Source organism: Nipponia nippon, unplaced genomic scaffold, assembly GCF_047370975.1.
Source record: "Nipponia nippon isolate SJK-2023a ecotype South Korea unplaced genomic scaffold, ASM4737097v1 scaffold_4, whole genome shotgun sequence".
Classification (NCBI taxonomy): Eukaryota; Metazoa; Chordata; class Aves; order Pelecaniformes; family Threskiornithidae; genus Nipponia; species Nipponia nippon.
The window spans coordinates 75,653,794-75,905,728 of NW_028262358.1; the positions used below are offsets into that span (position 1 = coordinate 75,653,794).

The 251,935-nt window shown below is 40.0% G+C and overlaps 6 protein-coding genes and 1 long non-coding RNA gene across 16 annotated transcripts; 4 read left to right on the plus strand and 3 right to left on the minus strand.

The window, feature by feature from the left end:
• Positions 1-22,527: 22,527 nt before the first annotated feature.
• FIG4 (FIG4 phosphoinositide 5-phosphatase) lies at positions 22,528-96,744 on the minus strand. Of its 4 annotated transcripts, XM_087777038.1 has the most exons (25): positions 96,318-96,742; positions 95,832-96,066; positions 85,147-85,245; positions 83,970-84,093; positions 80,743-80,899; positions 79,366-79,416; positions 77,198-77,346; positions 72,909-73,037; positions 71,247-71,347; positions 70,585-70,747; positions 69,769-69,866; positions 67,540-67,673; positions 65,441-65,557; positions 63,875-63,920; positions 62,161-62,309; positions 57,958-58,124; positions 53,395-53,533; positions 50,675-50,733; positions 49,934-50,081; positions 48,931-49,014; positions 46,885-47,080; positions 43,166-43,248; positions 38,400-38,489; positions 24,259-24,432; positions 22,528-23,482 (listed from the first exon to the last, which is right to left on the minus strand). In XM_087777038.1, exons 5-25 carry the CDS (start codon positions 80,841-80,843, stop codon positions 23,386-23,388), a joined length of 2,475 nt encoding a protein of 824 aa, XP_087633164.1. In that variant the 5' UTR covers positions 80,844-80,899; positions 83,970-84,093; positions 85,147-85,245; positions 95,832-96,066; positions 96,318-96,742; the 3' UTR covers positions 22,528-23,385. The 4 variants fall into 4 exon arrangements, with proteins under 4 accessions (XP_087633164.1, XP_087633162.1, XP_087633163.1 ...); XM_087777036.1 differs by lacking the exon at positions 95,832-96,066 and having other exon boundaries at positions 96,318-96,744; XM_087777037.1 differs by lacking the exon at positions 95,832-96,066 and having other exon boundaries at positions 22,528-24,432; positions 96,318-96,743.
• A 141-nt stretch (positions 96,745-96,885) lies between these two features.
• On the plus strand, positions 96,886-168,561 carry AK9 (adenylate kinase 9). Of its 3 annotated transcripts, none has more exons than XM_087777078.1 (35): positions 96,886-96,990; positions 98,102-98,232; positions 100,440-100,503; positions 103,756-103,808; positions 103,893-103,989; positions 105,639-105,751; positions 108,962-109,135; positions 109,833-109,958; positions 112,243-112,317; positions 113,777-113,875; positions 115,804-115,943; positions 116,026-116,206; positions 116,649-116,793; positions 120,695-120,828; positions 121,653-121,809; positions 125,830-125,965; positions 126,400-126,470; positions 132,765-132,866; positions 141,440-141,646; positions 142,612-142,733; positions 143,723-143,935; positions 144,528-144,794; positions 148,964-149,082; positions 150,765-150,984; positions 153,203-153,265; positions 154,051-154,257; positions 156,342-156,560; positions 159,342-159,555; positions 160,500-160,701; positions 161,859-162,005; positions 163,614-163,834; positions 165,025-165,221; positions 165,749-165,918; positions 166,647-166,745; positions 166,826-168,561. In XM_087777078.1, exons 2-35 carry the CDS (start codon positions 98,116-98,118, stop codon positions 167,013-167,015), a joined length of 5,061 nt encoding a protein of 1,686 aa, XP_087633204.1. In that variant the 5' UTR covers positions 96,886-96,990; positions 98,102-98,115; the 3' UTR covers positions 167,016-168,561. The 3 variants fall into 3 exon arrangements, with proteins under 3 accessions (XP_087633204.1, XP_087633205.1, XP_087633206.1); XM_087777079.1 differs by having other exon boundaries at positions 126,400-126,464; XM_087777080.1 differs by lacking the exons at positions 159,342-159,555; positions 160,500-160,701; positions 161,859-162,005; ... (3 more) ...; positions 166,647-166,745; positions 166,826-168,561 and having other exon boundaries at positions 156,342-156,581.
• On the minus strand, positions 150,596-170,817 carry LOC148053381 (uncharacterized). Of its 3 annotated transcripts, none has more exons than XR_015708878.1 (7): positions 170,694-170,760; positions 168,555-169,705; positions 165,602-165,639; positions 163,702-163,815; positions 160,603-160,767; positions 151,976-152,062; positions 150,596-150,906 (listed from the first exon to the last, which is right to left on the minus strand). It is a non-coding gene; the product is annotated as an uncharacterized LOC148053381 (long non-coding RNA). The 3 variants fall into 3 exon arrangements; XR_015708880.1 differs by having other exon boundaries at positions 170,408-170,717; XR_015708879.1 differs by lacking the exon at positions 168,555-169,705 and having other exon boundaries at positions 170,694-170,817.
• A 248-nt stretch (positions 170,818-171,065) lies between these two features.
• ZBTB24 (zinc finger and BTB domain containing 24) lies at positions 171,066-180,179 on the plus strand. Of its 2 annotated transcripts, none has more exons than XM_087774648.1 (7): positions 171,066-171,167; positions 173,066-174,065; positions 174,922-175,089; positions 175,252-175,335; positions 176,039-176,122; positions 178,376-178,457; positions 179,369-180,179. In XM_087774648.1, exons 2-7 carry the CDS (start codon positions 173,093-173,095, stop codon positions 180,177-180,179), a joined length of 2,202 nt encoding a protein of 733 aa, XP_087630774.1. In that variant the 5' UTR covers positions 171,066-171,167; positions 173,066-173,092. The 2 variants fall into 2 exon arrangements, with proteins under 2 accessions (XP_087630774.1, XP_087630775.1); XM_087774649.1 differs by lacking the exon at positions 171,066-171,167 and adding an exon at positions 171,191-171,398.
• A 9,052-nt stretch (positions 180,180-189,231) lies between these two features.
• Positions 189,232-199,155, plus strand: PPIL6 (peptidylprolyl isomerase like 6). 2 transcript variants are annotated; one of them, XM_087774650.1, is made up of 9 exons: positions 189,232-189,338; positions 190,656-190,751; positions 191,199-191,387; positions 192,287-192,352; positions 192,522-192,669; positions 193,645-193,812; positions 193,980-194,036; positions 197,218-197,353; positions 198,835-199,155. In XM_087774650.1, exons 1-9 carry the CDS (start codon positions 189,252-189,254, stop codon positions 198,944-198,946), a joined length of 1,059 nt encoding a protein of 352 aa, XP_087630776.1. In that variant the 5' UTR covers positions 189,232-189,251; the 3' UTR covers positions 198,947-199,155. The 2 variants fall into 2 exon arrangements, with proteins under 2 accessions (XP_087630776.1, XP_009461641.1); XM_009463366.2 differs by lacking the exon at positions 193,645-193,812 and having other exon boundaries at positions 192,290-192,352; positions 198,835-199,152.
• Positions 199,156-207,018: 7,863 nt separating this feature from the next.
• CD164 (CD164 molecule) lies at positions 207,019-218,788 on the plus strand. The gene is made up of 6 exons (XM_087776161.1): positions 207,019-207,248; positions 209,940-210,020; positions 211,496-211,567; positions 213,593-213,769; positions 214,618-214,698; positions 215,669-218,788. Exons 1-6 carry the CDS (start codon positions 207,128-207,130, stop codon positions 215,827-215,829), a joined length of 693 nt encoding a protein of 230 aa, XP_087632287.1. The 5' UTR covers positions 207,019-207,127; the 3' UTR covers positions 215,830-218,788.
• A 2,231-nt stretch (positions 218,789-221,019) lies between these two features.
• Positions 221,020-243,479, minus strand: LOC104011151 (coiled-coil domain-containing protein 162-like). Its single transcript, XM_087776480.1, has 12 exons — positions 243,344-243,479; positions 242,527-242,758; positions 240,656-240,795; positions 240,112-240,232; positions 238,903-239,012; positions 237,962-238,111; positions 237,738-237,791; positions 235,019-235,186; positions 233,987-234,139; positions 231,600-231,734; positions 221,535-221,665; positions 221,020-221,198 (listed from the first exon to the last, which is right to left on the minus strand). The coding sequence occupies exons 1-11, from the start codon at positions 243,437-243,439 to the stop codon at positions 221,591-221,593; spliced, it is 1,434 nt and encodes a 477-aa protein (XP_087632606.1). The 5' UTR covers positions 243,440-243,479; the 3' UTR covers positions 221,020-221,198; positions 221,535-221,590.
• Positions 243,480-251,935: the final 8,456 nt, after the last annotated feature.

The following is a 251,935-nucleotide window of genomic DNA, read 5'->3' on the forward strand; positions in this document are numbered from 1 at the left end:
CGGCAAGTGCAGGGCCAGGGCCCAGTGGTGGAATATCCAGAGGTCTGGAACCCCCCAGACAAATGCTCATACTGATGTAGATCACAAATTAGAGTTTTCCAGGCAGAAGGATGATTGCTTCATCTCTGTATCCCCGCAGAAGGGCCTGTTTCCTGAGGTGACCGCTGGAATGACCTTTTAATATCAGGCATCAGTTTTCACTATTCTTTCCCAAAAGCCCTATGCGATAGCAGAATGGCTTTGAAACACAGTGCTAGAATATAGAAAGCTTTAAACCAAAAATTATGGTTTGAGTCACTAGCTAGAAATTCATGATAAAATGAGTGAATTTGCACCAGGGGAAGTTTAGGTTGGATATTAGGAAAAACTTCTTCACTGAAAGGGTGGTCAGGCATTGGAACAGGCTGCCCAGGGAAGTGGTTGAGTCTCCATCCTTGGAGGTATTTAAAAGAAAGGTAGACGTGGTGCTCAAGGACACCCTCGAGTGGTGGACTTGGCAGTGATAGGTCAACGGTTGGACTCGATGATCTTAAGGGTCTTTTCCAACCTTAACGATTCTATGATTCTGTGAAGAGTTGAGAGTAGCAAAGTGCTCTGGGGAAGGAGGGAGGGAAGGAGCAAAACGCAAGTCGAGCGTCGATACTTTACTAAGCTGTTGATATATGTGCTAATTGGTAGCATCCACTTTTTATCTAATCAAGGAGGTGCGTATATGTGCCATAAAAAATAAAAATTGATTGCTCCCTGCTGTGGCCACAAACACAGTGGCACGGTGTGCCGTGACTGAGCTGAGCCTTCAGTTTCTGTTCTTGGGAATCCTGGAGTAGGGGGGCAGCTTCCCTGAGAGACTGCTCCCCTCATGAACATCAGTATTTCAACCAGGAGAAAATGCAGCAAACATCACTTGCCACCAATAATAATGGCTTTCAGTGTCTAAAAATAGCAAGAAGGCCTTTTTTAATCCAGAAAGTACTATATTCAGCTAGAGCTAATTTGATGGTAAATTACATTCTGACAAAGAAGAGTTAATCACTGACCTCAAAATTAGCTGTTGCCTAGGTACCCCTGGTCAGGCTCTGTTGACATTTAAGTTGTGCAAACAGAATGCAATGCCAGCCGCTCAGATGTATATTTAGGACTTTAAAATGGCCCATTTTCCAAAGTGTAGTGCAATGGCTGGGAACATGAGTGTAATGGTGGAAATGTTGATGCCACCTGGACATCATACCAATCATTCTGTGGGTGGTCTTGCAGATACAGTTCCAGAAATGCTGTAAAAAGCTCACACACACACACAGACACACACACACACACACCCCAATATGTTTTCTTGGGGACAAGCCATCCTGCTTAAAAGAAGATGCATAGGTAGCTCTATCGGCTAAGTATTATATGCTACAAACCTAACTAATGTGGTTAGCACGGCTTCTCAGAAGGCAGCTGACATTACACAACCTTTTCTTTCCCTCTGTGATGGGATTAGACCTCCCTTTGATGCGATAAACACCTCTATGCAGAAAAATACACTTGGATTTCTCCGAAGTGTTTGACTTGGTACTGCGTGACATTGTGGTGTTAAATATTTACATGATGTGGTATTAACAAGGCATACAGCAGCACAGGGGTTAAAACCCGATTTGCTGTCAGATCGTAGCAAGTAGTGCAAAGTGGGGGGAGGAAGGAATCAAAGGCTGTTGCCTTCACGGACGTCTCCTAGTACTTGTTATTTTTTCCTAAATCATCCAGTATCAACAAACCAGAAAATGATAAAAAAAACCAAACAAACACCACTGGTGAAGTTCAGAGACATCACAAAGATTAGCAGTGGTGTAAGGAGCCAGAAGACAAGCTACTGCTCTGGGAAGAGCAGGATCCTCTGGTTGAAGGATTGCAACCTGAGCAGATGCACTTCAGTTGCAATTAAAGGCCAGGTGAGCCTTTTGGGAACAACTCCCAGAAAGTCTCCCTGGAGAGCGGAGCCCTGTCTACAAAAGCTGTGACTCAAAGGAAGAGCTGGCAGTTGACGTGGATAACCACTCTTGTGTCCAAGTTTTGGATCAGAAATTGCTTTGTTAAAATGGAAATTAGTAGTAATTATAAAGGTACGTGATAAGCCAGGCTCTGGGGAGTGTGGAGGGATGGGTAGGATTAAACTGGAAGAGTGTGGGTGTCTTCATTGGGGTGGAGGGTCCTTCCAGCTCTTGAGTTGCTTCACACCTCTCCTGCGGGGCTCTACGTTTCTGCATGAGCGCAATGCTCTTCAGACCTCATGCTTCCAGGCTTCAGCTGCCTGCGTGTGAAGGATACAGCAGGTTTTTTTCCTGCAAAACAGCGTCTTAAGGAATTGTTTTCCCTACTGCGAGGCTGACAATTTTTTTTATTATAACCATTATCAAGGTGCTTTTTCACCTTCCTCTCAAGTATCTAAGATATTGGTCAGCTGTGTCCTCTGAGGTGACCTCAAAGGTTTTCCTTTTCTTCCTTTTCACGCCTGACCAGCAGCTCTGGGCTGGCACAGCCTCATATCTGCTTGTAAGGAGGGATATGGTTCACACACTGGGTTCATCTTCCTTCGTCAATCCCCTGCTGCTACAAGGGACTGAGGGGTGTGTGGAGGTCGTGGAGGCCACCACCACTTAACTCTGCTGAGGACTGGGCTCCTCAGGCTGACCACAGGGTGCAGCACACAGGGGAGCTCAGACTGCTGGTCCCTCCTCATCCAAAGTGCTATGGAAATGAGAAAAAGCAAAGCAAAATGAAGCAAGACGGGAGTTAGAGCCGAAACGTGTCACACCTTGTTGGCTTGAGACTGACCCAGGGGTTAAGTACATTTTGTGAGGTTTATGAACAGGTAACTGGTTGTTTGCCGATTATCTGATTGTCTGGAACTAATAAGATGCCCCAAATCCTCCATCTCCATCTCCTGCATGCCCTCATCATTTTGAACGCTATGATATAGTCTGGGCCAGCTCACACCCTGCCTGCAACTCCACCGCAGCATAAGCCAAACAGAAACAGGGCAGAGCTGCTCTTCTGTCCATGCTGTTGTTTCATTCACGTTACTTCTGCATTAAAGCTGTTGGTTACCCCTTGACGCATGCTCCTGGGGGGCTTGCAAGGCAAGGCTCTGTGCCAGTACAGTTGATAAGGTTGTAGAGAGTGGCAAACCCAATGTGATGAAACACGATTTTGAAAAGCAAGTGATAAAGAATGTTTTGCAATGGGTCCACTAAGTTAATTACACTTTTCTTTTTTAGCTGTTGACTTGATTTGATGCCATGAATACATGTTTATTAATAACGAATTGTTCAAACGCAGCTTGCACTTCTAAAGGGACGCTTGACCCTTTCAACATTTTTTATTTGCTTCCCTAAAACCCCTGAGCTGCTTCTGAGCACACTGGCTAGCACCTTCTCAATGTGCTGCAGTGGGGACAGATGGAACATGGAAAACCCTTCAAAACAAAGCTGTCCCCGCCAATACCCCACAGCAGGCGGAGTGGCGGTCGGTGTCCCCGGTTCCAGCTCAAGCTGCCTGTCTGGGGCAGAGGGCTGCTTGCTGGACATGAGCTGCTCCATCCTCAGATTTGGACTAGAAATCAAAAGAAAGGAAAAAAGTCCTTCCCATCAGAGGACTCGTAGTCCTGCTGTGACCATGGAAAGGAAGAAAATGTCCCCGAGGTGACCTGACCTTCTTAGCAAGAGGGCTGTAACCTGTGCGTCACAGGGAGACAGCTGTATGGCCCTGCCGGTGAAGTTATGGGTAAATACCGCTCTCCGTGCCACAAAGGGGGCAGGGGGAAGCTGAGGTTGCTGCTATGAGACCTCCCAGCCCCTCAGCACGGAGGGGAGTGGTGGTGGTCAGGGCAGAGCGTTCCTCACCACCAGACCTTTTGGACCATGATGCCTCCAAAACGGTGCCCATCGGCGGGGGATGGTTGTGTGCACATTTGCCGTCCAGCGCGAGGACACCGATTTGAGAGCACCGATAGTCCAGGAGCAAACCCCGGCTGGCATGGAGGAGCGTGCCTTTGGGATCCTTAGCTGATCTGCAAGCCTCTGCTCCTTGGGTGAGTTTTGGGGATGGGGTTTTTTCTACTCCACCCTGATGAATCACCGAGAGGTGTTGAAGGGGCAGATGCTTTGTGCTGCCTCCTCCTGCCGCCCTGCCAGCCCGCCACTCATCTCCTTAGAAACCAGCCCCAGGTGCAGGCTGGCATGCCAGGTGGGGCTTGCTAATATTAGGTGTGAAGACTGGTTCATTTGCAAGTTGGAAAAAGATTGCCAGTTCCTGATTTACATCTCCGTTCTTCAGGCAGTCCGGTCCGATTTTGCCCCAGTCTCCTTTGAAAAAGGAAACGTGTTAGAAGATAAGCCCAAAGATCTGCTCCAATGTCAGCCTTGTCACCTACCTCTGCTGCACAGGCCTGATGCAATAGTAAGTGTGTGTTCCCATAGCAACAAGAGGAATTAATTTAATGATATTATTAGGCTCTATTTATATGCATGCACACATACTCGCACATCTGCGCACTGTGTGCACACACACACCCAGAGGAAAATGAGCAAGTCCTGATCTTCAAGAAGATCCCTATGAGAAGTCAGTCCCATATATAAGGTTCACAATGACCACAAGATCCTGATTTTCACTATGCAGGCGCAAACCCAAAAGCTGACTGACCAGCCAAACCAAATTCAGCAGCACAGCCCTACGGCAACGGGGTCCAACCCTGCAGCAGCGCTGTAGCTGGGAGTGGGAACCCCAACAGCCGGAGCCCGGAGGACCCCCCTCTCATCCCCCACCCCGTGGTGCCACCTCTCGCTGCGCAGGTGGTGCCAGGCAGGAGGCAAAGCCCCACTCTGCACGTGCTGCCGGCAGAGGAGTGGATTAGCAGTGGCATTTCGGTCCTGTCCAAGTTTCCTTTGCTCTGTGGGAGGATGCTGAGCGCTCAGCTTCATAGTGTTTTGTCTACTTCATCCCAGTGCCAGTGGCTTTTGGACAACCTTTGTATCATCAAACATGAGTCAGAGATTTCCATAAGCCCGGAAGCACTTCTTGTTTATTGCCTTTCTGCTATTCACAGTCTGTGTTACATGTCAGCCGAATAAAAAACCAGCTACTTTACAATAGCTTTCCAATAATGATGCTTACCTCTCTTTTTGACATTTAAAATGCTAACATGGCTTTGCTTGTGTTTATTATCTAAGGGCATACAAATGCTTATTTTAAAATGCCCAAAAGGTCAGAGTTCATCTCTAGTTAAAGACATTTTGCCTAGATCATCAAGATCAGACAACTTTCTAAATTAGTTTGCACTCTCAAGGTGAAAAAAATAATCTTTGTTAATTTATCTGAAAGTATCCCAGTACAATTTTAGAGATGAGCCACTCCTGCATTCCCACACATCATAGAATCATAGAATCGTTTAGGCTGGAAAAGACCTTTAAGATCATTAAGTCCAACCGTCCATCCCCACGCCGTGCCGAGCTGCTGCCCCGCTACGGCAGCGGGGAAGATTTCAGGTCTGGCTTGAAAAAGGTGTGAAGTTCATTTTCAGGAGAGCATCCTTTAGTGCGTTTGTAATGTCCTCCTTGTTACTGCTTTTGAGTTCATGTGCAGTGCCAAAGTGAAGGACAAGCATTTTTTTTTTGGTGTGGCACTGATAGACTTCTAACAGTGTTTTCTTTATTGGTTATCTCACAGTTCTCTCCAACAACACTCAGAGTTAAAACACAATTTTTTTAACTCTACCCAATAAGTGATCTAATTGATCTAATCTCTAGTAGTTGAGATATCCACCTCTATTACGTATCTGAACATTATCAGAGTTGCTGGTCCAGCGATGCTCTCATGGGTTGCATTAGGGCGCACGCCCTTTGCAAGCCTCTGGCCCAGTGGCTGAGATCTGGCACAAATAGATTTGGGATTTTATTTGCAGGATGCAGTCTCATGGACAGAAGGGAACACGGGTTTTTCCCATGTGGAAGTTGATTTGACATTGAAATATGTCTAGGTAGGGCCTTTCTCTGGAGAGCAGCCCCATATCAGTGCACTAGCAACAGAGCTGGCATGCCTGTGGCTTGCAGGGAGCCTCAGTGCCCAGCGACAGCAATGACTGATACCAAGAGAGATCTTAAATAAACGGCATTTAACTGAGGGACCGGGCATTTCAGTGGACAAGACGTGGCCTGGGAGGCTATAGACCCTGGCAAATGGCACTAACAAGCCAAAAATCCCTCAGCGCTGGGCTGAGCAGAGACAGACAGGGCTGGGCACCGTGCCGGCCGCTGCGGGCCTCCCGCCTGTGGAGCAAGCAGGCTGCATCTCTCGTGGCTGCGAGATGAATTATAACAACATGGAACAGCTCGCTCCTGCCCACGGAAAGTAAAAGGATGAGAAGAAAATGTGTGAAAGCGACCTCTCTGCACTTACTTCATGGGGAGGATTGTAAAGGAGGGCTCTATGGATCTCGGGTGCCCTACGTTCTCTTTAAAACCACACTTGCCTGCAGCAATGAGCTGCCCCCAGGCTCCTGTGGCACCAGAGGAACCAGGTGGCAAAGGCAGCCCTCCTGCTGCCTGCACCCGGACCTCGCGCTGCTCCCGAGTGTCACCAAGCTCCCCCGGATCACACCTCGGCTGTTTGTGAAGCTCTGAAGAAAAGCAAGCTTTGAAAGCTTTGCAGCTCAAGAAATCCAGATTATTTCTGATCATTTGGGGATTGTGGGGAAGGAAGGAGAGATGTGGGATGAATTTGAACACCCGAGGGACTTCATAGAATAACTCTCTGCCCTACCGAGCGGACGCCACACAGGTACCATTGCCTTAAGGACTGCAGACCAAGAAGCATTAATAAACCATTTGTCCCAGGCGAGTGGAAATAATGACCATATATTTTTAAACATAGAAGCAGATATGGGATCATCAGTCTTGCAGGTCTGCACCATGGATGCCAGCTATCCAAGCAACTACACAAAGGCACAGGGACCAGGGATTTGGGGATGTAGCTATCCCAGTGCAGCTTTTCAGTGGGCTTTAGTCTTGCTGCATGACATGGTCGCTGAGTAGGGTAGTAGAAGCTGCGCTGGGAGGAGAGAGCTGCAAATCCTCACTCAACGGCACTTGAGAAAAATCAGCCTGTCCCAGCTGTGGCTGCTACACCCTTGTCTCGTGAGAGCAAGGGATCGAGATGCTGAGACAGAAAAGAAGGAACCGTCTTCATCAAAGCAGCTTATGTAAATTTGCCTTTATTTTGGTCGGTTTCCCAACCTGCTGTTATCCCTTTTGTCCTGTCTAAACTGACATTTCATACTTAGAATTCATCCATGCTCCAAAAATATCCAGATACAGAGAGAAAGGCACTGGATGAGTCACCAAAAATCCAAGCTGAAGAATTCAAGAATGCATTTTAATTATGTTTAGCATTAATTCAGTGTTACCTACAATGCCTTTCATTACACAGTCATTTATTTTTAGCACCAAAATGCAACAAAATATACTTTCCATTATTTTGGAGTACTTGACTGTTAGCATATGCAAGATTCAAAAGGGAGACCCAACTGTAACCATCATGATATAGTTTATGATATTATCATTTCCCAAATTCAGTTGGGTCTTGCAAGGTCACAGGTGGGACACCTGAAAATTCCAAACAATTAATTTGATGAACGTCAAGAATTGAGGACATCAGTGCCCAGAAATGAACTCGATTCCTGATGAATATGAGGCAGCGTACAGTAAAAAGGCAAAGCTGCTCCGTTTTAAAAAGCTGTTTGCAGGCCACCTTTAAAAAACAGCTCTGGTCATGCCTATTTCCAAAAATCTACTTTTGAACCTGATGGCTTAGCAAATAATCGTCTCGTATCAAATATCCCTCTCAAAGCCTTAATGCGGAAAATGCAGTGCTGATATGGCTGAATATAAGCACTTAAATAAAGGTTATTATTTCCAGGTCTGTGAAAAAAAATGCAGCAATAGGGCAGCTGTGTTCAAAAGATGCTGAATAAACTTATTAAATGCTGATTCTGGTTATCTGTTCCCCTCTATTACATTGCCAAAAGCCCATGAATCACTCCTTGCTCCTACAGTGCTGACAGCACCTTCCTCAATGGCCCTACAGGGGCAACCATGCCATGTTTCCAGGGATGCCCGTGCACCCTTCTCTGCTTACAGTACGGGTACAGCGCTTTAAGTGCCCGGTTTCAAAACCCATTCACATAGTCAGCTCGGAGAAATCAGACTTTTGTGGTCTAGTCCCTCATTTTAATGCAGGTGAAATTTTGATCTGCTGCTTGATCCCCTGTTAGGAAATTAAAAAAAGGAAGAAGTCCTGATATTGTCCTTTTGTGTGTTCACTGCAGCCAAAAGCAGCTGCAGAGGGTTTTTGACGTTCCTGTCATCTCAAGCTATTGCTGTACACTGTACATTCCATTAAGTGCCTTTGAGGCCTGCACATGGTAGCTCTCTTGTCTCTTGATCTGGGCAATCACCTCCAGAAATATGTGCATGGTGTGCAAGGAATCCAACCTGTGCCAAATGCAGCTGCTGTGTGGCCTGGTCATGTCTTCTGATGCCCAAATAGTCAAATTCCCTTCTTCCATCTAAACAAGATTCAAGACAGGGTATGAAGAAAAAGGTATGCCCGCTGGCCTGGTCATCAGGCCTGTAGTCTGGATCTTCAGGGTTCAGGTGGATTTTGGACTTCTGTGTAGTCATCTTCAAGTTACTTTCAGTCAGTTTGTACCATAGCTCTTTACCTACCTTATGAATAATCTATGAGTGTATACACTGCTTTTAGTCATGGCCACAGTTTGCTAAATATATGCCACAGAGCAGCCTGCTCCATTGAAATCAATATAATTGCTAGGACGTAAAGATGATTGGAGGAGGATAAAGGTGATAGAAGTCACCCTTCAAGGTGTTCCCATTGCCTGTCAGTTGATTTGGTTTCATTCTCTCCCCTCCTTTGCATTTTTTTAGATAGCTATGACTGAAGGACATAGCTGAACTCCTTCCCTCCCAGTGCTATGCCTGGCAGAGAGGAGAGGGAGAGGGCTTAGCCTAGCAAGCTGCCACGTGCTCTGGCCCTCCATCAGCAGAGCACTTAAGCACACGCTTGTTTGTAAGAATTTAAGCAGTGCCATTGACAGAAAGCCCATAGTACAGAGCCTCCAGGATCCTCATCAAGGCTAAACGACACGTGTGAGATCTGAAAATGCAAATTTTTCTTCCCAGCAATGATGCAAGAATTGCCCAAATGAACAAACAAAACTGTCCTGTTGAAAGGCTGACCATCTGGCTCCTCTCCTAGGTGTGCTAGGGCAAACAATAGGGCTTATCTAGTCTGGGTTGTAATTATATAAATATATAATATATATTATATTACATTACGTTATGTTATGTTATGTTATGTTACGTTATGTTATATTTTTTATATATCTATATCTATCTATCTATCTATCTATCTATCTATCTATCTATCTATCTATCTAAAGGGTGGCCCGTGTCTTCTTTATAGCAGACAGCAACATACATTGAAGGGAGGGCATGAGAACAACAGCAGCTCTAAGTTTCTGGCTGCCCTGCCATGAAAAATTTCAGCTGGAACAGTGAAGTTCAGCAAAAGTGTAGCAACCAACACCAAGGTTCTGGAAATGGTCAGGGAAGTGTAGTGGATGTCACCGCCACCTATGCTGCTGCCGAGATGCAAAGCTGGAAACACAACCACAATCTGAGATGCACGTGCCTCTATGTGTCTTCTAAATGTGCACGATTCCTGGGATACATTTCGGAGGAAAACGCATAGGGGCTGCGATGGGTTGCATACTGTGGTAATTATTATGCCTGTGTGCGCCATGTGTGATGGCTAATATGTCACAGATCCTGCAGGATAAACACTCTAAATTAGGCACATTTTCAGCTCAAAATAAGTGAAAGGTAAGCCAAACCACTCAAAATTCAAACCAAATGCAAGCCAGTGCTTTCCTGTTGAGTAATCTTAAAAATAAACGTCATTTCTGTCATTAACTCTTGATGATTCATCCTTAACCTGCACTATTTCATCTTGGGTTTTACTGACATTTTCCACAATGGCCTTTGTCTGGTTGTGGCTAGGTCAACAATGCCTGTATTCCTTGAAACTATTTGTTAAACTATTGACCAGACCCTATCTTCTCTGTGATTTTTAAGTCACTAGAAGTCAATTTATCTAAGTAGACAGGCCTTCAGTGGTAATGGAACTAACTCCAGTTCAGAAAAATATATCCCCTCTTTTCCTGAAGTTAATAGTTTTCTTCTCAGATCGGTGTATGATTTATTGAACTCTCTGCTTTGAGAGCAAGTTATGTTCCTTATTGCTTAAGCAGAAAGTTATTTATTTCATGCCTGGTAAGACTAAGCCTTGACTCATTTGACTCAAAAAATAGTGTTCCTGTAGTGTTATAGTTAATGGTTGGGTGGGAAGAAATCAGAGTTTTCTCTTGCAAATCCATCTTGGAGTCTCCATCCATCTAAATACACAAGCCATTGGCAATGGCCACCTAAACCTAAACCTAAACCTAAACCTAAACCTAAACCTAAACCTAAACCTAAACCTAAACCTAAACCTAAACCTAAAACTAAACCTAAACCTAAACCTAAACCTAAACCTAAACCTAAACCACCTAACTATGAGCCAGAGATCATGCTACTGGTCTCCTCCTTTCCCTGTGCCCTCTTACAGCCCAGATACATCAGTGTGCCCCAACGTCTGCCTACCCTGCCAGCACACCCCGGGTGGGGGACACGAGGGGCTGGCATTACTTGACAGAGGTGTAGAGACCAGCAGGGAGATGTTAGGGCAAAAGAGTGTAAATATGTGAGTGAAAGCGCGTGGGTTATTAACACCAGGCAGATGAGAGGAAGCCATGGCGAATAGAGGATGGGGAGAACGATTGCACCACATTCCCACCAGAACCTGAAATAAATGCAGGATTCCCCAGACTTGGTGCCCCTGTGCCAGAGGATATCAAGGAAACATCTATTTCACACTCTTCTCGTGGTTAGTTGGTGCAGAAGATCACAACTTGCAGCGCTGTTGGTTGCTGCATGGTCTGAAGTGGCAAAGGCCAGGGCCATGGATCCACTGACTCAATGCTGGCCATGGATCTGAACAGCATGTCAAAATTGCACTGTTTGAGTGTCAACAAAATTGTTGATTGAGGAAGAATGTGAGCAAAAGCACAGAACAAGAGCTGAAGTGTTTGCAGGAGAAGCAGAAGGTGGGACTTTGGCCCATGTATAACTCCATGTACACCACATACCTCCTGGCACTTGCAGGTCCCTAAGCAGTAACCCAAGGCATGCAGAAGACATCAGCCTCCTTATACATACATGAATTAGTCCCCTACCACACACAGAGTCTTTCATACAGTGAGCAGTGAGCTGGGGTTTCCGGATGGCCAGGAGCACTGTAAAATGCTGTTTATTTCACAGTAAAATGTTGCTTATCTCCACCAGCATTGCTGCAGGTTTGATGCTCTGCTACATCCCAGCCATCAACATGAAAGGCAGCTTCCAGAGAGCTGCTTTGTGTGTGTCCACAGAGCAGGATCTATGTTTGATACCAGGAGACATTCCTTATTTATTTTTCTAGATCACTTGCAGCCTCGTTTCAGTTTGTGCCTGTTGCCCCTTATCCTGTTGCTGGGCACCACTGAAAAGAGTCTGGCCCCATCCTCCTGACGCTCACCCTTAAGATATTTGTGAGTGTTCATAAGAGCCCCTCGCAGTTTCCTCCTCTCCAGGCTAAACACACCCAGCTCTCTCAGCTTTTCCTCATAAGAGGGAAGATCCTGTCCCCTAATCATCTTTGTAGCCCTCCGCTGGACTCTCTCCAATAGTTTCTTCTCTTTCTTGAACTGGGGAGCCCAGAACTGGACACAGTACTCCAGATGTGGCTTCACCAGTGCAGAGGAGAGGGGAAGGATAACCTTCCTCGACCTGCTGGCCACACTCTTCCTAATGCACCCCAGGATACCATTGGCCTTCTTGGCCACAAGGGCACGTTGCTGCATCATGGTTAACTTGCTGTCCACCCAGACTCCAAGGTCCTTCTCCGCAGAGCTGCTTTCCAGCAGGTCAACCCCTAACCTGTACTGGTGCATGGGGTTATTCCTCTCTAGGTGCAGGACCCTACACTTGCCTTTGTTGAACTTCATTAGGTTCCTCTCTGCCCAGCTCTCTAGCCTGTCCAGGTCTCGCTCAACGGCAGCACAGCCTTCTGGTGTATCAGCCACTCCTCACAGTTTTGTATCATCAGCAAACTTGCTGAGGGTACACTCTGTCCCTTCATCCAGGACACTGATGAACAAGTTGAACAAGACTGGACCCAGTACTGACCTCTGGGGAACACTGCTAGCTACAGGCCTCCAGCTAGACTCTGACCATCTCATGGTCACTGTAGCCAAGACTGTCCCCAACATTCACATCTCCAACCACTCCTTCTTTGTGTGTTAGTAAGAGGTCCAGCAGCCCACCTCTCCTCCTTGGCTCCTCCATCACCTGTGTCAAAAGGTTATCATCAGTAATCTGCAGGAACCTCCTGGACTGCGTGTGCCTAGCTGCGTTGTCTTTCCAGCAGATAGCAGTGTGGTTGAAGTCCCGCATGAGAACCAGGGCCTCTGATCATGAGGACACTTTCAGCAGCCTTTAAAAGGTCTCATCGACTTCCTCGTCCTGATCAGGTGGCCTGCAGTAAACACCCACAACAGCGTCACCCATATTAGCCTGCCCCTTAATTCTTACACATAAGCTCTCAACTCATTCTTCATCCACCACTAGGCAGAGCTCGACACATTCCAGTTGTTCTCTCACATAAAGAGCAACTCCACCACCTCGCCTTGCCGGCCTGTTTCCTAAAAAGTACGTAGCCATCCATGACAGCATTCCAGTCATGCGAGCCACCCCACCATGTCGCCGTAATTGCAATGAGATCATGGTCCTGCAACCGCACACAGATCTCTAATTCTTCCTGTTTATTCCCCATGCTGCGTGCGTTGGTGTACAGGCATTTCAGAGAGGTAATCGAGCATGCCTGTTTCCCAGGAGGTGTGCAAGAGGATCCACCATAGCCATACACACCCTTGAGGTGGCTGGCCTTCTGGTTCTCGTCTTGGGAGGCAGCTAAGGAACATTTGTTCTAAACGGTTCCTTTGAGAAAATTCATACAGTACCAAACACTTTGTAGTACTGATGGTGTTTTAATGATATTTTTATTTTATACTGGAAAACTTATCCTCTAACAAAACCCAAAACCGTTCAGCATCAGGAGATTCTGTGGAAAAAGCAAGGCTCTTTCAAAATGCCTCCCTCGAAACACAAGCCAGCCCAAGCTGGCCCATCTCTGTTGCCCATGCCCGCGCATTGACGTACACCCATGCGGAGACCCAGCGATGCTCAGTCTGAAACACATTCATGCAGATGAGAAGATGGGTGGGATCTGGGAACGTTTTCCATCTTCTGCAGGAGCAGACCAGCGGGCCCACCTGCGTGTGCAGGGGGGGTGAAGAGCTGTCGGAGATTTCAGGTGGCAGTAGGAGAGAGCCGAGGCGATTGCGAGAGACGAGCCTTTGATGAAGTTCGAGTGGGAAAAGAGACGTTTTGCGTTTATGGCTCTTCAGGTTTTTTCTGAATAGCCTTTTCTCTTACGAGAATGAGATGAAGGATGTGATGAATACCCTAGAAGGGTATTTCGGGACCGCACCCTCAGCACTCAGACCACGCTGCAGTTTGAGTCAGTGACAACCTCTTGAGAGCACAGAAAGGGTGCTAACTGCCTTTATGAACTGCAGCCTCTATTTCTACAGGCACAACTAATGGCCAAATCACTGAGCCTTTGCTGAGGAAAAGAAAAAATTAAACAGAAGGAAAATATTAGGGGATAAAAACAGAGACATCTAGTTGCAAGTCAGCCCAAATCTGCAGTCCAGAAACAGCAATGAGAAGCAAACTAATGCCTAGAGGAAGAATTAGCAAGAAACATATCCTTGACTAAACTTCCCAGCTTCACATCTGCAACTACATAGCTGAAAAGGCAAAGGGCAGTTTTGTGATTGCTCAGAGCAGGAATCATGGCCCTGTACTCAGACCCATGATACTCGAGATGTGCAGAAGGATTTATAAAATCAGCAGTGGCAAAGATATGTAGAACGAAAGCAGGCAAAAAAGATGTCTGTAAGTTAGGAGTTGTAAGAAAAAAAATGTACGGGGCCCATCTGGGAAAGAACTAAACCAATGCAGTATTTGTGCTACCACAGCACGCTCTGCAGCCAACATTTAATAAATGGGAGCATGGAGGAGATGCGTGGTGATGATTAAAACAGACCAGCAGATTCAGTGATCCGTTGGACACATATAGTATCGAACATCCGAAAGCAGGATACGTTAGGTAGGTGCGGTGTCAGGTAGCATTTATATGGCACATAAGTGAAGATTCCCAATTATGACCAGTTCTGACCAAAAAAGCACGTAGCCTCGTCTTCGGACTGTGGACCCTTCCCTATGCTTAGGGCAGAGTGATGCTGCCCCAGGTGACCCTGTGGCTTTTGCTCAGCAGGCTGCAGTGCAAACTAACTCTGTCTAAACTCAGCCTTTGAAGGAAAAGCATTTAATGAGTGGGAAGTGGATGGGTCTGTGGACTCTCTAATGGTATAAATGTTACTGGAAAAGCTATTCCATAACATAACGTTCATCAGAGATCCAAGCCAAGGCAGCAGATGGAGAATATGCTGGCAGCAGGCAGAGGAGAAGCAGAGCTAAGCCTTGCGAGTCTCAGGGGAGTCAGGGAGAGCTGGTCCCTGGATGAGGCTCCTGATGTGGGCAGAGAACTGGCCACAACCCGTCAGTGATGGAGACACCGATGTTTTGGTCAAAGCCACTGATGACTGAGAAGCTCTGCTGACCCCGAGCAGCCCGTTCTCTGCACTGGCTGGTGATAGATCAGAAGTCCCACGGACTTCTGGCAATGCAGGGTAGCCCTGAAGTGGCATATGCCCTTATTTTAGAGAAGGATCTTACCAGAGGTGTACCTACCTGTGTCTGGAGTGGTTGAGACAGCGGTTAAAGCCATAAAATCGTTTTGTAAGGGACCCATTGTTGACTATAATGTTATAGCTCTGGTCACTTATCTCGCAGCTCTGCCAGGTTTTATAAAGGCTACCAAGGGACTCATCTAATTTTAGATTTTTAAATGCAGGTGTCTTGGCTAAGCCAGTTGTGTGGCTTCCTCCGAGGTGGCACAATGGGGAGCAATAAGCACCCGCAGAGGGGTAACTCATCCTACTGGGAGACAGGTGAGCTGACTTGCCTCTGGAAGCTCTCCTCTCTGTTTACAGCCTACCTGGCTTTGATGCCACTGCCATCAGGTAAGATGGACTTCAATCAGGTGGTCCTATAGACCAACCTACACCTCCAGAGAGCTGCTCTATGGGTTTCATGCAACACCCAGCAAGACATGCCTGCTAGGTCAAAATCTGATCACCTGCGTAGTGTGTCTGGTACGCAGCCCCCTCTCCTACGACACCCCTTAAGCGGAGAGCACAGCAGACGAGCCCAGGGCCTCGGTGGTAGCCCTGTGCTGCACTGCTTGGTTACAACAGCATGTCCTGAGGCCATTGCACAGGACCAGCTGGAGACGCTTGTTAATGAGAACGCCGGTACACCAAGAATGACAAATGTGACCTTTGGAAATTCAAATTAGGCTTGTCACATGTATCTTCCAAATGACTGCTGTGACTCCCATCAGAGTTCATGTGGCTATGGTGTATGTCTCAACTGCAGGCTTGCTGCTTGTCTTACACGTGCTGTGACCCAGCCTCCTCCCCGCCACGGCAGCGCAAGCCCTTCGCTCCACGTGTCTCCGTGCGTGTTGGACCCATGCTCACACGCTCAGCTGGGGCTCTGCGACACGGTGTGCTCCGGCTTTGTAATGTCAATCTACCTGCTTGCCTGACAACGTGAAAGCAAACGATGCGCGTGTGCCCAGGCTCATGCACAGCTCTTGCTGCAGTTCCTAGCAACTTAATTATGGGCTCCCCACCAATCGACTCTTCCCTGTACATCAGCGTGGTTGTTCAAATACACCCCACTGAGGTCCAACCTTCTATTTTCACCCAGGCAACTTTACCTTTTCCCTTATTTGCCTTTTTCCTTTTCCCCTTGCCTCACTGAGATGCGTGCTAGCTCTTACTCACCCTTGGTGTTAAGTCCGCTGTAAGGGGAGAGCAAAAGGAAAAATACCTAAAAAGCTCACTTAGGCCATGCTGTGGAAAGGTTATGAAAGTTTTGGGGAAAAAAGATTCTCTACCAGATGACAGGTCTAACTCCTCCTTAAAATTCTGCCTCTGTTAGGAGAGGTTTCACCGAATTGTCCCTGTCTTGCTGAGCAGGGAGCTCCTGATTCTACAAAATGCCATTGTAAGCTGGGGGGGAGGAAAACAAAAATTCTCAAGATATTGTACAGAGCCTTAAGCCCAGCATCAAGCTTCATACCCAGGACTGGTGAGCATCTGAGTCTGTTATCCAATAGTTTGATCAGGGAAAAACCTGGGAAGAGAGTGGCACAGAACATTTATCGTTATTATGGGAAAAGTTATTACAGGATTTCTGGGCTGTGGAGAATGTTTGCCTGCAATGAGATGGGTTTAAGTTTGATTGAGAATCAAAATCTTACCATTTCCCCTAGTTTCCTTTCCTTTCCTCCTTACGTGATCCACAATGTATTTCCAGGGAGGTGTGGAAAATTAAACAAATGACAAAAAATTAAACAACTGACCTATTGATGGCAACTCTGAATACATCAGTAATAAAACAAGCAAGACAAACTATTAGAAATACAGACGAGACAAAAAATGTGCACATACTGCTCTCTTAGCACCTTTGTCATACTGTTAGAGTAACGCTGAGTTGGGTTTTTACCACAGTTGAATTATGGTGTCGGGCTACTTGAATCAGAAATCCCAGGAGAAGTGGAAAGGGCCTTTGTGGAACTTCAGATAGCCTCTGTTCGCAGGCTGGTGACAAAAAGAAGCAGGTCTGCTGTTAGAAACCTGCACCTCTATGTCCAGTGTCCTCACAGTGCCCATCTAAGCTTTCCCACATTCTGGGCTGTTGATGCTTGAGTTTTTCGGTTGTTGTTGTTGTTTTTTTAATCATGCAGAGAAAAATGCGAGATGGGCAAATCTTCACTAGACGCTTCAACAACTGCTCAGTCAGTAAACGATAACTTGCCAGGATAGCTGGGATTCAACAATATTAGGCGATGATCAAAATATCTGCCAGGGTGGGCTGGCGTTCTATACACGTAGTCCAACCAACCACTGTATACTTGCCAATGGGACAGTAGCCTTCAAACTCTGTATAGTCACCCTGCTTTCCCTAGGCACCATCGAGGGTTTCAACGCAGTTTAGGAACTCCGTTCTCTCAGAGTTAACTATTATTGAGGTAGAAAATCCCCAAATTAAATATGCAACTAGTGATTCATATAATCTAATTTTGAATGTATTAGTAACAGGCAAACAAAACCCCCAAAGGGAAATCAGGATTGCAGCTTCAGCAAAAAGCAGAATTTTACCTTCATATTGGCAGTTTCCATTAATCATAGAAAAGCTACATTCTTACCCACCCCACAAGTCTCCACTGCTAGCGGAGTAACACCACTTGCGTGTGCCAGTGTGGTTGGTCACAGGCCTGCAGAGTCCCAGTTAGGCGGTTTGCAGACAGTAGCTACAGCCACGGGCTGGACTCGGTTTGGCCTCCGTGCTTTGCACATTTGGGGAGAGGATGATGCTTAGGGCAGGCGTCTCAGAGTTTCACGAAAGGCTGTTTGCTCCTGCAGAAGGTGCAGAGGCGCTGCCGGCGGTCCCTTGCCAAGTGCAACAAGCAGCATGAAACAAGGATGGCAAACATGGCCATGGACACACAGGGGCCAGGACACAGGCACCCAATGCAGCACAACCCTGCACGTCAGGTGCACATAATAATTTAGGAATGCTGCTTTGACCAGTAGTTTACAGTAAATATTTGCTAGGCTACCTGCCTCATAGGTTTGTCAGCAATATTAAGAAACAGGATAAATACCACACAAGCCTGCAGTAATGGCTCTTCCCATGGCTTGTGGTAAGTTCAGGTTTTCACTTAGGGAGTACAGTAATGCTTACACAACAAAAATGACAACAGAAAGGTGAAGGACAAGGTAAATGTAGCATTCACGAGAGTGGCAAAATTCAGAGATGTCTTTCTGTATTTTTTTAATTTATTTTATATTTTTATTTCCCTTCCCAAGTCTAAAGGATCTTCCAGCAAGAGCCCAGGTCTGAATTATTTAGGATTTGGGGTATAAAGTGGTTGTATGTTTGGAGAAGATTTGAACTTCAGTGGGATTTTGAGCACCAGCACTTCTGCAAAACCAGGTCAACACACGATGTTGATAACTACATCTGGATGCCTGAATTTTGAAGGAAACATTTGCAGTAGACGTAAGACAGTGCCAGCTCTGTGAACCTGCCGCAGCATGCACTCGTAACCGTGTCACCTGTCACCTTACTGGCGTGTGTTAGTGCTGGGGGGTGATGACTGAATTCCACTTTGCACAGGAAGGTCCGTGTCACAGGAAAAACGGCTCCTGATGCAGTGATAAAGTAATGTGTTGCCTGTCTTAAGAAGAATAAGTACCACAGCCTGTAAGCTGCTTTTTCTTATATCTTAGAGACGTACAAAAGCTCACATTTTAACACTGTTCAGTCAAGCTATCTGGCATGTGGTAACACACGCTTTAAGGACCAGATGCAGATAACATATTTTCTGAAAGCACTGAGATGAGAGCCATCAGAGGCTGATTTTAAACATGTGAAGCAGCTGCTTTTCAACCTGAGCTTTCACTCACACAAGTCAACCTGTACCACCCGTCCTCCCAAAGCCAACAAAACGCATTCTGAGTTCATTCCAGGATTAAGAGTATAGTTAGTCAAGAACATAATTGGCATTCGTTATTTTCCTTCTTTGAGAAACCATGGAACCCACCCCATGTGAGCGGCACAGCCAGCGGGGCCCCCGTGTTCTGCGTGGGGGCGGGGTGCCCCCGTGTCCCCCGTGGGCCCGGCCCGGGCGGGAGCTGTCCTTGGTACCGGGGAAGGCACGGCCCTGCGGGAGCAGAGCCTGCACTCGAGCTTAACCCCGCAGCACGGTTAATGCCGGTTTTAGCACAGGTAAAACGCCTCCATAGGAGGCGACGATGCGAGTCCCAGCCCTCTGCGTGTCTGAGCCCACTGTTAACGTCGACGAAGAGGCACTGGGAAGGAACAGAGGCATCAGAACTGAAAGGATAAAACCCCCTAAGGGATCTGAGCCAGGCTTATCGCTGCAACATCTCTCACTGGACACGCCAGTGAACTTTGACACGTGCCAACACTAGCTTATTCAAAGGGGCTGGATCCACTTTCTTGGGAGTATGAGCAAAAAAATGCCCTCCCTCCCCCCTTGGACAACTCCACGCAGTAGGATGCAGCATGCTGCTATAACAGGACTAGAGGCAATCAGAGGGGACCACTTCAAATGCTCTCGTACTTTCTTCATCAGAGCAGTGCTTGACTTTCTCTACCGGAAAAGACTTTAAGTGATGTCTACAATTTGCTCAAGCACTAACATCCTGTACCCAAGCAAAGCACTTCTCAAGAACACGTTACCAAGACACAGAGAACCCCAGAGAGACAATACACGCGTCTGTCGCCACCACAGGAGGTCGGAAATCAGGCAGGGCAGATGATGGCACTGCCTGCATTTTAAAAGGAGGGATACGGGTTACTGAAGAAAGCATTAAGGTTTTTCAGTAAAAGGATAAAATTTACAGAGTTTTCCTTCAAGAAGTGAAAGCTCCGAAAGAATACGGATATAGTGGGCAAACCGCAACTTGTGGCACAGTGCTGGTAAGAGAAAGGATTCTGAACCACAGGTGGTGAAGAAGAAAGGGGAAGGGAAATCAAGCAAACTACCAAAAAATCAGAAGAAAAAGAAAGGAAATAGGATAACAAAAGATAATCCTAAAAAAAAAAAAAAAAAAAAAAAAAAAAAAAAAGTACCTGAGCTGTCAGGGAATACAAAATAACAGTGCTCTCTCAAGGCCTAGGGTTGTCGTGAGGATTTGGAGGTTGCAGCGTGCACGCTGTCTTGTACGTGCTGCGTGCTGAAAATGGGAAGATGACCACAAATGCACACTCTGCAGCTACTGTAATGCCTAAAAACCACACCGGGCTTTAGTGCCAGCAGCACAGGTACACCTAGAACAGGAAAATGCAAATAGGCCATTAAAGACGGTTCATTACATGCTGCTTGCCTGTCCTACCTTTATTACATTATCTCTTTATTCTTCACAGACGAATGTATTCAAAAGAATGGAATTTAAATATTACATTCAAACTTTGGGTCAGATATGGCAAAAAGCACGTATTGCTCCTCTAGAAATATATAATAATGTTAAACATTGCTTTTCATGCCTTTTCTCAGCACTCTTTTACTTAATTCTAGTAGACAGATCAGCAGCTCTAACAGTTTTCTTTGTAGCACATAGATTTAAGAACTCCAGTAGGGAACTGCTGATTATCAATATTTGCAAGGGCTGCAATTTCAATGTATGATTTTTTTTCTCATTAATATTTTGTAACGTATTGCACTAGTTCCATATTACTTTTAAATCACCACCAGAAGTGACAACTTTAATTAGATTTCCTAGATATACAGGAGACAGAGGGAGGCATTTGGGAGCCACACACGTAGTATCTTTTCCGTATCAGGCTCCAGGTGACCAATCTGATTCAATTTATGCCAGCAAAATGGAACAATACTTATGTATACATAACACTCATGCAACTATTGAAGTATGGCACATGCACCGTTTTATCCTCAGTGAACTGTACTTGCATGTGTAGTTATTCAGGGAGTACTGATAGGGTGAAACTCCTATGGAGGATGAAATGATCTCTGCAGTGAAGCTCATATTTCTTCTCACTGTAAAACATGACTATCTGACAGGTCACATACTTTGAAGTTTATACATGCAAGGGCTGTCCTGAGTCTGTGAGAGCCAGCAGAACCTTCCTGAGATCCTGTGCAAAAATCTCAAAAACTCAACACCAAAACAAAGAGCTACCCCAAATGTCATCCCAGAACTACACACGGCTCTTTCACTTTCTCCCCTCTGGTAGCTGTAGCTGTGTGCACATTAAAAGGATCCTATTTCAGGGTCACATCTGAGTCTCTCTGGAAAGGAATGAGAGTGAGAGAACAAAAAGTCAGTGGGCTTTGCAAGCAGAAGCAAAACTCACAAGGAGGGGAAACTACCAATGACAGCGTTGGGGAATAACTGCTCCTAAGGGCACAAATATCTGTCTGAAGATGGTCACAGAACAGAGCTTAAGCTGTTGGACTGGCATCAAAGAACCACTGGCTCAGAAATGACAGAGTCCTAATCCCATGTCTGTGCCTCCTGAATGTTAAAAATTGTCATTAGCACTTAAGAGTCAAAAAGAGCACCATGTTAGTTTTCAGAGCCAACCCAGCCCATTCTTTTTGTGTTTATACTTATTTTACACACTTTTTCCTCAGCTTCTGAAAGGGAAGTATATGCATCTATTCAGAACTTCTCACACGGTTGAGAACTGAACCTTATTATCACAAGAACAGAATAAAGTAGGTAGATGCAGAGGCAGCATCTCTGGAGTCCTTCATACAACTGAACTTGTTATATGGGTGATGAGTGTATTTTCTTTTTAAATTAACCCTTTACATACATTAGGCAGCAAATCTATTCACACTGTTGAAAGTTTATCATTCAGGCAATGTCAAGCTGGGAGTCTTGGTTTCTGCATTGTTTCATTTTTTTTTTTTTTTAAACAAACCTAGTGAACAGTTGACTTTAGCACCCTGAAGTATTCTCAGCAGCTGCTACGAGTACATTGATGGTAGACCATACAAGCTATCACCTGAATATTAATACCCAAGCATATGAAGTAATACACATGGGCTTAAACCCCTAGAAGCAGCTAGGAGAAAGAAGCAGCAGTTATACATACTAAAAGATTCAAGGGGATGCCACGACAGGACTGTCATGGCACACATCTACAGAGACACTGAAAAGCCTGGCATTATATTACAGAGAATGGACTGAGATGTCATGCATCTCCCAAAACCTCATAAAAACAAAGCCCTTTAATCCTCTTTTCCTGAGGAGTGTTTGAATTGCTGAAGCGTGAACATATTTTCTCTTAGAGCTGTAACACTATTACAGTTCCTGTATTTTGCAACAACATTAGATATTGAAAAAGAAAGCATCATCTTTTGCCTTATCTATGGTTAAGTGGGAAACTTTCGAGAGCAACTTTTATGAACTACCAGTATCTCTGAACAACAAAAGTATAAGGATTGTGATAGTCTAGAAAACATTCTTTGAAATAGTTCAAGTGCAGCAAGAAAAGCATGCATTTGCCTCATTAGGATAAGGACTCCAGTTCTACATTTTTCCAAAGCAAGCATTTATTCCTTCAAATTATTTTTCATATTGGACAAAAGAATTCAGTACAGTTTTTTTTCCAGAGGAAAAAAAAAAAAATCATTGACAGTTGCAATGAAGTATTATCTAAAGTGACATTTGATTCTCACATCTCCTAAAATACATTCATTTCTCTCAAAACAGTATTAATCAATTAACAAAAGAGAATGGACACCAGAATTTTTCGGTAGCTTGAGGTACCATGTTCTCTCACTGACTGCATACAAGTCACTCCCTGAAACACACAGACTTAAATCACAAGAAACTTCTGTCTTTTCCCTTTATCCACTGCATCTTTTCTTTCATTGAATTACTGACAAAAGTGCAACTTACTGCATAAAACATGCCAACATATTCGGAATATGTTTGCAGCATGCAGCGAAGAATCTGGGGTAGCTGCCTGCAAGCAATTTACTATGAAGACGAACATGTTCTCTACATCTAGTACATGCAGTTGGCTGACATTCCTAAAACAGTTGTGCAGTTATTCCAGAAAATCCTGAAATATGGTCTATACAAGCTTGCGGAACAACATGATTTGTCAAGGGTGCTGCTGACACTATCAGTATTCTTCCAGGCAAAGGGCTAGAAAGCAGTGTTGGGAATTTTGCCTTGTAGTTGCAAATAATAGGGTTCCCCCCTCCTTTTTTTTTAATTTGAGAAATGTTTTAATCACAAGCCCAAATTAAACAACCTATTTCAGAGACCTGCTGCCTCTCCACTTCTTACCTAGCACTGGGCATGATGTTCAGTCTTGCCTAACCCAACTACTGCTTCCTCTTGCATGATCACCCCAGCTGATCCAGTCTCTACACCTCACTTACCGATACAGATTTCTTGGGAGGCTGTAGGCTTGAACTTGAAAGCATCTTGCAGGAGCACAAATACAGGGATGGAAAGAGTATGCTGCAAAAAGGATAACACCTGTCATGCAGAAAAACAACAGGATGGTTTGGCACCCTTTAAGAGTCTAAACCTAGTAAAGTGGAGAGCATTCCTTCATTTGCAGATGCAGTCACTAAGTGGTTCACCTCAGATTCCTACTAGAAGCCCATGATAATTAGTCGCAAGCCATTTTCACCCTGCCTGTGGCACAGATTCTGTAGCTGCTAGCACCAGTGAGATTAGTTTTGACACAAATTAGGGTTACAAAGTTTGTTAGTCCAGATGCAAATTTTGATTTTGAAATCAGCCACACATTTTTCCCTTCTGCGTACGAAAGCAGTAAATTACAAGCAGTCATTTTAGCACTCAGTTTGCTAAAAATCTCAAGAAATATCAGAAAACATTCTGTTGTAAAAAAAGATTGTTTGCTATCATGGAACAAAGAGGAAGAAAAGTATTATTTTCTGATTCTTCTGTACAAATCACTTCAACTTTGCTAGCAAACGTAACAATGTAAGAAATTAATATAAAACCTAAAGATGCACTATTTCTTTGCCATAAATTGCTACATACTCTTCAGTGACTGTAGGCGCTCTGATTATACACTTAGTCTCTTAACATACACTTGTTTCCTGTAAAGCACAGTAGTGTAAATGTATAATAGTAAAGCATAATAAATAGAAATGTTACATAATACATTTCTTACTGCAAAATACCAAACTAGGTTTCCTTTCTAAAATTATTTTTATGACCTATCAGTACAGTAGACTTGGCAGGAGAATCCAGCTTGTATTTACAGGTATCTGTTTCGAATGTACTCTCTGTACATGAGGAAGTCATCTTTTCCCAGTGGCTGCATATTTCCTCTTCCAGCCTGAATGTGGGCATGAAAAATCTCTATTGATTTCCTATCAGCTCTCGGAGGCTGGACTTCGTAAATATTGTCTTGAGAAAAGGAGGAGATGGGTATTCTGGAAAAAAACAAACACACAGAACATTTGGAACTTTAGGTAAAAATTTTCCACAGAGAGAGAAGAGTATTTCTTTTCCTTGAAATACATATATGAAAGTCAATGAAAGGGCAACTTCCCACTAGATAATTAATTTACCTAGATTTTTATCACTACTGCAGACCTGATAAGACCCAGCTTTCTAAGTAGGCTAATTAGGTAAGTTGTCACTAATCACATTACAGAATGCTTTCTCAGTTCCCTCCACTCTGTCCTCATTTCTTCATCCTTCCTCAGATCTGTTACGGTCAGTAAGTACCCAAGCTGAAACAGATCTGTGCCATGCCTTATAGCAGATAACAGGAAAACTTTATTGAGCTATACATTTAGTAGCAATTATAACAAGCAAGTAATTATACTCTGAACCAACATATAGAAAGAATTTATCAGATAAGAATTTTCCACCTAATTATCCGGAAACAGACAACTGATTACCAGCAACAGCACTCTGTACACTGGAACAGCTAATATTTTATGAAAACATTTTTTGAATAGCTTTGTACCATAAATGCTATCTTTGAATCCTAATACTTAAACCTACTCATCTTATGAGAAAAACATGTAGTTTGAAAGTTTACAAGAACCTGAGTATGCCAGACCTTTTCTAAGCACTGCTGTAAATCAGGCTCACTCATAAGGTAGAAGCTGGTCTTTTAACTCCAACTCTTGAAAACTGCATAGCCAACAGGTCAAGTAAAGTGATTGTTTCCCTCTATTCAGGGCTTGAGCTACCGCATTTGGAGAACCGTGCCCACTCTTGGGCTCTCCAGCACAAGACAGACAATGAAATACTTGGATGAAGGTCACCAAGATGATCAGAGAGCTGTAGCACATGGCATACGAAGAGAGGCTGCAAGCGCTGGGTTTGTCCAGCCCAGAGAAGAGAAGCTAAGGGGGACCTTATTGCTGTCAGCAGCTGCCTAATAGGAGGGGTATAGGTAGTGTAAAGCCAGACTCTTCTTGGAGTGCACGATTAAAAGACGCATTTCAAAAAAGGAATACAGACTGCAACATGGGACATTCTGATTAGACACAAGTGAACTTTTTTCCACGGTGAGGGTGGTTGAACATTGGAATGGGTTGCTCAGAGAGGCTGTGGAACCTCCCTCCTTAAGGGCAGTCAAAATGCAAAGGCACATGGCCCTGAGCAACCTCATCTCATTTGGTCCTCCTCTGAGCAGGGGACTGGATCAAATGACTTCCAGGGTCCTTTCCAATTTATAATATTCTATGGTTCTAAGCCAAACACTTCAGTAGTAATGTGTTCTCCACAATCAACTGCAAGGTAGCAACAATACCATTTATACTCAATTCATAATAAATTAATAAACACTAAAAGTATTGTGTAGTAAATCACTTTCATTTTAAAGCACTGTAGCTACTGTGAAAGCTGTGTTCATAAATATACTATGCACATTTCCCAGCAATATTTTAGCAATTTATTTATCAAATACTCCCAGAGTTGAACAGTATAGAGGTTTAACCTGTGTGATAGCAGATCAGTTTGGATTCCACAAGAGAACATTCTGTGACTAACACATTGCTATCTGAAGGTAACGTATGCATCAGCTTCTCCTTCTGTCAATACTGTTTGAGCTTTAGAGGAAATCAAAGCTTGAAATGAACTCCAAGGAAAAATGATCTGACAGAACAATGATTATCTAGAACAGTGGATGCAATGCACTTATAAATGCTGAACGGGAGAAATAAATTATTTCTCAGTTATGAAAAAAATGACATACATGTTTTAAAGAATTCTCTAAATTATCAGTTTCATACATTTTTAGCTCCTATTTCAGCTGGAAAAGCTAATTTACTTTCTAGCTAGCTACTAAAGTACGGCTACTTTATAAATACTCTCTATAAACAAAGCTGCTCAGTTATTCCATACAACACAAATATTTCAATTCTAGAGACTCACTTTCCTACCACCATATACATTGAACGCTTCTCTAAATCATATTTTTTGTACTAGGTTGAACCAAAATTTCATGGGAGTAGCTAGCAGCAATTTTTGAGGACAGATCATTAAAACAGAACAGGTACTTAACAATGCCTTCTCCAGTTTATCCTCCTGTATTTGAGCAATCAGGATTTAGGACCTACCTCAGGCAAAATTTGAAACCAGACTACTGTTCCATGAAAAGTAATTTCCATAGGTTTTCACTGTTTTTTCTAGTATCTGACACTTACAGAATCCTGTGGGAATAAGTTCCATTACTTGTGTCTGACATCACATTTCTTTCATTTGTTATCATGGGCCTTGGTTGCTTGTAATTCTTACACTGGGAGAAGTGCTGAACAGTTGTTCTCTGTTTGCCTCCTCCACATCACTATCATACGAGCAAGTGCATTTCACCTCTCCTCATACACTAGTTATTTTCCAATTAGCCTTGTCACCTTGCCATTTCTGCAGAGTTCCAAGGTCTTCGCCATCCTCTTTGATAATGCAGTGAGGACCAAAACGATGTTTAATACCCGAGATTTTTTTTAACTAGCTTTTAATTTGTCATCTACTATTTTAGCTACTGAAGATAAATTTTCTAAATACTTTACATAATAGCATATTGGAATAGTAGCCAGTGCCAGCAGCTGAAAAACAGTCAGAATACTATTGTTAAATATTGTATGAGCATATGCACATATATTTGGGCTCAAAACATATCAGGTAAGACATTACAGCAGGAACTTACTGTCAAAGCTCGCTATTTCCAAAAGCAAACATCGACCAGCCCAAATGCAATAAAGATCCATAGATCTTAGCATCGTTGCCATATTCCACAGAAGCCACAGTCATGACTCACTATCTGGGTGCTCTTCAAGAGACAAGAAGTTATTTTTCTGGGTATAATCTCCTCTTTTAAAGGGAAAAAACAAGGAATGATGCCTTTGAAGAACTGGAACAGTCAAATGATGGCAGAGCCCTTCTATAAATGAAATGCAGTAATAATCGTCTAGTTGCATTATGAGCACAAACTAACGTTTGACACTGTTTCTAAACTAGGTTCTCTATTAAAACTGTCAAAAGACTTGCTCCCTTATTTTGTAGCCTTTTATTTTGTTAAAATATGTCAGATTTTGGATGTTTCATCATGTGATGGCCTGTTAGTCATATAAAATGACTACAATGTGTTATGTAATATAGTAGGCCCAAACATAGAATCATAGAATGTCCTCAGTTGGAAGGGACCCACAAGGATCATCGAGTCCAACTCCTGTCCCTGCACAGAACAACCCCCAAAATCACACCATATGTCTGAGGGCGTTGTCCAAATGCTCCTTGAATATTGTCAGGCTTGGCACTGTGACTGCCTCTCGGGGGAGCCTGTTCCAGTGCTCCGCCACCATCTGGGTGAAGAACCTTTTCCTAATGTCCAGCCTAAACGTCCCCTGGCATATCTTCCAGCTGTTCCCTCAGGTTCTATCATTGGTCGCCAGTGAGAAGAGATCAGCGCCTGCCCCTCCTCTTCCCCTTGTGAGGAAGCTGTAGACCGTGATGAAGTCTCCCCTCAGTCTCTTCTTCTCCAGGCTGAACAGACCAAGTGACTTCAGCCACTCCTCATACAGCTTCCCCTCTAAATCCTTCGCCATCTTCGTGGCTCTCCTCTGGACACTCTCTAGTAGCTTCGTGTCCTTCTTATACTGTAGTGCCCAAAACTGCACACAGTACTCAAGATGAGGCCACACCAGTGCAGAGTAGAGCAGGACAATCACCTCCCTCGACTGGCTAGCAATGCAGTGCTTGATGCACCCCAGGACACGGTTGACCTTCCTGGCTGCCAGGGCACACTGTTGGCTCATGTTCAACTTGCCATCGACCAGAACTCTCAGATCCCTCTCCACGGGGCTGCTCTCCAGCCTCTCGTTCCCCAGTCCGTATGTACATCCAGGGTTGCCCTGTCCCAGGTGCAAAATCCGGCACTTGCCCTTGTTAAACTTCATACAGTTGGTGATTGCCCAGCTCTTGAATTTGTCTAGATCTCTCTGCCGGGCCTCTCTGCCCTCGAGACGTCAACAGCTCCTTCCAATTTCATGTCATCGGCAAACTTAGATAGTACACTGGCCCTAAGATGGATCCCTGCGGAACCCCGCCAGTGACTGGTTGCCAGCCCGATGTAACCCCATTTACTATAACCCTTTGAGCCCAACCCATCAGCTAGTTGCTCACCCATTGCATTATGTGTTTATCCAGCTGTATGCTGGACATTTTGTCCAAGAGGATACTGTGAGAGAGAGTAGCGAAAGCTTTACTGAAATCCAAAAAGATTACTGGCTTTCCTTGGTCAACTAGGTGGGTAACTTTGTCATAGAACGAAATTAAGTTTGTTAAGCAGGACTTTCCCCTCGTGAACCCATGCTGGTTGAGACCAATGACTGTGTTGTCTTTCAGGTGTTTTTCAATAATTCCCAGAATAATCTTCTCCAGAATTTTGCCAGGCACAGAGGTAAGACTGACAGGCCTGTAGTTACTGGGGTCATCCCTGTTGCCCTTCTTGAAGATTGGGACAACTTTTGCCAGCTTCCAGTCAACTGGGACCTCTCCAGATTCCCAAGAGCATTGAAAAATTGTTGAGAGAGGTCTTGCTATGACATCAGCGAACTCTTTAAGTACCCTCAGATGAATCCCATCGGGCCCCATTGACTTATAGGGATCCAGCTGGAGCAGCAAATCCTGCAGAAGTTTGGAGCTGGTTGGGAGTTTATCATTCTCACAGTCATGGTTCTCTAGGCCAGGGCTCTGGGAAGAGTGTTGAAGACCGAGGCGAAGAAAACATTAAATGTCTGGTTTTCCACTACAGCTGGAATATGGTATGTAAAATAAAAATACTTCTATATTAAAGACATATTCTTTAATTTCATATTTAAATTTGTATTTTTCCATTTTACATAGTAATAAATTCAGTTGATAATACTTTGACTGCAGTGACAGAATTACTTACACAGGTATACTATTGAATTTGAGACAATAAAATCACTGCTCACCCACAGAGTTTGGTTGCATACTTAAAACCAAGTTACATTTTACCAGGATGTAGACAGAGTTTACTAGGTTATGTCATAGAAACATTTGGCCATTCTAGAATTAGAGAAAAAAGTAAAGCTAAAGAGTTTGCAAAAAGTGAAGCTTTATAGCAGAGAATATATTTTTAATTTTCCTTATTTTAGGTTGTTTTACGATTCCTGTTTAGGCTTCTTAGTCTTAGAATTCTGTGGCACTACAGTGGAATGTAAGCAAATACTACAAATGTAAGCAACTTACCTGCCTGTATGATTAAGGTAAAGTTTCCAAAATGCTTACCATTTTTACACTTATCTTAAACAACATGAAACTCCTATTTCAAAAAGAGTTGAAACTCTTCTGAAGAGTCCAACTTCTGCTGTTATGCTCTGACCAAATCAGTGTTTTATTTTAGTTTTTGTTGGTACACTGTATGAAGAATACTATGGAAATTCTATCATACTTAACCTTTTCCCAGAGTGATAGTTTCTTCTCATTGTCACTATCATATTCTTCTGGTTGATTATAAAACGTTAAGGTGGGTGTTTTCAGAACTGGTACCAAACATTAGTCTATCTAAGTTTATATCTAGATGCTTTAAAAGTAGATTGCTTTTCAAAGCACCCACAGCTTCTGCAGATACTTATTTATCTAGTTTAAAGCATTCGAGCTGAGACTCTAGCAATAGTATTTGACACTAGCACACTGTACTAACTTACTAATATCACTATCTAACACTAAAAGATGTCACTTACTCAAATATAGCTGGCCTATCTAGTCCACTAGCAAGTGGACAATTAAGTAAAAAAACCCCCAAAAACCAAAACAAAGCCACAACACTAATTTGATGCCTTCTCTATTTATTGATTTGTTTCTAAAGACATGACATTTCTGAAGCACTAATGAGTCAGAAGTGACTTCCTTAGGCACAATGGAAACGGGACAGCAAAGTGTATTTCATATTGACTATTTAGTAACTAAATCTTAATTTTCCACCTACTTGCTTCAACACGATAAAAATATATTGAAAGAACCGCATGTTCATGCATGCAAATTTTGGTTAATAACCCTGTATTAAGCTGTAACTATTTGCAGAGTGCTTGTATTATCCAGTCATTTAATTAAAGTCATTTCTTTAACACTATTCATGTAAAAATCTGATCTACTTAGTAAGTTTAATATCTTACAATAAAGTCATGAAGGAGAGCACATTATTTATGACTTCGCTATCAGATCTCCCTAGAGATCTGTAGCTCTATGGCCTCCCAATGAAAATTACATAGATAGGAACGTAAACACCATGTCATGAAGGACAGCACCCTTGACATGCAAAGTACAGTTATTTTCATCCCACTTGTGAACAGGCTTCATGGTGTTGTGGATTCACCAAAAGTCGCAACCTCTATACAGTAACAAAAGATACAGCTAAAATCTTCCGTTACAACAAAGATCTTCCATACTTCAAAGGAAAAGCGCATGGTGATGTGCTTAGCTCTCAGAAATATGGCAGTCACCAGAAAGCCACCACATTTGTTTCAACATTGATTAGTTCCCCTCAAGTCTCTAAAGTATATCTAAAGAAGGAGACAAAATGTACTCTGTTGCCTTGTTTGAATCCTAAGCAAATATTATCTGACCTATCTCTGGCAAATGCAGAGTTTTTGTTTGTTCCCCCCACTGGTATTCCTTTAAATTGCTTGCTGTGCTCTTGAAAGAGCCTTCAACAGACTTTTCCTTCCTTGGACACCAACGCCTCCATACAACAAAGTTTCAGTCACATTCTTTGTGAGTGGGAAGGACTGAAAATCAGGAAACCTTCTCTGTCCAATAATACTGCAACTTGTACCTTACAGAACTGACCAGCAGCAAAACCGGGACAGCATCCAGGTCCCACAACAATCACCTGAAACTCCAACAGCATGTACAGTTTCAAAGCTTAGAGAAAGAAGAGACTTGCTGTACCCAAGTATACCTCTAAATGAGCACTTTGCAATTCAAATTAGAAGTAGCTTCTCTACAGTGCAGACAAGGAATATGAGAGAAGGTCAGAACATCTGATATAGAAAGGTGATCTCTGAGGAAAGATAAATCTTTTAGGTACAGATGATCTACACTGACCACAAACTAATTCAAAATTTAAAGATTGAACACACAAAGGAACCTAGGGGTAGTACAGGACAAAACAAAACAAGTATCAAAAGAACTCACAAAAAAAAAAGAAAGAAAAAAGAAATAGGAATATTGTGTTTCTTTTTGGAAAGGAAAAGCTTAAACTTACTTTTTCAAATAGGATTACTTGAGGAAGGTAGTGCTCTTAAGTTGATGAACAGAAATTTATCACTTCACAGAGAAGACAGAGGGACAGGTTGAAGAAGGGTCCTGAGAATTTTCATTAAAAAGTCTAAAAGTAGATGAGCTAAGGTGGCATATAGTTTAGTACTTTCTGGTTTTTCTAGCAACTGTTAATACTACAAAATCCCAAATCCATAATATACCATGTAGAAATAACTAGATTTACTGTCATATTTCACAGGTATTTGTTATGGTCATATTTTTAGAGGATATGATTTTAGAGGATATGATAATGCTGCTGACATTAGGATCAAAATGAAACTTCATAGGCAAAAGTGAGAAACACCAGCCCACTAACCTCAAAATGAAACTAAAAAAACCAAGCTTTAAGCCACAGAACTTCTGAAGCATTTTAACAGTGATCACTGTAGTAAAAGATACAATAGTTCTTTAAAATTTGGAAAAAGGCAAATTTAGTAACAGAACAGAACGTATTTTGACACATTAAAAAAATACTCTAAGACCACTTATAAAACTCAAAATGTTTTTTTCTAGTCTTGTGAGGCTACTGCATTATCCTTTTAATATATGACATACAGAAATGCTAAACCAGGTGGACTGGAAATACAGATAAAGTAAATTTTTTTGTGTATTGCAAGTGACAACAAGGTCCCTGTCAAGTCAGAATTGTACTGAACTACTGTTTCATAGCTCCAAGTATTTTTTCAGGTTGAAAAAAAGCCCTTGGGTTTTGAAAAACGATGGCTAAATTTCATCACAATTCATGTATTGTTCTGAAGGTGCATGCCACTGTTGCGGGCTTTTTTTTACATTAGTGGATTCAACATGTAGATTTTTATCCAGGATTCAGTGTAGATAGGGAGGAAAGATGGAGGACCCAGAGATCAAGTGTGAACATTCAAGTATTAAAAATGTATTTATTTTTTTAAATTTGAAACTGACATTAATAAATGAAAATTATGATCTAAATCAGTATGAGGCAAATAAATGCTAACAGTTTTATTGTTAAAATAACACTGAGTACCTCAGGTGACAACTCTACCAAAAATGCTAGGCACATGAGCTTTTTCATCTGAAAAGCTCAGAGCTCAATATTGACAAAAGAGATGAACGGCAAAAAGATAATTCTTCCTACATCCATGGGGATCTGAATCACAAGGAGTTCAAACCATTTTCCCCAAGATCCCTGGAAAAAGCTCATGCTCTGCTCCCTAGTCTGTCAAAAGGGTGCTATGCAAGATGACTGAGCCGATCTAACAAATTGCCACCAGCCACGTAAGAAAGTTCTGCTGCATTTGACCCTGTGGCTCTGTCTCTTCTGTGCTGGCCGTCATGATAACTAGGACCTTCACTGGTCTAAATAATCTCATTAATCTACCAGGAAATGATTTGCTTTTTTTGCTGAATTAGTTTGCTGCAGACTGATGAGCTGAAGTGATTTATGGAGCACTGTAACAAGTAGCAAAGCTTGCACAAGTAACTGAAAAAGTATGTGATAAGGAAGGAGGGAAAGAGCAGGACCTCCCCCTTTTGGTGGCAATGAGCTGTTAGAATTGGCTCAGCTATTTTGTTAACTTCTCCCATCAAAATCAGTCATGCCGTGACTTAAACCATAGTATCAAACCACTTCACCTGTCAAACTTCAGTAGAACATTTTATAAACCATCAGAACATGGACCTACATATTTCCTTCAGTCCCCAGCCAGCTCTTACCTGGAGACTCCTACAACTCTGACCATACTATTGCTTTTCCCCAGACCCTTCCCAGTAGTATTCTTTTTGAGATGTCTGACTAAAAGTGAACAGAGTATTCAAGCCCAAAATTATTTGTTTTATGTGGTGTTGATTCCCGATACTCTTTTGTCTTTTCCAGCCAACATGAAGTATCAAGTACTTTCAGGGAAAGTGCCCACAATGACTTTAAAACCACTTCCCCAGAATATAAAATGAAAATACTCTCAGTAGCAGTCAGCTTAGTCAAGCCATTTTGCAAGGGACAAGCAAAGGGGAGACTAAGGATAAAAAAAAACTTTGCTGAAGACTAGATGTTGCTCTGACAAAGGGTTGTCTAGCAAGAAGGTGCTCTACCAAAGTGCAGATTTTTTATTTTTTTTTTAAAAAGGAAACCTTGACTGCCACCGTCTCAGGAGAAAACAGCAACTAAATAAGAGACCTTCGTGATTTAAGCTTAGTGTAAATAGATGACAGAATATAAACAATTTCTTCACCTATATTTTCCATGAATATTCACAACAATTCCCTATTTTGTGAATAAACGCTTTCATTGAAGTTTATCTAACTTTCTGATGTGAAGCAACATATTGGGGTGCACACTTGAAGTAGAGAGCATGCAAAAAAGAACTGTACTGTGAAACTATCAACACGCTTGAGAATCCAAGAAGTGTAGAACACTTCATTGAAATTAGAAAATGTACTACTCTGTTTTTACTTTTATATTTTAAAGTGGTATTATAGATTAAAAATACTCCAGTAGAGCATTTAATGAGCAAAAATGGAAAATAGTGTTCCATTGTTCACTGAAATTTGCTTCATTATTTTCTCACCAAGATAAAAGTAATGTATATCGTGCATATACACAGAAACAAACAGTAAAAAAGCGCATATACTACTTGTACATAGCTAGCTGCTAACTTGTAGATAGTTGCTACTCAATTTGAGTCATGTTTGATCAATACTTGGATGACAAGCAGAATCTAAGTAATCTTGATTTAAAAAAAGATTACACATTTAACATCAAGGTATGTCAAGGAAACTTTTGAAAACATGGACTATACGATATATCTCTAAAGACAGGGTATGTTTTTCAGTTATTTAAGGAGAACATAACCCTGGACCATGCTGCAGATACCATTCATTGAAGTGTTCTTCTGCTTGAGCATCATCAGCGCCCCACAAAACCGAACCGGAGAGTAGATACCTATGGATGAATTAAAGTTGGTGCACAGGCATTGTTGCTGTATTGCATAGGCCACAGTGGGCACAGGCACAGCACTCTTCTCCAGAAGTGCTGCAATGAGTCGAAACACTCAATTCCCTGTTCGGGAGGGAATCAAAATTTCTCCTACTCCTAGACGTAAGAAGTACATTTGAAAAGTGACTGAGAGTATATTTTCCAACAATATTATTTATACCACACTGCAATGAGTACTAGGGAACTAGGAACAGGTGCACTGTGTCAGCCAACAGTAATTATACTACAGTACTCAAAGTCCCTCTTCACATACACGATAATAGATTGTGCTAAAGTAGTCCAGCTCTGTTTAGCTCTAATTAAAATTCTACCCTTTTCCTTTTTTCCTTCATGGAATTTCTATGAACAAAAAGAGGAACTTCAATTTCCTTCCACATTCTCTGCTCCTCTTCAGTATTATTTCTCTGCATCCCTGTTCAAGTATCCATTTTTTGCTTCTAATCTATACTTACGGTTTTTAAATTTAAGCCAGAAGCTTCTCTTCAGCATTTCTACGATGCATATTCAAGTTCATAAATATCACTGAATTGACATTGTAAAAATAAGAAATATTTCTTTTTGTATTGGCTTTATGTATTTGATAAAAATGGCCACAAGGTTTAAGGTTTGGAGGAGGCGGGGCGGGCAGTTTGAGATCGAAAAAGGATATAAAAAAAGATTTTCTTGAGAAGTGCGGAAATGACAGCAACTCACCTAAGCCTAAATTATGTCTCACTGTTGATGAGAAACCGAAGTTTTAGATTGAGTACTTCATTTTACTATGAAAAGGACTGGGGTTTAATTGCATTTGTATCTAGAAGGAACTACTGGAGAATCAAACCTGCCAGATTTTTTTCAAGTTAAAATGCACCTAAATGCACATCAAATTAATACAAGTTACTATAATTTTTCAATTTCTTCAAGTGCTCCTTGAGAAACAAGGAAATATACAGTCCAACAAGTGCAAGATGTGCCTCAGCTGCTATTGCTGAAAACCCTCTCTCTCGACCTAATCTTGAGTACAGTATGTTCATGCTGTTTTATCTCTAAAAAGTTAGTAGTCTCCAAGGAAATTCTTGATTCAGAGCAGCAATTCAAACTCAGTGAGAGAAAGCTTCCTTGTTTCAGAATTGAACAACATGCCTTTAACGAATGGCTATGACTTTTCTTGACAGAACAATCTGTCACCATCCAAACAGTATTTAAAAGTTGCAGAACAAAAGCTGAAGAAAATTTTTAAGCTGTATAAACATATACTTTCAGGGAAAAAAAATTACCAGCTATAAGATACCATTTCCTCTCAGATCTGCACAGAAGAGCATGTTTGGTAGAACTGACAGAGAAAGATGATCTATGTGACTTCAAGAGGAGGAGTGACAGGAGGCACAGATTTGTGTGCTCTATGACTTTTACACTTCCGCTATTCAGAAACACACGGAAATTACACTTGGGAAAGGAGAAAAACGAACATCTGACTACCCAAACCCCACCAGAATTACGTGTATAGACTCTCTTTAATGTGTTCATTTTACAGTAGCATAGCACAGGGAATAATTTACTCTACTTCAAGGGGGCAAGAAAGGAATGATTATCTCCTACACTGTCAAACATGCTGGGAGATTTTGCAATACACAAAAGGAATCGCCTTCATTCATAGCAAAAATATTCCTATTATTATAAAAGAATTTCTTAATAACCATTTCCCTTCAAAACATTCAGGGTTGTTCCTTCATTTTTAAAAACAGTTTTACAGTTTGCCGACCTAACTTACTATTTTAATACCCATTAGATATATTTTATTATAAAACAACTATAAACTATAAAACTATAGGCACATTCACCTACAAAGTGTAAGCTTATTAATGATGAATCATGCACCATGGCGTCATCACTTTAAATGTATATGATACCAAATGACTAAGCACTGATATTAGGCAGCATTGTCTCATACACAATATTAAATCTGTTTCATGTTATCCTGCTCCCTTAGCCCCACCGCGACACCCCCAGACACTGTCCCTGCTTCGGTAAGTGTTACGTTCAAGGTTCCCTCACTTTATCAGCATAGAGGGAATGGACTAGACCCAGTGCAGGAAACAAAGCTGAGTGAGGCTTCTGTAAATCACTGGATTCCAGTGAAGGTCTGCAGTTCTATGGAGTGGCTGTGCTGTTGGGTAAGGGATCACGTACCCCAAAGACAAATGTAAATAAAAACCTGCCTTGGTGAAACTTCAAGCTGCCTACAGTACAGGAAGATGTCAACTGGGAAGTTAGGAGTTGACCATCTAAATTCCAAGACTTGCTTCAATAATAGTATATTTGGATAATATCATGACTCTTCTTTATACTAGTACTAAGAAAAGATTCAAATGGTCTGGCCTATAACTAGAGGCTATTCTTGTACAGCAATAATCAATCCATAATCACAAACAGTTAAATTCCTTATTTCAGTATAAATTAAACGTGGGCACCTATTGTAATTTTAATGTTATTTTTCATAATAATGGAAAGTTAGTCTATTCCCAACAGAATACATAGAAGTTATTCCACATGGCAAATATCCCTGGAGAGCAATCCTCTTACCATCCCACCACAATTGGCTTTGTTGAATATGGCTCACATACTAATCTTTTGGGATTAAAAGCGTTCAAGTGTTTCATTGACAAAAGGCACTCGGAGCTTGATCTTCCCTTACAACCTACCATCAACTACTTACCTGTTTGGAACAAGATGCCAAATGTATCTATTGTAACAAATGAACTGTTTAAAAAAATTGCCTCGTCAGCTCAAAGTATCACTGACAAATGCATAGAACCAGTATGTAACAAAGAACACAACCAAAAAAACCCAAGGAGATACTTCTGAGGAAAATGTAGCAGACAAATTGTTAAAATTACATCTATGCAAGATTCAAGATGCTCTTTTCTTTAGTTAAAACAATCTGCATACTGATTAAAGCCAGTATCGATTCTCTGACTTCAGCGACACAGATGGGCATTGAGTGCACAAAACAAAGCAGGAATCAATTCCCACTTTACCCTACTCTTTCCAGCACCTGGCCACTCACCAGAAAAATAAAAATATAAAAATATCCCATTTGACCTCTCAAGACTCTTCAAATGTCCACTAAAACAAGTACAGAGCACTCCTAGTGTTCTTAGAACAAATAAATTCAGATAACTGCACACTAAAGACTGAGTTGCAACTTGGAATGTTTTTTTAATGATGAATACGCAGGTCAACCAATCCCTTTTAAACTCTCTCTTTCAAAAGCAATCACAGCAAGAACAAATTGCCTTTTAAACTCAGTAGCTTCAGCACTTTGTGTTGTGATAACTCATGACTGCTAAGGATTTTGAATACAAAAATCTTGGCACTACAAAAACTAAAAAACAGCAACAAACAACAACAACAACAAAAAACCCAACCAAAAAACAACCCACAAAATGCAATGCACTTTTTAAGTTACAAGGGAGAAGTAGGAACTTAATTCTTCATGCTATGCATTGAATCCCCTTATGCAGTAAAAGCAACAGAAGTAAGACTCTCAAACAATTTGACATCAAATTTAACTGATGATTTTTCAGGTCTAATGACAAAAGTAAAAAGAAATAGGCTGAAGGGAAAAAGAAAAAGAGTACTTACAAATTTATAACCCTATCCAAGTGGTGTTTTGAGCAAAATTGCTGGCTGCTCTTGTCTTGTTTATGCTGACTCTGTCCCAGCTGAACAAACCTGGGAAAAGCAGTAGATAGGAGAATAAATCAAAGTAAAAGCACTATTCCCCAAAATTCAGCAAATGAAAGAAAATGACACCAAAAAATGAGTCTTTAAGTCATGTTGTACAAGTAACTGATCACGAACTACCTCTCTGGTAAACAAGAGATTTTTAAAACTTTGCAGGGGTGCCTGTGAGAACTCAGCAGTTACTTTTAGCTTGAAAAAGATTTGCCTATTAATTGGTGTCACCTAGTATGTCATGGGATAGAAACGAGTCTCTGCTTCTATGAAATAGGCAGCCCACTACAGTCAATTTCCTACGTCTTTTTCAAAGCAATCAGTCAGATGAATAGCCTATGGGAAAAGTCAACAGAAGAGACAGATAGTCTCTCAAGTTTCAGGTTTAAGTCAGTCCTCAGCCAAATTCAATCTAGTTTATTCAGCTGAAACGCTGGCAGTCCAGCTCACTTATTTCCAAGCACAACCTTTTGGAAGAATTACCCACCTCCCAGTGTTTGCTGGAAGACACTGAAGATGCAAAATACTGTTATGGGTTTTTTTCTTGGCAATGAATTGGAGCAAAATTTTAAAAAAATAGTTAATCACTAATCTCATTCGCTCAGTCTAAGAGGAAAAGTCAGAGGGTTTCAAGTACATGTATACGTAGCTATCTCACACTTGAACTCAGTTTGTTCATTCTAACACATCTGTGCTACTGAAAACAGAAGTAAATGTTACTTGTGATGTTAACACTTTAATTTTCTGACGTGGTGGGTTTTTTTAATAGTTAGCTTCCACTTAGCTTAACAATAGTCTTACTGGTCTGTTTCAGAAATATTTACTACATTTTAACAGGGGACCATTAACTGTGCAAAAGCAATTCCACGGAAGAGTGTACAGAACACAAAGGAACAATACATTCCTAAACAATTTATTGTGACTGTTCTTTCTGCTCCATTCAGGTTCTATACTGTAGAAACAAAAACCTCAGAAACATGCGACACCATTTTGGATGTTGAAGGAACAAATACTTACATTTCTAAATAAAAGAATTATAAGTGGAAATAAAGATAGTTAAGATCTTCTAGTGCAGGAGCTTGCTATTGAAACAAGCTTAAAAAACAAATAAAAGCAAATTAAAGATGTAAGTATTTTTAATCATTGCTTCAAATTATCCAATATTCTGAAACAAACAAGGCCTAAATAAACACAAGCAAGTTACCAGACATCAATAAGACACCATGCACAACTGACCTGCAGTATACATCCTCAAATTATTTGAGGGACCTCCTGTCCCTTCCAACCTCAACCAATCTTTGGTTCTGTGATTTCTATTTTGATGAGAATTAACACAAATGATCTCAGCCATCAGTGAAAATGGGCTGAACAAATTCAAATTACTTTTCATTTCCATATATACTTAATAAAGATCAGCTGACAAACTAACTTAACCTGAAGTACTTTAAATCTGCAAGTCCCTGATGCTAATAAAGAAAAAAATACGTAACATGTCCAACGATGTCAAGTAGAGTCAGCATCTTATATCTCCATTTCCCTTATTACAATAATAGAAAAAGACTTGAGGTGAGAACTATAATCATACTGTGAAATAAATTGCTGCTATTCTCAAATGATGTACATTGTAACAAAGGATGTCAGTAAAATCTATACTTTCCAAGCAAATCAGCACATCAGACCATAAATAGCACTATGTCTTGTTAGCTAAAAGAGGTAAAGAATTTGTAATTGTTATATTTTTAAAACCTGCATTGCTTGAGGGAAATGAAATAAATGCAAGCTTTTTTTTTGTCTTGAAAAGGATATGAATAGGGAGCTTCAAAGCCGCCATGGAGTTTACAGTACTACCATAACAATAGACTGAATGTTAGTCCAGCCTGAAAAATGATAAAATGGGAAGTAGCTGCAATTCTGGATGTTATCACAGAGCCGTTCATCCACAAAAAGTGACCTGTAGTAGACGCCAGCTCACACTGGGCCATTTGCAGAACAACAATAACTATCCAGTATACTAAAAGGTAACTGTCAAATTGGCATCCATTTTCTAGTGGTTAAAATAAAGAACCAAACTCAGAGGTATAGGTGAATTTAAAAATTTCAGAGATAATGAGAAACATCCTCCTCAACCCTACTCAAGTGCACTATCTTCAAATTACTCAGCACTGTAGGAAATAGGTAGAAATGGGAATTTCAAAGAACTACGGAGTGCAAGAGAAGTAGCTACCCCTAAAGAAAAGTTAACAGAAAAAGACTTTTATCCTAGAATCATAGAATCGTTAAGGTTGGAAAGGACCTCTGAGATCATCGAGTCCAACCTGTTAGCCTAACTGCCTGGTCCACCTCTAAACCATGTCCCTAAGCACCACATCCACACGTTCTTTGAATACTTCCAGGGACTGTGATTGCACCACTTCCCTGGGCAGTCTGTTCCAATGCCTAACCACTCTCTCCATGAAGAAATTTTTCCTAATATCTGATCTAAATCTCCCCTGGCACAACTTGAGCCCATTTCCTCTTGTCCTTTTAAATAAAAAGAAAAAAAAATGCTTTGAGAGGATTAATGAACTAAGTCAGGATTAATCATCACATATCACCATAGGAGAAGAAATAGTGAATTAAAACTTCCCTCACAGATTGAAAAGGTTTCAAATGTAACAAGGTAATCACTGCTATTACACATTAGAAAATAAAAACAAATGCACACAAGCCCATTTCAATGCATGCGTCAAGTATTCAGTATACACACAGTGTTCTTCTGAGATATGTAGTTCTCTTACACCCCTTTTCTCAGACTCCATTGATTCTACATTCTAAGCAGGTGTTTGAAACACTGGTTTATTAAGCAAATGTAATTGATTTGCACTCCTGGTGTCTTGCATAAGCAATCACTCTCTTGGCAACAGCATTATAAGCCTTTAGGAACTAAGGGGCTCTTCAATTTGGATCTAAATTTCTCCAACTGATCTCCAGTACTGAATGCCCATTATTCTGACGAGTTTTCAGAGAAAAAAGATTGAAGTTCAGGAAAGAATCTCCTCCACCAGGGAACTGAATAACTAACTTTTTGTTTCAGTTCTAGTTCATTGATAACTGAAATTATTCTAGTTCAGTTTTGGTTTGAGTTAAAAAAATTTTTTAAAGGTTCAAATTTCCGATTTAAGAAGAAGGTTTGAACCACTTTCTTTTTGGCTTCAGTGTTATTTTGTGATATTGAGGAGAAAATTTGAGAACAATAGCCTAAGTCCATATTTTTTAACAATGGTAACACATAGCTAGCGCTCTATATGGGATTATGGCAATTCAGAAACAACATTCCTGATACAATGGGAGTCACTGCCTTTTGCTGGAGAAGCATACCATTAATTTGCTGATTGCTCTTGGGGAGCTGACAGTGCTTGGCTCCTGCAGGAGCGGTGACAACTGTCTCGTAGAGGAAAAAACTCCATGCTACCCTTGAATAAAAGCAGGAGTTTTTGTGTAGTTGGAGCTGGGAGGTGATACCTTGATGCTTGTCCACCAACTCTTACTTCCAACTGCTCACAGCAAGCCAGCAGCTCCCAGCTCCTGAGGAGAGCCTGCAGGTGCTGTGCAGCATGCTGCCTCACATTGTAGCAGTTTACCTCAAAGTGCAGGAACTGAGCGGGAACTTGCTGGACCCCCTAAGGAGCTGTATTTTGTCTTGCACTATGCTGTATCTTACTCATTTCCTGTACGTTTGCTTTGCATTCGCAAAACCATTTATTAAGAACATGTGGCAGTATGATGTTGTTCAAAATGCAGTGTGTAAGAGCACATTATTACGCGCGCTATGCTTAGTGCTGTGCATATATAAACACACGCACATTAACCTACACCCCACATATATTTGCATGTTGTTATTACATGAAACTCCAATAATGGCAAGAGCCAAACTGACTTCTCCCTCTCCTGAAACTTACAGTACAAATATCTGTCACTTAGATATCCATGCTTCTACAGTGGGAGTTATTCTGACTGCTTTTCTCAACTTTTCTTCTCATAGTCTATACCAGATTTAGTAATGGTCAAGGTCTTGCTATAAAATCCAGAATTTTTTATTTCAAGCTCAAAAGGCCAGGATGTTTCAAGAAAAAAGCTGAATATTATTCAGAAAAGTAATTTTCCTTGAACATCAAAAAGCACACAACTATTTAAATTTTAATAAAAGGTAACAGTTAATACATATCTCTACAAATAAGACATTATGTTAAAAAAAAGACTTAACTTCTGTTGTTTTGCATGCATTTTTACAGAAGAGGCTATTTCACTTATACCTGATTTGAATTAGTGTAATTCAACATTTGAAAAATACAAAAATGACACACTACATAGCTTAGAACCATGGAACCACTCCTAATATGGAATTTGCTTATTAATTTCTAGGACTATTATTAAGTGACAGGTATATCTATTGAAGAATTTTTCATTCAAGTTCCAAATTTTGCATTCAGAGACATCTGCATAACTTCCACTGAAATCAGACATCTGAAAACAGTTTGATTTTAAAAACAGAATAGTATATATATATATATATATATACAAATATCTCTAAAATTTATAATTTAAATAAGTTTAATCAAAGGCAGCACTTTGACAAGCTGTATTTAACTAGCTCCAATTATCTTTTACTGATTACCACTGGAAATTTATCTCACCTAGTGTATATTGTGAGATCATCTTCTGAAGGAACATCTGAAAGATTGACTCCATACACATCTTTTGTTGATTGCACTACATTCTGAAACATAAGAAGAAAGATTCAGACTGAGGATACTGGAACAACATCCAAAGAGAAGTTTGCTTTCAAGCAAGGAATTCTTTCTAAACCTGAAAATAATTTCAAAAGTGCAGGCAAAACCAAACAAGTTTCTCATAAACATAGTAATCTTAGCTTGTGCATTTTTTAAAAATAAAAATAATTCATTAAAAATATTATTCAAGACATTTGTTCAACAAGTAAAGGAAAGGATTCTTGAAAGATAACATCAGATAAAACAACATATTAGGAGAATAAATTATATTTATAGGACATATAATGATGTAGGTATTAAATTCTGTTCTGTGTTGAAACTGAATATAGAATAAATCACATTTGTTCAGAACATGCTCCCACATTTGCTTTCACATTTTCTGCTGTCAATTCTGAAATAATTACAAACTACAGGTTGAACAATACTATTTTTATTTTATACATTACACAATCACGTCAGACAACTATAACAAGGATCCAATGCACATGCAATACTTCACTATGTCTAATGATTCAGTGTTAAATGTAGGTGATTTACTGACAAGACACGTGTGACTGCAAGTAAGTCAAATATAAAAATAGTTTTCTTTTAGTCCAAAAAGATCCAAAGTCAAAGAACTTCAGAAAGATATGTCCTGACCAGAAGTATAAAAGCATTTTATTATTAACTTCTGTGAGATGTGAATAGAAAGGAACTAGCTGTTTAGTCCTGTGTGTCCCCCCCAGCCCCACCCCATAACAATACAATTTTTCTCTACAGTTGCTGATGTAAAAAATACCAAAATTCAAATCCCTGACCAAACATCCAATCATTCTGGAATAACCATATTTACTCAAGAATGCACCTAAAAATATAAGCTTACAAATATCAACTCTTTTACACACAAAAATACCCACACTACTGTTTTTCACTCAAACTTCTAGTATTTTTGAACAATACTATATACAATCCATTTTCAGAATTGAGAAAACAGTAAAGTGCAGACTGACACTGGTTAGAGTGCTAGTAAGTTGTCAGTTTAGCTAACAGAGACATAAAATGGAATATTTGTAAGCTCAGGCTTTTAAGTGCATTCTTCATTAAAGTTTCTTTCCTAAGTTAAGCTTAACTTGAGAAATAAAAATGTATCTCAAACATTTCTATGGTTTACCAGTTCTAGAAAATAGATGCTCATTAAATCAATGAGACAGATTGCCAGCTGTTCCAGTCATAGTTGTTTTGTTTCTTGTCCCATTACTCAGTTGAGCCATCAAGTTTTGAAACCCTCCGTGACAGGTCTTTTTAAAATTTTTAACTACATGTGTAGACACAACAAATAATTGCCATTGCCAGAAAAATAATTCCAAAACATTTCTTGAAAAGTCTATATTTGATGCTCTGCTTAGCCTGGTAATGGATAAACCACACTTCACAAGCTAAATGAAGATCAGCTGGTGAACATCTCAAAATCTAATGTCTAACACTGTCTTTAAGATTACTAATTTTTATGTTTGGTTTCTGAACAGAATTATTTCCATAAACATCGTGCCCTCAAAAATAATTTATCTAAGAGAAGCTTTGTACTTTTGAAGAGAATAAACAAATTTACAATGGCAGGCAGACATTAATGATAATCCAAGTTAATTACTAACATAGCAATTCAGCATAACTGAATAGGTAATCGTTTTCAGCACTGCAACTTGAATAAGCAATAACACAAATTAACAACACAAATTATGACTAAAATTTAATTCATGAAAAGGTGCTAATAAAATGGAAAATATTTCTTCATGTGCATTACTGAAAGAATCAGAATAGCTCACCCAATTGTAAGCCATTAAAATTCAATACTATCTTAAATCATATTTTGTGTTCACATGCATCTTTCATTTAAGCATCTTAAAAAAGATATCTTAGGTCTGAATGTTGAAGTGTGTTCAATACACGGATGGAAAAACTGACATGAGGTAACTTGTGCAATGGTACGAATCAAGAATAAAATTTCAGGTTGGATTTCTGTTGTTAAAAAAATCTAGAAATGATCCAACTTGCTGGAAAACAGGTGTTCTATTATTCAGAGATAATGGAAAATTTTCAGATAAAGTATCTTGCATAAACAGAAATAAATGCACTTGTATTGGCATAACAGTTAATCCAAATTGCCCAAAATTAATACCACATGAATTCATAGTTATTTTATTGCAAATGCCTCATTAAGGTTAAGAAAAAGACAATGTTGTATGGAAGGCTGGAAATCCACTATCTGAGAACACGCAACCCTAGGCAAAAGACTGAATGGAATGAAAATGTGAATTGTAGCAGAAAAAAAAAAAAGGCTGTTTTATTCTCTGTTGCCTATCAGGCACTACTGACTCATTTTATACTAAGGTCATAAATACTGAAGTTTCTTCAAAAGTGATAATGTGTACAAGCACAACACTACAAAAATTTAAATTAGCTGTGATTTAAAAAAGAAAACCAAAACAAACAAAAAAACCCACCAAAAAACCACCCCCTCCAAAACAAGACAAGTATTTTCCAAATTTGTATAGTCTCCATTAGCATATCCTTTTGCTAAGAAATTATCAGTGGTACCCAAAATGGATATCTACAAGAAAGAATTTGAACAAACGTTACATGACTTAATAAAATAGATATTTCCATAATACTTCATACAAATTAATATTTTCATTAAATTAGCACTTGAGGGATCCCAACAGAATTGGAGTTATGCTAGCAAAAAAAGATTAATAGCCCACAACTGAGAATACACATTCTTTTCATATGACTGTGCATACACAATTTCACTATTATCCTGCCATTATCTTCAACCCTAGTAGTAGTAATAGCATAGGACCAATGTGACAACATTATCATGCACATTTTTGGAGTTAGTTTAATTTTTCTTTCTTTTTTTTTTTTTTTTTTAAATGTCAGACCATACAATTATGAAACAGCAATTTAAAAATCTTCACATAAATCAGGCTGAAATTTAGATAGATTGAACATTAATTTACACTTATATCCACCTGAGCAAGTGGCATCGTTCAAAAGGAATAGATTTGTAACTGAAAGAGGTGGTGCTCAGGACCTCAGATCCATACTACATGTCTTTCAGGGTGTTTGCTCCAGATTAGCTCCCATGGACTAACTAGTGATTAGGCAGGTAGATCAGGTACATTCCTGGAGAAGCATCTCCCAGTTTAGTTTCATCCAAAAAGGAATCCCATCTGCATGCTCCAAGACCACCTTGTGATGTGAGCCAGAACATGGTAAGGGACAATGATCAGAAGTGCACTACTGCTATGAATTAACACATGAACACAGATATATTTTATGCTTTATGTAATGGACTACACCTGACCTGAGTACCTTTCAAATGCCATAGGTTTCTAACAATAATTTTCATTTTTTGAAAAATGTCATTTTCCACTGTGTTTCACTATTACACAACAAGAATAACAGCAGTTTTATAAGCAGTTGTGCTAATATCTACACAAAGAAATTACACTGGAGACCTTTTTCACTTAGTTTCTCAGTGCTTTGCTTCTGACTGTTCTATAACATTTACCTTTTTTTTTTTTGAGGAAACGTGAATTTTAAGTCCATGATTAACCTTCTTGCCTGCCACAGTAATTTCTTACCTCTGTGATTTTTGTATTATCTCCTGTATCAGTCACCTTTACTGGAGTTGAACGTTGAGAAACAGCACCTTCATCTTCTTTGTCTGTCCCAGAATCATCTTCAGAACTACTTGACACTGCTTCCTCACTTGGGGGTGGAGGAGCACTAGCAGCTGTTTTGCGCTGCAACACGGTTTCTTCTCTATTACTTTTGTTCCTATTATGAAAGGCCGTGTGTATTTATGAAACCAGTGAGATATTAACAAGTATTTAAAATTCCTAATTTTGCTTACAATCTTACTGGGGGAAATTAGTTCTATCCTCTGGAGCACCTTGTTGCTCATCTTTTGAATCCCCCAATCAATTTACTTTTCTTCAATCTCTTCTTATTCCAGAGCATTTAAAGAGAGCTCAAAGGATTATGTCAGCTTTTCTCCACCAATTCTCTGATTCTTTATTTAAATCCCTCCCCCAGACTGAATGAACAAAAAGGAATAAAAATTAATTGGGACATAACATCTTTGGTTTTGATCTGGGAAAAAGTTTCATTCTCTGATTAACAATATTATACACTCCACTAGCTTTCTTAATCTTGGGCCCAAAAATCTTAATCATAATATCACTTTTTCCCTTCCTTTTCCATATCTCTCCCCTCAATTTAGTTCTTTAATCAGCAACATTTCTTTATGCGGCATGTATTTCTCACTCTAGAAATTCTAATCAATATAAAGTGGTGCCTTATTTGTAAGAATTCTTCAAGATACAGCATCTATGTTTTAGTAGGCTAACACTGGGTTTAACTGTACATCCTCTGAAAGGTATACAGTACTTTACACATCAGAAATTGTACCACCTTTACATCCTCTACATCCTTTCCTACTGGCCATAGAAGGGTATGTGGTTGCACTTTCCACTCAGACACTGTCACAATCTTTCAGGGACTCTGGAGAAAGAGGGACTGGAAGACAGGTAATGAATATGTTTATAGACAAATCAGTTCTGGAAACAGGGAAGCAACATCTCCTCCTTGCTGAGGTGACTGTCCATATATACACTGACATTGTGCATCAAGGCCCTTAAAGGCAGACAGCTGCATGCTAAGAAGCTTTCACAACAGCACACAGTTTGGTGCAAATGCTATTTTGAGTTGCAGCTCTGGTGTTCTCATCAGCAAAGGCATGGAGGTCACCAGTACCTATCTGAAATCTAGTTCTACTAGTGATAAGCATAGTCTCCTCTCCACATTTACTGACAGTGAGTCCCTTAGAGTGAAGGCACAATTGATGTTATTTATGAGACAGTCAAATTTTGTAGCTTTTAATAGAATGGCAAGTTTTCAGAAGAACTTACAATGTTGTGACAGCACAGGTTTAGTCATTACTGACAAAAGGTTTCCTTAATATGAGGTATCAAAGAGAGAATGAATTGGTTCAGAAATAGTCCCCATAGCCCTTGAGTGATACAGCAGATCAAACACAACAATGGAATAAATAAAGTAACAAAGGAAGTCCAGGATGCAAAAGCAGCTAAATGCAACATTCATTTGTCCCAATAACTGTTGCTGAATCGTTTTATATAATTTTATCTATAAGTATTTTAATAGCATTTTTAATCAAAAATTATGCTGAAATTGGCATTTATTGCTATTTCAGGATATGTTCTATTTAGTTAAAATTTATTAATTTTTTTTAAAAGATAACAATAGTATATGCTTTCCTGTCATCTCCAATAGACAATACAGCTGACACTAGTATGAAGAGATGATCAAATTTTAACAACTTCTGTATCTTTATTCTAGATAAAATTTTTTCATGGGTTTCACTTAGAGGAGTACAAGAAAACAGCAAATATTAAACAAGTCTGAATAAAGAATTCTCAGTGTCAAATAAAAATCTCAAATTAGATATGATTTTCAAAGTGTACAATTCTACAGTATAACACCAATGATTTTTTATATTTCCCATGTAATAGAGAATACGCTACACAGACACACACATAGAGTTTATATACTTGCATTACAATTTCACTACTATTAAACCAGAACAAAATTTAATATTTCAGACTTACCCCAACACTGATTTTCCAGTTTCATCAGGTTTACGAACAGTAAATGGGCTTGGATCAATCCCCACATTCTTAGGCATAAAATCTCTGGCAAAAGAGAAAGGAGAAACTCTTCATGAGCGAAGTTCAACACATAAAATTTTTACATTTTCTGGAAGAACCACCTCTAACATCTATCTTTGAATTAAAAATCATTATAAAAAGAAATATCAAGTTCTAACTTCATCATTACAAGTTAAAGTCATGTAAATATAACCCCCCTAGGTATTTAAAAAGCGTTCAATTGCATTATTTAGCCCCATAAAACAGATGCAAACATTGCTCTAGCCTCCTTGGCAAGTGGTAATGTACTCCATTCCTGTGCTGAAGAAGCCCTGTAACTCTGCTACATTGTTTTCAAAATGCTGCCAACACTCAAATTGGGTCAAAAAACTACATGAAACATAATCTGCCTGGAAGTCTTTAGCTAAAGTGTGATTAAGATTATGCTTAGAAGATCCAGCTGATCGCTGCCAACAACAACAACAACAAAAAAAAAAACCACACAAAAAACCACAAAAAAAACCAAAAACAAAACAAAAAACAAACCCAAAAACTATCTGGCCAGCTGTGAGAACCTGACGAACTGAAGAAAACAATTGTAAAATGAGAGCAGAACAATTAGAAAACAATTGCTTTGAAGGTAGCCTCTGTGATCTCACTCCATGGAGAAAAAGCTCATTTCTCAGCCTTTAAGTGCCCAAACATTTGGCACCCCATAATGGAAAATAATGGAAAATTTAAGTGCTATCTTAACAGAATTATTTTAGCATAGCATTTCCATTTCAGTATTGTGATTTAGTTTCTAGACGTTTGCTAAATTTGAAGCTTAAGGAAAAAAAAAAACAAACAACCTGGAAATCCTATCATGTTACACAGATTTAACCAAATAAATCAAATCTACATTTAATTCACACCAAATCAACTTCCAGTTAAGGATTTATAGTCACAAAACATCCCAATATACCGTATAGAATTGGTCATTGCCAAGCAGAAGGTCTCATCAAAACTGCTCAACTCATATGGCCGAAAAAACTCATTGTGGATATCAATTTCCTCTTCATACTTGTGGAATTTCTTCACTGTCAACTTGCGTCTGTTTTCAGCACATGTCACTGGGATAAAGAAAAAAATAATCTTCTTACTAACACTTACTGACTCTGCAAAAAATCAAAACAAACAGTAGCCTGCTTACCTAGCCACCCTACCAGGCATTTTTCTACAGCCATATCCCCTCTAAGACAAGAAAATATGATATGAAGAAGATGCACAGCACATCTTTAATAAATATGCATTATCAACCACCATAATTTGATTTCCCTTCATGACGACAATTCTTAATAAAACATGCTCCACGGTATCCCAGAGAAGTAAGACACACTAGCTACACCCTGTCATCTGCCACAGGAATGTAACCACCAGCACAGACTATAAATATATGTTAATAAGCAAGGGGAAAAAAAAAAAAATAATGAAGCATGCCCTGGCACATAAACATATGAAGGTCAAGTTTTAGCCAATTAGACACCTCTTGCATCCTGCAGTTGAAAAATCATAGCTCATTGTAACCAAAAAGTATTTAGCAATCATTATGGAAACTTTTTTTTTTTTTTTTGAGATTTGGGATCTCAAACAGTTAAAAAGCATTTGTGACTAAAACGTCTTTTTCAAGATACTCTGTAAGGCAAGGAGCAAATATAGTTCCTACCTTCATCGAAAGGAAGAGGTAAATGCTTCAGCACACCTGTGGTCCACCAGTAAGTATAGCTGTGCAGGAAAAACAGAAACACAATTGATACAGAAGATTTGATCTCGTACCCAGTCTAAATGTTTGCACATAAGTTACCCAACCATACGGTGTCACTTTAGTAAACATTTCTTTATAATTCAAGTGTGGAAGAAAGTAAAGAATTATCCTTGGATAGAGGATTTCAACAGGCCCCTATCCTACTCCTTTGCTCTCAGGCCATGAAATTCAAACACCTGAAGCTCAATACAGGTATGGAGGGAGCAGTGGTTTTGCTCCATTAAACAAAATACATTTCAGGTGCCTACCTCCATGGTACTGAAAAATTAAGGTCTTAGTACATATAGAAGGTATTTATGTATTTCTGCCAAAGCAGTTGACTTCTACACATAGAAATACATTTTGATGTGACAGCTGTCTTAAGTCTGAAAACTGTATGTTGGCATAGCTAACAGCAAAATCCAGGCCCTGCTGGAAGCTTGGTCAGGATTTCTGAAAAACAACAAACAAAGTCATGCAACATTAATAAAATAAAGCATGTTTTATCTTTCATTCATGTTTACGTATTTTTATTTGCTCTTCCCAAATATACTTTAATTTCTTCTCTGAACTATTCTGATAGTTTCTTCTATTTCATTACTTGGGTTGAAAAGATATTTATCTTCATTGATTTTTACTTCAAATGTGTGTGTATTCACAATACCGTAAGGGCTGTAATCAGAGTATTAATGCAGTTATTTCCTACTCATGTCAATGTAGCCATCTGGAGCAGAAACAATGGGTGTATTCCCATGCCCAGAGACAGACTTGCTAGTGGGGCGTAGCAAATGGTGCAGAACAGGCAGGGCAACACAGTTCAATTCCAAGAACTGTGTATGTCCTAGACAGAAAGGAACGAGTTATGCCTGACGGTCCGGTCTCTTCTTGAAGTACTGTATCAGGCCATGCTAGCAAGCCATTTTCTCCAGTGCATTCAGAAACTACGCAGACATACCCAGTTTTGCTGCTTGCATAAATGATAAGTACCATGGCAACAGAAAGTCTCCTTCTCCATATTTGCTATCCTTTCACATGAATCAAATTATATAAAAATAATATATGAAACTCATTATGAAATGTCTTCTTTCTAATGGAGAGGCAAATACAATATGGGAAAAGCACAGATAGTCAAAAGAAGTTTCAATGACAGGAAACATCATCTTCCTTTTCTTCCTATGTCCTTGATTCATTATGAGTTTTCATTATTTCCTTTGCTGCTGTGCCCAAGGAATCCAAAAGAGGCACTGCACAGAGAGGCAGGAAGAAGTTATACGAAGAACTTGTCCAATAGTTTCGTAGAAACAAAAAATCATTTGGAAGAGCTTTTTCCACCTAACTACTTATTACATGGAAATGTCATTTTGTTCACATGAGAAAACATCTTGGTTGTATATTATAAGTACTCAGAAGAAATTCTGGCCAGAATGAAAGGTAAAATTAATTAACAAGTAATTGAAGAATACCAACAATTTTTTTTTTAACTGTTCCACCTCATTTGAGAACAGTATCTGTGACAAATGAGAGACAGCTGTTTAACAGAGTAACAGATGAAAGAGAGACTAGGACATTTGTATATTTGTGATATATCAGCTGAATTCATTTTTGACATACAACAATTTTTGGAACCAGTAGGCAATAAAATTAATGTTGCATGTTTCATGTGTGCCTGAAATAGCACTTGGTTGTATGGCTGACATGAGCTAGCATCAAGAGAAGCTTCAGGAGACAATACAAAACGATTGAAATTTAGAAACAGTCGTATCACATGCCGGCTGTCATGAGGGGTTAACGGAATAAGCAGCCGACAGGGATTGAATGCACTGTTTAAACACTTGCAATTTTCCCCAGACAAAAATCTAAATGCAGATATTTGGATCTACCATTTGTGATACAGAGCTTTAAGACTCACAGGACAAACAAAGATACAAAGAGCTAAATTCCTAAAAGAGATGATTTAGTTAACAGGTCTATTACTGTCCTTATTATTAAAATACTTTTTTTTTTTTTTTTGCACACACTGTTTAAAACCCCTAACAAAATCATTCCACATTGTGAAGCACTCTAAAATTACTTTAACATTTTTATGTTTTAACTCTATTACTTCTGTGTATTACTGTGCAACTACAATGGAATGCAAATGAAGAAAAAGTCTTCAAAACAGGCTAGACATGGCTGAAAAGAAGGCAGAAAATCATGGGCTTCTTGGTATGCACAGCTGCAGACTAAGTGCATTACAGAAAAAAAAACCAAAAAACAAAAAACACAACCAAATGTTATCCGCATCACCTAATCTCAAATGCAAGAATGACTTAATAAATCTGACCATCAAAAATACACCTGTATATTGCTTAATGAGACAGTGGCAACTGTACTTCAGTAAAATGGTAAAGCATTTCACACTGCAGGACAGAATTTCATATGAAATGAAACTTCTTTTTTCAGTACAACAGGAAAATAACATACTAAAGCAAATCCTTCAAAACACCAACATCCAACATTTTTGGTAATCTCTTGAAGGTTATCTCTTGAAGGTTATTGACAAGCAAGTTTTTGACAGGCTGACCAAATTATTTCATTAACAACATGTACTTTTTAAAATTTATTAGAGCAATACCAAACAAAAAAGCAAAACAGCAAAATACCTTCGCCTGGTCTGTGATAGACTGAGGGTGTTCTTGTGATGCAAATAAAAATCAGTGGGAAGTTCCCAGAGATGAGGTTTTCCTTCTGTAGGCTTGAATACTCCCAGAAAGAGATTGATAGAATCTTGCCTGTCTGCATCTGTTAGACAAGAGGTACACTTAACGCCAGGCACATTGTAAAGCTCAAGCCCATCCAGACATTTGCTTGTTTGTTATGTTTGCTCCTCACAGACAGAGTGTGTATGTCCTATGACTTCTACAGGGACCTCTGGGCTTCAACCACCGTAATGAAACTTCATTTAGACCTGACCTGCCACACTGCAGTGCACGCGGGGCTGGTACCAGCACTATCTCTTTCCTTGGTTTCTCTCACAGGAGCGAAGGCAGAAGCTCTGCTTAGAGGCTTTGCAGAAGTAAGACCTCACACTGCAGCTGTCTCCCACCTCTGCATATATGTGTATGCATGAAGCATGTGCATGTATTTGTGCACATTTCAGGGAATCTGAACTGCAGTCTAAGTAACAGAAGAATGATTTAATGAAACTAAATAGTATCCATTCAATACACAAGTTTCCCACATAACACACACATGAATTCTTTGGGTTTTTCTAACCAAAACATAGTCAGTAAAATGATTAAACTTCACAAACACCTTTTAATAATTTGGACTTTTTTTCCTGTTGGTTTAAATCATCAATTTCTCTTGCCATATTCTAAGCTTCACCAAACTAAATGAGGCAAGTGCTAAAATCCAGTAGTTACATACCACTACAGATGAACCACGACAAGAAACATTGCTGTTTGCTTACATCTTTAAAATCTCTCTTGCTACCTAGCTGCAGATAGAATGAGTTACAACAGATATGAAGAAAAGCTGGAGTCAGAGGAGGGCTTGGGGATGGTGAATTGTGATAAAGACAGCTTTGTGAGCAGAGTTGTAGGGGCGGAGTAAGGCTTATGTGCAAAGCATCTTCAATTACAGAGGAATATGTGGAGAATTGAGCTCTATTTGTACCCTGAGCAATTAGCATGTGGAAAGCTCTCATCTCCACTCTTGTTTGCACTTCAGCAATCATCAGACAAGGAATAGTGCAGACTAGTTCAACAGACAGCGTTACTCCTTCAGTTGTCTCCACATTTCAAAAAGAGTATTACGAGAGTTGAGTGTCCCTTTAGCAACACACTGCCTCAAAAAGACAAACTGAAGTCTCAGTATACCAGAAAGCAGGTAAAAAAATAGGCAGAATCCACAAAGCGGTGGTGTGACAGCAAAGAAAGTTGGTACCTGGCCACCACCAAAGTTTCAGTCAATATCTCCTTCTCCCCAGAATTCGAACGTCTCTTCCCTCTGTGCTACATATAATATTTTTTTAATAGGGAATTAAGACACACAAGCAGCTAACAAATGAAGTGCTATGTAGAAATTTGGTGACAACAGGATTATAGAAATCTAGGGTACTTTACAGAAATGTGCGCATGTAGAGGTCAATATTTGGAAGTGGGATCTTCTGTATTAAACATCACATGGTGTAACAGGGCAAGGCACCAGGAAAAGGGAAAACCTGTTGATGTTGCTTGGCTCCCCTTCCCTACTTAGAGGGCCTTTCATCTGGAATCCAGCTTTTTTCTTCCTTTTCTATGTACTCATACTACCTCCAGATACTTTTACTGTCCCTTCAGAGCACTCTTCCAAAAAGATACTCATTTTACCTTCTTTCTTGCTTCTCAACTTCCTAATTTTCTTAAGAGGATCAACTTATAAACATCAACTCTTCTACACAGTAATACTCAAAGCATATGTAGGTCCTTATAGTTTGCAGGCCATATTGTTTGGCAAAATAGTGTCACAGTTTAACCAAGACATAAGAAGAGAATGAGGAAGGCCAGGAACAGTGCAAGAAAGCTAAGAAAGGAAAAGTCACAAGCAATAACATGTATTCTTTCTTCCGGATAAGTTATTTAGTTAGTGGTTTAAAAGGGTTTTTTTACTAGCACATTTTTAAGACTATTTGAATTAGCCTAAAATAATCTACTGCTGTCAGTCCGAATTTGCAACTGCACGACATGACAAATTACTAAATCATGAGAGATTCCACGCAATGGGGACTATAATGTCCCATGACTAAAAGATTATAGTAATTAAGTTTACTTTCATGCAACAGTAAAAGGTAGTTTACTGTATTCAGTCCTGTTGGTGGATAAATAGATTATTCCAGATTCCAGAAGTTTATTATGCATGTTGCAATTCTAGCACTGAAGTCTCCAACATCACGTTACTTTCTAAAAGGCATAAAAGTCAGAAGAATATTATTTGGAATACTATTTCCTAATTTCTCTGACAATCACAAATGAAAGAAAAATGTTAGAATTTGACTAATCAGAATGCCTGCCAGAGAGGGTGTTGAAGGAACACCTAATTCTTAGCTGGATGATGTTCTTTTTTCTGGTACAACTTATTTTCTTATAACCAGGGTACTTCAAACAGTTGACTTCCCAAACTACACTGCACCCTCTACTTTTTTCAAATGCTAGAATTAAAAACATACATGAAAAAAAGTCAGAATTTTTGCCTAAACATGTAAGATTTTTCCAAGTTACTGTGAAATTAATTGTCCCATATTTTTAGGAGGAACCCTTAGTTTTCTTCTAAGCTTCAGTCACTAACTTCATCCTGAGAACATTTTAATTCTTCACTCTTCTGTTACATAGGTATCATATTACAAATTTATAGGTACAGAAAATCTATAGAAAAGCTAAGCCACATATCATGAACTAGGGTGAAGCCGTGTTCAAAGTTATCTTTCTTACAAGTCCAAGTCTTATCTACCGGATCAGTATCTCCAGGCACATCACTTAACCGATACATGTCTGTCTTTTTCTCCTCTGTACAACTTAATTAGTAGTGATTATCCTAAGAGCTTTGAGGTCAACAGATGAAACCATTTTCTTAAAAGTGTAAATTGTTTTAGAATCATGTATTTATTATGATAGACAAACAGAACAAGTGTAGCTAAGTGATTTATTTAGGAGGCAGTAAAGACTAACATCTGTTTGAGTACTCAGCTACAAGTTTGCCCAGGTGACAAGATGGACTTTTTTCATTCTGTATTCTTTCTTCTTTTTCCAACATCTTTTTCAGAACAAATTCCTTTATTACTAAAACACATGCATATCTTGACTATCCTTGCAAGCAGACCACAACCCCAAATGTGGATCTAGAACTTTGCTCAAGCTTCCACCCAGCCATTTAAGTGGCTGGCATAAAAGTGAACAGCTTCAGAGATTTGTTCCATCTTGTACTTATCAATACAGGTGATACTGCAAGTGTGCTTCCTTTTGCTCATAAGAATTGATGAAGCCATACCTTATTGCCACTGCAAACAATAAGAGACCATATCACTGAAATAAACAAGCTCTCATTTCTCATTTAATCTGGGCAAATATGATACACAAATTACATGAATTACATTCAGAAACAGTACTTTAAATGCTGTGCTCTCACATTTTACTACATACACAGAATTGTCACTAACAAAAGCGGTAACTTCAGCCAAAGAAACCAGAGATTGCTGAAGTATTTCTAGCCAGTGTCCAACTCACTGTTTTAAAGTTCACATAGTTTCTAAATAGTTGCAGTCTACTAGGAAAAAAAAAAAAAATCCAACTTCCTTCCCTGGCTATGCAGCTTTTGTGAAAAAGAGTAATAGAGTAATAAAAAAAGAGTAATAGACTGACACAATATTTAGAACACAGCAGCACTCAATGTTTGTTGTCCTGACATGTCTTAGACTGTCCTTGGATCATTCTTTTAGCTCTTTCTCACGACTTCTAAAAACACTAAGCATTTTTTTCAGTTATTTTGCATAAGGTACAGCTCAGCATTTTTCAAAGAGGTTTTCTCTTAGCAAGGTTGTCCAGAATAAAGTAGAACAGTATCAGTGACTGATATGAGCTAGTAAAGGAGTAAGTTAGTATTTTACAACTTATTTAACTCAAAAAATAGCTTATTTACTTGGTGGACCTTGCTTTTTTAATTTAATTTTGTCTTTTCTACCACAGATTCAACAGTTAGTAGCTGCTACTTATACCAAAAAATTACATCCATCAGAGCTTGCTTTTTGTTTGAAGTCCCCAAAACATCACAAGAAATACTCTACTTGAAGCCTTCTACTTGTGTTTAGATTTAGATTTACCAGTTTCCTTATATTTGTTGAAGCCATTCTGTCCATCATTTTAACAGTTCTGTAATGGCTACCTGCTTCTCTATGGATCTACAAATGTCACTGGCAGTTGCAGTGCTATGTGTGTACATTTTCTAAATACTTCTCACATCAGTTCGCTAACTTTTATTAAATAAGGCTGCATGCTACAACATGCATTTGCATAGGATATACATAGTTCATCAAATCAGAATACCCATTTGATATCCATCAGATTTTACTGAATTATTTGAAAATTACAGTATAGAGGATCTCTGTCATAAGATCATAGTATGGATTACTGAAACATCACAAGTAAGATGCTTTTTAAATAATGGCTTAAAAGAAAGCACTTTTAATTTACCTGAGAAAGCGTTACTATAATATCTTGAGAGTGTTTGCATAATATCTTTGGAATGCTGAGTCCATGGAGCTATCTTTCTATAGGTTTTTACTCTGTGGACAAGCTGAGAACCTCCGTATTGCAGAGAAAGCGTGTCTCCATGATCTTCGTATAATTCTTCAAATAATCTGAAGGAAAAGCAAAATGTGTCATCTATCAAACTGCTGAAAAGAGTTTTTTAAGAGAGAAAAATAATGAAGTATTGTAATAGTAAAGTCTTTCTGCTTAACAAGCAATACATTTTCTTCTCCTAAGTACTTCTGCCAGTTTAAAAAAACAAGTATTACATTAAAACATGCTATTAACTTACAAACACTGAAATTTAAAGCTATGTCTCTATTCTTTATTAAGATAAATATGTGGAAATTTTATTCAGATATAATAATTACTAAGAAGGATTAGACTAAGATTTTCACTAATTTATAATATATAAGAATGCATTCACACTACAGAATATGCACTTCTGTAGATTCAGGAAGAAGATTAACATGTCCTACCAGTCCATGGGGAGAACACAAACCGTATACCTTCACAAACTAAGGTACTTTAAATACACTAAATGGGACAGAACACGTCAGTATCTCAAGGCTATGTTTTCTGTCAAGTTCACTGGGAGTAAAGTTAGCATAACTTTCCAAAAATCTCCCTAGTTACAATAATGATGGCTCAAAGGTACAAACCGAATAAACATGACATGTAAGAAACATGAATGGCAGTCAGATACCATTTGCTGGAGCTGGAAAAACATGATGTAAGAAGGTAGAAAGAGTTGTCTGCTAAGATGAACAAGGAGAGCTGGCTAAAAGCGACACAGTCCTCTAGCATCAAGAAGTTGACAGTAGACTCCAAACTGAGAGCAGTCCAAATAGCAAAAATTATCAAGAAGCTCCCCATCAATGACAAAAACAAGACAACAGTCTCAGAAAACAAGGCTATCCCTAAGGGGATGACACCCAGTCTAAAAGATACCAGATTGAAAAGTGCTTCTCAGAAATGGAGACTATGGCCTTGCTTAAGCAACACAATGACAAGGATGACATCTTGCTAAAAGAGGCTGGAAGTTCAGTTAAGAGGCAAAAAACCAAAACAGAACAAAACAAAACAAACAAAAAAAACCCCAACCACCAAACCTGTGGCAACGTATTTCACGTCAGTATAGCAAGACACAGTAACTCAGGCATCTGCATGTGATACACTGTAATACCTGAGAAGAAAGAAGTCCTTAAGAAGTAGAAAGGAGGGTATAAACAAACAAAACAAAACAACAACAAAATTAAAAACAAAACAAAAGCATTCCCTCAAAAAAGTTTCCAATAAAGGGACAGTACTGCATAAGTAACCCAGCAACCATCTGACTGAAGTCCTCCTCAAAAGGTTCCGGATGAAGCACATTTATCTGAGCAGCAAATCAATTTCTGTAAAAACAAAATAACCGTCCAGCAAATCTTCTGCTCAAGGTCAAGTACAAAAAGATCAATTAGGAACAAACATCTGCTTATTAACTAAAAAAAAAAAAGACGAAACAAACCAAAAAACCAAAAACCAACCAAACAACAAAAGAAAAACCCAAACCCCACTTGCCTCCACACAATTTTTTCAGTGCTCTTGATACCATGTATGAGAATCTCCTGTCTGTTTCTTTGGGTTTGGTGGGTTAGTTTGTTTGGTTTGGTTTTTTTTTTTTTTTTTTATACAAGGGCAAAGACAGCAATGCTGGTCAACTAAAAGCTAAAAAAGCTGGTTGAAGGCAAAAACTGGCAGACAAAAGGATGATACCTCTCAAAAATTTGCCAGTCAGCCATGGGGGATTGATGAACAGAGTTCCAATGACCTCGCAGTAAAGGTTCACAGAAAGCGGACAACTTTAAATTCATTAAGGATGTTGATCCACTTGATTTGGAAAGGACTTGTAGAATTACATTACCCTTCCACAGCCTCAAAATATTAAGCCTGCAGTCAAACAAAGACTAGTCTTCTATACAGATAAAAGTTAACTACATATGATAAAATAAGCTGCTAAGGTACACTTTGTCTAGGAAACTTCCTAGATAGGACAACAATTACACTGAAGGAATCATTAAGAAATATAACTGGCAAAAATGGCCCTGTGCAACAAGTCATTAAGAAGATTAATCTTGCTAGACATAAGATCAGACTGTTCAAGACACGTGGTTTCTTTATCCTTCAGGATGGCCAACTGAAATAAAATGCTGACTTCAGAAATCTAGTTCAACAGAAATTCTGGATTGTAGCCAGCCAGTGAGACCATATGAGAAAAATCAGAATTATAAGAAGGACGGTCAAAGAATGTGATGAAAAAAGTTAGTTTTTCAGACACACTAGCTAAATTAAGGAAGACAGACTGCTACAGATTACCCTCTTTGGCCAGTTAGAAGAGTGTAAATGAAGAGGCAGAGTACGCAGGAAGCAGATACTCGATGTGAGACAATGCTGGGAAGACTGAACGATGGAGAGACAGTATAGCACATGCCTGTCTTCAGAATTTATTGCGTTATGGAGCAGGATGTTTTAATTATTCTGAATACAGTAATTCAGAAATAAGTCTTAACAGATGACAACATCTGTTTCAGAGAGGCATACATCTACTGCAATGGAGAATTAAAAAATAAGTCAAATGTGGCCAGATAAAAGTAACCTTTTGTACCAGGCTAATAGCTACATTTCAGAGAGATAATGAGAAATAAGGTATCAGGAAAATCAGAGACAGAGCAACTACTACAATCTTAAGAGATGATGGTAAGAGATGGAAATTGGGGTGGTTGGGGCAGAGAGAGGAAACAGGAGGGAGAGAAGACAGACAGAAGACAGGGGACTATTGCAGCAGGAAGCAGCAGAGGAAATTTGGGCTCCTGAAACAGAGGTGGGAAGGGGCAGGTAATAAAGCCTAAGGAAAGATAGTAAAATGCAGCCTGAGGTGCTGAAGTAAGTGGTAGCTGTAGAGGATACCACAGACAGTGGATATACCTGTCCACCTCCTGATCCCCTCTAGTTAGAACCCAAGAGTCCCAATTGCTGAGTCCCCAGGAGGCCACACAGCAACTGGTACTTGCAGCAGCAGTTGTTTGTGCCCAGAGTTAAACATGAGGCACCCAGAAGCCGGGACGTGGTGGATGAGAGGCACGGCTAGCACACCGAGGAAGCCAGCCAGCGGGTGCTCTCCCTGGCCATCAGGCAGAGGCCCGGAGCCACTGCTTGCACAGTGAGCCAACATGCTGCAAGTGAGGTTGTTTCTGTGGCACATACCAGCTCCTGGCACCAGGCAAGTGCTGGAAGCTAATGAGAGAAAGAAGAGCTGAAGGTATGTCTCGAGTAAAGGGGAGGGGAGACCGAGTACTTTGTCTTTTCCAAAATACAAGTTACATCTCCACATTCTAAAACTATCAAACCGCTAGTCAAAACCAGCAATGAAGCCACAAGTGTCACAGTCGCAACAGCAGCTTTAAGGAATAAAACCACATCACCTCAAGGACTCTTACATTAATTTCTGAAGCATATTCACAAGTTAAGTAGCTTAGTTCCCCCAACCCCCAGAGCATTTCAATTAAAATGTTGGGTTTTCTTAAATGGTTTGAGGATGCTTGAGTAAATATCATTGATACTTGATCTGAGAGAACAACTTTGCTGAAAACTTTTCGTCAATAAAATAAAAAGCACAAAATCTTTCCAAAGGAAAAGTAGGAAACAGCAAGGTAAGATGTACTTCTATACAAATATCAGTTCGGCATTCTCCATAAAAGCATGTACTTATTTTGGTTTTCATTTTTTGTCAGCATTTTGCCTCAAGCAAGGGAAGTAAGTGTAAGAGACTGGAGCGGGTTTTTTGTTATCTTTATTTAAAAGGAAAACTCTTAGCTTTAAGTTTAGGCATGTAAAGAGAATGAAGTCGAGCAGCTATCTTGTAAGAAGCCTGATTAACATACTTTTCCAGAAGAACAAATTTTCAGCGTGACTGGGTTTGCATGCCTGGATTTTCTCAAGAAGATTTCAAGTATGGAAGATTTTTTAAACTTGGATGAATAAACATTATTAAATCATTCCAACAGAAAGAATTGCACTTTTCTTCTACATAGACATAATCTTCCTAAATCTCTTGACACAAAATTAAAAAATAAAACCATGACACACTTTATTAATATATCTTACCTAACAGCATCCGTATCAAATTGTAAATTTGGTTTATCAATCAATCCCAATGAATAGAGTTGGTATGCCAAAGCACATTTTCCCACCATAAATTGGGCTGTGTTAGTACGATCTAAGCAGTCCACACAATTGGTTCGGAGAACTCCAGTCTGGTAAAGCAATCCAAACAAGATTTTTCTTAATTAACAAATTACTACATTCAGGATTATTACTTTTTTCCTACTATCCAAGACTTATCAAATCTCAAATTATGTCAGTTCACAAAAATTTGAGGAAAGACATTTCTAAAAAATGTTAAAAAGCAATTCATCTCTAGCAAGCTACATCAGACTGCTGTAATGCCTACTTTCAAAATATTCTTTCTTCTATCATCACACAAACTGCACCTCTCCTTCAACTCACAAACAGCCCTAAAGATTTACCTTAAAAAGAAAAGCTATGTTATTTCGGTGAAGAAGGTCTTCTTTTCAAGTGTGCTGTAATTACCACAAAAAATAAAGCACGCTTCTAACTTGCTGTGGTTCTACTGGCACGGTGTTTATATTTTAAACTTTCTGTATCTGGAGCAACACACATGAACATGTTGTTGAAGGTCACAGTCATGCACATATTCTTTTATGCTACTTGCACGACCATTCTTCAACACCATAATGCACACAAAGTTATTTTATAATATGACCAGCTGCAAGAAACATATTTTAATATAACAGGATGGGTGATTCTTCTGCTCAGATATCTATGGCTACATCCAAGCTAGTGAACCAAACTTTTATTGCCTTCGGTGTGACTCACAAGATGTCCATTCTGAGATGAATCGTAATCCAAATGCTTATGTGTATGCCAATGGTGACCACCTCAAATAATTTAAGTTGAAAGATAGATAAAATAATCATTCTCCTAATATAGGCAAACCTATAAGACTAACATTAAAAAAATCTAACTAGTGTTGATATTTTAAAACAGATCAAATTCTATCTACTCTGCTGTTTATCTGTCCTCAACAAACATATATCAGTCATCAGCTAGTAAAGGAATGGTCACATGCTTTCTAACTTACATGAACTACACAATTATGAATGGCAAGTCAAAAGAACTAATGCTTCTTAAGAATATGCCCTGTGTTCAGAGTCTATAATCATAACATTCAGGTATAAATCTGGTACTCTATAGTTTACAGTTTAGTCAGCACTTTTCTCACCTTAAAGAAAGCAGTGTTTCTAGTTTGATTTTCTTTTAGTGACAGAAATTGTAACAATGTACAGAATATTCAGCACTAGTGAAAATGCTTTTAATAACCCATTTTCATGTGTATGAATGTCACCAGGCTTAAGTATGCTTATTCCTCACCTCTTCTGTATAACATTATATTATGGAGTTTGCTAAAATGCTGCTATTTTAACTTTCACTGCACTGGTAAAACTACAGACTAAATAGTAATGGAAACTAGTTTAAAATACAAGCATTTCTCAGGCTACCTCCAGCAAAAATACAATTTCAACAGCATAAGGTTTTCTGGTACCACGCAAGAACTTTAAGCCCTCTCTCCCAGTTGGATTTCTGGGATGGACAGCAATAATGCTGTTTACTACAAATAGTAACTTAAGAGCACTCTGTGAATCACCAATCAGGTATTTAAGTGAAATGGTTCACTGATGCTTTGGGAGTGCTGATCTACATCACTATAACTATGAATTAATAAAGTATATTTTAGTACCTGCAAGCGACCAGTGGAAACAACATAACCTCCCAGTTCATTCCACCTGAAAGAGACACAAAACAGAATGACTTACAAATCATTTAACAAAATAACAGATCATACCATGTATTGATCTGCTCAGTGAAAAAGGGTGACAATTACAAACGTGACACAAAGCAGAACTGATATCCCTGAATAGCAGAAAGCAGTGAAAGGTCTATGAAGCAGTAAGATGTTGTATTTAAACCACATTGCAGCAAAAAAAAAAAAAAAAAATCTAGCCTTAAAGTAGAAATATTCCAAAGCCATATAAAATATTTCCTTTCCTCCCCATAAAACAGTACGAGCAACACAAGTATTGCTAGATCAGGTCTTGGGTGCGCAAAAATTGAAAGTAGGTACAATGCCAGTGACTGGAAGGCAGAGGCATAACACACACTGTAGCATAAGCTGGTTGATTTTAATCTCCCCCTCATACTGATTCTAGGCATACATGCTAGATACATACATACGCACATATTGTCTAGGTCTTGCAATTCTGTATAGGCCTTAACTGTACCCCCAAACCAGAGAACATGAATCAGAAATTAATGACATTCTGAGGTAGAGGAGCAGTTATACTCGGTGCAAGTAACCCCTGAACTACTGAATATTTTCAAGTTTGTAGGGTTACCTATAGCCTGACCAGAGCACTGCTATGGCAAGCCTATATACTACAGCTGAGACTCACCAGACTATCTCTACAGAACACAGGATTACATGGATGTATTGATCTTGTTCCTGCTAGTTTACAGTTGACATGTTTGCTGCACTGCAGGGCAGAGAAAAGCTCCAAGAGAGCCTGTGAGATTTTTAGCTCAGACTGTCTCAAAATGAAGATAGGCTAAAAAGGCAAGGATGCTCTTCATGTCAAATATGAATGCCCATTTGGGTAGTGATGAATTAGATCCCTAACATGAAAACTTGAATCAAAAATTTATTAAATTTCTAATGTGGAAGTTATTTTACTTCTGGATTTTCAGGTACTTGAGAGAATTCAGCTGATTAAATCACTGTAATTCTGCAGCGGTTTAAGCAAATACAGTTTCTATTTTAAAAAAAGTTTTAAATTTTGTATGTATGAATACCATAAAATTCATTGGAAAACACCAGACTCAGTAACATTTAGATGATAGTCATCTTATTAGTATGCCTCAAAAGAAGCCACTTATTAAATTCCAAATGTTGTTTGCTTTGTTAAATTTACCCCCAAATTTAGGATTCCTTTGGTTAAGGTGGAAAAAAAAAACAAAAAACCTTTATATAAACACACATGGAACAGATTACAAGTTACAAATAATGGTTTGAAATAAGAATTCTTTATAAGTAGAACAGCAGCAGCATAATTGTACTCTTTCAGTATATTAGTATTTCTTAACATGTGCCTCTGACTGCAATCTTTTTAGCTATAACTTAATAACAAACTGTATTTTTTCATATTAATTTAAGCCTTAAAATAAGAAATAATGTAACAGACATAGAAATTCCAGACAAGTCTCCAAGGAATAGACGTTATTCATTATGCATCAATTAAATTATACGTACTTTTCATCTGGCCGCAAGATACTGCAGTAGGAATCAGGTCGATTTACAAAAAATCCAGTCTTTTTTACTACACTTTCTGCAATCACATTCAATCTATCAAGGACATTGCAAAGTTTGCTGAGGAAAAAAAAAAAAAACAACCAGAGTCAAGATACATTAATACTAAAAAAATTTTCACTGCTTGGGAAGTCTTTTAATAACAAAAATGATTTAAAGGAAGACTCACATTACTGCTTATTTACCCAATAGTAATTATGTCTATAGTTTTCTTAGATTTTACAGACTTAGGAAACAGACACTGACTGTATCTGAGCAATTTTGTTTACTTTTTAATAAAACATATTACATAAACTAGAAGTGGAAGACTTCAAAAATCTAAAACTCCTTGACTTTTATATCGCACTAATTTTCCTCTACCAAACTTTCTGTGATTCACAAAATAACAATGAGGCAGAAAAGGATATATAATTATGCCAAATCATATTCCCTCATTTTGTTTGCAAGGTGCTGTTTTGTTCAGTAACATTTGCCTCTGTGTGTGGCCTTCATGACGTCCTGCACCTCCTGCTCAGATCAGGTCATCCATCCATTCATTGCTGGAAATTTCAACTTCTGTTTATTCATAATTTTATTTTCAAAGTTTTTATTACAGTGTTTACATTTCAAGTAACAAAACCAATTATTTATTTTTTAAAGATTGCTTATACTGAGGTGGAAGCAATATTTTGGAACATTTCCACCAGTACTCCTTTCCAAAAAACTTACTTCAAAAATACATGTTAAAGCAAACACGTTCTCAGTATTCCTGAAACTGTCAATTCTTTAGGCAGACATATACATTATCCTCCATTCTTAAATATCTCTTGCTTACATAAATAATCAATCTTGTCAAAGCCCCCAGGCATTTTTTATATCTGTACTAGGGTGGATACATATATAAATATACCTGAAGCTTAAAGCTAGAAGGGGAATCCTTTGATCACCTAGGATCACTTCCCATAGCGGACAGACCACTAAGCTTCATCAGCATCCCTCCATATGAAACCCAAGAACTTGCATCTAGCATAGGAAATCTAGCCTCGTTTTGAGATTTGCTATTTAATCATTAACAATTGCATATACACCTAACTGTACACAATGCCGTTTTAGAATAAAAAAGTAGTGTGAAACCACGTCAGACTTTAAAGTAACAGTTTCACATCTACGTGGCCAACCTTATCAACCAACTTGTAATCTCAAATAGCAAATAAGGATTGTTTTCCAAAGCTTTTTTCATAAAGTTTTAATTGACAAACATTAATTATATTCCTGCCCTTTGAACCATACCAGTTTTTCCATTGTTTTGCTCAGACTGATATAGTAACAGATACCTGAAAGTTGATCCAACAATTCTTTATCATTCTTCTAGAATTTCTGGCATTACAAGATACAGGAGACATATACAGATCAGAAAACTTCACAACTGAGTTGTGTGTTACTTAAGGATAGCACGCTATACCTGTAGATTTAAAATGTTTGTGCCTTGTAAATATTTCTACATTTAGGAAAACAGTCATCCTTTTCACATGATCCTTGTACAGCATTCTATTGTCCAAAATTAAAGAATAAAATGTTACAGAATATATTTGCCTTCCTAAGATACATGCTTCTAACAATCTAAATGTTTGATAACATTGAAATTAATGCCTTCGTTTCCTTTTGGAAAAGGAAATGGACAAGACTGATTGATATGAAACCCCTCGTTTTCCAAAATTTTGTGACTTAATAAATTCAATGACTGAAATGGAACACCTGACAAAATGCAGTGTTTTGACTAATTCAAAATAAAAAGTGAATGTTGATGGCTTTTTTGTGGCTTTTCTCTAAAATTTTCCTTTGCAGAGAATTTCAAAGTTTTCAGGCCTTGCTCCACTTTGGTAAGAAACCATAGAAAACATTAAAAAAACTTCAAAAAGCTGAGGTTTTATTCTGTCCACAGATCTGAATAAAATTCTCCCATCATTCCTAAGCTGCATTCAACTGAAAAGCAACACACTCAGTAGCATACAGTTATTTGTATTGTGGCTAAGAGCACTAGTATAAAGAAGGATCTTTTCTACCTTTTTGTGTATTTGGCCATATCCCAGGGTATATATATAATTGCATGCTCTGGGGGTAAAAACTGGTTGAGATATGTCACAGCAGCAACAAGTTCTTCACTAAGAATCCTTTCGTGCTTTCTTTTTTCACGTTCCTTTAGCAAAAAAAAAAAAAAAGGAAGTTAACATTACCGTTTTCATTAACAAATGTATGTGACCTGTATACATACATAGATATGTGTGTGTGTGTGTGTGTATATATATATATATATATAACAGAAATTAAAAATGGAAGCTGTAACAACAGTGGGCAGTTCTTCATAACTAGTACAATTAAATTAAGAACAGAAGAGACAGAAAAATCTAAACATTCTGTGTTTTTAACAATTGATCTGTATTAGTAGTAAAAGTCACCTGTTTCAACTGTGCGTAATCATTGGCTGAAAAATGGAACCCTAAAAGAGCAAAGAAGCGCACACGGAAACAAAAGTGGTAATACAGAGGAAATGGACAAAGAAAAGAAAGAAGGAAAAAGGCAGAAAGGAAAGCATCCCATTCAATTCTGGGGTACAAGAGGACCCAGGCAAATTCTTCTCCATTACTGACAGAAGATGGGGAACAACAGCTCCCAGCTTTACAATAATTCTAAAAAACTAGAATTATGTTGCCATTCTCTGAATATACCACATGTTTTGGCACTCTATATACTAGTATGGCTTTCCTCTCAACTTCATCCAAACTTAGACCTATACTAAGCCCATATAGAAACTGCTTTAAATATATAATAGCAGTCATAAATAAACAAACCCAGAAGAAGCCTAATACATTCATTACTAGTTAACAAGTTTCTAGGATAGACAGATATAGGAGGACATCAATTTATATTTCATCGACATTTAAGAAATCAAATAATAAAAGTATTGGAGATGGAACTGCTTAGTATTTGTATAAAAGCAACAGCAACATCCGAAAAAAGGTGTTTGGATTTGGGGGCTCCCCCTCCTTGCTTTTTTTTTTTTTTTAAGCACTACACAAAGTAATAAAGGAACATGAATTTTAGCATCTTAATATTGAGCGTCTACAGAGACAGAAAGAAAGAAATGCATTTTCAGCCACTGTATCAAAAGCCCTCTGAATAAAAGCATATAATGATTCATACGTCGAGGTCATATGAACCTAGACTCACACTATAACAATGGCTTTTGAAAGCTATGGCTGCAAGAGATAAAGATTTTCTTGTCTACAAATGCTATCCTAAGTTGATTCCACAGACTCTTGGACAGTCTTAAAAGCACTCCTACACAGGAAAGCTTCTAGAAATAGAAAATAGGTTATTTAGTTGCCATTTATTAGTACTTAAGAGTTTTAAAAGCCTTCCTTTTGTATTTCTCCTATTTTTTTTATAATAGGAACGGATCCTACATGCACATAAAAGATCCTTTTTTCTACTGAATACAGTTCTACAACATGATAAATTAAATGTTTTTTTTTAAAGACTAAAAAGAAAGAAGATATGATTCAAGCAAAACAAATCAATATATTCAACTCAAATGTGGAAACAGACACCACCACAGAAAATGACTGGATCACAACAGGAAAAAAAAGAAAACAAAAAAAAAACCCCAAGTACAAGATGTAATAACCAAAATTACAGTGCCACCCAGGCTTTGTAACACAGCCTCTCACACAGCATTTAACTGAATTACTGCAGCAATCATGAAGCTTCCCCCATTAGTCCAGCCCTGCTGCCACTGGCACTGCCCATTAGCTAGCATCAGATGCTTCAGTTTTCTCTCCTGCTCATACTTCCATAACTCTACCAGACAGAGCAAACAACAAAAGATAAGTATCATAATATTTCAAATAACTCAGGCATCGGTGTCAAGAAGCCTACAAACCTCACTTTGCATGGTACCATACTATTTTAGCATTTTTTAGTGCTAAATTAAATTTAGTGGTAAATTTATTTGGACTTACTCACATCTAAGGGGTAATAGCAAAAACCTGAAAACAACAGTGAAAGGTTACTAGAAGTCTATAAACATGGGCAACTTCTTTTTTTGAAGGATTGTACTGGAAGCAGTTAGAGAGTTATGTATTATCCTGTGTAGGATGAGATTTATGAAGAAAACACGCCATTTATAAGCTAGTATTAGTTTAGAGCACAACCAAAGTTACACAGAGACTCTACAGAAATAAGCATCATATTAAAAATTAGAAAACACATAGAACGTATTCAAAATATCGTACCTTCACAAGATTCAAAATAATAATGGGAGAGCCAAATCTCTGAAGCATTTGGTCAAAGTGAAGAGCAGCAACATGTGCAAAAGGATCTGCTTGGTCCACTGCAACAAATACATACATTCAGGATGATATTAAGCAAGCTGTAGAGTCACTTATATAATTTTCCCTTAAAAGTACTCTTCACAAAATACATACTAATTTTCTGATAGTAACGATACAATTACATACTTTGTCCTCTTTTCATGCAAAAGCTGTTAAAAAAAACCCTTCCCTTTTCCAAATTGGAAGTGACTTCTTAACCAAAACTTTCATGAGATGCTTATAAAGAGCAATTATTCTGGCCCCATTAAACTTAGCCCAGACTTTTTCTACCATTTTCAACAGGTTCATAGAATAGAAAGCAGCTCAAAGAATCATTTAGGTTGGAAAAGACCTTTAAGATCATCAAGTCCAACCAGTTCAAAATTTTATCCACAATACTAAGACAAATGTAGCTAACATTGTATACAAAATAAGCACAAAGAAATGGGACATCTTCAAACAGAAGTTTTTCCTATTCCATTTCTGAATGAGAAGTCTAAGATGGAGACTTTTTTCTATTCAATTTCATCAAATGCAGCTTTTTATATGGTTGAATGTTTGTATGCCATTATATTTATTATAAAGAACATTGATTTACCTTAAATTATGGCTTCCCAAAGAACAAATGCATAGACAATTCGTTCATTTTTGCAAATTTAGTTTTCACTTACTCTCTCAGGTGTTCCTTTAGGACACAGCGCTAACCATAAACTATCACAAAGAATAATTTCTACGTACATGTTATGGGTGGCTTAGGCATCATAGTTGAAATATCTTGAGACCAGTACAGAGGGACAGATCCTCGAACCTGAACGTAGGAAGAATAACTCCCCGCAGAAAATGACATAACTGAAGCATCATAAAGTATTTGTTCAGTTTCCACTTCATTAGCAACATCTCCCTAACAAAGAGACATACACATATGATGTAGACGTGACACTTCAGAGCTGCATGCATTATAAAGAACTGATCATTACAAACAGAGTACAATTAAACTGTAAGACACCAAATCATAGTCATGAGAACACCACTGAAGGTTAAATTCCCATTTCTCCCTATATGTATATTATCAGATTTTAATTTTTTTCCTCTATTTGGGAAATAATATTATCTCCAAGTGTAAAAAAACAAACAAACACCGCCCCCCCAAACCCAAACAAACAAACAAAAAAAAAAAAAACCCAAAAAACAAACCGCTGGTTAAGATTTATTTTTTTAAGAACAGCTTTATTATCTCAATTAAAAATGTAATGATAGCTGTGATAACATTACCTAATAGCATAATTTACAGCCAAAACCCTAACAACCCTCTAAAATATTTCAGTTCTCCAGTCAATCAAGCTCAAGCTTTCATATTGTTGGAGGGCAGGAGGAAACCCCTAAAATCACATTTAATTTACCTCACAGTTTGCTCCTCGTTTCAGAAAACGTGTTCCAGCAAATTTGCTTGATCTTCTGGCTATCAGAGTGACATATATAGGGCGACCGTATATTAACAGTTCTTGAAAAAGATGTTAAGGTTTACATGTCACATGCAATTTTTCGTTCACTTACTTCATGCAAGCAAAAATAAATTCTAAAAAAAAAGGTGTATGAAACATCTGATTTACTAAAATCTCTTTAACAGAGATGAGTACCACTTCCAAATTTCTTTTGCAGCTGTGAGAGCATTGCCCTTTTCAATGGTCATTTTGAAGAACTTTGAAAAGGGAATCTACGTTACAATGTATCAACCACATCACAACATACAGAAGTATTTCTATTTTATGAAGTGACAATGGAAGTGAAGTAGGTGCAAGATTCACCCTGGGCTGCAAATACTGCTTTTGTGAATACTGGGATTAAAGCCTGGGAGCTTCTATTTTCAGATCAGGCATATTAGTCATCCTCTAATTATTTGTCTGGAAAAGTAGATAAATCTGCAACTACTTAAGTAACAACAACTGAAAGCCATAGGCAAACCACTATGGATGCAGTGGTGGCTTTCTTTTAGGCTTTTTATTTTTTATTAAAAACAAAAAAGATAGAATCAGATGTCTAGCATGACTATCACTGCTTCCTTAGCAGAAGGGAGGCACAAGAAAGAGGGAAGACAACATTTGCTTGTCAAATACCTAGAGCAAAGACTATTGTCACTCACAAAACAGCTGCAGGCATAATGCTGGTGGTCAGATCCACAGCTACCACTTTGATTACGTAAGACCACAAATGAAATAGTGGCATATAAAAACAGATCTAGCTTTCTGTCTGCAGACCAAGCCAATGACCAGAAGCCTTACAATGATGAAAAAACAAAATCAAATTTTGCAAAGACACCGCTAATCCTAACTTCATAATTGTATTTGCTTCCCCAGATATTTTGTTGACAGGCTTTTGAACTAACATGATACTGTTGATGATTAAAATATAGTATCTCTGTAATATACTAAATTCTTACCAACTAAGATGTTGAGATGGCATTTCTTTGGAGTGTGATATGCATTTGGGCTTTTCTCCTCCTACTACAATGTACATAGACCCATTTACCCATTTTAAATAATATATAGTCAGGAAAAAAGATTTTCAGATGTTCTAGTGTTTACTTAACTCTCTTCACACAGCAGACATGAAGTTCTATCATCAACAGAAACAGAGCAAATACAAGAATTTCTGCAAATCTCAGTTACTAAAAAAATGTTTTAAAAGGAGATTAGTAAGAGAACATTTCTATGTCAGCAATTCAGTTCTGTTTAGCTTTTCTCCCCTTCCTCAAATATCAGTGAAAAATACAGCTGAGTCTTAAAATCCTCTCAAGTCCTTTAATACTAAACCCCATGCTTACAAACAGTGCCTAACTGAGAATGCAGTCTACCTGTGTCAGGCCCTGTTATAAGAACATAACCGTATTTCCTGTTCAGCCATAAAACCTAGAAAAGTAATGAAAACAAAAGCTAATTCTAAACTTGAAAAGTATTTACATTACAAAGAAATAATTCAATGTATTTCACACGTTCAAACTTAAAAAAAAAAAAAAAAAAAAAAAAAAAGATAAACCAGCATTCATTACAATACTAAAAGGATACTTGATTGCCCACAGAATCCATGAATAATATACAGCAGCCAGTCACGATGAACAGTATTTTTTACTGCCTCCAGAAGCTTGCCATTCCACACATACTTTTCATAAGGCTTACTGCAAATCCCAAATACACCTAGAAGTCGTTACAATGAAAATGCATTAGCAATTAAAAAAAAAAAAGCTTACCTGCATTGGACTGTTTTAAAATCCAGGTCATTGGATCTTTACTTTGATTTTCCCTTGACTGCAACTCAGTATATAATTTACTTGCATCCTTGAAATTTGCCAAACACAGACAACTTCAGGCACATGCTAAAGTTCAGCATTTATGAAGACTTCCAATTTTTCTATGGTTGCCAGTCACTGTAGTATTTGAGTGCCGTCATGCAGAAGTTTCTGATACTCCCAGTACTGAAAAGAGATCTCTGCGTGGTAACAATGGAGGATTTGATAATAAGGGAAATAAATCAAATTGTGAATTCCAGTTAAGGCAAAAATACTCTCACAGGAGGACGTTATAAGCTTTTCAATTCTGGGTCACCTCTGGAGTTACCTGTTAGGCTCTGGAAGATCATGCATAGCCCTGGCCCCCTCTACAAAAGCACGTCAATCCCCTTCTCAGATAAGTTAGCTTGGTTTTCCTAATTTGCACTGACACCAAGAAATGCAGCTATTGTAGACCTGCAAATTAGAATTGAATTCTGATATATCTGGAACCTGAGTCTTCTTCTGTTTCAAAAATCAGGACCAAGATGACAGCTGGCACTAAAAGGTGGCGAAGGGAACTGAATGAGTCTGAATCTTAAAGAGAAGGAACAGGACAAGAACTCTATTAGGTACATTTTTTGTGTAGGTTTTTCAAATGAAGTTTCTAGCAGGATGAGTTATGTCGTAGCAGTATGTATGTCAATTATAGCAGCCAAATGTTCTGCTGGGGGAAAAAGATGAGTCCTAACAGACTGAAGGTGAAAATACAGCTGTTGAACAAACTGTTGTTACCTAGTCACCCAACTTACCGTAAGCCCAGGGAAAACTGATGTAACCATTTTGGTGAAGGAGTGTATACATTCAGCAGAACCTGGCCACAAGCGTTTGGTCAGCAATTTGCCCTCTTTCTCATTTCTAACAGCATTACTTTGGTGAGAATTTGTTCTTGAACGACAGGCGGCTATTTCTTACACATTCTATCATATGAACAGATATGTTACTGATATCTACTGGAAATGGATTTGTGTGCGCTATCAGCATGCTGCTGATGGGGTCAAGGCTATGGCATCTGTATCTCCCAATGTTTTCACAAAGACATAGAAGATATGATGCCATTGTATGGATTCTTGAGGGATCTCGCAGATAAGAGCCTTTGCAGAGGAGGAATTATTGCTCCCTCCACTCTTTACGGTCATTTCTGCCATTGTAGTATTTGACAACCAATTCCTGATATCCTGATACATATGACCATGTTACAAATATCTTTTTTTTTTTTTAGGGAATGCTTTTCTTTAAAAGGAAATACGTTATTTGATTTTCTTTCAATTTTTTTCCATCAGATTTAAGACCTACTGTACACAGCATTACTTTTAGGCTCTTAAATGACAGTATGAGAGATGTTTACAACTATTTAACGGAGTAAGTTCCAGTATCAAAGATGATTAGTTACTTACCTAACATTCATTATTATTGGAGTTGTGGTCAGCGTAGGTCTATTCTAGGTGTTGTGATGAAAGGGTGTCAAGAACAAAAGGGTGGACAAACAGTGTCCAAGTTTATCTTGCATAAATTTGGGGCAGGGCTTGTTTTAAGCATTTCTGTATGTTAATGTGCTTGCCAGACTTTTAGAGTCCCCTTTGGAGGCACAGAAAGCAGGACCAATAAATTCCTTCTTCAGTGCCTTAGAAGATTCATATTGGGTTAGAAGAGATGGAAGACAAGTCATGCAATTCATGCTGTCTCAGAGAAAGTTACTTTAGGATAAATGGGATTTTTGTATCATATTTCTCTGTGTATTATATTTTCTGTGCAACAGAGGTTATACAGTGGGTGACTACAAATAAGGGTGGTAATGCAGAGGGGCTGTTGAGCCTCTTTATAATCAATACAAGTACAGATCCAGATTCTATGTTTCCTCTAAGCTGGCTTCCATATCAAGTTCATAGTGCTAAGCAAAATGGTAGCAGACTTTCTCTATCCTATTTTTTTGCTTATCAGCAATGTATTTAAAAGGCATGGTGTTCTATTACTACCTAAGAAGGTTAGTTGTATCTCCACAGCTGTTTCGGACCACTTTTACAGCAATGTATGCATTATGAATCAAAGGTAGCGCTGTTATTTCTGATATTTCATGATAAACAAGGAGAAAAGTGGTGTCACATACACAATACCAAAAAGTAAAAAAACCCTAAAATGCAATGTTTTGACAAGCATTTCGATAATTAGTACAAATCACAGGTCAACAAAACATGAAAAGCATCAACTTCAACAGAATGAAATCCAACATTAAGAATTTCAGCGGAAAAAAGCAAAAGCGAGAGAAAATAGTTTTCCTGTCTGGCTGGTCATCTTTACACTCTTATGAATATCACAGAATCATAGAATCGTTAAGGTTGGAAAAGACCCTTAAGATCATCGAGTCCAACCGTTAACCTAGCACTGCCAACTCCACCACTAAACCATGTCCTCGAGCACCACACATACCCATCTTTTAAATACCTCCAAGGATGGGGACTCAAACACTCCCCTGGGCAGCCTGTTCCAGGGCCTGACTACCCTTTCGGTGAAGAAGTTTTTCCTAATATCCAACCTAAACTTCCCCTGGCGCAGCTTGAGGCCGTTTCACCTCGAACTGTTGCTTGTTACTTGGGAGAAGAGACAGACCCCCACCTGGCTACAACCTCCTTTCAGGTAGTTGTAGAGAGCAATAACATCTCCCCTCAGCCTTCTCTTTTCTCCAGGCTAAACAACCCCAGTTCCCTCAGCCGCTCCTCATAAGACTTGTGCTCTAGGCCCTTCACCAGCTTTGTTGCCCTTCTCTGGACACGCTCCAGCACCTCGATGTCCTTCTTGGAGTGAGGGGCCCAAAACTGAACACAGTACTCGAGGTGTGGCCTCACCAGTGTCGAATACAGGGGCACTATCACCTCCCTGGTCCTGCTGGCCACACTTTTCCTGATACAAGCCAGGATGCCATTGGCCTTGTTGGCCACCTGGGCACACTGCTGGCTCATGTTCAGCTGGCTGTCAACCAACACCCTGAGGTCCTTTTCCGCCAGGCAGCTCTCCAGCCACTCCTCCCCCAGCCTGTAGCGTTGCATGGGGTTGTTGTGACCCAAGTGCAGGACCCGGCACTGAGCCTTGTTGAATCTCATACAGTTGGCCCCGGCCCAACGATCCAGCCTGTCCAGATCCCTCTGCAGGGCCTTCCTACTATTCAGCAGATCAACACTTCCACCCAACTTGGTGTCATCTGCAAACTTACTGAGGGTGCACTCCATCCCCTCATCCAGATCATCAATGAAGATATTGAACAGGACCGGCCCCAACACTGAGCCCTGGGGAACACCACTCGTGACCGGCCACCAACTGGATTTGACTCCATTCACCACCACTCTCTGGGCTTGGCCGTCCAGCCAGTTTTTAACCCAGCGCAGAGTGCACTTATCCAAGCTGTGAGCAGCCAGCTTCTCCAGGAGAATGCTGTGGGAGACAGTGTCAAAGGCCTTACTGAAGTCCAAGTAGACAACATCCACAGCCTTCCCGTCATCCACTAAGCGGGTCACCTTGTCATACAAGGAGATATGTTAGATCCAAAGTGAAGGCTGTAGTTTTCAACTGAAATCAATAATTTTTCTTAGACTTCCTGATAGTGCTTACTACATCAAGTTGATACTAACTTCATACAATTCCACTGTTGTCAATGTTTTCCAACATGAAACAAATGAGATTTATTAGTACTTAAATCAGTTATAGCTTCCCACTCTCTTTGTAATTCATTCCTATTGGGAGTCTTACAAGTCAGTAGAATAACCAATTGGTGAAAAATGTCAGCATGCTCAATTATCTCCCTGAGTTACAATGTAAATTAAGAAAACAACAATTAATCACCTCTAGAAATTGCATTGTTCAAATTCAGATGTCTGTAATTGGCACTTTATGTAAGCTTTTATTAATCCGCAACTGTTGTAAGACTACTGATCAATACAGAAGACCCGAATATTTCTCAAAAGCAAACTTAAGTGAAACGTATTCTAAATGTACTCATGACCAACAACATTAGTTTAATTAGACATATTTTCTTACCACTTCCACCTTGTGTTGAAAGTCCTTCATCTTCAAATATATCAAAACTCTCTTGTCGGGTCTGAGTTGTTTCAGTTTTTAATGTCTCAAGTGGCATTCTCAGGACAGTAAGATTATACTGAAGGGAGTGAGACAGATCATAGCTGTAACTGATAGACAGTTAATATTTATTAATAATTGTAGATAAACAGGTCTTTTCTGAAAGCCCTTACGCTCCATCTCTACTTACATTTAACACTGTACTATTTTATCCATTATAAAAAAAAAAAAAAAAAGACCTTGAAACAAGATACACAGATTCCGATTCCGTAATGGCAAATGATACAAATTATTTCCAAAAGAAGCTTTACAAACATAGAAACTGTTTACAGTACAATAGCTGAAATTGTATTTATATTCTTATTATAACTGAAAACTGAACATGCCTTTTGAACAAAGCATATCAACAAACTTAATTCACTATGTCCCAAGAAGCAGTCCTGAAGATCAAAAATAGCTATTCTGCCAGAAATATCCATATACATAGACAACCTATTTTTGCTGAGATTTAAGTCTTACTCTCTAACTACTACTTGAACTCAAAACAGCCAAAAATTTGGTCCAGAAAAACTGTATCTGTCCTCAAATTTGTGATTGCAGCACAGATGCATCCTAAGACAGTGGCTGCTGAATAAGCAGAAGGGTTTTTTAATTAGTTCCATAAAAATAACAAATTCTGCATCTCATGTCTTTTATACTGACGACACTCTACACTAATTGCTAAATTTTATAAGCCACTAGGATTCATTTCCCCAAGGAGAAACCAAATTTACACAAGACTCGAATCAGAAATACAAACAGATTTCCATTTGAGCCTAAGACAGCGTTAGTGATTACTGGCCCTCCAGTAAGTTCTAGCTATTCATTAATGATCTAAAAAAATTTATTTAAACATTGGACATGTAGATTTATTGCTGATGATAACAAAGTCTAACCCATGTATTCACTACATTTCCATAATAATGACCTCACATGCTTATCTGTCAGGGAAAAAAAAACCAAAGTCTGTACATGCTCAGTTTGCCTACAACAGAACCAGTAAAAGATTTGTTCAGGCCATTCTTCCATTTTCCTCTTAGACCAAATGTTTTCTTATACCCAACTTCTAATTCCGTTCAGGATTTATACGAAAATCATGCAGAAAAATATGGTATGATTTCAACCAAGAACAATTTCAATTAAGCTGATAAATGTGTCTATCAGAGTCTTTAAGAACCTTCTCCTTTTCCCTCTACACACAACCACAGAAACAGCATACATTCATCATCTCCAAGCAGAAAAAAAAAAAAAAGAAGGTCGGAAAAGCAATTTTTATACTGTGAAAAAGCCTTCCCATGCAAAACCACGAAATAGACATGAAACTTTGGTAGGTTTCGTCTTCACAAATACACCTGTGACAAAAAGCCTTTATTTTCCAAGAGGGATTATGTTCTAGACTGTTAGATACACCTTTTGGTACTTGTAAGAGGGTTTTTTGTTTTGTTTTTCTAAGTCTTAAAGTCTTCTAACTATTACTGTCAGGTTTATCACCCCATTTCCCCTATTCTTCTGCTGTCCCAAAAATCTCATGTGTAATAGTAGCTGGAACTAAGACACAGAAACTTGTCTCAGGTACAGCACTTATGAAACAATAAGCAAGAGAATTAGTAATACCTAGAAAGCCCTATGAAAGATGTCCCCTATGCAAGGTATATCTTAGATGAGGACCTATTTCTGTATCTTTGTATCTTAATCAAGGCACAGCTTTATTTCTGGAAAATGAGATCAAGAAAGAAAAACTGACAGGACAAGCAAACCCCCTGAAATATACTCCTTTTCCAAAGAGAGAAATTCTGCATAATCTGGCAAGGGTGAACACTCAGTGGAAACAGTAATTTCAGTATCTACCTTCTATTATGTCACTAATATTTCTATAGTTTTTCAACTTCATGGAGGCTACACTCCTAAACAATTTGTTGAAGTAGAAAGCAGGTTCAAAAGACACAGATGAAAATGGGCAAGCAGTGTGATCATGTCTTTTTTCCCCAGAATACCAACCTAAAGATCTTGGGTATCAAAATTCAAAAGCAGAATCTTATAGCAAATGTAAGTATACAATTTTTTTAAAGGAATTAGTAACTAATACTTACCTAAAATAGAAATTGCTAGAGAGGTCCACATTTTGAAAGATTCTCAGATACCTAGCAAAATAATTCAAGTTAAAGGGAAAGTTATTACTTTAACCAAACAGACCCCAAGAAGTCATTCAGAGGATCTCAGAAATTAAACTACATATAAATATTGACTCTTGCCATAAATTCTCTAGCTATCTTACTGTAATTGTTTTGTCAGGTAATTCCACTAGAATGTCAGCATCTGGATTAAATAAATCAAATAGCCTTTTTTTAGTCCAGTGTCTACTTGCGTACGTACTCTGCTTCTTTATGCAGTTGTAGATACAGTTGTAGTTCTATTTTCCACATATATGGGTCAAATTCTCTAGGACTTACACAAGCAAACTCCCAACAGTACTATACAAGAATTAAAAATTTTCAGTGTTATTCTCAAATAAATGAACAAGAAAAGAAATATCTACTTCAACCTGTCATATACTTGCAAATTCTCCCAAGAAACCGTAATGCTGTCTATGAAAGATAAAATGGCTAGCACCATAAATATACAGGTTAGATAATATGGTCTGCTGCATTCTAAGAGGGGAGACTGAGGTTTACTACCAGTCATACCTTAAAGTGGAAACTTTTTTAATAGTTACCATTAGCTTGATTTATTACCTGACATGAGTTTATCATAATCCATCACTTCTTGACTATACACACTTGGTACAGACTGAAAAGCAGTTTATTCATATAATTTGTCTGGTACTTCATAGAAGTAAAGTTACCACACCCTGATAAAAACCCCACCAGTATGTACTTGTACATTTCATACAAGGTTCCTTGCTCATCAAAGGCTCAAATTTCTTTCTTCAGAAAGAAGTCACAGAAAAGAAAAAAGCAGCTAAACTTACCAATTGGTCAGTTTATCACCCTTTACAACACCGACATTCACAAGATTCTGACAGCACAGAAACATTAAATTAAATAATCTACTCAGCACTTCCTGAAGGGCACAAAAGATCTCTTCAGGTGAGATTAACATGATGTTAGAGCTACTAACAAAAGAACAGTACCACGAACAACATAAACCAGTATTAGCATTACTTTGCCCTTGCAAGAACATTTATATTGGATGCTTCCTGGTGCACATTTGTAGCTTTGACATGTAGGTGACGTGGAGATGTGGATAAAAAGCCCTAAAAGACTGTAACAGTTGTATTTACCCTCCAGGTTAGATGCCACAGAACTTGTGGCCCATTCTCCATTCTTCCACACTAATTTATCAGCTAAGATAAAATGGCTTGAATGACATACTAACAGAAGGAAATCCATGACCGAAATTTCTAGCTGCAGTTCACCATTGCTTAGAAAATATTCAAAAAGTACGCACTGTGTACGACCATTATTTACCTGGCTTCATCAGGATGAGTGACTCTTACAGAGTCATTTGGAATGTAGATCATATTTGTATCTTCTATTTTATATATTGCATGACCTCCAATATCTGCCATTTTTCTTCTTTTTGTTATTAACACAATGTAGTAGCCTTCTAAAAACCTGACAAAACCTGTTAAAATAGTATTAAAATGCTGTTAGTTGTATGTTTGCGCTGATTTGATCAAACATATTTAGAAAAACAATATCAGACTTTTCAAGACTTCATAGAATTTTATTTTGTTCTTAACGTTATATGTATAATGTGCATATATATACACATATACAAAAATATACATATGCATAGACACAGTCTTACAATTCACCCCCAGTAAGAGTTAATTAATGAAGTCCATAGTTTTTACTTTTTTCCCCCCTCCACTGTGCATATTTTTAATATTAGGTAGCAGAGTCAAGATGTTGAAAATTCAGAATAAGTTGCTGTCTACGTAAGACACTTATATTTGCTTTTTATAGGACTCTCATTGTTCAGAGTGAGGCATATCCTAATTACTTCAGACACCAAAAGGCTAATTTTCCAGGGCAATGAGTACTCCCAATCTCCAATTTTCTTTTTGGATTTATGTATTCTCTACTGGGGAGGTGCACAGAACAGCAAAAGGAGTTGAGGGTACTACAACACCTTTGGACTCTCTCTCCTTAAGAGCAGGGAATGAAATTCCCTGTCTACAGCAGCATGTCACCCAAATTAGCCATTCAGAGCATCAAGGGTAATCCTTTCTTTCAATGTCCTCTCTCAGATACCAACACTTGACCCAGCTGAAGTCCAGAGGGATAAGGAGGTAGAACAGGCAGTGTCTGGCTTTATTGCCTATCAATTGGACTCGATGATCTTAAGAGTCTTTTCCAACCTTAATGATTCTATGAAAAGAAGGCTTCTGAAGCCTCCACCCTCATTCCCTAATGCTACAGTGCATAGCCATGCTTCTTCACTGAGTTGTTTCTTTGGATGTCTCTATTACGTATCATTAGGACAAAGCATAACAAACCTTTAAATACAATACTAATGTATAAATTCAAATTAAAAATAAAAATATGTAACCACCCCTGAACCCAAATTTGTTTCTAATACAGTATAGGCAGTGATACAGCAGTACTAGGTTTTAATAACTAATAAACTACATTAATTAGCTCTGGAGGCAGCTGCTTTGATGGCTCACTACTAGTAAAGAGCCTAAAACTCAGTCACTGCTGCACTGTCAACAAATATATTAATTGTGGGGGAAAAAAAACCCTCACAATTCACTTTTTAACTTGTATTTATATTCAGTTCTTTCAGCTTTGCATTATAAATTAAGAAGGACGAGCAAAGCACACATTTTCCTCCCTGTCACTGCTGGAGGCTGCAATGTGATTGAATGAACTGCAGTTCTTTTCTTCTGCATTATTAGCCCCCCTTGGAAAAATGCTCTCACCTGCACAAGGACAGGAGACCCTGCTGACAATAAGAAATGAAGTCTTCCATTTGAAACAGCTAGACTATTGAATTTCAGTTGTTAAATTGCAGTCAAAGTTCTTCCTGTATCCTCCAGGTACTGAAATCATTTAAGTGAACAGTCTCTATTCTTTGAATTTCACTAAATGTTATACCATTGCCTGATGAGGAACCCAGCTCTTCCCCCTTGGCCTGGTTCTCCCCATTTAAAACTGATTTCTACTTTTAAACAGTATACAGTGAATCAGAATTTAGCCTATCAGCACCCCCATTCTGAGTACACTGAATGGGCTGTCTCTGGTTAACGAGATAACCAGCGAACAAAGCAAAGCTATCCTTTCCAATTCTACAAAAAATAGCCCTTCCCTCCTGACCTGAGCAAGGAGGCAGAAATAAATGACCAGCTGCATCCCCTCAAATTAGGTGTTTATACATACAGATATGATTAGATAGGATCAAGATGGAAGATGTCTAAAGCATATACTTTAAAAGTGCAAGATAACCTGAAGACTCCTAAGAGAGCATGTTACTTCTAAAAAAAAAAATGATCTAGAAATAGTACACCATATCTCATAAAAAATACATTTGTCCAGCTACAGAATATAAACTCTCCTGTTATGGGGAGTACACAGAAACAAACATACAACTGAGATGCCAAATTTTAATTTAACACAACCATTTTCCAAGCAAAAATATTATCACATATTTAGATAGTGAGCATTGATGGCTTGTGCAAAAAAACCCCAATACTGCAAGACTGTTAGAAGCTTCTTTAGGTTTAGCCATATTATGAATATTCTTAAATTAATAAGGAATGTAAACCTCATCTGAGGAATGTCTGTAAAGCAGATCCATTGGTAAGTTCCAAAATGCTTCATGGGCCAGAGGAATATAGAAGAAAGTTTTCTTAATCTGCCACTTTAGAATACTAATAATATTTTCTTATGTTTTGGTTGTTATGCAAAATTCAGGAGCATTTTTTAAAGTAACTGCAGTCTCCACCTTCTCTGCAGCTTTAGATTTAGATGCTCAGGTGTATATTGATGCAAAAAAGTATTCTTGGGGGCTGTCAGAGCACACATTAACATTTACTTTGGAGATATCACCCATCAATATATTGACATCAGTATCTGACAACAGGGAGGAGAGTAGTGACTTTCGGATGAAGTTAGAAGCTAGTAAATCCTTGAAGCAATTCTCTAGGATTATGGAAAGCTGATCAGCATTTAAAAACTCAGTTGACATACTAGTCAGTTACACTTGTTCAAACATGAAAAAGAAATACTGAAATATGTCACTGCAAAAAGTTAACCAAAAAGAAAATTAAGTCCTCTTTCTGAATAGTGTGTGATGATGAAATACAACCTAATAAAGGATGTCAACTTTTGTTTTCTTTTAAAAAAAAGCACTCTGTGAGCTCTGGAATTCAGGAGGCCATGTTCCATGATTCGTATCCTGCAATCAGTTGAGTTTGGTGAGATCTTCAACCAAGCTTCTAGAGTTTGGCCATTTCCTAGCTCTCTCCCTTAGTGACGAAGAGACTAGTTACAGCACAACTCTCATCTCCATATGGCCATCTGTTTTCACAAAATACATAGAAACTTATTTATCTTCAAGAATGAAATTTCTCAATCCTCTTCAGCTTAAAAAAATAAAATCAAGGGAAGACAGAAAGATAAAGTGTGACACAGTAAGCTTCATCTCCTTAAGAAATAAAAGATTTTATAAAACCAAACAGAACACTTACCCACTACACCAAAAGCAGAGACAGCTCGAGATAATCCAGAAGAGCCCTTCTGCCCAATCTTTGTTCTGTTTCCCAGGTCTAGACGGCCAAGAAGTTCTCTCACCTCTTGTTGTGTATACACATGCTTTAAAATAAAAAGTCACTTAAGTTACTCCTTTGGTAGTTAAATGTTATTTCATGTCAGAGAATAGAAGAATTTACTTAATATACAATAAACCAAACATCTGCACTGCATCCTCCGTCTTCTCTTTCAGTCCTACCAACAAGTATGACAAGGTTTTTTACGCACAAAACTCACCGTTCACTGGAATAGAAATATTCATGGTCACATGTAAATTCAAACATTTCTAAGTCTTAAGATTTTAAACCATAAACTTCTTGGAAAGGAATCAAGTCTTATTCTGTTGTGTACATTAAGACTCTTGCTGCTGCTGTTTATTTTGCTTCAGATACAATATATCAGAAACACTAAAAATTTGGCTAGATAGTAATTAAATATATTTTGCACTTAGAACAGTATAGCTGAACATAAGAAAACCACTGGGATCATATTAATAAACTGAAAAACTTTGGGAAACATCATTAAAGTGAATGTGCTGTTAGGCAATCATCTTGTGGCCACTCCCATACTCTAACTAGTCATTATGACAGTAATACTGTATACATCTGACATATGAGGAGAGGCTGAGAGCTGGGAATGACCAGTCTGCAGAAGAGAAAGCTCAGAGGGGATCTTATCAATGTGTATAAATACCTGGTAGAAGGCAGTAAAGAAGTCTGAGGCAGACTCTTCTCAGTGGTATCCAGTCAAAGGACAAGAGGCAATGGGCACAAATTAAAATACAGGAAATGCCATTTGGACATAAGAAAAGGCTTTTTTACTGTGAGGATGGTTGAACATTGAAACAGGTTACCCAGAGACATTGTGGAGTCTCCAGCCATATGCAAAACATGACTGGGCATGGCCCTGAGCAACCTGATCTAGTTGACATTGCTCTGAGCACAAGGGTAGGACTAGACAGTCTCCGGAGATCCCCTCCAACCTCAACTGCTATATGACTCTCTGATTCTGTAACATACCTTTATTGAAACAGATTAAATGTATAATATTTAAATTCAGCTCAATATAGACAGTATTATTTGGAATAACTGAACAAAAAAATAGAGAGGCACTCACCTTATCATCAATTATAACCAAATCCTTTGGTTCAGTGCGATCTATTTTCAAAACACGGTATTTGGTTTCTGCAGGATTACTTCCAACGAGAAAATACCGCTACATTAAAAAAAAAGTCAGAATATTATACAAAATAAAGCAACCAAAGCCCATTGTAACATAAGACATAAACAATGCCATTTATATAGTTTCTAGACTAGATCCATTTCAACTAACGTTAAATACATAACTTTCCATAGGGACTGTGTATAAACTGTTTTAGACATCAGTACCTTAGGTAGGTACCTTTGCATAGAGTCAACATTTACAACTTAAAAGACCTCATTCTCTCCACTGTACAAGGAGGAAAAAATTTAAAAATTGAAGAAAGGTGAAAACCTGTTTAGAGAGGAAAAAAAAAAGTAACTTGCACCAGGCACTGCCCAACTACGCTTTGCCCCAGCCATTACTGTCTTCCCATTTGCTTTGTAAAATTTAGCAGAAGCTTATACACACGTTTGTAACTTTTCATGATCTAAAACTCCTGTTACCATATTGTAGTCCACTGCTATTTCTGCCAACTAGTCTTTCCTAGTCCGTACTAAACAGAGAAAAATTGTAAGTACTTCAGTACTGCAAGTTTTCTTCATTTTTTATTTATATTTGCTATGATAGACTTCTCACTGATGTTCTTCCACAACACTCAAGTTTAATTTGACCAGCCATGCTGGTTAAAAATACTACTTTAAAAAACAAACAAACAAACAAACAACAAAAAAAACCAACTAGCTTTATTTCTCATTTAAAATATGAAAGAAAGACCACAGATAAACATATAATGTGTCCATTTCTCATTTTAGGGAATCAAACTATAATGAAATCTTGCATTTAGAGCAATTAACAGTAAGCACAGGTTGCAGGACTTACTTGCTATAAGCAGGTCTCATTTTACTAATTCATTTAATCAATGTGGTGCTACCACACAGCAAGGTGTAACTCATTAATAATGCTCAGCCTAGTAGGAAAGCATGGCAAATTCATGTGGATCTATGCAGCCAGCTCTTAACTTTAAAAGTCACATGGATTTAAGATGTGGGAGAGGAAATCAATAACAACATCCATACAAACCTCAGAATTCAATTATCTATACCAATTAGATGTTAAGAAATATCTTTACTGTCAAAATATTTAAAGCAAAAGAAGAATTTAAAGCCCTCTTCAGCTTCCTTGAAATCACAAAAGCATCTATACAGTCAATAAGCTCCAAAAAAGAAAATAAAGTACTTTAAGAGCTACAAAAGGAAACACCACCAATTCCTAGCTCCACCTTGTATGCTGACATTACAGTGCTTACTGAGTGGCAAATTTTACTGTTTACTCCTAAATGACAGTAAAGAAGGCCCTTCAAAGTCATATGCCATCGCAGCACTCTTTCCCTGAAGCCTTGAGGCAGCACTTCAGCACAAGAAACTGTTCCCTACTGGTTTTTTAGCAGCAATGTACTGCTATGCACAGCCCAGGTTCCCCAGCCTGCCCCCCTCAGAGCACCCTCCGCAGGAGATCCCATAGTGCCAAGATCTGTGCTTCCCAGGAGGGAAATCATAACAACAGGGAGCGGGTTGGAGCCCCCACTGCATGGCACTGAATGGCAGAAAGGTGGAGGATGGAGCTCTTCTGCTGGTATCACCCACCAGCAAGAAACACCAAACTACCAAGACAGACGCTTGCTTAGACCATGCCATCATACCGCCTTTTTCTTCATGCGGTAGAAAGTGAATGGGCAGAGGGAAACATCACGTTAATTTGTAATACACAGATGACAAGTTAGGTGGCATCTTAAGAGCGCTGCTTCTCTATTTGTAGAAAATCATTAATTAATTAAAGCTAAACAATTTTAAGTAGTCCATAATACTGCAATACAGCTCAGCTATCTCCCCCCATGTCCAGCTCATTAAATGAGCATTGATTTCTTCCCAAAGTGACACTTATGGTTATGGAGAAGTCATCCTGAATAAAACCAGAACAGTACAACTTTAAGATGCTTGTTCAAACAACAGTTTGGTCCAAAGACCATACTTAAAATTGGACCATGGCACATGACACGGTGGGGGGGATATAGAGTTGCAAATGCTATTACTAAGGAAGTTCAGATGGATACTTCTCCACTTCCATTTTAATAGACTGATAAAACATAAGGAAGCGCTATAAGGAATGCATCACTCACATCAGCTTGGCAGCTGCTATAGCGAGCTATGCACAGCTACAGTGCCAGCTTTCAGTGCTGCTGCTTAGAACAGCAGCAGAGTTAGACTAGATGAGAAGTAACTGTATCTGCAGACCATGGCAGCAACCACCATAACGAGTGGTGCTTAACAAGCTCTCTTTGAAGTCCTTTAAGGGGTGATTGAGGGGTTTTGTTTTAAGTTAGAAAGCTAGGCTGTGTAATGCATTAAGGAAGGTCAGCTGAGAACAGTCTCAATGGACTTAAAGAAGCCACCTTCTTAGAAGGTCAGGCAACGGGAAATCTCGATTTAGCAAATGGGAATCTTACCCACTGCATGTTAGAGGATATTCTTGTGGAAGTAGTAAAGAAGGAAACATCTAAAAAAACTTTTGAATTTGGACTAGTCCTCAAAACCAGGAACCCAAAATTAGACTTCTACTTCGGAAGTTTTCAGACTGGCTAACAATCAACAACCCTGGAATTACTTGAAAAACGGCACGACATGCCAGCTTATATTCAACCTTCAAGATCTGAAATGAAAACAAAGACGATATGAAAACTAACAATGCAAAAATTAAACAAAAAAAAAGACATTTCAGCATTAGCTGCCTCTGCTACCTAATTTATGCATCTAATGAATAAATAAATCTCTTTTACTGGATGATATGGAGCACAAATAAAACCATATCACTGACATGTACTGCAATTAAATTTGTCATCACACAAATACTGGGAAAGAATAAAGAAAAATACCAAATCAACACAACACTGAGCATGTAACATCAAATAAATTAATTTCTGATGTTGTAATAGAATTGGAAAATTAATCAAAGCTAAAATGTGCTGTACTGTTTACAACTATTTTGATTAGCAAAATCATTACAGTAAAAGAAATGAGAATCCACAGGTAAGCTACAGAAACCTTTCTGGGAGTTTATATCCTTATTCGGTTTATTACTAAGTTGAACTGAATAAATTGAAGCATCTTCCAAATGTCTCAAACAATTCCACTCCACAGCAAAGCCAATGCATTTAGATAAATGGAAACCTTGACCAACAAAGTACTTTCTCAATGGAACAGTACACAAGGAGAAACTGTGCAGACTTCTTCATACTACTCTGCCCAAGTTCTTTAACCATCACCTGAGATGAAACATGCTGTTTCCAGGTTTAGTCTGCCCTTGGCCTCGCTGAAACTTGTTAACAAGTGCGCTTCATCAACCATGACAGTGCAGCATGCAGGTACTTGCCTATGAGATCAGGAATGAAGCTTAATTTATTGCACAATTATCACTAAGCAACAACAAGATAGGAATGATCATTAGTCATTTCCACCTGGGACTGAGTTTTAACCAAAGCAATCTAATTGAAAGGCTTTACACCTTCTTTTGTCAATCTTTTGATTCAGCCAAACCAATAAAAATAGCTTCTTCTAAAAGGAGTGTAAACAAATTAAAAATCTTCTTACTTCAAATTGTTGTTTATAATGGCAGGATAATAGTTCTGAAATCAAACGTTCTGCCCACAATTTTTTTTTATTTTTTTTTTTTAAGAAGATTACTTCTTAGAACTCCTGGTCTAAACCTATGATTTGCTTCTTTGTATAGACTAATTATCATTAAGAAATGTTAGCACTCCTCTACCTTCCCCCTGCCTTGAGCAGCGCAGGGGGGTGGGAAATGGGGGGGGGTTGCCGTCAGTTCATAACAGTTCTCTGCTGCTCCTTCCACCTCACACGTTTCCCTGCTCCACCACGGATCCTCTCCACAAGCTGCAGCTCCTTCAGGAAATATCCCCCTGCTCCGGTACGGTCCTCCCCAGGGGCTGCAGGGGGTCTCTGCTCTGGCGCCTGCAGCACCTCCTTCTTCACGGACCTTGGTGTCTGCAGAGCCTTTTCTCTCACAATTTTCCTCATTCCTTTCTCTCACAGCTGCCGCATAGCATTTTTTACTCTCTCTCAAATATGTTATCACAGAGGCTCCAATATCTTGGCCACGGGGCCCAGCTGTGCCCCGCGGTGGGTGGGTTGGAGCTGGCTGGAACAGGCCATGTCTGGCACTGGGCAGCCGCGGCCTCTCCTCACAGAGGCCGCCCTGCAGCCCCCAGCACACGGATACCTGCACCCAATACAGGACGGTATTTATGTGCTAGTCACGCTTTCTGTCGGACTAAAGAAACACGCTGGGTTGCCAGATGAGAAACCTTCACGCGAATGCTGACTTTGGATCAGCACACTATTATCTCTCTACTTGAATTTATGCTTAACTGGGCAGTGCGACAGCAACTGTCACCTGCCATCAGACCTCCATCCTCCTTCACAGCGGGCATAAAGTTATGCAAGAAAAAGCCTTTTCCTCATATTTTTGTGGTAGTTTTAATATGTATTGAACTTGATTATAGATCAGAAATCTTCAAGGCATAAACAAGATATTAAATAGGGTTAAAAAATGTATAGGTTCAGCCTTTTTTCTCTACTACACGAAAGAAGGGGAGAAAAACAGTTACACCTAGATGTAAAGTACAGCAAAAACTCTACTATGTTCTTTCTTTCTATAGATCCTACAGCAATTCAGGGAGTGTTTATCTTTCACCTCTCATAGAAAATGGCAGAATGACATGAAGAAAGGAAGAGATGATAAGGGGTGAAAAGAGGTACCTGAAAATAGCAAAAATTCTGTTGGCATGCTGTCTGCTTCCTGTAATCTGTTGAAAATCTTCAAAAGAAGCTCTTTCAAGTTGAGAAATTTTAAGAACGCACCCTGCCAAGCACCACTCTCAGGGCACATAGGAATGGCTACCCACTTTGCATCCTACGACCACAGCATTCAGTAATTCCCTTTTGTCCCAGGGCAACCAAAGCTTTTTTGTCCCAAACAGGACTTTGCTCTTGCTGCTCCACTGAGGGGTTCCTCAAGATTCTCCCTTCTAATTTTCAGCTAAATCTATTAATCATCAGTCCATACATTTTCCTTTAGCCAAATACTTCTCCCCTCTTTAGTATCTATTCTGCTGGAACACTTTAAGAAACATAAGTAACCAGATCCCTTTTCAGCACTCATTTCAACAGACTAAAGAAATCTTGCTGTCCCTTTGCTCCGCCCAAGACATCTCTAGCATCTATGTTACACCACTGGACCCTCACTGGACCTGTTCCTGGTTGAATTCTTATTTCTTAAATGAATATGGACAGAAAGTGTACACCATATATCATACAAGGTCTCATTATAGAGATACATTAGCATTTCTCATTAATGACCATACCACAAAAGACCACACCTGCCTTTTTCAGAGTTGTACTTCATCACCGGCTCAACCTCCCACCCCTTCTTCAGATAAAACACCCCGATCTCCTCCTCCTCCACTGCTTCTAAATTGATAAACTCTCAACAAACTTTTATTGGTGTGTAATCTATCCCAAGGTGCATGAAGTTTTATAGTATACCATTCTATTTCAAAGTATTACTTTTATCTACTCCTGACGGTCGTCATCATTTCTTGCTATCTTGCACTCTGATTATCATAATTATTTGCAATATTTCAAAACTCTAATCAGAGCTGACCCACATTTCAGGCTAATAACATTACTGAAAATGCTGAAGTATATCAGCCTTAAACCCATTACTTGAAAAAAATCAACCCTATGAGACGATTCCTTATTCACTTCACACTAACTTCTCTACTAACCTCCCTTCTTCCATTAGCGAAGGCAAAGATTTAAATACATAAGGCTACCTGATTTTTAGACAACGATGTGCAAAGCCAGCTTAATCTGATAGCATCTTTGTAAGTCTAGACTGCATTTTATGTCATTTACCTCAATTTTCAATTACTTTTCTACAGAAAATTATGTACAGAACTTCAGAATGTATTAAATATTCCATTTGTCATGTTCCAGTCACAGTACCACCCTTGACTTGAACAACTTGAAAATATTTAGAGTCATTCTGCTGTTTAGTACGCCTACATCTTCAAATTTCCAGGATGGAGTTAATATTACCCTTCAGCTACAGCATGGTGAATATATTGAAATAGAAACATAGGAATGTAAAAATTTTATTTCTACCCCAAGACTGATTGTTCCCTTTTTCATAACCTCAGTCTTGTTACTCATTTTATCTTCACCACTGGTTCAGTACATTCATACTCAAAGCACATTCACACTTTAAACAAGGAAAAATACTCATTTAGTTTTAGGGCCATAACAAACGTCATTTTGAAAAACAGTGATAGAAAATACCTATTTTTCTTCATCCTTCCATTACATTTAAGTACATCAGTTTGTGATCATTTATCCACAAACTCCTCATCACCATTCCATCCAGAAAAGTGGATTCACAACAAAACAAAATCTCTAAGAGCATCTCTCTCCTATTGATCTAATGGCTACGTGATGACACCCAGGACAGAAGAAATAAAACATATGTTGCCAAAACAACTTAGGCAGACGTTTGAAGGCACATCTTTCACATGCAGTGTGGTGCTACCACTTTTGAACTTTATTTTCGTTCTGCTTGAATAGCACATATGCGTCAAAACTTGTGATGTTCTCATCACCGCTATTCCACCAAGTATCTGCTGTACTTGTAAGTTGTCTCAGATCCCACATACACCAATTGATTAAGTTCCTCTATTTGATTGGCCATTCATCTGGCACGATATCAAGACATTTAAGATAGAAACAGTGCTTTCCTGAGTTTCACAAAACACCTTCTCTTGTCTCAACTCCATCACGTCGTTGCCATTCCTTGAACACCATTACAGAGGGAATAGGACAGTCAGCCGAGAGGGGCTGTCTTCTGCTAATGAAACCATTCCAGAGAGACCAAATTTCATAGCCACTTCTAGCTAGAAAATTATGATAGCTAATGGTTGCCCAGTAGATTGTTCACTACTTTCAACATTTTTTAAATGTGTCAGATAACCATCTGTATAAATCAATGCACTTCATAATTCAGTAAAAATTCTGTAGCTTTTTCTGTGAAATCATCTTCTGCATTAAAGTGTCTCCAATTTGACCACAGACTAACTTCAGCAGTAAATAAGCAAACCTTGTTTTTGTTAATATAAAAGCGTTCAAATTATTTTTAGAAGAAATTAAATTAAAAAAAAAAACAAACCAAAACCAACAAACACATAGTTCTCCCTGGGGAAAAGGGCAGAAAAATCTACAGGTAATTACGCTAGTCACATTGCTTAATAAGCTTGTGCAAGTCATTTGGATATTGTGGAGATGGAGAGTGTAGAAGAACCTGATTAGAATAAAACAATACTAATTAAGCCTCATAATATCCTCAAAGATAGGCAAGCGATATGCCGTTATAGAGATGGCACAAATTGACTTCAACATCACACCGCCTCAGGGGAATGATAATTTCCAATGAACTAACCTACAGCTTTCAGGTGGGCTTCATTTGGGGGATACACAAAAGTTGCATCTTCTCCTGAAGAAGAGAGGAAAACATCTTTTGTTTCTTGTTAGCCATATTGCTGAAATATCTTTACTGCCCTCTGATGTGCATTTCAGCAGTAGATATATGCATAAAAAGAAAGATAATTGGCATTGATCTGAATACAACTGTTTCAGTTCATTTTTCTGACTACTTCTAAACAAGCCTTCAACTTCCCAGAACAAACAGGAAACACAATTCACATCTCTGTCGTACTTATTGACCCAAAGCATCAGTTTAAAAGGTAGGTCTCAGCAACTACCCTAAATAAAAATGTTAATAGAAAATATAGAATTTTACTCCCTGTTGCTTCAATTGACACTGTGAATTCGGTTCTCCTCACCTCTAGGAGTCTTTCTTGGTTGACTCCAATAACGCTACCAGAGCCTTTCCTGTTTGACTTAAATAATGCTACTGTATTCTGAACTCCAAAAAAATTAACCAAAAAAACCTGCATAACCATTTCCACTTTCTCATCCATTTCATCTCTTCCTCCTTTAACACAGAGGGGTTCTACAGGAATAAGCAGTATGATCACTAGAAACTCCACTGTTTCCCCCACTGCTGACAACTTAAGTCATCCCTTCCTTGCCCACTCAAGGTCTCCACAAGGAATCTTTGGACATAGTTTCACGTTACCCTATATCTGGTATAACTCCTGGTCCCACATGCTTACATTGTACCTAGCTAGCATATGGCCTTAGGGAAATCCTGAGCCAGGAGAAAGCTACTCAATTTTTATCTCTGGGTGATGCTTCCGTCATATCAGTGACTAACTGTCACAGCTGGCGACTGCATGATTGTGAGATTTTATGCAAAGGAGGCTGCCTGAGCGGTACCTTGGGGAGAAGAAGTGGGAACTTCTGTCAGCAGCCCAACGTGACACTGAATCAGCTGGAACAGCAAGTTTCCCTCTAAAACTCCCTGTGACCTGATCAAGCCTGAAGTCCAGTTCTGGGCTCCCCAGTACAAGACAGACATCGAGCTACCCAGATGATCAGGAGGACAGAGCGCATGACGCACTGGGAGAGACTGAGAGAACTGGGTTTGTTCGGCCTTCAGGAAGCTTTGGCAGGACCCTACTGTTGTCTAAAACTATCTAATGAGAAGGCGTAGATAAGACAGAGCCAAACTCTTCCGAGGGCTGAACAGTGGATGGACAAGACGCAACAAGTTGAAACACGCAAAAATCCAACCTAATATAAGGAATTTCTCCCCCCCCCCCTTTTTTTTTTTTAAAACTTAAGGGTGGTCAAGCACTAGAACATGTTGTCTGCAGAGGCTGTAGAATCTCCATACTTGGAGATATTCAAAACTCAGCTGGACACAGCCCTGACATCATGGTCTCATTGAAGCTGCTTTGAGCAGGGGGCTGGACTAGATGAACTCCAGAAGTCCCTTCCAACCTACACGAATCTGTGATTTTATTAAAGTGCATCAACCCTTTTCAAATAATTACTCCAAAATGATTCCTGTAGCATTTTTCCTTTGGAAAAAAAGGACTAGAATTGGAATTTCAAAACTCAAAGGACTGCAACTCACAGTAGTATAGCATACTTTTAAATTTTTTTAGTAAGAATATATAACCATATTCAGGGAAAATATTCCATTTACATCCCCCACAAGAAGCGACTGAATAAACAGCTTTGAGACACCATTACTCAGCTGAGACATTTCAAGTGACGTGAGGTGGTCCACAAACCACTGCCTCTCATGGCTGAGCAAAACCATCTTGCCTCCTTGAGCGATCAGGACTGCTGGATCTGCCCCTTACTGAATTCTGAACACAGCAAAGCACGGGCAAACCCGCCCACTCGGGCAGATAGTGCCAGCTACACTAGCCAGATGTGAAAGACTGTGGTCCCTGAACTCACAGGATCAACTTGAGAGGCCTAGAGAATTGTAGCCTGCTGACAGAACCCTAAAGCTTCATATCGTCTCTGTAAATAGCAGATAGTCTCTGAGCAACTGAGCCTTAAAGCTCAGAGAAAATTAAGCCAGATATCCATGCATACCAGTCACAGAAAGCCAAATCTCAGCTATCTGAAAAGTAGCACGAGTTGTGAGCCAAGAACAACTACATTCAGGAATTCAGGACTTGATTCAGGAATCATACTTCCCCATTGCCCTTCTCCCCTGTAGCAATAATTTAGCTGAAAATAAAACAACAGTGTTTTCCAGCAATGCTGAGAAAGATGCCATTAAGGCAGCCATCAAAAATCCTTTAGTCATAGGTGAAGACAAGTGACATTCTGGAAAGCAAGAATACTGGTACCGGTAATTCTGCATGCTTTAATCTGCCATTTTGGTACATTTTCAAGAGGCTACACTGACTTCAGTGTAAAAACTATCTTTCTGTTATCACTACAGGTAACATCTGAACTTAGAAATAGAGCTAACGGTTGCACTTAAAGCCACAGTACCTAACTCTATCCAAAACTACCTCAAGTGAAAAAACAACGTACTATGAAACAAGAGAAGCTACACAAAGATATCTGATTGGGAGCTAAAGGATGATAAATGAACACAGGGGTAGTATCTCAGGTTATTTACACCAAGAAGCGGATCCTGACTCACACGTGGTGCTCATCACATGGCTAAAGAAGCAACTACCACTCAAAACTCCCATCCACTTCGCCCGGGGCAAAAAGCACTGTGAACAGCACGTCCCTCCGGTTTCTGCAACAGAACACTCAGGAATGCTAAAAAATCTTGAAGAGCTTACTTCCAGAGGTCAGACTGAACACCCTGGAAGCTGCCCCGCAAGCCATTCAGCCGATGAGAACTCAAACCTCTCAGAAGCAGCGAACAGCCAGGCGCGGGCGGTAACCGCTTCGGCCATCCTGGTTCAGTTCTTAATTCAAACCTTAATTCTTTAACTCCGGACAACTTCAGCTGCCCGGTTTTAATTCCCCATGGCAGGAGGCAGCACCGCCGGCCTGGCTGAGCGACACCCGCCGCACGACGGCGCAGGCGGGTACCTGTGCAAACGGCGGTACCTGTGCAAACGGCGGTACCTGTGCAAACGGCGGTACCTGTGCAAACGCCAACAGCGGCGGCGGCGGCGGCAGCGTGGGGCCGAAGCCCCCCGGCCCCGCCGCCTGCAGCACCCACGCTGCCGGGGCTTCCGCTGCGGGCTCCGCCTCGCGCGGACTGCGGGCTTGTGCGTGCGAACAGCACTGACGTCAGGAACCGGCTCTCCGTTTACGTCACGAGGCAGAGACACGGTGAAGACGGGAATTCTAAAAACTCTTTTTTTTTTAGTTATTCCTATGTTTTGGATGCGTGGCCAAAAAAAAACACCAAACCAACAAAAGAAAAGGAACAGTTTTTTGACAAGCTGCAGGCCAGCGAAGGCAGCAGCCGCGGGCAGGGCCGAGCCCGCACGGCGGGGAGCGGGGCCGCCCGGCTCCAGGCGCGGCGCGGCAGCCCCAGCCCCCGGCCGCAGCGCGGGGGCCGGCAGGCGGGCCCCCCCCCCCCCGGCCCCGGGGAGCGGCGGCGGGGCGGCGGACGCTACTTACAGCCCTGGTCTCGTACAGCACCAGCTTCTGCACTGAGCTGATCATGGGGGCGGCGGCCGCCGGCGGCATGGCGGCCGCGCAGGGCTCGGGCCTTGCCCGGCCCCAGGGTACGGCGGGGGCAGGGGGGCTGCCGGGCTCCTGCCGGAGCGGGGGGACGCGACGGGACCGGGAACCGGGGACCAGCCCCGACTGCCCGCTGCCGGGACGGGTGGAAGCCGGAAGCGGCGGCGCGCCACCGCGCAGGCGCGCCCACAGGCCGAGGAGAGAGAGCGCCTGCGCCGCCGCCGGAGGGGGCGGTGGAGCCGCGTCGCGCCTGGCCCCTCAGCGGCGCGGCTCCCGGCGCGGCGGGGGCGGGTGGCCGGGACAGGCCGGGGCAGGCCGGGCGGCGGCGGCGGAGCCGTCAGCCGCTGCTCCCGCCGGGCCGCGCCCGCGGCGGGTCCGCCTGCAGGGTCAGCACCAGGAACAGCTCCGAAGTCCCCGCCCGCCGCGGGGGGGGGGGGGGGCGGGGGGGCGTGTCACCGCCTGCGCCCGCCCTCCGAGGGGGCGGGGCGAAGGGAAGGAGCGGGGCTCCTCGGTTGCCCGGGTTACGGAGGTACACGAGCCGGTGGCGGCGGGGTGCGCGCGGCGGCCGTTGGGCCCTCGCTTTGCCCGCTCCCGCCGACCCTCGCTCAACGTAAGTGCCCCGTCCTCTCCAGCCCCGTCTCCTCAGGGGAGTGCTGGCGGGGCGGGAACAGCGGGGGTGGGGGGGGGGGGTCGGGGGTCGGGTCTGGCTTCTTTCTCTGGTTTGGTTGGGGTGGTTATTGTAATTAGGAAATCGCCCCGTAATTGGAAAGGTTTGGGACGGAGTGGAACAGCTGGAAACGCCAGGTGAAGTGCAGCCAGCGACTTTCCGTGAGAGAAATGGAGGGTTGGTTTGTGTGTAGTGGTTTTTTTTAGTATTAAAACACTGTCCCTATCGTTCAAAAGGTCTTATTCTGTAAGTGTCAGAAGGTTTCAGTTTGATGTCTCAAAACAAACTTTTTCAGATTTTCATCCTGAAGTAGATTTTTTTTAATTTAAAAATGACTGGTGGGAGCAGGGGTAAAGAAAGCAAGGTTTTGTTTTGCCTTCTTCAAACCATGCTTCATCAAGCTCCTCACGTTTTTGGACGCCATTTGTTTGAAAGGCCCACCCAAATTTTGCTCCAGCTGACTTTAATTAGGAAATTATTTCTGTTTCACTTTGTTGCGTAGCGTTGGATGTGCCATCTCTTGCAGTCCTGGAAGAGCTGAGATTTTATGAGAGGATTACAGAACAGATCATGAACCATGATTTAATTCTGACAAGCCTTATTCGTGTACCTTGCTGTGGACACAGCGAGTGTTCCGTTGACCACGATGGGGCTCTTCTGTGTCTGAAGCTCACAAGCAAAGGTCTTACCAGGGCCATGGCCCATTTCAGGGACGAGAGAGAAGTTACAACTGTGTGGTAATCGGAACAGGAAGGAAAAGGCAATGCAACATCTACGTGCTGTTTAAAAAAGAACTACAGGCAGTTTGAGAGTCAGGAAGAAGTCATTATCAACATCTATGTAGTTGCAGCTGGGAATTTTTTTTTTATTATTTTTCAGAAGCGACTCTTCTCTTAGTAATAGGTGCATTGTGTATGTTCTCTAAATACTTTTTCTTCTTATAACAGCTTTTGTTACAAAGCAATTTGCCTTAAAAGTTCCACTTTTAAGTATGTGTCATTTTACACATATGTAAGCTACTGTATTTTATAACAAGCTTTTGTTTTTCTCCCAGTCTTAGATAATTTTATGGCTTCACAAGAGGAAAATCAAGCTCAGCCCTTTGCAGACATCTTTGATGAAGATGAAGCTGAAAAATCCTTTCTGTTGTCCAAGCCCACTTGCTTAATTATCCTTGGAAAGCCAGTAAGATGTCTGATAGAAGTTTTTTCTTCAGATATTCTGCTAACAATTTTACTTTTCCTTTCAAAACATTATTTTATTGATGCTGCCAAAAAGATCAAAGACCTACTTTTTTATCTTTTCCACTTTGCAAATCCTGGAGAGTGTGGTAAAGATTCTGATCTCATTTAATGAGGCCAATTTTTGGCCTGAGTGAGCAGTCAATTACAATTAGAAGTGTTATTACTGTAATTAAAAGTCACATGTTGCTCAAAAAGTTTCTTCTCTTTTCACATTGGCAACTGGATTGTTTCTATGTTATTTCAGTATTCTCACTTTTAAAACTTTAGTGCCTCAGTTTGCTGAAGGAGGTTCTTTTTTGGTGGAAGTTTGCCTTATGTCTATACTGAATCTGGTATGTGCTTAAACACACCACTGGAAACTCCAGTGGAAGCTCTGCTTCACACTCCAGGAAACAGCACTGGTGCCCTGAAAGCCGCTTTCCTCTTGGACATTGCAGTTGCCCATGAAAGGTGCCTTCAGAGCACCCCACTTCCAGTGTGAACACAAGGTCCTCTAGCAGCTTGCCCTCTGCATTTGTGTGTGATTCCGCTAGGTACCACAACAGAGTCTGAACTGACTGTATGGAAATCTGCTTTGCGCTGCCTAGCAGGTAGAGAGATAAATGGTGTGCACCTAGAACTGGCAACCAACCCAAAATTCAATGCCAGTTGACCCACCAAATCAAGCCCCAAATCAGTGCTATAGTGCTAAGATACGGCTACATTTCCTTTCTTCAAAGACTTTCACCAGGCTGGAAAGCTCCCAGTCCCCAGTGTTTGCACAGGTCTGCATCCTTTCTTACTCCTTGGCTCCAGTTGCTGGGTAATGCTTGGCTGCAAATCTTTACACCTGACCAAACTGCAAAAGGAGGCAGGGGGCTGGTCTGCAAGTGGATGAGATGCGAACATCACAGTGAGACTATATAAGGTGATAGCCAGCAAGTGTGCCTTATGGTCACCATGAGACCCAAAAGAGTGCATGTAGAAAACTAAAAGGGTGCATGTAGAAAAGTACAGTGGATTGGCTCGCCTGGTTTTAAACAAACGTCAAATTTCTAACCTTACATGAAAAAGGTAACTTTACATTTGTATAGACCAAACCAGCATAAAATACTGATTGAAAGACAATACAAAAACCATACAAGAGATACTTATTCTCATCTGAAATCAGTGCCTTCAGTAAACGCTTGACATTAATACAAATTTTAACAAAGGGTTGAAATTGCACGGGCCTGGCCAAGAGGGCGGGGAATTAAATGTTCTAGTTTCATGATAATATCTTTTATTTATATGGCTGATGTGTAGAGCGTCTATCTTATTTCAGATATTTCTTTTAAGTTAAAAACATAGTGCCATTAAAGCAAAACCAAATACATATATTCTCATCACACCTGTAAGATGTAAGGTATGCGTAGGCTGGAGTGTTTGCTGATACACTGTTAACTGTGAATATGATTTATTTGTGGTTTTTTACTATTTTTTAATGGCAAAATTTACCGAGGGCAAACAACTGTCAAAAAAGGTCTTCTTGTATGCCCTTGAAAAAAGAGAATAACCCTAAGGGTGGAAGATGGTGTGTTCTACAAAATCCCATCCAGGTAGCTGTACTCTTGGAGGCCTCGTTACTCTCGATTATGTCGGTTCCTCAGAATTAATGTAGGTGATAAGATAAACATTTTGTCAGTATCTAAACCAGATTTGTGGACTAACAAGGGCAGTTTTTACATATTCATTGGTTTAGTCAAAGGATATTATCCCTATGTATCTTACTCAGAAACAGCTGAACTGGTTTGCATCATAATTTGCTTTGAGACTGAAGATAATAAATTTCAGTCCTAAAGAGTTTCTTATAGGAATTTATGGGCAAATCATAGCTGAGTTTTAGATGGAGTTACTCAGAAACAAAGTCAGTATAATTACTTTGGAAATAATTAACTGCAAAGGATAGTAACAGTGTATTAGCAATGCTAGGCAATATAAACTAGAGGATGGTATTAAAAAGAGTGTTTGTGTTTGCCCAGCGCATAACTTGGAGGCCCTAATCCTAATGGTAGCTTTTAACTGTTTTTATCGTATGAAAATATATTCTTTATTGTGTAATATGTTTGGTGGTTTGTTTTTTTTTCCTTCTGCCTGTTTTTCTTTTAAATGTGTATTTTTCATTTTAAGGGTTCTGGAAAGAAAACATTAGCTAGAAAACTAGCCCAAATATGGAAATGCGTTTTCATAGAAGGTAAACATACGCTATATTTGGAACATTGCGTTGGCTTCATAATATCTTTTGGTTTAGAATATCCTTGCTGTTCCCTGTAATTCAAAATGACGTGTTTCCGATTGCAGTAAAGACTACTGATAAGAACCACGTAACCATTTTGCCAGAAATGCAATTGCTGAAAAATGGCCTTTTAGTTATACAGAGGCTTAGAAAATAACTTTTTTTTTTTTTTGGCAGAAGGGGATATACGTAACACATAATAATCAAATTATATTCCCAATCCTGTAAGGTGATTCATGTGACCCTTCTTGTTCAGATGGAGGCAACTCATACAACTCTAGAGAGCACAGAGATTTTCCAATACAGACCATGAAAAAATAGGAGGAGCTTTCCTTTCTGTTTGTGCAGTGCCTAATACAAGGGGGGGATGTGCTCTAGGAAACAGAAGCGTCAATTTTGTAACAGTATAATAATGGAAGGAATGGGAGCTGGCACTTTCAAATTTCTAAAACAAAAATATCTGATGGCTTATTTCGGAAGATGTAGTTAATTTCTCCCATCATGCACTTACCGGAATACAAGATACCATTTCATTTTCTAAGCTATCCAGCTTCATTTCTGACAGTCCCTCTCATTGAAGATTTTTGAAGATCTGTAGACTAAAACCTGTTACCTACAACATTATCTTATTCCTTATCAACACATCGCTAGAGAATTTTTTTTCATTTCGAGGCATCTCAGCAAGAAAGTAGGTTACTACAAAAAATAATTAAGCCTCTGACAGTTTTCTTTTGTGCTAATTTTGTCGGCAGTAACTACAAAAAATCTAAAAACCTGTAATTTTTTTAAAGCCCTGGTAATATTTTTGTATCCATGACATTATAATTCACAAATCTTGATTCATTCACTTAAGTTTTATGAAAAAAGAAAACTTTTCAACCAGGTTTGTCCTACCAGTTTGAAGGGTAATATAATCTTTTTAAGTAGAAGAAAAGAAAGCACAAAATAACCTTAACTATGAAGCAATTTCTTGAGTGCCTCTTTGGGGACACCAAATTATAAATCTGATTTTATGGCATATATGTGTACCGTTGTTCTGATTATGAGCTAACTCTTTATATATCGATTTTCATTACATTTTTTCTTCTAAATGTGCCCCCTAGTATTTTTTATTGTTCTAATAAAAGCCCTCTAGTGGACAGTGTAACACTTCCTATTCCTGTGAGTACACAGGCGTATTTATCAAATGAAGTATCTTATGTTGAAGATTTGGAATTATAATATGGTAAAGATCAGTTTTAGTAAAGTGCTTTTTTGATTTATGTAAATATAGAATTTTTAATTCATAGGATTGTTTAACAAAAAATTAATACCTGGTCCCAAACATAGATCAGACCAAAATCGGAAGGAACCTTAGGAACATACTTAAGCCAATCCACACTGTTTGAATGTATTTAAACCATTACTGACAAATGTCTTATCAAATTTGTTTTTAAAAATCTCTAGGTAGTCTATCTCTGTAACAGAGGCTTTGCCATTAGAAAGTTTTTTCTTAATGACTGATGTAAATCTCACTTATTGCATTTTTATGCCTTATTTCTAGTAGATTCAGAGAGCTATTCTTTTCTTTTAATCTTCTTCTGGTTTACCCACATATGTGTACACACACACATTCCTTCAACTTTTGCTAATAGTTTTTTTTCATTTTGCACATCAAAAAAGAAAGAAACAAAGAAATTCAACTTACAGAAACATGAATAAGCTCAGAAAGGACCTCCAGACGTCATTGAGTCCAACATTCCACTCAAAGCAGGGTCAACTAGAGAAGGTTGGTCAGGGCTGTGTCCAGTTGAGTCTGGAGTATCTCCAAGGATGGAGACTCCACCACATCTCTAGGCAACACTTTCCAATGTTTGACCACCTTCATGATGAAAAATTGCTTCCTAATTACTCCATTGGAATTTCTCATGTTCCTACTTGTGTCTGTTGCTTCCTGTCTGATCTGCACTTCTGTGAAGACAGTGGTTCTGTCTTTGTGCCTTCCGATTAAGTAGTTTTAGACAGCAATAAGAGCTGTCCTGTTTCCTCCAGGCTGAACAAGGCCGGTTCTTTTGGCTTCTCCTAGTACGTTCAAGACTTTTAATCATTTTGGTGCCCTCCACTGGACTTGCTCCAATGTATCAATATCTGTCCTGCCCTGTATTATTTATTGAAAAAATAATCAAAGTTAGAGAATGATTAAATAGGAAAGGTGTTCACAGTCTTTTTAATTTGACAAAATACTTTCTATCCATTTATCCAATGAATGGGTCAATACTCATAAATAAAACAGGGCCAGGGTACACGTGCAGCGCTGATTTTCAGTTGTCTGTCTTGTTTGTTAATACATTCCCTCTATCAGTTTGGACCCATGGCAAATAATGCTCTCCCAAACACCCAGTCATAGTATGAAGGATAGTATGCATGACAGTCATCATTACTAGTAGCAGCAGTTTGAAAACAGCCACCATGTTCTGGGGAGAAAGATTTTAGCTCTATAGGCGTGAGCTTCAGGACCTATCCCTGGCCTGGTTTATTAATAATATAGATGTAGCCTTAAGGGTCATTCTTGAAAACTTTCGTGAGTGTCTGCTTATTTCAATGGTATAGAAGTGTGAAAGACTTCCAGGATCATTCTGATATGATGTGACTGTCCACAGAGACAGAGGGCAGGCCTTTGAATTTGATGGCTGTCAAATTTAGTATTTATTTAATTTTAGATAATTAGACTATATAAGGAGTAGGTTTTTAAGGGGTTTTTTAAAGGGCCCTTAAAGCCCTTTTTTAAAAGCCCTTTAGACACACAATTGTTTTTGTGTGTCTAAACAGTTATTTTTCTAAAACTTGCTTTTAAAATTTGGGAAGTATTTGAGCTCAAATACTCATCTCTGGATTACACAGTAGTAATGCTAATTTGATATAAATCAGTAGTTAAAACAATCCTGCAAGGCTGCTGTTGTGCATTTGTCTGTAGTATATATAGGGCTAAATTGTAGGGAAAAACATCTACCCAGACATTGCTAGAAGGCACCAAGTTCTGGATGGACAAAATATAATAATGGCCCTAAATATAATGGCTGTTCATTCAAAAATAGTCTGGTTGCTTGGAGCACACAAACATACTCGTACGTGTGTGTGTGTGAATGTATGTATCTCTGCATGTACGTGTCCGTATATAAAATATTTTTTATTAATTTTTGAAATTTTATTCTGTCTGATGTGCTTTCTCAGCTTTGGAAGTAATTCAAACAAATATTCATGAAGAAACAGAATATGGGCTTAAGGTAAAGGTCTAATCTTCTAGTAAGTTTTGTCACATTCTTGATAAATACATATTATATGAGACCATGTTTTGCATTTTACCTTAGTGTCAAGAATTGCTTTTTAAAGGTCAAAGTATTTCTGAAGAACTGGTTACAGAAATGATTCTGAAAAAGATTGAGTCACCAGAAGTTGCTCATTTTGGTAAGTATATTTACAGCCTAAACTTCTTAGAATGAGCTAGCTGTAATTTTGACACACTTTGCATCCATTACTGCTCAAATATAATTTTTGTATTGGATGGAAGCATCTTTTCATGTGCTCCTCAGGTTGTGGAATATCCATAAACTGAGAGTGTATTTTAGGGATTAATTTACCAATATGGGAGATCAGAAAGTGTCATGCCAATCCTATGTTGTGTTAATTTTGAGAAAATGAATTTTCCCCAAATTTTAAATGTTGCTATGACTGTCTTTTGACAATATTATCTGGTTAGAAAAGTTTTAGGATTTAAAATATAGATTTTTTTTTCTTGAATACTTCTGTAACGATAACAATAAAAAAACCCACCAGCAAAAATATTGTAAACATTTAAAATAATTAAAAAGAAGGAAAGTAGATTATTTAAAATGCAAAGTATTACAGTCTTTTTTTTTTTTTTTCTTACAACATTGTTTATTCCCTTTGCATTTTGTCACTGAGAGTAAGTTAGATGAGAATAGTATTGGTAGTGGTAATAATTCTTCTTTTTGAGGAAAGATTATGTTAATTGAGGCTGTTAAGACTAGTGCTGCAGATCTTGCTAGAGTCTGAACCTGCTTTCCTGAAGAGAAAACAAATATACTCTTCTATAAATTTTGCATCTATGGATAGTAGCTCCCCAAAGAAGGAGTCTTCAGTCCTAATACCTCTTGCAAAGACTGCTGCTATGTTTTTGTGCTGCATAGACTTGCATTTAAATGTTATCACATAAAATTCTAAGCATTTGGAGCATGCACCGTTTCTCCAAGGGATTCTTGTTTGATTCTTGTTTGATTCTTGTTTAGTCTCTCATTCTGGCCTCGTGAATATTGAGTTCCTTGCTCTACAGTAGTTCTTACTGCACTGCATGAAGCCATTGGTAGTTACAATTCTTTCCTAGGAACTTGAAGCCACGAGTTCATCTGTGGGGCTGAGCACTGTAATACTAGGAAAAAGGTATTATTACCACCACGCTCATCATATATAGTCGGTGTCTGTTTCCCAAATAGGACTCAGCATTGGGAATACTGAGTGAATGGATGCTTACCAAGTTAGGTGCCTCAGTATGCGTACTGTGTGCATAGTGCCTCCTTTTGAGAGGATTTAACATCCAGGAGCACATGTATCCCAGAGAGTTGTTGAGGCTCACTTTATTGTCCATAGAAGCAAAGACCTTTAAAGGTTGTATAAAAAGCCTAGATTCCTAGTTTAAATGCTTTGTGTCACAGAGTGGCTACTTTTTGCAGTGCCTTTTACAAAGTCTTTTAGTGGCAAAAAAGGTCACTAAAAGCTTGTTACTTTTTAGGCAGTACAGTGTCTGAGCTAGGCACATGAAGAAGGTGGTCTGAGTATGACCTTTAATGTCTACATATTTCTTATATTTCTTAACTGAGTTACCAGACTTTGAGAGTTCTATGGCAAGTTGAACACAACATGCTTTTTTGTCTGTATTTCATCTGCAGTAGACATGGGTGCACATTTTTTTTAAGTGTTACGTCATGTACATGGTTTAAAATTGTACCACTAAATAGATGTATTGTTTAAAGGAGATAACTAGTCCTATATTTGACATAACCTTCTAAAAGATATCTTTTATAAAATGTATTCGGCAGGTTATGTTCTCAGTGGATTTCCTTCTCTCTCAGAGGAATACCTGACTGTTTCGCAGCAAATAGAGAAAATAAAGACTCTAAAATTAAAACCAGATTTCCTGATTAACATTAAGGTAATGTAATCTTCAGTAACTTGCTAGTCATTTTCCTAATTATTAGTAGACTCATATGCTGCATAAGTCAAAAGATAATATTTTCCCCTGTGCAGTTGAGTATAGTATTTATTGAGGAATAATAAATTGTTCTCTTTTATGTTGGAATGGAATTACACTAGTTTGTTCCATTATAAGCATTGCTTATGTAAAATAATGAACATTTCCTAAAACTTCAGTAGCAGTTACAGTCGTTGCACCTCTACCGATTAGAAGATACAGGTTTTCAAGACGAGAAAACTTTGAATAACACGATTACTATGGGATTTTGTATACACGTACATCTGCCATTAATGCATTTCAGGAAGAAACTTTTCACATATGAAAGTTAGAAAGCAAATTGTTTTATTTTTTACTCACTAATTGTGAAACTGCTTCTTAGTCATTATTAATCCATCTCGTTTATGACTCTCCATCTCTTCATGAGTAGTAATGTGACATACCAGATACTTTACAAAAGTGACTCTGATATAACCAGGGAAACATAAATTATTGTTAGTGTAGGATTAAGAGGACTTTCTCAATGTAACTTAAAAGAGTGGACTTGCTGGCTACGTCCATAGCAGTAAATAAAACAAGGCAAGAGCGACTCTTCAGACATCAGACCAACTGGTTTGGCAGAATACAGCTAAACTGTCTTGTTAGTCAGAATGGGGTGGCCGTGTCCAAACTGCCCGCTGGGAAAGGCCCTAGGCCTGTGCTGCTCTCCAGATTGCGCCCAGCTGTTCACCAGGGAGAATACTAGCTGGCCCACACCAAACTTTGCCAGACTCCATGCAGACTAAGTAACGGTACGTATAATCATGGACAAGGGTTCAGGCCCTTTCTCTTGCAATATTTTATTTATTATCAACTAGATTATCTCCGTCTTTTACTCTGAATGTGCAGAATGAGCTGCCAAGGCAACTCTGAATAATCAGCCAAACAATCTGGTGCTGTGCTCCATTCTCATTGGGATTTTGATTCTAGTTGTCATATCTATGTGGTTTGTCAGATGCTAAGCTTCAGTGCATGGACCTAGTCTATCACTTTGCCAGCTTTAAATCCATGTTTGTTTTAATGACAAGGTTCTTTACATTCCATACTTTTGAGACTTAATTTGTTTGACTACGCATAACGAAAATTTGTGAATGCTTACTTCAAACCTTTTTTTCTATGCTCATGGAAAGATCTTAAAACATCAGAGAAACATATTTTCCTGCTGCTTTTCTGGCAGTTTTGATTTCTTTTCCATTACAGAAAGTCAGGCTTTGTTTTAATACCAGATAGTGAGAAATCCCAGTTCTTGAGAATATATGTTGTACAGTTTCATGTGCAACAGTACAAATAGAAGAGTGATACTAACTATACTAGAAAGAAAACAGAATTCTTGACTTCATGTAGTTACATTATCTTCTCCTCTGGGAAGAAGACTGAGACCGAATGCTTATTAAAAATCCTTGCTCCAAAGCCAAATTAATAATTTTGCCTTTGATTTCAGTGGGTTCAAGCTGTTTTCACAGATATGTCAGAACTGTAACCATTTTCATTATATCAAAAAGAAAGGAAGAAGGGAGATTCTAGATAACTCTGGGAATAATAAAATACTGTTATTAGCAGACCAATTTAGAGAAATTTTGTTTCTCCAAGAAACAGGACAGAAGATGCATCTTTGAAAAAAGAACCATATCTGATCAAATTTCTCCTTCCCTATTTCAAAATGTGCTACATCATATAGCAGTCATGTCAGCTGTATGACTCACTGTAGAAATATAGAAATATCCTGAGGTACTGTAATACTTCAAGGGATACCTCAGGAGATGAGTGTAGTGTGCCTGTGGCTAGCAATGTGATCTCAAAAGCTCTGTATTTTCTGTAGAAATCAATTCTCTGTTTCTGTTACAATTTGACCTAAACAACTACAATATTTTCTTGTTATCTCAGATTTTTCATACGTGTTTGAAGGGTAGGTGTTAGTGATTTAGAAAGGAAGAATGATTATTTATTATTCGTTGTGCCCCACCCCCAATTCCATAGTAGAATTTTAAGATAGCCATCTTAAGACCTGTTGGAGATCTGGGGACTGCAAGTGCGTATTAATGCAAGTGCAATTTAGGACAGATCAGATAGAAGCTTTATATTAACTATGATTGTGGTGAGCAAACATTCAGACAGCATCTCCCCCTCTGCTCCCCTGTTCTCTGCTAAGTGATTGCAGAGACCCAACCAGCTTTTTGTTTCAGAAAAAAAAAAAAAAAAGAAAAAGGTGAGGAAAAACAATCCTTTAAATCTTAACAAAGTCAGGTATTCATCCCTGGAATGGATGGACTCCTTAAGCAGCTTGCTAACAGCCACAGTTCTAAGGAGTCAAACAGTACATCATGTGACAATGTAGAAAGAAGGCTCTGGGTGGAGCCTATAGGAGTGGCACACCCAGTATTACCTTAGCTCAGAAGTGGGGAGGTGGAAACAGTCACAGACTGTTAGCTTTTAGTTTAAAGAAATGTTTTTGTTAGTGTTAAAGTTCTGGGTAGGATGTTTAGTTAGGAACGTTTTAGTTAGGATAAACTTCTTAGGCAGACCACTCAATTCTTAAATATTAATAGTTTTACCACCACGACCACATCCAGATTTATCTGTGTTTAATGTTAAACTAAATTTGTGTCTGCAGGACTTTTTATGGAAAGACCATTGCTTACTCTTCCAGAGCTCCAAACTGCTGAACTTCTTTAGCCTCTGACACAATGGCACTATGCTTTTGGGTCACAGTAGAGCTCTGAGAGGTCAGAGGCACCTAGTAAAATTGACTTAATCTTGCTCAAGTCCAAACCACTTAATTGCAAGAGCAATAACAAGCCTGTCTGCAAAATACTTTTATCCATAAACTACACCTACACTTGTTATACTACAAGGTATAACTTTCATGGTGAAATGAGCTCAAGTAGTGGCTACAGTCCTGATATGGAACATAAAATGCCGATGGGGAAAATCTATGCAGGTGTTTAAGTCTTTCTTTAATATTTGCTGCTTTCAAAAACTCTGTGTTTACTCAGAACATTATTGGAGAAGTAGTTTATGAATCCAAATATTTGCCAAACAGGCTCCTACCCCCCATTCTGCAGTTTCAGGGAAAATACTATTATTATAGCAGAACAGTAAACACATTATTTCCTTTTAATTATTCCTTGCTAGTGTTCAGATTATGACTTATGCCAAAGAATATCAGGACAAAGGCAACACCCTGATTCAGGGCAGGTGTATCAGAGGAACCAGTGGGATCCTAACATTATTGAAAAGCATAAGAAAGAGAAAGATCAGTATGAAGAAGAGGATGAAGAAGATGATGAAGAGCAGGAAGAAGAAGAGGTAAATATTGCTAATTTCTAAACAATGCAAAGTATTACTATGTACTCTAGACTAAGCAGAACAAATTCTGATATTCTAAAATATCACCATACTACATTATGAATTAATTTTGCTCAACTTTAATCTTAATTCAGTTTCTGTTCTGCTTTAAGAGATGTGGGATAATACTTAAATGGTAGGTTTAAATGACAGCAAATGGTGATTATTGTATAGCTTAACCTGGATTCAGTTTCTAACTCAGAAGTCACTGAACCGTTTCTTGCCATAAGTTAAAAGGGTGTATCAGGAGAATGGTGACTCTATATTGTCTGTTTCTTGGTCTAAGCAAATAAAAGCGTTCTTAATTTCTGTTTATTGTAGCAAGTTTTACTAGTATTTGCAGGATACTATCTTGTTTTCTGGTTTCAGTGTTAGACTACTACAAATGGATTTTCTTTTTTTTCCATGAAGGTGTTAATTTTGAATTCATTTTGAATTTTTCTGGTTTATAATGCTGGCCAGAGATTTATCAATGCAAATTCTAGGCACATGCCTCTCAACTTGCAGAAACTACACTTCATCAGGACAGGATCATGGTCAGCAATCACTGGACTAATACTCATTGCAATACTCTGGAAAACTACCTTTTGAGTAAAGACAAAAATAAGTTTAGTACATTATTTCTGTATCTTGAAATATTTAACTTTTCATTCTGCAGACTGCAGAAGATCCACTTATGATGTCAGAATTTTTGCATCAATTAGTGCAGAGGCCTGAAGATATTCTTGAAAATGCAGAAGAAAGAGTTGGAATGTATAAGGATATAATGCTTCACCCTTTAGAAGTAAGAAAAAGCAAAATAATATGATAATGCATAACAAAAGATTTTTTTAAAATTTCTTGCACTGTTTTCATTTTTTTTTTAGTTTGAGATTTATTGTATGGAGGTGGGCACAAAGCATGCTACAACATATCCCCAAGTTCTGAAATTCATGCTGAAATCAGTGATACAAAGTTGTCATCTGTAGGTGTTGTTTCTACTCTGGAGTCAAGATCAAGTAATCCACTTTGAGTTTTAAAAGTGAAACCATACCTGCCAACACAGGTGCTTCCTAAATCTAGGAAGTGAAGTATTTGAAGAGCCCAGTGTATCATCACCATTACCAGAGTCCATTCTAGCATGCAATCCTGTAAGAAATCTGCTGTTTGCATCCATTGCCTTCCACTCCAATAGATTCCCTTCCTCACCTGCTTAATTGCCTGCAGATTTATATACACAACAATTAGTCCATCAGTTTGCTTTATCACCTATTTCATTTCTGCTGCTGTGACATTGTTTTTTTCTTTCCTTGTTGTGTTCAGGAAAGTTGGATTTACTATGTATCTTTTTTTTTCCCCCAAAAAAAACCAGAACGGGTCCAAAGCAATAATTAATTCTTTTCTTTTTTCTTTTTCTTTTTTCTTTTTCTTTTTTCTTTTTTCTTTTTTCTTTTTTCTTTTTCTTTTTTCTTTTTCTTTTTTCTTTTTCTTTTTTCTTTTTTCTTTTTCTTTTTTCTTTTTTCTTTTTTCTTTTTTCTTTTTTCTTTTTTCTCTCCTGATACAAGCAACTGCAAAAGCCTCATGTTTGCTGCACACTTGACAATTGCTGTTTATTTATGCCATTCAATTTCCCTATGGATTAGATAAACCTATAGATCAAATTGTGTAAAACTGGTATAATGTTCTTTCCTAGAGTAAGAAACTTGTTACTGCTGTGAAGGGGAAAACAAAAAGTGATATCTTTAATCATTATACAATCTCATGTGGATTTCTTGTAAGCAAATTAATGGAAAGTTGTTTAGATTAAATCACTTTAGGATGTACACCAAATTTCAACACTTTCAACACATGCACTAGTTGGTAGGTCTTACTTAGGCTTCACTAATGATGAATGTATTAGTGAACATACTCAGTGGTCCACTAATACATTAAAAGAGCATAGAAGTCTATCATGGGCCCAGGTAGAGGTTGAGATGATGAAATTGAAAAAAAAAAACGTATAAGATGTGCAGTTTGCACTGAACTGGGATAGGCAGAAAGAACTTTGGAGAACAGACTTTGATTTCTTGATAAGTTGTTAGGATGAAATTGAGTAGAAATACGTGTGAAATACTACAGTTAGGGAGGAAACCTAATGAACAGCTACAACGTGAAATAACTGGCTAGACCTCAGCACTACAGACAATCTGCAATCTGTGGGGTTTTAGTTAGTCATAAACTGAGTCAATAAATGTGTTGCTATTGCACAAAAGCAAATATTATGGATGTACTAATAAGACCATTGTATATAAGAGAAACACAGACTATTATCTTCTCTGTAGAAGAGTATTAGAAAGAAGTAATTAGTTATTATCTATTTCTACCAAAGATAGGACAAATAATTTATAGTATAGAAGAATTAGACTAGATGCAAGGAAAGGAACTGTGACCATAAGTGTAGTGAAGAACTGGAATAGATTACCTGCAAAGTTGTAAAGTCACCTTCACTAGGCTTTTTCAGGGCTGGGATTAGACCAACATCTGTCAGGAATGGAGTGAGTGTTCTCAGTCCTCAGACAGAGACATTAACAACGGATGTGGGATGTCTATTTTAGCCTAATATCTTATTTTCTAATGGGAAAATTGAAAATAAGAAAGATCAAATATATTGTTCAAATTTTACAGAAATTGAGACAGGACCAAAATGAAAACATTGGTTTCATGGCTGGTATTTCCAAGAAATCTGTTAATTGATATTGTCACCATTTTGCAACAGAGAATTAAGGTAGATAGACAATTAGAAGCTGAGTTCATATGCAAAACATTACTGTATCTTGGTTCTTTGTAGCTCTCTTGCATTTGAGCTAGGATATCTGATCTGCTTTCTGAACCCATTGTAACTCCAATTTTGGAATTCTCTCTGTATTTATCCATCACCAAATAAAAATTTCTCTCCAGAAGATTTTATAAGTCATCAGTAAAATGAATCTTGGTTTTGCTGAAGTCCACAAGGAGTCCAGCCTTGGATATGTATAGGAACAGAATGAGTTTCAATGTCATTATGCGGTTAACTATACTCAATTGATGAGTATGTCTTTGTTCTTAAACAGGACTTGATGGCTGAACAGGATTGTCAATATCTTATTGAACTGGATGGAAATCAGCAACCAGATGATCTCTTTGTAGTAAGTAAGCTATGCACCAACTTAGTTAACCTCCACTAGAAAATAATTTCTCAATTCTGTGGATTGTTTTCTGTATTAAGGTGTTGGCAAAATTTTAAGTTGTGTTTAAAACTCAGTTAATTACCATTAGAAAACATGACCTTTGAAATGCTTGCTTTTGTTGCTCTATTAAAACAATTATAAGATTCACTGCACCACCCCCAGGCTTACATATATATGACATGAGAATATTTTCAGGGAGGCTATGAACTCCTTTGCATTGTATCCATCTGTTTTTAGCGCCTTATTTTGTGTATTAGTGTAAAATATCATTATTAACATGGAGAAATTAAAACATTTTTAGTATGATGTATTTACAGAATTGGCTTATTTTGTGCTGGTGTCTAACATAATGACAGAATTTTTATGAACTTTGATGTTGTTTTACAGTATAATAGAAGACACTTCATTCTTTTAACAATTCTGCTGAGTGCTTGTGTCTAGATTGTTAGCTCATAACGTAGCAACTCATTCTCCCTGTTAAAAAACTACAGTGATAAAATTTGAAAATGAATAATCTTATCCTCTGGCTCAGAAACAGGAGTTGCTTCAAATCAGAACCTAAAGTATGGGGTTGAAAATTACGTGAGAGAGTGTCTTTGACAATGTAGGAAGTGAGCTGCTCCTGCAGTTTTCCCTCTGTTGTTTGAAACAAATTGAATCAATTATAATTCTGTAAGTATTATTTCAATTTATGCGTAACTTTACTACCAAGAGTAGTCCTGTGGGAAAAAAAAACACTAATTTTGCAGAGTTGGAACATAAAATTTCCTCATTTATGATCTGTTTGTGAACATTACAACAGAAAATTTATAGTAAAGGCAATTGAGTTGTGTAGTGATTCCAACAATTTTAGCTATAAGTAAGGCAAAGACCTATTATGAAACTAGTCCAAACATGATAGAATTTGCTTTTTAATTCCAAGAACACTTGCATTCAAGCAAGATTATGTTCAGGAAATACTTCAATTAAATTTAATATCATCTGATTCTCATTGGCAGACATCTGGTTTAAGTATCTTTTTAAATAAATTTCCCAAAGTTGTATTACTTCCAAGTGTGCATAAGCTGATCTCCTAAAGAGACTTTCCTCCTTTTCAGATTGGAGCTCATCTGAATACTTCCACTGCTTTGTGGGAAAGAATCCTTCACAGCCTATTCCTTTAGAAGGCTTGGGATTCACAGCATAATGAGGAAATACAAAGGCTGTGATTCAGCATTTTGCACTGCCTGTATCTACCAAGTAGCTTGTTAAAACTCAGCTCAATAACTAGCATGACTCCATGCTAGAAACTGGGCCTTAATGTATATGTAGCCATTATATAAACAATAAGTTACAATTTTAAAAATACTTTGGGGGTCCTTTCAGATGACAAAAGCAGTTTTGATTGGTACTAAGTCAAGAGTTATTTTCTCTTCAGTCAGTGGTAGTTCGACTTCAATCTCTGGGTGTTCGAAATGGAGCTCCTATAACTAGACTTCAAAGTCAGCAAGAAGAAATGCTGGAGGGACTGGGAAATGTAAGTGTGCTTCTCTAAAATGTGATTGACTGTTATAATTGTAAGAATATTTTTAATTTTCTTCTGTAAGCTTATATTATAACATCTTTGTTTCACAGCAACCAGTTTGTTTTACCGTGCAATAAGGGCATTTTTTGAGCCTTGATTTTTCAGAAATGTGAATTTAAGATAATTCTGTGACGGAAATCCACTTAAAAGAGGATGAAAAGAAAGATGTCTGCCATTAAAAAAAAAAAAAGTTTGATTATTATAATAAATTTTGAACAAAATGTTTGGTTTAGCTATAGAGGAAGAATGAATTCCTTCCAAGAAAAGAAAGAAACTTTAGCCAAAGAATAACAATCTCAGCAGCTCTTAGCTCAGTCTTTCCTCTTTTCCCGAATGAGAAACATCATGCTAATACAAATTCAGCAACATCCTGCACACCTGAAATGACATACGTTGTATTTCATGTAATTAATTAGAAACATGACAATTTAGTGCTGCATTTTGCTGAATCATGAAAATTATAATTTGTGTCCCTTCCAAATAAAACTCAAAAACAGAAGTCTGCATAAATGTCTTCACCTATATTCACTTGCAGTCACCTTTCCTATTTCTTTGCATATATGAATGGTACTGTAACTGGGAGACCCCACTATACATTTTCAGAGAAACACCACCCTCTTGACTTTTCTGTTTTCTCAGTCCCTGACAAATTCACAAGTGAAGCACTTTCTGTGTCAGAGGTCATCTGTATTGATTATTTAGTTAGTCTGTGTGTTTGTGTTAGTCTGTGTGTAAGCTTTTAGCATCCACAGACAGTATCTGGGGCAAGGAGTTCTGCAGCTTAACTGGACATTATATACAGAATTGGTTCCCTTTGTGTTGAACCTGCCACCTTTTAGCTCAGTATCCTCTAGCTGTTGATATGCAAAAGTCAGGAAATAGTTTTGTTCTCTCTATCTGCCCTCTAATAACTCATGATTTCAGACTTCTGTCCTGTTCTTATGTAGCTGTCTTGTTCCTGGCCTGAAGAGTTCCAGTGTACTTAATCTTATTCTTTCTTACATGAAAATCTTTTTGTGTGATTGATCAGTCATATTACATTTTTCTGAAACTTTTCCAATTCTGCTGCAAAATTTTTGAGATTAGGGTAGCAGAATGCACATAGCAGTAAAGATGAAGGCAGGATTTATACAATAAAAAAAAAAAAAACCTTTATCTTCTATTCACTCTTTGCTAAACATCCCTAACGTTCAGGTTGGGTTTCTGACTGCTCCTGGGCATTGACCAGATGTTTTCATGGAAGTATGTATTATGACTCCAAGATATATTCCCAAGTAGCGAGAGTCAATGACAACTCATAATTTTCTGTGTAAAACTGCTATTTTAATGCCCAGCTTCCTAGATGCTGAAGGTCCTGCTGCAGTTCTTCACAGCCAGCACTTGTCTGTACTATTCTGAATAATTTAGAGTCACCATAAACTTTAGGATTCACTCACTACCTACCTTCTGTAAAAGGTCTATTAAACTTCTATCACATGACATTTCTGCATGCCTAAAAGAGATATTTTGGCCTTGCTATTCCCCCACACGGATTGTGGCCCTTTCTTCATCCCCTTTAGAAGTAGTCTTGGCCATTTTCTGTTGTCTTCAATAAATGGCTGATTTGTACCTTTTTATTTTTTAAACTTCTGAAAATAATAAATGAAGCCTACAAGAATTATTTTTATTAAATAACATTGAAAAACTAAATAGATTCTCCTTAAAAGTGTCCTACACTTCTGAAATATGTGGGTTTTTTTAAAGATTCTAAAAAGCATAATGTGGTTTTATTTTTAGGTTTGCTTATTTTCCAACAAAATATTTCAAAAAAGGCTAAGAACAAGGCATATGTAGCTTCAGACAAAAATTACATATGCTGTTATTGCTGTTTTAATAAACAGGATGAACTTTTCCGGGTTCTGTCATCTTACAAACTAATAGCACACAGATATCGATGGCGTAGAAGCAGGTGGGGACAAGCATGTCCTGTGGCTCTAAAGGAAGGTGATCTTGTAATGGGAAACCCAGACTTGGCTGTCAGGTTAGCAGAATTTGACACTGAATTTTTATTTCTATTTTATAAGATAACTGACTATATCTGTTAGCTTCTCTTCTGTTTTAAGTTTTCTAGGTAAAATGTACGTACTGTCATCCCCAGAGGCACTGAAAACATTTATGTTGAATCCACGGCCATACCTGTTACCACCAATGCCACTTCCTCCTTGTAAAGTACTAGTATTTGGTCCTCCATTCTCTGGAAGAACAACTATTTGTAACCTTATTGCACACAAATATAAAGGAAAGGTAGGTTTATAAAAGTCTTATGTAACAAGGGTATCAGCTGAGGCTTAGGAATCAGTTAAGCACATTCTTATTCCTCTTGTTACTAACATACACGTTGCAAACATATGGATTACAGAGGAATCATAGTAATTTAGTGAAATTCATTTACATAAAAGTATCTGAATTTCAAAAATATTTTTATTTACCCTCTATGGAAGACAAAAATTTGTGTCAGTTATCTGTCTTAGCATATGAACATTATGAATAACTTCTGTATCTAAGTTAATGAAATGTAAATGCAAATTAGAAATTATTTTTCTACAAAAAAACCTGCACTTGAATTATATGCAAATTTTTCTGAAATTTGCAGAGCTTTTCCAAATTAATTTCATTGTATAGAAGTTGAATCAGATGCTATATTTCTCTTTTGTGATATTTTTATTTTTTCAAATCATTTCACTAGGTTCTTGATATGGCCAAACTCATTCAACCCCATGTGGAAGAATCAAGAAAAGAAAACATTGAGCAAGTGCAAAGGGATACAGTAGAAAAGGCTATAACAGCAGTGAAAAATAGGTTGGAATTAGAAAAACAGTCAACAGAACCAGGTGAATAAGGTGCTCCATGGTCTTTGAAGCTATCTTATTTGCTTTAGGTTATTTAACTGAAGAAATTGCTGTCAGTTCAACTTATAAAATATTACAGAAGTTGTTATTGTTGTTGTGCATTAAATATGAACTAAAAGAACATGCAGTGAAGGGCATAGCTGAGTAGAATTCAGTATTTTTGATCTTATATATAAATCCTCTGAAGTTGAGGGCCACAAATATATAAGGAAGAGTTTTCTGAGCTCTTTTTGAAAGAAGAAATTGGTTCTGACTGATACTGGTTGGAAACTTCCCATTTGAATGACTTTCTGACAAGTTAGATCTCTGCAAAATTGAAATTTTTTTCACAAAAGCAGATTGTCAGCTAGGCTGATGTGAACTCACAATCTACAGATTTTCCGCTTTGGAGCAGCCTTCCAAGTATACTGTTTCAGATGGCACATTCACAAGACTCTCCAGCTCTGGTCACGTTTAGACTTCTTCAGCTGCCCAGATTTTTGCAGCTTGATGAATTCAGAAAATATTTTGAAAAGGTGAAAATGACATGTTCTTTTAATATCTTTTAAACAAAATTTGGATTTTCTTTTTGCAGGAAATTTTTGGGGGGGGGGTCAAAATTATTTCTTTTGAAATGAAAATTTTTCATTGAATTGGTACTGCATTTTCCAGTTAGCTCTAGTTATGGTTCAAATGGACAATCAGGCCATTTTGCCTTATTCAACTAAGCAAGGAATCACTGTATTTGACTTACTCATGGATAGATACATATCTAACAAGAAGTCAGTATACTCACCTGGTGCTGCAAAACGTAGAGGCTGACAGTGATACAAAAACCATTGGCGTTGCAGTAAGAATAATGGTGAACTATGACACCAAACTTAAAACCATTAAACAGTGTTATGTTCCAGATTCCTGGCTATGTAAATACTTTTGAGGACAGGTATGTGAAATCATATTAGGATTAATAAGAACTTAATCCTAATTAATAACCTTACAGAGCTCAAGCAATTTTATTGCAAAACAGAACTACAAACAGATGAAGGATGTAAATTGTCATAGAAAGTAAGAAAGCTTCAGAAAGGGAAATTAAATATTTTTGGAAGCTTGAATCTAGATCTAGAGGTAACTATCCCAGAAAGTATTTCCTGTTCCTAACAAAATTAGTTAATTACCTCATAAATTCTGCCTTTTGAGAGAATTACAGAGAATTGCTAAAAATTATGCAAAAGATATATATATATATATATATAAGTTTAATTAGGTAAATGGCCCCCTGACTGTCCTGAGTGCTCCCAAGTCCAGTTCAGGGATAGACAAAGGCTGTGAAAATCCACTGAAGGCCACAGAGTTTCTGTCTACTGTCAGAGTAGGTCAGGAGACTGAAGCAGTTGGTGCTAAAGACTCAATATCCATGTCATGCACAGAGGACTTTCAGACTAGCTGTATTGTGATCTCATGGGCTGAACACTTAATGGTTTTCAGCATAGTGCGTCTGGAAGGAATCAATTAGTTTGCTTGTTCCAAGACTGCTTTGCCATGTGTACCAAAGCATGGGGAGGATCAGGAGATTCACTTTAAACATGCTCTTCTGATTCAAACGAAAAAGGTAACATATACGTGCTCAGAGTGTCCCAGTCTGTTAATGTGCTCAGATGACATCCAGCTCAAACAGAACCACATTGTTCTGTTTGGAGGGAAAGCAGGGGAGGGTATTAAATCTGTTGAACTGAAGAAGTGTTCAGGACTTGTGTATTTTTTAACTCTTTTCTGGCTTTTGTCATATTTCTGATCTCTTTTAAGGGGAGAAACAGGCATATAAAACCTGGTACTTCTAGAGAGCCATGTGTCTCACAGGCTGATGGGTCCTAGTCTGGCCTTCACGAGGGCTGTAGAAGTGCTTGTGATTCCTAGGAGGCGTGTTGGGGGATTCCACAGATTGGGAGGCTGCAGATAAAAAGAACGCTGACATGTAGCTGGTTTAGTCAGATGGATTTTGTGGTGAAGTATTTGTATAAAAGGGTTTTCTACTGATCTAGTTTTCTGTGAATTTAATACGATTTCATAACTATAGGAGACTTGCAAGAACATAGTAGTGTCAAAGAAGCAGATAATTCTGAAGAAATCACTAAAACCAGAGAGGGAATAAACTTGGAAGAGGGGACTGCTATAAAATCTGCCATCATCCAAAAAAGCAAGAAGTAAATCTTAGCTATTTTAAGCATGTCGTTCCATGCCTTCAATGTGTCTTGCAAATTAAAAAGTGAAAGATAATATTTTTTTTCCTCATTTACAGTTGTAGGACTATTTTATATTTTTTCCTTACTGCTGATACTGTTGTTTTGAGAAACCTAAAATGAGACATTAATTTTGTCATTGAAAGATATTAACCCATTAATACCACATTAGTGTACAGGGGGAAAAGACTCCCACTGACCTTTGTAGGAGCTAAGCATGTATTTTGATGAAAAGTTTGGTATTTTCACTTACATATCTTTTTATAGCATAAGACTGTTTCAGAAATTTTTAATAGATAAGGAGAATAGGTGTTAATTCACACACACAAAAAAAAAGGGAAGAGAGGATCTGAATTCAGGAGTGGGAGTTTTTGCCACTTGAATATGAGAAACTTAAAAGTATGCTAAATTTTAATTAACCTGTTGAAATATACTTAAACAAATGAAATATGTTTGTAAGCCTGACCTGGTTTACAAATAGTAGTATTTTTTTCATACAGAACAGACTGTCATTTCGTCTCAACCAAGAAAGATAGATTATTAGGTAGATCCAATTAATGGACATTAATGAAATATATTTATAAGGATCTAAAATGGAAATGAAATAAATGTGGATTGTGTGGTAGTTTTTACAAATTTCTTTGTCTTTTTAAAGAAAAACATTTGTTCCTTCAATTATATTCTTCCTTTAATTTATGACATTCTATACCAGCAAAAGATATTGAAGAGAGCAATAAAGAAAGATCTATTTCTTGGACTGAAGAAGTAGAATATAATATCTTTAGCTGTGATAACTATAAAGTCTGTTTGGTTTTGGTTTTGGGTTGGGTTGAATTTTTTTGCAGAATGGAAGCACTTAGGAAGATATTGTCCCTTTCCCAGGGAGCTTGTAACTTGGCAAAAATAACCTGATAATGTGTAAATTTGTGTGTGTAAAAAGTATCAATGCAATCAGTGAAAAATCTTGGCATAATTACAGAAAGTAAATATGGCATTTTTTCCAAGTTATACTCTTCACATAGTAGATATTGAGGTTTCTTAAAACAGTTCTTCACCAAGTTTTATCAAATTAGTATCTAAACTGTGAACTAACTCTGAGTGATCCTTAAAAAATTTTAAACAATTACAGTCCGTTGTGTCAGCAATTAATAACAAAATATGGATCCAATATGAATGTTTTGTGCATCTTAGGGAATGCAGCCTTCTTGATTGTTGACAATATACTATCTTGATCTATGATTTGTATTGATTTTTAAATTAATCTGGTCAACCTTTTGATTTAGGAATCAAAGAGAAATCAAATCAAAGGAAATTCTCAGGTGCTGCAGGTGCATGATTGTTCTAGTACACAAATGTCATTCCATTCATATTGAAACAATATTTCACTTAGTCGTAGAAAAAACTGTACAGTTAAAAAGGTTTTTTTTTTGTAATGAGAGAACAAACCAAGATCTTAAAACTTAGCTTTTTGAAATAGTCTCTAGAACTGCATTCAGAAGAACTGTTATTTTATTCTTTCTCAGTATGATTGTGTAATATTGCTTAAAATGGCTGCTGCACTGTAATTATGAAGTGGCTGTATTTAATTGCCTAGCAGTTATTCCTGACCAGAGGAAATCAGTATTTCAGAATTTTTGTGAAGTGCTTTAAAAAATCTATATTCTTAGGAACGGCAGAGGTAACTGCTGACCACCCAGAAGTTCAAGCGATGGTAGAAGAAGCCATAAAAAGTGCATCAGTCTCTGAAGTTACACTGTCACCTGAAATATATGCTGAAGTACTGGAGAGAGCTATTGCAGAGGTAAAACTACAAGTACTGTATAGCAAAGCACTTTTTTTCTAAGAGCAACCTGTAACAGTTTATACATTATCGATATATGTTCTTAATTTTTCCACTTGAAAGATCAGTTTAGTTTATATCACATAGCCTGAAAGCTTACATAGGATTGAGGAGAGACTGAGCAAGATCATGAAAGACAAATCTATTGAGGACTACTGTATATATATATACATACACATATATATATACACATCTATATATGTATATATATATAATATATGTGTATATATGTGCACATATATGTGTATATATGTGTATATATATACAAAAATTATTTCTGTCTTGCAAAGTACATATATATATATATGTGTAGATATATACACAAATTATTTCTGTCTTGCAAAGTACCTGGGCTTTATTAAAGGCTGGCAAAATCGTTTGAGGGAAGTATCACCGTATGCTTGCCCTATTTTTATACTCTTAGTCACTATTAAAGAGCTCAACACCAGATACAAGTGTTTGAAAAGAATTGTATGTGAAGGTTTATCCAAGAATCTTGAATTGTTTTAGATTTGTTCACCGGTTTGTAACTACTGAAACTGGAATCTAAATTCTTTACAGGCAACCTTAAAAAAATCACTGGCACATGAATCTCTGTTTGTTTAAAATGTTTTTATTTCTTTCAGACATATAAAGTTATAAATGCCTTACTTTTTATTGAAATGAAATGCCAATAGGGAAAAATCATAACATTCAGAAAATCATTTTGTATTGTGCAGTCTTTCTGAACAGCTCACAGACTACCTTAGTCTTTTCATGTTACTGAACCTGCCATTTTATAACAGCTTATGAAGAAGAACAAAGACAGGTTTCCTGGTGCTCCAGAAAAAGGAGGATGGGTAGTGGATAACTACCCTCTATCAGTAGATCATTGGTCAGCGTTATCAGAAAAAGGACTTTTACCTGACACTGTTGTGTGTCTGAAGGATACAGAAAAAGATGGTTAGTAAATGCACACTAATGAAACTTAATCTTTTCTTTTTTTGTGTTGATATCTGTATACATATATATGCACACTTACAAGAAAAACTAGTAGTTGTGTTCCATTTATAAAGTTTCAGGGGTCTAGAGAAGGAAGAATCCAGTGAATCAACAACAGTACCCCAAATTTCTTACAATTTGGATTAAGGGAATTAGACAGAATTGAAAATAGGAATGCTTTACAAAAGCAGTAAAGAAAATTCCTCCTATTTATAATCCTATTTACAATTTCCTCCTGTTTACAATCAGCAGTAAATACCACTGGACTCTTGCAGTTTCAGACTTTTGTATTCTGTGTCTGGCTGGTGACCAGCTTGTGATGTGGCTCTTAGTCAAATTTCCCTGCCTGTGCATTGGTTTCCCCACTTGCAAAATCAGGTTATAGTTATGAACTTTCTCTGTTGGGGCGGGGGGGGGGGGGGGGGGGGGGGGGAGAAATACCTGTATGCAGGTGTATCCTGTTCCCCATCCTGGGGTCAAAAAAAGTTGAGCAGCTTCTTATCCAGATTGATACAATAGCTTAGTACCCATGAATTCAGAGGAAGGGATTTTTACTTTATTATTTCAAGCAGGAAGGAAGGTTGGTACCAGGCATGAGAAACTGAACAGATTCATACATCGTTAAAAGTTTTGCCTGCCAAATCGTGTCTTAACGGATTATGCCTGCTTGATTCATACCACACCACAAGTTTCATTGCCCTGTGGTAATGTTTGACCATTACCTGTTCAACCCAGTCTATTATCAAAAGGTCTTTCAATAGTAGAAACTTCCCTTCAAGAAAGGAATGAAAGGTCTATTCATACTTAGTTCAAGAAAGCTCAGTAACTGCCCAACATTAGAATCAGTCCAGAGAGCTTTTCAAACCCTTGTCCCTGAATACAAAAATCAACCTGAGCAAATCAAGATTACACTGTTTACTTAGAACAGATTTCATATTTAAAAAAAGAAAAAAAGCTTTTCAGAAGCATGTCATCTGATCAGCTCATCATCCTCACAACTCAACTATAGCACCTGAACTGCTTGGTCACATAGCTTTGTGAAATTTTTTAACACTTTAAACATCTTAACTAGAAGTCTTCCAGTGTGGCTGGAGCTTGTATACAGACTAAATACAGACTGAACATTTCTATGAGAAAGTTCTAGATCCAGTGTTTGTCACAAAATCATATTTGCTGTTCCTATCATTCAAGACCTCATCTCAGATACTTCCAGAAAGAACTTAAGGACACATTGCATTTCCACGCCTCATCTTTGCTTCTGAGACATTTCAAGTATATTGAAATGTTCATGAACCTAGTTCCTGGGACACAGTGCATTGTCCTTTCTTACAACCACAAAAAGCACCTTATTCATGTAGCTGGCATGCAGTAATGTAATGTTAATACAGTGTACTAAATAACAAACAGCAGGAGTCAAGCTCTAGCCTTTTCTGCAGGGAGAGGGCTGAGGTAGGAGAGATGCTTTCAGAATTATGTTAACTTTCTCTTCACTTTTCAGAATTTAACAAATTAGTGAACTAATTGGGTAAAAGAAAAGGTTGTCTCAACATCCCTGAAAGGCTTTATTCTAGATCAGACACTTTGGGAATAGATAGTTCTTCATGGGAACCATGTTGAAAACTGGTCAACAGGAACTGCCCCATTTTTTTCTTTCAGGAAAGGAAGAACTTGGGAGTGCATAGCAGAGGTTTTCAAATGAAGACCTCTCTAGGGCTTTCAAATTATGTGCTTCCTTCCTGCAATGTACACCTTTCTGCCATTCCCACTAGTTCTCAAAACCTGGCTCTCAACTACTTGTTCTAATCTGAACGATCTATTTTATACTCTTGGTAGCCGTCTCTTCTATGCAATCATCTTCTGTTTCTCTAGACTGACAGATGGCAGATTCTTTAAAACATAAGCATAAGCCTTTCCTAGAAGTCAGAGAGGTCCTTCATGAAACTTAAATTTTGTGATCACAACCGTGATGGTACCTCTGTTAGATCTAACATGGTTATAGTCTTTATATCACATATAAAAAAGACAGGTTTCTTAATTACAACCCATTTGGCCCTATTTATAAGTAGATTTCAGGCTTGGAAGGAAATCCACCATTCCCATTTTTAATGTATTTGGGATGATAATGAGTCTATACCTTCATTTTATCCCTGGAGCTGTATCGGGCTTTCATATGAATCAATGACAATTTATTTTTCTTCAAAGTTTCATTCACTGGTGGGAGGAAATGAATTAACATACTTTAAATGATAAAGCATATATTTTTACTGTCTCAGTTTGAAACAAGTCATGTGCAAATTGAATACAAGTCATACTGTTTGTAGCCTATCATAACAAATCGAAGTGAAATATAATACTGGTATAGAGATTTTCTTAACAGACTTCCAGTTGCATTAAAACAGGACATAGCAAGAACATTGTTCTTTCAACCAGAATCAGCTGAGCTACCTACAAACCTGCTCCATTAGCAAACTAGCTTATTACTGGTTAATACCAGTAGCAGATATTCTCAGGTCAGCCACGTAGGACTTTGCTAATTTATTATCCATTATTCTAAAGGCTTATAGGTCACTTGCTCAATTTGACCAAGTAATACTAAAATGCTTCATCAGAAGAAACAATATTGAATCCTTTGAGTGAGAAACACATGTGCTGGTACCCAAGGAAGAAAGAATGGTTAGTTATACTATAGTAATTGTGATTCTTCTGGATGTTCTGCATATGATATTCTGTAATTAAAGCTGCTTCACTTTAGTTCAATGTCATTTGGACTCTGAATAATGAAGTAAATTAATGCTCTTTGGCACTGCTGCTTTTCATAATACTGTGACAAAACACAAAGATGGGAAAGTGCATGCCTGGGCCACCAGGCAAAGCCACTGAAAACTCTCACAACTTTTTTGCAGAAGAATACCAAGACGGAACTATCTAAAGATGAGTTTACAAACTACACTTTAAAAAAATTCCCTTCACTCACCCTCCCTTTTTCACAAATACATTTAATTGAAAGTATTGGTTTAAAATATAAACTGTTCACACAAAATTATCATCTGTTTCAAATCAACACCAATGTTCCTAACAGTTAAGTAACATGTTTCTCACAGTTCAAATTTAGATAAAAATACATTTTATGTTAGTTGATGATAGTGATCAGGTGAGATACGGGAGGAACAAGTATGATTAAAGTGAGGTGAAAGAGACAAGATCATAATGTCTGCTATAGGCTTTGGCTAAAAGTGTAGCTTTTTGCTTATGGGTATGTTTCCTTGAATTTAGCTATTTTGTTTAATTTTGTTCTTTTTTTTTTTTCCGTTTGGGCAATTGTGTTAACTCTTTATTTGATTCCCACTAATTTCTGTTGCTTAAATAATAATGTAGTAGTGGAGGTTACATTTTCATAGCATTTTGAGTCGTTACTTTGTGAGCTATTCCCTGAACTAGTCTAAACTGGCATAACTCCACTGATGGAAATGGATTTCAGCCACACAGCCATCTATCATAAATCTATTTGCCAAAGTAAATAAGTCAGTAGAGTTCCTAGTAGGAACAGCATATTCTTCATTTCTGTCAACCAGCTGTAGTACTATAGGTATGTACATTCTTCATATTTTTATTTGAATGTTCTTCATTTGTTTCTTCATAGTTTTCTTCACACACATACAAACAAAATAAATGCCAGAGTAATGCGTGATATACGGAAATGTAAGATAAATCCTTTCAGTGCTGTCTCCCCTTATAGCCTTCATCATAACCTTCCCATATCCCAGACTCAGTTTATTAGGTGCTTGAAACTGAAAACAGAGCTCTAAAACCTTAGAAAGCACAGTATAACAACATTTCAGTGGTATACAAAAGGTATAGCCTTTTCTTGGCTATAAAAAAAAGTAGGAAAGGTGTCTATAATTTATTAAATAATTTTCCTAACTCAACTTTAGTTTTATACAGATGCATAGAACTCATTACTGTTGTGTAATTGTACTGCAGGAGTCTGTATACTACGCAGAACATACTTAGCGAATAGAGATGAAATTAATTCTAAGATTTTGAAAAGACTAACAGATGAAGCATTACAAAAGAAAGAAGAAGAAGCATTACAAAAGAAAGAAGAAGAAGAAGTAAGGTAAAATATTCCAGCTATCTGAATGTATAAAATGAGCGCAAGAAAATTGTAACCTTACTTTGTGTTAAAGGTATCAGTGCATTTATCAACGCAAATGTACTAAAACAGTACACTAAGACTAGTTGTGATGTACAGGAAATAATCAAATATTTGTTATCTTTGAGGAATATCTCATTTAGATCAGTAAATATGGTGGCAGAAGATTCTCTTGCTAAATGCATTTTCATTAGCCTTTCATTAGTCCAGCCGTTTGATACAATGAGACGATAACATTTTAGATGATAAAATATATTTGATTTTTATTTTGTAGAACCCAAATTATATTTCAGTTCCCAACAGTATATTTCCACAACTTTACTTTACATTTAATATATCTGCAGCTTGCCTCAGTAGTATTTATATAAGTCTTAAGATGAATAATCTTTTACTTACAGAAGAGAAATGCAAGAAATACTGACATCAGAGGAAGATCAATCTCTAGAGGCTGCTGAGGAGAAAGGTGAAAGTGTGTATCATTTGACTTCTATTTTATCTAATTATGTGTTTCAAATAATTTAGTAATTTGTTTTTTATGCAGATTTTACATTTTTTATTTCCTTTTTACATTCAGCATCTAGAAAAATAACTTTATATTACTACCTTTGCTTCCTTTACTGATTCATGCACTCATTTCTATGTGTCATTCTCAATGGATGTTAGAGAATAGAGATGTGTATTAAATCAGCCAGCACAGTTACGGTTTTCAATAAATCCAAAGGACAGGACTCTCTATCTCCTCTAGTAACTTTTCTAAGGGGTTATTAACTGTACTGAAACTTCCTACTCATCACAAAATCCGTATCCCCTCACAAGTTAGAAAACATTGCTAGAACTTAGCCAATAGCTAATAAGAAAATCGCAAATAAGAAAATCGCAAAACTGTCTGATTTTCTGTTCTTCCTCCAAGAAGCTCAGCCTGAAGCAATTAAAGAGGAATGGAAATTATTTCAGGAGTGGCTCTCTTAACCTGCATTAAGAATTGCTGAATCCGGTAGCAACATACCTTATGAATTGTTGAATCCAGTAGCCCAGTAGAGGTGAGGCTGCTGCAGCTTCATGTCCCCGGGACCATGCAGTAATGAGTCTGAGCATGTATTCCCATTTCCCCTTTCATCCGCTTCTTACTCTATTATCCATGCTTGTTCCTCCCCAATCCACTTTGGTCCTTCCTTCTCCTTGCCTTTGGTCCTTCTCAGAAATGCCTCATAATATTATAAGTCTCTCACAATCCCAAACTGCTTTTCCTGGCATCCCCTAATGAACCTCATACCCTGTAGGCAGTAATTCCCCTCAGCCAGGGAAAGCCTCTCTGCTTGACTCATCTCAATAGATCTCACAGCCAGAAAATGCCTTCATCATCCTCTTTTAATGATCCTGAGGGGAACCAAGTCAAGGTTATGTTTGTTCTGATTAGGTTATTGGGGTTCCCTCACCTGTCATTGTTCCTCCCCTCCTTTGTGCTTATGGAGATTAGCCTTTAATAACATAACAACATAAAAAATAATGGAATTATGTGTATCACATGAGGTTTCCCCTCTACTAACAATATTAATAAAACATTTTGGGTAAAGACTTTCTTACTTTGCTTCTTTCTGTATTGACAGAATCACATATTATTTTTGTTTAGCCACTCTTTATTTCCTGTAAAGATTCTGCTTTTGTACCAGACTTGTGCTATACTTTGCTTCCAGCAATGAAAATAGAATTGTCCTGGGCAGCAGTGAATAATCTAAGAGGAGTGGTATTTTGGGGGCAGGCCAACTGTCACAAATAGGCTGGATTTTTGCATCTCAGACAATTCTGTCAGCTGGGTCAAAGTTTAGAAATAATTCCAGTTAGTTTCAACGTTTCTGAACCTCAGCAGTCAAAAAAGCGGCAGGGTTGTACTTTCCCTTTTGCCTTCTTTAATCGCTGCCTACTTTCTTAGAAGAATGTTGCTGTCTGATTTGGATCTGCTGTCAAGATGAAGTACCATGCATGAGTATCTGTCTCTACATTAAGAACTAGGTTGGGGACTTTAGAGTATTTTCTTCCTCTGCTATGGGATCTTAAGGTTTCTCCATCATAGCCTAAATTATAACCTAAGGCCTGGAGCTGAAATTAAAAATTGAAGTGCATGAAATCCCCCTCTTTTTTTTTTCTCCGAGCAGTGAGGGCCTAGACTGCCATCACTGTCTTCCCTTCAAACATAACATACTGGTTTCTCTAGAAAAATATTATGGCCAAGCTTAAGTTCTGTATTGTCAATATGCCTCAGGTACACTTTCTTTCATTATCCAGACTGGCATTTATTTTACCTATATATAACAAGGCCCAAGTTGTAAAGGTAGTATAAAATAGACTGATATGATAACATGCTTTTAATTTTTAATTAGGTAACATTTCACCTACTCACTGAAAAAAATACTTCAGCTTTGTAGGGTTCTTTAAATCACATACAAACTTAAAAATTCTACATTATAACTTTTTATAGTTTCTAATAAAACACATAGCTCTTCTCCAAAGTGAATGAGTTCTAAAGTATTAAATATAAAGGGTTCTACACAGATACTCTATTAAGTTCATCTTAGTTTTGAATATCTAACGCATTTTGACCTGAGTACATCAAAACAATAATTATTAATGATAGAAGTAATAATGTCATATACACACTTGTGCTCTTAACACGTGTTAAGTCCTTGTTCAGAGAAAATCATGTTTTCCTACGCCTACATTTATTTCAGTAATCAAATACTGACTCACCAAAACACTTCAGTCATGCTGCTCTTAGCCTGACATCTGCCATCAGCACATTGACTGCAGCTTTTCTCCCATGTGATATGTCTTTACAAAAATATAAATGAATGATATGTTCACAGTTTGGGGTTTTTTTATATAGCAGTTGTGGTATAAAAATGAAAACTCAGAAGAATACTCCAGGACCCCAGTCATGCTCTTTTGATGTCTCATATATCAGATCATATGGGAATGGTTCAAAGCTGCACCAGGGGAGGTTTAAACTGGACGTTAGGAAGCATTTCTTTATCGAGAGGGTGGTCAGACACTGGAACAGGCTTCCTAGAGAGGTGGTCGATGCCCCAAGCCTGTCAGTGTTTAAGAGGCATTTGGACAATGCCCTTAACAACATGCTTTAACTTTTGGTCACTCTTGAATTGGTCAGGCAGTTGGACTAGATGATCATTGTAGGTCCCTTCCAACTGAAATAGTCTGGTCTGTTCTGTTCTGTTCTGTTCTACTCTATATAAATAAATGTGCATTTCAATAAGTGCAATTTTTGTAGCCTCAGCGGGACATTGAAGTAATTGGGATTGCTTCAGGACTGAACATATTAAAATTTATAATATTGTTTGTGTTTAAAAGGAAAAAAATGGTTCCAGTAATGAGCAAGGTACTTACACGTGTCTTAATGAGAGTGGAAATAAATGGAGAAGGAGACTTTGGGTAAATTTAACAAATGTATTTAAGTGAGTTAGGAAGCTAAGTTCAATGCTGAAAATGTCTGTTGGAGGTACACATAACAATTTATGTGATAACTCTTGCTTGTAGTGTGTAGCTGAAAATTATAGCCCCGCATCTTTTTTCACGTCCCTTGACACAATTATTCTAAGCTTAAATTATTTTCAGGAATTTCTTACTGTATTTAAGCATTTTTGCAGCAGCTTTGCATGACTATGGATTTATGTATACTAGGACACAGCTACATGACTTCATGAGAATATATTTCAGGTGTTGTAGAAGAGTTATACAGCTTCAGGTAGATCTGTGGGTTCATTCCAATCTTCCTGAAGTAAAACTTGGCATATTTCTTTACTGCCACGTTTCAACAATAAAATAACCCATACAATTGATCTTATCCACCGAAGCAAACAGTTGTCATGGTTTAAGACTTTATTTTCTGCACTTGTCGTGGTTTAACCCCAGCCAGCAACTAAGCACCACACAGCCTCTCGCTCACTTCCCCCTCCCCGGTGGGATGGGGGAGAGAATTGGAAGAGTAAAAGTGAGAAAACTTGTGGGTTGAGATAAGAACAGTTTAATAACGGAAATAAAATAAAGTAAAATAGTAGTAGTAGCAGTAATAATAACAATAACAATAATAATAATAATAATATATAAAGCAAGTGATGCACAATGCAATTGCTCACCACCCACGAAACAACGCCCAGCCTGTCCCTGAGTAGCAGTCCCCCCCCTCCCAGCCAGCTCCCCCCAGGTTATATACTGGACATGACGTCATACGTACGGCATAGTCCCTTGGCCAGTCTGGGTCAGCTGTCCTGGCTGTGCTCCCTCCCAGCTTCTTGTGCACCTGGCAGAGCCTGGGAAGCTGAAAAGTCCTTGACTAGTGTAAGCAGTGCTCAGCAACAACTAAAACATCAGCGTGTTATCAACATTATTCTCATCCTAAAGCCAAAACACAGCACTATCCCAGCTACTAGGAAGAAAATTAACCCTATCCCAGCCGAAACTAGGACGGCACTTTATTTGTCAGCCCTGCTTTTCTGCCAGAGATTATACCCTTCCTATAGCAAACTCAACGGGAGCACACGTATGCCTATGCCTCAGTCACTGTTGCTCAGGGTGGTGTGTTAGTGCAACCCCATCTTCCCTGATGTCTCTTCTGCTGCTCTTCTTGGGCAGAATCTCTTGCAAGAAATAAATGGGTAGCTGGAGCTGATAATTCCAGCCGTCGCCTTCCATGCTTGTCCTTCACAGCTGTTAATATTTGTTATAAACTCTTTAATATTGATTCCAACCCCCCCCCTTTCTCAAATTACAGATAGTGGAGGGTGTAATCAATACCCATCTCTAGCTTTTATTTTATGTTCTTGCTTTTTATTTTTATCATCATGTTAAATTCAGCAGGATATTTTAAACAACAACAAAGAATAAATATAGTAATAATTAAACCTGTACATGTTTGCACATTTCCTCCTTAGTCTTTGAAGAGAAATGCATTTTGGAATCAACTGTAATTATAGCATTTACCAGGCAGTTGATGTGTGCTCAGTCCTACAGCCTCTAAATATATTTCCTTTGTTTTTCTTGGCTGGCTTGCATCCTGATTTGTTTTTTTTTTCTACCTCTAACTGGAGGCTTTTCAGTGAGAGAGTTTGAACAAGGACAGTTTATTAATCTGCAGACAAGGGATAGCAAATTACTTGTACCACAGACTTTAAAACAAGCTGTAGTGATATTAACTGCACAGTTTGTTCAGTCTTTGAGCAAAGTTGCATGATCTTCAAAGCCACTTTCTGCCCTCCTTCATAAGCCAGATATGATAATTACATTCTAATACCTGTAATCACAGCATTTTAGGTGAGAAATTTCAAAATTTGAAACAGAAAGGTTATGAAAAATTTTCTCAATTAGATCCGAAATACTTTCAGTTCTTAAATTCTTTTAGTCTCTCATTCAGAGAAATAAAGGCTAAGGGATACTGGTTTAGTACAGCTCTGCATTTCTTTGCAAAAAAAAAGAACAAAAGCCTATGATTAGAGCTATCAGCCTCTCTGAAAGCTCTTGTCACTTTCTGAACATCTGTAAGAAAAAGGACATCTTCTTAGTTTTCTTTGTTTAATATCTGTCTGTCTGTCTTCCTTGACCCTATCCAGCACCAGTCTTGTAAATGAAATCTCTTAAGTGTTTAGACACACTGTAAAAATTTAGACATGCTTAGCTCCTGTGCCATAGCTATTTCCATTGAAGTCTCTAGGACTGTCTGTGATTAAGTTATGTATGCATGTGAGAATTTGCATGTTGACAGCCTTAACAAAGTGTCTTCCATTTTGCACATATTTTTCTGCATGTCGTTTTCCTCTTTGTGTATATTATGGACTCTTGATTTATTTATTACAGAGCATCAAAGCCCATTTTGCTTGACTGCATTCCTGTATATATCAAACAGAAATAATGAACTAGAATAAGTGAAGAATTTTCTCAATTTGACACATGCTAAAGGTTGTGGGTTTTTGTCTGCTAACCATATAAGAAGAAGATGCTTGTTTACGAGATAAAGTTTCCTGATTCTGCATAAATAAGAAATTCAATGTTTCCAACCTGGTTTTCATTATGTTTGTGGTTTCTTTGCAAAAAAAAAGAGATGTACATGAAAACAAATGCCATAATTTCAGATTTTAAAATACATTCTTGTTTAATATGATTTAAGGTTTGGATAATCATAACATGTTGAGAGGTACTAGTGGTGTTTTATTACTCTAACAATGGTCTAAGGACCATCTAACAATGGTCTAAGCAAAACAAGGCTTACAGGAAAAAATTATATTCTTTATTGACCAACTGATACAGTTGGAAAAATTACACCAGCCTTCAGGTGCACAAGCCCTTCTTCCAAGTCAGAAGCAATTCCACCCAATAGGAGCTGTTCTGTAGAACGCCAAGTGCACTCCTTTGCAAAGTCTTGATTTTGAGCATATTTTGAACACAGAACACATAGATTATAATGAATGAAAAATATTCTTACGTAAAAGCACTGAATTAAATAAAGTGCTTCTCCACTTTATTCACAGTCATGTGGCATCCGATAGGTGGTCTGCCTTTCCCCACAGATCAGGTAGCTGATCTTAAAATGTTTTGGTCAGTGTGTAATACCTGAGCATTAAAGTAACTAACTCCTTTTTTGCAGGTGATCAAATATAAGTTTTGCCATGTGATCCAGAAATATCTTTATTTCTATAGTGCCTCCATCACCCCTCAATGGGTTTGTTAAAGGTACTAATGATTTTATTTGTGCCAACAGAATTTGAGGACGATGATGAGCAGCCTCCACCTGAAACTGAACAAATGCCCCAGAAACAGTCCAGTGACTCTGCAGTTTATAAAGAAGAATCTAAACCTACAGGTTGGCCTTGTAGCATGTATAATCTTTCTTACTAGCAAGTATCAAGAATTGTATGCCTTCCTTTTCTGCAAGCTTGTACTATTGGCTGTAAATATCATTCCTTACCTTAACTTTTTTCTTTTAAAGAAGTGTATAACGGAATAGTCAGGTTCAAGTTATTTAAACACTTATAAATGCAATTAAAGGCATGTTGTTATTTTCTGTTAAAAATAATGCACCAGCTATTTGCGCTTTGAAAAACAACAAAATCCCACTATTGCCTCTACTGCCTAAATACCAAATCAGTAAATGTGTGCAGGGATCTATGGAAATAACAAATAAGGTGAGCATTGCTGAAATTCCAGGTTGACGTAACCTCTTGTATTCAGAAATCCATGAGCACTCTCTACAGGATGAAGTGATAAAGGAGGGAAATCGGAGGAAAACAGACTTTAGAAATTCACTCTCATGGATTGTGACCCCCAAAAAAAGAAAAAGTAGAGAGAAGAAAATACCAGGAAAAAATGGGGAAAAAAAAAAAACCCAGGAAATAATCGAATTGCAGTATACACAAACACGTGCATGTGATTTTACCAAACCCCAGTTCTACAGACCATTTTTAAATTAATATTATATCCACATGAATCGGAAATTACTAATCCATTCCCTGTGGCAAGAGATCTTGGGAAAAATGGGAATGGATGAATTTTAACTTTGGATGCGAATGATCAAAATATGTCCTGTACTTTCCTTAGTCATCTGTTGTCCTGCTAACACCTTACTAGATTTCACACAGTCATGTTTTCTTCTTTTCGGTATAAGGTAAAATTCTGCAGCACATGGAACTCTACAGAACCAAAAGCTACTGAAAAGATATACGAAATCCTATAGTAGCGTTCTCTCGAAACACTTCGAAGGCAACTCATCTTTAATGGAGACGGTCTGCTTTAGTTTTTAAAATACACATTTTAGCTTTTATTTACTAGAATGATTAGTATATGTTAAGTCCAAAAGAGAAATAAATCCAACATAAAACATTTTATTTTAAATAGCAAGTTGTTAAATATACACATTTTTATGCATTAGAAAGAATCAACTTAATCTGCAAACCAAACTGTTTTTTTTTTCCAAACACCATAAATCAGTACACACAATATAAGTTTGTCTACTAAGTACATTTCACTGTAATATGCTGAAAGTTATTTGGCAGCATGTATTTATAAGTAAGTAATGAAAAGTCTGTATAAGCAAACTACATGGTCTGTTTCAAAAAGACAAATGAAAATATGTTCATAATGAAATATGGATCAGTTCCAAGAAATGGAAGCATCACTGTTATCCTACATTTTGCCTTTTTGTTTATTCTGATAGTTAAACGCTAATGAAGAAGACATGCTGGCTTATGGTGTCTCTGTCTCAGCCTTGGCAGGGTTTGAGAGGAGAGGAAAGAAGGATTTTTTCATCTTTTTATTGCTGAATATGGACTGAGGGCAGAACAAGTCATATCTAATACCAGCAGAACACTGGAAAAAAAAGATATTAAAGCCTTTCCTTCCCCAGCAACTCACTTGGAGAACATGGGGGCAGAAAGCCTTTAAGGATTGTTTGTCTCTATGGTAACTATACTCAGTAAAAGCAAAGAGACACAGAGCAAAAGAATATGAGAGATTGCCATATAGGCATTCCCTGTGAAAGCTCCAGATTTAGGGCTGGGGAGGATTGTTTCCTAACTCCTCTTTGAAAAGGAAAAGAAATTAAGAATAGCACTGTTAGATAGACTGCCACCTCCTCCGAAGAAAACTTGTTTGCATTTTTAGATCCATTTATTTTTAAACCATTACTGTCTTTTCAAGTATTTTTCTTGACTATGTTTCTTATTTCTTTAAAAATATCATCTCACTGTAAATCACCTCTGCAAGCAGAATTATTATAACATATCTAAGCTATCAAAGGTACAGCTGCCTTACCTACTTAAAAGCATTTTCAGTATTTTTGATCCCTGAGACCCGGTTTGAAACAACCCAAATGCCAGGAAGGCAACATTTTTGTCATAATAAGGTTCAAATACCTGAACCAAAACCAAATAATGTTTGGGTTGTCCAGTTTTTGGGTTGTCCCTTTTCCCTAGGAATGTAAACCTTTTTTCTTTTGTTATTTCTCCCCTCTTTCCAGGGGAAAGTTTCTCCAGTTCACTTAGGCCTGTGTAAGCTATTTAAAAACTCTGCAAGTATGCAATAATTGCTGCTAGATAAGTTTTCTTACTCAAGAAAACTCTCAGATAGAGGTAATCTGATGGAATTATGTGCCTAGCGTAGAGAATCAGCGCTGGAACACATGCTGGTCCATCATTTGCTAAATACGGCCTGTCAGGAGAGGTGTAACATGAATTGTAAGTGTTTCTGAGATTAAGGTTCATACAGGAAGCACTCTATTGAATGGATTTGTTACCATGTTCAATATTCTGTCTCAGATGATGTCAAATATTCACTTAAATCCATTATTCTGCCTGTATATTTCCAAAGTTTCACGACCTACTCAGAACTGAGAGGATTTTAAAGGGCAGGACTATAGAAGATGGTCTGTTGAAGGCTAGATCCAGACAGCCCACATTACCATCTTCCATAGGTTATTGCTTTGAATAGGGCTGTGGTTCACAAGGCAGCACATGTGATTTTTACAGTGTGAATGTGCCAGGGATAACACGTGCAAAAAGCAGCTAGCGTAACCTAGTTATTCATGTACCCTTTGCTTATTTTCTTAAAATCTGTGTTCCTAATGGAATCATCATTACATAATGCATTAGTGCTGGCCAAATTTAAGCAGGTTTTACCTGGCTACATCTCTGTCTCATTTGGAATACATCACTGCAGAATGCAACATAATTAATTGTGACATTTACACAATACCTTTTAATGTACATAAAAAGGAAGGTATTTTCATGTTCCTGTTTAGAATCACGGCAAGAGACAGAAATGTCATTGCAGGGGATAACTAATGTAATGATGTATATAGAATGAATGTGTAGTTTAGTAAAATGCAAACATTTATAAACATTTTCAAGAGAAAATTAATTCCTAATTCAAGATCAGACTATTTGAAATCTGCAAGGTGTTTCTGCTTAATGATATGCCCGTTTGCACTTTTGGTTTATGTTTGAACTAATAATCATTCAAATAGAGGGAAGGTTAGCCACTGAGGTGTCAGTCTAGTAGCTGTGTTGTTCAAAGCTGTAAAAAGAAGAGGGGGAATGCATTAAGTATTCTTTGTTACAAAAGGTCACAAAAATACTTGCCAAAATGCTTATTTGTTAACCTATTATTTAAAAATGGCTCAATTAAAATAAAATTTTGCAGTTCATCTTGGGGACAGCATGTCAGGACACTGTGAGGGCCAACTGCTCCCAAAGGAACAGGGAGCTGGGAGCAGAGTGTGGTAATGTGCCATCAGGACAGGGCCTGGCAGGCAGAGCCTGTCCCACCACCCCAGCCAGGAGCAGGGCAGCTCCGGCCCTGGACACTGGGCACCTCCCTGGGGAGAGGGACGAGCTGAGGCCGGGCTGGGATGTCGGCCCGCGGGTGGGCCCACCTCAGCAGAGCCCATGGCCGTGCAGGGCTGTGGGGGCGTGGGGACTGGCCCTGCTGCTGCATTGCTGGGGCAGGGGCTAACAGCCCTGGGGGCTAACATGGGGTCCTGGGCCGTGGGCAGGTGGAGGGAGCCCCAGGGGCCTGGGCAGGGACAGCCAGGCCCGGGGGTGCCCTCAGGCCCCTGAGCCAGCATATGAATTGCCATAGAGGGCCTGATTTGTTTCAAATCTCAATTTATGATATATATATAGTAGAGGTAAATGGGGGTATTGAAAGAATGGAAGTTTCAGCCTTATAAGTGGCAGAATAAAATTCTTAAAAGCACCTAAGTATCTAGAAATTTACTATATTTCTAGAGGACTACACATTAAGACCCAGACCCACAAGGAGATGTAGACATGACATTGCAGTGCCTAAAACTGCCATACTAACTTTTAAGTGCCTGGTTTCATATATGGAATTAAGGGTTGTAGAAATACGTACAAGTAGCAAAGTAGCAAGGGGCCAACCTTAGTGAGCCATGAAGGAATGTCAAAGGAGGCATGTATTTGAAACCCTGCATCTTTTTAAATTTAGCTGATGACAAAAGAATGGGAGTCCCTAACTCTAGCTCTTTGGCAATTAACTCACTGGAGGCAGATACTGGCTTGCTTTTTTCTAGAAGACAGCAGTGGCACTGACCTTTGATATAATAGCTTCATAGGTAGCTTAGCCATCCAAGCCAGAAAAATCTGTTAGATGTGTTCCTTGTCCTGCAGGCACTCCCATATCCCAGCTGCTATTGACACTTCCAGGCGATGCTTTAGTTGGTAGCATGTTAGAAAAAAGGTAGGAGCATCTCTACTCTGACCATTACGTTTAGTCCTGTTTCCTGCCAAATCTTGCTGGTACCTAATCACTGAAATCCAGCTACATTGTGCTTAGTAATAGCATTTTTTGATCTGGTTCTCTTTTGGAAAATTAAATGTGGCATTTGTGGATTTCTTCAACAATCCACAAGAGAAGAGTGAGAGACATTCAGTCTGGGAGGAAGTCTTAGTTTTCTTAAAGAAGAAAAATATAACAGGGCAATTTAACTCTTCATGAGCCAGAAAAATTGTTTGGATTTTTCAGTTGGGGCAAGCTCAAAATGAATGTTACAGTGCTGCAACTTCACATAGTGAGCATTGGCCTGCTTAATGCCAGGCAGTAACCATAAAACACTGTGTTTTTAATGTTTTTGGCTTTTGTATTTTTAAGAAAATGGTCAAAGCTTTTAACATACAAGGCATTACCTCAGGCTTTCATTTTTACTAATACCTGTCCTTTTTCTGTGTAGGAAGTTATATAAGGAAAAATAGTAGTAATGGTCCTTTTTTGTAAAAATCAGTTGCCGTTCCTGCTCTTTCAAACTCAAAACAAGACAGAAACAAAAAGAGGAGAGGAAAATTATAGCAAAGTATAAAATCTTGTAGCTTTCATTTCTGGCAAAAGACAAACACAGCACACACTGTAAGTCCCAGGAAACTTATAGTAATATCAGACCATTTAAGTCATTGCTTTCAACTGCTTTTCTGTCTGTTAGCTGAAGGCACTGATATCAGACTTATTAAACAGAACACAAAAGAAAAATGATAAGAAAAAGAAGAAAATCAGGGTTGAAAATTATATGGGTGCAGGGAATGGGAACAGCAGCAACAGCACCACATCGCTGCTGCCAGAGACTGTTCATGATTTAGTAGGACAAGGTGGTGATGGTGTCATCTAGGCACCTCTGTATCTTCTTCTAGCTGAGACAGAACTTTGTCTCAGGACTTTCAGGGCCTAACAATGTCTAAATGGATAATTAACAGTTGGACTTGATGATCTTAAAGGTCTTTTCCAACCTAAATGATTCTATGATTCTAATTACAGCCCTAGAAACCAATGAGTATCTTTGTCCTTTTCTGTAATGTGTCAATATCAAGTTTTTAATTCAATATCTGCTGTCAACATCAAGTTCTTAATTCCGTCTGGCTTTTTCAGCAAAATGGATAGCAGTGGAAGCAGCTATCTCTCTGTTATTTTGCTCACCCAGTATGACAGCACATTTGGTATGGTTTCATCATGTTTACCATGAGTAGTACCTGTGAATTTATTTATATTAATGCATTGTTTCAACCTCTTGTGTTTAGTTTTCATGAGACAGTGATAGGAGACAGGCTTGGCCTTCTCTGATCTTAAACAACTGACACTACAAATTTCTGCACAACGTATCTTAAGAGATTAAAGTCTTTTCTTACCCTTACTGATTAAACAAGTTATTATATGCAGACACAGCTTCATTAAAGCCAAAATTTTTGTGAGAGTTTCTTAGTCCAAGTATCCACAGAGGGAAGTGATGATATAATTTTTTAAAAATTTTTCATTTATTTATTCATTCATATTTGCATTACTATTATCATCATTTATATGCTCCTTGTCCTAGAGTGTATTGACTGGCAGATGGGATTTACAGGCACAGTCCTTTTCCTTCTATAATTATGGATGACTTCTAGCATCCAGAGAAATGGGTTACACTTTTCATCTCATTGTTGGTACTTCTTAGAATTACTCCACACATTCATACATCTGTATTTCTTCATAGCACCAGTATTTGGGTTCTATAGTTCATAGGTATAACATGCTGTTGTCTGCAAAAGTAAGCATATTCTTAAGATCCCTATAAGCATATACCTGAGAAAGTGCAGAGGGAACAGCACATAGTCATGCTCCAAGAACATGGTAAACGAAGGGCAACCAAGTTGGTGAAGGGTCTAGAGCACAAGTCTTATGAGGAGAGGCTGAGGGAGCTGGGGTTGTTTAGTCTGGAGAAGAGGAGGCTGAGGGGAGACCTTATCGCTCTCTACAACTACCTGAAAGGAGGCTGTAGCGAGGTGGGGGTCGGTCTCATCTCCCAAGTAACAAGCGACAGGACGAGGTGAAATGGCCTCAAGCTGCGCCAGGGGAGGTTTAGGTTGGATATTAGGAAAAACTTCTTCACTGAAAGGGTAGTCAGGCATTGGAACAGGCTGCCCAGGGAAGTGGTTGAGTCCCCATCCCTGGAGGTATTTAAAAGACGTGTAGACGTGGTGCTCGAGGACATGGTTTAGTGGTGGAGTTGGCAGTGCTAGGTTAACAGTAGGACTCGATGATCTTAAGGGTCTTTTCCAACCTTAACGATTCTATGATTGTATAACCTAGGCTGCTGCTACTTGCAGGGGCTTTGCCAATAGCGTAAGAGAAGTTGCTCCTGAGAATCCTGTGAATAACACAGGGACTTTCAAGTATGAGGCAACTCCTCTGTTTTTTGGGAGGACCTTCAGCCTTCAACACCTGTGTGTTCTCCCTGCACTCAGTAGGATAAATAGATGCGATATCCATTTCTTCCAGGACAATGCGTTATCACAGTAATTCTAGCATGCTGATCAATTTCACTGGGAAGAGCCAAAATGTCTCAACAGATAACTTATTATAAATGGGAATTTGAAAACAAGTTTTAAGATTGAAGAACTACAAATACATGTTTCAAGTATTATTTTGTTTGGAGTTTTTAAAGTTATTATCAATGAGGAGAAAAATAACTTTTCTTTGAAATTGGCACCGATTCTTTTATGATACTCAGTATATTTTAATGCATATATAGTGCATAATTTATGCCATTATCTGCTGTAAACTTTAATTTTTCATTACACATGTATGGACAAATTGTCTCTGAATACATAACAGATAACTTCTTCATTAATTTCTGTACATTTATAACAATGCACAATTGGAAAGATGCATTCATAACTCTAAAGAGGCCTGGTTTAGTGGTTAAATCACATAAATGAGGCTTGAAGGTCAGAAGAAATTAATTCCCTCTTTCAATTCTGTTGCAGTGTTGGTTGTGAAATGGAAATATTCCAGTTCTCTGAACAAATAGATCTAAATTTCAAGCTGTTTAACACCCACAGTTTCTGTTTCATATAACTGGCAAAAGTTTGTTCAGCATCTCTGCAAAGATTAAACATCAGGTATCCAGGAATCGAGACATTCCTATTACAGATCACTTTTAAAAGGTGGATCATAATCTCTGTGCATCTGTCTTGCCTCGTTTGTTAGTTATGCTTAGAGGCATCAGTTGTAATTTGTTTAAGAACTCTCATATTGCATGGTTTAGTGTTTTAGCGCACTGCTTTGCCTTTATCGGTTTAGGATTTCAGTCTTCAATACCATCCCTCATATCCTTAATATTTACACTGAAGTGGACTTCTCTGTTTAGTCACTTCTTTTTCCTTTCTCCCTTAAATCTTCTATCTTCTCTGCAATTTTGCCACATTGATCTTTATATATCTGTGTGCCTTTGTTTGAGTAAATGAAGGTTTAGTTCATTAATAACATCTGTATATTGAGATCTTATCACCTAGTAGTATGCACTATATTTCTATTCATGTAAAGAGAACACACTCCACTTGAAAAAGAACAGATACCTAATATGCAACCTGAACACTCCACAACAGCTTCAGTAACTGAACCTGAACCATGTCAGAACATGAAGTTGCTTCTTTGCAGTGTATGTCAGTTTTCCTTCTCTTTATTTCTTCCTATACTGGCATGTTCCATATGAGGCATGACCATATGGATAGCCTGTCAAAAACTGTTCATCATTAAATTGTAATTTTTAAATTAATATATATTCCTTTTATTTCTTTGCAGAAAGAGTCGTTATATTTCTTTGCGTGCTGATTTAAATAACCATATGCAAATTTAGTTAAGTAATTTGACCTTGTTTATTTTCCTGGAGAAGCATCAGTATATACTATATCAACATAATGAATCTGGCATTTTCAAAGTGTCTTTGTAAACTAGTAGTATAATAATTCATAATTACGGCGGGGGGGAAGGAGGCAGCATTAAAAAACCATGCCACCATGTTTGAGGAAAATAAAAATAATCCTAAAGCATATGATAATTTTTCAATGTAAAACATTTTAGAGGAGCATTACCTTCTATACACTATTTGATTTTCAGAAATCATACTACCTGAGTTTGCAGAGGATGATTTTCCAGATATACCAGAAATGGAAGTAATTAAAAGGAAGATTGACCTTTTCATGCATGACTGGCAAACAGTGGAGTCAGAAATCAAGCAGTCGTCTCTAGTTCAGGGTGTTGTTTTAGAGATTGCTCAGCAAACTCCAGAAAGTCTGCTTAATCAAACTGTGCTGGTTATGGAAAGTAAGTAATACTGTTTATGTGATTTACACTTAACCTACCAAGAGGGACTTTGGAGAGCTTGTATGATGAATATATTGGGGGGAGGGGTAGGTTATACTCAGTTCTGTATTGCTCACATGAAGTGGGAACAGGACATGCTGTGTTCTGTGGGTGAGCTGAAAAGCACGCTAGCAGCCTTTAAGACATAGGAAGAGTGGGGAATATAGATATTTGAAAAATACAGATATGGCTATACAAATACGTACATAACACCTCCCTAAACATTCTGACAGTGCAGTTCCCCTGTTACTTGCTCTATCTGTTCATGTCAGGATACTGGTTTGAGAAATGGATAGATAACAAAGGTTCACTAATGTACAGTATTTGTTGAAGTCAATGAGACTTTCAGGGTGTGTAATAATCTAATCTACCCACCCGCACAGATTGTGTTTCAAGACTGGAGTTTTATAGTATTGATATTTTTTTGGCAAATTACCTTTCTTCACTTGTGTGCTCAAATCTCTAACAATTCTGAATACTGGATAAATAATATTAATACTAGATTTTTCCTATCAGTACTACAATGCAAGTATTTTATTAACCAAAACATCTATTGTGCTAGCTTTACAATCAAATAAAATTTGACTGATGATTTTCCCCAATGAACAATAGGAAAAAAACTGTTGCAAACAGTAATGACACTATCTGCTTGTGTTTGTATAATACTTTTGTACTACAAGTTCCCATTGAAAATACCAATTTACTTCAACCAAAAAACAACCAGTAGAATTTCCATTTTTGGAGGAAGCAATATATTAATTCCTACATCTGGGGAGAACATTTTGTTATATGAGTAGGAGAAATGCAATATACAGTGGACATGATTTGCTTTCACATATGTGCTTACTTTTATGGACGAAGAGAATATATTCTGGCATAGCCAAATGAAATATATTGAAACAGAAAAAAAAAATTAACCTTTTCAGAACCTTTTAAATATCATGGTTGGGAATTATCTGCTGAAGACTTAGATGAGGAAGCAGAAGATCTGGCTGCTGAAGGGGAAGATGAAGAAGAAGTTGAAGAAGAGGAAAATGAAGATGAAGAAGTAAGCATGCTGGCTTTGTCTATTTATGCTTTTATTTTAACTCATTTATTTTCAGTTTGAACATAACCCCAGAGAAGTCAGATTTTGCACCTGATTTTGTATGATCTGGTTTCAGCCCTCTTACAGAATAAATATCAGCATATGCTTCAAGAACACTTTCATTGTATTCCTGTGTTCTGGCTGATAGTTTTACTACTCTAGCAAGAAGCATAAATAACCCATGATAATAGAGAGAATGAATGTACTGAGTTTTGCCAGATGGCAAAGAGGGGTTTTATTAAAGAAACAAAGGTGAACTTTGATTTCTGTCAACTAACAATGATTCTGTGAGCCACCATGTAAACATCAGAAGATGCAGAGTCCTAATGTGCAATCCTCTGTTTCATCTCAGCTATTGATAATTTTCAAACACCCACTTTAATGAAATTAAAGGTCTAGCTTCACCTTTCTTTTATTTTCATCTTATATTGGAAGATGCCCATCCCCAAATTTAACAGTACAAGATATCCATATACTGTACTGGAGCAGTATTGAATAGATTTTTTAGAAATTAATTTTATTGGATAAGTAATCTGACTTCATAACACCAGTTCTCATTGCCTTTTCTGAAGAGGTCTACTTCTGCACATTTAGAAGCAACAGAAAGTGAGTTTCAAGAACACAACAGGAAAAGATTTTATCATAGATACTTCTAGCTTAATTTTGGTCTTCCACAGCTAACTATGATATTATGATTTCAAATTTAAAATGGTCATTCTTTTCTCAATAATTGTCTCACCAGACTGGACAGTTTGTTTTCTGACTCTGAATCTAAAAACTGAGTATTTTCATAGGCTTATATTCAGCTTACAAACTATCTTGAGAATACCATTCTCATTCAATGATCAGTTGATGTATTTGACATTACTTAATCTGATCTACTTGATCTACTTAATCTAAGTGAACTACTGAATTCAAATAGGTTTTGAAAATTTTTGTATTATTTTCAGGATGAAGAAAAAACTAAGGAAAAGAAAAGGCACATGGGAGACACAAAACACTTTTGTCCAGTCAGTCTGAAAGAGAACTTTGTCCTTTACCCAGGACTCTATGAACATGCAGCTAAATATCGAGAAAAGATTTATTACTTTTCAACTTCTGAGTACAGAGATAAATTTTTGAAGAACCCTGAGGAGTATGTGGCTCACAATGAACCCATACAAGTGAGAATCTTCAAAATTGTTTAAAGCAGATAATAAGAGATTAAAATTACTATTTTCAATTCCCTTTTATAATTGTTTATTATTGCTGATTTTTTCTAGGTAACAATAAATATATCAGGCAAGCCCTTGAAACAAATATAACACATTGCTTCCCTAGTGACTTTTTAGTGTACATTTAAATTAACACATTGAATTAATGATGCAAATAAAGCAGAAAAGAGAGGAAGATTATAAAGGCTTACAATAATCATAAGATGTGATTAACAAATCACAAATATTGGGGGTTTTTTACTACCTTGAAGTCTTTTTTTGTAAATGGAAGAAGGGTAAAAGAAGGGAAGATTTACCAGAATTGTCTAATGAGGTTTCATTTTTACCTACTGGCATCAACTGCCATAGTGTATTTGTTAAGTATTTCCAGAGAGCAGGTAGTCTGTTTGGAACAGCAGTAGAATGCCTGGAAAAATTAAAATGCAAAATGATGTGACTATTTTTGATGCAATTTTTATAATGATATTTTGGAAGTGAAAAACAGTAGGGGGGGCACTGTAGACTCCAAATTGTTATAAAGTATTCCAATTCTTTCCTATAGGCTCCTCCTTTACGGGTGTGCTTACTTGGGACACATGGAACAGGTAAAACTACTTGTGCACGACAGATAGCAGACAAATTAGGCATTTTCCATATTCAGTTTGAAGAATATCTACAGGAATTGATCTTACCCAAAACTAAACAGAAAGTTGGGCCCAATTTTGATGAAGAAGCTGAAGAAGATGACAATAAAATGCCAATTCTATCACAGGAACTGGACAACTTCTCTCAGACCATGACTAAAACTGAGACTGAAAAAAGCAAACAGGTAATAATCTGATCTTTTTTATGTCTATACACAAAATAACCATTTTTAGACCAGAATAGCAATTTCCTATAAAATTTTAGTTTGATAAAACTCACTTATGTTAAATTATTTACTTGATGAAATGTGGAAACAATAGTTCTTGACAGTGTTTTCTTATGAATGCCAAAAACATTCTTCAAAACATTTCCAAGAATTATGTATAGGTTTTTTCTAAACAGTAGAGATAAATGCTAAACACGGCTAAGGAAGACAAACTGAGGAAAAAATAATGAAGGTCAGAATAATAACAGGAAGATATGGTTTCCGTCAAGTATTTATAATATGCAGTTTCAGTCTGGTTCATGCGCTCCAGTTGCACAGGAGTTTAGAAGTGTTCACCAGCAATGAACTCTCTCCTGGGGCAAAAGAATAGAATGCCTCTACCAGCCCTTCAGTGTGATCCTACCTTGTCAAAAAATCAGAAATATTTCAGTCTTCATAACAGGGTAAACTAGTATTTATTTAATACAGTAGGTTTTGTAATCTGGATTGTAATGTTGTCTTTGCCTATTGGCAGCAGAGTTTCAAACCAGAAAAACCTCTTAGGTGGCATAAAATATGCCTTGTAGTTAAAAAACTGTTTAAAATAGCTGGATATTCACGATACTTGTAAAATAAATCATGAATGATAGTTTTCAGAAAATTAGTTCTTTTTCTTAATCAGATTGAATACTGGTTGAAAATTGTTATACGTATACATTCTAAAACCCATCTCTTACGGGGTATAATTTCCCTGAACAATAAACATTTACATAAATGTTTATGAGGAGAGAGTGATTTCTTCTATTAGATATATTGGAAAAAACAGACAAGGTTTCAACACATATGAATTCTTCTTTAGACAGCAATGGATATGATAAAAGCCTTTACTGTGTGGAGAAGTCTCAACACACAGGTGCACAGCATATAAATCTTTCAAAAAATGTGTAGTACAAAGACATTGAAAAGCTACTTCCTAGGCAATACAAATAAGGGTTTATCCAACTCTCAAAGCTTCAGGAAGAAATAAGTTTCTGCATCCCATTCTAAGAGCCATGTTTTTTGTGCTCCTGATACCTGCTATGTTCCTTCAAGTTACTAGTCCTTAAAGACCTTCAAAGACTTCCTACTACAGGATCTAAGGAAGCATGCAGGAGGCAAAGCAGGCTACAGAGGAGGCATGCAGAAACAACATCCAGGCACAGTATTAGGAAGATGAGCACTCAGTGGAAGTTGAAACTAGTGAGGGATCTGAAGGGTAGCAAGAAGAATTTCACAGGAACAACAGCAGCAAAAGGAAGACCTGGAAAATATGAGTCTGCCACTGAGTGGGGCAGGTGACCTTTTGAAAAGGCTGAGATGCTCAATGCCTTCTTTACCTTGGTCTTTACAAGTACAGTCTAGTCTGTGGCCTTCTAGATCTCTGTGCCTAATAGGAAAGCATGGGTAAAGAGTGGTACTACTCACAGCAGAATAGGATCAAATTTGGGATCATTTATGTAATCTGGACATATACAAGTCAATGGGGTGCATTCACAGGTGCTGAGGAAACTGCTAAAGGTGCATTCAAGGCCACTCACTATTGTCTTGAAAAGCGGGAGAAGTCCCTGATAACTGGAACGTAGTGTTCCTGATGAAAATAATACAAAAGCAGGTAATATTGGAAGCAAATGCTTTAACACAGATGGAGTACAGATCAAAATCATGGATGTCAGAACAAAAATTCAGGTTTTCATCAGTTAAATCTAAGAGGAGGTTCTTTTGGCAAGTCAGTTTACAACTTGGTCATCGCAGCCAAAAATACGGCAAGTGTTCCTGGCACTGATGGTTATGGCTGGCTTTCTCAGCTTTATTTTTTTGGCATCAATACATGTCTTACACTAAGGCACTTCTGTTCGTATTTTTTCCTCATCATCTTTTTATCTGCTGGTAAACAATCTTCTTCTACATGAGTATTTTTTTCTCACACTTGTAAAGCACTTTATCTGATGGCATGACCAAAGCACAACTGATGCAATTGCAGTTCAGTTTAGAAACGCATTCATTGGTCCATGCACAAAACTCTAGAGGAAAATTTCCAAGGCTGTGGACTCCCTAAGCATTTCTCTGAGTATGACTACAACCAGACTGTCCGACTATCCTGTTTTTCACCGACCCCCTACCTCTCTGAAATAATTTCATTTAATTTCATTTGTATCATTGTCTTTGGCACAAGACACTAGAAGTGTATCTGTCAAAGCTTAAGGTAAAGGTCAGATATAATATTCAAAGCAAAAATACTAAAGGCAAACAAAACATGCCATGCAGTCTGGGAAGTTTAGCAAAAAGTTATCATCCTGGTTGTTTTAGTATGTGTCACCCAAAGCCTTCACAGCATTGTCAGGTCTGGGGAGCAACCTTGTCCTTCAAACCACTGCTATGTGGGATATTGTCTTTTCTGTACCCAGAATACACATCTCGTGTTTCTTTTCTTTTATCAGATACAAATGCCATTTCAACAGTTCATCTGCAGTGGTGATGTCAGTGATACATTTTTATATGGGTTCTACTGTTTTCTCCCACTTCACACATTTCTTTCAAGATGCCTCTGTGTTACAGATCTGGCTACCACTTTTGCCTTCTTAGGTATCCGTTATGTCATACTACCATCTTTTAATATATACTCTATGTCAGGCACTAGAGAAAATATTACTCATACACACACTACATTAGAGCTGTGGCTTCCAGCATATCCTCAAGTTCTTTTGGCTACATTATCAAAACAGATGTCAAGCATAGGAATTCTTATTCAGGCATGTCCTTGCAGTAAGAAGCTCCCCACCATCATTTTGAGGGTTCCTGAATCACTTTGGATCCTTTTGAATAACCCCAAAGGGTTATTCCTTTATTTTATGACAGGTTATGCTAACAAATTCTTGAGCCATTTGGGTTAATATGACTACTACATGAGGAAAGGACAGCAGAACTTTGTAATGAATTCACAACAGAATCTCAGGGGACAACTTAAACAGATTTGCTGAGAGTGACAGGAGGATACCTAGCTGCATATTAAGTTTTCTCTCCAAGTGACTTTGGATGCAACTTAGGTGCATGTTTGATGGCAACTGACATTTAAAAAACACACTCTTTCAGGAGTGTATATCCAGTCATCTTAAACAAATATAGATGACTTTTTACAAATGAGACCTTTATAAGGTACGGTAGAAAAAGTACTGAACTCTTTAAAGGATACCAGATACATTTCTCTTATGAACTTTGCCATTCTGTTTTCAGGAAAAGAAAATACCGACTAACTAGAAAATAATATTTTCTTCTCTGAATATTACCATGAAAAATTAACACAGCAGGCCAGGAACAGCGATATTTTCTGACTTCTAGTGTTGTCTTTTACCCAGTATACTTGTAAAAACATGTCTTTTCATATTGTGACTGACGTAAACTAATCCAGAATCACCAATCTATACCCTCTTTTCATTCTTTTTTACTGCAGTTTGTGTCAGGAAGACATTTTATGAGAAGTGCATCCTCAGCCATATCAGTCTCGCAGTGTTACATAATCTGAAAAACCAGTTTTTCACAAGAACTTAACAGCTAGATTTGGTATTTGAATGCTCTGCATTTGACTAGGCATTAATACTACTACTGCTCTGCAGAACAATGCTATCTTTCTGATTTCTGGTCATGCGCCTATACCCAGTAACCTCACGTATCTTTCTTTGACATCTTTCTTTGGATTGCATCAAAAGATAGAAGTTGCTTTTAAAAAGTAAAAAACCATTCTGATGTAGAGCAGATAGTCTTCCAGCATGAGAACATGTATAAATAAGTGGAAAACTTGTAGGCAATTAGGAGAAACTGTGATCATTTCAGTTTCTATTTCTCTGAATTGAGCATATGTATAATTAAATACTTGACAATTGTGCTTGATTTTAGGTCTACGGAATTACTCAACCCCAAGCATGTGGAAAATATCCCAAAATGTATAATGTAGCACAGTGAAATGTGGTAAATGAGTTTACTTTGTTTCTGCTGGTTTAAATCAAATGAAGACAGTACCTTACTTAGTCAAAAATAAATAAATGTGTCTGGTAGATTTTTCTTTCTTTCTGTTTTTTTTTTTTTCATTTTTTGTGGATTTTCTTTATATAAAGGAAGTGGAGTTAACTGATGAAGAAGAAGCAATCAAAGCAAATCTAATGCATAATGAGGCGCTGCCTCCAGAAGTCCTTGATAACATTGTTCTTGACTGGTGGAGGAAAGAGCCATTCCGGTAACTGCAATCAGATTCTCTTTCTTAATTAAACTTAGGAAGTATATCATTCATTGTATCCACAATTACAAATAACTATTGCAGAGATTATTTCAATCCTCTTGTACTTCTTCTGCATCATGGCCTACCTCTCAGTCTTGGTTTTGTTGCTCTATTTTGATTGACACTCTGACAGTAATATAATGTCTCATGCGCTTTACACAGGACTGGACAAAAGTACTTAGTGCACTTAAATTGGATTGAATCTCCTGAATAGCCGGGTAGTTTTCAGGGGTTTACAGGATAGATATGTAAATAACTCCTTTATGTTTTGATGTAATTAATAAACATGGAGAGCTGGAATCCAGCTGTAACTGTTGGTTTCCATATATTGTAAATATGGTGTGGAAACCAAGGACAAAGTATCAATGGTCTCCAAAGTAACACAGAATCAGGTTGTCTTGTGCATTCATCACAACCTGTACTCCAGTGATGTATGCACAACAGACTTCCTTTCATATCAGAAAGTATATTCATAACACTGTGATTAATGTGGATTATTGTTGCATAAATAAATAAGATCATCGACTCCTAGAAAGCAGACTGGCTTTTTAGGGTGTAATTTCAGCAGGAAAAATCCCCTTTTCCATGTCCAATCTCTTCTATCCATTTACATCCAGATCAGAGCTGCTGGCAGCTTGACCATTAGGTTTCAATTCCTAACAGTATGAGAAATGCCTTAAAAAGAATAAACAAGGTCCTCAAATAAACTTCTGTCCTGTCAGCCTACAGACAGGGGACAACATTCTCTTAATGGTGTAAAAGTAGGAAGATCAGTTTTAGGAAAAAAAATGCACCAAGACAAAAAATTACCCAGCATTACACATAATGTTGTGATATTATATTATATAAATTCTGTTTCATCAGGGACTGTATAGCAGAAGAGAACCTTCATCACAATAGATATCATGATCGATATCCTCCCCCCAACTTTCTCCCACAGCATCCAGGACCACCTGTTCTTCCATCCACTCGCACTCCTCGTAGCTGCTTTGGTTTTCTGCAGTTTTACAATGTATCCTATTAAGTTCTAAAGTAATAAACAGAAATATTAACTTCTTATTAACACAACATTCAGCTTTACAGAACTACTCATCTGATTTGAGATTGTAAGAGCTCCAACAAGCCATAGAGCTTTCCAGTCATATCTGACGCGTTTTTAATATCTGGAAGGGAGATGTAGGTCATGCTGAGCGGCAAAATTCTCATCCTATACTAGAGAAGAAATTGTCAGGCATTTCTGAAAAATAAATTTTCACGTGGCAAGCTTTCTGTGGCAGATGTTACCGAACTAATGTTTGAGGCACCTACTATTTTTTTGAGAGCAGTGCCTAAGAAGTACTTTAGAGTCACACAAGCAATACTCAGGACTCAATTTATTTTGGCTTTTTAAAGTTTAAAAGCACATTAAAACCTCAGAAGAAATACATTTGTTAGTACACCAATTAAAATACATAGTGAAGTATCAGTTTTACATCGTCAAAAGATAATACCTGAAAGTATTTTTTTACATTTATTCTTAACATATACATTTAATAAGGGAGGTTGGTGGGTTGGTTTTTTTTTTTCAAATTAATTGCATTTTCACTGTGTTGCACTCTAAACTACATTGTGTAATGATAAATATCTTATTTTCCAATTAGGTCCACAGGATTTATACTGGATGGTTTCCCTCGTACTTTAGATGAAGCCCAGTATTTGTCAGAACGAGGACTCTGTCCTGATGTTGCAGTTTATATTCAAGTAGAAGAAAGTGACATTCTTGACCGTCTTTTTCCTCCACGTCTGAAAAAATGGAAAGAAAGACAGTATAAAAAAATGGAAAATAAAAAGAAACTGAAAGACCTGAAAGCAAAAATAAGGGTAAGTTTTCAGCCCTGTCTCCTTTTTTGTAATTTCAGTAGCACAGGTCTGAACACAGATTCTAAAACTCCCAAAGCAGTGAAGAGCACACAGAGAAATGGATATGGGAGCCAGGAGACACAGCCCCACACACTCACAGCATTCCTAGATTTACCATAGGAACCAAAAAGAATTTAGGGCTCCTTTCCTCTTCTGTGAAATTAATTCATGTAGGAGTTTAGATATCTCGCAGCCCAAGAAAAGTAGCTGTGCTGCCAGACAACTGGCAGTCTGACAGAATGCCAGACATCGGGAAAGTCCTGGACAAACGGCAAGTAGATGGAGAGAGTGAATATGGCCATAAAAAATCAAATACACAGCTCACACCGTACTGTTTTTGCATCCCGGACTCCCTGAGCATGTGCTCCTGAGTTGATCTGCATCTCCCATAGGCTGATTTCACAGGTACTGTATGGTGTACGTGTCTGTGTTTCCAACTATGATACTCTGCACAGAAATGTAATAGCACTAAGCCACGTTCTCAGTGCTGTTGCAGGTGCACAGCCTCCCATTTGAACAAAGCTGTGCCTACTGCTGAACAGGCTACAAGTTACTTGAAGTAACCTGAAACCTCTATGCAGACATTTACAATCAGCACATGCAATATATTCAAGGTTCCTAACTTTCTATAAAAGTGAGATAAAATACTGCACACGTACTATCAGAAAAGGTCTGAGCCTAAGTTACTACAGAGCAGCTGACACACAGGAAGTTAGTACAATGGAATTTGGGACAAGGCTCATAATACCAGTAATTTTTCTGAACTGCTTGTACCAGAGGTTGTCTCTGAGAATGCATATAATCTAGAAGAGTTAAAATATTTTCTCCATTTAGTCTTTCCTGATGCAAGCTGGAAATCTTGCTGGAAAAGGTGCATTCTAGTGACCAGCCTACAGTGCTGTACTAAGCTCACCCTGTAAGCAGTTACTCTGATAATTCAAGTGGCAAATACCCGTGCAACAGATCCTAGGGTCCAAGCTTCTAATCAACAGTGTAGGCATAAATACGGCTCCTGATGACAACGGAAAATAACAGGATCCTATTTAAAACACATACACAAAACAGCATTACAAATTGATAAAGGCATTAAGAAGTAGGGAAAGATCAGAATCAGGATTTCCTGAGTAACAATAATCTGATATTTTTGCTCATATGTATTGCAATATAGTTTTTAGTTACACATTGAGTATTTTTCCATAGCATCCACTTGGTGGGTAAGTCGAATGGTGCTGTGAGAATGCAGCATTGCTGAGTGTACTGTTAACCGTTCTTTTGTTACTAAAGCTGGAGGACATACAGAGAGTCTGGGAAAAGCAGACAGACCAGTTGAATGCTACCCTAGAGTCTCCTTCTCCACTGAAAGAAGCTGGCAATAGGACACTGAGAGCAATGAGTACACCTGCAGCGCAGTGTCATTCAGAAACACCGGAGTTTAGTCACAAGAATAAAGAAAATTAGTCTGTACAGTGTTTCTTGCTGCTCTGCTTAGCATGCTCTGGTATCCAGGCCACTTCGCTTGCAGTTAACATGGATTTCTAAAATTGCCTGTGTGTCGACATACTCAGTTTCTCTGATCTCAGTTCAGGTGACAGCATTACAGTGTGCAAGAACAGCAATTACAGGTTGAATCCCCATCAACCCCACTGGTCTAAAGTAGAATGCTTCTGCATATTACTTCCAAGTTAGGATTTAGCCATCGGGTATTAGGCATGTATCTACTGAGTATGTATGGGGGACTGTATCTCAAATGCTTATAGCTTGTTCAAAATTGGACAGTTCCAAACAGGCATAGGGAACAGCACACATTTAATACTATACTCAGTCACCCCTTTGCCAAATGGCAGAAACCACCTATAAGTTTAGCAACTCTGTAGTTTACCAATAAAAATATTATAATATTTTCAGTGTGATCAGAATCAGCATCTTTTTTTCGCCCCTAATCTCAATCTCAGAAGTTGCTACATTAGTTTTACTAAAATTTACTTACATTCACCTAGTAGAGAGGTCTATCTGGTCTGCAAAATTTCAAGCTGCACAGATAGTATTTTTTAACATTAGAAGCAACTGGAAACAGAGTTTTAAGGTGGAAAGAACAACATTAATTTTAGGTCACATTACCAATTCTCAGAGAGCTTTTATTAGCAAATATCATTGTCTTACATCTTTTTTTCACTAACAGGATGAGAGGATTGCTAGAAGAAGGGAAGAACTTTTAGCAGGAAAAAAACAAAAGAAACAGGAGGTAAGAAAACAAGCTAATAAGAAAGATTTTAAATAGAAGTGTTTGCATTCGTATCTCAGAAATTTCTAGAGTTTTTAGTCACAGAGTTTTCAGGGCAATTTAGAACGGTAAAAATGTGATAGACTGTCAGAAACTTCTACTTTAAAAAAGAATTTGACATGATGTTTAAATTGTTTTAGAAACTATTGACTCACGAACACAAAAAACAATTTTAAAAGAATTCTTAACATGTGCTCCAATTCAGCAAAATATTTACAAATGTGTTTACTGTATCTAATTTGTAAGCATAAGAGTAGTCCCATTAATTGCAATTAGGCATGTGTTTTAAGTACCCTGTCAAATCCATGGTTAATCCAGAATAGGACTGTACCACAATTTCTGCCCAAATTCAATTACAAAGTATATTTATAAATGCATTAATGTACTCATGTGCATTAATACGCTTTCAGCTAACATGCTTGTTTATAACAAAGTCCTGCCAAGCTACAATACCATGTATGAAAAAAATACTCCTCTTATCAAAACTGCAGTGTAGCACTTCACTTTTTTAAGCACTCTTGGAACTGGTACAATGCTTCACTGTATGCACTATGCAATACCTCTGTATTTTCTTCTGAAATATGATTCTAGAATTTACCAGATTTTTGCTTACGATAAAGGATGCCCCAAAATGAGGTTTTGTTGAATTAATGATTTTTCTAATTAAAAAAGAGACAAGAATACCATATGTTCCCTCAAAACATCTGTATCATAGACATAAAATAACAAATATTTTACCTTTATAGGCTTTAGCAAATAAGGAGCATTATGAAGCCACTGAGGAGGAAGATGAGAATGAAAATGAAGATGTTGAAGCTATACTTGAAGAAGAGTTTTTAGAAGAAGAAGAAGAAGAGGGTGAAGAAGAACAGGAGATTGATGCTATTGACCGCATACAAAATGAAATTGCAGAAAAGTTTGATTCAGAAATAGACAGTTTACAAGGTGTACAGGTACCTATTCCACTGGTTATTTTGTTAAATTATATGATTGCATGATGCAAGAAAAGTTTTCAGGTTTATTTGTCAAATTTAAAAGTTAGAGTGCGTAAACAATCATGCTGCTGTACTCATGATCTAAATATGTGAGCAAGATGAAGGCTGTAGTAAGAAGGTATATACTTTAAAAAGTATATAATTTATAAGACTAATATTGTGGCGAAAAAAACAAAGGAAACTTTTGGGTAGACCTACCCAGTCTTGGGGTCCTTATTTCCTATTTGATAGGTCAGTTGATGCAGGCAACCAAACTAGAGGCAAAATTCTTACTAGACAACTCTAATTTTTTATACAGTTCTTAGTAACGCAATTTTCTTGAAATCAGTGCAATTACCTATGATGAGGTAACCTCATCTAACTTTAGATATCGGCAACGGTAATGCCCACGTCTAAGCCAGTAAGTAGATTGGTGCCGTTTGTTTACTATATACTAAGTATCTTACTTCAGGAGGAAACTAATCATGATTTAGAAGAAACTCTATCCACTGACCAGAGAGAAAGTTTACAGCAGTAGATAGCCAAGATATAGATGTAAGATTTGCAAAATTAATCCAACCTTTACCAACATCATAAGTGTGACTGATTCAAGGTTCACTATTTTAATAGTTAATGGGTTAAATGTCAGATGACTCAAGAATAAACTCCTAACATTCTTTGCACTACAAGGAAGCATAAGCTGTGTGGAAAAGATTAATGTTTTGTGCTCAGAGATTTGCCTTCCCATTAATTTTGGAAGAAGGTGAATTGAAAGTATATTCAACTTTCAAAAGTGACCATAAAATGTCATAATTTCATTGGACTGTTCAATGCATATAATCATGTATCCCAATGATAATCACAAAATTAATTTTAGGGGTTCCGAATGCAGCTTGTGGTTAATTTCACTTTTCTGAGTATAAACTGAATTTGCAAAGTAGAATTGGAAACAATTTAGGATAAGGCCCATGAGAGACAATAAACAAGAAATCCCAGTAACAGACTTAGCTCTTTATGTGAACAATAAAATGTTTCAAGTTAAAGCTAGTGGAATACTATAGTTCTTGGAGCATTTTCCTCTCTGTCATTTGGGAGCATATAATTTGTCACATTAGTAAACTGATGAAAAATTTGATCAAAAAAGGAACAGGCAATTAAAAGAGTCAGCAACTTTTGTTTCTCTCAAGAAGTATATAAATCTCAGCAACAAGAGAAGTGACTAGTGTTTTAGAATTCATTATTATATTGCGTTCTGCTTATGACACTAAGTGGAAAGATCCAAGACTGTGGATCTATATAGATATTGTATATAAGTTGAGGAATTACACAGAAGTAGTATCCTATAATAGAATTACATATTGGGACTAGATACTACTAATATCCCCTAGTTATAGCTTACTCAATATTTTTCCCATTATTTTTTTAATTCCAAGAACATTTATGCCTTTATAAATAACTTTAAATAACTTACCATTTCTGATTCATTATTCAAGACCCTACTGTTCTCTGATTCTTTAATTTTTGGTCTTCTTTGACATTGTGGAATCTTTGTCTTCTATGGAAAACTAAATGATGACATTAAAACGTGTAAAAGTATTAGGTTGCTAGAAAAAACTGTAGAAAATGGATTGGTTTTATATTTTAGTTGAATAAGCTGGGGAATAATAAGTCATCAGAGAGCAGCAATATTTTTAGAGAGTAACTAAATAAGCCATCCTAAATTGTCTGGAGTAGGGAAAGAATGATATTTGATTATTTTTTTAATAAAAGATACTTCTCAAGCTTTAGCTTTACCATAGTAGATTCCTTAAAGTTAATTGTCAGGTTGTCCTCCTTTTTTTTTTTTTTTTTTAATGGTGTGATACTTAATATAGGCTGGCTAATTTAAACTTCAGTTGGCAGGAAGACCAATTCTTATCTCAAATCAAATTTTGCTGATTTATGGTGACTGAGAACATGCTCAAGAAATCCTTGATAGTTCACAGAAAATCTTACTGTCAGTCATTATTAAAAATCTGATCATGTTTACAATTCTAATATTTCATTATGTTTTCATTTATCAGGAAGAACTTGAAAAATTGTTAATACCACAAATCAAGATCAATGGAGGACGGAAGCCTCACATCGTACGCTACCAAATATATAGCAAGCTGAATTCTCTAATGGAAAATCGTGGAAGCATTTTTGAGAAATGTTACCCAATAAGTTTGCCACTTGCACATAAGATGCTAGTTTTCTCATACAAATTTCCAAGTTCTTTTGGTCAGTGGGATCCAATCAAGGTAATGTTCTTAAATAGCTGAAGAATATTTTCAAGAAGTAATACTTTTTAGAATATATTTCACATGAAAAAATATTATCAGACAGTAGCAACTAATACCAGAAATATTTAATGAAAACTACATTACTGAATCAAAACTGCACCACTGAATATATACAAAATACAGCAAGCATTGATAATAAAAGGTGTTAGTCTTTTCAGTGTTGCAGCTAAATTAAGGCTGAGAGGCATTTAGTAAAATCTGTTACATTAGCATTGGCAACATGATGAAAGGTGGCACTGAATCAGAAAGCAATGCCTAATTCTTAATGATACACAAAACACAGGACAACAGAGAAGGTCTTAAAGCCTTCCAGAAGCAGTGAAAACAAACTGAAAGGATTTGGAGTTTGAATTTGTAAGAAGCCACACAGGTGGCTACCAACCCTAGCAGCGGCAAAAAAGCAAACCAATAAATGTTCAGTGTATGTAATTCATCAGCAATAGTTCTTTGTTGTCAAAATTTACAAATTTTGAAGAGCAACAAATCTAATTCTGTAATATTTGACTAGGGAGCTGGAAAGTCGAGGTCAGAAAGTACTCATGTCTGTCCCCAAAAGTGGGCTGGGACAGTTTTATAGGTAGCAAGTGAAAGGTTAGTGGGTAAATTTTTGGTTTTAATGCTAAAAATAAAAGCAGGTTGGATTGTGAGTAAATCAGAAATAAAAAGGAGGACTGATTAAAAAAAAACAGTGAACAAGATATAGAAAACAGGAAGTTCCTGAAGGAAGCATACTTTGGCCTTCATTTCACTCTGCTACTTAATCAAGTAACTTTTATTCCGTATTGCATAGTCATCATATTGAGTCTTTACCTGTTCCAGATCACGTTTATCTTTCTTTAACCTTGGCAATCAGAATTGTGTACAGATCAGCTCTTATTACAGCTTTATATAATCAAAATACTTAAAATGTTTTACCATCAGAATTGCCTTTTCCATGGCTGCATCAAATTGGCATCTAATAATCTAGGGACATATTAATAGAGGTAGATATTTCTTCTCTTCTGTCATTTCCAATTACTGAACCCCAGCTTGTATTTTTAATTCTTATTAGTCCCTACACGCTAGACCTTGCACTTTGTTCTATTAGATTTAACTACATTTTTGTCATTCCATTTCTCCATTCTTTCATTTATGCTGTATAGTGCTTTTTTACCAATGAAAAAGTACAATTCAGTTAGAAGAAAGAAGTTACAGAAAGCTATTAGATAAAATGAGAGTGGTGTGCTGACAGTGGAAATGTACGTGCTGACAATAATGAAAGGGAAATAGGATCATTTTGAGGGTATTTTAGGATATAATAGAAACGATGACATTGATTACGGACCGGAGGTATTTTGTAGAAAGGCAGATAGAGTGTATGCCAATTACTTTTAGATTAAACTTGAGGGGGAGGGAAGTAGTTATGCAACTGATTAGATAAGCAGAGAATAAAAATGATAGCTGAGGGAGGAATGGGAGCAGATATACAGTAGAACAGACTCCTGACATCTTATAAATGAGGGCAAGCACCCTGAAATGACTTGATGCAGGAATAGGAACCTAAGAATCAGAGAAGGGTCTGGCAAGGTAATGCCACACAGTAGAACAGTCCCATCTCCTACTGTAACAACCAGATCAACTTATCTGTATGTTTACTGACTCCTTCAAAGAATACGAATAGATTTGTGAGGCACGATTTCCCTCTACAAGAAGCTGAGTTGGCTCTTCCCCATTATTTCATATGTATGCCTGTAACTACTGGGTTTTTTCCTTAATATATTTCAATTTGCTCAATACAGGGTCAGATTTACTGGACTATGTTTGCCAGGATCCATCCTCAAGGCCTTTTCAAAAAATGATCACTTTCTCCACTTTCCTTTTTTGTGGAAGGAAGGCCAACGTAAGCAATAGGTTACACATTAGTCAGTAACAATTTCACTTCTGACTCCCTTTAGAACTGTAAGGTGAATGCCATCTGGTCCGGGCAATTTTTTCTACAGATGTCAACAGTTTGTTCTAAAGCATCTTTTATTGACACTTTAAGGCAGTTCCTCCAAGAAGGGCTGCAACAGGGACATGAATAAGTTCTTCCATAGTGAACAGTGGTGCAAAGAATTCATTTAGCATTTCTCCAATGGCCATTTCTGCCATTAGTGCTCCTCTTATGTCTCAATCATCCATCAACACTACAGACTTTCTATTGGGCTGCCTGATGACGGAAAGACGTCATCAGCAGTGTATGTATTTTACCAAAAGCTTTTTTGGCTTGCCTTGTTGTGGTTTTACACTTCACGGTAATGTAAGTATTGATATTCTTTTCTGTTTTCTTCATTTGTACATGAATTCTGCTAAATACAGTATTCTCAGTGTATCTTCTACTGTCAGGCAGATAAGTGGTTTTAGTTCACAGAGGAATAAAATTATTTTCTTTATTCTTTGAAAATTAAAAAAGTATAATACCTCTCTGACTGCGCTCTCTTGATGGACAGAAAGTGTTACGGTACCACCTACTGGAAATAGTGAATATTCTTTGTCTTCAAGGTTTACTTCATCTTTTTGTACAAGAATTGCATACATATGGAAGTTCCTCAGATTCGGACAAAATATTATGTCCATATGTATGAATTTTAGAATGCCTTGATGGTTTGTTTCATACAGTTGATGCTTCTCTACCTGCCTATAAAGCCACTTCTGTAGGACGGAGGGAGAGGAGGCTTTGTCAAACCTAATCAACTGCTTCCCATTTTGTATATGCTACAGCTAAGTGAAGGAGATGTAATCAAGCCACAACAAAGCCATGAAAACACAGTCTTTCCTGTAATCCATCGACAATATATTTATTTCTTTTCAAGTAAAGAAAATAAAGAAACATTTATGAAAAATCCCATCAAATATATTCGTCAGCCAAAACCTAAACCAGCTGTGCCAGTTAAGATTGCAATTGTGGGACCTCCAAAATCTGGAAAGACTACAGGTAGGAGCCAGTATTGGCTATAAAGCAAAGCCTTATTTAATGACTGAAGCTGTATTTGTCATTACCGTTATTAAAAAATCATAAACCAGTAGTATTGTTGGTCTTCCTGCTTTTCTTGCTGGGCATAGAACCTTTTGGTTACATTTTCTAGTGTCTCATTTGACAGTCAGATACGTATACACTGTCCATCTGAATTTTATCCCAGCTTCTTAAGAAGTTAGTGACCTGGACTGGCACTTAGAAAATCCAGACTTACACTATTTATACCACTTGTATTATTTCTGATTATTTTCTAATTGCTTCTTATTTCTTTCCATCAATATGATCTAATGTAAAATGAAGAAATATTCCTAGGATCAAGGACCAAAACCCAAAACTCCACATTGCCCAGTCTGTTCTAGATTAAAATAAAACAGATTTCCATCTTTCTCCCCTCTCCTTGTTCCTCCATGACTCTTTCAATCCACAGGTCTCTGCCTTTAACTGGAGGAGGAGAAAATTCAGCTTACACCATAGCTTAATTAGAATAGGGTGTCGGAAAAAGAAGAGACGGGTTCAAATTATCTCATATTAAGGAGGAAATTTTAACCATATTTCCCATTTCGTGGATAAATGATCTAACTGCTAGGCTGTTCTGTAAAAGGGGCAGCAGTGGAAGCATATTTTCTAAGATATTTTGTAATAATATTGACTATTGCTGCTGAGGTTTGTGCTGAATTGAACACTGTTAGTGCACTGGGCATGCTCTCCAAATATGCAAAGGTTTGGGTCCTTTAGGGGCCTAAGCAGGGTTCGGTACCCACTTACCAAGATTATGCATTGGAAATGACGCAGGGAATGAGCTGAGCAGTTAGCTTCGAAGACTAAGGACATACTGTAACAGACTGCTGGGTTGTGAAGTTGCTTACATAAAAGTTGTGTGTTGAAATCAAAATGTTTTGCAGTTGCCAAGAAATTTGCAAGTGTATATGGGTTACTGCGCCTGAGTATGGGAGATGCCATACGGCTAGTGTTAAACAATCAGCCAGAGACTGAGTTGGCACTTACGTTGAAGTGGCATCTTCACAAAGGACTGACGGTTCCTGATGAACTGGCCATCCAGGCTCTAGATGTGGCTCTGATGAATCACGTGTGTAATACTACCGGGTAAGAGCCTTGTTTGGGTTCTGGGTTTTTTTCAAGACACGCCAGGCAGTGACTCCCATGTTATCACTGTAAAACAATTCCACTAAAACACATCACTGCTTTATGCGTTAAGAAAATAATACGTACAAAATGAGGTTCTTCATATTACTCTGGGAAACCAGACTGAAGCATAATTTTCTGCAATTTTCAAGTATATTCCAGTAAATCCAAGTAATATGCTTTATGAAAGTTACCTTTTTTCAGTCAATAAGACAATATTTTCTATTATCCTTTGAGAACTACCATTTTATCTCTCTTATACCAACTCTAGTACCAACTTGGACACATCTGATTCTCTTTGGTCATGCAGACTAATTCAGTACTCAAGGCTTTTTGTGGTTTTGTTAACAACTGAAGTTATTAAGGAGGAACTGAAACCAATGAGTCTTTCCACCTCATTCATATGTGTTCCGGATTTCCTAGGCTTTTTCTCCGCCACTGAAACACCTTCCAAACTGGGCAGACTTAAAAAGCTTCATGATCATGATTGCATGACATTCAACTCCTCTCCCCAAAAAGGAGAACTGTTACGGGGAAAGGCAATTCTGGAATTATGTCTGAAAATTATTTGAGCTTGAGATCTAAATTCTTTCACCTTTTCTTTCATATTAAATACTGGAATATTTTTTCAGTATATTTTGCCCCAGTATTGCCTAATAGGTGAAAAGCATTTCTTCTTCAATATGATTAAAAAAACTCTTCAAATACTATAAATCATTTTACTTTTCACTTTGAAAACTACTCCTGCCCATCCATATGAAGATTTCCCATAGTTAAAATTATGTTTCTGAATGACTGATGTGTCAGAATTTTGAAGTCCACCATTTTTATAAGTCAGAGCCATCCACTTCCATTCCTATACCTTTTGCCCTTTGTGTATTTCCTTTACTCTTTACTATTTCTTATTCTATCTATATCTACTTCATTTTTTTTTAAATTTGATTGTAAATTCTTAGGAGTGAAGACTGTGTCCATCAAGTCAGGGCAGTGATAACTTCGTAGCATGGGTGTAGACTTCTGTCTCTATTGAGAATGTACTAGGAATATACACAGTCTGAATGGTTAATTAGAAACTGACTTCTTAGGAAAACTGTCTTTCTGTTTCTGTTTGTATGCAGAGTTGTAATTGATGGATATCCTGTAACAAGAAAACAAGTAAACCTCTTGGAATCAGCTAGGATCATTCCAGTGAAAATCTTTGAATTAGAAATGGATGCAAAGGAAGTGTTCAGAAGAGCACTGCTGGATAAGGAAAGCACGAATAGGTAATGATGCTCCCTGATAGCAATATTTTTATCCACACGATATTGTCATTTCTCTATTTATGTGCCTCAGTGCTATACCCAGAGAGGCTGTACCTAAGCTAAGCTGGTGCGTAACCCAGCTGTCTCCGAACTCCACATATGAAAAGACACGGGCGCCAGTCCCTCTATATTCAAATGCTTTGATTTCCACAGACCAGAAACGGAGACGTAAGGAATTTGTGGCGTGCTCTGGCCAGATCCCCTGATTGCATGACTGAGGTCACAGATGTGCAATGCTGTGCACCCACTGCTGAGTTAAATTGGTTTTAATGAAACTGCACATCAGAAATGTTACTAGTTCACTCTACTGCTGAAGTTTATGATTCATCAGTTCAATTATTATCATCATAAGGGAAATTGATACTTCATCTAATAAGCTCTCTTTTAAGTCGTAATTGGAGTTCTTTTTAAATATGGAAATAATGTATATTTTAATAACGTATACAATTCATGAGTTACTCATCTAAACCTTCCAATTCAGCTTGCTCCCTTCTTCTTTGTTTTTCTAAGGAGATAAATATTCTGTTTAAAGAGCTGTTGGTTGTTTTTGAGGAAGAGCAGTAAGTAGTTTATAAATGGACAGAGAATTAAAAAGAACAGAACATTCATCTTAAAATTAAATTGTACAAGAACCTGGTTCTCATTAGACAAAGTGTTTCTAAGAAGTTCCAGATAGCTTAGAGCATTATTGCATGTCTCTTTCATTTTGTCTTTCTTTTTATCCAGTAATCAGTACAATGCTTAATTGTTTACTGAAAGCCTAAAGACAATTTGCACTGCAAAAAATTACATTAATGCTATCTTCTTGAAAGTATTTACTTTTCACTTTAAATACCAAACTAATTACATTTCATAGGTTTAAATACAAATCAAATGTGCAATATCAGATATTTCTGAAAAGTACAACTTATAGAGAAATTAATCCTATTAAAACAGCAGTTTATCTTTTTTTGGCATCATTTAAATTAACAGCCCAAACAGGAAACGCTTCTATGTTCTAGTCAAAATACCCCTTCTGGTCTTGCATAATATTTTTAGAGGTTAGATGGATTATTTTCATTTATGTATATGTAAATATGACAGTTTTCAAAATATATCCAAGGATTATGGCTACTTCTTGATTTCAGACAACAGCATAATTCAAAATTAAGCCTATTTTTCAACAAACAATTGACTTCCATTTTAAAAGTCTCATAGCATTTTGTCTAGGGTACCATTTAATGGTGTATTGGTAGTGTGTGTCAGTTAGTGTGTGCTGATACACCCCAAATCCTTTACAAAATTATTGAGTTGTATTTGGGAAACAAATAGCAAAAGTTTTGTTCCTTGTTTCGGAACATAACTGCCTGATCAGAAGTATGCCGCTTTTCATATGTAACTGGTAATATTCTTAATAAGAATACTTTCTTATTAAGAGTATTACCAGTATTTCTCAAATATGTTCTATAGTGTCAAATAAGCAGAATTTTGTAAGAAGGACTTGAAGTGAACTCTGGAATTTACACCTGAAATTCAATGAAATTATCTAATCTTCAGACTTAAATTGGTCTTATTTTTCATTGTCTTCAGACTTCCCTACCCTGAACATGACAGCTCACAGATTCTAGCTATTAAAAATTCCTGCTATAAACAGCACATTGATGCAATTAGGACTTACTATATGAAGGAGCATCAGAACTGGTGTGTGATTGATGCCTTTCAGAGCAAGTGGTGGATCTGGAACAAAGTACTGCAGGAAGTTCAAGTGGTTGTTAAAGAAATCCAGATATACCTGGAAAGAGTAAGAGAAGGTAAAAGAAAAACAAAGTTTCTCAGAATAATATTAATTTCTTTAAGAAGCTGCAGTGTAATGAGTACATTTCAACTTGCTTTGTCTTGGGCACATACAAATTCTTCGATCTCATCTGCAGAGATCTTGAAGAGATCTCTTGAAGAGAGCAAAGACAAAACCAACTACAGGACAGTCTGAGGCGATCCTCCAAAGAACAGGGTAACAGAATACAGCTGGAACAAGTCAGAGATCTCATGGTCCATGGCAGATTCCTCAACATTGGGTGATAAATCACAAAGGATACCCCAAAGTATACAAGGGGAACTACGACTTGCAGCTTCACCGAAGTGTCAGTGGAGGAAGAGGAAAGGAGGGGGAAAATGTTAATTATAAGTTCAGAATTAAGGTTAAATATGCCATCTGAGTTAATTTCTGTGCTGTGGGAGGAAAACCACTTTAGTCTAAAATGACAGTTCCCACTTTAATTTTTGTCTGTCAGCACTGGTCAGGATTAAATATGCCCTTTAAACATGCCTGTACAGTTTAACTAGAATTCCTCTGAAGGGCAAACAGACTTCCTTATCTTATATCCACCTTCTGGTTTTAACTTTTACAGCTCTGTGGCTGCACCCTTCTTAAAAATTGCAGTCATAAGCCAAAACAAATTTAAAATACATTTAACTTTTTCACATCAAGCTTGAAAAGCACAATTTTTAAATAGTTTGGGTTTTATATGACATTTTATTCAAGATTTTGACTGTATTTCATCCAGATGAGACTGTAGCATTTGCAAGACCTGGATGAATAAAACGGAGGCTTTCTTCACACCTTGTACTCTTTTTCACCAATGGAAAGAAATAAAATAATGGTGGAAATGTTCCTTAGCAACACAAAGGATTAAAACAATAAATCATAAATAAAAGTGTCCCAGGGAAAACAGACTAATAAGCTAAGTATGCAGAGTATCCCACATCATTAATAATTATTATATTTCTTAAGTGCTAGAAAAATGTTATTAAAATTAATTGGGAAAATGGGTTGCAACTTCATTTTAGTATTAATCTATAAAAACTGCTATTTTAATTCTCATTATTTCATATCATTTTCACATGATGAATTATAATATCTTCTAAACTTACATTTCTGAATAGAAATGTTTGATGTTTCTATGTCTTTCATTAATAAAACATTAATTGCTTTTATTAACAGGAAAAGCAGCCGGCATTGCTGATTTATGTATCACTCCCGAAGAGCTGCAGTATCGGCTGGGGGAGTTTGGACAGTACTGTCCCGTCAGCCTTGCAGAAAAGGGTGAATTGGTTGACTGCTCTGCAACGTCGTCATTGCAGTTTGCTGCAGAATTTCGAGGACACTATTACAAAATGGCTTCACAGGAAGAACTGGACGTAAGTGTCAGACAGCAGGTCAGGAGGGGATTACCGGAAGAGGGAACATTGTTGCTTAGATTCTTTGATTCCATACAGAAACAAGCAATACGTAATCTGAATTAGACTAGTGTTGTTAGTATTGAAGCTTTTGTTCTGTATACTTCTGCTATCAAACGTCTAGGCAGACAAAATGCAGCACAATTCATTCAAACCAAAGCTCCTCTTACAAATTGTCACAGATCAAAACATTCATTTTAAAACAACCATTTCCTCCTTTCTCCATCTGTTTTTGGGAGACTGGGGGTATAGAGTGGCTAATGATAGCAATGGATAGTGATGGATGGTGGACGGATAGTGATGACTTCAACTGAGAGTGGGTTGGAAAAGAAATTACTTACCCAAGAGCAGCAGCAGGGCCAACACACTAGGAGAGGTGCTGTAGAAGAAACAAGTATCTAAATTGTGTGGGCCAGTCCTCTGGAGTTTGACTAACGGTCTTACAGTGCTTCTTTCATTACAAAAACATTTAATTCATTTTTCTACAGAAATTCTTGAGCAGACCAGAGGTTTATGTGCCACCACTGGCACCTCACACTCTCCCATCCCCAGATATGCTACCAAAGAAACTGACTGCAGCAGAAGTGAAGGCCTTATTCCCTGCAAGTGCTGAAATGCAGGGATACTGTCCAGTCACTTACCTAGATGGAAAACAGAGGTACATCACTCCAGTTTTCATAACCTGAATTACAGACTATGTGTCCTATATTAACACATTAATGAGGAAATACTTTCAAAGTACTTTTTAATAGTGTTCAGGGTTTGGACAGGAAAAGCAACTACACTTCTATATATTGTGCCTGTGGCTTTGGAAATCAATGTAAAATCACCTTTTGAAACTCATATGCCTACAGGTTCTACAAGGATCTATGTTGGCTTACTGTCTTTTGTGATGAAGACTGCTTGGATATAGTTTGAGTTTTCTCTATCATAAGCCTTCCAAAGTTCAAACAAATCTCACAAAACCTTAGTAGATGCAAAACTAGCTAGTACAATTTTTATAAGAGATCCAAAAAGCTCCACCATAAAGTCCCACTGATTTCCTCAGCATGCAGGAATTTCTCACCAAGGTAGAACCGTAATAGTCAAGTCTATGCTGTCCCTTCATGATCTCCTGAACAGCTACAATTGGCATTTTGACTAGAGCTCTAAAGAAGCACTATAAAAGCCCCTTAATAAGCAGATTTTGAGGCAGAGACTCTCTCTGATTTTGAGCCTTGTAACTGTCAGTCATGCGGTGGAAACTTGGATGATCCAATTGCTACGTTTTTGTAGTTCCTATACTTGCTAAATTACCAGAAGGCTCACAGTAGCTCATGAATTTACACTGCACAAATGTTTCACATTTCTTGTGAATTACTAGTCTGTCTTGCTCCGTCTCTTCAGGTATGAAGCGTTGGTGCCTGGCAACATAGAGTATGCAGCAAAATATCACAATAAGGTATATATTTTTGAAAGTGAAGAAAAACTGCTGAAGTTTATGAGGTGAATATACTAACTGCATTTTAACCTTTAATCATGTCAAGGTTTATACATCTTAAAAGTGCTTACTTTTATCTGGTTAGATTACCAGAGAAGTACTGGAACCTGAAGCTTCCACGTAAACTCCCTCCAATAAAGGAGCCAAAACTACTCACTGCACTTCCTTTGGCTGGATACCTTGAACAGGCCAGTTCTTGCTTTTCTATTTTACCATATGATTTTGCAGTGCATAGTATATCCCACCCAGTTTATTTCATTTTTAATGCAATATGAGTCTTATGTTTATTAATGGGGATTATATTAAATTGAAAATTGTGTACTTGCAATTGAGAGGAATTTTTTTAAAGCTTTAAAATAATAGATGTTGTAGCTTTAGTGGAAAAAATACAGGTAAGACCATCAGAGGGGAACTGCGATATTATTTGATGGATTTTCTGACTCTTTTGTTTATTGTATCTTGTAAGATTACATTTTGCTTTGATTTTTAACACCAGGATAGACACAAGTCTATCTGGAATCATTTAAGGATAGTTGGTTACATTCTGAGACATGAATATGAAATAAAAAAATGATTCATGGTCACTTCCTTCCCCATTTTATACTATTTTTTATCCTCTACAATTCACCAACTTAGGTATCATCCTATATTGTTAGATTTGCATGACAACAGGATCAGGCTTTGAATATATTTTTGTTCTAGATTTCTGTAATGGTCTTCTAAAACTGTTTTCTTTCTTTAGGGAGTAGCAACTTCTCTAATAAAAGCTCTGAATGAAGTAGGCTGCTTGAAGCCAAAGTTTCCATTCCTAAGTGTAAAAAAAACTGCTCTGCTGTTTGTCGCCTGCCATTTAAAAGGTAGCGTATAAAATACTACACTATAAAAATAATGAATTATATAAATGCAGTAAATCACCTGATACAACATTGATAACCAATGTGTATAGTTTTCTTATGTCCAACTTGGAAAAACACTACTATATACTGATTTAAGTACACACTGCCAAGTTTCTTGGAAATGTGTAAGGACCAGGGAGGAAAATAAGGTTAATAGGATAGGTAGATAGGTAAGTGATCTCTCACAAATCATGAGACTTTAAAGACATTTTATCACCAACAACCTGATGGCCCTGAAAACATTTCTAACATGCATTACTGGAGTTTTTAAACAGAGAGTAAAATGTTATAATCTAGGTGGTACTACATTTTAAACTAGTCATAGACAACCTGAATTGTCTTAAAAAATGACTAAAATTACTGTAATGAAAAGCTGATGAAATACTATCTGAGGAATGGTTTAGGTGCCTGAATGCTTGCCTTTATTCAACTGTATCAGGTGGTCAAATGAAACTTAACAAACCTGAAGACAACTTTCTGATCATACGCATCTCCAACAACACATCAGCTAAATATGTAAATAAGAGGTCTAATTGTACTGAAAAACAGCTTAAGTGCACATAGAACACCTGTCATTTTCAAAAAAAGCCCTTCTTTTGCATGTGTTTACTACCAACACACCAAGTTACACAGTACGAAAGAACAGATACCCATGCAGATTTAAATAGATTTTTAAGTTTTTAGCACAGAGAAATTAATGTTATTTATCAGCCTGCTTATTTGTGAAATTATCTGGGAAGGTGTGAATATTAATGTCGTTCAGAGTATCAGTACGTTGATTATTTTTAACTTCTTTTTTTATTTAATCGAGAGTCCAGTCAACCACCTTACTTTTCCATAACAAACAGTCCAAAATTAAAATGAAGTGGTTTGTACTCAGCCCACAAAATAATGAAGTAAAACATCTCATGGAGCTACCAGAGGTTAGGATTCCTCCTTCACTGAGGAAAGTTGCTCAGTCTTTGTCTCCTATGTTCATATTTGGTATTTTTTAGAATTTTTGTTTGGTTGTTTTTTTGCCATCCAAGGTAGCAGTTACAGCTAATAATCTTTAATAGTTTGCAATCAGCCTAAATAGTGCCAGCTTTCAGGATTTCAACAACCTAGTTTGCAGCTCTGCTGCAGATCTCTTTGGTCTGGTTTCCAGTCCTGCTGGAGATTTCTGGAGCAAGACTGACGCTTCTTCAACCCCAAAAGGTTTTGCCTTTTGTAAGCCAACCTGTTCAGTGGGTGAACTTTACCTTGCCTTTTGTCATTTAGAATTTTTACTTATTCTTTTAGATAATGGCAATCTTTATTATTTGTCTAAAGTTCCTCACACGCTGTCTTTCCTCATGCAGTTTCCAGAGCCCTCCGGAATTTTCCTAGACTACCACAGATTTTTGCTAGCATGGCTTTGTTAAGGAAGACCACTGAACAGTGTATGCATACGATAAGCCCCTGTATAAAGGAACAGTTCTTAAGCCAGCAAAACTGCCTTTATACTGTAGTTTGTTTCATCCACAAAGACTGATTTCGTTCTATTGCTAGCACAGCTTTGCTAACATAACAGTGTCCAGGCTAGGAATGCTTTGCTCATATATTGCATCATTAAATCATTATCAGCACTGGATGATGAAATGGAAAGGTTATGCAAGTGCACAAATCTCTTCTCCTCGTGCAGTGACAAACAGTCTGACCACAGGAAAACAAGTTATCTTCTTCTAATGCTGGGTAGAACTGCTTCCAACTTTAAGATACAGCACTCTAGTACACTGAAAAATCTCCTTGGCAAATACAGCATCATTTAGTATGGTGTTCTCTTCAGAGTAGTCACACCGTCCTTGATCAAAAACTTCATCAAAGTGCTTCACATTGCTGTCCCTTGGAAATTTTTTACATCTTATTTCTATCTGACGTAAGGCTTTCTCATCTTCAACTTATGTCACTCTCCAATCTCACATTTAAATAGGGAACAAGAAAAGAGTGGTTTAGTTGCTCCTGCAGCTTTTCTAACAATACTGGACTGCTTTCAGTACCCAAGAAGAGAAGGTACAGGCGATCAATCATAAATACAGGAAGATTTACTCCTGGAAAAAAAAAAAAAAAAGAGTAGGAAACCATACATCACTAGAGTGATTTAGTGCCCTTCAAGCTTGACTCCTGTAAGAGCTCTACGTACAGCTATGCTTGAAAAATCACTCAGAAGCTGTTAAATGCAGTTGTCTACAATTTAAAGCTAGTGGGCTGAAGTGTCTCATAGCCCAGTTCTTCATGCTGTCCAGTTTTCGTAATGAGATACAAAGTACCACTTACAGGAAAAAAATGGTTATGATTTGGCTGTCTTAAATCACTCCTTCCCCTTTGCCTCAGTGTAACAATTAAAATAATAAAGAATACTCTGAGGGCTGGCACTCAGTACTAACGTATGCCAAAATATGGCTTAGGGGAGAGAGGTAAGAACGAAAAGAAATACTATCTTCATTGTAAAGTTCTCGGCCTTGACGTTTCCCTCCTCCTCTGAAGTACCAGTCAGCTCTTGTTTTTTTTATGGGCGAAGCATTTAGGTCACGAACAGTTGTGCGAAGGCCGCAGCGGCCCCGTGCCAGCCGCGCCGCGCCCGGGCTGTCCCCGCGCAGCGCCATTTCGGGGTCTGCCGCCGCCTTAGCCAGATCTGCCCCTGCCTCGCCGATCCCCAGCCCCTCACGGCCCCAGGAAGGGGACGCTGATGGCAGCCGAGCACAGGTCTGTTGTTTGTTGGCAAAAGCCTCGATCCTTCTCAATATCATTACCCTTTTGGAGTTAGCAACTTCCGAAACACCAGACTTGATTTTTCTGTTGGTTTGGCGTCAACGGGCACGGCCCAGGGCAGTTCTACCCGTACCACGGATAAAAACATCAGGTGTAGCCGTGAGCCCTTTTAAAATGTCTGTAACGCCACCCCACGAAGCGAACAGGGGACACTAAGGCACCGCTTCCCTTCTTGCAGCGCACAACCCCCGGAGCCCGGAGCCGGCGCGGCAGAGGCACCGGCGGAGGCTGGCGCGGTTCACGGAGCACTGCCAGCTCCTCCCCTACCTGCGGGCGGCCATGGCGGGCGCCTACCGGGAGCCGCGCCGCAGGCCGCCCGCCTTCGACCGCAGGCTGCGAGCCTTCCTCTCCCTGAAGGACGCCGGCCCCGCGTTCGCGTAGCGAGGCCTGCGCGGCCCCCGCTCCGCCTCCCCGCTTCCCGCCGTGAACGCACGGAGCGCGGCCGGCGCGCGGCCGGCACGCGGCCGCTGAGCAACGTCAGCTTTTCTAGCACCGGTTTCTTAGACGCGGAATGTTAACATTAAACTCTCGTGCCTTAAGTCACGCCTCGCTTAGCGATTATTACGGCGGCCCGCGCGGGGGGTGGCGCGCGCCCACGGGGCACGCGCGGAAGGCGGGCGGGAGGGCGGGGCTGGCGCCGCTCGCCCCGCCCGGAGCCCGGCGACGACGTCGTGCGCCGCGCACACGTCAGGACGCAAGGCGCGCCGCTGCCGCCCGGGCCGGAAGTGCGGCGGCGGAGCGGTGAGTGCCGGGCGCCGTCGGGAGACACCCGCCGCCGCCCCCAGCCTCCGCCGGGGCCCGGGGGAGGGCGGCAGCGGGCCGGGGGGACCCGGGCCGGCGGCTCAGGCGGGCCAGCGTCTCGCCCCGGCCCGGCCCCGCGGAGTTGGGCCGTGGCCGCCGCTTCCCTCCCCCGGTGCCGCTGAGGGGGCGAGCGGCCTGGCCCGGGGGGCGGCCGGAACCTGCGTGAGGGAGGTGCGGGGCTTCCGTGGGGCGCTGGGGGCGGGCGCCCCGCCGGTCCCCGCTCCGCTCCCCGCCGCGGCTTTTCTGGCTTCTGCCCCCGCCCCGCCGTGTGGCGTGCTCCGCGGCCGCCTCCTGCCGTCCGCCCGCGGCCGCAGCGGGCCGAGCGGGGCCTGCCGTCGCTGCTCGTGTGGAGGGGCAGCCCGGGGCCGTGCTCTCTTGCCCGGGGTCAGCCCCAGAGCGCGCGTGTTGCTCCTGAGCCCCTCCGCAGCCCGTCAGCGCAGGGGCTGGAGCTGCCTTCCCCCGGTACACAGCCGTACTCTAGTAGTATCGACGTCGCTTTTCTCTTACGTGAGCAGGCCGGTTTGGATTTTGCAGTCAAAATAGTAACGATGTCACCTCGTGATCGAATAGCAAGGTGCTTCATGTGATCAGAACCCACAAAACACCTGCTGCCCTATCTGAGGCGCATGTGGATGTCAGAGACTGACTCTGCAGGCAGAGTTGGCAGCAGCTCTTCAGGAGCTCCTGTGATCCCCCGTAAGGCGGGGTTGGGTCAGACCTACAGCCGTGCTTCAGGGTGCTCCAGCAGCATCAGGGTCCCGTCCTTCAGAAATGAAGTTTCCCACATACACAATTAGGCTCAGCCGTGAACTGTTTGGTAGCTGAATGGGGCTAGAGAATCGCTTGGCCATCTCAGTAGCATTTAGGTATCGTCTGTATGTAGTCAACATTGTTTCTTACAGCATCCCTTCAGTAATCAGAACTGTTGTGCTCACTGATGGCTATGTTTAAATACGTGTTTGTATTTAAAATAACAGCTTTATATTTTAAGATGGCAGGTAGCTAATCTCTTTCATGTTTGGCTCAGCTGATCCTCTTGAAGTGGACATTTTTGGCACATCTCTTCCACAGTATTATTTGATGGACTCTTCTGCCATTGCTGGATTATATTTTTTTTGCTTGTTTTTAATTTTTGCGTATTTGCAATTGAAGAAGCTTAGCAAGCCAGATTGGTGGTTAATAGTTAGCATAGTCAACCCTATTTTAGCCAGAGCTCTTACAAAAAGCTGTTGTTTTTCTATTTTTATTGCCCATTTCCATAGGCTGAAGCTTAGCAGGTAAGTGTTCTGAAAAAGAAGTTTTCAGAAGGATAGAAATGGATAAAAGAAAGCATGGAGTCCTGCCACACTGATGCCAGTGAAGTTTTATTATTGATTACAGGATTTCGTAGCCTTGTCCGGGAATAATCTGAAATGTGGCATCTGCAGGGATGAAGCTGCAGTTGACCTTTTTTTTTTTTTTCTATTATTTGTTTCCACTTAGGAGCTGTGAACAAAGAGTTCTTTTTGTTCAATTGTTTTGGTTGTGAAAGGAGTTTTCAGAAGGGGTAGCCATTTTTTAATATGCTATACAGTTCACAGCACATCAGAGAGAGACAAATGAAATATAGGCAGTAGTTCTGATCTAAGAAGAAACTATCTGTAGCCATTTCTTAGGATTTAAGAACTCTTTTTGAAGAAAGTGTGTGTCAGCATTAGTGTTGATTTTTTTAAACTCCAGAAGCTTCAGAATTGCTTTAGAAATTATTAAACTGTTGACTGGTAAACCAAATTATATTTGGTGTGTTATAATGCAGACTTCTACAATATTTCTTAATTAAAGCTATTCTGTTCTTGTAGGCTCCTGCGTTCATATGCATAATAAAAATGGCAGAAACAGCTCCTGAGGCGTCTGAGAAACTGGTTGTCATCCACTCCAAAGCTCACAAAGATACCATTCTAGCTAATTTTGAAGAACAAAGGAAAAAGGATTTTCTTTGTGACATTACCCTAATAGTGGAGAATGTGCAATTCAGAGCCCATAAAGCCTTGCTTGCTGCCAGCAGTGAATACTTCTCAATGATGTTTGTAGATGAGGGTGAAATAGGGCAGTCAATTTACATGTTGGAGGGAATGGTTGCAGACACCTTTGGAGCACTGCTAGAATTTATCTACACCGGTTGCCTCCGCGCCAGTGAAAAAAGCACGGAACAAATTCTGGCTACTGCACAGCTGCTGAAAGTGAATGACTTGGTGTGGGCCTGCACAGACTATCAGGCCAGCCGTAGCCCAAGCAATGCGTTGCCAGCTCCGGCTAACAGTGGAGCCTCTGTAGCCGTTACTGCTAGTGACAAGAAAAACGAAGATCCACCAAAGCGAAAACGAGGGCGACCGAGGAAAGTCAAGAATGTCCAAGAAGAAAAACCAGCCGCAAATTCTGCCGAAGATGTGCAGCTGAGAGAGAACAACTCCATGCAAAATAAGCAAAATTTTATGAAAAAGGACACCGCAGAAGAAGAAACAGTTGTCAGCGAACAGGCTTCAGCAAGAAAAGATGCAGAAGAAACTGAACCTGCTTGTGGCTCAGAAGCTGCTGTCGATCTGTCAGCTGAGAAAGATGAGAATTATGATCCCAAATCTGAAGGAATACAGAGTACTCAGAGCCGTTATAGCAAACGTAGAATAAGGAGATCCATTAAACTAAAAGATTATAAGCTTCTCGGTGATGAGGATGAAAAGGGACTGGCAAAGAGAACTGATGGAAAAAGAAAACGTGTAGGTTCTGAAGCTCGCTGTAAAGACTGTGGCAAAGTATTTAAATATAATCACTTCTTAGCTATTCATCAGCGGAGTCATACAGGTAGGCATTGAGACTGCTGCGTTTGGGTTAGGGTTTTACTGACTCGTTGCTAAATGCGAGCTAGTTGTTGAGGTGTGGGCTGTTGTCTACAGCAAGAACTCTCCAAAACAGCTTGCTGATCCAAATTGCTATGGTATGCCTCTGAAACCGTGTTCACTGTTTTATTCTTGTCAGCAGATCTCGTAGCCTTTATGTCTTACCAAGATAGCAGTTTAGTTAATCATTTCTCTGTTCAAATGTTGAATTATATAGCAATACTAGGGTCTAGAGCACAAGTCTTACAAGGAGCAGCTGAGGGAACTGGGGTTGTTTAGCCTGGAGAAAAGAGAAGGCTGAGGGGAGACCTTATTGCTCTCTACAACTACCTAAAGGAGGCTGTAGCGAGGTGGGAGTCGGTCTCTTCTCCCTAGTAACGAGTGACAGGACGAGAGGAAACGGCCTCAAGCTGCGCCAGGGGAGGTTTAGGTTGGATATTAGGAAAAACTTCTTTACCGAAAGGGTGGTCAGGCACTGGAACAGGCTGCCCAGGGAAGTGTTTGAGTCTCCATCCCTAGAGGTATTTTTAAAAGACGGGTAGACGTGGTGCTTAGGGACATGGTTTAGTGGTGGAGTTGGCAGTGCTAGGTTAATGGTTGGACTCGATGATCTTAAGGGTCTTTTCCAACCTAAATGATTCTATGATTCTACTTAAAGAATCATTTTATTGCTATGTGAAGCTTGTCTCTTAATTTGCCGTATCACTACTTAAAAGTCATTTTTTAGAAGCTACTACATTGCAGTGCATCTCAATATCAGCTTAGAGTATCTCGCGAGAAATAATGCATCTGTACTTAAAAATGTCATCTTTTGTTTTTAGGGGAGCGCCCTTTTAAGTGCAGTGAGTGTGGCAAAGGCTTTTCCCAGAAGCATTCTCTTCAAGTCCACGAGCGGATGCACACTGGAGAACGGCCATACACGTGCACCGTCTGCAGTAAGGCTCTGACAACAAAGCATTCTCTTCTGGAGCATATGAGCCTACATACAGGTAAATATTTCAAGGCAAATGTAACCTCTCTTCCCCAAGAGTTTGCCTTTCTGAAAAAAGGCATTTCTGCTCTCTCTCGTGTGTGCTGGTTTATTTATTTATTTATTTCCGTTCGCTTGCTTTGGATGTGGCTTACATTTTAACAAGTGATTTTCTTTACAGGGCAGAAGGCTTTTACATGCGATCAGTGTGGGAAATACTTCAGCCAAAAGAGACAGCTCAAGAGCCACTACCGAGTACACACAGGTATAACAAGTTTGGGTGGAAGAGCTGGCTTACAGTCCATGCTGATTTGTCCTTATAAAGATTGACTAAGCCTGAAAATTCTTCTTCAGTGATGTATTTAGTCTCTGCTACCCTGATATATCTTTATATAACAATGAATAGGGTGAAAAAGACAAAATGGTGTATAATAAATTGAATGTTTAGCGGAATAGTTAATTGAGAAGGACTCTTGCGATGATTAAAAATTAATTATGCTGTATTTGACATACAACTTGATTATTTTAGCCCTGCTATCTGTGTTACATAGAAGCTAGGAATTGTATAAACAATTGTTTCCGCTGCCTGTTGTGCAAATTGCCTTGTAGTTTCCCGCTACTTTGGACTAGCAATGGCAAACAAGCTTTAAGTGTCCTCCTCACTTCTGGAGCAGGATGGAAATTAAGCTACACGGACAGGAAGTGGTGGAAAAGTCAAAACTTACAAAGCTTCAAGAGAAAGCATGTTTGGGGGGGAGCAGGTGTCAGTCCCTCTTTTCCCATGATAATATCAAGTAGAGAAAAAGAGGTGTGACAATTAAGATAGGGAGGAGGCAGTGAATCACCTTTTGTTTTATCTCTATATTATATCAAAGTGGTTATTTTACAGGAAAGTGCTTTAACAAAGATCACTGAAGAGATACAGGGGATCACTTATGCACTGACACTTTTTTTATTATTGCGACAAGGCCATTCACTGCCGGAATGTAACCAGTGTCGTCGCAAATTCATGGATGCAGCTCAGTTAAAGAAACATCTAAGAACACATACAGGTAATTTGTCCGTCATGTTTTGTTGTGTTTTGTGGTTGTTTTTTTTTTCTTGAAGTAACACAGACAAAACAATGTTAGGCAAATGACACTTGTCTCTGTGGGATGAACTTCTGCTCTACTTGTACGTAATGATGCCTGTATCATTAATGAAGAGATTTGACATCAAGAATGCAGGAGCGCAAAAAATCTTGTATTACAGTAGCGCAGAAGCAGTGCCTATTATAGGAAGAGCTTTTTTTCCCCCCATTCTTATAAAGCCTGCTGCAGAAAATGCCAGTTAGCTCTTCTGTGATAGAATCCCGGACTGGGAATTCAGTTATCAGGAGAGCCACATCCAGCATGTGCAGGGCTTGAAGTAAGCTAAGTAGTAACAGAAAGTGTATGTCCTAAATGAGCTGGGTGCCCCTGTCTGTGAGGGATGGGTGCTTATAAAAAATGCTGCTGACGAGAAAAAAAATTATTTCCATTTACTTTTTTATTACGCTGTAGTAAACCAGATGTTGGCAGGAGATGGGCTGGGAGGGATGATTTAGTGCAAGTGCATCAGAGGGTGTTTTAAGAGATTTAGAGGGCAAGGTGATATTTGAATGGCTGGACAACGGGGATAAAAATGTTGATCCACCATCTCGTGATAACAAGGCATAAGCTTCTTAAAATAGTTTTCATTGAAGGGTAACTTCATAAGATGACTTGGATATATTTTTTCTTTTAAGATAGCTATAAACGATGGCAATCGTTTCCTCCCCAAATCAAATTATTCTTAAGTATGTTGCTCGCAGTTGCAGTCAAGTATGCACAAGATCAAGTTATGTCTCTCATTTGTTTCTTTCTCAGTGAAAATAACACAGCTTTAAATTCCCTGGGATAGGATGAGGTCAGAACTTGTGCCTTTGGGAGTTTTTGATGTATCCACAATAGTGTTAACTTGCAATACTTATAAATACTGCATTTTCTATTGAAGAGAACATAGTGTTTGTTGACACACACAACAGTTTTGTATCTGAAGCTGATACAGCTCTATAAATGTAGTGGGAGGTGAGAAGAGGAAGCATCGTAGCAAGGTAAGTTGCAAAAATAGATCAATTAAGATGAGTTCGAGCAGAAGCTGGCTTGCAGTGTATTTTGCTTCCAGAAATGACAGGCCAGGTATCAGTATTAATGATGCAGAAATAACAGTTGATCTGTCCCGTCTCAAAAGCAAGAAGTAAAATTGTAAGGAATTTGGGGACAGATGTTAACATTGATACAACTCTTCTGCTTTGGCAAAAGAATGTCCTAAGAATACAGTCTGCTTAGGAAGCTACTCCTCTTTTCAGTCGGAGGCTGGGACTAGATGGCGAGAGGTCCCTTCTGACAAACGTTTCTTGTTCTCTCATACTTTGCCCCTGCCCTCCGAAGCCATACAAAAGCTGATAAGAGTTGCAGTTCTATACTAAATGTGAAGCTTCCTTGGAAACTGGCTGCTGCCCCATCCCCAGTTCAGTGTGCTTGGATAGCGTGAACTACCACAGTGGTGATCCGGATTCTCATAGCTAGTGTCTTAAAGAAGCTCAGTGCAACAAGGATATGTTATGGTGTGAATGAGGATTCGCGTTTGTCGGGTAGTATCTGTTTCTTGTGAACCTTTTTGTTATTTCATTTGGCTCCTCTGCTTCTGCTCAGTTAGATACAAGAATTCCAAATGCAGTTAAAACAAACAAGCAAAGAAAAAAACCAAACCCACAATTTATTCAACCCACCATAATTTAATTTTTCTCCAGCTGGTGTTCCCAGGATATCGTATGCCTAGGATGGGAGCCTTACAGGAAGCCAGCTGATTTGTTAAGATAATGGATTCATTTTTCAGGTTTGGAAATACGGGCTTACTTATCTGCACGGTGCTGCACGTGAGCCTAGCATTAATGCCTGCTAGTTCAGGGTCAGCCTTTTTCAAACTTGCCTGTTCCATATGGAACACCTGCATCTGTATCATAGGTACATTTTTTGTTGCTCTGAGGGCTTGGGTCATCTTTATCTTCAAAGGGAAGAAATGTCAGACATGTATGTTTAAAATACTATACGCTCATTTAACTAGCGAGCTCATTCAATTTCAGATATCTGTCCTTCTGTCACGTGCCAGAAGCGTGAGGATTTGACAGTACACACTTCATACTGCGTATGGCAAAATATAAAATGTTTTTTAATATATTGATGGGAAGTGCTATATAAAATATAGCACATATATAAAATATATGTCAAATTTCTTTTTGATAGGTGAGAAGCCCTTCACTTGTGAAATTTGTGGCAAATCATTTACAGCTAAAAGTTCTCTTCAGACTCACATTAGAATTCACAGGTAGAGTATGTCTAATGTTCATTACGTTCTTTAAAAATGTACCTTCTATTGTGGTACCTGTATGTAGTGCTTGTTCAATTACAGAATGGTCAGGGCTCGTTTGCATTTTGAATGGATGGTTAAAGATTGACATTTTTGTTTAATCTATTTTAAGAAAGAATTGGTGGTGGAAAGTACTGCACTGTTAAATACTAGTGTATCGTAAGACATTGTAAGTTTCTCCGTTTGTGTATTGCGTCTGTTTAATGACAATGTACTTACTGCGATATTATTTATGTGAAAACTTCACTGTGAATTTTTGTTTGACAGCAGAACAGTAGCTCTGGTGTCACAAGATTATTGGAGCATTGTCCTGTTTTCCCGTAGTCTATCATGTCTCTTTAATAGCATTAGTTATCTTTTACCCGTGTCAGTGTGATATATTGCATAAAGGCACGTAAGATTTTAAATCATTGGAGAACTGTTGTGGGCCTTACGTAAAAGAGAACGTTTCCAGTAAAATTTTTTCATCCCTTTGAATCCGGCAGCAAATTAGGATTTGGACTTCTTTTTGTTTTAAAGCCCACACTGTTAATAAACATTCTTTAAATGGTCAGTGCTTACAGTTGTGCAAAGTAAGTTGGTGCATTCTTGTCCAGGTCTAGCAGCATAGAATTTGTACCTCTGGTATTGTGACAGGAGGGCAGTTATGTTATCTCTGTAGCTCTTGGGTATATACCAATGAAAGTACAGTTTGTGAAGTCAAATAGAAATAACTAGGAAGTCAAATAGAGAACGTTTTTAACGTCACTATTCTTAACTGCTTATGATTTAGCAAAACAAAATAATAAGTTTTTTATTCTATAATAAGTTGCAGAAAGCAGCACTGTCAAAGTGAATATTTTAATGAGATCAAATACATTCTTTTGCAGAGGAGAAAAGCCATATTCTTGTGGTATATGTGGAAAATCCTTCTCTGATTCCAGCGCGAAGAGAAGACACTGTATCTTACACACAGGCAAAAAGCCTTTCTCCTGCCCAGAATGTAGTTTGCAGTTTGCTCGTCTGGACAACCTGAAGTCTCATTTGAAAATTCATAGCAAAGAAAAGCAGTTTCAGGAAGCCAGTGCTGCTCCAAGCACCAACACTAATTCTGAAGTGAGAAACATTCTTCAGCTGCAGCAGTATCAACTTGCCACCTCTGGAGGGCAGGAAATTCAGCTACTGGTTACAGATGCAGTACATAACATAAACTTCATGCCTAGTCATAATCAAGGCATTAGTATTGTTACTGCAGAAAATGCCCCAAATATGACAACAGAGCAGGCTGCTAACCTCACGCTGCTTGCCCAGCCACCGCAGCAGTTGCAAAACTTGTTGCTTTCAGCTCAGCAGGAGCAAGCGGAACAAATCCAAAGTATCAATGTGATTGCAAACCAAATAGAGACTGCCCAGCCTGAACAAATGCATGTCATCACTCTTTCCAAGGAAGCACTCGAACACCTCCACGCTCATCAAGGACAAAATGAAGAAATCCACTTAGCCGGATCTTCACATCCAGCTCAGCACGTGCAGTTGACTCAGGAATCAAGTCAGCAGTCTCACTCTAGCCAAGATACAGTTCCTTCCCATCAAATCAGTGAAGAACAGAATCAAAGTGTACATGTTTCTGAATCCCATCAGCAGTCTCTGTCAGTAAATGAGTCATCTCATGAGCATTCTATTCAAGGACAGGCTTTCTGAAATGCTTATTTGTCATCAGAGGGCTAGGCTATAACACGCTTCTCATCCAGGCAGTGATTACACATATCGCACTTTCTTTTCTGCAGCATAATCTGTCTGAAGATGCATTTCTTGGTGATTTTTGATGGGTGACTTTCGGTTTTCTTAACCTTATTTATTTTAGACTTTTTTTATTTTTCCAGATTGGTATTTCTCTATCGCTTAGTCTATACCTCACAAGTGATTAATGTGGGGTTTTTGTGCCTTGTACACATCCATGCCTACTAAGGAGATATTTGGCCCCTTATTTGCATTTCTGCGCGACTCTCCAGAGAAGTGTACCTTGCTGGTAGAACAGTGTTTAAGATCAGAAAGTACAACTTCTCTGAGGAAGTCAACATTACCTGAACTACTGTCAAGCTTAAGATAACAAGTACTTTTTGCAAAGCTGACACCATATGTCTTACGTTTAATGAGCTTTCTCTCTGCAGGCTAAAGTATAATTTTCTATGTGATCATTCCCTTAAGTGCATTTTGATTTATTGACTACCAAATTTCTTTGTTTTGGGTTGAAATTGTTGCAGCCTTTGACTGGCCCTGGATCGTCCCTTCTGCTTACTGTATGCTGTACAAGTTTTGCTCCTCAGAAATGCTTTAGCCATTGCACTTGAATAGTGGCAATGAGATGCGGCGGTTACACTGGACAACTGAAAAGCCCGAATTCAGCTCTGTTAGTTCTAACACTCGCTCTCTGCGTGAGTGTGGGCAAGGCAGTTGACCTCTGTGCCTTAGTTTCATCATCTAGTAAGTGGGGATAGCGTTCACACGCTCTGCCAAGCACTTTGAAGAGCTTTTGATGTTGAAGGCACTGTCTGTTTAAGTGCAAAATTCTCTTCCTGACAGGACTCGGTCTAAGCTTAGGAGCCAGTGTATATTTAAAGTGTTATTTTTTTGTACTTTTGAGAGCAGAATGTAATGTTACTTTTAATATATGTAAAAGCTGGTAATTGTTTTTGTGGGGACTTGAACAATGAATAGAGTCACTTAAGAGCATAATGAGCTATATAAATGGGGCATACCATGTTGAAGTTGTACAGCTATTTTCACTGACTAGATTAGATTGTTTTCAATGACTGACTGACTGCTAACACAAAAGATTTGACATCTTAATAAAATGCCATGCCAGAATACATGCTTTGCATTTTCAAGTTTGGCTACGGGTAACATCTCACATAGTGTACTAGTGTGTTAAAATCCAGATAAAATGCCACTGGTACTTAAAGCGATCATCACTTCAGTTTTAAAACGCCATCCTTGTGATTTACATTGATATTTTATGTTTTAACAAATGAAAAATGTAAAAATTAAGGAATTAGCAGGTGAATTTAAAAGCAAAACAAAAGATCTTTGTACGTGTGCTTGGCTTATATGACTGCCCAGAGAGAGTCACTAAAAACCCAGTGTGTAGAATAATAGAATTTAAGGCAGAAGGGACTTCCAGAGCCATCTGCTCCATCACCAGGTGCACCTAGATCACGTCGCTGTTGTCTGGTTGAGTTTTGAACGCTTCCAGAGATGGAGATCCACAGCCTCTCCAGGCTACCAGTTCCAGTCTTTGACCATATTCACAGTGGAAAAAAAGGTCTCATATTTAATTGGAATTTCCCATGTTCCGGTTTGTGTCCACTGCCTCTTGTCCTACCGCTGCGCCTCCGAGAAGTGTCTGGCTCTGTCTTCTCTACACCCTCCCGTTCGGTAGCTGAAGACAGCAGTAAGGTCCTCCCAAAGCCTTTTCCTCTTAAGGCCTGGACAAACCCAGCTCTCCCAGCCTTTTCCATCATGTGCTCCAGCTCTTTAATCACCTTGGCAGCCTTCTGCTGCCCTCAGTCCAGTACGTCAATTCTGTCGTCTTCTGGGGAGCCCAAATTCTGGATGACATTCCTTGATCAAGTCTAGACTACTCGGCTGGCTCCTGACCACGTGCTGCTGGAGTTTGGGTGAGTATCTCCATTTTGTCAAAGTACTAGATCAGTTTTTATATAAATGGATCATGAAAAGGGTAGACAGTGGGAATAAATCAATGCCAAAAAAAAAAAAGTCCCACAGCAAAACTCTACTTAGGCCTTTCATCTCTTCTTTTTTCCTCTTGGAATGCAGAATTACAGTTTGTATACTTCTGCCTCCAAAAAGAACCAGCATTTTTTGCAGTTGTACTTCAGAAGCTTGAAGTCTTGATGCTGCAAGAACAGATGAAAAAATATAAGTGAAGCTTGTTACAACATCTACAAAAAATCTTACTGATTAATTGTATAAATTTGCATTTACAATAAATATTATGGAGGTTTCATCCTAACAACTTCGATTTTATCTAAAATATTGTAATGTGCAGCCATAGTACTGTCTGGTCAGAAGTTTACAGGAGCTTGCACTAAGTTCCTTCTCTGCCATATACTTATGAATCCTGAAACGCTTAAAAGCTGGTTACAAGCTACGTTCTAAGACTACCAGTAAAACAACTTCAGTACTGTCCTCTTTTTTTTGAACTTTGATTTGTTCATTATGAAGTTCTTGCAGGATTAAGTATGGTGCTACAGTTATGCTTCAGCCACTATCACATTGTGATTGCTTGATGCTTTCCCTATAACTAAAAAGAATGAAGTTTTGGGTTTGGAATTTTCTTATGCTTTTCTACCAAGTTACCAGTGAAGAAACAAGCTCCTGTGAATAGCGCAGCAGTGACTCATCTTGCACCCTGCGTTGCTTAAGCTGTCAGCACCCATTGTAGCTTGCACTCGAGATGCTCGCGTGGTTTCTCATACCACAAATGTTGCTTTTTTGACACCATTTGCTTCTAGTGAATGCATTTCTATTACAGATGAAAATAAATCCCTCTTCTGTGTGTGCATTTTTAAGGCTGCAACTGAAGCCTAGGACTGCTTTGAATTTGAAAGGAAAGCCCTTTCCTGTTCAGTCCAGCTTCCACTAAGAACTCTACAGCAAAAAAATGCATGCCTTAAAACCTGTGTTTCAAAGCAGCTCTCTAAATATCTTTACTCGTTAGCCAGTAAACACCTTAACTTCTCATTTTCTCACATAGACTAATCTTAGCAAATCCACCTCACTGCTTACTGTGTTAAAATGAGATTAGGATTTTAGACATAAACGCAGGAAAATAAGTAGACTACAGAAAGATCCATTTTTGCAAGCAATTAAAACCATTGTGTGTTTCTCCTACTCCAATTTTAAGTTACCCCGTGTAGTTGAACTTGAAAAGGATTTTACTATTCTTTTTTCAAATGCGAGTTTATGAAATTTTAGCTTTTTCTGAAGAATTTGGCTGGCTCTCCAGGTGAAAGTTGAAACAAATTCCCGAGGGGTAGAGCAAACATGCTGTGTTAAGCGTGTACTTGATTATGTGTGCACTTATTCTGCTTGCCAATTATATTCATGTGTTAGCTGTAAATAGCATTTCTTAACCTCAGCACTCTAAAGTTCAAGAGAGTTTGCTGTTCTCTGTGTGGAAACCGAGATGCTGGCAGTGTGGATTAGACCTGTGGGCCTTCCAGTCCAGCATCTCATTTTTGATAGAGGAATATCAGATTATTTCATATGAGCCGTGAAAGCAAATTATACTGCCAGGAGAAGAAGCTTCATCATAGCATGTGTTACTTTGCAAGGTTGGGTTTTTTTTTTTTTTTTTTTTTTGTTTTTTGTTTTTTGTTTTAATATTTGATTTGTGTTCTCTTTCCTGCTTGGAGGGACTGAAAAAGCACTGCTGGGGTCCTTTTCCACCAGACAGCTCTCCAGCCACTCCTCTCCCAGCCTGTAGCGTTGCATGGGGTTGTTGTGACCCAAGTGCAGGACCCGGCACTGAGCCTTGTTGAACCTCATACAGTTGGCCCCGGCCCATCGGTCCAGCCTGTCCAGGTCCCTCTGTAGGGCCTTCCTGCCCTCCAGCAGATCGACACTTCCACCTAACTTGGTGTCATCTACAAACTTACTGAGGGTGCACTCAATCCCCTCATCCAGATCATTGATAAAGATGTTGAACAGGACTGACCCCAACACTGAGCCCTGGGGAACACCACTCGTGACCGGCCGCCAACTGGATTTGACTCCATTCACCACCCATGAGAACAAGGGCTAGCGATTGTGAGACGTCTCCCACCTGTTTATAGAATATTTCATCTGCCTCTTCATCCTGGTTGGGTGGTCTGTAACAGACTCCCACCCTAATGTCTGCCTTGTTGGCCTTCCCCCTGATTCTTACCCATAAACACTCAACCCTGTCCTCACCATCGTTAAGCTTTAGACAGTCAAAACACTCCCTAACGTACAGGGCTACCCCACTGCCTCTCCTTCCCTGCCTATCCCTTCTGAAGAGTTTCTAGCCATCCATTGCAGCACTCCAGCTGTGCGAGTCATCCCACCATGTGTGCTATCTAGGATGTCTGTGCGTGCACACTAGGATGTCCCTGGGATTTTTTTTTTTTTTTTAGTCTTTTCCCACTTCACCTTAAACGAAAGCTAGCATGGGATTCGTTCCCCACCATGTGAGCATAGTAGCCCGGTATATTTTCTGTCTCCCCATGTCTTCCATCTCTGCAGCAGACTGTCTGACTGACTAAGTGTCCACATCCAGGAGAAGCTGAGTCCCACTTGGGAGTGCCCGTGAGAAGACCAGTTGGCAAAGCAGGTGTGCCCCGCAGCCCAGGCAGCAGTCAAGGGCGCTCCCTGGGTACGCTTGTCTTCTCATGGTCAGAAGTCCGTCTGCACAGGCTTTTTCGCAATCCTACTGCTATTGCAGGTTCTCTTTAAGAGTGGAGAAGGAACTGGCAATGCTGTATTTGCCATAGCTGTGGTTTCAGGACCTCTTTTATCTGTTCTCGTTAGAGGCATTAAAGAGTCTGCTTCTTGCAGACCTGCAGTCCCGTGAGCTACGACAGTCCTACACGCTCCATCCCTTTTCCTTTTCAGGTCCTCCATAAAGCATGGTGAACAATGAATGGGTTTCTACAACAGATGGACCAGAGATGTTCATCTCTGGCCCAAGCAATTCTGAATGGAAAAAAACATCCAGGTGTATTCTAGGTGAACCAGCGCCTCACTGTAGTATGCTTACTGCTTGTTTCTGGCTAATATTTTAATCCTACCTAATGGAATGTATCTCTGGAATAGCAGGACGCAGAGCTTTGCTTTAGTTAGCAACTCCCCGCTCTCTGTCCTGCAAGTTTTTCTAACAACCGCAATTGTAGCTCACTGTCTGTGCATTCCTGAAGGGGACCGATCCTCAGACGTGTTCATGGGTCTTCCCTTCAAACCGCTGGATCCTCCTTGCCCTTGAAGGCAGCATGCCCCGTGGCCGTTCCCTGGAGAACTTCAGGTTGTTGTGGACGGCCCCATTAGTATATTGCCATCTTCAAATTCAGGTTATCCCTTCGGCTTTGCTTTAAATTTCTTGACAAAGTGATGACGATTTCTGCCTTCCACCTGGAAGACTAAGTTTACGGAGGTCTTCCTTCTTTCTGGAGCTGAACCTGTCCTTCGCTCCCTGGCAGTAGGCAGACCTTTTTTGAAGTCTCCTGTGTTGTTTGCTTCGACTGCTGAGCAATCTAACGAACGGCTGCACAGTGTCTGTCAGAAAGGACTTGTGGCAGCCCAAGGACCTGGAGCGAAACAGCAGTGGCGGCCCTCCCCCTAGTCGTCACAGCACGCTGTTGTGGTTCAGCAGCTTCAGCAGAGAAGCTGTGCCACGTTTCCTCACCAGGTGTTTGCTGGGAAGTTATTTGGCCCTTGTGTCTTCAACAAGCACGGCATTATTCTACGCAGCTTTCAGCAGGGCAATGCTGTAGTCATTTCACTCACCCTTCACCAAAATGTCGCTGGGTGACCCCTATCAGCTCTCCTGCCAGAGTACCTTCACGTGGGGGCTCTCTCTCAGGTGTTGGGTTTATTTAATTAATCCAGTCTGCCTTTCTGTTCTCTTTCTCAGTCTCTTTCAGATGCTATCTTGGACTGAAAGGAACTGAAATGGCCGCAGACACAGCAGGTGGAGAGGTTTGGCACAAGGAAACCCTCCGACAATCCCGCAGAAGCAAAACGCTTGGGTCTCGTGTCAGGGCGCGTGTACACGTTTCAAAGGGCTTCGTGTTTCCAAGAACATTAGCTGCCCGGCCTTTGCAAGGGCTTCAGTATCCTTGTTTAAATGTGCCGTACAACTTATCGTGCTTTCCATGGTTTTTTTTCATGGTAATCGCTGCTCTCCCCAAAGCAAATGCAGCACGGCACATCTGCCGCAGCTGGCGGAGCACCGCGGTACCAGCAAACTCCCGTCCAGCTCTTTAACACCAGCAAAACATTTATGCTTATCTAAGAAACACAACTAAGCTTGCAGAACACCACCGTGTTGTCATAAACAGGTAGCAGAAAGAGGCTGAAATGAATAATAATCATCCAGTGTAAGATTTTGATAGATATAATTTTGCTAATTGGCAACCTGTTGAATAGATTTTAATGTAGCTGAATTACAAAGTGATGCGAAAAGAAGGGGAGAAATAAAAGCCAGGATCGATAGAGACAGCAAGTAATTGGTGGCTCGTAGCTTGCTCTTTTTGTTACGAAAGCCCACCATAAATTTGCAGAAAACAGTCCTGTACAGCTAGTGATATTACTAACTTGTTGGCTAATAATATTAAGCTTGTTTGCTTAATTGTTGTTTTTCTGTACAGCTAATAATATTATGCTTGTTTGGCTAATTGTTGCTTTTCTTCTTGACTTTGACTATTACTTGACTATTAGCAGCATGTTTATAGGTGATTCCCTCTCTTGCCCCCAATGACAGTAAGAATTTCCATGCTTAGAAATTATCAGTAAAAAACCCCCAGCTAAATATTTCTTTTTTTTAAAGAAAAAAGGAGGAACAGGAGCCAGCCATATGTATGTGCAGAATTAAATTTCAGGAGCAGAATTTGTGTGTAAATTTAAGCACACTTAGCAAATGCACATATCAATCTGTTTTTCTGAAAATAATATGCAGTGGATTGCTCTGGTTTTAATACTTATGTTTTGTAGTACAAAAAGGAGGAAAGAAGCATTTTAAAAGGCCAAATAATCTTCAGTTGTATTAATCTGTATCAAGCTAAAAATATGGATATAGAGAAAAATAGGTAGTGAAGAGAATATTTTCTGAAGTGTTACTGATTTTATATTTGACTCTGGGTAAGCTGCTTCTCTTCTTGAATTTATATAAGGCTGCTATAGACTTTTCTGGCTACAGGAGAAGCCATATGGTCTGGCTACTAAAATTAGGTTCTGGTTGTCGCAGGCTGCAGTCGTCGTGCCGGCTCTCGGGAGGAGGAAGGAAAGGGCTTTCCTGTGCATCGCTCGGTCACAGCCTACAAAACGTAGCTGCGGTTGCACACGCTGCTTGCTGCGGTGAGCTACAGTCGCACTTCGGCTTGTCTGCTGCCACCCAGTACCTGTCTGCAAATTAAAACTGCCTTGACTACCATAGGATTTTAATACATCCCGTTGTCCGAACTGTTCCATCTCCCTCAATTTTCTTTTTTTTTTTTTTTTTTCAGCAGGACAAAATCATAATATGAAATTATAACATCTTGTGCACGGGTCTTTCAGGCAAGGGAGCAGCTGTGGTAGCTCAGCCTTCAGAATCTGATCGTCTTTGCAGTCTTTGCTAATGCAAGGATGGAGCTCTTCAAATCCAACATTGCTGCAAATCCCAACAAAATAATTACAAAAGCGTTGCCCGAATGAATCGCTGTAAGAAAATATCCCTGAGCCACACACACGGGCCAGGGAAACGTCAGGGCTACATTGGGGAGCCCTTCTGCAACCCGCGATTTCTTTCTCAGTCTGAATTTTTTACGGGCGTGGGTAGCTCAGAAACATCTAGCTGAGAGGGTATAGGCTTTTTGGTTCCAACGCTGTTGTTGTGTACAAATTTAGCACTTTATAAAGCCATTTGGATATACAATTGCAAAAAAAAAAAAAAGAAGAGTGTGCATCGTTATTAAGAAGATAAATTAATATAATTTTTATTGTATTTAACACAGGTTTGTTCTGCAGAACATAGTTTTCACAGGAAAATCACAACTGTCTCATCTGCAATAGGATGCTGACATGCTAAAGATGTATTTTTCCTGGGGATGTGATAATTGTTGCATTGCTCCATGACGTCACAAAAAAATAGGCAGATTTTTGACATGACAGACAATTCAGTTTTGTCACTTCTAGCACCAGTGTCTCCTAAAATTCAGCTTGCTCGGAGATGAAAAGTGACCTGACCCAGCCGTGCTGACAGAAGCCCGTGCTGAACCTACGGCCGTCCCACAAAAGCGCTTTTGCGCGTGCTGCGTTAGCCGAAAGGGAGCAAAGCTGCTGTGGTGGCACAACGCTTTGCTGCGGGAGCCGCGACCCCTCTGGAACCGCTCCGGCCGTGCCCCGTCCCGCTCTGCCCGGGCTGCCGGCGGGAATGGTGCCGCAGCAGCGCTCGGCGAATACAGCTGCTGGTAGGAGCTTCTGCGCCAAAAAGGAGATGCACACTTTACATAGGGTGTAATTAAGCTGTAAATCTCATTGCCACGGGATTTTGTGGGTGCCGGATTTTTACATTTGTCTGAAAAGCAAAGATATTCACATGAAAAAGAGCCACCAAGGGGAACTAAACACAAAGATACCAGGAAATCCTTGAGCAGAGCCTCAACAGAGTCTGGGAGAGTAACGGGGAAGCACTGCTGTCGTCTTTGCTTATTCTCGCCGCTTTTTGCTTGGCATCTGCTATTAGCCACCGTTAGCAAGAAGATAATGATCCTGTACTGACAGCATCCATCGTGAGCTCTGCAAAGAGCTGGCTTCAGTCCTCTGCTCTGCCACACACTTCCCTTTAATCTGGTTTTCCTTCCTTCAGGGGAAAACAGAAATGAGAGCATTTCCCACCCTCCCACAGGGTTGAAACCCGCTTACGTTAGGCTTGGGAAGTGCTTAGAAATGCGGGGGCGGGGGGGTGCTGGTGTCCGGCGTTGCCATGGGGCCAGGCTCTGTTGACGGACTCGGACTCGCGGTGGCCAGGCTGCCATGGGCCCGCGGCGGGTGGCGGTGGTGGTGGCGGTGGTGGGGCTGCTCCGGGACCCAGCTTTCCACGTGGCCAAGTGCGCAGCAGAGGTAACCCCTGGGCTTCAGCCCCACAGCTGGGTTGGGAGCAGCAGGGAGCGGTGTGGGCTGGGAAGTAAATAAGCAGAGGTATGCCTGCACCCAGCAGTGGCTCTGAGGAAGAAAATATTCCAGTTTGGGGGTTTCTGCTTTTCTTTGGCGTTGCCAGGTGCAAGCACAGGCACCGAGGCTTTATGGGCTCCCGGCTCGGCGCTGCTCAGGGCAGGGGGTCTCCGTTGCAGCATCCTCGCCTCCTTGTTCCTACACCTCCAAGAAATTGCTGTGCCGCGCTGTGTAAGACATCACGCACATCGCAGCTCTGCCTGACTTGCTCGGCAGCTCGTGACAAGTCCCTTAACGCAGCTCTGTCGGTGCAGATGAGAAAGAAAAGAGCTGCCAGCCTCACGGGGTTTCGCAGACTTCTCACGAGCAGCTCAGCCGTGCGGCAGATGCACAGCACGCAGCCCACCGTGGGGGGCACAAAGCTGACCTTTATGCCCTCCCTGCCCGTAAGGGTTTACCTGCCAGGCTTGTTCCCCAGCATTATTTACAGCTGGCAAAGCTCTGCCATCTATCAGCAGCCCTAAGGACAAGCCAAGCCGACAGCTGCAGGAGGTGCGTGCCTCTTGGCTTTTTTCCTTTTTTTTTTTTTCCAGCCACTGTCCCAACGATAGCAACAGTGACTGGGAGCTGAATAGAAAGTCACTTCTTCACTTTATTCTTTTTAAGTCCAGCTGGGCTGGCTTTAAGCCTCAGCTTGTGGCACTTGTGTACAGCCCACACGGAGATGAGGCTAAATCCATGGACAGGAATGTCCCATATCTAAATCGCGGTGTGCTCCCGAGGCAATGGTACAAGCAACAGGGACTGGAAACGTTCACCTTGCAGCTTTCACCGAGCCACTTGCTTGCCCCAAAGCCCTGGGCGCAATCTCCTGGGACAGTAGGGGACTGCAACTCCCCACGCCTGCAAAACGCATGCAAAAATGCAGTGATGATGCTCAGAAACATCTTTGAATATCTCAGTGCTTACATCCAGCCCATGTGGGAGTGGGGGGAGTACCAGTATAATTTAATAATATTTGTGAAGCAGCCTTTCATAGAGAAACAAGACAGCCACTACACCTGCAAATGGGGATTTAGAACGATTTGCGTGTACTTCTGCAAGTGTCGGGAATTACGCCAGAGGCATGAGGGGTGCAGTGCAGAAACCAGATTAGAACACGGCTTCGGTTGTAGTTCATGAGGGAAATACAAGCTGTGATAGGATGGGGTGGGAGGGTATTAAACTGCTTGCGAGCAATTTTTTTCCCTTACCTTGAAAATCTAGGCTCTGAAGCTGAAATTTCCAAGCAAGTTTGCAGATCCTGTGATACAGCCTTTAGTAGAATTTGCATGGCATGAATATTTACAGGAGAAAAAGAAGGTAACTCTCGTTTCCTCGGGTTGTTTCGGACACGAGTCCTCTCCCCGGGGCTGCAGCATCTCACAGCTCGGTGCCATCCGCAGATTTCGGAAGCGGGCTTTTCCACTCCACTTTATTTAACGTCCTCAGAGACTCTTGGGGCAGGATGGGGCTCCGGGCGCTTTTCCTGTTCAGTCTGAGCTGCCCCCAAAGCGACACCCAGGTGACTGTCGTCACGATAATGTCCTGTAGCAGCGGGATCCAGACCTTCAGGGCACGTCACTGCATGCAGCATCAGCACTCCTCACCGAAAGGTGCTGCCCAATCCCTTCCCATTGGCGGGATTTGTGGTTTGAAAAGTAGGAAAGGCATAAAAATATCACAGGCGTGGTGGATTATTACCGGTGGCTTCTTCGCTACAGGTATAAATGACCCTTGGAGGCTTTATGTTTTCCCACTGAAATGCAGGAACTGAGAGGCGAGGTGTGGGCGTACGCCTCCCCGGTGATGTGCTTCGTTGGAGGCCAGCTGCTGGGGGACGAGAAGGAGCTGCTCAAGTGGTCCTACCACCAGTGGGACTATCGCGACTTTAAGCCCGAGGCACTTTACCAAGCGATTGCTGAGGATTTCTACACCAAATATCTGAAAAGCAGCCAGGCAAGTAGCACTGCTGTACGAGAAGAGTACAAAGTCTGTCAGTGGCTGGAGAGGCTGTCAGATGAAAGGGCAGATACCACGAGGAGGAAGGAGAGCGAGCACAGCGGTGGCAGTTTCTTGGTTTCTGCCCTGAGATGGATGAGGAGGGCAGAGCCTCCATGCCCCTCAGCAGCCAGGAAGGGGCAAACACTAGCCCAGATGCCCGACATGCATTAACTGCCTCAGGGCTGAACAGTCCAACAAAAGCGCATTGCTGACTGTGCTGCAACTGGGCTGCTCCAAAATCCCAAACCACCCAGCCCTTTCTTGGGTGCCCAAATTCTTGGGTGCCCTTATTCTTGGGTACCAAAAGCCCAACTGCCAAACTTCTCCTTTCCCAGCCAAGCCTCCCTGCAATGCCATGGTGTCGTGAGGTGTGATGCGGCCTGCACTGACACGGTATTGAGAGCAGAGAAAAATAAAATGTCATACTAAAATGAGTAACATAGACAATACGGCATCGATGGCATGCAGATTTGAGGCTGGCTGGGAAGCACTGGAAGAGCGAGAAATGTCCATTTTGGCAGTGTGGCCGGTATTCCTGCGGATTCATTTATTCCTGCCTGTATTGTATGGGCTGCAACGGGCTTGTAAATAACTGCAAGAGGAGGAAGCAGACCCTGCCCAATAGCTTGCTTTAACACACTGTTTGGATTATTTCTGCCCAGAACGAAGTGAAACATCCTCTACTTTTTTGTTTATTTAAACAAAATAGTAGGAATGCTGTTTTGCATTGACAATCCCGCGGACATTTTCTGAGACCATTCGTGCCGGGCAGCTGGACCCTGGCCTGCGTTAGGAAACGAGTGCAGCACGGAGAGCTGGTCTTTCCCTCACTGCCTTTGTTTTTCTGCTTTAAGCAGCACGTGTTTGTGTACCTGGAGATAGCCATTGAGGAACAGCCCGTCGGGAGGCTGCGCTTTGAGGTACGTTACAGAGGAGAAAAGCAAAAGCGAGGAACAAGTCCACCCAGCGCGGTGGTTTCACCTGCCGAAGGAGAGGGGACAGAAATCCGGCCAGTGGGCGTCAGCGAGGAATTTCGCACACCGTCAGCTAAGAATTTCACACGTGTTTTTCCTCTTCTCGCTTTTGCAGCTCTTTTCGGACGCGTGTCCCAGGACCTGTGAGAACTTCCGCGCCCTGTGCGCCGGGGGAGCAACGTCTCCCCGCGACGGCCGAGAGCTCACCTACAAAAACTCCCTTTTTCATCGCCTCGTGAGAAACGGGTGGATCCAAGGAGGAGGTGCGTTCCCAGGTGTCCTGAGTAAAACCGAGTTACAGCACAAGGCGGGGGATGATCTGCATGAATAACAGTCTTCATCCATGGAGACATAACTGAACTCCAGGACAAAGCTAATCTCTTAATTAATATATATATAAAAACCAGAAAACATTTTCTCTTTTAGCCATCTCACTTTCTAAACATAGGGAAAGTCTGGACAATTTGTTCTTTTGATTATTCAAGACCTTTTCAAAGAATCAAAGAAACTAATTGAAAACATTAAAACTCTTTTCCATGAAGTTCTTTGGTAAGCAATTAGGAAACTAATTGGAAACATGAAAACACCAAGAATATCCATAGGAAAACATATTACTTGTTTTATAGAGAGATTAACTTACAGAGGCATTTAGCCAAGTGTCAGAGGCCTTGCGAATGGGCTGGTGAGTTGTCTGAACAGCAGTGCTACGCTGGGAGCGTGGCGCCGAGGAGAAGGGCACCATGAACGACGGGTCGCGCGGCTTGCCCCACTGACGTGCCCAGGGAAGTCACGATAGTTAGGTGCATCAGAAGGCATCTCCTTTGCCACTCCCTTTTGCTCTCTCGTACATCTTACCTGCCTGTGCTTGCCTTGCTCCAAATCTGACTGCTTAAATCCATTTCAAGTTTATACTTTGAAGATACTTTTCATGAGTAACTATGCAGATATCTATGTAGTCCATAAAAGCAACCTAAAATTCCAAGCTTGCTACTGTAGAGGACTAACCAGAACCTGACTGGTATTAGACAATGTCTAAATAATGTAACAAAACCACACTTCTTTAAAAAAAAAAAAATAGATGCATCAGGTTTCTTTAGATTTTTCATCAGAAATCTGGTTCAATAGGAATTTCTCTCTTATCAAATCTCTTTTCTTAGACAAGTTAGTCGTCTTAACTCACCATAATATCACAGCTGCATTTTCATCCTTCCTTCTTCTAATCCTACTCCTTCCGACAGGCGTCCTTCTCCAGGGCACCCCTGCCTCCGCTGGCCGCTGCTGCCGCAGCACCTCTCCCAGCAGGAGATGCTGGACCTTCTCAGAGGGGCAGCGATTAAATGCACCGCGTGAAGTAGTTCTCCATAGAGAGACTGCCTCTTGGGATGGAAGCAGAGCTCTTCCCAAAGGTCTGATAGAATTTCGGTAGTAAAACAGAAAGATGGATGGATGCAGTTGTTGCCCCGGGCTGATGCGCAACCCACGTCTCTGACCTTGGCTGAGGTGCTCGCTGCCAGCCCCCAGTAACGCCTGCGATAAACCTGGTCTCTGATGGTTACTTTTATCTACCCTGCAGACATCATAACTGGAAAGGGAGGCGGAGGAGAGTCAATTTATGGTCCCACCTTTGAAGGTATGCTTCCTCAGCTATCTTACTGCACAAATGGCAAATTTCTGCAAAAAATCAAGCTGTTTCCCTGATTTTATTCACGGAATAACCTGGGAATTTCCTTTCATCCCCTCAAAGCAGAAGGGTTTGCTTTTCAGTCAGAATTGTTATCTGCTTGCGTTAGCATGAGCGGACTGCTTTAGCGAGGTCACTTGTTGATCTGTAACCTCGGCCCCCTCCTCTGATGTCCCCTGCCCGAGGCGCAGCTCCACCAGCCCCTTCTCCCTGCCTAAACGAGGGCTGACGGTCACCCACTCCCCTATTTCAAACTGCAAATACTCACCTTGCGGACAGGACCTTAGAAATGTAGAAGCGGATTAGCCACAGACCTCCAGGCACCCGATGCCACTTGTTTAAATGCATTTAAAGTAATGGAAGTAAGTCGGCTTTAACTTTAGATTTCCTGGACATCTGGCAGCTTTTCAGGCTTGGGGACACCGCAGGCATCGCTGCCAGCGGCTACGTGACTCTGCTGATGTAAGGGGAGTTACTTCTCAATCTCACATAAAACTGTGAAAGTCGAGAAATGACAAACGCGAGCTAAGTTTAACAAAAAATATTCCCCCATACTGGTATAAAGTAATAAAATGTAAAGAAAAGAGAACACTATAACTTGCAATATTTAAGAAAAACAACCCATGTAATTGACATAGACATTTGGGATCTTCTGTTTAGATTAAATGCTACCCATAAAGACATTTTATGACAGTTAAAGCACTTCTGAAACTGATTTATGTTCCCTTATATAAAAGCTTTCCCATTGCCAATGGCGCAAACGATGTGACATTCGAGCAGGCTGGGCGGCAGCCAACAGAGAGATCAGAAATGCCAAGCGTAGCTGAAAACTTTCTTTCCCAAGACGCTGAAGAGCCGAGTCGTGAGGAGAAGTCGCTCTCACCTCGAGGCCCCAGGACGGACGGAGCTTTCAAAACCTGGCTGGAAGCCGGTCGCTAGCCCACTCTGCCCGGCCGAGTCGCGGCGCTGGCGGGCAGGGAAGCTGCTGGAGGTGGAAGCCCGGCGTGCAGGATTTAAGGCAGTAAATGCTATGGGCTGCCTGGAGTGGGCAGGAAGGGGCAAAAGTCACTTCTCTGATGCTGGAGCTCCTGAAATAGCAGCAAGCCTAGACTCTCGGGACACGCACATCTCAGAATATAAGCTGGTGTTGGAAAAAACTAGGACTGGCTGTTAAATTGTTTGCAAGGCGGATGTCACTGAGGATTTAAAAGTCTGTGAATCCTCTTTTCCAGCAATGCTGCCCAATAGATTTGTGCTAGCGCACATCTCGCACCCTTCGCACTTTCTGTTCGTATAGAAATCGTCCGCGGAGGAAAATGAAGTTAAGCATGCGTACGCACCTCTGCATACAGGAGAGCTACGGCCCCACGGGCGCTGCCCGGGCTGTGGCACGAAGCCCCAGCCCAGCGCACGGCGTTTTGCTCCCGGCTCCATCCTCCTCCTCCAGGCAAAGCTTGTGCTTTCCCTGTGCTAGCCAGGAAAGAAGCTGCCATGTCATGCGGGAAGATGACAACACGTCAAAATTCGCTTAAGTAATTTTAAGGTGGATTTAATTTGGAATTTGTCAACCTTGAAAGTGTCCCTGGAAGAGTTTTATTACCCATATTACACATACTCCACGTGTTGATGCATTAAAGGAGAGGATTGCTAATTCTTCCCCTCCCCCTTTTTAATTAAAAGTTGCTTTTCATCCTTGAGAAAGGTGTTCCCTTGGGTATGCCTTTTTATTTTAAGGCTTAGATTGCTTTCCCAGTACTTCCCGCCAAACTATTTTACACTGAGGGCAGAGGACAAATATCTTCGATATCTGAAAAGGGTGAGAGATGCCTCTGTCAGCCGGTAATGTTCTGGGAGACGCCGCGCTTGGCACGCGTCTGCGCACTGCAACGTCGGCTGAAATTAATGGGACACAACTGCATTTTACTGTAACGAGCTGAAAGGACTGAGGTAATTACAGAGAATCACTCGGACTGGAGCAGCATGTCATAGGACAAAGCATCCTACTCCAAAATTAGTCTGCTGAAGTCACTGCAAACCACAGGGCAGCGGTCAGGGAGTAACTGTTCAGTTAAAATTTAATTACCATTTTTATGAATCAGTTTCTGAGAGGGCACTCTAACAGGGTAAAAAGAATTAAAAAAAAAAAAATCAGAGAACAATAAAACCTAAACATTTCTACAGTTTCCTTCAAGTTTGTTGAGAGCTCGATGGGGCTCTTGACTGCTCAGTGTGATCAGGTCGGAGACGGGTGACGGAGGCGGCTAGGACCAGTGCACCCCCTGCTCCCCACCTCGTAGCCAGGCTCTCCCCCATGGAGGAGAAGGAGTCAAGTCCTTGCCATCATCCCCCAAACCCAAGCGTGCCTTATGCCTCTCCTTCCCCAGTCATCCCTCTTGAGAGCTGTTTCTTCCCTCCCTAACCAGTCCTTCCTCAGCCAGCATGGAGGATCTTCTTCACCTCCTCACAGCTCTCACTCGCTCTTGCCTTGCGTCTCCCATCGCCTGCCTCCTCCTGCTGCCGAATGAAGCTGCTTCTGTTCTGGGGGCACCCTGACCTCCTTAACTAAATATCTCCTCTCCATTTATTCAGCTCTGTCATTCTATTTGGCTAAAGCAGCCCTCCCGTGCGAGTCGCTGAGCACCAGGAGCAGACAGGCATCCCACCCCAGTCCTGCCCTCACAGCCCTGTCTCTGCTCACAGGGGATGCTTGGAGCACCCGCTCTGCCTCCCGCCTTCTTCATCCATACAGCGGGAATAATCCCAAATAGCCGCGGGGAAATGCTGCTCCTCCGGCGAGAGGCATTACAGACCGACAACAGGGAGACGGAGGCATTGTTGCTGTGACTCTGACATTCAGAAACACCTAGAGTGCTTTTTCATGAATATTTTTCATTAGGTTCGCTACTGGCTTAAGCACTAGGCAGTAGTGGGAAGCTCCTTCTAGGAAGGACATCATTGATTCAAACCAGACTTTGCTCGCATGAGTCTCGATGAGACCTTTGGAGGGAAAGGGAGAGCAGGGAAGAAGGAAAGGGGACCTTGCGGGAGCTGGCAAAAGGGAGCTGTATGGTGAACAGCAGCAAAGACAGCAACACAGCTGCAGCCTTTCATCCCCAAACTCTTTCCCTAGATGAAAGCTTCTCCATCCGTCACAAGGGAAGAGGGGTCCTCGGGATGGCCAACAAGGGCCGCCACAGCAACGGCTCGCAGTTCTACATCACCCTCCAGCCAGCTCCCTACCTGGACAAAAAATACGTGGCTTTCGGGTAGGTACGCACCAACTTGCCACCGCTGCAGCGCGCGGGAGGTCGCCCTGGCCCCGCAGGACACCGCTGCCCAGGAGGAAGCGTCCATGAAATCCCTACAGCAGCTGCAACACAGATGCCTTTTGCCAGGGGGAGGATGGATAAGTCAGATTTGACACCCATCCCTCCCTTGCTCTGCACTGGCCTGGCTTGCTCAAGCTGGAAAACCCTATGGCAAAGCTTAGGCAGCCGCTGGGGGCCTCTCCAGGATGAAGGCTACAAATCCATGCCTGCATAGCTCCGTGTCAGCCGAAGGTGGGCCCTGATGGGCAGGGCGGTGTTGAGCAAAGCCTCTGGGCGCTCTCTGCCCTCACGAGCTGAAAAAAATTACCTTAGTGAATGTGTGCTGAGAGTTTGTTCTCAGTAGGTCAATGTATCGGGCTGGCCCTGTTAAGATTTTTAGATTTTCAGGAACGTAATAAGGAAGATTATTGCTCTGAGCAGCTTGCTTGATGTAAGAGAGCAAAATATGTATGTATTGCCATAGAGAGAGAAATTCACAGTGCAGTTTCCATGTAACCACATCATGGAGAAAGATGGCATTTTTAAAGGAAGAGAAAGGCATAACCGTCTAACCTACAGAGAACAAACCAAAACTGATTGCTGGCTGGATATATTTGTAACCAGTGGCGTTCACCTCAAGTTTCTATCTTGCCACCAACTCTCTGTAATCTGAAAGGTGCGGGATCCATGATCTTACAGCCAGGCCCTCTTAAATCTGAGTGGCAATTTAATCCTGAGGGAGCAAAAAGCAGCCACAGCACACGACGAGGACAGCCGGGCACTTTCCAGCCCTGCGCTGGCTCAGTCCTTCTGACGTCCCTGCTTGGGCAAGGGCTGCCTGCAATGTCCTTCCCGCTTGGTACCGCTGCGCTGGATGGGATGGGGTGGGATGGGATGCGGTATGAAGCTTTCCAGAGCACTGCTGGCATCCATCGCCATGCCAGCGCCTGCAGGAGGCACAGCTCGTGCTCCCGCAGCGTGGCAGCAGGACAGGCTGGAAATCGTAAAGAATCCAAAATGTTGGACTGTTTTCAGGATTCAGATTGGCTCTGTGAAGGACGGAAATGAAAGATATTTCTCAGGGAGTCACTTCTAATACCGTCACTTCGGACAGCATGTCTCTTGACTCCTTTCTCCTCAAAAGTAATGGCCATTTGTAGCTGGAGCACATGGTACAACACTTATTTCCTTAAATAAACGTAGCTGCATAAAGCCATAGTATTTTCACCTCTCCTAAAATGCCAACTAGTGGCTACTTAATCAAGAACTGATGGCATTTGCAACTCCATTGCGAAGAACAACTCTTTAAAGAGCAGAGCGGGTGCAGCCTGCCAGTAGGAAACTGGTGCCTGAGTTTGTTACGGCCTCGGAGAAGCCAGAGGCTGCAGAGCTGGCTCCGGGCGGAGACGGATTATATGTGCGCTTTCTCCCTCCCATAGGCAACTGATCGAGGGCACGGAGGTCCTCCAGCGACTGGAAGCCGTGCCTACGTATAACGAAAGGCCTACAGTAGCCTGCAAGATTATTAACTGTGGGACCTTCGAGCCGTGATTGCCAGCTGGTTTTCCTGCCTGCTGTAAGGTAGACCACTTTTTTCCACTCAGCTTTTTACTGACCTTCATGGCTTTCACTTAAGGCAAAAATAAAAGCACTTCTTGCACGTGTGAATGCCTTGGAAATGTTCTTTTGGCTTAAAAAAAAAACGTTCATAAGCTGTTAAAAAGCACTTTTCCAGGAGTATAGAAGAAGACTTGTGAACACTTCTCAGTGCCAGTCTACAGTTTATGGGAAATGGTGTTACTACAATTATAGAGTGACAAGCAGATATGATAAAAGGCACATATGGCTAAAGCAGGGGTGGACAGATGGATACACACCTATAGGGATAAAGCTAACTGTTCCTGGCTAAATTCTGCCTCTGCCACAACCTCCACAGCACAGTTGCCCTGCCAGGTTTGCCTGATACAGCGCAGATACCAGAGGTAGTCTGCATATGGTAACTCAGACACCTCAGAGGAAAGGAGGGAAAAATAGGTTTGCAGGAGTGCAGCCTCTCTGAATGCCACACGTTTGATCCTGCACTGGCTACTATAAGCTAAAAGTAACGCCCTTGAAATTGGGTTGGGCTGTGTTGGGCTAAAACCGGGAAATGCTAGAGCAGGTGTAAGCTTTAAGTAATTATTTTTGGCAGCTGGTCTCAAATGAAAAAAACGTGACTATTGCCACTAAAACAGAGAAAAATATTGTTTATAAAGTTACTGCCAAACAGGAAATTTTAAGGTTACGTGTGGATGCAAATATATAATACACAATGATTGCTAGTGTCAGTGATTTCTTACACGCAAGATCTCTCTGATGTACGGCGCAGAGCTTGGGCGTGGACGGCTTCAGCAAAGGGTGGCAGGTAAGCATTAAAAGAAGAGGTGTGGAAGATGAAAATGCAGCCTGGAAAGAGAGGCCATAACCAAGCGCATTGGCCGTTCAAGGGAAAGAGCATTTGTTGGGCTCGGATGCAGACAGAAGGCTAAACCAGCCCTGCTGTGCCAGGGCTACACGGACACCGTCGGTGTACAGCCCTCTCGCCTCCCTTCCCGGCACCGTGAAGAGCGCTGCGCTGAGCGCCCTTTGCTCCTGGCCTCACCGCATGAGCCGCTAAACCCCGCAAAACGGCGCCAGCGTGAGATGAGAAAGACTGAGTTAAGGAAGTGTTAGGAGAGACCTAATTTTGTCCGAGCTTAAGCCTGCGGATTTTATGAGAAGTAACGTGCTTAAGTTTATTTGCTAAATGGGAATGAGTTTAACAAATCAGCAAATGTTTAACTGAATGCCTGAAGAGGGCACAGACCGAGAGCGATCTCCGCATGCTCTGAGTGAGTACAGATTGTCTTAATTTTAGCAAGGGGATTTAGGTTTTTCTTTCCTTATGGTACAAACCAAAAGGATTCTTTAATCTAAAATATCTGTATATGCCTGTAGCTAGCTCAGGAGCGTTTAACATGTTTTGTCCTTTTATTTTCTAAAGCATTCTGCCGTCTATACAGAGGCTATTATATAGGAACTAAGTCTTCCGTAGGAACATTTCAAATCAATTAAACTGCCTAGAGAATAATTATTTTCACTTCATAGTTCTGTGCCAAAGATGAAAATACGGTGTTGTATTTTCTTCATAAAATAACACGTTTCCTGACAAATTACTTTTCATAAGTAATAGAGACTATTCCTATGAAAGGGTATGGCTTCGAAACTCAGTATTGGGACGGAGGTTAGCAGCGCTTATTTCTTGCAAGGATCTTAAATTGTATTCAGATGTTTGAAGATAAAAGTCAGAAAAGTCATTTTAGTTCTGCAGGTTACAGAGGACAATGCTAGAAGACCAACTAATTGATTTTTTGTTTGCTGCTGGCTTGGTTGCCCACAGCAGGTCTGCTCTGTAGCACGGCTGCACCCCGGTGCCCCCAGTGTCCCCACGAGGGACCGAGCCAGAGCACAGCGTGTGCTTTGAGTCCGAACGACCTGATCCGAGCAGCAGCCAGAGCACAGAAACTCACGCGCTGGCAATGGGCAGCGTCCAGGATCCCTCAGGGCAGGCAAATGCCTGATCGAGTATCAGAAAGCTGATCCCGTGCCAAAAGTCACGGACCTGGTAACAAGGATGACGGCTGGATATACGACAGACAGGGTGTCGTACGCTCGGGATCTAGGAGAGCCGCGCAGAGTGGCCGGGCAGGGGACAACTGGTTGAAGTTATGCCACGTGGAAAACGTTATAACGAGAAAAGGAGAGCACAACCAGGAAACATTTTGAATTTCAGGCATAATGATCCTTCAGGCAAGCCACAATTGCTGTATTTGCATTGGTCATGACAGGACGCTCTGCCAGAAAAAATGTGGTAAAATCTTTCATCCAGTATTCAGGAGGTCACCTAAAAGAAAGAGTGTGTCTTTCAAGCCCGGTTCCCCAGTGCCTGCAAGCTGGATATGCTTAAGGAGCCCAAGGCGATGAACAATGAAACAGGAAAGGAAGAACCATCTTAACCTCAACCCAAAATTACGTTTTGTGCCGTATTTTCTTTTGTAACCTACATCTCTGATCAAGTCACTAGGAAGGCATTGCCTCCTCTGAGCGAGCCAGACCAGAGAAGTGGTGTGCGCAAGCATCCAGAGGACTCGCAAGCCCAGAGGCAAGCCACGGGGTCTCCAAAAGGCCGGGAAATTCAAGGGCGGTCTGCAGACGGGGAGGTGAAGACTTCCATTGCCAACTACTGGTTTTGGAGAAGTTCCCGTCCCCAGCTACCATATAAAAAACTCCTTTCTATAAAGGGCAGATGGCAGCAACCTGCATCCTGAGAAAACTATTATCTTACCGGATTACACAGCGTTTTATTTATGTAATGTGTCACTGCTGTAGGAAAAATTGATGTCTTTCAAGTTTTGCTTTATTAGAGTTTTATGCTGAGCTTCTTACTCCAGCAAAACACTCTCTTAGGAACTGCTCTAGATTAAAAGTGATGAAAGAAGCCCTCAGACTACATACAAAGTTATTTTCTTCGTACAGGCGTATCTGCTAAAATCGCAAGGACAGTGTGCTAACAAACCACGGACAGTAGGCTTCAGTCATTACTCCTTACTAATTCAAGCACTGATCAGATGAAAGTTGAAGCGTGAAGTCATTAACGGCAATGTAGTTTACCTAGTCTGAGGTCAGAGGGTTCCCGAATCTGACCCAGAGGGCTGCTAAGGTCAACAGAAATTGTTAGGTGGCCCCTCAGCTATGCAGGTACCCCACACTGATATGGGGAAGCCCTCAGATCTCTGAAGTATCTGTTTATTTTAATCGTATCAGGTGGGCCTTAGACAACATATTTCATCTTCCTACAGACCAACCTCACCTTTTCAGACCGTCATGGCTATAGCACTCTCCTATTGTCCTTCGTATACTTACTGCCTCAGATACACTTACTAAAATACTGTCGACCCCCAGCTGTAAGTCAGAGAGGAGAGAGTTCCTGCCACCAATTCCAGGGAGAAAACCAGTAGTCCAAAGGGCTGGGTTTGGAAGAACTTCACTGGAAGTATCAGCTATGCAGCACATCAACTGGATCAGAATTATGTGATACAGCTACTGCATGAAGAAAATGGGTAAGAGTGGAATGATTTTACAAACTTAATAGGAAGAATCTTGATATTCGTGGATGACGAAGCCAACAGCAAATAAAAAATCAATTAATTGGTCTTTTAGCAGTCCTCTGCAACCTGCAGAACTAGAATTACTTTTTTGACTTTGATCTTTAAACATCTGAATACAATTTAAAATTGCAAATATGAGCTGCTAACGCCCTTTCCAATACTGAATATCCAATTCTGATAAGGTTTAGGATGTTAAGCACTAATGGGTGGCCAACTCAACAGAGCTCAATCGTGCCCGTGCCTCAGATGCTGTGAGAGAAGAAGCACTGGTCCGGGCTGTCAGGACACAGCAAGAGCCGGAGGCTGGGTCAGTGGTCCCCAAGGCCGGGCACAGGCAGGGCTGTGTCACCCCTGGCTGTGACACCCAGGTGCAAGAACCTCGGCCTAAACGCATCTCCTGAGAAAAACTGGGGGAGCCCCCACTGAGACTCCTCTTTAAAAGCTCCCAGGCTGGCCAAGGCATCTTTCATCAGCCAGCCAGCCTTGAGCACAGAGCTGAACTCCTAGGAGCAGGGGGTACGCTCCTGCCCTGACACAGGCCAGAGCCCGCTGCTGTATTACGTCATCACCGACAGAAAAAGGCATGTTACAAATACGGTAAATGGATGTACTTAAGTTATCATCCCGTTGCAGGGAGACTCCGTCTAAACATTAGCCTTATTTTTCTTTGGTTACCTAAACCAGCCTGACCTCGTTCTGTGGTTGGTCCCAGCTGCGCAGGTGAAATGTTTATTCCTTCTGCCCCATCTCGCCCCTCCCTGTTGCCTTCCATTCTTCTTCTCCTGACCTCTCTCTTTTGCTTGCCTTAGGCTAAAAGCATCAGCCTGTACCACTGTCTCTAAAAGAGCTAAGAAAAATCTTTTAGCGTTATTACATCCTCACTACCACTCCGCGTATATGTATTTTCACCTGTTCCTTATGCTAAAAGCAGCCTTTCCACCCCACCTGGTGGGGCTGAGCAAGTGCCTGTACCACAGCATGCCCGAGGGGACACCAGACGCAGCTCCACCTTGCTTGCCTCAGGCAGATGCCAATGTCCTCACCCAGAATTTCTGCTGGGGACAGACACATGGGCATCTTAAATGCACACTTAGACGTCATACAGCACGGCACGCGCAACCCCGTACGTGCCTTGGGGCTGTGTCCAGCCCCGATCAGACACACCTCTACAGCGGGATTTACTCCCACATCCGTCTCACGATGCGAGGATTAACTAAGGTTACGAAGCTCTGAGCACAGGAATCGATGCGTTATTTCTGAATGATTACGAAGGCGGTGAATGGCACCAGAATCCAATAACGCATCATTATGTAATGGTCTGAAATACCCCGAAAGCTCTTTGGATGGTGTATTTCCCTTGTTAAAACACCCACCACATATTTACAATTCACGCGCACTTCTCTTTCCACGCAGGTGAAATGACAATTTGGAAATGAACACAAATGTTCACAAACTGAACCAAATATATGTTCCCTTCAGTTTATCTACTAATTTTTTTTTTCATTCATCGCCACCATCCCAAGCTGCAGTACGCTCCTCTGGAACCTCTTCAAAAGGCCCAGTATCACATCTTGCCCAGCACCAATTGATACAACACGATCTGCTGCGATTCCTGGGCATTTATTACATTTAAAACACGCTTCCCTAAAATGGACATCTGCAGACCCTCAGCTTTTACCCATTTTTGCCAAGGACTTCACATAAATTTCCAGTAACGCAGTGCTTGGAATTCCTTATAGATTCAAAACAGAGGTAAATGCCTTACTAACCACTAAGTATATAACAGCGCAATAAAAAATGAATACAGTGATGAATGTGATATTTTAAATCCAACAACAACAACCCACACTGCCATGATCCTGCTGACTGTATGCTACAACAAAGTCCCGAGATGCTGACTTTAAGAAAAAACAGACAAACCGCATTTATCATTCTCTTGGATTCCCACCAGCCCCCAGGATTACATGATAGACGTGTTTTCACTTGCTTGTGGAGACGAGATGTAGCTGTAATTCTTGCCCTGCCGGTAATCTTAGTTCTGTTTCATTGTCTACTTCATTTTCTCCCAGTTTTTCCATATGTATACACACTGATTAGAGTCTTGTCTTTTATCAATCACATTTAACGTATGTCCTACTTGTTTTCCTTCTCAAAAGGAGAGATTTTTAGTATGTATTCCTCATGAAATGCAGATTGCAGCAACCATGACACTTCATGTGTCCAGCACATCAACTGAACTGCCACTGCATCCCTCATAAAACACTATGATAACTGCTGAAGATATATTTAATATCGTAACCCACAAGAACTGCAAAAAGGAAAACCTGAGTTCAAATAATGCCACATGTCTAGTGAAATCACAGGAGGTCCTGTGAATCAAGCCCTGATCCCAGTGGGAGACCTTGTCCCAGAAGGAGATAAAAAACTCTGCAGACATGGCCAGGAGGGATGAGTGGAAGCCATAGGAAACTCCCATATTCAGTGCTCACTGCAGTTTTGGTTACATTGCAGTATCTATTTATGCTGCTTCTCAATGTGTTTTACATGCCGCTTATTCAAAGTTAGAACAGAAACACAGTATTTTAATAATGAATGTGAAAATTATTGCTTCTCATTAAAAAGCCAGCAACTTTAATCATACTGCAGGAATAACTGAACTATTTTACACTAACACCCCAGTAAAAAGCACATGCAGAATGAGAGATAACTAAAGTGTGTGACTTATTAGTCATCTTATCGCTTTTCAGAACTAAATTCAGATGTCACTGACATTTACATCCAACAAAACATGTTTGGTCATTTCACTGCAGCTGCTATGAGGTTCCTGTTCATGTTGCAAAATTGATTCTCTGCTGTTTTCTTTGCAGCCCTTTTTTTATATCTTCACTCTAAGACTCCTTTGCAGGAAGGCAAAGCATTAGCCATCCTGCCCGCTAGCAGAAGCACCACAATATATGACGGTACAGAAGGTTGCCAGAAAGCTCTATACCCAAATTATGTATTACCAAGAGTCCTACAGACCTTTCTGGAGCTCACACAGTAACCATGATAGGTAGCTTGCCTTAAAGTTTCTGATGTTGTATTGGTCTCTTGGCTCTTGGCAATAAAACACCTTCAGGAAAGAAAGTAAAATGGAAGATTAAGCTAGAGATTTATTTGGCAGTTTCCCCTTTACTGCCCAAGTCCAGCTCCCACTTAGGAGAAGCAGGGGAGAATTTTCCCCGATCATAACTCTTCTCTTCCATCTGTCCTTTCACCTGATGGCGCCTTTCTCAGATCAGGGTCATACTAGAATTTGCTTTATAGCTCTAGCTTGGCTCTCCTTGATTACAAGCAGGCATGAATGTTTGCCTTGGTTTCCCAACATTTGCCTGTGTTGGCATTGCACAAAATGTTGAAGCAGATTTACACAAATTATTTGCAGAGTCCACTGTTGACGGTCTAAGTTGCCTTAGGGAAAAACAAGGGCAGAAAAAGAGACAGGGAAAAAAATAGGCAGCTGGGGGACTCTCCTCTGCGATGGGATCCCCAAACATCCTTCTCCAGGTCCTCTCTGCAGCGCAGCTGGAGGTGACAAGAGAGAAGATGAAGGTTGTAATTTTTACCAGACTTCCCTACCTGCTACAGGCATTTCATCACGGACTCCCAGGGCGTTGTTCCCACCCGGGAGGGCAATAGCACTGGCCAGAGCACGGCTGGACAACAACGCGCAACTGTCGCACGCTGTTAAGCTTCACGTGTGATTATCTTTGAGTAATGTTTATTTAAACTACTATTAGGTACTACTCGCTGAATTTTTTTCAGGGTAGAAAACGGGTGGGGAAATAGGAGGTGAACCTCACACCAGTGAGGATGGCTCTGTGAGAGAAATCCACCACAAAAAAACCGTCCTGGAGCTGGCGGGGGCCTGAGGCGCCGCGAGCGCAGGGGAACACGGCGGGAGCAGCTCTGCCTCAGCAACGTCAGGGGAAGCCGCAGCAGCGCAGACGAGCTCCAGACCCGTCAGCCAGGGTCGGGCTACGAAGCGGCCAGCAGCCGGCCCCCGGCAGCCCCCAGGTCAGGGGAGGCCAGGCCTGGGCAGCCCGGGGGCCGCAGACCGCTCTGCCCCGCGCTGCCTCGGCCTCCCCCGGCACCGCCCGGCCGCGGGGGCGCCGCGCGAGCCAAGGAGCGCCCGCCGCTCTGCGGCCGCGCGGGGGGCGGGGCCTCGGGGGGGCGGGGCAGGCGGCCGGGCAGCGCGTGACGCGCGGGAAACGCTCCCTCGGGGCGGGGCGGTCACGTGGGGAAGGAACGCCGCGCCACGGTGGGGACCGTTCCATTGCCCGCCGGGGAGGGGGGGGAAGGGGGCCTGGACGGAACCACGCTGCCGTCCCGCTCGCTGCGGCCGGCCCGCGCGGGGGAGGGGGCGGGGCCAGCTCGAGGCGGGGCCGCTCTCGTGACGCCGGGGGGGCGGGGCGGCGGCGCTGGGAGGGTGCGCGGAGGCAGCGGCGCGGGGCGAAGGGAAGGGAAGCGCTGAGGAGCGGGAGCCGCCGCCGCCAGCACCGCCGCCATGAGCCGGATGCCCGCGCTCCCCCTCGCCGCCCTCTGCCTGGCCTGCCTCTGCGGGCTGGCCGCGGGGGCCGCCCAGAGCCGCTGGGCGCGCGCGGCCGCCGACGGCCCCGCCACCGTTGGTGAGTGCCTCGCGCCCCCTCCCCCCCCCCGCGGCAGTTGCTGACGGGGCAGCCCCTCCCGCGCTGGCGCCCCGCCCGTTGTCCGGCGTTTGGGGGGGGGGGAGAGAGCGGGGCGGGCTCCGCGCACCGAGACCGACCGACCGATCGACCCTCCGCGCCCGGCGGGGAGCACGGCGGGGCCGGCCGGCGGGGGGAGCCGCCTTGCGCTCCCTCGCAGCTCGCCCGCCACCGCTTCCGCGCGGCGGCAGCGCTGCCTCCCTCGGCGCCTTGGCCGCAGCCCGCCGAGCTTTTCGCCCGCTTCTCTCTGGTTCCTCTCTTCTCGCTTTCGTTTTGCTCCTCGCTGTGGAGCGTTCGGGTGCGTGTGGTGTGAAATCCGTTAGCACGGCGTGACGCCGCCTCCAGTATCCCCCTTCGTGTGCAGCAGATGACTGGGAGCGGGTAGCTTTGCGTCCAGGAAAACGTACCCGGCGTGTTCGTTTCTTGCAAACTTAGTACAGGTCAAACTGCGGCAGTTACTTATTCAAGCACTGTTGTTCTGTCCCTGCTGCCGGTTATTCGTAATCCTGATGTTAGCCTGTGGCTTTGCCTCGTCTTTCTGGCTCTGTGAGCTATTTGCTAAAGCGTTTATATGGCTAGGAACCACAAAATGTGCCGCATGTCCCAAAATGCTAAGGGAAGAAGTTGTTCTGGAAGTACTTTTAATGTTTTCTGGCCGCGTTGCGTAATGGCGCTGGGTGCAGCTAAGTGTGAAGCTGCGCCCTTACCTCTGCTTCAGCCCTTTTAGATTTCCTCTTCAGCCCTACCGCCGCCGACGTGATGGAGGCCAATATCGGGCACCCTATGGGAACCGTGAACTGCTTGAGGACTGCCAAGAGTGAGAGGTTAACCGCCTCTCCGGTGCGGCGGGAGAGGGCAGTGTTGGTCCAGCAGGACAGACTTCTGTTAGTGTTTCCAGGTTTCCTCCTCAAGTATAAGGGGAATATCCGAATTTACCCTGTGTAAGAGCCAGTACAACAGACAGGTTTATCTTGGGAGAAGACGTGAGCTTGCCTACGCTTAAGAGCTGAGTTCATGGTACCAGAGTCATTTTTTTCAGTGAAGAGCAGGCATCTGATGATGGGGAGAGCTAGGGAGCTTTCTGTTATCCCGTAGAAAGACCCTAAGAGAGCCTTTCACAGGAGTAGCGTTGGGAGCACATCTGACACCCTGCCGCTGATTCTGAAGCTAACAGCTCATTCTTGAAACCTTTTGCTGTGATAAAAACGTCTCCTGATCCTTTACTCTTGCAAATCTGTTCCTCCTCCATGCTAGTCTAGGAAAGCTGTTTTGAAAGTAAACTAGAAGTCCTAGTGTGCCTGGTATTAGCTGGCTGCACTGACTGTCCTCCTGTCTCCACAGATGTTCTGTGCTAAATTTTCTGTGTACCAGTGAGGAATTTACAAAAGTGAATGTTGTTCATTCATCAGAAGTGAGTGTTGTGTGTGCTGTGATCGTTCTTCAGATGCATACCCAGAATAATAAATTACTTTTTTCCCCCTGAAATCTGTTATCCAGAAACTGTCATATAGCTCTTGAAGTGGTTTAAGTGCCTTGCTTCTGAAGGGAACAGGGCAAATCTGTTGCATACCTCACTGATGCAAACCGACAGAGGTCTTTTCATATCTTACGTTTCTTGAAAGTGAAGAAATGGCGCCGGTATTTCTAGCCTGATCCTACCATAACTGAGAGAAAGGCCAAGTTGATTCAGGCTTGATTCGAATTAGGAGAGTGCTGAAGTTAGTTAATGCATTTGTAGTTGTTATCTTGAGATGTGAATTACCATGCTGATTGCCAAAGGTCTGTGAATAGCAGCATTCCCTTCACTGGGGAGCAGAGCGGAGAAAAGTGAAAGGTCATCCAAGGGTGCCCGGAGTAGGTGGATATGATGTGAAATGTGCTAGAGAGTATGCGGCATAAGGAGTTGTGGGTTGTATGTGGGTTTTCTGAGTATGATGGCTGTATGAGTAAGTCTTAATTAAAACTAATGCAGTAAAATTGTAGACTGGGAGAAGATCATCTTTGATTCAGATAGTGGATGTGTTGTCATTGTGGTTTTGAGGCAACAATGTTTGACTGAGATTGACATAAAAAAGCAGCTGGACTGCTTAGGTTGCTGGCTTCTGCTGTGATCAAAATATGAATAAATTGACTTTCTTTCTGCTCTCCTTTATATGCATTTGTATATGAAGTCCTCTAGGTTCTTGTCTTTATTTCCCATACTTCAGTTGCTTTCTACTGTAGGGTTGTTTATAGCTAGCTGTATTACCTAAAGGAGAAATGTAATCAAAAGGAACAAAGCTCTTGCCATCTGAGGTTTCAATGAACTTCTGCAAAATTAATTTGGTGGACTTTGGTAACTTCACTAGAAGTTTAAACTAGTTTACTATAGTTAGAGGTTGCATGAGGCATAATCTTGGTGTACATGTGGGGTCTGATTTCAGAGTATCGGTACTGTCTGGAGGGAAATGTATTCCTGTCTTGTCAAATGCATTCCTAAGTTGTAGCTTTCAGTTGTAGTTAGTTCAGTGAGAAGGATTGTGCCTTAACCCGGGTGATGTACATATGGGAAGATACAGATCTGAGAGTTGTTTCTGTGGGTGAAGTTGCTCTTTGGATGGTGGTGATTTTGTCCTAATCAATGCTTTTTTTTAGGCATCTGTGAAAACCTTTCTAACTGCAGTTCGTGTATTAATGACGCAAATGTAACAGGCTGCAAGTGGATCAGATGTGGAGGTAAGGAGGACTACACAGTGCAGATTCTTACTATGCTATGCAGAACCTTAAACCCAACTAGGCCTACTTTGTCTGTATTGGTGTTCATTACACAAATATACCGTTCTGATTGATAACCTAATGGAGCATTAACTCATAAGTTGTGTCTGTTGTTAAACATTTCAAGTTCTTATGTGGAGACAGCTGAACACGTTCAAAATAATCCCAGATTTTTAAGGCTTCTGATGTAAATCTGTGCTGTTAATAAGCTAATGTTTTCCAGATGGTTCACAATGTTTTTCGAACAAACCAGTCACTTGTGTTCGCTGTTAAGGAGTCATGAGTGGATTCTGACATGCAGGCACATCCCTGTGCTTCAGTCCCTTTTGAGGTTTTGTCACAGACCTGGTCACAACCACTACTCCTGAACTGCAGTGCAATAAGGGAGAGGAGTCCATTAAATAAGATTAGTTAAGAGTAGTGTTCCTAAAACTAAGAATTGCAACACACTGAAGGGAAACGACAGAGCCAAAGCATTAGCTGGTCTCATTCAGAGCATTGTTTTTCCCATTGTAGGAGAGCTGGGCGTAACTACATTTAGGTGACCTCTGGTACTCAGTCCTGGAGGAGATGAAGTTGCTGTTGACAAAGTCGTATAAAGACTACATAAGTAGTCCTCAGGTGGATTATTTGTACTTGTTATGTGAAGTTGGAAACGGAGTAAGAGGAGAGAATGGCTTGACTATAATGGTGATTTTGTAGCACTTGATTGTAGATGACCAGGAAAGGTTATATATGAAGGCTAAGATGCTTCGTAACCAATGAAAAAAAATTTGGATGTAACTTGTCCAGTACAAGACTGTCCTTCAAGAAGCTCTTTTTCTAAACTCTGCATGCATTGTCTGACCAACAGGCACATACTGCAAACACCTAAGAGATCTGTGTTACTTCTTTGAGAGGCAGGTTGAAATCTGAGTCAAGCAAGAAAGGTGTGCAGGCAGAGAATAAGAAACTGATGTCTTCAACAATTTCAAGGTCAAGGATCTGCTTGAAAAGCTGGAACTAAGTTTTGCTTGCATGTAGAATTTTTTTAAGACAATAAGATTTTTTTTTTTTATGATGCTACCACAGAGATGCAAAATGCTTAACTTGAAAAATGCCACAAATAGTAGAAACACTGCCTAATTTTATAGGCTATGAAGAAAAAATACCAAGCTATACTGTTACAGCAAAATGCTGCATAACCATGTGTAAGTATTGCTCAAGTGTTGAGTAACCATAAGTGGTAAACTATAATGAAAGAAAATACAACTTTGTAATTTCTAATTATTAATATAATATTGAAGTCCTGCATATTGAAGTGGCTTTAATGTTATCCTGGCTAGAAGATGGTGTTTAATTTTTCCTATGAACAGTTTATTAGTATTTAGGAACAATGTCTCAAACACTTTAAAGTTCTGCTGCTGTAAATATTCTTGTCTCTTCTTTTGTGACAGAAAACCTGTGTGTAAATGAAACAGAACTAGCTTTGAAATATCCCAACTGTACAGCTGAAAAACAGTGTTCTTGTAAGTATTTAGATATTCAGTTTTCACATTGTTTAATGTGAAGCAGTTGCATTTAAAACTCCTTTATCTGTTGACCTTTGTTAATATGCCTTCTAGAATTTACATAAGCATGTACAAGTGTGTAAATAAGCCCTTTGCTTCCAGTTTAAACCTATGATGTGCGACACTAAAATACACAGTTTTGTTGTGCATTCAGTTAACTGCTTACTGTTGCTGTTTCAAGAAGCCTGACATATTTTACTAGACGCATGTCTCTGGCTACTGCCTTGGTTTCTTAGATTAGATTAAAATGGGTGACATTTCCTATTAGATATAGCATATCCTAGGGAATTTGTCAGTATCCTCAAGACAGTAAGCTTCATATTCAACAAAAAAACTCACCTGCTAAGTCCATTGCTTATTCTGAGATGCAGTAAATAGGAAAAACTTACTAATCTTCTAGTTTTAATTGTTAACTGGCACAGCTCTTCATGCAGTCCTGAAGTGCAGGGTCTGGGTTATAGAACTGCGTAAGGTAAATCCTTCATGCTAGGAACGTGCTCGGTTGCTTATCTACTTCAGTCTTTTCATTGATTTGTGATTGCTGTGCAAAGCAGATTTGCAGGATATGAATAATGTAGATTAAATCTTGAATTTCACTTTTATGAAAGCCCCCCAATTTTAGTTTTTCTGAAAGCTGACAAGAAATGGACTTTAAAATAGGTTTTTCTGGTTTTAAGATCTAGAACAGCAAACAAAAATTCTTAATACTCTTGTCTAGATGAGTTCAACAGTGCTGCTAAAGAGGCTGGCTCACACCAACGGAGATGAAGCTTCCATGCTGTTATGGGCTGTCCTGTGGTGGTGGCAGCCAGTCAGAAATAATTCCACTTGACTTGGACTTCTGTGCTAACAGTCACTTCCTAATCACGAGTGTTGAAAGTACCACTTTTCAGTGCTTTGCAAAGAAAGCATGCTGTTACAACACCTTGTTCTGTATCTAAGAGTGAAATTTCTACAATCCGTTCCTGTTAAACTTGTAGTGTCGTTCTTGGGTGGTTGTGTTTTCGCTTCTGCATATTCAAGGAAACTTAATTGTCACCTTTAGTAGAAGATCTTTGTTGGTGTGAGAGGAACCTATATACCTTATTAGCTCTTACAGTGTCATAGCTCAGCACTACATTTGGGGATTGACCTGGAAAAACGTTAGGGTGGACCTAAACCAACTTGATGCAAGTGGAACCTGAGAGAATGTAGATTCTGATAGATCTAGCCTATTTCTCTAGAAACAGTCAGCTCTGGTTTCCCAGCATGCTGAATTGTTTCAAGATGTAAATAACCACATTTAAATGACCTTGAGCGTTAAAGGCTTCTGGAGATAACGGTGTTTCAGCAGAAAGCTTGCTGATGTACCACTGTATGATTAAGCAACCCTTTAGATAAGCTGTCCGTGTGTCATTAAGTCAGTTAATACAGTAAGTTGCAGAAGGCTTCACAGTTCTTTTTACAGCACATACTGAAGCTGAGAGTACCTACAACCAGCAACAGCTCTCAGAACAGAAAGCTTTAGCTAAACTTTCATATTCTTGAGGATGTCTTGGTTTTCCTCCCCATATTGCTTCAGTTGTCTAAGTGCTCTGATTTCTAGTTGAACTTGGTAGGTCAGGTTCAGTTGTAGTTGCAGTGAGGTTGTGAAGCAGTACTGAATACCTAGTTTCCTGTTGTGTAAAGCATGCACAGTTTATGCTTGTACGATAGGACTCTTCTGCCTTCTGTTTGCTTTGAGGGATCTTGAGTTGCCAGTTTAACACTGGCTTGAATGGGCTGCCTGTGACAAAGTTTTTCAAGTATTCACTCGTGCAACTTTTGCTGTTAGTGTGGTGGATTGAACATTTAACGGCTTTGTAATTTCAAACCAAAGCTACAATAGAATTTGGTGCTGTATGAATTCCCTAAAACTCAGCCTGCTGCTGTTCTGTTTTGGTTTTCTTTTTTAGTTAAATACTGTCATTAATCTCTTTAACGTAACTCTTTGTTCTTTAATAGCTCCTACAGTTGTTCCTCTTGCCAGTACTGCTACACCACTTTCCAATACTACCACGGCGTCTTCCAATACTACCACGGCGTCTTCCAATACTACCACGGCGTCTTCCAATACTACCACGGCGTCTTCCAATACTACCACGGCGTCTTCCAATACTACCACGGCATATACTACTATAGGTAATATAGTATCACTGAAGGTAGAATGGCAGTAAACTAGGAACTGGTGAATAAAATAAAGGACAAGGGCTTTTTCCACAGATCACTGTAGTAGCATGACTGCTAAACATCTGACGTGTGGAATACATAAATGGTCCCAAGGTTTGGAAGAAGTAAACTTTATAAAACTAACAGAGAAAACGCTTCTTTCCAATATAATTAAGAATTAGCTCAGTGGTAATTGTTTGAATTAGATTAGTCATTTCCACTAAAGAAAGCCAGTGTTTTGATTTGATAACGGAATAGCTTTTGGGAGACAGTATAGCTACAGGTGACTGACTGCTTATTCCAATGATGTCATTCACAATTAGCGTTTTGGGGACAGGGGGAGAAAGAGGAAGTTTTTGCTATCCTGTAAGTGTTTAATCTCCCATCTAGCAATATTACATTAAGTACTTTTTTAGTGCAATAAATACTGATTCTGAGGGCTGTTTAATGAAAGTCCTTTGCCTTGATGCAGATTCTCAGTTGTCTTGAAGTAGCTGTCTTGATTCTTGTTCAAATACCAGCATTTATATTAGTGCTTGAAAGAAAAGTGGTTTTGTCTGAATGAGGAATCACTGTCTGATCTGTGGAGAACCTTGAAATACTTGGATAACAATGGTATGCAAGTTTAAAACAAATCCTTATTGCAGAAATGTGGCTTAATGCCATGCACCTGAACATCTAAATTGTGTGGGGTACAGTCTGAGGTCAAAGCTTATCCTTGTGTAAGCAAAACAAGACAAATCATTTACATGAGAATTTCAGTGCTTGCAAACTGTGCTCTTGAAGCTTATGGTATGTACGTACTGTCTTCTCTCAAACAGCTAACACGACCAATGTACCGACACATGCTCCTCTACCTACAACTGCCATTACTTCAGCTGCCAGAACAACCAGTATTCCAGGTAACTGCTACTACTAGCATAATTAAAACATAAAATACTTAGAAATTAGTGTCACCTTAAAAGCATTATCTTGAAAGACTTGCCAAGTGGCAGCATGGAAGTAGTATTGGTATCTCTGCTGTTGTCACTTCTAACTTTATGGCACGTCTAATTTTGTTAATGATGTATGTATGTCGCAAGGTAATACCCTGAGAAATGGAGCTAGTTGGTGAGGTATTAAGTGTCAGAAACATGTTGGTCAAATGAAATCAGCTGGCCGCCTCTAATAGTGTGGCTGGAAGTCACTTGTTAACTCACTTATCTTTGGGAGGTAGTATTTTGTTTTTCACTTGCAGTGTAATAATGGGATACCTATTAAAAAAAAAAAAAAAAGATGATTGGGCTACAGTTATGGGAATAAGCTGAAGTATTTTATTTCAGCATCCATCCTGAATATGCTATTTCATGAAAAGCTCTCCTGAAGCAAAGCTCTTTAAAACTAGGCATCAGCAGATGGCTGTTACTTCCAGATAAATGTGTGTTGTGGCTGCAGCTGATTTCTTTAAGCATAACTTGGGGTAAAGTACAGTAGATGGAAGATAATAATTTAATTTGAATTTAAGCAAAAAACTGGAGCAAGCAGCGGAGGTTGGAAAACGTGTTTTGAATGTGAGCATATCAATAATGTACTTCTGTGTAAAGGAGGAAAGCTTTGGCTTTTTGAAGTACAAATAAAGTCCAGCTGGGACTCGCTCAGTGTTGAGGTCCAGACCTATTTATGGCTCTAGTCTTGTACAAACAGTATTTAATCAGAATTTCAGTGTCACTAATCTAAATGCAGCTGCTGACATGTCTTTACTTTTGATTATTTTTGATTTCTTGTTGGTGTTTGGATGTTTTTAGTAATCTTAATACAAGGAAGGCAATACTAAAATCTGTAAAACTATTGTGATCATTGTGTACTCACAAACTCTAATGTGGTGTTTAACAGGTACAAATGCTACTGTGACTCCTGCACCTTCTTCACGCAAATCTACGTTTGATGCTGCGAGTTTCATAGGTGGAATTGTCCTTGTTCTGGGTCTGCAGGCTGTTATTTTCTTTCTGTACAAATTCTGCAAGTCAAAAGACCGAAACTATCACACACTTTAGGACCTGCCACTTTATAATGGACTAGTAGCCCAACACCTGTAGTTCACTGAACCAAAATATTTTCTGTTGCTCATGGAAGACAGCAGTTCATAATACCCTTTAAATCTCTAAAAGAAGACTTTAAAAGAATATTTTTGCAACATTATACTTGGCAAGAGGTGATACAAATCTCTTCAACAGGATTACTTGCAATATGCTGCATGGGTTCTAATGGCCGTCTTATTTTCCTTTAGTGGCTGCTGCTGTGGGACTTTTTTTGATATGCCAAATGTAGACGTTCAGAGATTCTTATTTGGTGGCAACACTGTCTTGAGTAGACAATCTCATGATGACTTATTGTGAAGGCTAATTTAATCAGCATTTGATACAGTATCCCTTCAGTTTTATCAAGATGTGAATTATTGGTGACTGACTTCAGGGAGTGAAATACCGTTTATACTAGCTTGTGGCTCTTATAGCGTGCTGCTAGGAAGATGAACAAAACTGTAGAATTAGATAACGTCTTAACAGAGTAACATAACCCATAAATTATTTTACACAAGAATAAAGGTTGCCTCATAAAATACTGCATTCCAAACAGAAATCCCATGCCCTTTCCAATTAATATTGGGGGTGGAGAGGGGGTGTAGGGATAATCCTTTGAAAGGGAAAATGAAGATTAGTGCCTTAAAGACTAAAAATCAGTAGGCTGCAAAAGCGTCCCGCCTATCTCAAAGATAAATAAAACTATTAAGTACTAGCTTTATATAGGAGAATGGAATACATGTGACTTGAGCATTCCAGTTTAAAAACTTTTTACACTAAATAACTGTCCCTTATTGACCTTGTTTACGGGTTGAGGGAGCATGGTACAGTAATGTTCAGCTACAAACAGAAGCTTTAAGTTGTTTACCTTTTGTTCTGGCCTACAAAGACCCACCATAAAACTAGTGATAAAATTCAGTTCACTCCCTGTATAAAAAGGCAACAACTCACATTTATACTTGAAATACTGGTGTTTGGGAAATCCTGAGGTTTTTCTTATTCAAATGATTCTTAAACTTGTTGCAGTTAATTTCAGGGTTTTGCTTTTTTTCTTTTTTACCCTCCTGTATGTCTGCTTGCTGAAGGAGCAATTAAGGGTAGTTCAGAGGATCTGCTGATGTGACCCTAGTCAGGATTGCTGTAGTTCTGGGACTGCCAGGGCTACACCTTTTTTCTCCCCTTCCCATCCTGGCACCAGGTGTGTGTCACCCTGCAGTGAACTGGTTAAGGAAATCTATTTGGCCAAATAATATTTCTTTTTTCCTTGGCTGGATCAGCCATGTGATCTGAGTATCAAAGGTACTTCATCTCCAGTGTCGATTGACTTGAGCACCTGTGAAAATAAACCCACAGGAAAAATGGAAGTAAAGATAAAATCAAGTGGTGGATGTAGCACATAATACCTGGCTTTTGATGATATCCCTTGATCATCAATTTCAGGATAATCTGTAGTACTGTTTTAGTAGCTCTGACTTGGCTGGAATTTGGCACCTAATACAAAATGATAGCATTAATGCAGATTATAGTTATGGCAGTGGAACTTAAATATGAATGAAGCAAATGAAGTGCACTTCAGTTGGAAACTTAAAGTGCACAGTGTTGCTTTCTTGTGTTCTTCTAGTTTAAATGGCATTGTTTCTATTGTGCTGCATAGAAAACTCAACTTGCTACAAAATACAGAAGTTACTCACCAGTACTGTATCTTTGAGTTCATTAGCTTTTGGTTTTCTAAAAAAAAAAACAAAAAAAAACCCAAAAAACCTAAGACAATCAGCTCAGGTTTATCAAAACAGCAGAGTGAGCAGCCAGTTCCAGCAACAGTATGCGTGTGGGTTAGATGGTATATCCTTGGCCTTATTGTGAAATCACTTAATCTGTCCTTTCCCTATCTCAGAACTGTTTTATTACATTTATTTGTTTAAAAGATATCCATGAGCTTGTATTCTGTGCTTTGAAGTGAGCAAAACACTCTTCTAAAAGTGTGACAGAGTTCTCCTTCGGCTCAGCAAAGCAAACTGTATGCCTAGTATATAATTTTTTTGGCCTCAAAGGGCTATTTTTGGGAAACTTGCAGGAAAGTGCTACAGAACACTTCATAGCATGGAAGACATTGCCACAAAAAAGTTGTTGCTCTGTAAAATGTTGCTAAAATGCTTATTCATGAGCTATGCTGATCCTGATTTAGGTTGCTGATAAAGTATGCTGGTAAAGCAAACTAATTTTTAAAGTGCCTTAAAGTTGCTTAATCTTTTGCCTCAAATTGTGTTTAAAAGGGTAGGAGGGATACCTTGCCTTAGTTATTAAATTTTTCTTGGTGCCAGCAATTGCTACTTTCCAAGACTTCGGGAAACCCAGGATCTCTGACATGTACAGATGCCAATCTGAAAAACTCAAGCTTGTACTAATCAATTTAGTCATGTTCTGGAAGGCCTGCACTACGCGCTGCTTCCTCGTGAGCCTTGCCAACAAGGTACAATCCACAGTGTACAGAATTGCGGCTGGGTTGTGTCCCTTTCAGTTGTTTGGGGGGAGGGGAGGCTGGGTTATACATCTTCACCGTGTGCTTGGCTGCCTCACTATAGAAAGTAATTACTGCTTTGTGAAACGGCAGTGTCAGCTGATCTGTGCTGTGTACTAGCAAAAAACCTGAAGTAACAACTTGCAGTTTTTCTTGGCCTTGTGTTTTGAAGTGGAAGGTAGCTCGTAGATCTGTAGTTGTGTTTGCCCCTAAATCAATTTTAGGCACTGAACTGTAGTGACTCTTCAAGGTATCTGGCTTTTTCTTGAAGCCAACTTGTGCAAATATCAAGCTGTTATCTTATGAATGTTCTCTGCAAGTGTTGCTGTAAACGTTTGTATTTTGTCTTCAGTGGAAGAAAACTGAAACAGTTGTAATCGCAAAACCAAATTGATAAATAAAATCTGTTGAATGGAATTTTATTTGTAAACTTTCTTTAATGTGAGCAATTCCAGAGGGGACTGTCCGCTGACTTTCTGGAGATAAGAGCTGTTTTCCGTAGAAACCGAGAAACACAGTGGGGAAAGAGGGAGAATGAAAGGTTTGAAGAGTTAAGTTAGTTCTCCTAAATACAGTATTAACTTTGCATTTGGTATGTGCAACAAGACCGATTCAGTTTTAGAATCACCTCCAAAAGAACTCTCATTTAGGTCATGTCTTCCATGTTAGTTTAACCCTGTTTTCCCCTGAAAGCCAAAGAACAGCAAGGCATTTATTGTGTTCCACCTGCAACACCCTGTAAGGCTTAATGCTCCTCTTTCCAATAGCAATACTGGATGTCAGGGGGAAGAGGGACCGCAGTCTGTGCTTCCAGGGAGACTGTTAATAACCCCTACACTGCAGCATCCTTTCATGTTAAGATCTTTGACCTTCATGAAAAAGGTATCGTTCTGAGCCTTCTTTCTTTCCTGATTGCATGGGAAAGGGGAGGATATTTGCTAGGGAATAACTGTTGGTGCTTGAACAAGAGAACAGAGGGTGTGCAATTCTGTAGTTGCAGACTGACTAAAATGATAACCAGCTCTGAGTGAAGTAACCTCAGTAGTTTCATATCATGACCTTGATGCTTTTGTGGGTAGTGAGTGAAGTGTGAATGTGTCACTAGGTAGTATTGACATAACTCAGTCTTGTATCATGGGAAATTGCAAACACTTTTTAGTAGTGTTTATGGAAAGGCCGTATGGAAATGGAGGAAACCTAAAGCTTCCTGATACGTTTAAAATCGTTACGCCTTCCAGCAAATCGTTCATTTACTGCACGCAGTCAAGGACTGAATGAAGTTTTTGTTACAAAGCTGTTCTTTGAAGGTAGTCTGCTGTAGGTATAGCATTCATTCAAAAATCATCTTTGAATTTTGCTGTATTAAGTTGAGTAACACTTGAAGAAGTATTTTATCAAGAAGCTGTAATTAGCCTGAGACAGCCCTTTCCTTTTTACTGCTGCAGTGGCACCTAAGTGCTTCGTACTGATGATATTGTTCTTTCAAATTGGCATCTGGTTCCTGGAATGTGCTAGAATCACACTTGGTGGCTTCTCTAGTGACAGCTGACCTTGGATAGTTATCAGTCACCTTGTCATTCATTTAAGGCATACCTTAAAAAGAACTCGTGTTGTTTGATAACTGGTTCCGCAGCACTCGGAGTATATTGTGACTTGTTTTGATGTAGCAGCAAGCTTGAATGAAATCAAGCTTGTTTCAGTAATGGTGAAGGATGTCAGCCTTATTCGGGGAATCCTCTATCTCCAAATACTGCAGCATTTCTAACAGAAGTTAAGAGTTCCTTTACTCAGTGTTTAACCAATGCAATGCTGTTAAGGGTTGCCTGAATTTAATTGTAGGTCTTAGTTATTTATAAAAAGAGTACTGCGGTATTTCATTATTCATGTTCACAAGCATCCAGGGATGTGGATGATGGTAAAAGGCACATAGGTTAGTATTCTAACTCATCGAAAGCTACAATACAATTTGACGCATCCATGAAAGACAGCTTTGAGTCCTTTATTGCCTAGGCTGTAAAAGCAAGCTTTTTTCCATGCAAGAGAAATGCAGATAAACTCATGCATTACTTTTTTTTTCTGTTTTCTGGTTAGTGTAGCACTGCAAGGTGCTGCCCTTCTTCCTCTTTCTAGGGGGAGGGGAGAGAAGCTGGAGACACCGATACTTTCGGTGAGTCATCTTTAAAGAGGCATGAAAGCTTCAGTGTACAGGCACCAACCTCAGGCTGATCGCACTGCATCGGGCAGGATGTGGTGGTCAGGGGTTGCAATAGGAAAAACCCCCAAAAAACCCAAACAAACAAACAAAGAACAAAAAAACCCCAAAAGCCAGACCCAGTGCTTTTGCTCTAAGCACTTAGCTATGCTTTGCACCACTGCCTTCCGAGGTTACCACAATAAAAGGAAGCCTTTTAGTTTTGACTGATATCCTTGCCTTTCTGTACTGTGCTGCCTTGTCTGTGAAGGGAGGATGTGCAGTGCTGCTCTTGCTCAGAAGGAAGATCCGCATCACCCAGTACCTAAAATGGGTGAGCAGATTAACTGCTGGAGCTGGTATTGAACACTCCGTCCAAATATGTTGAAGTACATATGCACGGCACTGGAGTATTACTGCTTTTCTTTGATTTGTATGTAAATTGTTCTTTTCTTACTTCAGGGTTGCCAGTTCAGTGGCATTTTCTAGAATGCCCTGGACTGATTAAAAATATGTTTATGTTTACTTCTGGACCGGCCTTTGTTTCTGTAGCTGCATGAAGACAGTAGGAAGAGACTTTTCATTTAGGTGTGGTAATAGCCTATCTGCCATTCTCTCCTTCCATCTGCTAGGCACCTGAAAGCATAAGTAACATACAAAAAGAGTCACCAACCATGGCATGGTACTCAAAAAAAAAAAAAAATCTTTCCTGGACCATTGCTAACTAAACACCTCCCCTCCTGCCCCCTTTCTTTAGTCAATTTTTGGAACACTTGAAACTTTTTTTTTTTTTCCCCATTTGCTAACCATACATACTGGTCACCTTGCTCTTAAAGATAAATCTTCAAAGGGATTTGACTTACTGTCCGGATGAAACCTGCCTGGGTATATATGCAAATGACAGCTTGCAAACTAGCAAAGAAGTTGCTCATTTTTCAGCCGTATCAGCTTATTACTAATGCCGTTACTTACTGTCTTTGGTCTTTGAGTGTTTCCTCCTGTTCCATTGCTGCTGCTTGGAACAAAATTCAAAGGATGCTGCTGGTCATCCCCATGCTGAGTGGATGCTGAAAGCTTGTTACTCTGGACCTAAGCTGCAGAACCTGGAGTGTTACCAACAACGCAGAGTTAAAGCAGAACTCAAGTAAATGCAAAAGCTGTTGTTTCTGACCTCTAAGCAGAATGTTAGGGTGAAAAGAAAAAAAAAAAACAACAACCCACACACACCAAAAAAACCACCAAACCAAAACAAGTTGTGAACACTTGGCATAGTACTAGTAGAATAATAGATTGCTTTGTCTGGAAAAAGTGGTTCATGGATGATCTTGACACAAAGTAGAACAAAAACTATTTGCAGGTAGTTGCAACTATTTGCAAAAAACCCTGCAGTTCTTGCGGCTCACCCCACGCCCTTTTCATTCATAGTAATGAGTGTATTGACATTCATTCCTGCAGTAGGAGACCTCTCAGTGAAGCAGAAAATTCTTGCTGCCCCAAGTCTACTTCATTATATGTGACTGTTTTCCCCACAACTCTGTCCTTCCCGGTCCTGTTGAAAGCCAAGATTAAAAGGTGTGGGTGGGCGTTAGTGATCTGTTCCCAGTGACACTACATTCCCTGGTGAATTCCAGTCTTCATCTTTGTACATTTCTGAGAAGCAGAGATGCAGCCACTTAATGCCAACCCTTCAGCCACTAAAAAAATCCCCAGTGAATCAAATGCTATGCTTGCTATCAACAGTAATGCAATTTAAGCCTGATTTGTATCTATGTACAATGTGCTGTGGCTATACCGCTTCTTAACCCTGTGTTAACCTTCCCCACTAACTTTAGGTAAAAGGTGAGGGTGGTTTTGCTCTGTAGCTGTAATCCTGCGCTTGTTAATTGAGACAGTGTTCCTCCTCCTCAGATAGGATCCAAGGTGTTTCAGACCACATCGGTTAGGTGTTTCTGGCATTATTTCAGGGTGCGTGTCCAAGGGACTCTGGCCACCTGCTGAAGCAGCAGGAGAGCGGCTGGCAGCTGCCCAGAGTGCACAACCACCCACTCTGCTCGGACTGCGTTCAGCATCTGTGTGTCCTGAAGCAGGGGCTTGAGAGGACTGACTACACAAGCATCACACGAACCCAGAAAGAAGCGCAGCAACTGTTTCACGTTAACGAGACAGGCCACAACTCAGTGCATTTAAGAGGGAAGAAGAGGAAGATGAGATGGAGGAGAAGGAATGGAGAAAAAAAACTAGACATGGCTCAGGCTTCTAATCTACGGATTATTCTTACAAACTGGTTCAAGTCTTAGTCTATCTGGGCAATTCCTAGAGTTGGCATGACCTGTTTCAAAAACACCTTTGCCTTTACAGTCAAAACAGGGCTGTTACAAATAACAGTTGCCAGCACTATACAAATAGGTCTGGCTAAATGCTATAGGTCTGAAGTCAAGCGAGTGACAGAGTGCAACTCAGATTAACTGGAAAGACAAATCTTTACATGGTGCATGTCTGGATTGCCTTATGAAAAGTACTAGTGTTAATGCATCAAAAATGATAGCTATTTAATATTGACTTATTACCTGGAAAACGACTTCTTCTACTGCTTGTACTATGGGACAACAGCTCTGCAGTCTTCTTTCTACCTTTTTGAAAGAAAGAAAAAAAAAAAAACCCAAACCCACCACCAAACCTCACAACATCCATCTACTATTACAGACACAGGAATAAAAAAAAAAAAGAAAAATCACAAATAAAAACGTAGCTACAATACATTGCGGAGTTTTAACACATTTCAGACTAGATGTCTATAGTTTGATAGAGCTCCTATGTTGAACGCAGAGAAATCCAAGCTCCTCAGCCAATTTTTCCAGGTCTGCGTCATGTTTAACAATGGTAACTCACTGCAGGAAAAAAAAACAATAATTCATCTCCTTTCTGTCGCAGCCGCTTTCCTTGTGCTCAGTAGCATCAATGTGACTTGCAAGTTTTGCACCAACTTTTCCCCGAACTTGATTGGTTTAAAGCCAGAGAAACCAAGTATATTTGTGCATTAATTAAAGATACCTCCCTGTTATTTATTTCCCCACGTTTGGCTCATGTCTTGTCGTCGGCAGCGTGCTAATGAGCTATACTATGAATAACTAACATTTTCCTGCAGAAGGAAACTAAAAGTTTGTAGTACTTCATATTCTTCATGGCATAGAAATGTACCTTGAAAGATCATTGGGGTTTTTTTCCCGTTTACTTAATTTACTAGGAATTTAGGTATCACCCATCAATTTTTCTGCATGAGTTTGTCAGACTGACAGTAGGATTTCGATACCACAGAGAAAAGCAGCAACTTCGGGCAGGTGGGAGTAGAAATCCCTAATCAAGCTTTTTAAGCTACATGAATTACTTAAGCATTATGTTAAAAAGTTACCTAACAAACAGCTGAGAAGAAGGATTTTTGTTACAGATTTAAGTTCCAGGTTAGTTCAATTAAGGGCTAGAAAGCTCTCACTGCTGTTTGGAGATCCTCTAAAGATACCTGCAACCATAGTCATGTATCTCATCAAATTACAAGGGTACAAGTTTGGCTGCCCCACGTGATTTGTAAGCAAGCTGCTCCCAGACCAGAGCCACTAATGAAGCCTGATTTCCTACCGCTTGGGATCCTTCCTTTCCTAATTGCCTCCTCCCCTAAATGCAGCTCCCCTCATCTTTCCCATGAGATCCCTACAAAGCAAAAGACAATACAAGTTATGGTTTAAAGTTATTAACCTGGGAGTCAGTGTTTCTTGTGCTGCTTGAGCAGCTGCGGTGTAAGAAGGCATATGGCTTTTGCGTTGTCTGACCTTTCCTCGAGATTGTTTTAGGTCTGTCTCCTCTACCTAAATGCTTTCATTACAGAGGAGGTCTTCTCCTCTTTCATATTTGGCTTAAGTCGCCTATTGCTTCAAAGGTTAAGGAGAGATTCAGAGGCATGGACACATAGCTCATAAGGCTTATTTCCCCAAGAAAGCAGGGCACACCACACAACCTGTCTTTACCTGCAGTCGCATTCCTCTGGGAAACTGCAGCTTCCAGGTCATAAACTTGACACTGCAGTTCATCAGCCTGCTGGAAGGCCTCCCATTTGAAACTGCACTCTTGGGTTAACCGGCTTCTTACCTAGAAGGTGGTAAAAGGATTAATGGCAGCAACAAAAATTCATCATCCGACAGCTCTGCCTCAAAGCAGGGGCCTAGATGTAAAGGACAAGATGTTGTTGCCCTGTGTGCTCTTGTGAATGAGAGGCTGTCGCTTCTTGCTGGTTGAAGTAATCCATAATTACAGCTTTGCTAAACACATCCATAATCCCTCTGAACGCAAAATGCAGCACAAATAGTGCAAATTGACATTCTCGTTATTGTTTAATAGGAATCTGCATTCCAGGCATTGCTGGAGGAAGATAAAAACAACACAGAGGCCTTTTCTCACTGTTCTCTGCATGCAATCCTAATTAGACAAGACCCTACCTCCATTTTCAGGGCAGAAGTATGTGGAAAAAACAGCAGCTCTTCCCTCACCTCTCCCACAAACTCTGTAATTTGCTAACTAAGTTTAAATACAGAGTTTGTTAGTGCTAATGACCACGTAGGTGCTAGCTGCAGCTGGGACTGTTGTGTGGCAATAAAAGCCTCCACGCCACACTTGCCATTTTCCTTCTTGCTCTCCTTAAGGGCTGATCCAGATACTGACATCTCCGATCTCTTGAAGGGTTATTTTGTAAACACAGCAAAACAGTTCAGAGCCCCATCAAAGACAGATACCAAGAAAATCAGTGGTCTTATGTGTCTGCACCAGCTGCTTTGGCTGTGTTAAAGTCTCTCACATGATTTTGGTTAGAAAACACAACAGCAGCCTGAGAAATTATTTGCAGCAGAATGGCATTTGTCATCCTGACTCTGGAAAACAAAGAGCTCGTGCTTTCACCTTGATGCTTTAGAAGACTGAAGACAGAATATACTTTGCTTGGTTTACAGGAGAGGCATTCAGATACATTTACAAAGGTTTGGTTTTTTTTTTCTCTCTAGACCAAGAAAGCAAGGGCAAGGAGACATCAGTGGCGGCAAAGCTGTCAGTTAGTAGATGGATTCATCTAGTTAAACTCTAATCAAGTGGTTGCTGTGGTTCTGCAGGCTACACTACAAAAGAAACACTGCACGTTTCACAGCCAAGAGCCCACTCTACCAGCTGTGCTAAAGACAGAGATTGTATTTACTTGGCCAAATCAGTTTTTAAATTGAAGTAGTTAAATACCTTTTACAGGAAGATAATCTTAAAAGTGGATCTGGTTACTCAGTTACACTAAATCAACTATTAGCAATGCAGTAACAGATTTAAACTCAATACATCAGTTCAGTACGATGGCATCGGTTTAGTGATAACTAATGCCATTTCTGTGGCCAGACTGGATTAAACCAGTTCCCTTCCCAATACGTCATTTAGTAGTCCACAGTTTGGGAAACAGTGGCGTAAAGTGTGTGAAACGGAGGTAAGGACAGAGGGTCTGTGTCAAATGCAGAGTAGAAGCAGGAAAAGGACAGCAGTTTGTCAGCTCTGCAGCACTGGCATCGAGGCAGCAAAGCCCTGCCTGGGAAATGTCACAGGGAGAGCCAGGAAAGCGGCAGGCACTGCAGACCCAGGAGTGTGGCCCCAGCAGGGAGGCAGAGCCCGAGTCAGGCTCCAAAGCTCCACGTTCAGTCTGGTGACAAGGACGGCGGCTACAGCAGAGGCCTGGGGCACACCCCTGGGGGACATCCCAACAGGGGACACGCAGCTAGCCAAAGCCTCCGGAGCCACTGAGCCCAGCCGCTTGCTGCTCCAGCTGCTGCACCCCCTGATCCCCCCAGGGGTGCAGGCGTGTTCTGTCTAGCACTGCACACCCGTTCCTGCTGCACCAGCGCCTCGCACAAACTCTCAGGCAGTTTACCTCCAAAATAAGGAGAATGCTACTCACTTTCTAGAGCAAAGATACTGAACCAGGCTCAACAGGAGGGCCCCGAGAGAAGCATCAGAAACACAAGATGCCACCAATAGGTGGAACGTGACCCTAAGCCCCCAGCAGGCAGTGCCCAGCACAGCACCAAGGCTCATGCTAGAAGACCCTCATCCAGAGCACTTGGAGGGCTACAGTGAAACTCTGTGAAGTTCAGACACTTGAAAGGATACACTCAGATGTGGTCAGACAGTGTTAAAACTTGAGACATCTCTCCAGAAATGCTACTACTATTTTTATTTTTCAAGTCTGCATTATGAGTTTGCCTGCTGCATTTCCTTTTTGACCCCTTTTTGCTGAAGACGGCACATTTTAGACGATTTTTCAGCTTCCTTGATTAGGCATTTCACTCTCTTCTCTTTTTCTTCTATCTCTCAAGCATCTTCTCTGTGTTTTTAGCTTTCATCGCACCGAGTACTTGTCTCTTGGCTTCTTGCATCTTCCTCAGTACTACTTCCAAAGGCATTTGTTTCTACAACATGCAATCACAAAAGCTTCAGACTTAGATTACCTTCCCCCAATTCCCATACACACCTTTTTACATTTCCTTTTAAAACCCTGATGAGCAGTCCTCAGATGTCACGCCCAGCTGAGCTGAATGAGGAGAGACCCAATCCCACATGGCTCCGTACTGAAGATAATGAAATGTTGGTAAACAAATCTGAATTATCCCATGGTCTTAGGAGAGGACCACAGTCAGACCTAAACCCAAAATCAAATCTGGGTTGTGGGAACAGGGAGCGCAAGGGAAGGGTAAGGGGGAGTGGGAACAGAATGCTGTCTTTACATCATTGCTGTTTAGAGAGAGAAGCCTCAAAACAACATTCATGTGTAGCACTCATTCAGTTGCAAATAAACGAGAAGGCAGTTGCTTCCAATTTCCTCAGTCTGCTGTAATTTTCTTTCCACAACCAGCCCCTGGTCTGCATGTGGAACTCGCTTTTAAAACAACGTATAAACAAGGAAAGAGGGGGAAAACGAGCACAGCTTTTTCAAACGTTGCTGTTTTTATATGGTTTGTAGAGACAGCCAGTAAGTATGGCTACGTTTTAGAGTCTGTACCACAATTGCATGCAATGGTATTACAAGCCACCCATATCAGGTGAAACCCTCCTGTACAGCCAAGGGGTATGGAATGGAGTCTGCTATTTGTGAACACCGTCATCGCAATCTGTACCAAGGAAAGAAATTAGGAAGAAGAGAAAGAAGCAGAAGCTGATGTCAGAAACCAAAGAAAAACTAACATCAACAACAAAAGCAGCTGCTAGAAAGATGGTAGATGCAGTGGGTCTTTTGGAAGAAAATTGACAGCTTGTCAGTGAAGAAAACCAATTTATCAGCCAAAGGCAACTCCGCTCTAGTGAAAAATCTGAACACAAAGAGCTAAAAGCAGTCACAGACCTAACATTTTTCATTGGGGAGCTCTCTAAGCCTGACTAAGGTTGGAGTTTCATAGGCCGATAAGCTCAGAATGGAGCAATCAAGCCATCAGATGTGACTTTTTAATATCACATTTACTTTAGTTACCCTTGTACTGGAATGAGCAAGTTGGTTTGGCTAAACGATGTTTCCCAGAAAGGCATCTGGTCTTGACTTGAAGATACTCGGTTAGACATATTGTCATTTCCACGGTTAATCACATTTTGAAAACATTGTTTCTAATTTCCCATTTTCAGTTTGCCTGGCCTCAACGTCTAGGCACCACCTCTTGTTATACCTTTCCCTAAGAACCCTTTAATATCTGCTGGCCTCTGCCAACAAGAATACCTGTAGACTGTAATCGAGTCACTCTGCTTTCAGACAGGCTAAACAGAGTGAGCCTTCTGAGAGCCCTCTGCGAGAAAGCATTTCCTGCAGCCCTCAAATCATTTTCCTAACTCTTCTCAACACGCTCAATTTTTTCTTCGTCTTTTTGAAGTAGTACACTCCGGAACCAGTGGCAGTATTTCAGTGTGTTGTGCCTAGAGCTACAAACTCATTTTTAATATATATCTGCACTATTCTCCTTTGTATAAACTAAAAGATGGTGGCATCCATCCTTTCCAGTACCACACTACATGGCCAGGCACCTGTCTGTTACAACCCCTGTCCCGCCCAGGGACGCAGTCACCCTGTTCTGTACAAGTCCAGCTTTCTTCTCGTTCTTCACCTACTCAGGCACTAAAATACTTTTCGGAGGGATAACCAAGTTACGAAGCTGTCTGTATGATGCTGTACTCCTGCTCTGCCCACATTGTTATTCACTAAACGTGCCTCATCAAATTCACTAGCATTCCTCCTCAAACAAGTCATTGGTAAATTGTATCATCTATAGTTTTATATTTATTTCCAAGCCACTGACAAAAATGTTGAATACCGATAGTTCTGGTACCAACCCCTGTAGAAATCCGTCAGAAACCATCTTAATTTAGTGAAAATAACACATTTTTATATGTTAAAAAATATAGCACTCAATCCATCTAGCATTTTTATTAATATTGTGTAATACTAAAACGTAAAATACAAAAGTTACGTGCTGCTAACCCAAGCGTTACAAGGCCCTCCCAAATATATATTACATCTCTAGCATTATGTTTGTCTATCTAACTTGTAATCTTATCAGCAGAATGAAATGAGGTTGGTTTGACATGACTTATTTTCCATACAATCAAGTTGCTTGGCATTAAGTATATCGCAAGTGAAGGGTGTGCTTTTCAGCTTGAGTTTGAGGAATGGGCCGTCTTAGCATGTGTGGCCATCTGTAGAAGTGAAAGGGAGCTTGCTGTGGCAGTGATATATCCATGAAGGTGTTCAGATGGAAAAAAAACAGGTAATGAATTTGTTCCGGATTTAATGACAACATCCCTGAATGTTGCCTTGAAATGTAATGATTGGGTGGAAAACTAATAGCCTCAAGATCTGTAATTTAATTTTTTTTTCAGCTGTGGAATAAAATATTAATAGTGTCTTTTCCTCTCCTAAAACATACATCCAGCACTGTCGATGGCGTACATAAATGTAGTGCCTGTAGCTGTCATTTTGGTACGTGGCTCAAACTTTATCCAAGATGCTATGGTTTTTTCCCTGGTTCTCTCTACCTGCAATGGTGAAAACACTCAGACGGACACATTGTTTCAATGCCATAAAATACACATCCCGCTTCGGTAACTGTATTACGCTGTTAGTTTTGAATCCATCTCTCTCCTAGAATAACAGTAGGCAAAATTCTCATTAAAGCAAGTGAGATGGAGAAGAGAATTCAACTTGTTGCGCTGATGGATCAGGACCTGTTGAATTCAGATACCTGTTTACGTAGCTGTTTCTTTAGCTTGTCATTGTCTGCCTGAGATTTTGCAAGAGCTTTCCTTACAGATGTAAGCTGACCCCGAAACAAAGTCACCTCTTGTTCTGCCATCATCTTAGCATTCAGACACTCTTTTTTGTTTTGAAGAGCTTCCTGTAAACAGAAAGTACATAACAGAAACAATGATGAGAGCAGTGATTTTCTCTCTTTTATATAGCAGTGCGTTTCTTGAAAGGTAAATCTCTCAGAGATTTTTAGTAAAGTGAATTGAATTGTTCCTATTCTCTAATAAAGGCTGGACCTTTTTTAAGGCAAAATGGGGAACAGGATGGACAAGAGGGGTCCTCTAAAGGGGAAAACATAAGATAATCTTTTGTATGGGTACAACTGCACATCTTTAATTATGTTCACATGTCAACAATTCAAGTTCTTGTCTGCAAACAAGGTCAGAGCAATGCAACACTTGATCTTTCTTATGCATTAGAAAGACCTGTCCATCTACTAATCTGATTATTCCTTCATTATCTCTAAAGTAAAAATGTGTGTGATGAAGCTTGTTTTCCTTCTCGGCAGGGCCTTTTTGTTTGTTTTAAACACAAACATTTATGTATAAACACATTACTATGTCAGGCACAGATTTAGCAGCCCTCTCTCCTTTCCCAGCCATTTAACCTGGAAAAAGCAAGGGCCATGATCCTCTGCACTTGCAGTGGAGGACAGTGAAATACAAGTTCTTAGATCATCAGGATCATTCCAAAGTCAGACACGAGAAAGCTCTGTCTGAGCAAGATGAGCTAGTTTCTAATTTTAAAAAGCCAAAATATCCCATTTATTTTTCTCAGTTTCAGACTTTTCTTTTCAACCCTGTGAAGATAGCTCTTATTTTTTATTTAAATCCACAAATTTGCAATAATTCAATCCATCGTTGACTGATCTGTTTAATAAAATATTCTAATGATTTAGCATCTCCCTGATATAATTGAACTAAGTGTATACATATCCAGTTTTATTTGGGTTTAAAATTAACAAGCACACAAACCCCATTTTGTTTTCACTCTTTTTAAGTTAACAAATGTGATCCATTCTGCCTTTCCTTTGCTTGACATGTGCAGCTAATTAACCTATGCAACAATCAATAACCTGTTTGTTCCATTCTAATCAGGCTCATTTAAAGCAGTGAGGCACTTTTCTTTCCATCCATCTTCACTTTAGTTTAATTTAGTCATTTTTGTGCTTCATCTTGTATTTCTGTAATTAAATTTATAAACCTCATGCTGTGTTCTGCTTTGTTTAAGCAGATACCAATTTAAAAACAAAACGAAACAAAAAAAAAAAACAAAACCAAAACTCAGCCACCTCCCAAACCAACAGTCTAGTTTGTTTTCACCTCATGTCTGCCTGTCATCTTTTTCATATGTTTTGGTCAGTTGTGAAATCGTTGATTTTGATACAACGTCATAATTAGTTTTTCTGAGTCAGCAACAGAATTAAGAATACTGTAGGCTACTCCTACTTCCTAGACTTCAACTAGGCATCAGGGATTTGTTTCACGCTCTTCACACTTCAAGACCCTCCCCTATACCCATAATACAGAGGAGAAAAAAGTTTAGAATTTTTACTTAAAATCTGCAGTTCCCATGAGATCCTATAGACTCACTAAGTAATAGTGCGCCTGCCCAATCTGACCATTAGTTTTGCAGAAAATTAGAGACTAGTAACAGATGAAACGGTAGGGAAATATCACCTTCTCAGCATCTCTAAGCTTTGCAGAGAGCTGTGCCTTCTGAGTGGTTTGCTTCCAACAGTTCAGAGCCTTTAGCTTACAAACCAGCTTGCTTAGCCTGATATTTTCATCCTGCAAGAGCTGCAGCTGTTCCTGCTAAAGAAGACGACAGTAAGAGTAGACCCACAAAGATTACTTTCCTCAGGAAGAAACGTGTGGTTTGGAAGTAAATACAATTGTAAAGGCATGCAACTATTTGTATTCCATTTTAATTTTCAAATGCTCGAACTTCGCAGTTTGAAACAGTGCAGCCTTTGGCAATGAATCTCTATTACTGTGTCTCCAGGGAGACAGGAAATGTGAACATTGCCCAGAAACTGGGAAAAAATGGAAGAAATTTAAGCCAAAGCAGCAAGCAGGTAAACCCCTCCGAAACGAAGCACTGTTAATGGTAATAAACACTATCATGCCAAATGGGGATTCAGGTTCATACCGTGTTTAGTAACCTGGTTCACCCTAATTACAGTGTCCTTAATAAGAACAAAACTAGTGGATTCATGAAAAGTATAGTCATCAGGTTTTCTTCTTCTTTGTTCAAAATAGCAGACTTCCTCCTGAAAACTGTTCTTAAGGCAGAAGAAAACAGTTTCATTATGCAAAAATCATAGAAACAAGGGTTACAGAGGACCACTGGAGGCCTTGGCCCTCCTGGCAGAGGTGTCTCTGCACAGAAGATCTACCATTCAGTGTCAACTCACCTTCTCACCCTTTGTGTCCTGCATTAGTTTTTTATCTGCAGGTGGGCTTTGGCCTTCCTAATTTCATCACTGTGGGTCTGAACTCTGATACTCTACTTTGTTGCCTGTCCATGTTTCCACTACTTGCAGTCTTTCTTTTTGTATTTTACTCCTTTAAAAAAGCTCCTTGCTAAGGCAAGCAAGGCCAAGTTTCTGTTAAACTCCCCGGTCTTCTTGCATAATAGGGTAGTTGGCTTTGAAATCTCTTTAAGTTTTCTTTAAAAGTCAACCAGCTTTCCTCGGCACTTTTCCCCTCTTGGCAGGGGATTTATTCTCTTGACCAGGCAGTCTGTAACAGATTCCCCACCGTGGTCATTAGTCATCACTAACGTTCCTCCCTCCTCTGACCTTGACTCATAGGCTTTCAGTAGTACATCTCCACATCCACACCCGAACTCTGTGCAGGGAATGAACCCCTTACACAGAGCGCAATTCTCGCTCCTCTTCTTCCCTGCTGATCCTTCTTGCACACCCTGTAACCACCCATGACCATGGTGTGCACCAGCCCACCGAGTTCCCGTGACTCCACTCAAAACCAGCCCTTTGACTGCACATGAGCTCCCCACTCTCCTTGTTCACTGCCTCTGCACACCGTCATTTCCAAGTGGGGATGTGGAAGTCTCCCTGCCGCCTTCTCACGCACGGACCTCCTCCATTTCCACTGGTTCCTCATTTACTTCAGGGCGTCCCTATCCTCCAGGTTCATTGGGGATGTTGAAAGCCCTTCTCACTCTGTTGGCATTACAGTTATATCCTGCTTCGCAAGCTTCTCTGCTTGAGAGTTCTGCAGGCATATTTGCTTTAGACGGAACTATTTAGCCTTTATCTGTTTGATCTCATTCGTATTCACTGACTGACTACCATAGTTTTAGTACAAATTGAACTTTGCTGAGGAGGTGTATGTTTGACTAGAAAAGGGATTGATTTGGAAGTTGTAGCCTGGGAAGGTCATTTCCAGGCATTAGTTTATAACTCTCAGAACATCAGTTTTGGCAGCACTTTTTCAAAACATAAAGCTGAATATATTTTTTATTCTAAGTAACCCCAAGTGGAAAAAAGGATTCTGTCCCTATTCTTTTACATGGCCAGCTTGCACGACAAGAAGATAAAACTCCCATCAACACATTTATCAGGGTCACTGAAACATCACATCCTCTTTGCTTAGCTCAAAAAAGGGACAATGACAACACATGACAATGCTGACATGACTGAATGTGAGTTCACATTTATACGTCTTCAGATCCAAGTTCAACCTCTCTGATGTTCACCTGTGTAGAAAGCATGGTGTTAGTTTCACTCAGAAAAGACTGAAAGCAGAATTCCTGAGTTTAGAACCAAATTCAATTCAAATAGATGCAGTTATTCAGGGTCTAAGGGCTGGGTTTGGCCTGAAGTTTCTGCACTTGGAGCATAAGCACACAGTCAAAGATGACTGATTCATGACAGCCTGACAAATGAGTAGCCATTAACAGAGTCTAGTAATGGACCACCTCCATGCTCTTCACCCAACCGACGTCCCAGATAGAACGCAATAACTTAAGCCATCTTCAGCAGCTTAACCAGGATATTATCCTTCTGTTCATTTACTGACACACATATGTATTTCCTTACTTTAGACAAATGTTCTTTCAAGTCACCATTATTTTTAGCGGAGCCAAACTTTTTCTTCAGATCAATCATATTGTCAACCCCTTCTCTTCTCACTTCACTGATGATTTCAAACACTCGTTGCTCAATGCTAAGGCGATAGACATCCAACTTTCCCTGCCATTACAAACAGAACCCATAAGAGATGAAGTGTGCACATATGGGAAAGCAACATTCAGAAGATTTCAGAAGTCTCTCAACTACAACCAGATGGTCTTTCTTCATAATTATTTTCCTAGAATCAATGTATCAGGAAGACAGAGCAATATTCTTCTTGCATCCAGACACTACAAGTGGAATTTCAGTTGTCTCATTTGCAGGCAACCTCTTGGTAATCCTGGAATGTATGTATTTAATGGAAGTAGCAGCACCATGGTGAAAAAATGGGCTTTCTGGTGAAAACTGGACTCACCCTCAGGATTGCAAAAGAAATCACAATATTCCTCAAGTCACTGTTGCCCTGGCCACAGACATTAATGGGCTCATGGACCATCAATCAAAACCCTGGGGCTCTGATACAGGTGGTCATGATCAGGTCAGTTTTAACAGGCTAGATTGGGGTATCTTATTTTTGTAAATAGTAACATACGACACCCCAAAGAAACCAGTGAACTACTTGAAAACAAAGGCATTGCTAGAGTGAACAATACAATTACACAGTGGACATAAAGTTTCCAAGAAAAATAATGCAGAATATTACAAACTGAAGTATTATATCCAAAAAGTTCCCTCCACTGTAACTAAACAGTGCTTCCATCACTCTCTCTAATGTGGTACCTGTTCCATCAAGAATACGCCTCCTCTCTTGGAAAAGGTACACTATTTTTCTACCAGACATTTTTACAAGATGCTTCTAGCAGCAGGAGATAAATGATTCACTCATTCATCCACCTGGCACACTGCAGCAATTTATTCCTTTGAGTGCTACACTTGTTGGCAAATTATACAGCAGCACAAAAAAGACCGATTGAGTACCCCCTCTTATTCTGTACCTACTTTTAGATGGACACAAGACACAAATAGGTTCCTCACTAATGATTCGTATTCATCCTGTACTTCTTTTCTAATCTTCTCTTTGAGACCAAGATTTTCTTCCTCTAAGTCAGCAAGCTGGGCTCTGAGAGCAGTTATTTCCATAACTATCTCATGGCACAGCCCCACAATCTATCACAGCAGAGAAAGTGAATGAGCAAAGCTAGGGATGAGCGAACACTATAGCTTAGGAGTAAACGATCCAGAGCTCTGAATATGTTGTGTGGTACCTAATCATTAAGTAGAGCAAGAATATCTTCCTAACCGAGTGGCCTGATGAAAATAATCCACTGATGATACGGAATAACCCATTTTGTACATCTCTGTTGGTTTTAGAAACATTTCTTCCCTGGAAACAGTAGGAAGAATTGTGGCAGTTCACGACCAATATTCGAAGGGGGCAAATGCATAAGCATCATACATAACCTTAAAATGTCTGTTTCTGGTCATCAGGAAAGAAAGATCTCCTTGCTAATAGGTGTGAGAACTGACAGAAGGAAATGTATGCAGAGGACAGAGGAGCGGAAAGACTGGGGAGCAGGATAAGGGAATGTGATTTTAGGAGAAGACCCTGTGCATGGCTCTGCTACATCGGTGAGCCTGGCCTCCCATAGCATAATCTCCTCTGCCTTCAGAGAGAAAGTCAGAAGAACTGTGACCAGGCTTCGTTCGGTAAGCTGTGAGGTAATGCGTTTATCGGAGCAAATATGCTTCCTGCTGATAAGCTCCTACATACAGACCATTTAATATATGATAAAAACAATTATGTGTTCCATTTGTTGATATTTGACTATTAACATACCCTCAGAATGGGAACACAGGTTAGCACAAATAGGAAGGCACATGATAGAACTTAAAGAGATTTAAATGACAGAATTTAAATTTCACATAGGAGAATTTAAATTTCACATAGGTAGGTCATTGTTAGGTATAAATGTTTGGTCATTTTCATACCGCCAAACAGCATTTGCAACCAGATGAACACAATGGAGGAAAGCTAAAAATCATTCTTAGCATATTACATTACTCAGATAAGAAATGGGCACAACTGCAGCCTGGAGGCACAGCCAACAGCACAGTCTGCTTTCAAGGTTGCCTGGCACCTCCGCGTGCCAGACCTAAGTAGTCAATGCTAGTAACGTCACTGGATTCCCACTGAAATTTTCTGTCAGTTTTTTTGTCTTACAGCAAACACTTCTGAAAATGAATGTTGGGGAAAAATACATGTATTTTAGCCCTGGTGAAAAATTCTGGTGATCTTTATTTAGAGCAGCATTAGTTTTCCTCTGTTTTGGGTGTCTTTTTTGCAAAATAAGTAAAAAGTTGGTCAAATCCTAGGACTTTGTTGGAGGGAAAAAAACCCAACCCACATGGTTCATGTATGTTCCTTAGAGACTCTTTCGTTTTTAAACTAGCTGCCATCCCATTTGGCTGATCATGCCTTTCTCATGGTTTCTAACACCTCCACTGAGCAACTGAGCTTGCTTTTCAGACTTGCAATAGCCTCTGTTGATCGCTTTAGGCTAGCGAGAAGTGGAACCGGGAGCAGGAATTCTCTTCTGAGGTTGAAGCAGAGCCCAGCGACAGGAGGCAGCTGGCCACCCTGGGCCCCTTCCTTTGAGTACAACACAGATGAGACAGGGATTTGGTCGTGATGAGCCAGCAAAGTGTGGGGGGGAGAGACTCCACTACGCACAGGCTCCAGGAAAGTCCTACTGACTCTTCCTGTGTCTTTCCACCCAGCTGAAACCTCACGCATTTCTCATTTTCTCTCTCACTCCAGCTTTCCCAAACATATGGACAGGACAGTGAATCAGGGAAAAAGGGAGGCTGCTGACAAGACACTGTACAGAAAAGGATATAGGGGCAAAAAAATGGAAAAAGCCTGAGAAAGTGGGGCAAGAAACTGATAAGAAGCCCAGAGAAGAACTGAAATCTTGTAGTCAGTGATGAGGACAGATGAGAAAAGGAGCCCAGGAATGAAATGCAAAATGCAGGTGTTCTAACACTGCTGTGCAAACATCCCTGAAACCCAAGCCGTCTTCTCCCTAGTGCAGGTTTCTGTAGAAGGTGACATGCCTCTCGCAGTGGAGTTTGTGTCGATGGAGCCAAGCCTGCAAGTCAGCTAATAGATTACACGGGTATCACATGATTCCACAAGATAGCATTTCTGATTTATTGGCTGGGTTTACTTCTTTAAAAAATTCCACCCACACATACCAGCTGTCCTAAAAAACACAGCTGAAGCTGCAAAGTCAAGTACTTAGAACTTAAGAGGAGTTGGTTATGCAGTCATGATGTAGCATACCTGGTACCTACACTGCAGTACAGCCCATGTGCCTGACTTCTATTTTCTATCTCAGTCAATGCACAAGATTGAATTGCTCTGGGAAAATGCTTTGTGAAGGAAGAGACCCGTCAGGTGAAGTTTAAGTTAGGAGGTTACCAGTATATCATCCACTGTGAACATGAACCACAGAACAGCAGGCCACTACCTTTGTCTTCAGATTATCTTTGTTTTACAAGTCCTTCTGGCGTGACTTCTGGCATTCAGCACAGCAACAGAAGCCCCAGAGCCCCCCTACCTTTCTTCTCAAAGACTGTCGCCGTGTGTCTGCACAGCGGGACTCTGTCCCAAATGACACCACGAAGTACTACCCATCAATAGACCACCATCACCAACCGGCGTCAGAGCCGTATCGCTTTGGTTGCCACCTTCTTCCACGGCGTGCAGCTCCTGAAGCAAAGCACCAAGATGCACGGTGGCTACGCCTGTGTAGCCCAACTCCACTTCAACAACTTCCCAGCCTGACAGCTTGACTTCATTTTTTACTTAGCAACTGCCTCCCACCCAGAGAAACCGCCTTCCCCTGTTCTCAAAGAGTAGAATCAATGCTCTGAGCATACTTCTTCTTTTTGGTAAAGTAAACGCTGCTGCTGCTGGAGAATATTCTCATAAAACATGGAGTAGGTCTCAAAGTTGCTGCGCTCTCTGACCCTGACGCCACAGCCCAGTATGGTGAGACGCTGTTGTAAATGGCTTTTTTTAAAAGTAACCTAGGAAAACAAAATAAGAAACCTCGCAGGTGGCCTGAGTCACAAGCGTTGCTATATACAGCATACATCAAAGTGAAGCACAGTCACCTTATTGTAAATAAAATGCTTCTGTGATATCAAAATGAAGCAAAAATAAAATTGTTCAATGTAAATGTTTTTGCCCAACCTACAGTTTCACTGAACTAATAGAGAACAGATTTGTCAGGTTTTTGACTGTTTCTAGCTGCAACTGTATAATGGGCGTTTTTTCCATCTGAAACTAAAAGATCATTTTCAGTAGAGAAGTTAAATCACCAGCTGAGAAACTGCCTGGATTGCTGTTGGACCCCAACATCCCTTCTCTCAAAAAAACATCTTCTGTGTTTTTTAACCAGAAGTGATCATATTTTCATAAACGGTTTCTTTAAATTTCACTGAAAAAAACCCTAAAACTGCTTCCTAACATAGTGCTGGACCCCTGATTTAGCAATGACTCAGGAAGAAGAGTTCCCATTACTGAATCCATGAATAAAGTCCTGCAATCCTGCATTGCAGCTGCATATAAACCTCCAGCCCTAACTCATCTTCACATTATTACAGTCCTGAGAGCTGAAATAAACCTGTCAGAAGGCAGTAGGGCAATAGACAAGTTTGCTGCCAACACTGCTATTACAAACCAACCTAATCTGAATCTAAGCTCATAAGCTTAAGAAATGTGTTTCTCTTTTAGGTCACTGATTGACAAGAGCTTTCGTAAATAAAGCTGTAAACATGATTTAGCTGTTGCTTAGATAGAAATGCAGAATATGTACCTCTGTATCTGATTCTTGGTAGTTTTCCATCAGCCTTTGAACAAATGCTTTGACTATCTGTGGTTGTACAACTGAGAAATTTTCTTGCATTACCCTGTGTTTACAGAGCTCTGCAGGAACAGAGGGAGGAAAAAAAAAAAAAAAACAACCCGGAATAAAACCACATCAGTGGGTATCACTGTCACAAAATATTGATCCTTCAGTAATCCCTGGGATTTGACACTGGGTACGCTTTATATATAGCTTAGGGTTTCTCAGCTTTCCTAAAATGTTTACAACAAAAAGTAAATGTCATTGCAGACAGATTGCAAAGCCTGTGTGGAGCAGCAATATCAAATTTGTTCTGGTATTGCCAAAATGCAATTTCATTATGGACCAGTTCTGCCCATAATGACCTGGCCCACAATTGTGTATTGGAGTTTTCTGTAAATACTGAATAAAGAATCTGGCTTTTGTGTGAAATTGAACATTTCTGTGCACTAATTATTGCTGCCTGCAACCACAACCAGTGCCAGTAGGGTACATTTTTCTTCCCTTTTATTTCCACTTTTTCTTCATTTTACTATTTGTGCCTGTGTATACCCAAATTGTCCACACCCAGGCAGAAATTGTACCAAGTAAACACCTAATATACTAAAAAGGCTGGCATTTAAATTGCACTGCTAGGCCTAAAATCTTAACTTTCCAACACAGAGGAGTAGAGAAGTCATTTCCTATCAATCAGTCTGTTTCAGGCTGCCTGCAAACTCTGGAAAAATTAGTGTTCAGCCTTGTTTGCACAATTGTCTCTGCAATGATTATGGCTAAACATTCACTTTATAAAGAGAAAGTAAACTCTCAGATTTAGGGAATGTGAATCTGTTGAACAGACAGAATGAATAGGTCCATGCAGAAGGGCGATGGTATCTCGGTACACAATTCTTCATGGCTTCCTGCTAGATGTCTTTCTGGAATTTTTCACAATGGCTCTCTGAAACAGAGGAGAGTTTCCTGAGGGTAAGCCCTTTTTCATCAGTGATACCTTCCCCACGATTCAGCTGGTCCCTGGCCTCCAAATGTGCACACGGGGAGGTGGGGAGCTGAGAGTAAATGTGCTCTCCTGTTCATACGCAGGACAACTCCTTGCAACCTTTATGCATTGAGGCTGCTTTTCCCTCTCAAGACTGGGGCTCCTGTATTGCCCAGGAAGGGTATTTTAATTCTCCTTGCCAGTGGGGAGACTGCTCTCTTGCCTGACTCTTTCAGATGTCACTAGAGTCATCTCCTGGTTAATTTTCTTCTGCACATCATGGATCATGTGGATTTCTAGGCTTTCCAGAAGCTTCTGAAGCTAGAATCAAGTTTAATACTTAGCTCTTACTAAATCTCTATACTGCTTATAAAGCAACGTGCCTACTAGCAAAAAACAGCAGACTAAACCAAAGCAATTCTCTTTCCATTCTTCTCTAAAATACAGTACTTTCAGATACAGTGTAAAGTTTAATATAATTTGGGGGTGACTGCATGCCTAGTGCTGTGCCACAAATACTCTGGATGGAGGCAGAGGCCCTCTTATTTGGGCTGTCCCAGGACCCCCACCAGGCTCCACACAGCAGAGGTGCCATTGCAGAGCCTCCCGGGTCACCCACATCTTCCACGCTTCTCCCCTCGACAGCCTCCACGGCCACCCACTGGACTTCACTTACCAGAAACTGCAGGAAAGCATGATGCTGTGTGGTCTCCCACAACGCCCCACTAATAACCCTCCCCTTACCCGGTACACTTTCATTTCCATTTCTGATGCTCCTCTGGGGGGAAGTACATGCTGAGTGCTTGTAACGGGCTCTCCGAGCTCCTCCTCTGTGCCCGTTTGTCTGACTATGGCTTTCATGGCCGGGTATAGGATATCTGTGTAGAATCACCAAGACATGGGTATTTCACACATTCTCTCTCAAAATTACTGTGTTTGCATTTACTGACCTTGGACCTCAACATTTTGTTTTCTTCCCCTGCCCCTGTTCCTAACCCGTGCAGGATATGATTAAGTCTCAGCTCACTGCATTAGCCCCACTCGACCTACAAGCAGGGCAGGACAGTCTCTTCTTCACTGGTCCTGCCTTGTTACAGAGTTCAGTAATTTCTCCAAATTTATAATATGAAACTAAAACCAAGGGGAAGGAACAAGGGGTCAAACAGACAAAGCAGGGAGATCTGGTCACTGGTGAGAACTTGTCTATCACTGTGGTTCAGATGATAGACCAAGAAACTCCCTCTACCTCCTCCCCCTGCTCTCCTTGGTGTCTGATCATGGGTTTGCTAAGTGCTTCTGAGTGCTAAGCGGCAAGGCCGGCAGCACTTTGCTCTTAGAAGCAGAGGAGCCATTAGCAAGGCATATAAACCTCGTTACATTTTATTGCTTTAATCACGCTGCCTTTTAAACCCTTGATGGCACGACACAAAGGTTAGCACAGAGCTCAGAAAGGGAAATAGGAAGCTCTCATCCATGGAAGGGGATGGATAGGGACGTTGGAGGAGGGAAACACGGTGGGAATTTTGGGTACGGTACATTTGGCAGATTGCCTGCTACCAAAAAGCTGTTGCAGGTGCCGCTACAGAATCTCCTCCTGGGTGCGGAGGGGCTGGGAGACGCTGAGGCCGGGGCTCTCCCGCAGCTGCCCAGCCCCATGGTGGAAGCTCAAGCTGTTGCTTGCTCTGTGCGGAGAACTTGCGCCCCTGACTCCCAGCCCACCTGCAACCCAGTCCAGCTCTGCCCCGGAGCTGCTTCCTCAGCAGAGTTTATAAATTAGTTAGAGGCAAAGACCGTGGGCCCCCAGCATCGGAGTGTGCCCCCTCTGATCCGGTGGTAATGCATGGGAGGTAACACTGGGGTACAGATAAATGGAGACCAGAATGGAGCAAATATGATACCACCTCTTTACACACACATACAAATTTTCTGTGACGGATTCAGACTTGTCAATCTAAAATGCCTTGGCCTTGTGGGGCCAGGCCCACTGAGCATTGCTTCCTCCGTGCTCTGTTGCATGACAATGGCGTTTTCCAGTGCCCTCATGCACAGATTTCACCCTTACTGTGTCATCTTGCTATTTCACTTCCTTTCTTGTGGTTTCTGGGAACAAGGCTTTTCAAAAAGCGATGTTCCATTTTCTGCTTTCAGAAGGGCCTCTCTGATGGAAATTTTCCAATTTTCTATTCTTGACTGCTCAAAGTTGAGCCAAGTAGGAGGGTTAGGAAGAATTCTGTTACAATTCATCTAACAGGCTTCCAAAATTTCCATTTATTCAAGTACTGTATTTAACATTGTTCATGGAGCCTGAAATACAGAGGTGGGTCACACGACCGAGAAGAATGCATTTGGAAAACATCATCAGCAAATGGTCTGAATAGACATTGAAAGAGGGGAAAAAACAACCGTACTGAAACAAAAGGTAGCTCTCAAGCCTTTAGAGAAAAGCAAAAGTACTAGGTTAATTATAAACAAAAATAAAGAAAGGTAGAAATAAGAAAAAAAAAGGCAAGTGAAAGAGGGGGATGAGAGGAAAATGGATGGAGAAGGCAGAGACTTTTGTCATTTTTTATCTTTTCAGTCACTCTGGAATATTCTTGCATTCAAGATAACTTACCCATATTGCTCACAAAACATTTTGTAGAGAGGAACTGTGTTGATATCCTCAACCCTCAGCTTCAGCCGGCCCCATTCTGCCTTTAATATTTCTAGTTGCTTCCATAGTATCAGAAAAGTCCTCAGCAAGTTACATGATATGACCGGATCATGATGCCTCAGCAAGAGTTTGCACATCTTTTTGCTGTTCTCCAACCACTTATCACTTGAGTCAACCGTTTCTGCCAAATTCTGCTGGAAGTCACAAGGAAATGTTTTGCTTCAGAAAGCTATGACAAGCTTTTCACATGCTTTTCTTTGCTTAATAGCATCTCATGCAATATACAGTGGGACAAGACACGCGACAGGCTTCTGTACAATCAGAACTTGCAACGGGGCCTTACACCAGTGTCTTTCAGAGCATGGTACAGGGAAAACGGAGGCTATGTTTTGATTGCAGTGAGTACTCACACACGGTAGAGATGGGGATAAAATTACATAGAAGTTAAATCCTTTGGTTTAGTGCTGCTTTCCTCAAGTGAATCGCTTCAACAGCAACACTCTCTGCTTGGTCTCTAACTAAAAGTACTGTTACAGAAATCGAACTCTTAGCTCAGATCCTGAGGGCCTGTCACTAGGGCTTCTCTCAACAGCACTCAGCATGTACAGGAGACAACATTGTTCCCTTTGCTTCTTACCAGACGGCCAGGAGCAGGTGAGGTTATTACAGCGTACCTCAGGTCTAGGTCGCTTATGTTCACAGAGATTTGGTTGCAAAAACCAATGGGAGTCCTGCATAGAAGCTGTACGGTCCCAAACAAACTGAGTTGTCAGAGGTACCTGCTTGCTCTTAGCTAACGAGGCTTGAGAGTCAGCGTGATCTTCCACGGCACAGCCGTAGCTGTTCTGCAGCACATCCTCCATTAGAAACTGCATTGCCAGCAGCTCCCCATGAGCAACTCTTCGGTCTGCATCGCTCAGGCTGCACAGGCACAGCTGGAGGGGAAGGCAGAGTCTCTGAAGGTCTGCTGCTCACAGCTTAACAGGTAATAGCAAATCTCAGATAAGGGTCAGCACAGGGGTTTTTGTGTTATAAACACAAATGGATTTCAAGCTTTTAGCACCATGGTCCTAAAACACACATGCCCGTGCATAAAAATTATTTGATCCTCTAGTTCTAGCAAACAGGAAAATGACAAGTATAGATTCATTATCAATAAAAATGCTCTGCTCTGCTTGAAGAAAGATCAAATGTGAAGTAAATGGTAAAATGGGCTTTTGGACAGAAAAGGGGGAGATGTTTTTTGTTCACTTCTGTTCTTTAAAAAACAAAGATGGGAAACAAGTTACTATTAGTTTGTTTTCCTCCTGCATCATAGATTCATCTTGTCTTTATGTCTTTGGACATAAGCACAAGGCTGCTGTCTCACTGTACCTGCATGTTGTAATTTATATTAATTGTGTTGTTGATAGTGACTGGAAACAATCCTCCATCCATTAGGAATGTCCTCCAAGGAAAATGCATGACTGTCTAAAAGAATAGAGATGACTGTTCATAAATAAGAACAACATTCAATTAGTTATGAGAGTCCCATCTAATTTGATCACGAAAAGGCAACTCAGAGGCCAAGCTGCTATTTGATATGTGACACATTCTGCTCTGACTTGGAAAGTAGGCCATGTACTAGAAAAGGGAGAAGCATCTATTATCACTCCTTGGGAAAGAAGCAGTACGATTCATTCCAGAATACATTTCCTACCAAGATGCTGTGCTACAACTGCCTCCACAGAATAGCTCCCAGCTCCTTACCTACCTACTGTCAATCATTTATTGCTGTTCCTATCTCAGAGGCATTGGGACGCTTTATTCATCAAAGACATACAGATTTTGCATGCCAGTGCAAATTCTGTTTCTCAGTTATACTAAGGAGGTCCTATGTGTCATTGTCACCTAAATCAAGGCAGGGTGGCAGAAAGCTGTATTGCTATAACTCATTGTTTGGGAAAGGCATTATTAAAGGTGAAACAACAGTATCTGATATTGGATTATTAGCAGGATGGGATGAAAATGAGGAAACATGAAGTTAGAATGATTATTTAAAACTGCCTCTTACCTTGGAACATGGTAATATCACCAGCAAGACTCATCTTTACTTTCCCAAACATGACACCAGCTTTTTTTGCCAGTGTCATCCAAGGTGCCTCTTTAGCACATAGGTATCTGATTTGGCATTATGTAACACTGTGTGACGCTACAGCTAAGAAACCACTAGACCTAAACATCTTGTACACAACCATGGCAGACATGTTGGGTGATCAAAATTGCTGCCAGGTGATGAGAGAGCTCAGAAGGGTAATTACCCAAAACTGAAAGTTAGTAGAATCACCAACATCTATCATGCAGAAAAATTCCGTTTTGGTGAAATCAGTGTGATTACATTCCATCTCAAATTATTCACTTCTGTAGAGAACATTTTCTAGAATTCTTAATGGTGAATCAAGTTCATAAGCTGTAATCATGGGAATTTTTAAAATTATCTATTAGCAGTTAGGTTCTTTGCACCATGGTAGGGAATGAGTAAGCACCCCAGCAAGAACCGCAGAGGACTTTGTTCTCCAAGGGGCTCAGTGCAAATGGAGGAAGAGTGCCTCTGAGGGTACGCTTTACTCACCCTGCCACTTTGAGGATCCAGAAGCTGTGGGAGCCTTAGCTGTGAAGCAACAGCACTCTGAATCACAGAGTTACTCAATGGGGGCAGCGCATGGTATAGCCTGTCTGTAACACTCTGGTAGGCTGAAATGTTCCCTGAGGACAAAAAAGCCTCCCTGAAAAGGAACCAAAATGTTTGTATTAAAAAGAAGTAAGATGACTTCAAAATTCTCCAAATGGTCTATAATAACATTACCAGCTCCTCATTATAGCCCAACATGGTGGTGAGTGATAGGGACAGCAGCAGATATCATGGTTAAAACAAATAGGCAAAAATGTTAATGATGTAGATGCATGTGCGAAAGTGCATCTAACTGGGGACGTTTACAGCAAAACATATGCCTATGCTAACAGAGAGATGCTCGGGTAGCTAATAGACTGGATAATAATTCAGGAGCTCTGCTACCTCCTATTCCTAATATTAGGATAATTTCCTATACAAAGCAGGAGAGCTACTAAAGTTTTTCAAAGTTTTCAGAAGTGCTTGTGAAGCTTTGGAACCTAAATTATAGGATACTTGGAGTCTAGAGCTAGGTTTCACAACAACACTCCCCACAGATTTTCATGAGACCTGGTCTCACACAGCAACGCAGGTGACAGCAGAGCCCAGCTGAACCAGCAGAGTGCTATTCCACCAAGGTGCATCGCGCTTCTGGGAGCCAGCTGGCTCCTCGTGCTTGGATTGCATTGTGCTGTGCAATCACACACATAAAGCTACCTTTTACTATGCTCTATGCATCATGTAAATGTATTACCCAACCAAATTTAGACATAACTTTGTCATTTCATTGCAGCCTCTTTGTCACATTCAGTTCTCCTGTACTTCACTCACATGCTTTTAAAACAAAGAGCTCCTGGTTCAACCAGCACTTGCAATATAAGAAACAATTTAGACTGCAACTCTTGCTGTAGCTGCACCATCCTCCTTTGAATGGCAACTCTAAGAGAAGGATCTTGTCCTTTTCGTTTTGTCAAATACACACAAGCGCTTTTAAAAATGACATGCGGTTTCTATCAGTTGCAGGACTAACAAAGGAATTACAGGGACAAATAACAGCTTCCAGGATTGAACTTGGCAAAGAAGTTCAAAAGAGATTAAATGTGATTTAGCGTCTCACTGTAAGCCCTGGTGTGGAGACAATGGAAATTAATTGCACTGGCAATAAGGAAGAAGAAAGATGAAGCATCTGATATACTGCGTTTCTTCTTACTTCCTCTTAACACAACAATTCCTTATCCGAGGAAAAGCTTTCCCTCACCAATTGCCCCTACAGTATTTTAATCAGGAAAAAACAGAAATAAAAGCACAAGGTAGTTTTATCTTCTTCTTGTCTCCAGAAAAATCTTTAGTCTACAAATACGTACTATCGCAACTCTACGGGATAGCACAAGAGCGGTCATACTGGGTTAGAGCAAAGGTCCATCCAGCTCAGAGTCCTGTCTCCCACAGTGATCAAAAGTGGATTCATGAGAAGATTACAAAAATCTCGAGAACAAGCATATGCTGCTATTTCCCACAGATATTCTCACAGCCTCCAAGAATTTGTAGCTCAGGCATTTCCTCAGCCAGAGGTGATGGCTAAATGTTTAATAACCCTTGGTAGATTTGTTTTCCACAAGCCTGTGCATTCTCCTTCAGAGTCTTATGAACTTTTACCACCCACCGCATCCTGCAGCAAGAAATCCCACGGCCTAATTACAAGCCATGTGCAAGAACTGCCTGCTTTTTTTTGTTCAGAGCCAGCTACCTGGTGTTCACCTGGGATGCACCTTACTCTGGAAAAGACCATGAGCAGACACTCCCTGTTTATCCCCTGCCTTTGACTGACGGTTTTACAGAGCTCTCCCCCAGCTGTACTACTTGTTCCACCCAGCAACCTTTCGTCATACATGTGGCTCCTTTGGGAACCTTTCCGAGTTCTCTGTCCTTCCTCAGGTGGGGACCAGAACTGCGTAGGCTTGACAACACAGATTTATTCAGCGGTGTAGTGGTGTTCTTAGTTTGGCTCTCCTAAAGGGAATCAATTTGCTTTTTGCTTTTTTTTTTTTTTTTTTATTGCTATTGAGCTGAAATTTTGACAGAATTATCTGTCATAACTCTGAGATTTCATTACTGCATGGTAACTGTCAAGTCAGAGGCTGTCATTTTATACATTGGGATTGTTTTTTTTTCCCCAGGGGCATCATTTTACTGACACACTGAACTCCATCTGCTGTTTTATTTTGCAGTCACTCTGTTTTGTAAGGTCCTTGCCCTTGGTATCCTGGGTATGACAGTATTATGTACACACTGTATCACCTCAGCTTCGGTCCCTTTTCAATGTCATCTGTGAGCACCTGAACAGCACAGGAGAAAGCTCAAACTCCTGTGTGAAGCCACTGGTAACCTCCCTTATCTACTGCAAAAGTTGCCCGTTTATAGCCTTCTCCTTCCTCAACCTCAATGAATTATTTACAGATGTGACCATCCCCTCAAACATCCAGTGGCTGCTCAGACTCCTTAAGACACTCTGTTGAGGCTATTAAAGCTTTCAGGGAATCCATACAAAAGCAGTGTTGACTCTTCCCAAGTACATCATATTTGTCCATGCATCCACTTCATTACAGTTTCTGCTAATTTGAACACCATGGGTATCGGGTTTATCAGCCTGTGATTAGCCAGATCACCCTTGCAATCCTTTTTAACAACTGGCAACCCATCAGCCACTTCCAGTCTTTGGGTATCAAGGCAATGTTAAGCAAGAAGCTATACACCATAACTAGTACTTTGGCTTCTTTAAAAAAAAAAAAAAATCCTTGAGTTCTTTCAGAATTCTTGAACATTGTCTGGTCTTGGCAACTTGTTCATCTTCATTTCAGTCCGCTTGTCCCATAACTTTCCCTGGCAACATTTCCAATTGCAGCAGCTCCTCTGATGCACCTCCCATAAAGCAAGGTTTTGGTGTGGGAACCTCCTCAGGTTCTTACACAGAGAATGCAGAAACAAACAAATCATTTTTTAAAATGTGTGCTATTGACTTATCTTCGCTGAACACTCCTGATCACCTACTGGCCCTACAGACTCTCTGGCAGGTTTCCTGCTCCTGGTATATTTGAAACAAGATTTATTATTAGTCTTGATGCCTTCAGCAAAATTGTTCCTCAGAATCTTCGCTGGGCTGTCTTGAATTCTTTTCCATTTATCTTGTCACAGTTTATAGTTCTTTCTCTTTTCTTCATTTGAATGAAAGTTCAGCTTTTTGAAGCTTTTTTTGCCTTCTTGCTTTAATAATCTATTTAATGCTACTGTTTAGCCATGCCAGCATCGTCTTACCCTTTCTTAAGTGTTTCTTCACATGTGGTATGCATTTCTTGAGTGCCTCCAGGATGTTCCCAAAAAGTCTCCATACCATCTGCAAGGATTTAACTCCTCTGGCTAATCCTTTTAGGCTTTTTTTTCAGCAAGTATTCTCATTTTTATGCAGTTTCCCATTTTGAAACTGAGCTCAGCTATGGTGATATTTATTTGGCTTTCACTGTTCCTTCAAGGATGTTTTATGCAAGCACATCATGGCTGCTCTTAGAGAACAGGTCTTTAACTGCAGCATTTTGAACTCGGTCCTGCATGTTACTCAAAACCAAGTCCAGGAGTTGTTTCTCTTCTAGTAGACTCCCTAGCCCGCCTGCCGCACGCAGGCTACACCTACAAATCTAGTCTTACATCGTGCCACCACATGGCATCTACAGAGGGGAGGAGAGTTGAAATTTCCTTTACTTTTGCATGTCCTGCCCTTGTTTTGGTTCTGCCAAGGTTATTCCGTTGAGTACATTCAGACCTCTCCGTGACCATTATTGACAGACAACATATGGGAGGAGAGCAGGGAGAAAAGGAAGACAATTACTTTTTAGAAAGTCCTGAAAAGTATATCTTAGTTGGGTTTCTGTGGTGGGGTAGATAACAACATTTTACAGGAGGGGAAACCTAGATCTCAGTATAAGCAGGTAAGCCCTGTGCCTGCTTATTAAGCATTCTTTGATAGAGGAAAACATAAAATTAAATTTAGATCCTGCAGCAAAACAAGAACATGAACTCATAAGTCTACCTCTGTAGCAGCCGCCAGCCTCCCTGATTTGGTAACCTATGAATCACAACATAAATGCTCAGATAATAGGACAGCTGCACTCAGACATGGTGTGTTGAGATCCCTCAACGAAGCATGTAAGGACTCCCACCACTTTTAGTGAAAGGAAAATTTCTACACTTACAGGGCACATTTCATGATCTTGGAGCAGATACCATGGACAAAATTTAAATTCATCTTTCCTACATTTTTTTCTTTCTTTGTGAACAAAAAAAAAAGCCTCTTTATGTAAAAGGTGCCAGTCCCATCCCTGACAGGCTGTAATTCCTACTGTAGTCGATGCCTAATTGCTGCATCGAACTGTAGAAAGATCACTTCTCTGTGAAGGGCTAGCAGCTGGGCTACTTCGCTGCGATCCACTGGATTCTGGAGGCTGTCAATCATTTTCTGTATCTCTTGAAGTTCACTCTCTGGAGTCCCAAGAAAAGTAAGTTTATCAGATAAGGTCTCAGGAAACGCACATAAAAATATCTCAGTTCAGTAAACTCTTTTTTTCCTCTAGGAGTTTTGTACTTCATGACTTTCTTCCTTTTTCCCCTGGGACAAAGAACGCGTTTATATCCCCCTCAATACTACAAAACCAGGCTTTAAGAAAAGAGATTATGGCAGGTGAAGAATTATGAGGATGTAGTAAGGTCAGGGAGAAAAAGGCATAGGAATGAAAAATTACAAGCATCTCAAAAGAATGATTCTTTTATTAGCCTTTCTCATTAAAAAGTCAATTATTATAAAATACCAACAAGAACGGTGGTATATATTTCTTGTTATCATCTTATATGGTTGGACTAGATGATCATTGTAGGTCCCTTCCAACTGAAAATATTGAGATTGAATTTGTCAGACAGGAGCAGAATCAGGTCCTGAGATGGCATTTTACTTAATCCAAAGACCTAAACTAGTTATTACCTGTTAGGGAATGACAGGGACAACTTCTCCAACTGCTTTCCATACAATACCATTGGGGCTCAATTCTGCAAGCTAATGAATATTTTTCTGCTCTAAAGTTTTGTTATTCCCTTTAAGCCTAGCAAAAAACTTCTCAAAGCAATGGGCCTCTACAAGTCATTACCCTTACAAGAGCACCTGCTCTTACTTGGTGTTTGTAGGAAATGTGTGCGCAGGGCTTGACTGCCTCCCAAGACGCAGCCACTGCAGAAGTGATTTAACCTGGAAGCACCTGTTAGAGAAACCCAATGTTCTCTCTGTCAGGCGGCAGGGGCTGCCTCATTTAAGGAAGTTAAATGGTCTGATTTGGGGGAGAGGGAAATTATACCCCAGCAGCAGCAACACAAAAGATCTCTCGGTCAGGAGCAATGGAGTTAAATTGTCTGTTCAAAATGCGTTACAGAGACAGCAGAGTGCTGAGGACTCCATCACTGTCTGTATTTTCTGTTTGAAAAGTGTGGTAGCTAGGCACACATTAGATATGTCTGAAATTGAAATACATTGCACATAATATTCCTCGTACATCTGGTTATGTGGTTTCTCACTGATCACTGAGCTCAGTCTTCTTGATTGTTTCAAAGCTCATTAAAGATGCTCATTTACATGAGCTTTCTCAGCCATATACAAATGAAGTTACTAATACGCACTTGATGGTACAATGAGCGCACACCGTGGAACAGGCAGTGCTTTTTGTTAGGGAAAATAAACCCACTTCAAAATCAAACAGTCACAAGCACAGTATTAAAATAAAAGCTGTAACAAGTATTTATGATTCACTGAGTCCTTTCTTCCCTTCCAAAATTAAATTTTGAATTTGAAATGAAAGATAAATTCAGAACTGATAGTAAAAATCTTACTCACATAAGAAAAATACATAAGGGATAACATCTGGAGACATTAAAAGGCAAAGCTAGTCTTTTATGTATTTTTCCCCAATTCTTGAAGAATTTAATTTTTTACCGGATTATCATAATCAATTTTTCGTTTTGTAAAAGATGCCAGGACAGAAGGGAAGCTGTGCAGGTAAAGTTTTTACTCCTGAGTTGTGTCTCAGCAGCACCAAATGTACAGATATATAAATGTGGGCATTTCTAGGTGGCATGAAAACAGTCCAGCCACACAGCACACACAACACAGAGAAAGAGGTATGCGTAACGTGCCATGTTTTGAAACTCCAGCTCCCTGTACTGTGGGAATAATCCAGTGGCTGAAAAGCCAAATGCCAAGAGCACTTCAGCACTTGGGACAGGATTATCTCATGTGACTTTAGTTGCCTAATTATCAGGCATTGAGTTTAATTCAGTTCCTGCAATCTTAGGCACCTCCAAAGAGGGTTTCATTCCACTCACTTTGAACACATTTTAGCTTGGGATGAACAACTCCTCTGAGGTGTCTTCGTAATGGTGTCCAGTGACAGCAGAGCTACCGAACTGGTGGTCAGATACCAGTAGCTACATACCTCACTGCTAACCATTAAAAGAAATGTAGACACATCCCACTCCTGCCGTGCAGTTTAACATGAACAACAGGTCAAAGCTATTAGGGAACCAGGTACTATTTCTGCACAAAGATGTGTTCATGCAGGACAACACACACACCTCAGCTGGTTTACCCTTTGGAAAAAGAATCAAGCGACAGATTTAGTAGAGGAACCCA

Coding starts and splice junctions, on each gene's coding strand:
- AK9 (XM_087777078.1), top strand. CDS start 98,116: ATGGCTTCACAAGAGGAAAATCAAGCTCAGCCCTTTGCAGACATCTTT. Junction 115,944..116,025: donor AACCCAGACTTGGCTGTCAG/GTTAGCAGAATT, acceptor TTCTGTTTTAAG/TTTTCTAGGTAAAATGTACG. Junction 116,207..116,648: donor CACACAAATATAAAGGAAAG/GTAGGTTTATAA, acceptor TCATTTCACTAG/GTTCTTGATATGGCCAAACT.
- CD164 (XM_087776161.1), top strand. CDS start 207,128: ATGAGCCGGATGCCCGCGCTCCCCCTCGCCGCCCTCTGCCTGGCCTGC. Junction 210,021..211,495: donor CAAGTGGATCAGATGTGGAG/GTAAGGAGGACT, acceptor CTTTTGTGACAG/AAAACCTGTGTGTAAATGAA. Junction 211,568..213,592: donor AGCTGAAAAACAGTGTTCTT/GTAAGTATTTAG, acceptor GTTCTTTAATAG/CTCCTACAGTTGTTCCTCTT.
- FIG4 (XM_087777036.1), bottom strand. CDS start 96,386: ATGCCGCCGGCGGCCGCCGCCCCCATGATCAGCTCAGTGCAGAAGCTG. Junction 79,417..80,742: donor ACTCATCCTGATGAAGCCAG/GTAAATAATGGT, acceptor TTATTTTGCTAG/GTATCTGAGAATCTTTCAAA. Junction 23,483..24,258: donor TACATTCGAAACAGATACCT/GTAAATACAAGC, acceptor TCCTTTTTGCAG/CATACTCTTTCCATCCCTGT.
- LOC104011151 (XM_087776480.1), bottom strand. CDS start 243,439: ATGCAGTTTCTAATGGAGGATGTGCTGCAGAACAGCTACGGCTGTGCC. Junction 240,233..240,655: donor TGGAAATGAAAGTGTACCGG/GTAAGGGGAGGG, acceptor ACTTGATTCTAG/CTTCAGAAGCTTCTGGAAAG. Junction 221,666..231,599: donor AGCTTAGAGATGCTGAGAAG/GTGATATTTCCC, acceptor GTAACACTCCAG/GTTCTGCAGCTTAGGTCCAG.
- PPIL6 (XM_087774650.1), top strand. CDS start 189,252: ATGGGCCCGCGGCGGGTGGCGGTGGTGGTGGCGGTGGTGGGGCTGCTC. Junction 190,752..191,198: donor ATTTACAGGAGAAAAAGAAG/GTAACTCTCGTT, acceptor ACTGAAATGCAG/GAACTGAGAGGCGAGGTGTG. Junction 197,354..198,834: donor AAAAAATACGTGGCTTTCGG/GTAGGTACGCAC, acceptor TCCCTCCCATAG/GCAACTGATCGAGGGCACGG.
- ZBTB24 (XM_087774648.1), top strand. CDS start 173,093: ATGGCAGAAACAGCTCCTGAGGCGTCTGAGAAACTGGTTGTCATCCAC. Junction 175,090..175,251: donor GCATATGAGCCTACATACAG/GTAAATATTTCA, acceptor TTTTCTTTACAG/GGCAGAAGGCTTTTACATGC. Junction 178,458..179,368: donor ACTCACATTAGAATTCACAG/GTAGAGTATGTC, acceptor ATTCTTTTGCAG/AGGAGAAAAGCCATATTCTT.